We start from the raw sequence: 272,546 nt of genomic DNA on the forward strand, positions 1-272,546 counted from the left end.
CTTGAGGCCACTGACCCTATTTTATTTATCTTTGTGTCTCTCTAAGCATAAATGTATACATAAATGCATTTAATAAATAAATGTCTGCTGAATGAATGAGTTCTGGGCTTAGACTTCTAGTGAAGGAATAAAGACTTTTCTCCCCAACAAAAGGATCATGAACAAAAAAAGACAGATTTTTAAGTGTATGTAGATCTGGGGGGAAATATAATAGGACACTCCAAAATACAAACATACAGAATGTGGTACTCACAACAGCACATTCGAACAAGCTTTTAAAATGTGGCTCTGTCAGAGAAGTAATTTAAGGAACCTCATTCACATAATATTAACGTGACAAGTATAACAAGATAAATACATCATATGATTCTCAAATGACATAATTAACATAACATATTTGACATATTCCTATTAATGATCTTTTATTATGTATGAACAGTCATATTACATTAGATAAGCCATGAAAAGATCTAATCACTGTCAACTTTCTTCAAGGTTTTGACTGCACTCTTATTTACACAATGTTATCTCAAACTAATCCTTGGATTTAAAAGAGTATAAATCTTCTCACAATTGTAAACAAACATGTTTCTGTGAGATGAGCATTTTAATTAGATTCACATGGGAAATGTGAGATAGAAAATCCCGTGATCCAGAGCTGCCCTCTAAGAGTCCGGTACAAAGAAGGAAGGCCGGGGCACAAAGTGGCCCACTATAGTTATGCGTGTTAAAATTATTAAAATCCTCCCTGATGTTAAATTGAAAAAATGAGGTTTATACCATCACCCTCCCACCACGTACCATAGTTTCCCTTGCAAATCCATTATTGATTGAACATTCATTAGTTCATCTAATGCTCTTCTTGAAATTTGTATTTTCTAAACGAATACAAGTCATGGAACAATACAGTCCAGGTCCAAGTGACTTATTACTTATTTACTGTGCTGTGTATTCATTTATCTGCATACATATTTCTAACACTGACCATCCATTGTGGAGAGCATCCCTGGGACTTTCTGGGGACATACATGTGCTGACCCTTTCTGATGGGTCCCCAGATAAACCAAAAACTGCAGGTTGATCAGCTCTACCCCCTTCCACAAACATCTATGCGGGGCCTGGAGGAAGCAATCCACAAGCCCCCAGATCTGATAGATTTGTTCAATTCTCATCCTTTTTGACCTCTCTGCAGCTTTTGATGTTGTCAGTCATGTTTTTTCCTCTGGATTTTTGACACTACTTTCTCCTGTCTTCTCCTTTAATTTTTCTGCTCCTTCTCAGTTTCCTGAGATAATAATTGTGCAGTTCTTTGCACAGCACCTGGTACACAGTAACGTGCTATGTAAATGTTAGCTATTATCATTATCTGGGTATGTTCACTGGCTGTCCCCTATACGTGGAATGTTCTCCCTCCTTATCTGCCCTTCTAATTTCCCTGGCATCCTTTAAATCCCAGATAAAATCTCACCTTCTGTAAGCGGCTTTTCCCCAATTCCCTTACTGCTAGGCCCTCCCCTCCCATTTATCCTGTCTTTATGTTGTTTGTACATGCATATTGATCCTATAATTTCATCCTATAAACATTTGCTTTATATGTATTTGTTTGTTGTCTTCCGCATTAGACGTAAGCTCCTTGAGGACAGAAATGAAGGAGAAATGTATCTGAGAGGAGGGGACCTACCTGAAGGAGAGCTCAGAGGTGAAGGACAAGGCCAGAGAGAGTGAAGCAGATGACAGCAGGAGTAATAGAAAAGAAGGCTGAAAAGGGACCCTGAAACCAGACTATGAAAGGGCCTTAGAAACCAGGCTAAGGAGCCAGGGACAAGAGGGCACCAGTGAAGGAGGGGTTGAGCAGCTAAGTCACTGGGGCCTTCCTTCTGCTGATTATTTTGTAACTGCATAGAGACATTCTGGAAGACAAAAAATGCCGGCAAGCCAACCGGTTTGGGGATCTGTTACAAAAGTCCAGGTTAGAGACGATGAGAGCCTGGACCAGGGCAGAAAGGATGGGGTTCACCAAGAGAGGTGCCATGGAGACAGAATCAGCAGGACCTGGCAACGGATTAGATACGGGTGGTGGACGATGTTAAAGACAACTAAGTGCCAGACTCTGGATGTTTGGGAAGGTGATGTTGCCGTCCTTAGAAATAAGAAATTTGGAAGGAAGGTCAGATCTGGGAAGGAAGATGGCGAGTTCAGTCTTGGATAAGTTGACATTGAAATACTGGCAGAATACTCAGAATGCTGGAGATGAATGCCTAAAACTCAGAGAGGAACCAGATCTATAAACCTGGAAGGTATCTCTATATAAATCAGGAAACCATGGGAGAATGAATGAGTAAAGGGCTTGAAGGTAGTCCCTGGGGGCACCCGCACTTCCATTGTGCTCCTCTGGCATGTTTAATAACTCCAGGAGTTCAGAGGAAGGACAGATCACTTAGCAAGCTGTGAAGAGAAAGTGCTGGACAACAAAGGGAGAGTGAGTAAAGCTAGGTGGTGACAGGGAAAGAACACTTCGGAGGCCAGGCGTCCAAGGAGAAGCCCTGACACTGACAACTAGGAAAAGCCCATGATTTCTCTAAGACTCAATGTTTCTTATCTGTGAAAATGGAGCGATTACCCTCGTACTACTTTATCTCATGAAGCTGGGTGGGGGGTGGAAATCTGTTTAAATTTGAAATTACTATGGAAACGGGAGCTGTTGCTACTTATCGGCTTCTAAGCCTTAAAGATGCTGTGTTCCTCATCGAGTTGGCAAACAAGGCCGCTGTGTTCCTCCTGTCTAGACCATATGTAACAACAGAGACCAAAGTCCTATCACTTCCCAGACTAAAGAATCACCACGCTCTCATCTCGTCCTCCCGCTCAGCACCGGCCGGCCCCAGCCACCAATCCCCTTCCATGGGAGAATGTACACATTCCATTATGGTGTTCTCATTCATTCACTGCAGAACCTCAACATATGTGACCTAAGTAGAAAACAGAAGCCAAGAGAGATGTGGGGTGGGAGCAGAAAAGTAGAAGAGCTCTAAAAGGAATAAGGAAACCCAAGGTAAAAATTCAAATGGTTTTACTGAACAAAAAATAACCCTAAGCTTTCAGAAATAAATGAGACAGACCTTGTCAAATAGCATTCTCACCCTTCACTTCAATAGGTACTTAGCAACTACTTTCCGATACAAAACTGGAAAACCACTTTCCGATACAAAGCTGGAAAATGGCAGCCTCTACCCTCAAGAAGCTTATGTTCTATTAGCAAGACTGTGACCTCAACTCACACAAGAATAATACAAAGTAAAATGTGCTAGAAAGAGAAGAGATACAACAACCATAATAACACTTTAACATTTGCAAAGAGCTTAGTAAATATCTCATTCTATTCCAGGCAGGGAGGCAACTGCTCTCATTATCCCCATTTTACAAATCATGAAACCAAAGCAGACAGAAGTAAAGTGACTTGTCCAGTCACACAGGTAGGAAATTATCTGAGGACTGATTTCAACCCAGTTCTTCCTCAGTGCTGACACATGGAGGCCAGTGAACACCCGTAGGCCAGGGGCATGAAATGCTGGCTTTGGGAAGGGGACTTAAATGAAATAATATAGACTTCAGCCAGCTTGAATACAATCTTAAATACAAAAACAGCTTGAATAAAATCGTAAATACAAAATCAATTGGTCTTTTATCCCAAAAACAAGAGTGAGTCACTGAAGGCTTCTGAAAAGGGGAGGGGCAGAGGCAGATGGAGATACTAGAAAGTCATTCTGGCAACTATAAAAATAGATGGGAACAGACAGGAATAATCATCGACATCTAAACAGTTCTCGGCCTTGCTGTTGGGTGGAATCCCAAGTAAAGTTCCATAATGGTGTTAAGGTTGGACTAGCTCGTCTACAGGGTAACCCAATGGAATTGAGACTCGATTTGTACACACCAGTGGCGGACCCTGCGATCCCGGTATCCGGTTTAACGCTGAAAATTCACACGAGAAAGGAGGAGAGAGGATTTCTCTTCATTTATGCACCCCAGCCAGCGAGATGCTCCATCAGACACTCCACTCATAAATCTGGAGACCATGGGCACTCTTTTACCCTGAGCCCAACATTTACAAAAGCCAGCTCTGGTAATGGTTGACAAGGGAAAGTGATAGCGAGCCACTGTCATCGATCATTCTCCGCCCTATTGTAAATAAATGCTGCTCGAGGCTAAATATGTGGATGGTCTTCGAAGCTTTGTTAAAATTACATCAATACTAACAGAATGAAGTATCGCTTTCCATCTTTCGTCTAAATGGTTTTCATGATACACTTCAGTAAAACACATGGCAAGTGACTCTTCCCCTGCCCGAGCGTCAGCACACCCAGTCGTGGTAATGATCATGTAGGTGCCTTGGCGAGAGTAAGAAAAAAAAGCCAGGCTCTTGAAGACTTTTCATCAGCTTTCCCTGACGGCTACACGGGAGACTATTAAGTCCCTTTCAAGACAGCTTCCGATGCAGAAGCAGCAGGAATTATTCTCAAACTGCCAAGCAAATATTCATGAACTATTTGCTAGCTCGGGTTATTTTCAATTCCCCTAAATATAATTAGGAGTCCCATTTAAAGCCTTTCACATTTCGATGAGAAATCGAAGGGAAACGTTAGGACGAGGAACAAACAGAACCTTCTGGAATAGCCATCTTGGTATCTGGGAATGAGTCAATACTGCAGAGTGAATTCTGACACTTGAAAACAGAATCTTCCAGAGTCGAGAAATGCACCTGACTGCCAAGAATAATACTTGAGTGGTTCAAGCAGTACTCTGTAACCGGTGCCCAGAGGGGCTTCCACAGTCAGAACCACAGGAGTCACTGCACGTCGGGGAAAATTGGAAAAACAGACACTGAGGGATATACAGTTTGCAGACATTTTAAAGATCGACTTCGAGATGGGCAGGAAGAGGAACGGGAGGCTTTGGAAATGGGCAAAAGCCCTTCTCGTGACTTAATTTGGCAGCGGGTCCTCCGTCCCTTCTTCCCTTTTATGTTGGCTTCTAGGTGGGTCTCTGACATATGGGAGAGGGGAGGGGGAGGGAGAACAGAGACTCCCAAATGAAATAAGGAAAACCAACCTCACTGGAAACGGAAATCTGCACACTAATGTGTGCGCGAGACCCGAAGCAGCGGGAGGAGGGACGGAGACAATGTCAGATGGGAAAGCTCATCAATTAGCTCTAACGGGAAGACTTCCAGTGGCCCGGGATGGGGCCATCCTGGGACGGGGCCGGCCAGCAAAGCCAGCGCGATCTCCTCTCCCTCGCTTCCCACATGATTTTCATTTCTAACCCGAAGCTAACGCGGGCTGGGTCGCACAGGGGCCCACAAAGAAAGAGCCCTTTTTGTGAGTTCTGGGGGATCCACCAGGCAGCGGCCGAGGGAACGGGGGCAGGACGCCGGAGGGCACACATGGCACGCTGGCTCGGCGGCGCTTTCCCTCAGAATTCTGGGCGATACAAGCCGCAGCCAAAGGAATAATCAAAATCAAAATTGAGGGAAAAAAGTCAGCTCACGCTGGGAGCCGCCGGGCTGACCCAGCGGTTACCTTCAGACAAGCCAGTCGGCCCAAAGGTGCCCAGGCCGAAGCTGAGCTACAACTTGCGGAACCGCGGCCCCCCCAACATCCTGCGCCGGGGACCAGTCCCATCCTGACAAACGTTAGTTCTGTGACCAATAGCAATTTATTTTGATAGAACCACTGGATTTTTTTCCGAGTTCTCAACAAAGGAGCCATATTAGGAAAAAATCTCGCAAAAAGAAAATTGCCCCCTCCCCTTCCCCCCCCCATCGATGCCTTACAACACACGCCCTTACACGCTGCCTCTCACTCGCTCACACACTAGCCTTGCACAAAAATTGGCACACACACACACACACACACACACACACACACACTGCAGTCCAAGGAATGCTGACTGCGCGCTGCACGAATCAGGAGCAGCTCTCTCTCTCTCTCTCTCTCTCTCTCTCTCTCTCTCACACACACACACACACACACACACACAGTTACACACACCCGAGCACTTTCGCGCATACACCCCCCCACACACACACACACACGAGCACTCTCATGCGCACACCCCCCAACCCCCCCATCTACATACTCGAGCACTCTCATGCACACCCCCCCACACATACACACCCCCTACACACACCCACACCCACACACATTCACACACCGGAGCTCGCGCGCTTACACACACACACACACACACACATATCCCGGCCCGCTATTGCCCCCTCTCCCGGCCCCGGCTCTGGGCGCTCGGGCTCGGCTGGGACACCATCTGTTGGGCCGCTTGGGCTTGTCCAGGGCCGGCTCGCCCCCCAGCGGGGCCCGGGAGAAGCGCCCCGAGCCGCATTAACCCCTTCGGGCCGCGGGGACTGCGGGCGCCCACCTGCAGAGCGGGCGCAGCTCCCACCGCCCCGGGGGAGTTGCGGCCATCCCTCCCCAGCCCCGACCCTACGGCAGCTCGTTCCCCCCCATCCCCCTCCAGCCCCCGCCCCACGCTACCCGAGGCCTGGCTCCCGCGGGGTGGTTAGCCCGGAGCGGGCGGGCGGCCAACAGGGGCAAACTTGGGAGCCTCCTCCTCCTCGATCCAGCCCAGCCCGGCGGGACGCCTCCCGGCCCCATCCAGCCGCGCGCCCCGAGCTCCAGACCACGCCGGGGCAGCCCCCGGGGCCGCGGGCTCGGACACTTACCTTCTTCCGGGGCTGCCATTTCATCATATTTGTAGAGCCGGGAGGGGGGACATTAAGAGGCTGGCTGCGGGCGCGGGGCAGGGGCCGGGCGGCCGGCACCGCAGGGCATGCTGCCTCCCGGCCGGCCCGAGTGCTTGGCCAGGCTCAGGGAGCGAGCCGGGGAGCGGCCGGGCCGGAGCCTGGTGTCGTGGCCGTTGGGCGGCAGCGGCCCGAGCCCCGGACAGGCTCCCCCGTCAGGGGACGGCGCGGCGGCCCGAGGGGGGCATGGTCCTAGCGGGCTGCAGGCTTCGGAGGGAGCCGGCCCGGGCCGCCGCCTCCACGGCCGCCGCCGCCGCCGCCGCCGCCGCGGGGTCCCCGGCAGCGGGCGGGGAGGGCTTCTGCTTCACAGGAGAGGCTGGAAGAACGAGGTGCGGCTCCGTGCTGGGCTGCGGGGAGGCGGCGGCGCTCCTGCCATCCGAGCCTCTCGGGCCGAAGGCTCCTCTTCTCCGCAGCCCGCCCAGCCCCCGGGCCGCCCGGCGGGAGCGCTCGCGGGGGGATGCGGCGAAGTCGGTCCCGGAGAGGCGTCTGTAACCAGAGCTGCTGCTCGCGCTCTCTCCTCCTCCTTGGATGCTCGCTTCCAAGGACCAGCCCTCCCCGATGCCCCGCACTTCCCCGGAGGCTGTCAAGAGGGCAAAACTTGGTCAGTGTGTTCGGGCGGGCGCTCGCTTGGGGAGTTGCAGTTTGGGGAGCCGGGCTGGGCTGCTTTTGTTTTTGTTTTTGTTTTTTAATTCCCGAGAACCTCGGTGGGGAAAAGCTGGAAGGAAATCCTGCAAGAACCCTGCTCAGTCTGCACTAATGACTTCCTTCCCTTCTGGGCTAGCTCAGCCTGCCCAGCTCCAGCGAGCAGAGCAAGGATTTCTGGGTCTTAGTGCCACCACATCGGCTCGGGGGGAGGCGGCCAAGAAGCTCCGAGCTTCCCGGCGGCGCCCCCGGCCCGGGAGAGCCCTTCTCCCCAAGCTGACCTGCCGGGTGGGGGAGGGGGAGAAGAGTTAAAAAAAGTGGGACCCCCAGCTCCCTTTAAAACACGTTGCCTCAACTTACAAAAACGCCTTTTAAATTCGGGGTCTCTGCAGAAGTCCAAGAACTTAATAATAAATGTTGGCCGGGCCAATGATAGGCAGTAATCCCACTGCCCTGACAGAGCCAGCGGAGGGGCCCAGAGGTCAAAGCTCGGGGTAACAGCTGCCCCCGCTGGCTTCGGGGAAAGCGCTCAGGACTTTCGGGGAGGATGTGGTCAAGGGAAATACAAAGCAGGTTATTATTCCAATAAGGAGGATTATTTGCAAATGGGATGATTCTATTATCTGTGAAATCTGCCAGTAGGGAAACAGCAGATGTCTACTAAAGGAGGAAAGGGCCTCAGAGTAAGATCTGCCTTTAAGCGCCCCCCTCCCCCAAGTGCTCAGTAGTTGAGTGACCTTAACCAAGTCATTTCATCTCTCCCGGTCTCAGTTTCCTTATTTGTCAAATAAAAATAATCTAAGACTCAAAGGAAGTAATGTATGTCAAGTGCCCTCCACCAATATTAAAGTCCTGGAGAAATGTGAGCTGGGATTATTATATAAAAATCTTCTCTAGCCACAAGTTAAAGGCTTCCCTTATATGCATTAGCCATATCCAGGCACCAGAATATCAGTAAACATATAAATCAAGTTTATCTTTGATTAATTTTAGAGATCATCGAGATTGATCTGCTCTGTTACAAACAAGGAAACTGAGGCTAAGGGAAGGAAGTCCTGTGCAGTGGCAGTTTCAGTAAAACTGAAAGCTCTCTTGCCTCTGGGCCCTGCCTCTAGAGCTTTCCTGCCTCTGGGCCCTGCCTCTAGATCCCACAGTACCTCGATGTCTTCAGCAAGTCATTGCCTCAAATGCTTAGTTAAAAGCACTTTCCTCCACTGATCCATTTGGCAAATGGTTTCATAGGTCGGTGTTTCCCTTTCAAAGTGTGTGTGTGGGGGGGAGGAGATAACTAAGCTATATTAATAAGTGGAGACTAAGAATAACTGGCTTCAGCGGTGGAATCAGATAAAACTGACCCTAAAAGGTCACCCCTTCTCTACTCTCCGATGCTAATGACAGTGGCAATAATAGCTATTCTTTATATAGTGCTTTGAGGTTGCCACTTCAGATGATATTTCATTTGCTCCTCACAAGAACTCTCTGAAGTAGGCGCTAGATCCTATCTTAGAGTTGAGGAAACTGAGGCAGAGTTAATTGACTTGCCCAGGGTCACACAGCCAGTAATTGTCTGAAGCAGATTTGAATATAGCTTATGTACTGCATCCCCCCTGTAGCATTACAGGCTCTTGTTAACTTTTTCTTGAAAAGCTAGTTCTGTCCTGCCCAACTCTCCTGGAGCCCATTTGGGCTTTTCTCCGCAAGCCAAAAGCTGGAGTGGTTTGTTTGTGTTTTTTTTTTTCCTCCAGCGCATTTAGCCGATGAGGGAACTGAGGCAGCACAGGGTTACACAGCCAATATCTGAGGCCACATTTGAACTCGGGTCTCCCTGACTCCAGACTGGGAACCCTAGCCACTGGACCATTGTATTTCATTTTAAATCTTCATGACTTCCCTTCCCCCCACTCTCTCAGCAGAAACCTTTGAGAACTTCATATTTTACAGAACAAGATCGATGCCCTTCGCCATGAACTCCTCTTCCTCATCTCCCCTCAATTAGAGTCTCCCACTCTCTCTCCTCAGCATAGCTAACTGGCTGGGGGATCCCATTCTGTTTCATCTTCATCCCCCCCCTTTACTTATTTCCAATCTTTGCCTGGCTATAAACACATCCATGGCTCCCCCAGCCTGAAAACACCTTCACTGGATTCATTCATCCCCCTCCGTCTCATCCTCTCTCTTCTCCCTTTGTAACTAATCTCCACAGCCCCCGCCTCCACTTTCTTTCCTCCAATTCTAAACCCCCGATATCTGCCTTCCGACCTTCTCATTCAATCAAAACCTATTTCCCCAAAGTTAGGCAATGTCATCCTCCCCATCCTTCTCTCCTCCGCACCCAATATGGATTTCACCTTTGCAGCCTCTCTCTTTCTTTGTCTCTGTCTCTGTCTCTGTCTCTCCCCCCCCCCTCTCTCTCTCTCTCACACACACACACACACACACACACACACACACACACACACACATCCCCTCCCATCTGGACTGCTGCAGTGGCCTACTGGAGATGGGGGGGTGTACCTCCCTCAAGTCTCTCCCCAATCCACTCCATCCTCCACTCAGCCACACAGTGAGCTTCCAGAAACACAAGTCTGACCCCGTCACCCCACTACTCAATAAATTCCAGTGGCTTCCTGTCATCTCCCGGCCAAATACAAAGTCCTCTGCTTGGTGTCCAAAACCCTCACAATCTGACTTCTTCCTACCTTTCCAGTCTTCTCACACCTTCCTCTCCAACACGTACTCTTAGATCCAGTGACACTGGCCTGCTGGCTATTTACTGACTCATATTATATCATATTACATCAGACTCTCGCAATAAATCTCACAATAAAAACCTCAAAGCTTATAGGGAAAATGGAATTAGGGGCATGACATTCAAAAATTTCATCAGTGACATACAAAATATAGTAGTGCAGTTTTATTCATGGGAAATAAATATTTGAGAAATCCACAACTATTAAAATAAGTACAATAAGTACAACAAGACCTATGGCCTTGTCCTGGTTCTCATAGGGTCATAACTGGAGAAAAGCTAGAGTCTTGATGGCTGTAAGACCTCAGACAAGGTGGTAAGTAAAGGAAAGGGGGGGAGATTTATGATTTAAGCAGTATTCTTTCATTGTTTTCTTGGATGAAATCAAGCGCATGCAAACGAAAAATTAACGACATTGGAATAAATTATTATTTTTAAAACATGTGTCATGAGAGAATTGACTATTAAGAGCAAAAAGAAAACCAGTACCTGTTCTCAAAGAACGTCGGCTCTAATGGGGGAAGACAGTGTACAAAAGGGAGCTGAAAGAGAAGGGGGAGATGTCCACCCCGGGAGCATAAAGGAGAAGCCCAGAGTCAGGGATGTGTCAGGGCAGAAGTGGAATAATTAAGGCCGGCCCCGGTCCTTAATTCCGCTAAATAGTACCACTGGGAGAAATTCACCCATCGGGTACAAGGGCAGAGGGATCTGCCAGGGTGAAGTGACAGCAGGGAAAAAGCCATCTTCTAGGAGAAAAGATTTTGAGAGCAAGGCATATGAGACCAGAGAGCAGGAACAGAACTAAAATAATTTTAAATGTTTAAACTACTAGGGAAATTTTTCAATATTTATTAACAATCCATTAATCAACAAACACATGAAGTGCCAACTACATATCAAGCACTATGCCATCAAGTTCAAAATTAGTCCATTCCTGCTTTCAAAGAGCTTATATATTATATATATTAAAGGAATCAAGGCTATATCTTTGGCAGCAGCACACGGGGACCAGATCATATTAGTTTACAAAAGTGGACTTTAATTTCAATCAGAAACTGGCAAATGCTCCAAATCAGAGCTTGATTTACTTTGTTGTTGTTGTTATTGTTTGCCTAGACTTGAGCAAGTGATAGAGAAAAGTGCAAATAATGTAAAAGCGTCCTTTATATCCTTCTGGTTTGTTTGATTTTTTCCCAGAGATCCAATTATCAAACATTTACCGCCACATGCCTATATATAAGTATTGACATACAAAATATACTTTGTACACAGAAATACAAGGTACTTTCAAGATGGGAGAGCATTGGCAGCTGCTGGGGAATCTGGAAAAGCCTCATGCAGGAGGCAGAGCTTGAACTAAGCTTTAAAGGAAGTTATGCATTCCAAGAAGTGGAGGTAAGAAGTTGGTGCATTTCAGGCATGAATATGGAAGTTGAAACATCATACATGAGGAAGAGGAAGAATAAAGAGCTATCAAAGGAACAGAACAACTACAAACACTAGTTTAGTTTTAGAAAAGCGATATTAATTTGTTTTCTTGGGTAAGATTTTATGCTTTTTGTTCCAAACTTAATTCTCTCTTCATGTTTTTTCTTTCTATAACTTTCATTTCTTTCCCCATTTTTTGCTCTACTGCTCTCATATGGTTTTAAATGTCATTTGTAGCTCTTTTTTTTTAACTCTTGCTTTATATCTTCTAGGAATTCTTGTTATAGTTGTGTCCAAGCTGAATTTATCTTTGAGGCTTGTCTTATTGATGTTTTTTAAATCATTCTCTCCTTCTAAGTTTGTCCTGAGCACACCTCCCTGTCACTATTACAGCTTTTTGTGGTGGGATTCTTTTTTTGTTGATTCCTCTAGCCCACTTCCTGATTTTGGACTTTATTTCAGGGTAGAGTTGTGCATGTCTCTACAGTGATTGACTGGGGCTGACCTTCTGTCCCTTGGTTTTCTTCTGCTGTGTTCAGAGCTCATGCTGCAACCCTGAAAGCTTTCTATCCTCCCAAAATGATGTGATGTGGGGCTTCTGCTACTGGTCTGAGCTCTGCAAGTTCCCCACCCAGGTTTGTTCTACTGGCTTATCCCTGCTTAGAGCAATCACTGGGAGACTCTGCACATCCAGAAGGACGTAACTGTAGCTTTGAGAGTCTTCTTCCATTCCTAGGATCATGTCTGTTTCTCTATTTGTTCCTTCCTGATCCACAACAAGGGCCAAGCGTGCGTACTGCTCTGTGCAAACCCCCTCCTCTGTCAGTCTTGAATCTGTGACTCAGAACTGGGGAACGGACAACAGAGCTGCCAGGCGGCAGCCTCCGAACCCTACTCTAAGGCTCTCGCGTTGGCCCCTGATACGGCAACGCTCCTCAAAGCACGCTCCAGACCTGAACCTATCATCAGTGTCCACAGACCTCTGTGGGTCTCCTCAACTGGCCCAGACTGTGACTTGCCCTTGGATTCCTAAGCAGGACATCTGTGTTTTCTCTAGCCTCGTGGAGGATGTGTGGTGGGCAAGTTAGACCGGATATATCCAGATAATAATCCAACCTATTCTTATTATTAATCTACACAAAGCAGAGACCAGGGAATACAAAGTAACCCATTTTAAACAATGAGACAGAATTGCAATCATGCATCCACCATTCATTCCGACTCAAATTCAGCACTGGCTTCCTTGTGTTTTTCCATGACTCCTATCTTCCCCCTTGCAGTTAAAGAAGAAGAATTCCCTGAAATGAGAGCTACGGAGCTGAGTGAGACAAAAGAGGAGAATTCCTGGAACGAGGGCTGGACGGACTACACAGAGCTTTCTGACAGCTCCAAGGCAGAGGCGCAGTGGAAATCAACACTGGATAGCATCTTCCCTACTTTCTGCCTCAGACGTCCCATTTCCACTGTTGAGTGGCTATGTGGCGCCATGATGATACGTAGCTTGGAATCAGGAAGACTCGGCTCCCTGAACTCAAATCTGACCTCAGACACTAGCCCGATGACCCTAAGCAAGGCACTTTACCCTGTTTGCCTTACTTTCTTCATCTGTAAAATGATCTGGGGAAGGAGCTGCATCTTTGTCAAAAAAAAAAAATACAAATGGACACAGTGTTGGACACAACTCAACACAACAATTGATCATAAAATCAATTTTCTTCTCTCTTGAAAGATTTTTTTTAAAACTTTGTGTAGAAATGGTCCAAATACAAGTCTGGAAAAAATGAAGAAGCTTCAGGATGGTGGAAGAAGAGGACATTCACTGTGATCTCCCCCAATCCTGACTCCCAGAACAAAACAATTCTTCCAATTGGATCTAGAAAACACACCAGAACTAATCATAGTGAGTCATTTTTCCAGCCTAAGTTGGCAGAAGGAAACAAACAGAGATGCCCGGGCACTGGAGACAGAGTCTGGCCACAGACGTGCCATACCGAGCATTTCAGCGCCCAAAGATCAAAACCGGACCGGGGCTTTGTACCGGAGCAAGAGGAGGTCCCAGCTCACTATCAAGGCGATTCAGTCTCATGCAGGATGCAAGCACAGATGCCAGCTGGCAGCTTTAAAACCCACTACCGAGTTCTGGCTCAGAGATCCGTGGGAGACCAAGGACGGTATCTGGGACCAGGGATGGCATTTAAGATCAGGGAATAGTTGTAGGTGCTTTGATGTATATGTAACAAAGAGAAGTTCAGAAGCAAACAGCAGCAGAAAGCAGAAGAGGGTTGCATTCCAGCCTCTAGACCAGACTGAAACCTGTGAAGAACTAACCAGAGGAGGAAGCACTTTGAAAATATTGATGGCTGCAGGTCACCAGTCTGAGTCGTCCCTCAGAAGTAGAATAGCCCTGCACTCCATATCCCCCAAGAAGGCAGTTACAAGGAGCCTCCAGAAAGCCCTGACATATAGTTTAAAGCGAGGAAGTAGGTTGGAAGCACAAGCAGACAAAAAAAGAATCTCACCATGAAAAACTGTTATGGTGCCAGGGACACTCAAAGACACAAACTCCAAAACATATGCAAGCAAAGCCTCAAAGAAGAACACAGCTTGGGCACAAATTCAACTAGAATCGTTGGAAGATGAAGAGTGTTTCAAGAGTTTTTTAAATGTTTTTTATAAATGAAATAAAATGCTAGAGGGGAAAAACAGGGAAACAAATGAGAGCTGTGGAAGAAAGAACTAGAAAAGGAGGTAACAGCTTATGCAAGAAGTATAAAACTCTGCCCAAGCCAAAAATTCCTTGAAAATCAAAATGGACCACGTAGAAGCTTAATGAATTTTATGATACAACAAGATATATTAAAATAAAGTCAAAAGATTGAAAAAAATGAAAGAAAATACAAAAATAACAACTGACCTCAAAAAACAAATACGGGAAAAATTAAGAATCACTGTTCTACCTAGAAGCCGCGGCCAAAGAAAGAAAAAGAAAAAGAACCTAGATATCCTATTTCAAGAAATCTTAGAAAATTCAGATCTCTTAGAACCAGAGGGCAAAGTGAAAATAGAAAGAATCCACTGGTCATCTCTGAAAGAAACTGCAAAATGAAAACTCCCAGAAACATGATAGTTAAAATGCAGAGCTTCCAGGGCAAAGAGAAAAATACTGCAGGCAGCCAGAAAGAAAGACATCAAGTACCAAGGAGCCATAGTCAGAATCACACACAATTCAGTGACCACACAAAGGAGTAAAGAGTGTGCAATTTAATATTCCAGAAAGTATTGTAAGGCTACAACCAAGAATAATTTACCAAGCAACGATGAGTATAATCATGAAGAAGAAGGGGGGTGAGGAGGGGAATGGACCTTTAATGAAATAAAGGACTTCCAAGCATTCCTGATGAAAAGACTAGAGCTGTAGAAAAACTTTGAAGTTCAAACACAGGAGTGAAGAGAAACATAAAAAGGTAAATATAATTGAGTGAGCATAAAGAACTAAATAAGAAGAAACTGCTTACATTTTAATAGGGGGAGATGATACACATGTCCTTTCTGACTCTCATCATCATTAAGGCCAGGAAGAGTCTAATTAGGAGACCTCTTACTGGTTCTGTTATCATCTTAAAAAAAAAAAAGGAAAGGGAAACAAAGAGGTTTACATGGGGTGAGGTAGAGAGAGAAAAGGAAAGGAAGGTTAAGAAAATGATCCACATCTGGTGTGGAAAGTTTATGCAGATGAGGAAGGGGTGAAGAGAATGGCTGACCCTTGAACCCTCACTCTCATCTGAAACTGGTCAAAAGAAGGAAGAATACAAATGCACGGCCACATTTGGCTTCAGAAATAGATTTCATTCAGCAGGGAAAGAGAGAACTGAGAGAAGAAGGAATTAAAGGGAGGTAGAAAAAGGGATGCTGACTCGGTGGCCCATTGTTCCCATACCTGCTTCTCAATCAGTGTTGGGGGAAGGAAGCATTACCCAATCTGTTGGTCAAGTCACCTTCTTCCCTCTGTGTACCTGGAAATTGCCAGGGACTGGCTACTGGGGGGAGGGACAGAACTGCAAGGGGCCCTCCCCGTCTGTCTTTGTCTCATGACTAAAGTGGGCCCCGCCTTGAAGCCAGCTGCTCTGCCATGTCCAGCTCTCCATGGGCTGCTCCCCGACACAATTAAAATAAACTTCTTTTCATTCCCATTGTCCTGAGTTTTGCCTCCTTAAACAGGATAAAAGCCCAAACAAGGAATTTTCTCTTCAGTAGAGGCTAAATTAGGAGATGGGTGGATCCTAAGCAAAGGCAACTCTAAGGATGCACACACACGTGTGTATCCATGCACACGCATATGATATACCTGTGTGTAGCCACACATCTGTATGTGGATACACATGCATACATGTATACGTGCACGTGCTCAGTTTTTAGACATGGCCGATGGAAAAATATATTTTGCTCAATCCTGTATGTTTGTAACAGCAGTTTTTTTTGTTTTTTCTCTATTGGGAAGAGGGAGCGGAGATGGCCGTAGACTTTGGCTGATTGAATAAAAACAAATTTAATTAAAACAACAGAAAGGAAAGGCCTCCCAACATTCCTCAGTCTTTACCCTAGATGTTTCTCTTGGATCATCGACGCGGGCTCTGGATGGTGACTCCCTTTTTCCAGCAATCTGGCAAGAGGTATTTCAGCTTCCTTTTAAATCAGGTAGCACTCAGTGTAGCAGTATTACCTTAAGAGTCTTAAATACAAAGATTAATGTCTCTAAAACACTTAATTTTTCTCTTTTGTCCCTTAAATATTTTTTTACTTAACCCAAATTGAATCCCCCAATTACAATTGGGATGTTTACAGAATTACTGATTAATACACCTGCTCTATTAGAACCTATTCAAATAGACCATTACTGAACCAGCACTGTTTAAAATATTATAATTTAGCATTATCAGCTCAACAGCCACCAAATGACATTTTGTGAGCTCTGTAGTTACTAAAAGGCATTTTACAACTCCTTCATTTGTGAATATAGTACTGTGTAATTCAGAGTGGTTTTTTTTCTTTTAAACAGACTGTAAAGTATTCTATTAAAATGGCATTTTCCTCAATAATTACTTGTTTCATTCAAACCAGAACAAAAGGAAGAAGGGAAAAGTGCAAAGAACACACATACCTTTCCTCCTTTTGGAGAATTTGTGCCAGGCCCCCTAAGGTGTGACAGGGATGACAATGACAAGGAGTCGGCCTCTCACTTATTGACAGCTATTGTGCTTTGAGAACAGCATTAATCCCAGTTCTAAGCAGAATTTGAAAGCCTATTGATTGTCCCTAAAGACCTTGGAATTGTTTTCTAGTATCCTAAAGAGGAGGTGCAGAGAGAGTAAGCTAACTCCCCATTTGTTTGTGTCTCTTGGTGATTTGTTCAGTGAAGTCGGTCCCTTCCTCCCACTCCCGCCCCCTTCCTGGGGAGGTGCTTTCTAAACATCACAGAAATGAAAAACATTATCCCATTACATTATCCCATTACAATCACAATTATACGTTATTTTTGCCACATTGCCCCAGCCGTTCAGGATCATGGTAGAATGCCCCACTTCAAGAAAATGACTTTGGTGAAAGCCCTGAAGCTTGTCCCGCTCCAGCCAAACTCCCAGCTCTTGGGCTAGTGCTATCTGGGAAGCCATTGCCCAGCACTCCAGCCCACTGCCAAACCCTGCCTGTTCTACCTTTATTATGTCTCCTATTGCCTCTAGGAATAATTGGTCCTGTGATATATAAATTTCAGACATCCCAAATAAGCACAGCAGAACACCAAATGGTGCTGGTAAGCTTGAGATGACATGGATATATTCACTTTAAAGTTTTACTGACCACTTTGAGATGATCTAAATAGGTTAATAAATTAACCCCATGGAACACAGATAAGAGTTAATGTGTCTCCCCTGAAAATTCTAAAAAAAAAAAAAGAGACCTCAAATTCCTGCCCCAGCCCCAGCCCTCCTCCATCTCCACTGGGTCCTTGCTGCTGAGACCCCCCAATTCTAACCCATGGTGCTCCTCCTTTTCAACCTCTTCCCACACTATTTGCCTTCCTCCATCACCCCATCCCCTTTCATCTGCCTCTATATCTCTCTTTCACTGTTTTTCTTTGTATTTTCTGTGCCATTTATCCCTAAACACACTCCATGCCTTAGCAGAATGTGACTGCAGCCTTGCTTCCCATTGCCATCATGATCTTTCCCAGTGAGTACACCCAATGCCCGTCCCAATTCATAATTTCACAATTTAATTATCATTTCACATCTGTTCTATCTGATGGATGATCTGGAGTTCTTACTTATATTCTCTGGACCTTAGTTTTTTCATTTGTTCTTTCAATATCTTTTTCCTTTTAATGGACGTCATTCAATGCTACCTAAATTAACTTACTTATTCAGAGCATACCAACCTAGCAAAGAATTATTTTAAAGAGCTAGAAAATAAAAACTAACAAAATTAATGTAGAAGAACAAAAGGTCAAGAAGAACAAGAGAATCAATCAATGAGGGAAAATGTGAAGGAAGGCAGCCTACCAGTCCCAGGTTTCAAACTATATTAGGAAGCAGTAATCATCAAAATTATCTGGTACTGGCTAAGAAAGAGAGCAGTGGATCAATAGAATAGATTAGGTACACAACACACATAGTAAATGACCAGCATAATCTAGTGTTTAGAAAGCCCAAACATCCAAATTTTAGGGGCAAAAATTCACCATTTGACAAAAATTGTTGGGAAAACTGGAAAGCAGTTTGGCAGAAACTAGGCATAAATCAACATTTCATACCATATACCAAAATAAGGTCAAAATAACTAAATAATTTAGATGTAAAGGATAAAATCACAAGCAAATTAAAGGCTGTCAAAATATTTTGGAGATACCCTGTTTCCCAGAGCTGTGGCCCAGCAAGCAGGCTGGGCCCTGAGCTTGGTATTACAACAATCCTATGCGCTCTGGACCATCTCACCCTCTGGTAAAGTGTATTGCTTTGACCAGCACCAGGTGTTCAGCGAGGGATTTATGCCCCCTCTTTCCCAAGGACATGAGAGCCAATTTGGTACAGCTTAAAACCATCTATCATCTCTCTTGACCTGCTCACCATCCCTGTTCCTTGTAAATGCCAAGTGATCCAAACCAGGTACTGCTCTCATGTTCCCACTGGTTCTGTGCCCTGCTGTGAGACAATCAATTCCCCCCAGGGACCCAGGGACACCTGTGTTGTCTACGCATGAGTCTTTCACGGGAACTGCAACTCCAGACCTACAAATGATCACGTCATAGTCCAGCCCATTTGTGATTTTATGTAGAGAAGCTCCACCTTCCTCCTCAGGAGGACTTCCACTTGCCAGTATCAGTTTCCTCCTCTGAAATTAAACTGTGGTTTGTGCCTTGACTTTTCTTTCTCTAGCTGCTCTGTTTGGCTCCAGCCATTCCCAGGTTAGAAGCTGGAAAAAGCTTGGAAAAATTTACCTGCCAGTTCTATGAATAAGGGAAGAATTGAAAACCAAAAAAGAGGGGGGGGGGAAGTATCACAAGAAGTAAAATGGATAATTTTGATTGTGTGAAATTTAAAAGGTTGTACACAAACAAAACCAATGCAGATAAAAGCCAAAGGAAAGCAAGAAACTGGAGGGAAATTTTTTAAAAAGCTTTTTATTTTCAAAACTATGCATGGATAATTTTTCAACATTGACCCTTACATAATCTTGTGTTTCAGATTTTCCCCTCCTTCTCCTCACCCTGCCCCCTAGATGGCAAGCGATCCAATATATGTTATACATGTTAAAATATATGTTAAATCCAATATGCATAAACATATTTATACAATTCTCTTGTTGCACAAGAAAAATCAGATCAAAAAGGAAAGAAAATGAGTAAGAAAACAAAATGTAAGCAAACAACAAAAAGAGTGAGAATGTTATGTTGTGACCCACATTTAGTTCCTCTCTCTGGATGAAGATGGCTCTCTTCGTTACAAGATCACTGGAACTGGCATCAATCATCTCATTGTTGAAGAGAGCCACATCCATCAGAATTGATCATCATATAGTATTGTTGTTGAAATATATAATGATCTGGTTCTGCTCATTTCACTCAGCATCAGTTCATGTAAGTCTCTCCAGGTCTCTCTAAGGCCTAATCGTTTCTTATAGAACAATAATATTCCATAACATTCGTGTATCATAACTCATTCAGCCATTCTCCAACTGATGGGCATCCACTCATTTCCAGTTTCTTGCCACTATAAAAACATTTTTGCACATGTGAGTTCCTTTCTGGAGGGAATTTTTAAAGCGAGATTCTTTGATGAAGGTCTCATTTCTCAAATATATAGAGAACTGAGTCAAATTTATAAAAATAAGAGCCATTCCCCAATTGAGAAATGGTCAAAGGATACAAAGTTTTCAGAAGAAAAATCAATTCAGAGGAAGATCAATTGTCACACTAACAATGCTCTAAATCATCACTGATTGCAGAGAAGCAAATTAAAAGCACTCTGAGGTACTACTCCACACCTCATCAGATTTGGCTAACATGACAGAAAAGCTTCATGATAAAATGCTAGAGAGAATGTGGGAAAAAATAAGCACACTTAATGCACAGCTGGTGGAGTTGGGAACTGGTCCAACCATTCTAGGAGACCAATTTAGAACTATGCTCAAAGAGTGAAAAAACCATGTATACCTTTTGATACAGTAGCACCACTACAAGATCTATATCCCAAAGGGATAAAAGGAAAAGGAAAAGGACCTATATGTACAACAATATTTATATCACCTTCTTTGTGGTGACAAAGAACTGAAAATTAAGGAGATGTCCATCAATTGGGAAATGGCTAAACAAATTGTGACATATGACTGTGATCAAATATTATTTTGATGTAGGAAATGACAAAGGGAGTAATTTCAAAAAAGAAAAAAAACATGATGAGATTTATAAGAACTGATGCAAAGTGAAGTGAGAAGAACCAGGAGACCATGGTGCACAGGAAGAACAATGTTGTAATGATGATTAATTGTTATCGACGATTAGCTACTCTTGGACAAAACCCAAGATGATTCCAAAGGACCTATGATGAAAAATGCTATCCACTTCCAGTGAGAATTGATGGAGTATAAATGCTGATTAAAGCATACTTTTTTCACTCTGTTTTTCTTGCTTTTCTTTCCCAACATGCTTAATATGGAAATATGTTTTGCATGACTTCACATGTATAATTGATATCATATTGCTTGCCTTCCAATGGGTGGAGGAGGGGTGGCAGAGGAGAGAATTTAGAACTCAAAATTCTTTTAAAAATGAATATTTTTTAAAAAGAGAGAAAAACATGTAAGTCATTAATAAGGAAGTTGGCGTAAGGTCCCTTAGAGGGGATTTGATTCTAAGTGCACTATTGGCAACTTCTCTTCTTCTATAGGATTGTGGGAGGAGAGAGAGACTAGAAAGTGAACGATGTGAACATGCTGGCTGCTGAGAAGAGATGAGGGGGATCTAATCTAAAGGATGGTTTGGTCCAATTTTACTTGGGAGTCAGATGTGTGACTACACTGACGTTCTGGGGAGCACCAGGGACAGAGAAAGAAACATTCATGGTAGAGGGCTCTTGCGCTCAAGGTGGAAGAGAGAGGATAATACAAAGATCCGTCTCTTGTGTCATCCTGGGCACAGAAAAAGAAATGGATGAGGTTTGTGTGTATGGATTCTAGCACTGAGTGACCCTATCATTAATAATCAGTAATGTAGGAAATTACCAATAAAGTAAAACCAGTTATGTCTACTAGAACATAGCAGTTGGACAAATTATAGAACTATGATCTATCCCAGTCTGGCGTTAATTCAGGAGGTAGTTTTCTAAACATCTGTCATAGAACCAAAAGAGGCCTGAGGCATCTGGTCAACAGGGCCAACGCTGATAGTGCGCCTACCCCAGCTCCATCAGTTATAAATCTATAATAGTGATTATTACAGATTTGGGCTTGAAGAGAATCAGGATCTGTTGGCTGACAGCACTGTGTGTGTGTGTTTGGATGGCAGCATCATTTCTCCAACTGCACGATGTCACTCATGATAGGGCACAGGTGCCAGTCACAGATGGGACGACACACACAGCCTGAAAAATACTTTAAGTGCCATCTCTTTGGCAAGCAGCCCCTCTTCTGTCACAAGAATGCCGTGAGCATGTTCCATATTTTCTGATGCTAGCAAAACTGAACGGCCTTTAGGCCCAAATACTATGATCTTGTTAGCTGTCCCCAACAGGTAGGCAACGCTGCGAGGCACCCGATATAGAAAATTGTTGTGTTGTTGGAGAATGTATAAACCCTCGAGACGGAGGCAGCACGTTACCTAAAATCCAGATTTGTGGAATTTTCCTGAAGCAGATGTAGACTCAGACTCAGGCCAGAATTTCTGTACAGACAAACTGCTTTGGCCTTAGAAGCTTGCCTGAAGGAAGGAAAGCTCCTCTGAAAACTCTGCAGGTGCTGTTTAATATGTTGTCTTCACTCATGTTTAACAATAAAGAGGTTTTTAGTGGAAGGTCCTGCCTACAGCAGTGGTGAAAGAAATAGAGAAGTGAGGTAATGAGTTTCCCATTATTGGAGGTCTTTAAGGAAAGGCTGGGAGACCAAATGTCAAAGATCATATAGAATGGATTTTTCCTCAAGTACAAAAGGGCCTGAGGATCTCTGTGAGATGGGTTTGGGAAGGATGACAGTCTTTCCTGCATCTTGGGGAAGGCCTTGGACTGAGGAAGAGAAACACAAAAGAAGGGCCCGAATAAAAGGAGATCCTCACTCCAGCCATCATTTCGGTGCATTTGAAAATCCACGTGGTAGCTCAGGGCTTATCTTTCTAGTGAGGATTCTGGATCCCCAGTTAGAGGGAGCGTGAGAAGTGGGTGCCGATGGCCACAGGAACTGGAATTCATACAGTGAAACCAAGACATGGCAGGGGGAACAGAAGAAACCCCAAATCCAGGGTTTTGTTGTCATGTGAGCCCATTTGGGTTAGGTTGTGTTTTGCAAAAATACTGAAGTATTTGCCATTTCTTTCTCTAGCTCATTTTATAGATGAGGAATTCAGACAATCAGGGTTATGTGACTTGCTCAGGGTCATAAGGCTGGTAAGTGTCTGGGGCCATATTTGAGTTCAGTAAGATGTCTTCGGGATTCCCAGTTCAGGGGTCAAAGCATTGCACCACCTACCTGCCCTTAAAAAAAAAAAAAAAAAAAAAAAAACAAAAAAACTAGTGCTACATTTTTATAGGACCATATATAATAAAATAATAGACATTATCAAGTAAAAATAGATAAATTCACTTTATAATAAGGTTTTCAGAACAACCTCTATATCCTGAGGAAGGAAGTTTGGCTCTATAAAGAGAGTATACCAGCACAAAGAAATTTAAGGTGGTGAAAAATGAGAAGCATAGTTCCGTAAAACAGTACTGAACCTGGAAATGAAGCTTTGTGTTAGGGAAGTGACTTGTTTGAAGTTTTGGGACAATATATGAATATCTCATTTGTCTATTTCATTAAAAGGACCCCAACACTATATTCCCTTTGAAGATTTACTCAATGAAAGATTTAAAAGCGCTTTGAAATCTTTTGCTGAACAGTTACAATAGTGCAAAGTAAAGGATCATTTGTCAAAACATAAAAAATGGAGAAAAAGAAGACATAGGAATAACAGGATTCATGCTGCCAAACTGACAGGTTGTGTTAAATGAGACTGTCAAAACATTCATATGTTAGTTAACGCAAGTGCTGCCTGTCTGGCCATATGTGTGAAAAGCTGCAAGTACTTTTTTCTCAACTTTGTCACGAGTATCCGAATGGGTCAGACAATGGGCCTTCTCCGTACCAACAAGGGGGAGTGCCAGAAAAGGCCTCCTGTGACATCCCACCGAGAGACTTTCCCCCGAGGGCTCCTTGGGTGAGTAAGTCAACTGTAGGCAAACTGCCCAGATCTCTTTTCCCACAGAGGAAGCAGCTCAGTACACTGACCTTCCCAAAAATCTGATCAGTTCTCACAATCAAGCCAGGAGATGCAGGGAAAGGATCTAAACTTTGTCTACAGGGCAAGGTTTCCTGCAAGGGTGAACTGTGCACTGATGCTCTGCTGGCTGAGCCTGCTTCCTTGCGAAAGGGGATTAATGACAAACGACGGGGAAGCATAGGGGGCCTACAGATTAAGACGTATGGTAAGGAAGCCCCGAGTTCCAGCCTAACCTCCTTGGACGTTTACTAGCTGGATGAACAGCTAAGGTGGAGAGCCACTTAATCTCTCTTGGTCTTGATTGCCTCATCTGTAAAATAGGCCCTATCTCGCAAGGTTGCTATGAAGATGAATGGAGCCATGTAAACCTGACATTTGCAAACCCTAAAGCACAACATGAAAGCTGGTTATTATTACTGATTGACTGAAGCTCTGGAGGACTCGCTCTGATTGGAGGAGCCATCACATGCCTACATGGCCTATAAAAGTGATCTGTGGAAATGGTTTGCCCTTTTCTATTCTTCTGTTGTTTTTCTCTTGTATTTCCAGACCAGAGGAGAGCGAGGGTTAACCTAAAGGGGCAAAAACTGGCAGCGTCTCCACAGAGCACTTGGCCAGCAGCTCGGGCAGGGGTCCGAGGGGGACGGTCCTGGGCCTGAGCTCCTGGATTCCTCAGCCTGCCTGTTTCATTCCTAAGCACAGGTGACTGTCCTGGAGAACGACCACATCCAGCCTTGGAGCTTGTCCTCTGAGTGATCCAGAGTTCTAGGCTTTAGCAGAATCAGGAGCTCTGAGTTGAAGAGTAGCACCCCCCAAGAAGAAGGCACTTAATAATGTTTGCGGAGCAACCAAAGCTGGTCATCATCTGACCATGTCAGGAACTAGCCCTTTCTGGCCTCCCTCCCATCCCCAGCGGGGGCCTCGGCTCTGTCTTTAGCAGAAAGCTAGATTGAGTGTTTGACCCAGAAAGCTTTTTTCCTCAAGGCTTTTCTACCTCTCCCCCAGGAAGAACACAGTCCCGGCAAACAGTGAGTGATTAATAAATGCTAATAGCCTTTTCGGCCTGGCTGCGCCTCCTGGAGAGCCCCTGGCCCACATCACCTTTCAGGAGGTGCCCGGGCCAGCCACCAGCGTGCATTCCTGGCTTCTCTCCCAGCTCCTCGGGTTCGCTCCCTTGCACCCGCAGCCCCAATCTCCAGCTCTCTCAGATGCTGGTCTTTCTGCTCCCCCATCCCAAGAGAAAGAAAATCCTTGACCCATGGGACTTCCTTTGTATTTCTACCCTCGAAGTGCCGGCTGGGAGCAAGCACTTAAAAACACGCTTTCTCCATTGAGCACTTTCACAGCGAAGTTCCCCTTGCAGACAGTGCCCATTGGCTGTTTCTCAGATCAGCTGCTGGATTCAGGTATGATGCCTCTCAGTAAGTCCCTGGTTCTCAGGGAGTGTGGAGCTCAGGGCTCGGTCAAACATAGAAGAGGTCGGGGTCACCCATGGCACCCCAGACATGGCCGGTCCCCTTCATCCTGGTCCTGACACATCAACAATTCAGGAAGAGAATTCTGCATGTTAAATGTGGTTCATGCACATCCCATGATGTCACTAGTACTCCCTTTTACTACACCTTCTATCCAGATGGACCGTGAGTGCTAACCATTACTATCAGGATTCCTCACCCCCTCAGATTCCAAATCCCCGAAAGGGTCTTTCCTGGGCAAGGTCTGCTCTGGAACCCCTTCCCTCCTGGTCTCTCTTTAGCTTTTCTATTCCTGGCCCTTTGCGCTGTGTCCACAAACCCACTTATCAACCACATCCTTATGTGACCAAATAGACCAACAACGATCCCTCATTCAAGTTAATAACTAAGCAGAAGTGAGCAGTACTTACTAACCCTATGACTGACCATATCTGGCCCAAGAATATCACCGTCCAGTTCACTCTTGGGAGTCCAAGACGGCTGGAAAGTTCAGCTCAAAGGCTTTTTGCAAATGCCTTTGTGAAGGCAAACAGAAGCTAATTGGTTAATGACCTGAGTCTTCCACTCCATGTAATAATGGGAGGCCATTCACTCCTCTGCATTTAAACAAATTTAATACAAGGACTTAAATCCCCTGGAATGTAAATATTAATTTCACGCACCATATACCTGCCATCTGACCTCATCCAAACAGGGAACAGAAACATTTCTGAAGAATCTGATCAGTTTAAAACGTCTTAGATGACTGTGACAAGTGTCACGTATGCAAGTGCATTAGAATTATAATAAGCTAGAATTGTGATAAGTGCAATAGAATTGTGTCATGTATATAAGTGCATTAGATTTGTGACAAACTAGAATTGTGAACTAGAATTGTGGCAATTGTACTAGAGTTGTGAGAATTGTGCAGAATCGTGACATCCTATCTCACTGACATCCTTCTTCTTTGTATCTTTTCTCTTTGGGCATGACTCTAGTGAGTGGGTTAATTGGTCTGTTGCTTCCTGCTTCTTTGAGCATGGTACCTGGTACTCTTGTTGATCAAGCAACTATAGCTGATGCTAAGTAGCTTGATATGGGATGAGTGGTTCCCACTTTGAAAGAAAGGGGATTTATAAGGGTCCATTAGAGAGGTCAGGCCAGCGGAATTGAGATTTAAGTTCCCCGTATGTGATTGGAGTTGAGTACATAGGGACTTCCTTCCCAGGTGGGACCTCCAGCTATGGTGGGAATCCTAAAATCTCACTCTGAGATCTCGTCAAGTTCGGGATGTAATCTTCATCATTGATTGGCTTGTGACTGTGACCTCATAGACCCCATATAAGCTCGGAGTCCATATAAGGACTCCATCTCTTTTCCATCTGGAGCTTGGCTTGGGGAGAGATACTAGGAAAGCAGAAGGTCATAGAGTGAGGTATAACCACATGAATAAAGTTTAAGCTTGTCTGCCAAAACTCTCAGGTGCTCTGATGCTCTCAAACTGCGTCCGTATGAGATAGCAGCCGGAGGACTTCAGAGGTAAGAGTAATATTATATTTACCAAAGTCCCTCTGATCAGGCCTAGGAATCAGGATAGATTAGTATTACTTGAGTGCGAGAATGGTCTCAACAGATGACCAGGCAATAGACTCCAAATTAGTCTTTTTTCCCCATTAATTATCAAAGTTCCCACATCTATTTTGTAACACAATGCAGAATCATATTTTTTAGTTAGTACTTTAGCCCTCAGTACATTTTAGATTGACCCCTAAAAAGAGATCACTGAAGTAGAAAAATAAGTTCCATGTTCTTATTCTATTTGTCTTCTGGCCCTGCAGCAGCACCTACTCTGTCTCTGAAAAGGTGATGATCTTGTGACTTCCAAAAGGGCAAAAGGATCCCCTTGGGTATCATACGGCAATGTCCTGAGAGTTAAGCCACAGTTAAGAGTTAAGACAGACACCAAATTCTGTTCTTACTTTGGGTGAGGACATTTCTTGTCTTAGCAAAATACTCTTTCTAAAAGCTAATTAAATCTAGTTCATAACTAATGGGGAATAGGGGCTCATGGTAACAGTATTAGAAACCATCCTGCACAAATCCACATAATCAAGGAAATGGGGAATAAAATGGGGGAATATCAAATAATCCAGTCTGCTTAGATTAGAGAGTGCTTGAAGAGGAGTAGGACAAATTAAAGCTATCACGGTAGATCAGAGCCAAAGCGTTGAGGCTTTAAATACAAAGACAGGGCATTTATAGATTTCAAAAAGTCAGTAGAGGTTATTTCTGTGATTTTTATGTAGAGGGTTGACCAGTACTCAATCCTTCACTAAGGGCTTCCATCACAGAAGGTAGTAGAATATAAATGACATAAGTAAGATGGATGTGACATATCTATAAAAATGCCTCCAAAAGGTAAATTATAAGGTGTCACTTTTTTTCCTTAAGTACTGACAATCAGATGTTGTCATAAGCAAATCTTTTTGCCAGTAACTGAACATCACAGGTTGGTAGATGACAAGTACGTGATCATAACACTGGGTAAAAGGTGGTGGTGAACACATCAGCATCAACTTATGCTGATGTCTTAGTTTGCCTAATTAAATGTGCTCTGTGTTAAATCTAAAAATGATTATTTTTTTCTAAATTTCTTTGGGAATGTTCCTGACCACAATGGATAATGAGGCAATAGTAGAATTTCTATTGTCCTTATTTTGGTCACTTTAAAATACCCCACGATGTATTTCTTCTTTAGAAAATAATTCAATGCTTGACATGCTCATCCAATATTTATCAACTCAAGGTTTTTGTATCTGTCCAGGAGCAGAATCTACTTCCCAGGGCAATGTCACTATTTATCCTAAATCAATTTTTGAAACACCGAAGACCTTGATTACCCTGAGAGCACCAGTCTCTATAGTCTTCACCCTGGATATTTTCCATTTTATAGATTTGCAGAAAACTTCACTTCTTTGAAGAAAACCTGCATTTCTGTGTGCCCAACAAGTAGAACTGCAGAAGCCCACAGGTTTTCCTTTTCTGGTTTAATGATTTTAAATAAAAGAAGAAAAAGTTTCCAAAATAAAAGAAATTTCTTTTCTTTAGGAATCCTTGAACCAGGAAGTAAACTTTAACAAAACCTCAGGGCTTAGGAAATAGGTATATTTTACATCCAAGTTTGAGAAACTGTAAAATGAGATAATTTTCTAGTTAAGCACCTAGAACAACTCTATTTTTAAAAAGGACTTTGTTTATCCTGCTTTAGGCCTATGGATGCTAGGATATGGCTAGGAACGTGTTATTTCACATTTTCTTACCCCAAAGATACTCACGCTTAGCATGCTATTGGCACATCAATTTATAAATGCCTGAAAGCAATGAAGAAAGCAAAATATTATTAATACTATAATCAAGGCCAGCAGGGAACTCTGAAGGCATTATTGTCATCAGTCCGGACCTATGACTTAGTCAGTGTGTGGAACTTCTGGTATGGAAGCATCCTCCACTATTACACATCCGAACAGTTTGCATTTTCAGAGATCCAAGAGTCTTTCCCAGAAGCACACAGGCAGTTGGCGTCAAAAACGAGACTTCCTGAGCTCAGGGCACCCTGTCCACTACACCCCTCAACCCCCAGTGCTTGATCGTCCTGAAGCCCTATTAAGTAGCCCAAACAAGAACTATTCTCCCCACTTTGCAGACGAGAATACAGAGGCTCCAAAAGGGTTTAGTGACCTGGCCACAGCCATACAACCAACTGTTGGCAAAACTAAAGTCAAGTCTTCTGACCCTAAATCCAGCGCTTTTCTCATGAGGCCGGCCTTATTTTTAGATTGCATTTTACAGTTCTTATTAAAAAGGGGGAAGAGTTCTGCTCTGACCTCCCAGAGGGCCAGGTGGCTACCTTTCATCCCTCCCCAGGGGGCCTGGAGGACTTAGCTCTGCCATTGGCTAGAGTCCCCCCTGACTGTTTCCCAATTTGAGGGATCCAAGAATCTATTTAGCCTCTTAAATATCAAGATTGATTTTTACACACACACACACCCCAAAAAAGAAAATATATATATATATATTTACTTCAAAGATATATAAAGAAGAAATAGAGACCAATTCCTCCTAAGTCAGCTCCTCTCTGAGAGGGGGAAGGGATGGAGGATGGCAGCTTAGCACGGTTCTGACACTGCATTAGTCCCACTAAATTCATGTGTCTCTGGCCCTGTGTGACAACTGGGCTTCCCGGGGCTGCCCTGCTGAGCTCATTGCAATATCTGGCCTGGAATCCGGGGCTCCAAGCTCCCAACAATTTGACCTCCTAAGTCCCAGGCTCTACTCCCTAAACCTAATTTTTCTTCTTGAAATTTTCTTATTGAAGAGGTAAGGAATTACAAAATGAGTTTATGAATACAGACAATTAAAGCCCAAACCCTTTGCTTCCCTGCTCCCATTCAGCGAGTGGATTACACACAAGGAATTACAACATGTCCATGTTTAAAAAAAAAAGAACCCTTAGAATAATTTGGACAATTCCCTTCACAGAGTTGACAGCACTCCAAGCTTGTTTCTCCCGAGCCCTGCTCCCCTTATCACTCGGCATCACCTGCTGGGAGTGAATGGTCTCTTTATTCTTGGACATGGTGCTAGAAGAGCAGATCCAGCCAGTTCTGGCTTCAGAGCCAATGGGAAATGGCCGCTCCCTCCCATCCCGTGGGCCGATGCCCCCAGAAGCAGGTCCCCAGGGCCTTTCACTTGGGGTACCATTTTAGGTGACCTGGGCAGGAGCCCAAAGCCCACCGTAATATAAACGTGAACCTGGTTATCAAGGGCTGTGCCGGCAGGCTGGAAGCTCTCGCAGTGGGGAAAAGCCTCAAGGAGAGGGCCCAGGGAATGACAAAAGGGTGTACTCCCTGCAAGGCTGACCACGGGGGACTATGCAGGAAGCCTTAGCTCCCATATGTAGTGAAGGGCTGCTCCCCAGAGGCAGAGAAATGGGTCTGATGTTAGCTGGGTCCTCCCAGAAATCTCTAATTCTGAGAAACAACAACAGTCCCAGAATTTACACAGCAAGGGACTGATACGCTACAGGAGACACTGCGCAGAAAATAGCAATCCAGCTAAAGAAACCACCCAGAACCCGGAGAACGTGAGATGTGATTTGGCTTGAAGACGAGAAAATAGCAGCCCAGGACTTGATGATTCCAGGATGGCCGCATTTCCCTTCCTAATTGGCTCATCTAAATGCATTAAGCCAGATGGTTTTGGGAGACTAGTTCCCAACACACACGGAGCCGGGGTCAGCATCCCCCGGGGACTTCCCGGGCACAAAGGGCAGTGCCCACCTCCTGCCCCTCCATTTGCACACCTTGCCTCGGACTCCTCACACCTCCCTACAAGAATTCTCTCCCGGACTAACGGCAGACAGCGCCACGTCCACCTTTCCTCCCCGGCACTCTGCTGTGAGCAGCCACACAAGGAGATGCAGACGCCACCAGCGCTGCGTGTCAGAATAAATGGCGGAGACATTTGGAGAACCCAGTGGACTCTGTATTCTAGCCCGGAAAGTCAGCAGCCCCCACGGGGAAGAGGAGAGTCCCTGTGGGCAGAGGGAAAGGCGAAGGAGAAGAGCACCATGTCAGGAGGCAGACCACCTAGCTCTGCCCTCCCTCCCTGGGCACCTAACCCTCAACAGGTCACTTCTTTCCCTAGAGCCTGTTTTCTCGTCTGAAAAATCAAGGGACTAGACTAAATAATTTCTTAGATTTCTGCCATATTTCTAGTATTCCACAATCCTATTGATTTTTGCTTTACCAGCATGGCAGAAATGGTAGTGCAAGGAGGGAAAAACTCTAGTTCCCAGGATGCTGTGTATGGAAGAGGATCCATGCTCAAGACACAGCAGGGAAAGGATGCCCGGAGAGCATCCCAGGGAAGAGGAGCATCCAGGATAAGGGGCTGCAATCCGGACCTGGATCTGCATCCTGGGAAGCGTGGCGGCCCTCAGGCCTGCCCTGGACAGAAATCACACGCTGACAGAGCCACGGAGCTCCGGGAGCACCCTGAACTGCCGGGAGGAGCCGAGCGCTGAAGCTGCGGGGAGGGCCAGGCCATTTCTCTCTTTATCAGGACACCGAGGCTCTAAATGCTGGGCTTGTCCGGGTGCGGACACACAAGCCGTGTGTCACACAAAGGGAGCCGTGGCACACAAAGGCCTAGAGACGGTCCCAGCCAATGTTCCCAGGATGACCTGGATGGGCATGGGAGGCTCACTGTTGTTAGGGACAAATCTCCAAGCCTGGACCCAATCTCTTTGTCCTCAGTGGATCCATCCATTCCTCTGGAATCCATTTGTTCTAAACACTCAGAGATATCTGAAGGAAGAATTGGTCTTGAGGCAAATTCAAAGGCAAAGGCCTTAATCAAGTTCTTTACAATAATCTCTTTGACTCTGGTCTACCTCTCACAGGATCAGGTATCTTCTTCTAAAGGTTCGAGGGTTCCCCGCAGGATTCGTGGGGCTTCCCGGCTAATTGCACTGATTTAGCCCCCACCAGCTACGGTACTCCATCTTAGGGTCTCAATTCCATCCAACCACTTCTCATTGAGTAGCTTCTGTAGGGGAATGTTTACTTCAGAGTGCAGATATTTCCCCCGACCCCTCAGGGGAACGGCCCCCCTACAGCTCCCCCCTTGGTCTCTCCTGCTCACGACTTTCCTGACTCCTTACATTAATCCCAATGAGCTCATGTCCAAAGGCAGCCCAGCTGCCGCTTTCTGCTAGGTGGAGTCCCCTGGGTCATTCCAGATGATCACTCTGTGCTCCCCGGGGCATCGGGGCTGTGCAGGCTACAAAACCCAGCTGGATTCTGACTCTCAGGGGCCCGTGACTGCATCTTCCAAGATTAGAAGCTCTGTACCTTTCACCAGATGCAGGAGCTAAAGGAGCACAAAATCCCCAGGAGCAAATGAGGCCGAGAGACTGTAACTGAAGCTGAGGGTCCTTGCAGAATGTGCCCAGAGCCTCCTCAGCAGTCCATTCAGGCCAACTGACCCTATCTCTCTCTTTCCCTCTGTCTCTGTCTCTCTGTCTGTCTGTCTATCTCTCTCCCTTTCCCTCTGTCTTCCTCCCTCCCTCTGTTTCTGTCTCTCTCTCTCATCCCTTCCTCCCTTTTCTCCTACCCCCCTCTCTTTTATCTTTGTCTCTGTCTCTGTCAATCTATCTCTGTGTATCTCTCTCCTTCTTTCTCATCTCCCTCCCTCACTCAGTCTCTGAATCTGTCTCTGCCTTTCTCTGTCTCTCTCTCTCTCTATCTCTCTATCTCTCTCTCTTTCTCTCTCTCTGTCTCTCTCTCTTTCTCTTTCTCTCTCTCTCTCTGTCTCTGTCTGACACACACACACACACACGCACACACACACGCCTGCCTCTCCATGGTGCTTCCTATACACAACATCACAATTCTCCTGGAACGGCTCCCAGGCATTCTCTATAGGAGGCCACCTGAGGCCCTGGGAGCACACACTTGACCCCCACTCAATCCCTTAAGTAATTTTCCATTACCATAACAATTCTACACTCTTGTTCATCCAACAATACACAAGTGTTCTCACTCTCTGTCAAACACCTCGCATGTGTTAACTATACCTATTGTACCCCCTTCCCCTGGCTTAGAAGAGTGAGTTACCTCCAGAACACAGAATAACCCATTCAAGGTCTCCAAGTCTTGATTACAGCAGGCAACCAAAAAATACCTGTTGAACTGAACTGCTGAATCAGGGAAAATTATTTTTAAAGATTAAGGATTAAGAAATCATGGTTTCTTTCTAATTACTGACAGACACAAATGATCACAAACAAGCATTTTCTCTTTCACTGTTGGCTATCAATTAATGGACATATGCAATACATATTATATAATCCAGACCAACACGCATTTATGAAGTGCCTGCTATATGCAAGACACTAGGGAAACAATAAAACATTTTCTTGTTCTGTTGAAGAAGGAAGAGGAGGAGGAGAAGCTTATATTCTCGTAGGAGAGAAACAACATGAAAATTAATAAGTAAATGATTATTTGAATGGGAATAAAACACTAATTACTAAAGGGATCAAGAGAGGCTTCCTAGGAAAACAGCATGGCAAAAACTAGGCATTGATCCATATCTCACACCAAGATAAGGTCAAAATGGGTATATGAGTGATACTTTAAGCAAATTAAAAGAGCAAGGGATAGTTTATCTGTCAAATCTTTGGAAAAAGGAACGTGTGACTAAAAGAGAACATTATGAAATGCAAGATGGATAATTTTGATTACATTAAATTAAAAAATATTTTGCATAAACAAAGCCAATGCAACCAAGATTAGAAGGGAAGCAAAAAGATGGGAAACAATTTTTACAGCCAATGTTTCAGATAAAGGCCTCATTTCTAAATTATGCAGAGAATCAACTCAAATTTCTAAGAATACAAGTCATTCCCCAATTGATAAATGGCCAAAGGATATGAACAGACAATTTTCAGATTAAGAAATTAAAGCCACTTATAGTCATATGGAAAAATGTTCTAAGTCACTACTGATAACAGAAATGCAATTAAGATAACTCTGAGATACCACCTCACATCTATCAAATTGGGTAAGATGAGAGAAAAGAAAGATGGCAAATGTTGGACAGGATGTGGGAAAACTGGAACACAAATGTATTGTTGATGGAGTTGTGAACTGATTCAGTACTTCTGGAGAACAATTTGGAATTGTACCCAATGAGCTATAAAACTGTTTGATCCAGCAACACCACTAAGAGATCATTAAAAAATGGAAAAGGATACACGTGTTAAAAGGCGTTTATAGCAGCCATCTTTGTGGTAACAAAGAACTGGAAATCGAGAGGATGCCCATCAATTGGGGAATGGATGAACAAATCGTAGTAGATAAGAAACAGAATTCTATTTTTCTATAAAAAATGATGAACAGATGCATTTCAGAAAAGCCTGGAAAAACATACATGAATTGATGCTGAGTGAATCAAGCAGAACCAGGAGAATATTGTACACAGTAACAGCAACTTTTTATGGATGATCAACTTTGATAGACTTTGTTCTTGTCAGCAATATAATGATCCATTCCAAAAGATTCATGATGGAAAATGCTATTCCCATCCAGAGAAAAAACAATGGAGTCTGAATGCAGATTGAATCATACTATTTTCACTTTTTTGTTGTTTTTTTCTTTTGCATGGATTTTCCCTTTTGTTCTAATGCTTCTTTTACAATGTGACTAATATGGAAACATAGTTTATATGATTGTACATGTATAATTTATGTCAGATTGATTTCCACCATGGGGAGGGAGGAGGAAAAGGAGGAAGGGAGAATAGGAGAGAATGTCTGAGGTGGCCAAGAATTTTAAGAAATGGAGACAAGGAGTCAACATGTGGCAAATATAGAGGATGACCACCCTTGGCAGGAGATGGGGAACAGCAAGAAGGCTAATTGGACAGAAGCATAAAATACACGAAAGAGGATAATGTGCAACACACTTATCAAGGAGATGGACTACAGGACAAAAGGCTATCAGTTCAGCTCGACGGAATTTCACATTTATTCTAGACCCAGCACCTCTAACCCTTTTGGGGACTTGGATCCCTTTTGGCAATCTGGTAAAGCCCTTCTTAGAATCATATTTTAAATTGTAAAATTACATAAGATTGCAAAGGAAACAACTTAAGTTCAAATCTAGTTATGAAAATCTGTTAAATTCATAGATTCCAGGTTAAGAGGGTGTCCTAGAAATAATGGGGCATCACCAGGGACACAAGGAGACATGATTCATGCTTTGAGGAGCGCACTAGAATCTATTTCCCAGTAAAATATAAACTCTTCAAAGCAGTAACTGGTCCGTTGTCACAGCTGTATCCCTAGCTCATATCTCAGGAAATTTAAAGTTGAGGGATTGCAGCCTCTCAGGGTCCTCTTCTCCTCGACTCCATCTCTTTATACCTCCCCTGGACCGCAGACCTGATACAGGTATGGCTCGTGTCTACAGTCTCCCCACCAAGGAGAGCAGAAAGGAGCGCAATGTGCAATGTACGACAGTTATAGGGCAGTCATTGATTTCCACACAAAAGAAATGCTCAAAATAGAGAAATTAGTCTTAATTAAAGCACTGCACAGTAACCTGTAACCCCAATTCCACTCTCATAAGACATGAACACTCAAAATATCAAAGCAGGAAACACCCTAAAGCACTGCTGATCAACCAGAGTCACCTTCCCATGGCTCTGAACTGTGCAAATAGGTCCCTCAAGATCCTGATCTTTAACACATCTGGCAGGAAAGGTGGGGGGATGGGTTCCTCCTCCTACTGGTGATCATTTTCTTTAAAAAAATAATAATAGCTTTTTATTTTTCAAAATACTTGCAAAGATAGTATTCAACATCCATCCTTGCGAAACCTTGTGTTCCAAATTGTTTCCCTCACTTTCCACCTCCTCTAGAAAGCAAGTAAACCAATATATGCTAAACACGTGCACGTCACACTGAACAAGAAAAGTCAGATCAAAAGGGAAAAATGAGAAAGAAAATAAAGCAAACAACAACAAAGGTGAAAATACTATGTTGTGACTCACACTCAGTCTCCATAGTTCTCTCTGGATGCAGACGGCTCTCTCCATCACAAGTCTATTGGAATTAACCTGAATCATCTCATTGTTGAAAAGAGCCATGTCCATCACAGTTGATCATCACATAATCTTCTTCTTGCCATGTACAATGTTCTCTTGGTTCTACTCACTTTACTTAGCATCAATTCATGGCAGTCTTTCCAAATTTTCTGAAATCATCCTGCTGATTGTTTCTTATAGAATAATATTCCACAACATTCATGAATCATAACTTAGCATTCCTCAACTGATGGGCATGCACTCAGTTTCCAGTTTCTTGCCACAAACATTTTTGCACACGTGGGTCCCTTTCCCTCCTTTAAGATCTCTTTGGGATAGAGGCCCAGTAGTAACACTGCTGGGTCAAAGGGTATGTATGCATAGCTTGATGGCCCTTTGAGTGTAGTTCCAGATTGTTCTCCAGAATGGTTGAATCATTTCACAACTCCACCAACAATGTATTTGTGTCCCAGTTTTCCCGCATCCCCTCCAACATTCATCATTATCTTTTCCTGTCATCTTGGCCAATCTAAGAGGTATGAAGTGGTACCCCAGAGTTGTCTTAATTTGCATTTCTCTAGTCAATAATGATTTAGAGCATTTTTTCATATAACTAGAAATGGATTTGATTTCTTGACTGAGAACTGGCTATTCATCTCCTTTGACCATTTATCAAGGATTATCATATCCTTGACCATTTGGGGAATGGTTTATATTCTTATAAATTTCAATCAATTGTCCATATATTTTAGAAATGAGGCCTTTATCAGAAATACTGGATGTAAAAAATTTTTTCCCAGTTTTCTGCTTCCCTTCTAATCTTGGCTGCAATGGTTTTATTTGTACAAAAACTTTTAGATTTAACATAGAGAAGAGTTCAAAGAATGTATAGGCTTTGTTTAGGGAAACTGGTTTCCTCTCTTTGGTGGGGAGGGGAGTCCAACTGAGTCTCGCAGCCAAGTCACTTTATTTCATTTAAAGTAAATGGCCAGGTGTCTCACTGGTACTTTCACCAGGTGAGAGCACATTTCAGTTGAGCCAGACTAAGTTCAGAAAAAGTCTTTTATAAATGTGGATATCCTTGAAAGCCACTGAATAAACTGTACTGACAGCACAGGAAGCACGTTCTTGGGCAGAAGACTTGATCACTCCCTAAGGGGCTGGTGTAAAACTAGTGAGTTGGTCTGGAGCCCAGGACTGGCCATCTGCTAGCAAGAGGAGAAGAGTCCTGGCCTCCATCTGCACCCTGCCCCGCTCAGGCTGGCCTGGGAATTATGCAGTTCCTGAGGATTTGGGACTTCCTAGTAGCATTCTAGCAGTGTCCGTGGAGGAAGAGCAGACCGGACACGATGAAGAAAGACAGCTTCCAGGGTCCATTAGGAGCCCAACCCAAAGGCTCCATCATATCCCAAGGAGAACATCCGGCAAAAGGACTTCTACAGCAGGGAGTGACCTTTGCCACAGGTATGCTAAGTTTGAGCCCACTTTCCTGGCTACCCTCTCTTCTGGGGGTTATTTTCTACTAGTTATACCACTATGATGAACACCCATTTCTAAAGAATAATTAAATCTGGCTGGCTAATTAATACCAATGGATAATATTAGAGAAAAGTACATTGATTTCTGTTTAATTGTTTCAGTCATGACCAACCCTTCTCGATCCCATCTGGAGTTTTTTTGGCAGAGATACCAGAGGGGTTCATCATTTCTTCCTCCAGCTCATTTGACAGATGAGGAAACTGAGGCAAACAAGATTAAGGGACTTGCCCAGATCATCCTGACTTCAGGCCCAGCACTTTATCCCCTGTGACAACTAACTACTTTTTAAACACATTGATAGAGGCTCATAAATTCTATTAGACAATCACTCCCCTGAACATTGTACACAGTAATAGAAACATTGTAGGATGATCAACTGTGAGTGACTTAGCTATTCTCAGCAATACAATGACCCAAGACAATTCTGAAGGACTCATTTTGAAAAACACTATTCACCTTCAGAGAAAAAACTGACAGAGTCTGAATGCAGACTGAAGGGTGCTTTTTTTGGTTCCTTTATTATTCTTGGTCTGTGTTTTCTTTTGCGACAAGGCTAATATGGAGATGTTTTTCCTGACAGCACATGTATAATCTAGATCAGATTGTTTGTCTTCTCAAGGAGGAAGGAGGGGAAGGAGGGAGAGAATTTAGAACTCAATTTTAGAACAATGTCAAAAATTACAAGTAATTATGGAAAAATAAAATATTATAAAAGGGGAAGCCGTTTCCTTGTCCTGAGGGATAGTCTGAGAGCCTTGAGGGGATATAGCAGCTGCTCTCTGGGGACCTGGCCTGTCAATAAGAGGGAAGGCTGGGAGAAGAATTCCAGGACGGCTCTCAGACCTTCCAGGTAAAGTGGAGCCCCTGAAGGGGAATCTGACAGCTGGCCCCACTCCGAGCAGCCCTGAGGCTTCACCCAGAGAAACCCAAACAAGCGCCAAGCAGGGATGCCCACCGCCACCTTCCACCTGTGAAATGCCCGGGCTATGAGCTGCCAGAGGAGTCTGATCTCCCCTCCGAGCCTCTGAGGGTGTTACCAGCAGCAGATAATGCTCAGGAGGTCCTTCCTCTGCCGCTTGGTGCCATTCTCCCGCCTCACTCCTGCTACCTGAGAATCTGAGTCTTCCACATCCCGCGGGTGCTTTGCCTCCCATGATGCTTCAGTGAAGGAACCCGAGCGTGACTGGGAAGCCGGGAAGGGAGGACAGTGTCCGCTTGGACAGCTGCATTCCCGGACATTCATTGAGTAGCTCCTGGCTGCAGAGCACTGAGTAGGGAGGACTGGCAGCGAGACAGCTCTTCCCTCATGAAGCTTACAGCAGAGGAGGACTGAGAAACAAGACGAGCTGAAGCTACAGGAGGCAGGGGGCTGGACCTGGCGCCAAGAAAACCTGGGTTCAAATCCAGCCTCAGATGGATGTTTGACTCTGGGCAACACATGGCACTTCTATCTACCTCAGTTTCTTCTGCTGCAAAATGGGCATAATAATAGCATCCCCTGCAGAGCAAATGAGATAAAAACTATACAGCACTTAGCACATACTATGTCTGGTACATAGTAGGCACTTCATAAATGCCTGTGCCTTTCTCCGACTCTGATGCCGGATGCCTCGGAGTATTCATGTGCGAGGGAGGAAAACAGTAGGACCCGCGCCTCAGGGTCTCTGGGCAGTAGGTAATGCACTCTATGGCAATGGCTTTCCATTGTGAAGTATCATAGGAATGGAGTTCTCCCTGAAAATGTCGCGCTGACGCTGCTCACCAGTATTAGGAAGCGACGCTCCCACGTTCTCATCACGCGAAGTGGGAGAATGGAAAAACTGGCCTCTCTCCCATTCGACTTTGCCAACAATAAGAGTAGGAAAGTTGACCCCAACCCAAGCCACGGGGGCAAGGGAGGATGAGAGGCTGAGATCCATCAGACAAGGCCTGAGCCCCCGGAAGGCGGAAAGACGATATCGCCCTGTGGTCCTGCAGAGCCTGGGCTCCGGCGCAGTGGGCCAGAGGGAACGGACACGGCCTCTGGGGTCACACCCGCCTCCCCCCTCATGAGCCAGCTCCCATGTGCGACATTCCCTGTCCTCTGCCACGGCTCCCTGCATCCCGGCTCCTCCAGGGTCTGTTCCTAGCACCTCCTCACTCTCTGCGGAGCCCAGCCCCTGCACCGCTCCCCGTGTGCGTCACACTGACTTCTCTGCGCGTGTATCCTGGAGAACGCCATCACTCGGCCCCCCGGGCCAGGCCGCGTGCCCCCCACCCTTGCAGACTCCCTGACTGCTCCTCCTCGCCCAGTGCGTGTGCACCCGTGAGCCTTGCATGCAGTAGGCGAGGCCCCCGTTGCCTGTTAGATGAAGGAGCTGGCGGCTCCTCGGCCCAACATCAGGGAGGGAAAACCAATCAGAAGGGCCCGAATGAGACTCGCCTGGGCGCGCGTCTCCAGGAAAGTCCCCTGGCACTGGCGAGAATAACAGACAATGACAGAGAAATCTAATAACTCTGAGTGCAGCAGGTCGGACTAGAGAAAGCAGGTGATGTCTTCATGATAAACTCATCCTCAACCACGGGGATCACAGAAGCCTCCGGTCAATCCTGTGAACATTCACTGAGCACCTGAGGGCCAAAGGGAGCAAAATGGGGAAAGCAGCCGAGCCGGACCCAGTAGCGAGACACTGAGGAGACCCGTAGTGGAGGAAACACTCGTGGGAGGGCCCTGAGGTACTGATGTACAAATCTGAAGGAGACAATGCCAAAAACCTGAGACCTTATCAGTCACAACAAAAGACAAGAGATAACTACTGACCATCCCTTCCAGATCTTTATTTATATATGAATCAGTGGCATTTTACAAGCCAGCTTTCAACAACTCTATCTTCACCATCTGACAATGAACGGAAAGACAGATTCCGATGTCCCTCTTGTTTGTCCATTATGAAAAAGCACTTGAGTGCTTAGAGTAGGATGGAGACCTCTCCCCACTCTCTCTTCTCCAGCAAGATGACTCGCCTTTGCATGAAGATCATTCAGAATTCCTTAGAAGAGGCAACTACAGAAATAATCGTGCTCAATGGCCATCCGACAATAAACATCAGCAGAGGGATGAACCTGCAGGTGCCTGCTTGTCCAATGCATTTGCCATTGTGACGGGGAAGGGCCAGCGGGATGAGTCCGGGAAGACAAGTTAGACAACGATACTGTTTGAGGATGTATTCTGATAGAAGTGGATCTCTTCAATAGAGAGAGCTAATTCAGTTTCAATTGATCAAAGATGGACAGAAGCAGCTACACCCAAAGAAAGAACACTGGGAGATGAATATAAACTGTTTGCATTTTTGTTTTTCTTCCTGGGTTATTTATAGCTTCTGAATCCCATTCTCCCTGTGCAACAAGAGAACCGTTCGGTTCTGCACACGTATATTGTATCCAGGATATACTGTAACCTATTCAACATGTAAAGGACTGCTTGCCATCTTGGGGAGGGGGTGGAGGGAGGGAGGGGAAAAATCGGAACAGAAGCGAGTGCAAGGGATAATGCTGTAAAAAATTACCCTGACATGGGTTCTATCAATAAAAAGTTACTAAAAAAAAAAATAAGTTAGAGCCAGAATGGGAAAAGTTTTAAATGCCAAACCCAGGAGTTTGTATTTGACCCTGGAAGTTAACAGGGATTTAGAGAAAGTGGAATTCCACTTAGGCACTGAAGGTCTGACAAAAAGGACAAGGTATTGTAGGCACAGGGAACGGCACACATCCAGAGTGGGCAGTGGGAGGGAAGCCAGTCCGGCTAGTGTGTGCATGGGCGGCACGGAGGCAAGGCCGAACGAGGAGGATCCTGAGGGCTGGGCGAAGGAGGCTGAGTTTATTCTGTGCTGATGGGGAGCCACTAGAGCTTCTGGGGCAGTGACATGACCAGATGAGACATAAGAAAGATAATTTTCATTGTATTGTGTAGGATGATTAGGGCTGGGGGAAAGCAGAGCAAGACAACTTAGAAGACCACTGTAGTGATGGTGATGGTGATGATGGTGATGACGACAGTTACCATAGCCATAGTGCTTTGAAATTTACAAAGCCCTTTACATATATTATCTCATTTCATCCTCCCAGCAATCCTGTGAGACATAAGTACTATTATTACCTCTATTTTAAAGGCAAGGAAACATGGGACTGAGAGGGATTCGGAGAGGCCCAGGGTCACACTGCTAATAAGAATCTGAACTCAAGTCTCTCTGACTCAAAGTTTGGTTCTCTCAACTACACCACATAGCTGTCCCAAAGTAGCACCAAGTAAGGGAGGCTTGTACTAGGATAATGGAAATAGGGAATAAAATACTCATTAAAGAGATATTGTAAAAGGGAAATTGGTAAGACTTGATAATTGAGTAGAGACGAGAGGAAGAGATAAAAATTGAAGATAACACCAGGATTGTAGTCATAGGAGATAGGATAAATGCTAACGCTGAAGAGAAATGTAGGGAGGTTCTAGCAAAATATTCCAATTCTTAATTTCAATATTATCTGTTGTTTGATTTGGAGTTTCTTCTGAATGACACATTCAGATAGGCGATAATGGATTTGATAATTAAGGCCTAGTCAATAGGTGGTCAGAATAAGCAGCCCTTATTTTCCCAAGAATTATTTGAACCTCTAACTTACACCAAAATGCCTTTCTAGGAATCTGAAACTGTGCTGGAACTTGCCACATTTTAGAATGGACAATTGACCAATTGGTACAAATCCAGAATAGGCCAGCCAGTAGGGTAAAGTGATTCAAATTCTGCCATAAAAGGAAGAAACTAAGCCTGTTTAGTCAGGAGAAAAGTATAGTATTCAAATGGAGAAGGAATTATTAAATCATTATTATTAAAATTATTTATTATTAAATTCATCTTATTAAAATTATCTTTATTATTATCATTAAATTCATCTCATTATTAAAACCATCTTTAAAGATCTGAACTGTCTTGTTTTATTGGTGAGGCAATTAAGGTTAAGTGACTTGCCCAAGGTCATACAACTTGTAAGTGTCTGAGACTGGATTTGAACTCAGTTCCTCCTGACTTCAGGATTAATGCTCTATCCACTCATCCTTCAAACTGCCCCAGGACTGTCTTATTTTAAAAAGGATTGATTAGATTTCTACTTGGCCTTGGAGGGTATAGCTCACTAGTACCAATGGGTGTGAGTTACCGAGAAGCAGTTATTGGTTGAGCATAAAAATTTTCTGGACCACAAGAATTATCCAATAAGGAAATGAGTTCCCCACAAAGCGGTAAGTTTCCTAACAATAGGAGTGTTCTAATCAAGCCCTTCTTAGAAACATCACACTACATATGTGAGGTTGATCTAGATAACCACTAGGTCATTTTCCCAACACTAATATTCTCTGAACTCTAAAATTTTATGACTCCATAAGGCCAGAAGAACTTCATAAATCAATTTTTTCCATAGGTGATAAGACAGGATTTAATGTTTTAAACAAATGGATTTTTCCAGCAAAATAAAATCACAAATCCCCTGATTCTGGGGAGAAAAGAGTAAAGCAATAAGCAAAGTATAAGGCACATGCAGTTGTCACAACCCAAGTTTTCTCACAGTTAACATTGTTGAATACAAACATCAAACCCCAGCACAAAACTGTCAAATCCTGTTGAAAATTCATTCAGATAACTATCCATTTTATTTATGCCATTGTTCCTATGGAATTATCATTCCCTGATAATGTCATTTTGACTAACATTATGTTTTCATGGGACCAATTAGAAATTCGTGAATTGGAGCAGCTAGATGGTGCAGTGGATACAGTATTGACCCTGGATTCAAGAGGACCAGAGTTCAGATCTGGCCTAGACATTTAACATTTCCTAGCTGTATAATCCTGGGCAAGTCACTTAACTCCAATTGCCTCAGCAAAAAAATAAAATTAAATTAAAATAAAAATAAAAATAAAAAAGAAAGAAATTCATGAATTTCATGATATTAGGTGGGAAATGCAGTTAGATTCAACATTTAATCTTTAGAAGCCTGTATTTTATTGAATCCAACTGCCTTCCCATCCCCCACCCATTCACCCCCATTTACACTAGCATTAAGCAGCACTTACTTTACCAAAATAGTTATCTCACACGACATATACTCAGGAACAGATTATTTTACCTACTGGGTCATCTAATAGCTAAATAGTCAACTCCCTTCAAAAGACAAAATGTCCTTAGAAAATTTTTTGTCGACTCAAGCAGAAAAAAATCCCCTATCAGAAGCTTAAACTCATCTGAAATAATCTAGATAGGACTATGAGAAACAATGATTGTTTAAAGAAAATTCTCCATGTGACAGAAAGAGTGTTTAAGAAAAATGGTCTGCTTTCACAATAATTAGGGAGTTATTGCATCATTTAGTTTAAAAAATAATAAGATGCAGGATGTCCTGAATTATTGATAAATGAATATTTATCTACAACATTCATCACTTGGAAGGGAATAAGCAGGATGGAAAGTAGGGGGCAAGAGAACAGTCACCTAAGCAGGATTACCTCAGGACTATAAGTGCTTGTCACTAATTACAAATTATCCAGTAATACTGCAAAATGATCAAAGAGGTTAATACAGGATTTGGATTAATCTGACTGTGGGGAGAATTTTCTTTAAACCATTAGTGATTTAACTAAACCTTTGAATCAGTGCACTGCCTTTCCTAACAAAAGGCACCTGATACTAAAAAGGGGGGACATTAGTTTAATGTTCTAATCTCTTCCCGAGACCAGTGAATTGATAATTAATTTATGAAGTTATAGGGGCAGGCACATTCTATTCTTTAGGTTCTAGCCCAGAAAAACCACAATTGGTAAAGGAAAAGAGGGTGGCAATCACACTTTAATTATATAAGGAGACAAATGGGAAGGGATACTGAGGCAGATCCATGACTTGGGGGTGGGGGATGGGACGAAGAGAAGCAGGCAATGTAAGAAAGGGAAGGGGGAGGGGGAGAGACAGAGAATGCTACTTACCCAGCAGCATGGACTGGATGGAAGTGGAAGAAAGCCTGGGGACAGGAGTTTGAAGTCCCATTTTATAGGGTGTTTTTTGGAAGGAAACAGACCAACTCCTATCTGTGCCATTTGGAGATTAGTTCATTATTGTTCAGTTGTGTCCAACTCGTTGTGACTCTACTTGGGCTTTTCTTGGCACAGACACTAGGACAGTTTGCTATTTCCTTCTCCAGCTCATTTGACAGATGAGGAAACTGAGGCAATTAGGGTTAAGCGACTTGCCCAGGGTCACACAGCCAATAAGTGTCTGAGGCCAGATTTGAACTCAGTTCTTCCTGACTTTGCTTTTATTTTGATGTTTAAAAGAAATTTCTAATTTGTTCAATTTTTTAAATACAATCGATCGACTTGCTCTTTATTTGTTAACCTAAGTGTTGAGATAAAAGTTTTTCCTTTAATGAAAATATCTATCAATTCTGATTTTTTCTCCGACTCAGTTCTTTAGAATTAAATTAATTTCCAGTTGATTTCAATACCTTTTCAACAACTCTTTATTTAATATAATGTTTATTGCATTGTTGTAATAAAGGAAAGGCAGCTAGTTGGCATAGTGGATAGGCACAGACCTGGAATTGGGAAGATTTGAGTTCAAATCCAGTCTCAGTCACTTCCTAGCTATATAACCCTGAAAAAGTCACAACCCATTTGCCTCAGTTTTCTCATCTGTCAAATGAGCTGGAAAAGGAAATGGCAAACCCCTCCAGTGTCTATGCCAAGAAAAAACAAAAACTCAGGAAGAGTCAGAAATGACTGAATAACAACCATAAGAAGGATGTGTTTCATATTTCTGATATTCTGCATTTGTGATATTTTTAACATCGTAATACATGGTCAACTTCTATAATGGTTCCATGGACAAGTGAGAATTACATGTACATCTTTCTATTCTTATTTGATAGTCACCAGAGGTCTGTCATAATTTCTGCAAAAAATTTTATTCGAGTTGTCAACTTCTTTCTTGTTCATATTTCAGTTTGATTTATCTAGAGCTAAAAAGAGTCTATCCATTACTATTATAGTTTTAATATCTGTGTTTCCTTGTGAACTCATTTAGTTTTTCCCTTTAGTATTCAGAGGCTATGTAATTCAGTACATATTTATTACGTATTGAAATTAATTGTCTGCAGTACCTTTCAGCAAAATATTATGTTTCCCTGTGTGTTTCTCACCATCGAGTCTCTTTGCTATGTCCTTGACCAAAATCATGACTGCTGCCCTTGCTTTTCTGAGTTCAGCTGAGTGATACATGGCAAGAGCTCGGTCCCAGTATCACCTCGGTCATTTATTAACTTAGACAAGTCTCGAGCTTCTTCATGCAAAATGTAAATAATACCTGCTCTGACTTCTTCATAAGACTGGACTGAAGATTAAATGAGGTAATGAAATGATAAAGCACTACAAAAACAAGCAAACTCTCATGATTTTATATCTGCTCTTTCTTTGGTTAATTAGATATTGATCTTGCCCCAGTGAGAACTTACCTCGGTGAGAAGTGTTGGAGACTACAAACTCAAGTGGTGATTTGTGCTTATGAAAAATGACTGCTTCTCTCATTATCTCAGAGGAAGTCAACTGATGAAGCCAAAATGGGCAAATTAAGCCAGAATTACTACTACTACTAACATGAAATTCTTTCCATGTAATAAATAAAGATAAAGCAAGGAGTATACAAGTTGGAATATCCAACAAGTAACAACATGATTAAATTGGAGTCGCTGTTCTGCTAGTACACAGTAGGCATTTAATAAATGCTTTACTTATCTAGAGACAGAAAGTGGGACCTGAGCCCCAGGTCAGATGACAAAGCCTTGGGGATGCTGGGATCCCCTGCCATCCCCTGCCTCGGTGGTGCCTCGGTTTAGGGATGCAGAGGAGAGGCAGGTCTGGGGTCCTCCCACGGCTACGCATGAGAGAGAGTTATTCTCCAGTCTAGTAGCAGCAGCAACAAGCTTCCTCCAGAATTCGGGTAAACCAGCAGGGAAAACCGCTCAGGCTCCACACCTATTGTCTCTGCTTCTGAGGAAGAGACCACCAAGGGTTAAACACCTCTCTGGTGCTCGGGCCAGCAGCACCCACCCCACTGTAAGCCAGACCTGGGGAAAGTGGGCCCTGTATTCGGATCAAAACCGTCCCTAATACCATGTGCAAAAGTAGCCTAACTAGAAAAGCTTCTCATTACTTTTAATGCTCCTTTTTAACTGTCATCCCGTCACTCAGGTGACAGGTGACATGACCACAAAGAGTCTTGGTTGTTCATTATTCAGTCTCCACAGAACAAGAGTCACATTTTCCATTTAATGGCAACCATAGGCTTCTTGCTTGGATGTTTTCCCAAGTCTGTAACAGAAGTCTATAACAAGTGCAAAAGTCTATAACAAGTAGTGTATTAATGAATAATTAGATGTATACAGCTGGAAATCAAAGATGGGACACAAGACAAAAAGCAGAATTTTGTAGAATGTATACAAAATAAAACATTATTGTTTATAGTGGATATTGGATTGAAAATTACAATGACTCCAACTCATCTAGATTCTGCTCAGAAAAATAAAGGAAGTTTGCATGTGGCAGGCAATCATCCTGGAGAACAATAGTGCTCTGGAATTAAACCAGGTAAATAAATGGTAATTGTACCATAAAAATCACTTCTACTCTGAAGTAGAGCAGACTCTTCTAGCTACATAGGACTAATTGATTGAATTAAAATCTTAAGGAGAAATTTGGTTTAATTCTTTGGCTCTTTTCTACTTCTTTGCGGGCTAGGAACTTCTACGCTCATTCCCTTAGGATGAGCCATCATGTCATTCAAAAGTGATCCCTCCAAGCAATTAGACAGCAGCTTTGCTAGGAATGCTCCCCAGCCACCCCCAAGCTGGAAAGATTTCAGCTGCAAGAAGTCTCAACAATAGAGGTGCAAGTAAGGAAGAATGGGTAAATGAGCTCTGTCACACAGGCAGACAGTCAATCCCAAGGGAGGGAGAGGCCCAAAGACTTGGCGTTTCTAAATTTAACAAGAGCAGCCGCCTCCTTCACCCTGACTCCGTCTGCACCCACCAGCTCCTCGCCCTCCGACACTCCTCAGAGGGGAGGTACTGTTGGAGGTGCTTCGTGCTGCCTCCCCCGCACCTGACACTGCGGATGGCCAGTGTGCGATCCAGGCAACACAAAGTGTCCGCTCTCTCCCTTCCCTTTCTTCTCCTACTGGGCCTGAAGAACTTTTCATTTGAATTGGCAACACCGGCTACTAACCCCTTGTGGTGTTTATCTCAAAGGACAAGTAAATAGCCAGCACTGCAGCATAGAAACAATCACATGCAAAACGCATGGGGGCACGTGTTCAGAGTCCACGTTCAGCCCATCGAGGCAATCGCCAGAAGCTCCGGCTCCTCTGACCTGCCGGGGGACTCAGCCCCACCATTCTGGCCATCCTCTCCTTTACCCCCTTTTACTCCCAGACTACAAACTTCACAAAAGAAAGCTACAGAATCTTGAAAACTTGTTTCTTGGTCACATCCGACTCTTCACGACTCTTTTTGGGATTGGCAGAAATAGCTCATTTTATAGCTGAGAAAACTGAAGCAAACGGGTGAAGGGATGTGTCACACAGCTAAGAAGTGGATCTGAACTCAGATCCTCCTGACTGCAGCGGGCCCTCTATCCGCTGGGGGCCATTTAGTTTCCCCTTGAAAACTGCCTCACTGTAAACTGAAGTTCATTTCATCCTGGCCCTCGCTGCTGCTAGAGAGTCAATTTGCTCTATTTTTGGTGGATTCCCATGCTATCCCAACTCTCCACTTTTCTCAAGCCCTCGTCCCTAGCATTAGCAGATGACCAGATCTCCTATCTTAAGGAGATTGCTGATATCCGGCCTACACCATCTGTCACCTACCCTTTTTATCTCAAAAAAATCTTTCTTATTATTCTTCCCCAGGGGAATTCTACCTTCCTTTCAAAGCTAGCCTTGGCCTGAGCTCTTTGTCTCATACCCTTCTCACCATGTTCCCTCAAAATTATACTCGCTTAAACATCTCTAATCTCTCCCCATGCACTTTACTTTCAAATGTGCATTCGTTTCCCCTATAATTTAAAAACAAGCGATAATTTTAAAACCCTTCATTTGATCCTGCCCTCCTCTTGAGTTATAATTCTACTTTTCTCCCTCCTTTTACTGCAAACATTATTGAACAAATACCTGCTACCTCAATTTCCACGCCATCTTTTTATTCCTTTGAATCCTAAAAACTAGCTCCTATTTTCATCAATTTTATGAAAACTCAAGAAGCCACAATGACTCCAGCACCAAAATCCTGTGCTCTTTGTTTCTTGTGCTCACTTTCCTTGATTGCTCTACAAGATCTGACAGTTAACAACACATCTTCCTCAGAGTTCATGAAGAAAGCCATTCTCCTTCTTCACCAGGGATAGCTGTAGCTATAGGGGGGTTGGGCAGGGACTGTGAAAAACACTGATATCAGAAATTCAATACTTTATCTCTTAAAACTATAATTTTAATTTTAATTTAAAAGAGTATTCCTCTGATGGATATTTGTATTTTATAATATCTTTTAAAATACAAATATCCATCAGAGGAATACTCTTTTAAATGTAAAAGTCAATAATAATGAAATAATGAAGAGCAAAATGAATGCAACCAAGAAAATATAGTATACTATGATAGCAATACTGTTTTAAAAACAATTTTGAGCCACTAAGACATTTTGACTATTACAAATGCCCATATTAACTACAAAGGACTGATGAAGGAAGCCGCTATCTGCTTCCAGAGAAAAAAATGAAAAATCAAAGTATATATAGGATAATTTTACATATATGCATATTTGTGTCTAATGGTAGCCATCTTGGGGAAGAGACAGGAAAAAAGAAAGTTACATGACACCTTCGTTATATATTTAAAAGGAATAACAAGTTGTATGTAACATATTTGCAGTTTCATGGACAATATCTTTTTTTAATCACTGTTTTATTTCATATTTATTTCATAAATTAAAAAGAAAATGAAGAAATGTTTAAGTTTATACCATTAAGATTAGAGAAAGTTTCCCAAACGTTCATATGGATTGTTTGTGTCCGATCTGTGGCAGAGCCTTCTGAGCTCATACTGTTCTGATCAGTCATTTTGGTCCTCTTAGAGAATGAAAGACAACAACCAACTATGAATGAAGGACCTGGGCACCGGTTTTAATGGATATTGATGGGAAAACAGAACTTTTTGGAATTTGAAGAAAGATAAGGGTGAATACAAAAAGGGAAGGAGGCTGTTGGAATTCAAAATAAACTTTACAAATATGGAAGGGTTGTTTCCTTGGTTAATGTAGCCAAATTGTGAACAACTAAAAGATGCACTTGAATTGATCTAATAACACTAAAATGTAATGGATAAGAACCTAAAGAAGGTAAACTTCATGAGGATAAGAATTTTTTTTTCATTTTTGTCTCTGCATTCACAGCACCGAGCACAACGCTCTGCACACAGTAGGTATCTACCAAATGCTTATTGTTTAATGTTTAATATTGATAACCTCTTAGACAAGAAGGGAGACCTCTATGTGTAAATGTTGAACAAATGCTTCCTACCTGGCCTAGGTGGGAGTGAGTATTACAAATGTGGGGATTGTTGAAAACCTCCTTAAAACAATAACTTTAATTTATCAAAAAAATTTTTTTCCTCTTTCCTTGACCTCTATGATATAAAACACAGTTTTAACATCAGCATCAATAACCACTTACTACTCACTGTTTTCAAGGTACAATGCTGGACACACAGATTATAAAAAGCGATAAGTAGAGTTTCAATTATCAAAGAGTTTTCAATATATTCAATGAAATAGGATTTATTTTAAAATAGAAATGAAAACTCAAAGTGGCCCATTCTATTAGAGCCCTATGACCAACAGAGAGATAGCATTAAGTACAGAGAGCTCAAAGGTTGTACCAAGATGGCAGAAGTGCTGCCAAACTCCCCAACACAAACATCTTCCAGACAGAGCCAGAAAGCGCACCAGACCCATTCCCGATGAAGAAATTCAGAAAAATCCTGAGGGACTTGAGCAGACAGAGGGAGATCTGGGCACAGGATCTGCCTGAAGCGTACAGCATATGCCAGGTGTGTGCCAGGGCAGGAAAGTGTCTGCCACATCCATGCCAGGTACTGTGACAATGACAGCAGCAGACTTTCCTGGGGCAGCCCTGGCCATGTTGCCATCTATCTCTGAGCAGGGAGGTCTGGGCAGCCTGAGAAAGGAGGAAGGTGAGCTCGGAGGCAGCAGCAGAGCTCAGTGTACGGTCTCACTGCCAGGGTGAGTCCAACCTGAAGAGGAAGAACCCCAGACCCACGGGGCACCTGGCATTGTAACCCTCGGAACCCCCAGGATTTTCCAGCTGGCTCTTAGGGACAGTGTCCAGCAGCAGGCTCCTTTTGCTCAACCCAGGTCAGGAACTTGCAGAGCGTGGACCAGAGGGGCAGTGGTCAGACTTTATTCCATATCAGACCATTCTGGGAGCATGAGAAGCTGGCACATTTCTAGTCTGTCCCCATGATCCTAGAATAAATAACACATTCTATACTCCCAATAAAGCAACAACAGGACCAGGCCAGACCTTCTCTCTAGAAGAGAAACAATCTTCCTAAAATCAAATACAAAATGAGGAGGGAGACAAGCAGAATGAGCAAACAAACAGAAATACCATCTAGAAATATTATGCTAACAGGGACATTTGAGACAAGAATCCAGAACAGAAAGACTCCGAAATATCTATGAACAAAGACTCAGGGAAAAACACAGCCTTGGCAAAAATTCAACTCGAATACTCAGAAGAGATAAAGCAAGGGTTTTAAAAGCTTTTATAAATAAAATAAGTGTACTTGAGGGGGGGAAAATGAATAAGAAATGAGAGCTATGTTGTTTTGTAGTGGCCAAGAAGTGGAAAGTGAGTCGATCAATTTTCAGATGAAGAAATTGAAACTATTTGTAGCCATGTGAAAAGATGCTCCAAATCACTATTGATCAGAAAAATGCAAATTAAGACAATTCTGAGATAACATTACACACCTCTCAGATTGGCAAAGATGACAGGAAAAGGTAATGATGAATGTTGGAGGGGATGTGGGAAAACTGGGGCACTGACGCATTGTTGGTGGAACTGTGAATGGATACAACCATTCTGAGAGCAATCTGGAACTATGCTCAAAAAGTTATCAAACTGTGCATACCCTTTGACCCAGCAGTGTTTCTACTGGGCTTATAGCCCAAAGAAATCTTAAAGGAGGGAAAAGGACCCACATGTGCAAACCTATTTGTGGCAGCCCTCTTTGTAGTGGCCAGAAACTGGAAACTGAGTGGCTGTCCATCAGTTGGAGAATGGCTAAATAAATTGTGGTATATGAATATTATGGAATATTATTGTTCTGTAAGAAATGACCAGCAGGATGATTTCAGAAAGGCCTGGAGAGACTTACAGGAACTGATGCTGAGTGAAATGAGCAGAACCAGGAGATCACTGTACATGGCAACAACAAGATTGTATGATGATCAATTCTGATGGACATGGTTCTCTTCAACAATGAGATGATTCAAACCAGTTTCAATTGCTCAGTGACGAAGAAAGCTATTTACACTTAGAGGCCTATGGGAACTGAGTATGGAACACAACATAGCATTCTCAGTCTCTCTGTTGTTATTTGTTTGCGTTGTGTTCTCTTTCACAGTTTTTCTTTTTCTTCCTTTTTGATCTGATTTTTCTGTGCAACAAGATAACTGTATATATGTATACATATATTGGATTTAACATATATTTAACAAGTATTGGACTACCTGCCATATAAGGGAGGGGGTTGGGGGAAGGAGGGGAAAATTTGGAACACAAGGTTTTGCAAGGGTCAATGTTGGAAAAATTACCCATGCATATGCTTTGTAAAAAAAAAAAAAAAAAAAAAAGGAAAGTGAGTCTATGCCCATCAATTAGAGAATGACTGGATAAGTTATGGTATATGTAAGTAATGGAATATTACTGTTCTATAATAAATGATGAACTTGCTAATTTTAAAAAGTCCTGGAAAGACTGACGTGAAGTGATGCTTAGTGAAACAAGCAGAACCAGGAACACATTGTACACAGCAACAGCAAGATTGTGGTTTGATCAACTATAACAGACTTGGTTCTTCTCAGTAGCTCAGTTATTCAAGGCAATCCCAATAAACTTTGGATGGAAAATACCACTTACATCCAGAGAGAGAACTATGGAAACTGAATATTAGTTAACACATGCTATGTTCACTTCTTTTTTCTTTTTCTTCTATTTTATTTTTTTCTTGTGGTTTTTCCCTTTTGTTCTAATTTTTTCTATCCCAAACATGATTCATAAGAAAATATATTTTAAAAAATGAATGTACATGTATAACCAAAATAGGTAAATGTAGAAATTGTTTTGGCTATATATACACATTTGAAATTCTAAAAGAAAATAAAAAGAAAGAGCTGTGCCTTGGGGCTCATGAAGCCTGAGTTCTCACTCCAGCTCGATGGAAAAGCTGTGGATCCACCAATATATACTCCTGACATTTCAGCTTGATAAAACAGCCTCTGGAGTTCTTTCAGGACTGTGCCCTCAGTGCCAAACGATTCCAAATAGAAAAGGATCCTCATGAATTATATCGAGGGAAACTTCCAGGTAGACTTGAGCTTGATCTAGCCTCCTATCTCCTCTACTTCCTATTATGACTCTTCCAAGCTTTCCTCCAACTCTGAGTGAGCATTTCCCAAAATTCAGGGATTAGCGACGCTCTTCTCTGTCATTCCCTTAGAGAAACAGTCCAGTTCTGGGGCTTCTGTTATTATCTCTCCTTGGTCAACTGTCTCTCAACTCTTGTCTCAGACTCCATTATGAACCTATTGGATATCTCCACCCCCATGCACAGTTGGTACGCTCTATGCCCCATCAGTCAGTCTTCATTTATAAGGAACATTTAAGATAAATTCTCTGACCCTATCCACCGAACAACTTCCACAGAGAAGCTGGCAAGCCCCGCCAGCAGAAGCTGCTACGTCCTAAGAGAGCAATAAGGGCAGTAGGTGCCGGATAAACCAAACTGCCATCTTTCCATGAGACTGAGGTGGACGATGATCAAAACTCTGCATCCAAAAGCCCTGGGAAGAGCTGCCCCCCCCCCATGGTAGCCTCCACTGCCATGGTCCGTAGATGTCAATACTGTGAAGATATGATCTGGCACCTGCCTCTGTGAATGCTGCAGCCCCAGCTACTAAAAATGCAGAAAAGAAAGTCCCAAGCCACAGTCCCCAGTACCGTCCAGTGGTTCACCATCATAAGTGGATGGGATTTTCTCAAAAGGAAAGACACCAGAGATTCCCCTGGGCCTTTCCAACTACCCTGAAGCTATCACCTTCCATACTGTTGTAAGCTGCTGGCGGGAAGGCATTATTTGCCTTTTCTATTTTTATCTCCTGGCACCCTTTAGTAAACTCCTCAAGAATCTCCTTATCTCAATATGCCTCGGACACTCAGCATTTACAGTCTTCATACTTAACTTTCCTGATCTCTTATCTTCAATTAAGAAGCACTCTGAGAGGGCAAGTCTGGTCCTTCCTTCCAGAATCTCCAAAGTCCCAAGGGTGGCTTTACAGTTCACATGCATGGAGGAGTCACTGGGCAGACACTGACAGACTGGTCCACCAAGTAGACAACACAGATTTCTAAGATACAAAGGACAACTAAAAACATACGACACATCTAAATGTAAACAAGTATCTCTTAATAGTCAATGAAACTTTGTTCTTTTCCTGTTGCTATCTTTTTTTCTCTCCACCATGATACCTTCATGACTTCCTTCTGGATCCATATGAATTCCAGACGGGTAACCTTAGATAAGGGTTCTTTCTCTTTGTTATTGTAACCCAAAATAAAACCCTTCTGGGCGGATACGTTGATTGCCACAGAGCTTCCCAGAGCAACGTGCCAGCTAAATCTGATATGGCAACAGCGGGGAGTAACCATCAAACATAATGTCATGGAATGTCAGGGGGCTACAAGATGAAAATTATACTTTTCCTTGAAAAAAAATTGTATTTTGCTGACCCTGAATGATTCAGATAAAGAACTAGCCCCAAAGTCTAAATAGTGTCTTCTGAAGTCTCTGTAAGACACTGATGGATCCCTAAGGATATAATACATCTTAGGGGCAAGGCCAAAAGACTTAGGGTCTCAAGCCATTTAGTGCAATAAATCAATGCATGAAAAGCATTTATTTTGTTGTTGTTCAATAACTTTTCAGTCATGTCTGACTCTTTGTGACCACTTTGTGGGGTTTTCTTAGCAGGAGTACTGTTGTCCCATTGATCCTAGAATAAATAACACATTCTACACTCCCAATAAAGCAACAACAGGACCAGGCCAGACCTTCTCTCTAGAAGAGAAACAGACTTCCTAAAATCAAATACAAAATGAAGAGGGAGACCAGAAGAATGAGCAAACAAACAGGGTCACACAACTAGTAAGTGTCTGAGACTGTATTTGAACTCAGGTGATCCTGCTGACTCCAGGCCTGGCATTCTGTCCACCACACCACCTAGCAGCATTTATTTCATGTTTATTATGTGCCAAGCACTGTACTAACTACTGAAACAAATATAAAAAATGACAGTCCCTGACTTCAAATAACTTGCTTTCTAATGGGCAAGATAACACAAATAGGAGAGCGAGTAGTAAACTGGGAATGGAATTATGGTCTGAGAAGTAGCGAAGTGGATGAGCAGCACAGAATGGCAACCAATTGGTCCCCCGTCAAAGGGAACGGTAGTGCTGATTTTTTAGTGCTCTCAGAGCAAGAGACTGAAGAGGAAGGGAAAATGAGCAGGACTGAGACTGAAGGGGGAGGGAAAATGAGCAGGGCTGGCTGAGCCTGGTGGTCTGCTTTGGGAGGTGGAGCAGAAAAGTATGGCGAGATGTAAATAGCCTGGGTGACAGGAGGCTACAGAGACTGGGGGGGGCTTCCTGACCTCCCTCTCACCCCAGGGGTCAGGGCTTCCAGATTGGCTCTGGACCAGAGGTGGACCAAAGACAGGGGGTCTCTCACACGCCTGCACAAGAGCAACTGAGAGCACAAGACAAGGGCCCATCATCTGCGTTGCTAGAGCATAATAAGCTGGCACACATGAGGTAACAGGGGGATGTATAAATCAACACTGGCTAACAGGCCTCCAGGTAGAGGTCGGCCTCCACATACTTTGTATGCAAGCCTAACTCAACCAAGACTGGGGAATTTCCAAACACCATCAAGAGGAAAGCCAGACACCTTAGCCCTTCTTACCCAGAAGTCCATTCTGCCACTTATTGAGCCTGAGACTCAAACCAGCCTCCCACGCTAAGAAGCTCATCCCCTTTTCCTCGGTCTTGGCTCAGCTGCATGTAATTCAGCACGGAATCATCACTGGCTGATATACGTGACTTTAAATTCTTCTCTGCAGCATGTTTAATATAAAAAAAGGTTTTATTGTCTTTTGAATAGAGCATGGATTCAAAATAATTTTATGTATTTTCAATAACAATAGCTTCCAGATTAGAAAATTAATGTTGATTTTCTACCTCATAGCAATAATGTGCACTTCATTTTATTTTCCTTTGTTTCACCTTAAATATCTAGAATAAAAGGCAGGTTCATACAAAACATTCTGTATGACCAAGGCTCAATTTAAAAAGAGTCACTTTCCAGAAAAAAATAGAAAAGAAACTCATGGAGCTATATGCCAACAGAAAAATGAAAAATTGCTGAAGAATTAAAATAAAATTTAGGCTGCATTGGATTATATCAATTACCTTATCATGATATATTAAATTATCAATAATTTTGTCAGTCTTGGTATCAGAGTCCAAATATCAGTTTTCTGGGGCCTGATATTTTGCGTGACAATTCCTGCACGAGCTTTATCGCTTTGGATAATTATAATGTAGATGTGTAGGATGCTACCACCCATAACCACTCACTGCTACCTCTCAAGAATACATATTGAATGATTTTAGGAGAGAAATTTTTCTTTTTATTTCTGACATTATATTTGACTTCACTGACTCGTTCTCAAACAGCAAAGTGACACACAGTGAGGATCTCAGGAAGATCTCAGTTGAGATGTGGCTGCGTGAGCTGCTAGCCTTTGCTGTGACTACCGCCGTTTGACACTGACCTGCTGTAAATCCCTTCATCTCCACCTGCCTCCCTTTTCTCACCTGAAAATAGGAATGATAACCGCCTCTCTTTGCACGTTCACACTTAGGGCCTTGCCATCACTGGCCAGAAATGGCTGCTAGGTTCCTAACAGATTACTTCCACTCTGGAAATCTCACCTTCTGGCCCTTCCTTCTGCTTGATGCTTCCTCCCAACAAAAGGTGATCTCCACCCCGGCGACATCATGAACCCTGTGCCTTTCCCTGACCCACACTCCTTTTCAGCTTCTTTTTATGTGTAAAGTGCTACATGTATGTTAGTCACTGGCTCACCTTGTTGGGTCTAGTAATAGTACTGTTTTGTGGCTACTGTGGCTGGAGACATCTTATTAAGTGCACTTATTACTAAGCACTTCTTTTATGCCAGGCACCAGGTTAAGGGTAGTGGATGAAAAAAAAAAGGCAAAAGAGTAGTTGATAATTGATGGCTGTCTCCTCCACTGCTGTTTTCATCTGAAGGTAGGGACTGCCCGACACTACGCCCTGACTGCAAGCTAAGATACTCAGCCCCTTCACTCTGTGATGAGGGACACAGAATAATTTTGAGTTGGGCCTTAGAAATCATCTGATTAAACCTCCTCATTTTACTGATAAGGGATAAAGGCCCAGAGGAATTTGCTGAGACAGGGAGGCGGGACAGGGCAGAGCTGGGGTTTGATCCCAGGGGTGCTGAATCGCACGCCTCCCAAGGTTCGTTCCCCTGCTCTGTAAGACACACTCTGATGAGTACTGGGATGATACGAGATCACTGAACCACAGTTCTTCCTTCCCAAAGACTAACCATCTCGTAGGGATGACACACTACATTAGAACAGGATAAATTCTTTTTCCCCCCTTAATCATATTTTATATTCAGTTGAGGAACTGCTCAAAAGCTAATTATTGTTTTTTAATTTAGCATTTTACTTTTCCCCTGTTATATATAAAAACAATTTTAACATTCATTTTTAAAACTTTGATAAATAGAATAAATTCTTAAGAAGAGTCCAAAAGGCCAGAATAGACCAGGAGAGGAAATAATTGCTTCCAAGCAGGAACAATCACTGAACTATGTTAAACTGGAGTTAGGATTGATCGCCAAAGGCAATATCCGTCTCCTGCTTCATGTTCTTTCCAGAATCAAAAATATTTAGACACTACAGTATACAGACCCTGCAGTAAACAACACATCAATCCTCAACGTGCAAAACATTATGGTGCAAGAGGAAGTTCTATGCAGCACATTTGACATCAGAGAAGATTTGGCAAAGGTGCCTGACTTGTCACCAACAAGGACTTTTCATTCTTTATGATACAGGCGGCCTTGGGGAGTGAACAAAGAATCTTTCTCCCACGTGTCCCGGCAGCATGACCCTGGGCTCGCCTCCCCTCTCCCCAGCGCTTTGTGGCTATAGAGTGCAAGGTGAAGATGAACCTCGGCAGCATTTTCTTATCTAGGAGTCATAGTAATAAGTGCTAACATTTATTTATACAGAACTTACTTGTGCCAGGTACAAGTACTATCTTATGTGATCTTCATAAAAGCCCTGGAAGGCAGGTGCTGTTATTCCCATTTTACAGACAAGGAAGCTGAGGCAAGGAGGGGTGAGGAACTTGCCCAGTGTCACACAGCCAAGAAGTGTCTGAGGCTGGATTTGAACTCAGGTCCTCCTGACTTCAGCCATGGAATCACCTGAGAATGAAATCTCAGGTCCAGCCCTGATTCCAAAAATACAGAACCTTTTGTGGTGGAGAAAAACAGCATGGTGAGAACTTCCTATCTCCGCTGGCTCCAAGCAGGAAAGTCCATCATGCTCACAGGCTGGACTAAGCAAACTTCCACGTGGACACCAAGGCTTCCCTGGATTTTCTGGCAAGCTCCCAGAGGCCCGAGGAGGTTGGACCCATGACTGGCTCCCACAGTTTTTTCCAGAACAGGGGACCTCCTGCCGCCGGGTCTTTCCTGGGGCCTCAGTGCAATGAGAGAACAGCATAAATTTCATGGGGAATTATCAGAGAAAGAAATTGGGTTTATGACTCACTGTCAAATATATGATCCAGTAGAAAATTTAACAGGGCCCTGAAGAAGCGTGACAATTCCTGAAATGTTTGGCTACCTATGCACAAAGGAACGTCCTTTGAACCTCAAAATTTGTGAGCAGGAAAAATGGGGTGATGTTTTATTAACAAAATTCAGCTCAAATCATCAATAATCGATTAGGAACACTGCTTTGTCCTGGGGGAGGTTGCTTAGAGCAGGGATACGGACCCAGAAGGGACCACCAGGCCCATTAAATCCATCTCCTGCTTTGACAGATGAGAGAACGGAGGCCCAGAGGAGCCACCATTTGTCTGAGGCTCCCAGAGGAAGTGAATGCCAGTGGTAGGACTTGAACTCAAGTCCTCTGAGTCCACAGTCGGATCCTTCCCTGTGGCTGCCCAGGAGGCCTGACTCTGACAGCCCAAAGATTGTGCATAAGGACTTTGGTCCTTGACTGACATGTTTTAGAATGTCAAGTTTAGGGTCAAATCCCTAGCCTGGATTTTTCAAAATCCTAACTATAAAAAATGAAAAAAATTTCTTTGTCAGAACGGGTAGTTTGAAAAATGTGATCCTGGAAACTATAGGAACACAGCTGTAATCAAGCTCCCCTCACCCCACTCAGCAACTTCCAAATGCTTGGGAATCACCATCAGTCTTCTCCTCTCCAGGACATTTATCCCATTCCTTCAAGCAGCCCTCGTGGGTTATAAAAGCAAAGGTTTTTCCCCATCCTGGGTATTCTTCTCTGGACACTCTGGCCCTTCTCAAAAATTGATCAAGTTCTTCCCCTCAGGCCCACAGAGGCTCCCCAGCTGGGGAGGACAGAGGCCATCTGTGGCGCCGGACAGCTGGAGTCCTGAAGGCTCCTCCCCGAAGCACGGATCTCCTAGCCAACAAAAGCACTTCGGCTACGGCTCTGCCCACTGCACGGTCCCAGAAAGAACCTCAGAGGATATCTGGTCTGACCCTGTTTGGACAAGAACCCCTCCTCATTCCTGTGTCTGTGCTGCCCAGGGACTCAGCTAAGTTGGTCATGAAGTAATTAATTGTTTTTGTCCACAGCAACTCAAACCATCTACTAATGAGGGGTTACTGTTGGAGGAAGCAACTGTGTAGATTAAATCGTAGAAAGCCTGCCACATGGGGGAGCAGATAAAGACGATAAGTTATGGCCCCTGCCTTCAAGAAGATTACGATCTAGTAGGAGTAATAAATCATGCACCCAAATAAATACAAATTAGACTATAAGTATACATGAAGTACATAAAAATGATAGATGGAAGTCAAACAGAACTCCGCAGCTTATGAAAGTCCCCGAACAAAAGAAGAACCTGGAGCGACAACACTTTGTTCTGTTAGCTTTGTTTGTCTTTAATGGAAGAATACATACATATGGATATGTATGTACATGCTTTTGGTTTTAACACTGAGATCCTGGGTAATCCTTATTATCTCCATTGTGAGCCTTTCTTCCCCATATCCTTTCCCATTTGGTGAATTTTTATACATCCTCATGCCAATTCTCCATGCTCCATCCAGTGCAATTTAAATCTCCTCATACGAAGATAGCACAGTATATGATTGATAACATTCCCATTTTTCTCAAACTGACGCCGTGCAGAGAAAATTTCCTTTTAGTTTGGGGGTAGGGATGGAAGAGAGAGTCTTCTGTCTAGGGCTCTTCCCCTTTACACAAAAATAGCCCGCTAAAAAAAAAAAAAAGAAGGAAAAAAGAAAAAAATTCAATTCATGAGTCTTTAAAGGGAAATTTTCACACTATGAAAATAGGAAAACGAATATTCAAAGAAAGCACCATACAAATATTCATTTCCTGAATAGAAATTGCATTTCTGATCATAATTGTTAAAAATTACAGAAAACAACACTCTGTCCTTTGGAATCATTGAAAATGTGGCATCAGATGGTAGATACATTATAGCTAAAATGTAGAAGTATTAATGGCAAAATGACAGCATTAGTAAATTAAAATAATGAGCTATTGTACAGAAACGTGATGGTGCAAAAAGAAGATGTACATAATACTAAGTCCTATTGCCAAAAAGGAAGGGAGGGGGAGGGAAAAAAGGAGAGAGGGAGAGAAAGAGAGAGGGGGGAGGGAAGGAGGAAGAGAGGGAAGGAGGGAGGGAGGAAGGAAGGGAAGGAGAGAGAGAGAGAGAGAGAATTGATCAAATACTGGGAAAGAGGGATTAGTGGCTATAAAATCCCTTAGTTGGGAATCTTCCTATGGGTTACCATACAAATGCCTTTGTCTTGTCTAAAGTGAATGAAAATGACAAACACTTGCACCTACTGAGGAAAATGGCTTTTACTTATCAGGGTGGATGGAATAAGGAAGCATGAAAAGCAGATTCTTCTAGGGAAGAAAAGTAAAGTCAGGAAGTGAAGGGCTAACAAAGGGACTATAATCAGAGATATGGGGGGAAGACAAACTGCATTAATTAATTTTCTTTAAGAAATGAGACTAGCTGCACAGTGAGATGAATCGTCTCATTTGCCAAGTGCCCCGAGTGGCAAAGTCAAACAAATAACTCTGTAATTCTTCATTAGTATTTCATCAAGTTTAACCATTTGAAGACCATTTAAAAAAAGGCATCCACCCCCACTGTTTACTGAATTAAACAAATATTTATAATTCCTCTTCTCCTTTCTATATGATTCTTTGCATCCAAGTGGAAATGGCATAAATTCACATTTGCACACACGCGTGCGCGCACACACTGAGCAAGGCAGGGCTTAGATGTCCCATGAAACCTTCGGTTATCCCATAAGCAACAAGCAGTGTTGCATTGGCCCCAGCTCCATGCAGACCCCTAGCCCGGGGACTTCAGAGCACAGACCACGGACAGCAGAGGTTGGCGGGGTCCTCCGAGTTCATCTTATGGCGGTCCTTCATTTGACAGCCAAGAAAACAAAGTTCAGAGGCTCTGTGGAAATGGCCGAGCAGGAGGCCAGGTCTGGTTCCCCAACCTGGATGTGGCCTCTGTTTCTCCAATGTTTGAGCTTCGTGGACACATCATCAAAGGCTCGAGCCTTCCCTAAACCACAGCCCTGTGTGTGGGGTCAACACTCAGTGGGGAAATTGAGTGGAAAGAGTTTTCATGAGTCAAGTGTTTGTTGCCAGAACGTATGTTATGACCCAGCCAGGTCTTTGCGAACTCTGACAACTTTTCATTTAGAGCGAGTGGCTAGAACAGGCACTCGGTGACAAGGACTAACAATTAACTAGTTTCCCTGATTAGGACTTAGTCTCTAATGCATCAAGCAATTATAACCTGGCTTGCCCTGCCCACCTCAGAGGCAGACGCCATGGTCCATCTGCGCTCTCTAACTCATTAGCTGTGACCTTAAGCAAACCGCCACATTTTAAGGGCCTGCTGTGGGCCAGAGGCGAGCTTCTCCATAAACGAGGAATCTGGGCTCTCTCATTTATTTCTTAGATCTCTTCCAGGTCTAACAATCTAGGAATCTGGAAAATGCAGCGCTATTTCTCTTGGTTCTAAACAATAGCAGAACACATGTTAAAAGATCCAGACCATGTGCCTTCTCTTTATGTGCAAAATCTCTCTTTGCAAATCGTGCCAGTCCAAAAACTCTGGTTCTGTGTCACATGGATGGGAATGGCTTTTGCTCATAATGAGAGGGCTCCAGGGCAGTATCACGCTGCCATCAGCAAGATGAGAGGCAAGAGAAAGCTCCAGAACATCAGCCTTTGGGGGAGGTCGTGTGCCAAGATGAGGGATTGAAGGCAACAGAACGGGGAACAAAGAGGAGGAGAGTTCCACGGAGAAGAGGACGAATTACAGAGCAGGGCTTCCAGAAGCACGAGCAAGAGTCAGAACGAAAAGGCCCGCTGTGGCTGCCAGAGGCCAGCTGGAAGAGCACTGTCCCGGCACTCCTGGCCTAAAACCCATAATGGAGCCCTGATGATGAAGTGTCACAAATAGCAAGCCTTCCCTCAGAAAGGTCCACAAAACTCCCTGGGACAAAAGAGATTCAACTCTAAACTTTTACCACGTAGGGAAGGGAAAGAGAGAATAGGCATTTATAGAGCACCTACTGTGTACCAGGCACTAAGCTAAGCACTTCGAAAATGTTTATTTTATCTTCACAAAACCCTGGAGTTAGGTACCATGATTGTCCCATTTTTACAGTTAAAGAACTAATTCAGGCAGAGATTAAGTGGCTTGCCCAGGGTCACACAGCTAGTTAGTGTCTAAGTCACATTTAAGCTCACTCCTCTGGATGCCAGACCTAGCACACTGTAGCATGGTGCCACTTTGGCCACTGAGGTGAAACAACTGCGCCCCTCTCTCTATGCAGACAAAAAGCAAGGTGAAGGAGAAGGGTGGGAGGCTTAAATTCTGACCCCCAGAACCTATGAGAGAGACATCCCCATGGAACTGTGGGGGCTAAAAATAATTCTATTACTTGACTCTAACTTGCTATTTATCTTTTCTTTATGTCCTGATTAAATGCTTTTGCTATTGAATTAGTGAATCCTACATGGTCCAATGCACTCTAACAAGCATTTATTATGGTCTAATGTTTTAAATGATGGTATTAAACTGATAGGGGCTTGAGCCATATTTTTAAACCAATGTACATTAAAACTAGAGAAAGCAGCAAGAGGCGCCAAAGCCACTATATACCAGGTTTCATTATGTAATGGATGTAACAAACTACTTCCTCCAAATTTTATCTTCAAAACATTTGGGTCCTAAGACAGCCGCGAGGGTTAAAAATGTAATCCCTTTTTACACTTTGCATCCAATCCATACAGTTCCACTAACAGATGTCAGCTGCATCCGAGGTGGCGGGTTAGTGACTGGCTTTCTAACAATCTACCTTTAAGGGCAAAGAATTCAGATTTCACCTCATTTAGAATTTTCTTGACGACATAAAACAAAACAAAGAAACACTAAATTGGGTTAACAATTTTACCAGGATTACAATTCCTCCAGAAAAAAAATACCAGTGCATTGCCACAGCTTGTGAAGAACCTGGGTGAAAGAGGCCAATTGTTGACTGAACAAAAAAGAAGTCACTAGCCCTGGCACCCTGCCAAGTCAACTCTCCTCTGGTGGTGAACCCAAATCAGAGGTGGAGAACGGGCAGACGCAGGAGAAGGAAAAGCCATAGGCATTTATTTATGGCGGAGAGATGGCAAGGAAACAAGAAATGTTAAGAAACACTAGTTGGTTACCTCAGTCATGCACATGATTGAAAGAATTCACTTGTGAAGATGCCAGGGACAGATAATGGCTTTCTAACCCCACTGGTCTTTATCCTTATAGCAATTTGTATTAGCAAAGAGAAAGCGAAGCACTACAGCATTGCTCCGATGCATCCTATTAGTTACCTACTCAATTTCTGCTGGCATTTCCTAATGGCAAATGAGTTGGTATTGAATATGTCCCACAATTTATTAAATTCTTAACACAACTGACTTACGGGAAACAAGAGGAATCAAACTTAAATAAAAAGAGTCAAAGGGAGTTAGTGAAATTTGGTCAAATGCTAATAGAAATTCTCCATGGTTAACCTACTTCTCCAAAAAGGCTTTTGAAGAAAATAAGCCAGGAATCATTAGCCTGAAAACTATTCAAGAAAATATTTTGAAATCAGTTCTCTCTCGAGTAAGGAAGCGAAATGGAGCAGAGGCACAGTCCTGAAGAAAAAGTACATGTGTTAAGCTTATATTTCCCAAGTCCTGAGTAGATATTAAATGTACAGTTCCGTTTGAACTCAAATATAGTTTATTCAAAGGAGTTTTCTCTGGTTTAAAATTTTAACAATAAAACTATTGTAAGGGGTCTGCTTTTTCTATTCAAAAATCTTCTCCCACATTTTGGGAACACAGGCATTTTGAAGCATCTAGCGCTGCTCTTGGGACATCGAGATACGCCATGAAGGATCCTATAACATTCGGGAATAGCGGGCAGAAATCTCCTAGGAGGCTTTTCTTACTGACTTTAGATGCTAGGCAATTCTACTCGAGAACTTTTTTGAAGGTGGGAGGACTGTGGTTTGTATCTCTTTGCATATTCAGTTGTGAATACATAAATAAATTATCAGACACAATTCATTCATATTTGATACTGCCTCTTCCTTGTTCCTTAGAATATCATTGGTCAGGAACAAGCGGATGTGGAGAAAGAGATGAGTGACAAAAGTGAATCTGAGAACTTTCCTATCTGAAAAATCTGGTACCTTCTCTCATTGCCACTTCTTGATTAGGCCACTTTGGGAAGAGAGGAGGACAAGGGAACAATAGAGTTAATGACCAGAATCTTTGCTAAACAGTTCTATTATCCTCCAATTTATGAGCAGCATGGTGCACCACCAAATCTCCTGCATCCAACAGAAAAATGGTTTTCAGGATTTTGCATAAAAACTAAATAGAAAGCTAAGGATATTCAACCACTCCCTTCATTTGTCTTTCCTCAAAGAGTGATATAATTTCAGGCAATAGAAAGAGCCCAAATACAGCTGATCAAGAAGACTAGCATCAGTCAACATTGATGGTAAAGATGGACCCACATTAGACTGAGAAGACACAAAGACGCCTTGGGATCTGGACTCAAGGAGCTTACTGCAGATCTGGAAGCAAGAGTTAACCATAGTGGTCACTAATAATGCAATGTGACACATGCTAAGTACCAAAGGAATGTTATAAGCAGGAAATCTATGGGGGGTGGGGGAAGACTAGATCGCTATTTTATGTTAAAAAAAACTTATTATGAGTGTTCACGTTGCTGTAAAAATAAAATGGGTTTGGGTCATCTATTCAGCTTTTCCCCCACCGGAATTATTTTCTCAGTTATCCAAGATCATGTTTCTACCACCATACCTTTTGTCTTCTTATCACATTGCTCACAAACCAAGAACCTCACAGACAAGAATATGATTTTTAGTTCACTTAATAATCTTCCACAAAACATTTTTTATCATGGGAGAAAATACTATTACAATGAAGAAATGGTTACAAAATCACAAGGGTAGAACTGGATTAAATGAGATTCATACTTAAAATTCAGAGTGGTTTGATATTTTGAGTGACAATATATAATTTTGCGAGTACACAATTAATTGCATTAAATTCTGCAATATGCAGGAACCTAAACACTTATAATAGACTATTCCTTATCACAGCAATCCCATAATTTTCATTAGCAGTTAACAATTCTGTTTCAGCCACCTTCTGCATGCTTTCTGATAATTCTGGATTCACCGCACCACACAAAGAATAAGACCATGATTTAGTTATAATTTCATAAAAATGAAACATGAGGAAGAAAAACTGGAAAGAGATCAATCATTTGAATCACTGCACCGTATTGGGGGGGAGGGGAGAGAAACCTTTTGACTCCTATATTCTATTTGCCTTTGGCTGCTTGCAGCCCAGCAAAACAAAGCATATTATTTGGCAAAACTCCCAAGGCTACATTGCTTCCTATTCAGGAACAGAGTAAAAATGGCCTGATATTTCTTTCAACTATTCCTTAGCCTATTTCTAAAACTTTTGTAAAAAGTCAAATTCATTTATCACACATTCACAGTGAATCAAAAGATAAACGAGGTCAGAGCTGGCATTTTACGTTGCCTCGGTGAGAAGGGGCTTTCTAGTCTGACTCTTAGGTCAAATTGTATCCTCCATAGGAACAAATTTGATCAGTCTATTAGAAGTGTCATAAGTGACATGTCTAGTTGAGGAAACTAAGGCAGACAGAAGTTAAGTTCCTTGTTCTGGGTTCCCCAGCTCTGTCCCCAGGCTCTAAGGAGGATTCACACTCAGGTCTTCCTGATGTCAAGCCCAGTGTTCTATCTGTGTTATCACCTAGCTGCCCTCTAGCTTATATGTGTCCACACACATATGCACACAGACATAACATACATATGTATGTGTACACACATCTTTATAACATATTTCAACTAGAATTCAATTCCATAAACATTTATTAAGCTCTTTTTGGGGTAGGTGCTGGGGGGGAGGAGGGCACAAAAACAGGAGTCCCAGAAAGTTCTTCCCTGGTGCTGGAACTTTAAATAAAGGTACCATCAGTCACATGAGATGCCTTCAGCTCCCTTCATCTTTGGGGTATCATTGATAGAGGGAGGGTTATAAAGTGGTTCCTCACTTTCCTCCATCATATTAAAACTCCATTGCTACGGCCTTGGCTCAAGCTGTTTGTGGTGAAGTAACAGGAGGCAGTTGCTATGTTCTAGCTCTCTGAGTGAGGAGGATGGTCACGGACTAGGCCATCCCTCCATCTTGCTACCCAACATGTCTTGGTGTTCAGAAACTCAACATTCTCCAGAAATTTCCCAGCCCACTATCCAGGAAGGACTGAGAGAAGTCCAGGAAATTGGGGTTCAAGAACCACACAGTTCTCTGAGACCCTATTAGAAGTTTTCTTGACAAAGATAGTGCCATTCCCTTCTCTAGCTTGTTTCACAGAGGAGAAAACTGAGGCAGGCAGAGTTAGTGACTTGCTCAGAGTCACACAGCTTGTGTCTGAGGCCCGATTTGAACTCAGTAAACAGGTTTTCTTGTTTCTAGGCCCAGTACTCTATGCACCTGGCGCCCCTCAGCTGCCTACTCTCAGACTGGGGCCAAAAGACTTCAGGATTCATAGCATCCAAGAAGATTCTAGGATTTAGCATTCAACAGCTGGTCAAATTTGGTCTGCTTTATCTTTGAGTCCTGGTCATTAGAATTTGGGGGAGTATTATAAACTTATCCTGTTGACTGATCATCTGGAGAAACATCAGCAGTGGTGATAACCAGTATCTGATGCATTTGTGAAAGCATCCCTGCTGATCTGAAGGCTGCGGGGGTTTATGACCTAGAACATTACAAGTTTAGATAACTGGATTTAACTGACGTAGATCTTAAAGAAGATGCCCTTGTTGTCCTTTGACTAATATTGAAATAGAGGACTTACACTGTAAGACAAACTCAGGATATGGGTGGGTGTCAGGGAAAGATCCATATACTTTCTTCAATTAATATAATTTAATCAATGTAGGGACTGTGGAAAAAAACTTTAATTGTGTCAAATGTTTTCCACTCAGTGATTTCTTTGGACATGGCCTCTAGGTCTGGGTAAAGCTCATTAATTAATAGACTCTCAACATCAAACGCCATGTTCCAAAGCTAAGGAGTTCAGCTCCAGAGCTGGCGCCAGGACCCTCAAGGTGACCCCCCACCTCCCTGAGGAGAGGAGAACGGTTTCCCTCTAACTCTTGTTCTCACCAAGGACTATGTCATTTGAGAGAAAGGACCAACAGGAAACCAAGCATCTGTGCAGGAGCAGAAAGACACACTGTGGACGAATACAGGTGCAGAGAGCTACAGAAAGCTAACCCCCAAGAGAAGAGACAGCCTCGGGGAACATGCAGGTATGAAGAATGACCTACAATGATATCAGTGTCAAGAAAAAATCCTGTTCTATGGCTCTCAATTGGGATGGTGTCATGCTCTTTGAAGCATCCTCCTGAGACCATGAACGTAGAGTCTTTGAGGAGCATGAAGACTTGGATGACTGTGTGGATGATTTCAGTTGAACCCATTCTGCCTCACGTAAAAAGTAGGTACAATGACTTTTTCCATCTATGCTTTCTGAGGGTGTTCTGACTGAGAGAGTATGAAGGATCTCCCTTTTCTCTTATTCTTTTGTCCATCATCAGGGAATTTCTTTTCCTCTCATCTCCAGAAGACCTGACTTACAAGTTCATTGGCAATTAGACAAGCAATACTTTTTATGCAGTGACTATGATAATGTGGGTATCACCAACCCACCAAGTAGAGCAATATTATGAGATGTCTCTAGCTCCCGCTATTATGTCAGAACTAATAATTAACACTTTTGTAACTGCATCCTGGGAATGACTAAACAAATTGCAGTAGATGAATATCAAGGAATATCACTGTACTGTAATAAATGATGAATGTGATGAATACAGAGAAACAAGGAAAGAGATACATAAACTGATACACAGTGAACAGCAGAGCCAAGGAAATAATATAATACAACTGTATAAGAGATGCAAAATGACTACAACAAAGCACCACCAAAAAATCCAAGTGATTGTAAAATTATAATGAACCAGTATAACTTGGAAGAAGGAAAATGGGAAGACCCTCCCACCTCACTCTTTGCAGAGGCAAAAGGTGTACAAACACAAGAATGTGTATTCAGCCTTTTTTTCATGCATGGATCAGTTATCTCAATGTTTTTTAATCTTCTCTTTCTTTCTTTTGACTTTAAAAATATAATACGTTCCCCAAAAAAAACTATTGGAGTCTAAATGCAGATCACTTTTTTGTTTTTTTCTTTCTTGTGATTTTTCCCTTTTGTTCTGATTCTTCTTTCACAACTTGCAATGTGGAAATACATTTAATATAATTTCATGTGTATAATTCCTTGCCATCTTGGGGAGGAGGTGCGGAGGAAGAGAAAAAAATGTAAAAATCAAAATCTTATAAAAGTAAATGTTAAAGTCTGCAGTATCTCTACACACCTGTCACATTGGCTAAGATGACAGGAAAAGATAATGATAAATGTTGGAGGGGATGTGGGAAAACTGGGACTCTAATGCATTGTTGGTAACGTTGTGAACTGATCCAACCATTCTGAAGAACAATTTGGAATTATGCCCCAAGGGCTATCAAACTGTCCAAAGCCTTTGATCTAGTAGTATCTCTAGTGGGTCTGTATCCCAAAGAGATCATAAAAAGAGGGGAAAAGGACCCACATGTGCAAAAATATTTGCAGCAGCCCTTTTTGTAGTGCCAAGGAGTTGGCAAGTGAATGGATGCCCATCACTTGGGCAATGGCTGATTAAATTATAATATATGAAAGTAATGGAACATTATTGTCTATAAGAAATGATCAACAGGACAAAAAGGCCTGAAGAGATTTACAAGAACTGATGCTAAGTGAAGTGAGCAGCACCAAGAGAATATTGTACAGAGCAAGAAGAATGGTCAGTTCTGTTGGATGTGACTCTTTTCAACGTCAGGTCAATTCCAATAGACTTGTGATGGAGAGAGCCATCTACACCCAGAGAGAGAACTATGGGGACTGAATAAGGATCAAAGCACAGTATTTTCACCTTTTTGTTGTTGTTTGCTTGCTTTTTGTTTTCTTTCTCATTTTTTTCTTTTTGATTGATTTTTCATGATAAATGTGAAAATATGTATAGAAAAATTACACATGTTTTAACATAGATTACTTGCTGTTTAGAGGAGGGGTGGGAGAAGGGAGGGAGAAAAATTTGGAACACAAAGTTTTTTTTTTTTAATTTTAAATTTTTATTTAATAATTACTTTATATTGACAGAATCCATGCCAGGGTAATTTTTTTACAACATTATCCCTTGCACTCATTTCTGTTCCGATTTTTCTCCTCCCTCCCTCCACCCCCTCCCCTAGATGGCAAGCAGTCCTATATATGTTGGATATGTTGCAGTATATCCTAGATATAATATATGTTTGCAGAACCGAACAGTTCTCTTGTTGCACAGGGAGAATTGGATTCAGAAGGTATAAATAACCAGGGAAGAAAAACAAAAATGTAGATAGTTCACATTCGTTTCCCAGTGGAACACAAGGTTTTACAAGAGTGAATGTTGAAAAATACCTTTGCATATATTTTGAAAATAAAAGGCTATTATTTTTTAAAGTAAATGTTAAAATTAATCTTCATATGTAATTGGAAAAAATAAAATATGATTAAGCAGAAAAAATGCTATGTGTTACATTGGATAGCTCTCTGGGAGGAAGAGAAGGAGAGAATATTGGAAATAATTATGGTGATGTAAAAATATAAAATAAATCAATAAAAACTTTTTTCCACTTTTTAATTTTCCAATTAAATGTAAAAAGGTTTTTTTTAACATTTATTTATTATAAGATTTTGAGTTCCAAATTTTTTCCTTCCTTTCACTCCCCCTTCTTCAAAATGGCAAGAAATCTGATATGTTATTCACGTACAATCATATTAAACATATTTCCACATTAGTCATAAAAAACTGATTTAAGAAAAAATATGATTGCTCTATTCTAAATTTCTTCCATTCTTAGTAATGTGAGGATCAACAGCTGATATCTTCTTTCTGTTTGAAGTGGAGAGAAGGAATTACAGAACAACTCCTCTTTCTCTCACTGAGGTCATACCAATCCAAGAAGCTTCCCTAATGGACCCCGAGTTTAGGGAAGCAATGCGGGTGAAGTGGGTGATTTCCCACTTTTGAATCTTAATTCAATACTGTAGCCTGTCCATGAAGAGTTTATTTAATTGGGGTCAGCTGTCCCTTTTCCGACTTTTTTTTCCAGGTGGCTGTGACTTGACCATATAACAAATAGCACATGGTAGCATATGATCTAGTTCAACCACAAGTAGCAGGCAGGGCTTCTGGAATTTTTCTCTTGGAGCTCCAACCCTCCATTTCCTCTCTTCCTCCACATGAGAGCGGCCCCTTGGTTTTTACTGACATCTTTTCCAGAAGTTGAACAGAAGAAGAAAGGCTTGCTGTGACGTCACCATGTTCTTCCCATTTTCTTTCACTGGATACACACATGGACCTGTCAAAGTGGGTCTACAACAGTCAATTCAGTGTCATCATCTTCCTCACTGAAATAGCCAGAGCTCAGATGTTTAGAATGACTGTTAAGGATTCTATTTTTGAATTACAGAAGTTATTATTAATAAGCTAGTATGGGCTTGAGCTAAGGAATCCCTTGTTAATCCATGTGCTTACAAGTTTCACTGACAGTCAAAAACATCTTCTGAAGAAAGTCTTTCATGATCTTCCTACTAGTGTCCTCCCTCCTCAACTCTCTTTATTAATTTTGTATATATTTGGTACATATTTACACAAGTGATATCTCTCCCATTAAATAGAATGTTTCTTTGAGGATACAAAATATTTTCTTCTTATCTTTGAATCCCCAGTACTTAAAACTGGGAAAATTAATAAATGTTTGTTAATTAACCAAAAATTCCCCTAAACTCAATTGTATCTCTCTTGCTACAGCTATTTTCAGGGCTCAGCTTTGAAGGCATGGTAAACCCCAAGTCCATAAGCTCCCAGGAGGTCTGATCCCCCCAAAATTGTTTAGAATGCAGCAGATTCAATCACTAGTTGAAGAAAGGAAGTTCCCCTCTCCCTGTACTTCTGGTAACATCAGGACTGAAATACGTGTGGATGTAGGGATTTATTCTTATGTATTTACAAGATCCACAATAACAACTTTCACACATTAATGATTATTGTTAGACCCTGATAAAGAAGAAATAAGAAACTCATAGTCAATCCCTTCAAGGGCACAACCAGTTCATACTAATGCAGCCCCCTGCTTTCCGAATAACAGAGGGTCCTTTTCACAACCTATTCCTTTTATTTTTAACATCATCTCTCCAATATTAAAAAATATAATTGAAAAAAATTCTCCTGAGCCATCAAGAATTGACTTGATATCGGGCACACACACTGATGTTCAGTTGTACAACTGCTGGATACTTCCCCCAGCCTCAGAAAAGGCCTGGCACTTTACCAAGGCCTATGGGACCGAGGCAAACAAGGAAAACAAAATGGCTTTACCAATTTGGGTGAGGGACTAAATCCTTGAAAATTCACCTGATAACATTAAATCAAATGAAAGCAGCTATGTCTTTCACAAAGCACCGGCGTCCCATCCCACTCCACATCGTCACTGGGTTAGGGAAGACTACTGCTTGAGTTTGTTTCTTGCACTTATTGGCTAGCCAGACCACATAATTTATACAGATCACCCTCCCAATAAATCTCTATTCTTTTTAAATAAATTAAAAAGGCAATCCTCAAGAGGACTCAAAGGCAGTTTTCCACAATGTTAGGACAATAAGGTAATCAATCTTGTCATTCCACTGCCTCGGAATGATGCTAGTGTTCTTTTCATAGTTCAACAACATCAGACAAAGGTGAGGGGGAAGGGGTCAGTCTTGTGATGAAAGGGACTCTCTTAGTTCTTACTTGCTATACTTAAGTCAATCTGTAGCCCTGACCGTAGACATCAATGCTAGATGAGAATGCGCGCTGGCTCTTTTCTTGAAAAGACCTGAAGTGCTCCTCATCATAAGAGACCCGTTCTGCCCCCGTCTCTAACTATCACCAGTCCTCTGGCTCGCTTCACTGAGGCCCTGCTGCCCGGCACATGGCAGGGACTCGATAGTTGTTGATTTGATGTGTGTTTTAGAATTTCTCTGAGCAAATATTTCCTGTGTTTAATGTTGTCTTTTGCACTGCGTGCCATAAGCAAGAGCTACCATTTTAAAAGCTAAGAACCACCCAGATGTTAATAATGGAAAAGAGACAGGACAAATTAATAAATGACAACAAACAGCGCTCGGTTTCAGTCAATACCGGCCAGTGATGACTTCAGCGCAGTGATCCAGAGATTAGAAGTTACAAAACCAATGGTCTATTTCAAGCGCTTGCTCGCCTGGCTAGACCCATTCTGATTTCATGCTTCAGAAAGAAACATTTCACATAAAGTCTGTATCATGAAAAAACTGAACAGGTTAAAGTGCAGATCAATAGTGGAATGATGATCTTCTCCAATTCTGCACTCATAACTACAACTCAGTCAATAGACTCATGTAAATCAATAATTTGTTATACTTGCTACATTTATAGACTCCGATCTTTAATATATACATAGCAATAAAACAACATATGTTTTTGATACTGTGTAGCATTCTGACCTTAAATGTGTTGAATAAAAATATTAATTTTACACTTACCTTGATAATAAAAAATAGGATTTCCAACAACATTCCCAGTTCTTCCCTAGATATCTTCTTTTAACTATTTCTTCAAGATGGAAAGATGTACATCAAGAAGTTATTGTTACTCTGACACAATTTTACAAATATTCTTAGACACACAGAACTGGTCCAAAATATCATTAGCTGAGAGAGAGACAGAGACAGAGATAGAGAGAGACAGAGAGGGATTAGACAGAGAGAGACAGAGAGGGATTAAATATTTCCAATTCTAGAAGACTTATTATAAATAAAAGTCTAATTCCCACAGGGCATCTTATATGCTATGATTTGCTTTATAGATTTGTTATTTAGAAAATTTAATAAGATACTGCTATTTTAAGGAAAGATTTCCGTATATCTCACTACTGCACAAATACAGGATGGAAGAGGCACGACCAGACCATATTTCCTTTGGAAAAGATCAAAGGGATTAAGCGGAGGGAGAGCTCCCCAGCACATGGTTCAGGCTGCCTTTTAAGATGCGTTCAAACTACAGGAACGATGGGCCTGCAGTTCCCTGCCCGGCTACCGCATTTTGGGAAGGCCACTGACAAGCTGCTAGATAATTATCACAATAGCTAGCATTTGTATTTAACATTAAAGTTTGCACAAAGATGATCTCATTTGGCCCCATAACAAGGCTGGCACAGGTGCTGTCATCATCTCCGCTTTGCAAACTGAGGCAGAGGCCGTAATGACTGCTAAATACAGAAATGGTTAGACTGGAAGACTAGAGTGGGGAGTGGGCAGGGGAGGCCGACGTAGGCTGTGCACAAACATTAATAAGAGAAAAGGGAGTTTATTCCTACACAGAAAACGGAATGCTGGGTGACAAGGAATCACAGAATGATTAGAACAAAATCCAAAAACTTGTCATAACTGGCATAGTCAGGTGGAAGAGACTGGGGAAAGATGGAATAGGAGGAGGCTGTTGAGCAGAGCTCCCCCATAGCTCCTTCAACAAGAATCTAAGAAGGGAAGTGCAAAACCTCAGAGTGAATGGGAAATCTCAGGGCAAACCACTAGTGGTTATTTTTCTAACCAAAGATCACAGATTCAGACCAGGTTAGCAGCCAGACCAGGTAGTGAGTCAGGATGATAGAATAAGCTCTCCAGGGTCAGACCAGGAACACAGGGCTGTCATTCCGATCTCAAAGGAAGACCAGAGCCCCTCAGCCACCAGCTTCAAAACAGGAACGTATACTGCTGTCCTCAAACCAAGGGTAGGCCTTTAGTTCTATTATTCTGCCCTATAAAGTCTTTCACCTAGCTGACAGCTGACTGGGACAAATGATTCCCCACTGGATCTCCATCCATGGCAAGTCTGCAGCTGGGTTACCTAGACCCAAAACCTGGATCTGTGTCCTGGAAAATCCAGGAAAGCAACAATCAAACTGTGTGCCTCTGATTAGATCACATGGGATTCAATGATAGTTTGCAGTATCCTGAATGTAAGAAAATTCCCACCATAAGTAAATAATAAGGTGGGAATGTCCAAAACAGCAAAGGAAAATAACTCTTAAATACTTGCAAGCAAAGCCTCTAAATTTAGACATAAAGTCAGTTAAAATTCCTATAAGAAATATAGAAAGATATTTTTAATATTATAAATGAAATGAGTTAATTAAAGGAAAGATTTAGGAAAGAAATGATAGCACTAGAAGAGAGATTTAGGAAGAGAATTAACAGCTGAGCACTAGAGGTACAATAAACCTTACCTAAGTAATAGATGCCTTAAAAGTTAAAAATAACCATGAAGTTAATTAGCCTATGGGACAGCAAGAAATATTAAGAGTCAAAAGAATGAAAAAATTTAAAAGATATATATAAAGATATCCTTTATCATAAACAAAACTGCCTAGACCCATCAGAACAAAAAGGACAAAGTAAAATAAAAAGAATCCGCCAATCATCTCCTGAAAGAAACTCCAAAATAACAACTCCCAGAACATCATAGCCAAAATCCAAAGCGTCCAAGTCAAAGAAAAATACCATCAGCAACCAGAAAGAAACTACAATGAGAAGCATGCAAGATTTTGCAATTATTATTATAAAGGAGTGAGTGCTGAATATACTATACCCAAAGGTAAAAGATACAGGTTTGCAACTAAGAATAACTTATCCAGCAAAACTGAATATAATTCTATAGGAGAAAAAATATATAACTTAAATGAAATATAGAACTCATAGGAAATAGAGCATCCCTGATAAAAAGATCAGAGCTGAGTAGAAGCTGTGAAATACAAACACAAGTCAAGAAAAATACAAAAAAGTAAATAGGAGTAAGCAATTGAAAGGGACTACTCAAGGATGAAGTGTTTGCAATCAAACAAGCAGAGGAAATGTGATACAAATATTCCCTCAGAACCCTAATGTCATCAGGGGTAATAGAGTGAGCAAATAAGATGGGAGGTCTGGGAATAGTTTTGTTATGTTTTGGTGATCTTAAAAAGAGAGGAAAGGGATAGGCAGAGAAGAAAAGGGAAGGCGGGCTGGAAGAGCTCAATCTTCCCATGATCTGGATGAGCAGGGAGAAATCTACAGAAAAATAAGGAAGGGGAGAAGGGAGTCAACCTCACCTTCATTCTGGTGAAAGGGAGGAAGCCCACAACAGTCAATCGGGAGGCCAAAAGTCAAGCCTGGTGGTTCACAGCTTATGTGCAAGGTCACTAAAGAATCACCTTACATTTCACTGTCACCCAAGACAATCTGATCCCTTTCCACTCACCATCCTTCTTCCTGCCCCAGTCTGCCCTGCTCTCCCAACCGCTGCGGCGACCTTCTCGGACTTTAGGATGCCCAAAAGGTCAGGGCTAAAACCAGAGAGGAGATGGAGGACCCTGGTGCAAGCCCAGCTCCCGTGGGGGGCTGCCGTCACCATATGTCAGGAGAGCCAGGAGCCTCCTTCTCCACCAGCGGCGGACGTCCCATCCTGCTGCCTGCTCACCTGAAGCTACCTCTCCTCCCCGGCAGAGCACCCCAGCGCATCCGCCTTTTTTTACTCGATAACCGGTCGGTGATGAGTCATACACATCTGGAAGCAGGAAGGGGCTATCATACGATCAGATTTCTTTTTGGCCCCCGGAGGGCCTAGCAGAAAATATCTGTACATGCTCTAAAGGCTTGGGGGTGGGGAATCTTTATACGAGTATCTGAAGAGCTCTGACATGGAAGAGTGATAACATTCTCCTTGGCCTTGTAAAGTAGAAGCAGGAACAACGGGAAGAAGTTGCAGAGAGGCAGACTGGTGCTTCACGTGCAGAAAGCCTTCCACCAGAACGGTTCATCAGGAGAGTTCTTGGGGTACCAAGGTCCGCATTGGCCAAGTGGCATGGGCATTCAAAAGTTCTCATGAAGGTCAGCCTCTGGGAAAGCCCATCCAAGTGGTAAGGAAGCCCTCCTGCTAGAGTTTAAAAGCCCCCTGTCCCCTTCCTTCTAAGGGCACCGTGGAGTGGGGAAGCAGGAATGGTTCCCCTGAGTAGGAGATTCTGGTTCAGACAGTGGGTGCAAAACTTGGATGATCTCGAAGGCTCCTTCTAATTCAGATCATAGATGGTCATGCATGAAGACAATGAGACTCAATAGGAGTGAAATTACCTTACCAACATCACATGACCAATAAAATGGATTTGGGGCTTTACACTCACTATTAGGGAAAAAACCATATTTGAGTCTGATGGTTCAGCCATTTATGGTCTTCATGATCTTGGACAAGTCACATTTTCCTTTCTGAGTCTCAGTTTCCTCATATATAAATGGAGTTGTCATAAATGTTGCTTTAAATCCTATGATCTTATTAATATAAGTAAGTTTCTTGAGGAACTTTCCCCTACCAATCCAGAAAGCGTTATGTCATATATATAATTTCCTTTTATTAGACTTACTCAACTTTATGCGAGTTAGCCTTTGTTGATAAGATTATATGTCTTGGTATTCTGAGGCTAAAATATATGTGAATTTAAGAAAAATAAACCTGATTCCTATTCTAGACAGTAGCATACTAATAACAAAAAAAAAAAAGAGTGCTTTTTCTATTTGGAATATCCATTACCAGATCATTAGGACATATTGTGTTAAAGAGAAATGAAAATAATTACAAACAACAAAAATACACTCTCGGATATATAAATAAATGAAATAATTGCTAGAAGTAAGAGTTAATCTAAGTAACTCTAATCCACTGACAAAAAAGATGACTTGGCAAGTGAGCAGAATCCGTTAATCATCTTCTCCAGAAAGTCAGCAGATAAAACACTGGCTGAGACTGAAGGCCTGCTTCTGCCACTTGCTAATCAAGAGAGTTTAGGTAAGTCACTTGAACATTAAACCTCAATTTATACATTTGTAAAATAAGATTAGTAATATCTGCCTTTATGGAATAATATCTAATAATGCTAATAGCACTGCCATGCTGATCTAAAGGGAGAATGTGTATAAAGTTCTCTGTTACCATGAAGGGTAACACTTTATATACATGTAGTAGTAGTAGTAGTACTAGTACTAGTAGTAGTAGTACTAGTAGTAAGTCCTAGAGTTTAACTTTAAGAGAAATTGAAGGTTTCATTCTGTATTCATCTTCTACAAACAGAAAGTACATGCTGAATAAGGCCTTCTGAATGGACTAGTCTGCAGAGCCACAAAAGACCGGAAACAGGAGAATTAAGGAGAGAAAAAAACTTGTGGGGAGTATTCCTACTTGGCAGCTACTGGTGATCTGATCAGGCTCAGGACAGAACATTCTTTTTTCAGAAAGATGATTTTTCCATTCCCGCACATACATCTGGCTGTATATTGCAGTGTGAGGAGTATTTATTCACTCTCAATACATATGTTATGCATTCAATGACATCATTCACCTACATTTGCCAAAACTTAACCTCTCCTATAGACCACCAAAACACAGTTTCACAGTCCCTGTGGGGCCAAGAGACAAGTTTCAAAGCAATAGGTCTTACAGAAGAGAAGGGTTATTAATGTTTCATCCAGGGTATTCCATATCCTCCCCATCCCATAATAAATAAAAACATTTGTGACCTTTTAATGTAAACTAGTTTTTTTATTAACTCTTTCACTGTTTCTTTTGTATCCTGACATGATCAAATACTTGAGAGGTTCATGGAGGAACTGAATTAGGTTGGGTAGGGGCTATATCATTTCTTATTCATGAGAGAGATGACTCAGTTTCCATTGAAGTCACCAAATATTTCTTGTGTGCCTTTTGTGTACAAAGCATGTTCCAGGGAATATGAAGGCTGCAAAGTTCCATACAAGAAATAGCCCGTGCCCTTTGGACACTTACAATCTGGTTGGAGAAAGGAAGAAAAAGACAAATGTGCCATTTTTTACTCAACATGAAACAACTGAACAAACTGAAAAGCATTATTGAACTGATGACACCACAAAACAAAATTAATCATGCTTTTTAAAGTGAAGAATAACTAGAAATATTCTGATTCTTCAAGCAAATGGCCCAAGATATCAGTAATAGCACTAAAAGTAGTGAACGTTTATGCATCAATTTAAAGTGAACAAAGTCCTTTCTTCTCAGTGATCCTGTGAACTGGGCAGTACCAAAATTCTCCTCTCACTTTGCATGTAAGGAAACCAGGGTCAGAGAGCCGCTATGGCCCATCCCATCACATATCTTATAACCTACAAAATCATGATTTTAATCCACATCTTTACCAATTCAAGACTAGTTTACTTTCTACTATCCCATGCTGCCTCTTGACTAACTTTTAAAACCCTGAAAATGCATCTACATGTAACATCCCTCCTAAGGCTAAATCTCCAATTCTTGATTACGTTGGTGGGCCAGGGACCCCCGCCCCAGTAGCAGCTGCTCCTTCTACCCTCTGGATTCCAGGGACAACCCTGAAGAGCTGAGAGAAAAGGGGGGAATGCTTGTTAGGCAGATGAAGTAGAGACAACCGGTACAAAAACAATTCCACAAGTCCACACGGGTCTGTAGGGAAAATGGGCTCAAGCTCAAAGAGTGCATGCAGTAAAAAGGTGACTCACAGCTCTTTTCTCCATTCATGGAAATCTTGCCTGGTCCCCCGAGGTCTAGGGTAAGTGCCTTTGGAAAACACTACAACTGCTTTTTCTTGGTATATCCTCCTCACTTCTCTTGGCTCCTAATCCCTACATGACAGTCAAGGACAGCTACTGGTGATGAAGGGAAGCCCAAAGGTCACAAGGTTGTCCTCTGCGTTGACTTTTTTTTGGAGGTGGGGAAGCAAGAGAGAGAACTCAGACCTCTTTTCCCAAGGATACTTCCTTTCCCCAGCACCAGACCGGCTACAGGGCTCGAGCTGGAATCCTTGAGGCCTACCAGGAGACCCACAGGCCCCTGAAGCGTCTGCTTCTCTTGGTCACTCATCGTGCATTAGCTCTGCAGTGTCATCTGATTCCATCCAATGGTCAAAGTACCCCCAGTCTTCTTTATCAGGTCCTTGTTCATAGCTAGTTTATGCTTTTGATTGACTGATTTGACAGATATAGCTAAAAATTCAGTAGTTACACTGACTGGAATGGAATGTGTGGAATAACCCCTTACATAGTAATTTTTTACAGTCATTTTAGAGTAACCCAAAATAGTGAAACCAAGAGCAGTCTGTTATAATGGAAAGAGCATCTCTAAAGTATTGCACCAAATTCTGACCCTGGCAGATGATCTTTGCTGATATAAGGGAAGGTCCTTCCCAGACTGAGCTCCTTAGACCAGCCCCTACCCACTAGGTCTTTGCCCAAAGGTAGAAAATAAAATCAGTGTTCTAGCTGGGGTCTGAGGTGTAGCTCCCCTTATTATGTGAGGAGAGTGACAAGTCACTGTGCTATGGTTAGCAAATGCCTCCTTTCTCCTCTTTTAATCACTCCTGCCTCAGCAAAAACTCCCTTGCTTTCCTGCTCCTCCCCCTCTGCTCTGTCCCGCTCCTTTTCTCAAACGTCCCCCTCCCATTCTGTTCCCCCTCTCCATTACACCTTCCAGTACCTTCATTTGGCTGTTAAGATTCTTCTGACCCAGATTTCTTCCTCTTATGGACCTTCCACCTTTTTGCTATTAAAGAAACCTGGCTCCTTCCAGGAGATACCGCCTCCCTGATTGCCATTTTCAGTGATGGTGGTACCTTTTCTGATCCTTATTCTCATATACCCAGGAGGCCAGAGGGAAGACTCTCACAGCCACCGCCAGACTCTCCCTTTGCCATCTAGGAAGTGTCCCAAGTGAGATTTGAACTGAGGTCTCTATGAGTCCAGGCCCGGCGCTCTGTCCACTGGGCCATCTAGCTGCCTCTGAACAAGGCGTCCCCATCTACGTTCTCAGCTCTGACTGGGCTGCTGCTGAACACCTACAAGTCAATCCATTTCCTCTCCCCAGGCTACAATCCTTCTTTATCTCATGCTGTCGACAATCATATCCTGATCACCCCCAATCCTCAAATAAACCTTCCTTGTGCCATCATCCTTTCAGACTCCGGGGGGAAAGTCCATACAAGAAGCCTTCACTTCCTTTTCTCTTGATTTCTCAAACCTTGGGATCTGACCCGATCCCACATTGGATTGCAGCTGCTCCCGGCAAGGTCACTTCTGGCCTCTTGATTCCTGCACTCAATCCAGTGTTTTCATCTCTGTCTTGGCTCTCTTCCCATGTCTGACCAAACTGACTACTCTCTGCAGCTGTATATTCCTTCCTGCATTTTGTGCCCCTGCCATCTTCTCACTGTCCTATCTGACTGTCCCATCTCAGTATCCTTTCAAGAAGGTCGTCCACAACTGTTCTGGGAACCTTCTCTTCCCTTCTCACCACAGTGATCTCATCAATCCCCTTAGGTTTCATAATCATGTTTATGCTGATGACTGTCTCCCCCCTTCCTCCCTCCCCCGCCCTCACCAATCCCAATCTCTTATCAGTGACTTCCTGGTGAATCATGTCCCCTGGGCGCCCCACAAGCATCCCAAGCTCAACATGTCCAAAATCGAGGTCTCTTCCCCCTCAAACTCACCCATGACCCTAACATCCAATCCTCGGTCTCAGGTTACACTCAGCTCCTACTCTCCGATTCGGCTTTCACGTCTGATCAGTTGCTATGTCCCATCCATTCTACCTCCATAATGTCTCTGCCTCTGAACACGTTTCTCCATCACACAATCACGGACTTAGTTCATGCCCTCCTCACCTCTTGAATGGAGGCTGAGAGAGTCTATTAATTGGCTGACCAGCCTCCAGCTTCCAGCTTCCAGGCTCTCCAATCCATCTTCCACACAGCTGCCAAATTCAATTCCTAAAGACACATCACTCCCCTGATCAAGAAGCAACAATGGGAAGATTTCCTACAGCTCTAGAATAAGTGCAAGCTAAGTGCCTTTTGTTTGCCCTCCAAAGTCCTTCACCCTTTGCCTCTAATCTATCTTTCTAGATGGATTTCTCATGACTTCCCCTCCCAGACTGTGGCGTTCCAGCCAATGTCCTGTCCCCCTACCTAGCGGAGTATTTCCCTGTTTGGAACGGATGCCTCTGAAATCCCCGGCTGCAATCACGGCTCTTACGTGAATCATTTCTGCAATCCTGAAACCCACCCCAACCATTCAGCAAGTATGAATTAAGAAGTAGAAGCATCTCTCTCTTTTAAAGTGCTGGAACATCCTAGACTTCCCAAGGGCATCCAGCGGGTCGGAAGCTGAAGGTAAGCCAGACCCCGGGAGCAAAGGCAGCTCAGGACTGCACTAAGAGGCTGGCAGAAAGCAGAATCATCCCTAAGTGTAATGTCAGGAAGACTCTGCAAAAGGATCAGAAAGACTTCCAGCAATTCCAGCTCTTCCAGCTGGATTCTAGGGGCTGGGAATCGTCCCCTTTGCCACAGGCTCTCAGCTCGGACCCATTTTCCCCTGGACTCCAGGTATACTTGTAGGAGAGTTTGGTGGGGAGCGGGTCTGTACCGACTCTTCAGGCACCACCACTTTAGAAAAAACCCATTTCTTATGTCTAAGTCTGGCTGGGGAATTAGTATTAATTAATAATCAGTATGAAAGGAAGCATACTCATAAAAATTCTGAGTTGTAGGATGAGAAAAAAATACCACCAGCCCCTTGGAGTTACAGATAAAACTCTTACACGAAGGGAGAAGTAGCCAACTACCCACAAGGCATTTGACCTGCTGATTCCAAGGGGGATTTGGGATAGTTTCCCAGAGCATGTGCTCCACAAATCTAAAGAAAAAGAAAGACTCCCAGCTCTCTAGGAAGCTTTGTGTTGACCTTATCTCTCCAGATACACAGACACAGCAGATGCCCACGTGTGTTTCACTTAGCCGTGTGTTGTGCCACATTAGCTCCTTCCTCAGGAGCAGGCTGGCTCCCAGCACTTAGCACAGCACCTGGTACATGGTACACACAGAGGCTTGTTGAAATGAACTGAACGCACAACTCTTCAGTCCTTGAAAAACACGCAGGCCTTTTAGAGTTAAAGTTTGACTGGAAACACTAGAAACTTAAGGTAGCTCTGAAATGCAATGTTGACTTCTGAAAATGCTTATTCAAGGCTTTTGGGTGAAGAAATAAGTCAGTGATGAGAATGCAAAGCCGAGTTTGCTGCTTGTCTCCTGCGGAGTGGAATAAGCCTGGATGTGAAGTGAGCTTCTCCAATCAAGCCCCATTCTGATACCCCGTCCTCACACGGCAATGGCGCCCTTGAGGAAGTGGAGGCACATCTGGCAGATGCCCCCGCTTTTAGAATCTTAGCCCCCTCAAGGATTGAGCTCAAGTGCCCCCCACTTCACAAAGCTTCTTCTGCGCCCCCAGCTTAGTGCCCCCCAAAGTCCCTTTGTGTTTTCCTTAGTTCGCTAAATAAAATACAAGCTTCCCAACAGCAGGTACTGCTGGCTTTTGTCTTTGTCACCGTAAAAAGATCGTTTTTGAGGGAGGTGTATCCCAGCACCTGGCCACACATGCCTGCGGATGGATTGTACCACGCTGGGAGGACTGAATACGGGCTGAGTAATGCCCTGTAATTGCTCCTTATTGCCCCTTACAGGTAGGTGAGCTGGATTTTTAGATAGGCTTATCACCAGAAAATTGTCATTACCAGATGAGTGATAGGAAGGGCCATAGCACTCCATGGTGCAGCAGCCGAGGGCGTAGAGAGATGGAAGGTTGGCCCTGGAATCATTTGGGCCCAAGTTCAAATCCTGCCTCTGGAACAGGTTAACCTTATAATCCTGGGCAAGTCACTTAACTTTAGGCAAGATGAGGATAATAATAGTTACAGAATCCTTGTGAGCAATGAATGAAATGAAATCTATCCAGTCTTTTGCAAATCCTAAATAGTTAAATAAATCCTAGCTATCATCATCATTGTTACCGGTAGTAGCATCGTATGATCCGTGCCATCAGTCAAAGTAGTTAAATGAATCATGGATCAGTGGTCAAATCTTCCCTCAATTCAAAACCCCACTTCCTATAATCTGAAAATAGTCCTGACTATGACAGATCGTACCATGATAAGCTGAAGTAAATGTATTTAATTATGTAGCTATAGTTTTATTTTTTTTAATCTCATTGAAATATACAGATATCTCTCTCCACAATAATCTTCAATTATCAAAAAGTATGACAACTTCTAACATGGAGGACAAACTAAAAGTCAGAAAAAATGAAAAAGGGGGCCCTGCCAGCACCAAAGACCGTGCATCTCGGCGAACCAGTCAGCCGCACTCCTGGGGAGTGTGCTGTGAGCTAGGTGCTGGGGATGCTGAGGAATAAAGAGCATCCCAGTCCTCAAGGAGCTCAATGAGGGAAACTGCAAATAACCACAGACAGCCAAGCTACAGACAAGAAGTGGTCGGAGATAATCAGCAGGCAAAGGCAAGGGCATGAAGGGGGCCAACCAGGGCTCCTTGTAGACCTGAGACTTGGAGGAGGCCAGTGACGCCAAGATTCAGAGATGAGGAAAGAACACGTTCCGGGCAGGAGGGACGACCAATAAGGGGATCCAGAGTTGGAGCAATTATCTTATTCAAGGAACAGCAAAGAGACCAGAGTCACTACATCTCAGAGTATAGGGGGTGGGGTAAGGCCTAAGAAAACGGGGAAGATAGAAAGGGGCCGATTTAGGAAGGACTTTGGATGTCAAACAAGACTTTATCTGTGGAGTAATAAGGGCCTGCACATTCAGAGAAGAAAAGGGGGAGAAATGCTACCAAAATAAAACTCACGGCCTTGGCCACACCTTGGAAGTAGAGGGATGACAAACTAAAGAATCAAGGATGACACTAAAGCTGCCATAGGTGACTGGGAGGCACAAACAGGGAAGAACAGAAGAACAGAAAGTCCAGGAAGAAAGACAAAGAATTCCATTTTGGAAACATTGAGAATAAAATGTCTACGAGACATCCAGTCTGAAACACTCAGGAGCGAATCAGAGCCAGAGGTTAGGACTGGATAAGTAGACTTCACTCATACAAGATCCTCTCAGGCTCTCGCCCTGAGCCTACTGTTTACTATTATATTAGACATAACTCTAACAAACCTACCTCAGGTCATAAGAAATCACATATCAGAAGGGGAACTGGCAGTGGGGAGTTTACAAGATCCTAGAGTCAAGTAAATTGATGGAGCAAGAAGTGATCTCTGCCATCTAGGGAGAAAACTCCAAGGACTGAAACAAGATATTTTTTAAAATCTATAAATAAACAAAGCTATCTGAGGTCATTTAAAAGAAGAAATAGTTCTAAATATGTGGCATTCACACTGATGATCTTAAGACACTGAGAAAAGACTTACAATATCCTCTGCTTGAAAATTCAGAAAGATGTAGATTACATGCTGGAAAGCTTTAGATCAGTAATGGTTAAAAGATTTTCAAACTTGGGTCCAAGAAGGGAATAAACTTTAGCTGAGTTATTTGGAGGCTTGCTTTTATTTCCTTATCATGTCACGTAAATCATCACTAGAGCAAAGATGTGGAGGGTGTGGGGTCAGAGCACCAGCTGCCAGCGCCAGAAGGGACCACGGGCACACTAAGTGACCCCCCAAAGTCACATAGGCCACCAATGGCAGGCCCCGAATTTGAACCCAGGGTCCTTGACTCCAAAGCCTGAACACTTTACATCAAACTATGTTGCCTCCTAATACACTACACAGAGTAAATAAAATGTACTCTATATGTGTACATGTGTACGCACACACATGAATGTTTATGTATTACATTATGTCATGTATCATATACATAACATATAATACATACCCACACACATATATACATATACATATGTATATATAATATGTGACATATATATTTGAATATATAATGTATCTACCATGTACACATACATGCACATGCAAACAGGTTTACATAGTATAAATGGCAAGTGGTATATAACATGTATGATACATGTGCCCACAGATATAGCAACACATGTATATGTTTACATATCTGTGGCCTATATTGTATATCTTTATATGCCCCCATATATGTGTGTGTTTACATATCATATGGCATACATTATAGGTAATATATACACTAACCACCCACCTATACATACACGTGCAAACATGTTTACATGTTACATATGTGACAAATACCATATATTTGCATATAATAGATACCTACCCCACAGTACATGCATGTTGACATGTTATATATGACGTGTGATATATGCACACACCTATAGTTTGCATATTATATATGGTGTATATTATATTTACATATAATATCTATGCCTCTATACACACATATACATGATTTACATATTATATATGGCAGGTATGCTATATATGATTTTATAATACATATACACGATATATACATATGTCTATATAACATATATATATAGTATATATAACATATACATCACACACACACACACACACACACATCCCTACACACACATGCACACTTAGAGCCTTGAATATATCCCAATGATGACTGATTTTTCTCCCTTCTTTTGGCTCTCATTCTCTGCCAGTCACTGAGGAAGGCTGGAAGCGAAGGCGTCAGATCTCATGCAGCTCTCTCAAGTGTTAACAGTCAACCCACAAAATAGTCTCAAAGATTTTGTCTGCTTCCTGTCTTTCCATTTGTGCCTGTATAAGTAACAGTTCTACTCTGTAAACTTTCAAGGGTTCCATAAATGTGAATTATTATTACTTTACAGTAATTCTAGAGTTTCTCCTAGTGGGCAGTATGGTTTTGAATTAACTTTTTTAAGTATTGAAGTCTACAGTTACAAATGGATATAATTTAACTCCTAAGAAACTTTAATACAAATCATAAATTGGTATCCCATTTGCATATTCTTTCATTTGTCTCAGGTCTCCAGCAATCTCTGCTATGTTTTCTTCCTGCTACCCTGATGGCCTTGGGGACGGGGGCGGGGGGTGAGGAAGAGGGGAGCCGGAGCTCCAGGAGCTGCCAGATTTCTCCCAAACAGTGCTTCCTCTACTCACAAGCAAAATTAAAGTAAACAACATCACATTCTTGAATGTTCATGACACCTGGTTAAGTTCATCATCATAACGAATCAATAACATTTTCCTGAGATGGCAATCAAAGAATCTAGATAATCTCAATAGGAAAAATGTCACATAACATCCCTAATGTTCTGAGAACAGAGCTAAATCAAAGAAATTCAAATTCTATGCAGAGCTTAGTTTCTAACTCTCTAGTATGAAGTTTGAAAATTAAACTGGTTTCTAAAATAAGGATACCACGTGGCTTTCCCAGGCTTTGATGTCTATCAGGAGTGCTACAGTAAATAGGGAGACCGTCCTTACAATCAGGCCTAGCTGGGCTCCAACCCTGATTGACTCCACAAGCCGTATAACTGGGCAAACCATTTAGACTGCTGCAGCCCATAAGTGACTGAGTGCTTGAGCAGCAGCATTTGAAAAGGGAATTTTCACACCAGGAGTTCCCCTGCAGTATTGAGGAGCAGTCCCTAAAACTTGTAGGTTACAAGTAGCCTACAGCAGAACTGTGGGAAGAGCTAACAGTCCAGTACTGATATCGTTGCTACCATCTTCTACTCTGATGTTTTTTGGACTGGACCAATGAGTCATTATTATAGAGAATTCCCAGTAAGAAGACTTTCTCACTAATGCAGATGAATACTTGCTTTACAGCAAATAAAAATTAAATTTAAAAATACAAGTATCTGCTGGCCCCGGTAACCAGCACATACTAGGCACTTGATAAATGTTTGATAAGCTGAGATAAGCAAGTAATCTTCCATGCTGTATTTAAGTTATATCCATATATAATCAAAGCAAGCTTTGATTAATGGATACATCATTTATCTGGGACAAATCTATAGCCTTGCATAGTTTTACAAGTATTGCAAAAAGTTAATTCAAGGTTTTGTTCTGTTTTTCTTATCACCGGATTCAGGCATCAGAGGGTTTATAACCTTAGCCTAAGATCCTTCCTAATTGTTCCGTTCCATTTCTCCCGCCCCTACCAAGCGTCTTTACTAAGCACTAATTGGGTGAGTCAGCATGGAGAAGCCCGCTGAGCTGGCCTGGGAGCCAGGCAGAGTGGGCCCAAGATTTGTCACTGACACATACCCGGGGTGTGTGCCTGGCTGCGTCACCGACCCTCGCAGTGGTCCAGACAACTCTCAGACTGTCGATTTCACTGTACACTGTACACTGGAGGGAACTTTGATGTTTAAAATCCCCATCCAGCCACCAAGGAACAACTTCAGTCCCTTTCCCCATGCTTAGCACAGTGCCTGGCACAGAGTCCGTGCTTAATTCACAGACACATTCAATCTTCTTTCATCTTTTTTCCTTTTTTTTTTTTTTTTTTTTTGCTCTGTTCCTGATTCACAAAAAGTCAAAGTCTAAGCTATCTCAAGAGAAGTAGAATTATCTATCCAAGTAGTTTTCCTATTCTGGCTTTCCTAGAACTTTTTCAAAACCCAGCGGTCTAAAAGGTGGTGAGAGCGGACCAGGAACCTAATCAAGAGATATTGTATCAAGACTCGCATTCAGATCCATCAGCCTTTCTGGCTTCGTTAGTGAATCATTTCCCCAAAGGATTGCTTGAAGAAAATAAAAAGCTAATGATGCCATCACTCAAGAGGTTTTTGTCCAGCCCTTTTTTCTCTCTCCGTGCAGCCATTCTTTGCCATATGTTCCCACCATTCAAACTGGTTTGAACCATCACGGTGGCAGCTGGGTGGACTCGAGTTTCTTATTCAGTAACAGCTGACCTTTCCTAAATCATTTTTCTCTGTTTCAGTGAAAAATATGTTTTACTCCTCCAGAATCATTATTATTTTAGTCTTTAGAAAGAAAGAGTAGCAGCTGGAGAGAAATTGGACTTTCAATCAGTAAATATTATTTTACTCATAAAAACACCATCATTCACAAACTCTTATTTCCTAAGATGTCTTAAAAAATTGGAAATGTATTTGATATTTTCCCTAACCCTTTCCATTCAGAAAATTTGTAATAAGTAACTCTTGTTAAGTGGAACTTTACTTTGTTTCACTGATGCCGTTAAAAAAAAAAAAAAAAAAGCAGCACTAGATGCAATGTGCTCAAATCTGTGGATCCCTGGGCTACAATCTTGGTTTCCTTTCTCTAAAATTTGACCAAAAGGCTTCTTAGAAAAGCTGCATCGAGAATGATGGTACGCTGTAATACAGTAATGGGAGCACGAGAAGTAAGATGTGAAAAGAACAATTTAGAGAAGACCCGGCGTGGGCCATGAAGGCATACCTGGCTCCAGGGTGGCAGCCGAGGGAGCCTGCCAACCAGCAGGCCCAAACAAGTCAAAGGAATGGTTGCTCTGGACGGCTCAGTTTGGGGAAGAAGAAAGATTTTACCTCAGGAAACAGAACAACTTTACATTTTTTTTCATTACCAGAAGGAAGATTAGATAACAGTAAAAGAAGCAGGACTTGAGTCATGAATGTGTGACCTATGTCACCACAGGCAATGAAAAATCAATTATTAAGTATTTATACATGTCAAGCACTGAGCTAAGTGGTGAGAACGCGTGTAGAAAAGCAGAAGAGGCCTTGCTTTCAAAGACCTCACATCACACTGGCAAAGGGTAAACTCCAGAACTTAGAAAGCAACCGAGAGTCCTCAGCTTTAGTAGCAGGGCAGATGGCAAGGCCTCCAGCCTTAAGAGAACAGTGCTGCAGATAAGACCCAGTGCTGCTTATTGCACCAGAGAACAGAGAAAAATGGCTACTAGTTTATCAAAAGAATTGAAATCGGTAGCTCCTTGCCAGCGTGAGTGGCCAGATCTACCCATAGCCAAGAAGCCGAGGGCTTGGGCCCACAACCACGAAGAAGGGACAATCACAGTGGAACTGAGCGAAGGTCACTTGGGTTCAGGGGAAGGGCTCCTTCCCTCAAAGCTGGTCACCTCTATCATCTAGGAAAGGATGGAGGGCAAGGCCCAGGAAAGCCCTTCATCCAATGCTCCCCCCAGGCAAGTCTCAACTTAGTGGGCATCAGTTTACCCTTCTCTAAAATAAAAAGACTGAACTGCATGAATTCTGAGGTCCTTTGTGGTCCTGCATCTAAGATCCTAGGATCCTAGTTAATTATTTTCTTAATTATAGACCCTGTGACTGACAATTGTTGATCTAATAACTAATCTCAGATGAGATCAGAGAAGCCCATCAGCAGGTATATTACAAGTAATGAATTTCTTTTAACCATAACAACACTTTAAACCATAAATCCATTAAATATTTATTAAGCTCTGACTCCACAAAAACCTCCGATTCTACTGTGCTGGGATGAGGAAGAAAGGACACAAATCTTTCTAGCATCGAGCAAAATATATTACATATGGTAGAAAAAAAGAGAAAAGAGAAGGGAAAGAGAAGGGAGGAAAACAGGAAGAGCAAGAGGAAAAAAGAAGAGAAAGAAAGAGGAAGAAAAGGATGAGGAGAAAGAGGATGATGAGAAACAGAACAAGCAAAAGAAGAAGAAAAAGGAAGAGAAAAATATGGGGGGAAAGAGAGGGAAGGAGACAGAAAGAAGAGATGGTAAGGGAGGCAGAAAGGAAAAAACAGAGTAAAGAAAACAAGTGTCTATTCCAATCTGCTCTTTCCCTACATTAGGCTGTTGACTTTCAGCATCTAAAACATTTCAAAAAGCAGTACCATCCTATTGTTGGCTGCCATCCCACTGCCACACAAAAAAAAGAGACAAATGAGAAGGGAGGACTCCTCTAGAATTTTTCTGAACACCCCCTAAAATTCTGTGTAATGTTACATTTAGGACCTAAGCTTTAAAGTCAGAACTTTATCTTCAGAGGAGTATAACCACCTACAATCTTAAGCACTTGAGATGAAGTGTGAGAAGTCCCAATAACAAGAATTAGAAGTGAATCACCTTTAAGTCAGAACACACCTTGGGTCCATTAAAAACACTGAAGGTCATATGTTGTAAAAGCACTGGCCTGGGCAATGAGGAGGACTTGAGTCCTCCTGTACAGCTCTTACAATCAATAAACACTCAAAAAGTACCTACTATGGGTCAGACAATATGCTAAGAACTGGGAATACAAAGAAAGTCAAAAAGCAAACCCTGACCTCAAGGAATTCACAGCTAAATAAAAGAAACAACCTGCATTTACATATGTACAAGCCAGTTCTAAAGAGGCTATTTGGAGAGAATTACCAGAGAGGCAACAAGATGGAGGGTTGTAAGGAACAGGCTTCTCATAGAAGGTGGGACTCTAGCCAGCACTGGAAGAAAGCCAGGGAAGCAAGGAGGGAGAATATTCCAGGAATGGGAACACCCAGGAAAATGCCAGAGTCTAGAGAGGGAGTGTCTTGTGCAAGGAAAAGCAAGGAGGGCAGGGTCACCAGATACAGAGTACATGGGAGGACTAAGGTGAAGGAGGTCTGGAAAGGGAGCAGGATGCGGGCTGTAAGGGCTTTGAGCGCCAGAAGGAGGATTTTCGATGTGATCATGGGAGTGAGGACTGGAATTCATGGAGGAGAGGAGAGATGTGGTCACATCTGCCTTTTGGGAAGATTAATTTAACAGCTGAATGGAAGATGGCCTGGGGTGGGGAGAGGCTAGAAGCAGGAAGCCCCTCCCAGGGGTCTTGCAGAAAGACTGCAATAGTCTAGGTATGAAATGATGAAGGCCTGCATCAGGGTGGAGGCAGTGTCATGAACAAGAGTTGTTAACTTATCCTCTTCTATTAATAACTAATTGTTCATTTGGGATCCATCCTTTTTCCTCCTATTTTTGTCAAGACCCAACTCCTAAAAAAGTCAATTTCTCGATTATTTCTAGCCCCCAAAGTGTTCATTAATTAATTTGGACTGGGCTCCACCCAAATGGGAGTCTGGCTTTTGTTTCCCCCCAAAGAAAAGCTAAACTGAGCAGCTCTTGCCACCAAGAGTTACCCAGAGCCACACATGTGACCTTGGTACCTTCATTAGAGTTTGGGGTCAGCGGGCTCATGAAGCAGGAAATTATCCAGAGAGGTCCCAATCCCTTTCCCCGGCCAAGCTGTAAGTAACCAAGCCATGTTCTCAGCAGAACGGGCTGAGGACTCTTGCCTACCCCCTCATTAACTGACCACCAATCAGGATTGAATTTCACCCGTCAGAAGGAACACTCCTGATGTAAAGTGTGTCAGAATTCCCCTTTCTGTCTTTGCTTATGAGGGAAGCCACTGACCAGCAAGTTACTGTTGCCGGCCAACCTAGTTAATAAATTGATTTTTAAATCCCAGAAATTTTGTCTCTCAGAATTTTATTCATGACAAGGGAGAGATGTTATGAAGGGAAAATTGACAGGCTTTGACAACGTGCTGGAAATGGGAAGTAAGAGTGATGATGAATGGAGAACTGCACCTGGATTTCAAGCCTGGGTGGACTGCGAGGATAATGATGCCTTCAATAGTAACAGGAAAGCAGGCGGGAGGAAGAAGGTTGCAGGTAAGGAGGCTAGAGCTGGATAAGAAGATCTGAGAATCATCAGCTTGTTGCATCTGGGAGCAGGTGAGATCATCAAGTGAAATAGCAGAGACAGATAAGAAAAGAGAGCCCAGGGCAGAGCCCTGGGGGACACTTACTTCACCAAAGATTCAGCAAAAAACCCTGAGAAGAAGCAGTCAGATAAGTAGGAGGACCAGAAGGGTGTCATGGAAACCTAGAGAGAAGGAAACATCCAGGAAAAGAGGGTGACCAATACTGTCAAAGGCTGCAAAGAGACCAAGGAGCGTGAAGACTGAAAAACAAAGCCATTAGATTGGGCAACAAGATCCTGGGTAATTTTAGAGAAGACGAGGAAAGGAAGGAAAAGAGGCAAAAGTACCTGGCCCAGGCTTCTCAGGGAGAAGGGAATATTGAGGAGGATGAAGGGGGGGATCTTTGAGGATGAGGGAGAAATGCTTCTGTTTGGAGGCCCTGAAGAAACAGGAGGCAGAGAGAGCTTGATGAGAGGGACAGAGCGGAGCTGAGACTGAGGAAGTGGACAAGACATGAAGGAAGGAGATTACTTAAGCATGCTGGGGGCTTATCTTGGGAAGAGGAGGGGGGATGCAGGGATGGAGGAAGGCAATGGAGGAAGGCATGAGATGATGGGAAAGGACAAGGAGGGGAGAAAAAGAAGCCCTCGGCAAATGGCCTCAAATTTTCAGGTGACATATGAGACCAGGTTTTCAGCTGAGAGGAAGGAGGAGCCATGGGAAGTTTGAGGAAGGAGGGATAAAAAAGGTTAAGAAGAACTGGTGGTGAGATGGCTAGTTAATTCTGATTCTTTCTTTCTTTTTTTCCCCTGAGGCAATTGGAGTAAAGTGACTTGCCCAGGGTCACACAGCTAGGACATGTTAAGTGTCTGAGGCCAGATTTGAACGCAGGTCCTCCTGACTTCAGGGTGGTGCTCTAACTACTACACCACCCAGCTAGTCAATTCAGGGGAGGCAGAGGGGCTAGGGAGGTTCCACAACCCACCTTTGTGGTGGCCTCCATCTGCTTGATTTCCCCAATGCATCCATGGGCAGGTCACTTTTCTAAGCTTCAGTTTCTCACAACAGAACGAGAACAACAACACTGGTACCATGTGCCGACCCCCTCAGGAAACTGTAAAATGCCAAATCAAATAACAGCCAGCCTATGATAACAAAAACCGGGCTTCGGTAATTCAAGGGATCGGGGTCTTGTCGAGGTGGGCCCTCCCCGAAAGGACCCAAGCATCACCTGCCTTGATTGGGACAAAGTCTTCGAGAGACGCCGTAGCAGACATATCTGTCACCCTGCAGCCAGCCATTCAGCTGACTCAATGTCACTCAAGTGACACACAGATGCTCCGAGCCTTTCAGCTGTGGTGGGACTTACCGGTATTTACACTCCACTGATAGAGCCTTTAAGAATCCAGAAGCGTCAGCACAACCTAATGAGGCATTCAAGAAGGATTTTATACAAGAAAAAGGATGGGAAAGGCCAAGAAACAGCCTGTCTGAGCCTCTGATGTCCCATTTATAAAAGGGGAATTATCATCTCTATCTGAATGACTGATCTCAAAGAGCTGTTGTCGGAAAAGCACTTTGTGAATCTAAACGTGACACCGAAATGTGAGTCATGATTATCAGGGAACTATTTAGATACCAATTATCTAAGAGAACTGTGATCTCAAGGAGGTGAGCACTCTTTCCAACAATGCAGACCTAAGAAGGCTCCCCTCAGTGCCGCTGACACGGCCTCCTGTTTTCCGGAGGCCTGAGCAGTTCCGCCCACCCTTCCGGGGGAGTCCGTGTTGTCCCCTTCTCACGGGGACCAGCACAACTACTTTCCTGCCACACTGGACATCTGCTGTGCACCTTCTCCTTTGCAATGATCTTAGTTGATGCTCAGATTGGCTCACGCCTGACCCGCCCTCTCCACTGCTTTTGGGGGGACCTTCACTTTCTCTTAGAAGTCGTCTGTAGCAGCGGCCCTAGGATTTGGCCAAATGGCACACCATGGCAGAACACTGGGATATTAAAAATGTGTCTGTTTGGGTGAGAAGCTTGGAGTCATTCACATAACTGAAATTTCCCAAAAGCAATCTCTTCTAGGAGTCTGGGCCCAAACCGAAATGCTTTTATAACAACTATCTAAGATACAGACACTGAGAGGTGCCCAATCCATCGTGAAGCCAAATGCATGTTATATTTTGAACAAAACGCTCTTTATGAACTTGGTTTTCCCTACGTAGGTAATTAGGTCAGAGTCTTTGTGGAAGATTATGGATCTGGATGAGAAGGCTCTGCAATATTCTGGGGCTTGATGCAGTATCTTGAATGTCTGTTGGTCAATAGTCGATCAATAAACATTTATTAACATGGCTTCTGATTGCTGAGTTCTCCCTAAACCCTCCCTTGAGCAAACACCCACCCCAGCTAAGCTTACTCCAACCCGGATTCACCCCTTGCTACCTCAGACTCCTGGGCCTTCCTTTTCAACACCCTTTTGTGTGTCGCCTGCTCTCCTTAGAATAGAAGGCTCTTGAGATCAGGGGCTGCCCTGCATTTTGTTCGTATTTGTGTTCCCAGAGCTTAAGAGACTGCCAAGCAAGTGCTTAATAAAGCCTCGATCCATCTAAACGCTGCAATCGGTCTTCTTGTGTGCACCTGCAGTAATGGGATCGCAAAGAATTAAGCAAAGCCTCCTCTCAAGACACTTCTGTATGGGGGAGAACACATGTACACATACACATACGTGCTGACCAAGCAGAAATGGAGTAAACACGAGTAAGAGAGAGGAGAAGGGCTCCAGGTGTAGGGAGAGACCAGAAAGGGCTTCCCAAGGAGGCTGAAGAAACAGAGCAAGTCTATGAGGCAGAGGTGGGAAGGGAACAGAGTCCAGGCAAGAGGGGAGGCTTGGGCAAAAGAAACAGGAGCTGCAAAGAGTTATCAAACCGTGCACACCCTTTGACCCAGCAGTGTGTCTACTGGGCTTATATCCCAAAGAGATCTTAAAGAAGGGAAAGGGACCCACCTGGGCAAGAATGTTTGTGGCGGCCCTTTTTGTAGTGGCCAGAAACTGGAAACTGAGTGGATGCCCATCAGTTGGAGAATGGCTGGGTAAATTGTGGTATATAATGTTATGGAATATTATTGTTCTGTAAGAAAAGACCAACAGGAGGATTTCAGAAAGGCCTGAAGAGACTGACAGGAACTGATGCAGTGAAAGTGAAAGGAGCAGAACCACGAGATCACTGAACAGGGCAACAACAAAATTATACGGTGATCATTCTGATGGACGTGGCTCTCTCCAACAATGAGATGATTCAACCCAGTTTCACTTGTTCAGTGATGAAGAGACCCATCTATACCCAGAGAGAGAACTATGGGAACAGAGTGTGGAATACCATAGCAATTCTCTCTCTCTCTCTCTCTCTCTCTCTCTCTCTCTCTCTCTCTCTCTCTCTCTCTCTCCTCTCTCTCTCTCTGTTGTTATTTGCTCTCATTTTGTTTTCTTTCTCAGTTTTTTTTCCTTCTTGATCCGATTTTTCTTGTGCAGCAAGACAACTGTATAAATATGTATGTGTATATTGGATTTAACATGTATTTCAACATATTTAACATGATTAGACTACCTGCCATCTAGGGGAGGAGGTGGGAGGAAGAAGGGGAAAATTTGGAACAAAAGGTTATACAAGGATCAATGTTGGAAAAATTAGCCATGCATATGCTTTGTAAATAAAAAGCTTTAATTAAAAAAAGAAAACATTTATATTCCCAGAATACAGCATAATATCTAGCACATAGTAAGTGCCTTTTCATTTATTATTCACGGCCTACTATAGAGTAACACTACCCTACATTTTGTTTACTGAACAAGACATTTTCAATGACAATCTTTTGTCTAGAATTCTTTTCCTCCTCATTTCTGATTCCTGGCTTCCCCAGCTTCATTCACGTCTCAGCTAAAATCCTTCCTTCTGTTAAAAAACAAGAATCCTTAAGAGAGCCCTTAATGCAATGCTTTCCCTCTGAAATGATGTCATATGTATATTGCACATACATATGTGACATAAATAATATGGATGGCACATACATATGTGACATAAATAAAATCTTTGTACATAAAAAAAGAAACAGGAGCTAGAGTTTCCTGGGTGAGGAACTGTGAGGAAGCTAGTCTGGTCGAAGCAGAGAGCACGAGAAGGGGAGTGATGTACAATGAGGCTGGGAAGGCGTGAGATGAGATGGTGAAGGGCTTTAGAAGCCATATTTTATCCCAGAGGCAGCAGGGAAGTGCCAGGGTTTACTGAATAAGAGAGGGACACTGTCAGATCTGAGATCAAGGGAAATGTCCCTGGTAGCTGGAGAGGACAGACTGGAACCAATTAATCCAGCCAAGGGACGATGAGGGTCAGAAGTAATGACTGAGGACAGTGAAAGAGCTAGATGGGAGAGATTACAGAAGGAGGAGGAATGGCCGTATCCAGCAACTGACTGGGATGCAGGGCGAGGGAGAATGGAAGTTGGAGTAATGCCGAGGTTACAGACCTGGAAGACTGGAAGAGGAGCGGCATCTTCGATACAGAGAGGAAAATCTGGGAAAGGTTGGCCTGGTAGGGCAAAATGAGGGGTTCAGTTTGGGATGGGTCGAGTTTGAAATGTGTAACAAGCTCAGGCGAGACTTGAGTCTAGACATATGGATCTGGTCTATATATCTAAATCCATAGATATACTTATCTTCATAAAGAGAATTAAATCACCGAAACTAATGTGTTAGGTTGAGAAACTAACAGAGACACAGAGACAGAGAAGAAAGAGACACAGAGAAAGTGAGATAGGAAGAGAGGAAAAGTGAGACAAGAAGGAGAGAGACAGAGAGAGAAAGAAAGACAGAGAGAAAAAAAGAGAGAGAGAAAGAGACAGAGACAGAGAGAGAATCTTGAAGAACATTCATGGCTAGGGCCCTGGTACGAATAATATGTGAGCTCAGGAGCCTGTGGTGTGGTCAGACAGGTAGAAGAAGCTGCCATGTCACAAGAACGCAGAGATGACAGCATCTGTAGCAGGAAAGCCTCTTTAACAATATCCATTTTTTTACATAAGAGAATGAGTACTCAGTACCAAATGCCAAAGCCCCCGAGACTGCCTTCTCTTTACATTGCATGTACATAGTTATTTTTATGCTGTACATTGTCCCCAGTGAAATGTGAGCTCTTTGAGGGCAGTGACCGCTTTTGCCTAGCTTTGGCTCTCTAGTACCTAACGTGGTGCCTGACACATAATGAGTGCTTTATAAATACCTGTTTTTTGAATAATTGACAGAGAAGTCAAAAAGGATGAGGATTGAAGGAAAGACCATTCGATTTGGCAATTTAGCAATTATTAGTAACTTTGAGAGAGCAGTTTCAGGTGAGTAGAGAAGTTAGGAAGCAAACTGCAAAGAACTGTTAAGTGAAATGAAGAAGAGGAAGTAAGTATAGGCAGATTTTTCTAAGAGTTTGTCAAGGAAAGGAAAAAGATATAGGATAATTGCTTGAGAGGACGGCAGTATGTAGTGAAAGCTTTTTAAAGATGAAAGAGACTTTAGCATATGTAAAGGAGTAGAAAATGGTAACTATGCTGAAAATTAAAGAAAGATTAATTACTGGGATGCCAGCTGCTTGAGAAGATGGGAGGGAATGAGACTAAATTTCCATGACTTTAACAAGAAGGGTCAACTTATTATCTGACTTGAGGAAGGAAAAAAAAAGAGAATAGAAGATTATGTCACAAAGTCTTAAGATGAAGAGAAGAGTAAAATTGAAAAGATCACATGGGATGACCTTAATATTTCAGTAAAGTAAGAGATGAGGTCCTTGGCTGAGAAGGGGAGGGGAGGTGGAGGTAGGAGAGGTTTGAGGAGAGAAAATAGCTTCTATGAGAAGTGAGACAGGAGCTTCCTTGAGGATACCTCTGTAAGGCCCCAATCATGAGGGTCTGGGACTTCCTTCCACAGGAAGAGAATGATGGGGAAAACCCCAGAGCTGATGAACAGCAGCAAAACTAGGGGGTGCAAGAGTCACACACAGACAGCAGAGTGGAATTAAACTGGTTCTCTTTAGGGTTGAGATTGAGAAGGGAGGAAAATGGGAAAAGGCAAGATAAAGGAAGAAAGAGATGTTCAGATAAAGAAGTGACCCATAGGCAAAGCCTGGAGGTCAGGAGGAAGGTGGGGAGAAGGGCACGGAACGCCACAGGAAGCGTGGAAGAGTAGGGGGTTGTGACTAGTCGGAGGGGCGTCAGATGACAGACTTGGCATTCAAAGGAGCCTTGCAGTCCAACCAACTCTTTACCGACGGCTTTCTTTGCTCCCAGTGGTAGCCGGAAGATTAGGAAATATCAGTGGAGATATTTATTCTTGCCTAAGTTTATCAAGCCAGGAATAGTAACTGAGATTTATGGGCTGTTTTAAGCATCATGATGCACTTCACAAACACTTGAGGAGAACACTACGGGAGTGTGGCCCCAGCACAGAAATGAGGAAGCTCCAGACCACAGCCACGTGGCAAGAATGCAAACCCGGCTCTGCTGCGGCTTCCCTGGACAAAGGAATCCCCCGTAGAACATCCTTTCTGGTCCTAATTATTAAAGAAATGCATACCTCACGGCCCTCAGACTGGCAAGGGTGACAACAAAGAAAATGACGGGGCATCCAGGTGGCGCTACAGTGGATAAAGCATCAGAGTCAGGAGGGCCCGAGTTCAAATCTGGCCTCAGATACTTGATACCTCCTGTGTGACCTGGGCAAGTCACTTTAAACCCAATTGCATCCCCCTCAAAAAAAAAAAAAAAAAAAGACAAGTGCTGAAGGGGTCATGGGGAAGAGACACCTTATTATGTCAGTGATAGAGGAAAGAATTGGTTCAGACATTTTGAAAAGTAATTTGGAGCCCTGATACATGCACATCCTCTGATTTACCAATACTATTACTGGGCCTGTACCCTAAAAGTGATCAAAGGAAGAGGACAAGGGGGCACTTACACAAAAATAGTGCTAGCAGGTCTTTTTTGAAGTGGCCAAGAATCAGAAAATGAAATGGTACGGGTCAATGGGAGGGAAGTGACTAAGTTATGATGTACTGATGTCATCTGAAAATTTGATGAGCATGCAAACTACAGCCTTTACACAAGTTATTGATAAAATGGTAAGAAGTACAGGGCCAAGAAGGGACTATCAGAATTTTTAACTAAAAACCTCTCCTGATGTTGACACTGAACCATCAACAACTATTCTTTGAATATGGCCATTCAACCAATTTTGAATCCATCTGGACTGTATTATCTAATCCATATCTCTCCAACTTCTCCATGGGATAGAACGAGAGTGTTTGCTAAAATCTAGATAAACAAACCATACCCATAGCATTCCTCTAATTTACTAGTTTAGTAATCCTGACAAAAAAAGGAAATGAGGGCAGTCTGGCGTGATTTATTCTTGATGAAGCCATTATGGTTCTTTGTAAACATTGCTTCCCTTTCTACAAGCCTTTCTAGAGTTTTCCCAAACTGGAGTTAAGTTTGCTGGCAGTGGGTAGGCTGCTCTCTTCCCATTTTAAAACTCAGGGCACTATTTGTGCTTCTCCAGCACTGTGACGTTTCCCGTTTCCACGTTTTCCCCAATCTGACTGACGGACAGCCGCTCAGCAGTCACCTCTGCCAGGGTCCGGTCATTTTGTTGTTGGCAGTTATTTTTCAGCAGTGCCCGATACTTCATGACGCCATGTGAAGTTTTCTTGACAAACTGCCCGAGTGGCTCGCTATTTCCTTCTCCGGCTCATTTTACAGATGAGGAAACTGAGGCAAAAAGGGTGCAGTGACTTGCCCGGGGTCACCCAGCTAGCGTCTGAGGCAGGATTTGAACTCAGGAAGAGGAGTGCGCCTGGCTCCTGGTGCTCTGTGGACCGAGGCGCCCCCTAGAGGCGCAGGGGGTTTGAATTCATTGGAAGGCGCTCTCTGATTCTCTCCTTCCCCTCAGTTTTGTTGCTGCAGTTGGGTCGTTTTCAGCATAAAGATCCTTCTAGCCTGTGAAAGTCCCCGGCCCCCAGGCTCCGGATCCAGCTCTTCTCGGACCCTCCCGTTTTGACCATGAGAGGACTTTGTAAAAGCCCTTTCTCCCGCCCTCACGGCACCCCGGCCGCGTCTGGTCCTTCAGCGGAAGCGTCTTTCTCCAAAGTCACCGGCGCTCTTTAATGGCGGGAAACCAGAGGCAGAAGCCCATCTCCGGAAGGGGGCCCGGTGGGGGCAGGGCGGGGTCCGTCACGAGGAAGGAGACGCAGGGTCTCCGGAAAAGCAAGCCGGTCACCGATGGCTCCGTGCAGGGGCGTCCAGAGGAGACTGGTGGCGCGGGCGGGCGCCCAGGCAGGGCCTTGAACGCCAACTAGGGCCTTCCATCCGCTCCCCAAGGCGCCGGGGTGGGGGTGGGGCTGAGTGGGGAGGGACGGGCAGGCCGACCCCAGCAGGAGCTCTGAGAAGCACCCGCTGCAGTCCCCTCACGTTACCAGTCCGGGAAAGGCGAGTGGTTTTCCCAAGTCCGCGGTCCGACTGCGGCGCGGGGCTCCTTCCCCGGGGCCCGCCGCCTGAAGCCCGCCGCGGCTTCACCCCAGAATCCCCTCCTTCAGGACTCGGCTAACACGGGAGTGAAGGCTTCCCTGATTCCCGCGCAGCCCCCCCAAGGGTGGTGCCCCCAACTCCCTTCCAGGTCAGCTTCAGAGAGGTTTTTAGTTCAAAACTCTTCCAGTCCCTTCTAACAGCCGATGGAGTCGGGGGAGCTTTCTCTCCTCACATACAGAGAGGGCCTTCATCTGGGCGCATGGGTATTTATGGAGCCGGTGAGCTGGGGCAGCGGGGAACCCACTGTGTGACCTGGGCAAGCCACTTAACCGCTGCCTGCCTCAGTTTCCTCCTCTGTAATAGCCGGTGCTGCAGCACCCACCTCCCAACTGCTGTGAGGACAAAATGGTATCTGATTTGTAAATGCGCTTCTCAAACCTTCAAGTTCTCTATAAACACCAACTGGCTCGACGGCGTTGATGGCAATGATGATGATAATGAGGAGGAGGATGATAAGGGCAATATGGCTTACACAGGTTGTCTCCTGAACAGCCAGGGCCGTTTCACTTTTGTTTTCGTAACCCCTGGGTCTGGCACTGTGCCTGGCACATAGGACTCGTTGAATAAATGCTTGTTGATTGATTGATTGACCGATAATGGCGGTGCTTACTGTTCCCTCATTTACAGACTTCTCAGGCTTTGTTTCATGATTATTGAGCAGCCACAATCAGTGGTGTTTGTTCCTGAGCCAGTTCAAACAAATGGCATAATATTTAAAATCTAACAAGTGAATCCAGTAAAATTAATCAGGCAGTAAGTGATGATTTAGAGGGAGACCCGAAAGGAGCAGATATCTGGCATTAAAACCCCATGACTCTTTGGTTCTTTGGCTCATAAGAGAATAGTGAACACCTGGTGAGTGGTCATTATGTTTTATTCCTTTTTTCCCTAGAAAATAGATACATCTAATATATAAATAGTAAAAAGATACAGAATAAACAGGCTTTTTTCATTAAAAAAAATCACAATCATATGGGGAAAATACTCGAAATCACCAATAGAATGCAAATTAAGGTGATTTGGAGATTTTACATCACATTCATAAAACTAGAGAGACCACTGGAAGGTCAAAGATTCCACTCTTGATGATATCCATGAAAGAAGAGAAGGCCCATATATGCCAAAATGTTCACAGAAGTATCCTTTTGTAGTGGTTAAAAAAAAGTGAGAAAATGGATGTTCACCAATCTGGGGCTGAATGGCTAAACAAACTGTGGTATATTAATGAAAAAAAATGTTACTATCATATAAAAAATGGTGTCATAAAGATTTCCTTAAAATTATTTTCCCTCCATCTCTTTTTCACTATTTTATGAGTCAATGCTGCCCAAAATCTTCTCTCTCCACAGTGTCACAGACCAGGATGGAGAGGAACACCAAGAAGCAGCACAAGGAAGCAAGAATCCTGGTCACAGTGCGGGGACCGAGAGGAACACTGGAGCTTATGGGCAGACAGGGCAGAGACCATTCTTTGGTAAAGACCAGAGCTCAGACCATGAGAGTAGTGACCATACCTTTCATAGGAGCACACCAAAAACTTGCAGAACCCCTGAAAACAAAACTACAAAAAAGCCTAAAGCTTGGCATTTTACATCCCCACTCCCAAGTGAGCAGAGCCCTGCTTTAATCTAAAATTCAAAGTAATGTTCAAAAAGCTAAAAAAATGAACAAACAATAAAAAAGAACTTAGGCATAAAAAGCCACCAGGGCAAGCAAAACCCAGACACAAACTTATATGAAGACAACGATGTGACAACAAAGAAAATACTAATTGAACCTAAGGTCAGCAGGAATTCCTGAAAGAGCTAAAGAAAAGAGTAAGAGTGGTAGAGGAAAAATTGGGAAAAGAAATGAGTGATGCAAGAAAGTTATTAAAAGAAAATTAATAGTTTGATAAAATAGGCACAAATAAAAATACTGAAGAAAAGAATTGGTTTAAAAATAAAATTGGCCAAATGGAAAAGGAGATACAAAAATCCAGTGAAATGGAACTTAAACCAGGATTGGCCAAAAAGCCATTCTCCTATGAAAAAAAAGGTACAAAAGCTCATTGAAGAAAATAATTCCTTAAAAATTAGAATTGGGCAAATGAAAGCTAATGATTTCATGACACATCAAGAACCAAAAGAAAGTTGAAAAAATGAAAAAATAGAAGAAAATATGAAATATCTGATCAGAAAAACAATTGACATGGAAAGTAGATTGAGGAAATAAGAATTACTGGATTACTCAAAAGCTACAATCAAAACCTAATCATCATATTTCAAAAAATTATAAATTATTAGATCAAGATAGTAAAATAGAAATAGAAACAATCCACTGATCAACTCCTAAAAGTTATCTCAAAATGAAAACTCTCAAGAATATTATAGTCAAATTCTAGACCTCTCAGTTTAAGTAGAAAATATTGCAAGCAACCAAAAAGAAACAATATCTTGGAACTAGTATCAAGATCACATAAGATTTAATAGATTTCAAAAAGGAAGAAAAAAGCTTGGAATGTGATATTCAAAAAGACAAAGGAACCAAGATTATAACCAAAAATAGCTTACCCAAAATAAGCTGAATATAACCCTTTGAGGATAGGGTGAGGGGAGAAGATGGATATTTAATGAAGTAGAGAACTTTCTAATGGCAAGAACAGAGTTGAATTGAAAATCTGACATTCAAATAGAAAACTCAAGAAAAGTATGAAAAAAGTAATCTGAGACAAATAAAGTCAAACAATTTACATTCCTATATAAGAAGATACATAAAGTTAAAAAAAATACAATCATCATACATGTAATTCCGAAGAACTTTATTCTTGAAACACTTAAAAGGAATCTACATAGAGGGTACAGGTGTTAGTTGATTATGTGAGATTGATCCTCCAAAAAAATTAGAGGTAAAAAAGGGATGCACTGAAAGAAGGGGCAAGGGGGAAAAAGAGGGAAACATTTCTCACATGAAAGAGGCTCATAAAGTTGAACTCTTATAGTGGAGAGGGAAATGAAGTGATGGCAGAGAATGCTTAAATCTCACTCTCCTTACAAGTGATTCAGAGAGGGAATAATACATATATACTTGTATATAGAAATCTATCTTACCCAGTAAGTAAATAGGAGGAGAAGGGAATAAGAGATATTGGGATAGAGGAGGAAATGATTTAACAATGTTATATATAAGAAATCCACTTGAAACAGAAAGACACAAACAGAATTAAAATAAAAGGCTGGAGCAGAGTCTATAATTCTTCAGCTGAAGTAGAAAAAAAACAGAGGTAGATAAAGCAAAAGCAAAAATAGACCTAATTAAAAACAATAATCAAGGAAACTATATTTTGCTAAAAACAGACAATGAAGTAATATCTAGAAAAATTACAGAAAATTTCTGTGATAAAAGACTCATTTCTCAAATGTATACTAAGTACAGAATTGAGTCAAATTTATATTTTAAAAAGAGCCATTCTCCAAGTGATAAATGATCAAAGGAAATAAACAGGTAGTTTTCAGAAGAAATCAAAGCTATCCATAGTTCTGTGAAATTGTTAAAAGTGACAATTACTGGAGGGGATGAGGGAAATTATGTACACTAATAAACTGTTGGCAGAATTGTAAATTGGTCCAACTGTTCTAGAGAACAATCTGAAACTATATCCAAAGGGCTATATGATCATGTGTACCATTTGACCCAATAACACTAAACTAGGTCTATATCTCAAAGAGGTCAAAGAAAAAAGAAAAGGATTTATATGCTCCAAACTATTTCTACCAGTTCTTTTTGTGGAAACAAAAAACTGGCAATTGACGGGATACTCATCAATTGGAGGATGGCTGAATAAGTTACGGTATAGGATTGTGATGGAATATTATTGTGCTGTAAGAAATTAAGAGGGGGTAATTTCAGAAAAACATAACAAGATCTATATGAACTGAATGAAAAGAGAAGTAGGAGATCATCGTGCACAGTAAAAGCTATGTTATAATGACAGCCAACCATGAAGGATTTGGCTACTCTGATCATACATTAATCTAAGACAATTCCAAAAGACCTATGATGAAAAAATGCTATCTACCTACAGGGAGAGAATGGATGAACTCTGAGTGCAAAGTAAAGTATATTATTTTCCAACCTTTTTTTGCTTTGTTTTATAATATGGCTAATATAGAAATATGTCTTGCATGATTTCCCATGTATAACTGATATATTGTTTGCCTTCTTGGTGGGCAAGGGAGAGAAAATTAACAAATAAAAAGAATGTTATATAAAATAATCAAATATCAAAAACAAAGACAAAAAATCCTTAGAGCAAAAGGAAAGACAGTAAAAGAAAAGAGGAAAAAAGAAGTGAAGAAAAGAGAATAGAAAAATCAGGGAAGGAAAGAGATGGAAAGAAGAGAAATGATGAGAAAAACAAGGGGGAAAGAGCCCTATGGAAAACTGACCTCTTACAAGAAGATCTAGGAACCCCTTCTAGAACTGGACATCCTGCACACTGGATAAGACAAAACCAAGCCTCCACACTGAAAGCAAGCCCCCTTTCTGCCTGGGACAACATGCCATGGTGGCTCCATCAGGGACTTTCTTCCCTCCCTTAGGACGCCAGGCCATTCAGGTTTATTGTGGGTAGCACAGTGCTAGGCACAGTTAGCACTTAGTGGAGAAGGGGGAACAAGCATTTAGAGTGCCTCCTGCTGCCAGGCACCAGGCCAAGCTAAGGACATCTGACCTCACAACAACCCTGGGAAGCTATTATCATTATCCCCATTTTACAAATCAGGTGGCTGCACAGCTAGAATAAGCTGAGCTGGGATTTAAACTCAGTTCCTCCTGACTCCCGGTCCAGTGGTTTAGCCACTGTACCACCTGGCTGCCTGATGAATGCTTTGTCATTCATTCAATCATTCAATAAGCACCAGAAGATGAAAATAATATGAAACAAAGAGATGTGGGAGAGAAAAGAAAAGCTTGTTAGCGGGCTCCAGAGGGTGGGCTCCAGAGTCAGGAGTAGAAAGAAAGAGCAAAGAAGGTAAGTTTGAGCGAGAGAGGAATGAGGACAAAGGAAGAAATAACAGGGTCTGACTGAAAAGCGGAGACTGGCACAGCAGGAGTTGGGAATTTGCTAGTTATTAGGCAAGTGATATAGCGTCTGAATGGGGTGCCTGGTTGGTCTCATTGGAAATGAGACATGAGGGAGGAAAGACATTATAGCTTAATTTTCACATCCCTGAATTAAGCATTCTTTTAAAAATATGGAGTTTTCCTTTGTCCTGGAACAATCATAATCTAAGCTCAAAAATCAAAATGATTCTTAAATTTCTCAGTGTCTGAATACAAGGAGCTATTGATAAAACTTTAGGATGAATTGCAGGCAGCTTCTCCCTTGCCGATCATTGAAAAAGTATAATCCAGTGATGACATCAGAAGGTTCTCAGCACCTATACACTAGTTCCTCATTTTTCAAGACCTTGACACAACATCCTTGAAAAACAGGTCATTATGGTTATGGATATTTTACAAAGCTGCTAAGCCTTGATGACTTGTTCAAAGCCACAGAGGGACATAATAACAAAAGGAGAGCTAAAATTTAGCCCAGAATTTTTTGGTCAAGCAAGAAAAAGATCTCATTTCTCCTCAGAAGTTCAAAAGTTTAGGAAGGCTCTTCTATGGGGAACAAGATTATTGGTGTTGCATTATTCCACATATAATGCAAACATCAATCCTCTACAGAAAACAAGCATCTTCTGCAGTCCGTTTCATCACTCACAAGAGGATTACATCCATCATGTTCAAATCACTTGCTATTCAGGGATCAACTCAAACTGCAAGGTGAGTGTCTGTATAAGCTAGGCTGATCACACGTAATCAAACTTCCTTCTCCCCTAACAGGGACACACCTTGCTAATACGTCAGCGCAACAGAAAACCTAATACAATGAGCTGCATTTGTTGCATAAATTTTTTTCTATATAAAAACCATAAAAATGGAGAATGAAACATAAAAAATTTACTCATGTGCCATAAATTCCATTTTATAGTCCAATGACGTCAATGGAGAGGTTTAATGGATTTGCACTGCAGATTCAGCAGTGTTTGATGTCTCACACAACTGGACCAAAAATTCTACAATGGAGACCAACCTATTTTGAAAGGAAGATCCAGAGAATACTCAGAATTCATTCATTTATACATCAGTATTTATATACCTCTCCAGACAAATTATAACTGTGGTCTGTTACTAATCAAAATATAGATCAGCATCCTGATGGGCTTCCACGGCTGGCGTGCATCCGGCCCGGAGTGGGGAAATGTTGCCATTGTTCCCTCACACCTCACAACCAACGTGATATCAACAGTCAATTTTCTTATAATAACCTTCTTGGGAGATGACTGTTTGATAAACACCAGTCTAAAAACTAGGCAATCCATTCCACCGCTCCCAGGACAGGCCGGCAGCGCGGCCCAGCCAGCAGCCCCTCGGCCAATTAGATTAGCTCTTCCTTCAGCTGCCGCTTTAGAAGCAGGGGTTACCTTCTGCTAAAATTTCCTGGTCAAAAAACAAAAGACAAAAGCTTAATGAAAATAGATGCTACTGCATTAAAGGTGAAATATTTAGCGGAGACAAATCCCATCCTTCCAGACTTAAATTTCAGGACAGAAACCAGACCTTCCTACATGGGCCTGAGTCGTTTTTCAGTCGTGTCCGACTCTCTGTGACCCTTCTGGGGTTTTCTCGGCTGATACCAAGGGGTTGGTCATTTCCTTCTCCATAGGAAACTGAGGCACGCGGGATCGGTGACCTGTCCGGGGTCCCACAGCCAGTCAGTGTCTGAGGGGTGCCCCCAGCCGCCCGGAGTCTCCGAGTCTGTGGGGGAGGGGAAGGGGGAGTCGGCCTTGGCTCATCCCAGCCTTGGGGGGGTGGGGCCTTTGTCCCTCTGCGGGCTCCCAGGGCCTCGGGCTCTGCCTCAGCAGGCTGGCCACAGCTCCTGCCTCCCCCAGGCGCTTCCTCCGTCCCGCCAGTCTCCCGCCTGGCTCCGGGCCCATGAAGCCAGGCCAGGCCGCGCCTGCAGAGAGCTTCCAGTCTCCGGGGGCGGAGGGGCGCCGCATCCACAGAGAAGGACATGGGTCGCGTGGGGGGAAGCCAGGCCGAGCAGGAGGCGTCCCAGGCCCAGCCCGGCGCTCGGTGATGAGGGGCTGGTCCCGGGGGAGCTCCTCGAAGGCTGCCGTCTGCCTCAGAACCGGCGGAGCTCTGCCGGGCAGAGACACCACAGTGGTCGCCATGGCCCTTCCCACAGGCTTGCCCAAGGTCACACCCGAGGCTGGATTTGAACCCACATCCTGACTCCTGACTCCACAGCGGGCGCTTTGTCCCCTGCGCCGCCTTCCCAAGGTCAGCACTGAGCCCTTCTCGGTGCTCCCTGGCACCTGGGGAAGCATCCAATAGTGCTCGCCGCCTGAGGAAAGTACCTGTAAGCAAGGGCTGCAGGGAGAGCTCGGGCTGGGGAGGGGGAGGGGCCGGCCAGAGCACCGTGAGGAGTCTGGGTCTTGCTCCAGAGAACGGAAGGCCCTGGATGTTCCAGAACAGGAACCAGAGGGTCGGGGTTGGGTTTTCGGCATTTCACGTTGGCAGCTGTGAGGAGAAGGAATCCAAAGGGGCGGGAATAAGCGCAGGGAAACCAATTAGGGAGCTCTTGTGGGAGGGCGGGGAATCTCATTGGTTTTATTGCCTTCCTGTAAAGAATGTGGGTTCATGACTGGAATGTGGCTCGGAAGAATCTCCGTCATTAAAAACGAAGAGCGTGGGCAAAGGCGGCGCGGCGGGATGGGACTTTATATCGCGAGGAAGGTGAGGGACGGTGTCCGTCCGTGGCTGGGCCAATCGCTTTCTCTAAAAGCTCCACTCCAACCAGAGGCTCTTGGTCCACAAGCCTCCGAAAGAGAAGGTTGTCGGGGCGGCCTGCACCACATTTACCGCTCTGATTCATTCTCCGGAACGAAACATGTACGTCATTGAAAGGAACGAGGAGTGCCCTGAAGACCCGACGTATACCTCCGTAACACAGAACCGTCTAACAGGCCATTGTGCGAAAGGAGAAAGTTAATAATACAGAGCAGAAGGCAACGCCAGCGTCCTCAGCTGGGCTCACCTAGCTTGATTTTTAAAAAGAAAACTGAAGATCATTTTAATCTACCGCAGTTTTCATCCATCGGGAAATGTCCCAAAAGTACTAAGAGGACATCTCAAAGCAGCACTAATGTGCTCATTGGCTATAGCGCTTAAAGAAATGAGGCCTAAAATGCTTGCGACACTCTCCAAAAGGGGACTTTATTACACATTTTGATACACTCTTAAAACACATTAATATTCACATACTCCATCTCTTGTAAAAAGCTGGCTCTGAGCCAGTCACTTTTTCAAATGAAAAGCAGCCATATTGCAATCTTCGTGCCATAGCCAACTTCTGGAAATGTCATAAGAGAGGATAAAAATAACTTTACCAACTAGCTTCCAAATTTTGCGTTTTAGATCAGACGTACAACCTTAACACAGCACTGAATGATTCATATTTAGAGGTGTGTTTCATATCAAACACAGGAAAAAACACTGAGATGTTGTAATCATCAAAAATGTAGGGGAAACGTAATGTTCTCCTAGATCAAAAGCACTACTGGGTGCTGCAAGTTTAATTAACAATAAGTCCGTTCATTTGAATTTTAATTCTACTTGGAGGGAATATTAACACTATTATTCTTTCTACCTGTGGAAATAGTATTTGTGGGCTGTCTCTTGGGTTCATTTTTCAATTCAAGTGTATTGTACAAAGGGAAAAAAAATCATGATATATATGAACACTCTACCTAGAGAAATACTGTATGGCCCCGTTCTTGCAAAAGCAACAACAAAAACCAAGGCCAAGTCTGGCTTCCAACACTGACTGTAAGATTGAAGTCAGATCATTACAAATGTAAAGGCACCTGACACCCACAATTATGCCTCTGATTTGCCTTCCAACTCTGACTCCCCAGATGGGTATACTGGGATTAAAAGAAAGAAATTGCTTTAAAAATATAAAGTTTAACCCATCCCACTCATTCAGTTCATCATATTGAAAGCTTCATTAATACAGATGCCACTTGTTTTAAATTTATATTGATTCAGACATGTCTCTGCCAGTTTTCATGTAAAAGGAATCCAATCCAAAAGTTAAGGATTTCTTCAATTTCTGGATCCAAAAATAAATTCTGGCATGTGAAAAATAACTTTTATGTTTATGCTGTCTGACTGTGCAACATAGGCCTATTGTGATTAATCCCTTTTTCACTCACCTCATTTTACTTCTCAGTAAACCCAGGGATTCTACAAGAAGTTTTTATTGATTCCCCCCTTGGTGTCCATATCTTTCTGCTAGTGGTTACCTCTCATTTACCCTGTCTCTGTCTTGCACTTAATCATTTATGTGTTTGCATGCTCCCATTAGACTGGGAGATCCCTGACTGCAGGCAGCCTGTCTTTGTATCCCCAGAACTCAGTACGGTGCCAGGCACAAAAGCAATGTGCTTCACAAATACTTTTTGACTTGATTTGTTGACTGGCACATTATGTGTTGGCTTATGATATGACTGTACTTGAAAATAATAAACTATATTTCTTTTATAGGATACAACATTTGAATTCTGATTGCTCCTCCTCAACCTTGTTCAGTATCCTAAATCTATTGTTTCATTCTCGTTATATACAACAAATGGAACTTATCAATCATGTACTTGTTATTGTTTTATGTAACTTAATTTGAATCTTCATTAAGCCACTGTTAACTTGTCTATTTCTTCTATCCCTTAACTATGTGTCACTTTATGCTCCATTCTACGGTCTTTTCTTGGGGGAAAAAATCATTAATTTATCCATAAATAATAAAATTATATTTTCACCCAGAAATCCATTGTGGCTTTGTCCCACTTAGGATGCAATCATTTTGATGCAGTAATTGTAAAAAATAATGGGAAGTATAGAGTAGTAGGGAAAGTCTTAGGTTGGACTCAAGGAGCTGGATTCAAATTCCCATAGTGGAAAGTTACTTAATGTCTCTGAGTTTCAATTTCCTCAGCTATAAAATAAGGGGCTAGTATTAAATGATTTCAACCCCCCCTTTCAGTTCTGAATCCCTTGGTCCTAGGAGAGGAAGGACCTCAATAATGGCAATAATTTACATGGATATTGTACTTTTCAATTTATAAAGTACTTTCCATGTATTACTCCTTTGTCCTTTCTAACAATCCAGGGTGGGAGAGGGAGAGAGAATGAAACCATCTTCCATTTTGAGTTTCACTATCTTTAAGCTAAGGTTTAAAAAATTGGGTGACTTACCTGACTCCCTTAAAGAGTCAGTGCCAAAGTCAAGACACCCAACTACCCACAGGTTCTCAATTCCCAGGCAGATGCTCTCTTTCAACTCTACTAAAATAATTAGAACTAGATATTTATCTAGAATGTAATACCAACCCTCTCAATCAGATTTACAAAATGGAACCTGGCCAATTTTCTTTGCTAACCCAAATATTTCCCCAAATAATTTCTAAAATGTGGCAGTCCTGGAGAAAGCAACTAAACTACATGATCATCCAATTTCATGTACGTCCCCTCCCACTCTTGAAAGCTGTTTGTAGTTCACTGAACTGCCCTCAAATAAAAACTGAATGAGCTGAGAGGATACTATCCTGAAAAATTGCATTCTCAAAGGTTTCAGTGCCAATATGATTTAAAATGCATGGAGTCCTCCGAGATGGAAAGATTTGTTTAAATTTGTGATTACCACTTTGTACCATTCTTTACTGCATTCTGCAAAAATATTCCCTCCTTTAGGGAAAAAAATCCTGTGGGGAAGATTTTTTTTTAATTTCAAAACAAATTAAAAATAATTTTGTTTGAAGAATTTCACATCATCCTTGACATAACTATAGTAATTCTGGTAGAGGAAAAAAGGATTTCAAATCATAGATATAAATACTCAAAAATTAAAAAGACTAAACAATAAATCATCAAATATAGTTGATATTAAGACTGAGAGGTAAATCAGGGAAATATATTAGGTATAGAACCTACAGAAGCAAATAAACATAATAATAGGGAATTTGAAAACCCCAAAGATTTTAACTACTTGGGTTAAAACTCCACTGGCAGAAATCAGGATTGGATTAAAATCGCAAACAAATATACCAAGATCAGATTTAATAACTTAGATATAAAAGTGTATGCTATAAATAAGTAGAATAAGAATGAAAATAACTTGTACAGCTGTAGAAGAACTCGTGACCAAACAAGAGATAGAAAAGATCACAAAATATAAAAGGAAGAGTTTTGATTACATGAAATTAAAAAAGATTTTGCCCAAACAAAACCAATGTAATTAAAATTAGGAGGCAAATAGGTAACTAGGGGGGAGGGGGGAAATCCTTGCAGCAAGTTTTTCTGGTAAAGGTGTTATATCCAAGGTCGAAAGTTTCTAAGAACAAATGTCATTTCCTAATACATAAATATAATAGTCAAAGAATATGAACAAACAGTTTTTAAACAAAAGAAAAAAGGAATCTCAAGAAATAAATATTTGACAAGTTATAAATTAGAATGAAACAGCATAAGAATGGGCAAAAACCATAACTGATAACATTGTTTAGAAAATTGAATAATTGTGAAATTTTCAAAATAATTTGAATTAAAATTTCTAGTCCAAAAGAGAAAGTACAAAACCAATAGTCACAAACAATTTAATTATTCCATGTAGATCTTCATCCATTCCCTCGTGTCTTCTCCTAAGTAATTTTAAACATTCTTTGCAAACCTGTAAGAACTCTTTACACACTCTCCATTTACATAATCCACATCATCTACAAACTTTAAAATATAAAGAGAATAATTTTTCCTGTACATTATAGAGAGCTTTCCTCACAACAACATCTAAGTTGCCAATGAATGACGCCCATTTTGATGAAATAGTCTGCCCACAAGAACACAGCGAGTGACTGTAGAAGTCAGAATTAATATCCTCCGACACCAATGTCAGTGCCCTTTCCATGTAACCAAGTTGCTGTTTAATAATCTTAAATAATATTACTGGAGTAAAGATATATTTGTATGATGCTTTTATCTTTCACTTTCATGTCACTAATTATGAATTATTCCTTTCTAAAATGAAAGGAAAGGAACTCCCTTTGAGAGTAGAAGATCCCTTAAAGAAATATATTTCGATTTACTTTTTCATTATGAATTTTAATTCCCCCCAGGATCCTAGCATACCTTTGCTGTTACCACCTGTCACTTTCAGTTCAGAACCAAAGGTTCCTAGCATTCCATCTATCTTGAAGTTTTTTGAATTATTTAACAAGATGTCTTCCCGAACTTTATATGATTTATTGTTTATTTATATGATTTTCTGTCTATTTGGGGAACTTGGAAACAAAAGAACGTAAACATTTACGCTGCCGTAAGGAGAAAAAAGTAGAAGAGGGCCTCAGAACCTGAACATTCTCCCCTTTGTTTCTTAATGCAACCAAAAAAGATGTAGTAGTAGTGTTCCAAGTCTGCAAAACAGGGCAGCTTAAAAAGTACACACCGATTATGTCTCACAGAGGATGAGTAACAGGAACTAAATGGTCCAAGATGCTGAAATTTCTTTCATTCTTCTTTTAGGGGAAACCTGGTTGGTAACTGCACACTGTAAAAACAGTTCTCTTGGTAGCAGCAACCGTGTCCTCTTTAAGAGCGGCTAAGAAGAAAAGCCACCTAAATTTTTTTAAATATAGAAATAGTAAATTTTCAACGTGCAAATGAGAAAAGGAGATTGGAAGCCATGAAACTCTATATGCTGAATCTCAGGATAACCCAACACGCCTCTAGAACTAGTGAATCCAAAAAAATCCATTAAACAGTTTTATGTCTGAAAAATTGGAATGCATCTTTCTGCAAATTAAAGACAGATTGTAAAGAGAGGGTTAGAACTGGAAAGTTCCCTGCTCATCAAATTAAAAACAAGAGCTCTATTCATAAAAAAAAAAATACTTATGTGGTCAAGTCACATTCTTCTCTCTAAAGTTTTTATGTGCAACTTGGGGTGAACATTCTACTTGTGATTCACAAAGAAAAATGATCAGTACAAGAGGGGCTCCCTCCTGGAGCACATGGGCACATTCCAGGTGATCTGTAAGTAGCCGTTTAAGATACCATAGGCAAGGAGAAAACACCGCCTTATTACCCAGAGGAACCAGAGCACATGAGCAACAGCTGTGACTGATTAAGGGAAAAATACCAGGTTAGGCCTTTGGTGTGTTCTTCCCTCGTTTCATGAGGACACAGATGAGGACTACTACATTTCTCACTACCAGCTGCCTTGTGGTCCCAAAGCCCTCCTCTCTGCACTCCCCTCCCACAGAGCAGCCCACCTCTTCTCCCTCTCCTCTCCTCAGCCTTTCAACATTCATCTGTTTACAAAAAACTATTTTTCACCTAGAAAAGAAATCTGTTGCAAACCAAAGGTCGGTTTAACTTCATCATCTCTGCTCCGTGAAATCACTTTCAAGCACACAAGGGACAAACTAGATTTTTTTCATCAATAAGTTAGAATGTCCTGAATGTAGAAGTCAGATGAAAGTGGGCTAAAAATAAAAGCTCCGACTTTTGAAGGACTGTTTGAAGACAAGTCTCAAAATGCAGGACAGAGCAGTGGTTGCTGAAAAATGAAACGGAACCGGAAAGCCCCTTCCTCCATCCTGTGGCTCAGCAGAAGGTTGCCACCAGTGAGCACGGTACTGTGGAAAGAGCAGGCTTGGACTGCAGTGTGGGGTCCAGAGTTCCACTCGACACCCACGGTTCCTTGGGACAAGTACTGCTCGGCATCTGGTTTTCACAGCTACTCCCTTCCGTGGGTCCTCTCTCTCCCTGCCCGTAAGTTCAGAAGTTGAGCATTAACGCGCTGATGTTTGAGAAATCATAGCCTTAATACATGACACAGATGGGAGTGAGATTTATTCAGCATACAGTGAACAGAAAACAAATCAAAAAGAATGAGGATATTACAAAACATACAAAATAAAAATATCTTTCTTAGACTGGTGAAAGCATTTGTGTTTGCAAAATTCCTTTAAGCTGAAAACCAGATATGTTAGCATCAGTTCTGGGATGACATTTCCCAAAATGTTAGAATCCCAAAGGTTGCTTCTCAAATCTCTCTTTTCCTGTTACTAATAAAAGTAAAAACTACATGTTTTCTGAAATAAAATACACATATTGGTGCCAACAGAAAATTCTGATTCAGAACCATCCCCTTTATTTAATAAACATGCCCAGATCTATTTCTTTCTACCCCTTCCCCCACTTTGACTATTCTGAGACAGAACAGATAGCTGTCCTACTTCTCCCTAACTTTTACTACCTCAGTTGCCTTCCAGGTCACTTCTGCTGCTCTCAGCCTACTCAGCTAATAAAAGTCAGCCTACGGTGAGCCAAACACGAGCCACCTCTAGAGAAAGGATCTGCCCTTTAAACATTATTGTCCAAACCCCAGTGACTCTCAATGTACGCTTGGGGCTGCTGAGAACCCAAAGACATGTTCAAGAGGCCTAAGAACTCAAAGCTGTTTTCCTAATAATAGTATTAATAAGTTTTCATTTCTAATATAATAAGTGTCAATATGTGAACAAAAGTTCTTCATGGGGAGATCTGGCTTCTGATTTTGGTTTTGTCAAGAATTTATAGAAACTTAGGCCAATCGCTCTTTCTAGGCCTTTGAATTATCTGAATATTAAGACAAGATAGACAAATGACTCCTTCTTACCTATATGACAGTCTTGAGAATAAAAAATTTGAGAACCACTGATCTAAGCTATTAAAAGAAAGCCAGTCGAATAACACTTCACTAACTTTGACTAGCTGAGGAAGAGGTCGGTCTAATTAATAAAGTCTAAAATGTGAAATATTCTATGAAATGAATCTGAAGGCAAGGAGTATGTCATAGTTCAGCTTTGTGCAACCAGAAGTCAGCACAGAGTGCTCTGCACATAAGAACTGCGATAATATTCACAATAAAAACTGAATTTTAATGTATTTCTTTGTAAGCATATAGATGAACAAAAAGTGGGCTATTTCCAGAATGTTTTGTCAGTTAGAGGTCCTTGAAGCAATTTAATGAAGAGGGAGGATGTGTATTTAACATCAATATGTAAATGGTGATTACCCAAGTGCTCTTAAAAATTAGTCTTGTTAAGTAGATGAGTTTCTTTCTTTTTTTTTTTTTCAAAATTAACTTGGTGAGCAGATCTCCCTTTTAGAAAGATAAACTTAACCTCAGGCTTCCAGCTGAATGGTCACCAATTCCAAATGAGTGGCTACTTAATGAGATTTTATCAAAACAAAAATTATAATTATAATTTACATCTTAGAGTTGATAAAGCATTTTTCTCATAACATCCCCTTGCGATAGAAAGGTCCGCAAGTAGAGACTTGGGGATCCCTTATTGGCCATCCAGAACTGGATTGAACTAAGTCAGCACTGAGGCCCCCTTCCAACTCTGATCTGCTGTCATTCTCATTTGGCAATGCTCCCCCTTTCACAGATGAGGACAGTGAGGCTGAAAGTAATAGTTGTGCTGTGCAACACAGCTGGGCCTGCATGCTCAGGCCCGTGGGCTCACAGTCCTGCTCCAGTCTTGGAGCTCACATTCTGGCCTCCAGCTCACACTCCAGCCTCTGGGCTCACCTAGTCTAGGGGCTCACACTGCTGCTCCGGCCTCCAGCCTCACACTCCTGCTCCTTCTCTCATGCACTGCCTGTCCCTCATGTTCAATAACAATGATACTACTGTCTCCATGCATGAGGACCAGATGCCAATTTTAGTTAAGAATTTTCATGTCCATTATCTTTCCCATTTAAACAAAATTTTATGGGAAAAACCTACAGATACAACAACTGCATCTTTAAGGAGGTTATCAGAAAGGAATCAACACATTCTCGCAGACCACACTTCTCCCAGAAAAGAATGTCAGGAAAACTCGAGCCATGCTTCATTTCACTTCCTGATTTCTGATTTCTCCTCCACAGCCTCCCTGATAACTACAAGACATCTCCTTTCCTCTCATCAATCATAATCAAATCAACTGCCCTCACTCCTGCATTCTGTGGACAAATAACAAACCTCAATTCTGCCCAGCTGCTTCCAGAGGATGAGGAGGGAGAGGAAGGCAGGACCATACTCTGCCTTGGATGCCCTTGCTTAGACCAAGAACTAAAGAACTGAGGGAATGAGGGCAGGGCACTGTAATGTGGGGTTTCACTAGAGAAACGGGGGTGGCACCCACCTGGGGACAGTCTTGTCTCCCAGAAGTTACCTGTGTCAGGGAGACCAGTGAAAAGTGAATTCCCCAACATGGGAGAAGATTGAGACCACTCTGAGGTCCAGTCTTGGGAGTAAGCCCGACATCAGAGAAGGAATCATTAACTCAGTGATGGGGGAAAGGGGGAAAAGACTAAAACTACCAAAGTTCTCAGGAAAAAGAAAATTCGAGTAAAAACCTAGATCACAAACAGATAAAGCAATGGAGAAGATATTAAAATAAGAAGGAAAGATGGAGACCAAGGCATCTAAAAGATTGCAAATAATTCTAAATAAATATTACAAGACAAAGGAGACTGAAGCAATATTTCATGCAATGGCATGCTGTGAGCTCTCAAGAAAGCATGGAAACACAGTGGTATGTTCCCAAATGGCTCAAAAGAGAAATCGGAATCTTGAAAGAAGCTGAAAGGGAGCAAATGGCAGAATATATTTCTTACACAGCAGAAATAATCAGTAGAAGTGAAAAAGTTAAATCCAGAGTGGCAAAGAAAAGACCTAACTGGGAATACACATATGTTAAATTAAAGAACAACCTCTAAGAAAAGATCCACATTCAGTCGTCCCCCCAACCCCGTCTTCTCTCTGGATTCAAATGGCTGTCTCCATCCCAAGACTATTGGAACTGGCCTGAATCGATTATTGAAATCTCATTGTTGAAGAGAGCCCCATCCATCAGAATTGATCATTGTATAATCTTCTTGTCGCTGTGTACGATGTTTTGTTGGTTCTGCTTACTTCACTCAGCATCAGTTCACATGAGTCTCTCCAGGCCTTTCTGAAACCATCCTGCTGATCGTTTCTTACAGAACAATAATATTCCGTTACTGAATCTATGATTTCACTCGAGAATCAGTTACACCACTGCCCAGTAGTCCCTGCCCTGGTCACTTGTCTATAGGCTGACTTACAATCTTGGGCTGGAAAAATGACCCACTCTGGTTTCTCCTTAGTTCTCTTCCTAGCTTTAGAGTAATTGTGGGAAAGACTAGCCAAACTGCTCCCTACAATTCTTCCATCTCCACCAGTCTCAGGAATATCTTTCTCTAACACATAGTAGCTTGAGCCCATTTTGGTACATTTTCCCAAAAATCCACTGCCAGACGCAATGAGTATCTCCCCCATAATACTGGGACCTTCCAGGGCTTAGGACTAATATCTTTAGCTAATTAACACCAATTGGCTTTAGCAAGAGGAAATATACAGAGATTTAACCAATCCAAGTATCTCCCCTAACAGCTGGGGCCACACTCTCCCAAGTACTGCTCCTACATCCCTGTCAGTCCCTCCAGATGTTGCTCCTCCTGAGGCCCTCAGCTAACCGAAGACCCAGATCCTGAATTCTCTCAGGTAGCTGTGGTGTTCTTCTTTTTTATAATATATTTTGGTTCTCTCTGGGGAAGAGCAGGTTTCTTGGGGAGGTTTTCTGGAGGCAGCCTTAGTTTCAGTTGAAAGTAATAATCACCTCAAATACAGCCAGCTGATAAAATCCAAACGTTTATTTTCTCCTGTTTCTGAATCTTCTTCTTGGGGCCCTGTTAACTTTCTTAGAGGCCTATCTCTCCTTGGTTCCAAGAGCGCTTGCCACTAATCTTTTGCCTCTGCCAGCTTCGGCTTCTCTTCTTCCAAATGTCTCCAGCCAGCACCAAGGTGAAAGTTGGAATGAATCTGTCTTGCCTCCAAGAGAGGGCTTGTGGGCTTCCTCCCAGAGTGCTCTCTGGCCCTAAGAGCTTCTTGTTTAGATGAGCTCTCTAAAGGTGTGAACACAAGCATTGTTTCTATCAGTTCCACTTAATACCTTGTTTCAAGTTCTGGCCCATAACATCTCCTTGTAGGATCAGATCAATCACACTGTACCATGTGAAATTAGATAATTATTGTTTCTATCAACTCTAGTGACTTAACAGCTTGTAAGGATTCCAACAGGTAGCTCCATCTCTCCTGACCTTCTGAAACTCACAAGGTCATGGCTTCCTCACAGAAACTGGGAAAGAGCAAACAGAGCAGAGCACACGTTCTCAGGGAAACCATGCTCTGGGCAGCAGGAGGCCCCTGCTGCTCCTCCCTCAGCATGGTGGCTTGGGGGGAGGAGGCCCACAGCAGCTCATCCTCCTGGCTCGTCTCATGCCCAGTATAATGGCCAACCAAGGGTCCATCTCTTTGCCACATGGTTGGCAGACTGACAAACAATCCCTGCTGCACAGCCTGCATCCCACCCGGCATTAGCCGAGCAAGAAGCATGTGCTCCCGAGGGCTGGCTTGGCCAGTCCTGGTCACCCTCATGGATTGGGAGTGCTCCAGTCACCTCAACCCACTCCTTATTGGGGGCTTTGCATGCAAAAAACCTGGGATTTGGAGTCACACGTCAGGACTACAGTTATCGAGAACCTTCTTCAGGAAACATTACGGAAACACTTAGCTGTCTGATGAATCCAAGTCACCTGGCCCAGTGCACCCTTCCCCAGTCTGGTCCTCAGTTTATAAAATCAGATGGATTAAATGATTTCTAATTTCCCTTCCAGCTCTAAATCCAAGTAACATTTTGAAAAAGAAAAGGATATCTCGGGCAGCTAGGTGGAACAGTGAATAGAGCACTGGCCCATAAGTCAGGAAGACCTGAGTTCAAATCTGACCTCAGACACTTAACATTTCCTGGCTGTGTTACCCTGGATAAGTCACTTAACCCCAATTGCCTCAGGGGGAAAAGAGAATGGAAGGAGGGAAACAAGTATCTGATGAATAAGGCATCATAATGAATATCTAGGTAAGTAGGTAACCCTGTAAGCTTTTTCTACCTCTGAGTTCCAAATGCTTTATTTATTTAAAGTGCTCAGTACCTCTTACCTGAATTATTTTAATAGCCTCTCAACTGCCCTGAACTGATCAAATCCTTCCTACATAGAAGCTTAGACTTCTTAAGGTGATCACTGGAATAAACTATAGACCACCTAGATAGAAAGAAGAAACAGATGAAGATCTGAGTATGATAAAATAGCAATAGAGAATTCAATTATCCAGACATTTGCTCAAATTCTCTTGTGTCAAACACATACTTTAGTAATAATTTCATTCTTCAAAAGGCAGAAGGAGCAGTGAAGAGAAAGTCAATCCTGGGCCTGATTACTAACATGAAGGAACTAGTTCTGCAAGTGATGGGAACCTTGGGAGGAAGTCACCATTAAATCTTGGCGTTTGTTAGAAATTAGAAGAGATCTGGGGTGTCTGGCAGGCACCCTACATTTGGGGAAAGCTGACTTCAAAGGCTTCAGAGTACAGATAAAATCCTCTGGAGTAAAATCCTTCAGAGGAACTCAGCCCAGGGAGGATGGAAGATGCTTAAGAAAGCAATTCTTTAGACACAAAGGGAAACAACTGCAATGACGAGGAAAAGTGGGATGTGCCTGAAGAGTTCAACATGAATGCACAGGATACTCACTAACCGACTTAAGAGTTTAAAAACAAACATACAGAAAATGGAAGCGAGGCCAGCAAGATGATGAACTTGGGGGAAGGAAGGGCCTGGTGAAGGTTTTTCTAAGGAGGGGGAATGTGGTTACCAAGCAGCCAGGACACAACTATTAAACCAGAAGACAGTGAAAATTAGAAAGAGCTGGGGAATAGCAGGGAAGGGAATCTGACCGAGACGGGAAGGGATGGAATGAGGACACATGGATAGTGGGGCCGTGGTCAGAGAAAGACTCTTCATTAAGGATGGACTTTACAGCCAGCCTCATTAGTGACTACTTTAGGAATTGTCAAGGAGTTGTCTGATGAGAAACAGGGAGCTTACAGCAAATTACCTCTATCTTCTCACCAAAACATCCTCAGATGAAAATGGAGGAACTGGTGGGAGAAGAAATGGTACAGAAAGTGCTCGAGGATGGGCCGCAAGTACCCTCAGAAACCTGTCACTAATCTCTCTTCCAGAAATTCCTGCAAAACTTGTAGACATCCAGCAACTGGGGAATAGTTAAACAAGTTGTGATACAGGCTGGAATAATATTATGTTATATTATGTTATGTTATAAGAAATGATGATCAGATAGTCTCAGAAAAATCTTGGAAGACTTTTTGAAATGATACAAAGTGAAGGGAGCAGAACCAGAACATTGTGCACAGTGAAAGCAAGAGTGTAACAGTGACTACTTGGCTACTCTGATCAATACAATGATCCACAATTCCAAAGGATCCACAATGAAAAATGCTATCCACCTCCAGAAGAGAGAAATGAGGAACTCTGAGTGTAGACTGAAGCGTACTTTTTTATCTTCCTTTATTTTTGTTTTGTGGATTGTTATGGGTTTATTTGTAAACCCATAGGCTAATAGGCTAATAGGAATGATTAATAGGAAAATATGTTTTGCACATGTGTAAATGTAAATGCACATGTAAAATGGGTATCATAAATGCTTGCCCAATCGTTGAAGTTGGAGAGAAGATAGAAAAAGGAAGAAATTGGGGGCAGCTAGATGGCACAATAGATAGAGCACCAGCCTTGGTCTCACACTGGGCAAGTCACTTAACCCCAATTGCCTCAGCAAATAAAAGGAAGAAATTGAGGACTACAAATTTTTAAAGAGAATGTTTTAATTTTTTTTTAAAAGAGAAGCAAGACTGAGAAAAATTCGGGTGACATAAGAAAATAAAAGGTAACAATAAAAATTAGTTTTGAAAGGGAAGAAAAAACCTTCTGAACATTGTGCACTAGGAGAGCTATATCAGAAGTCAGAGGAACGGAGCTTCATACTTTTTGCCTGTCACTGTGCAAATTTGGCAAGTCCTTCAGACTCTCAAACTTGAGCATCCTCTTTTGTAAAACAAGGAAACTGTATGAAATCATATCTAAGGTCTCTTTACTTTTAACCCAAAGACGATGATTCCAAGAAAATCCAGATTATCAAAGAGAATACATTTTAAAAACCACAGAGCCCTTCCATTCAGATTTTGTAAAATAATGAGTTCTCTGTTACATTTAAAGTAGAATTAAATGCCTAAACTTTAATTTTCATGCAACTTTTATGGACTCTCAAGAATAAAACATAAAATGAGGACACACAAATAAACCAAGTAACAACATAGAAGCATCTTCAGTTCATGCATAGAATTAGACAAGTAGGTAGCTTGTTTGGATTTTTTTTAAGGCCAGATCATACAAATTCAGAGTGCTATAAGAAATAGGGAACTGAATAATTGTTGAAATCATCTGTAACATTATAGAACTAATCAGAATGAAAGAAAGATTCTCTATGTTAAAATGATACTGCTAATGATTAGCAGATTGTACTGCTGTTTTCATACCTAAGAAAATAAGGTTCTTGGTACACTGCTGCCTCCTAAAGGATCAAAAGAATTATGATTCTTAAAAGAAAAGACCCAAAGAAAAAATATAAACATTTTCTACTGGTAAAACAACATAAAAGATCAAGGACGTGACACAGAAGCTTTTCCCAAATAATTTTTCAAAAGTGTCTAAGTAATCAATTACCAATACATAATAAAAGCCAATTATGGAAAAGAGCTGTTAATATGACTAAGAATGCTTATATAACATTCAACCAATTCAAAAGCCACCAGCCAGCCATCAAACACTGGGATTAATCTTTACAATAGTTTTGAAGTCGATGCTACTATCCTGTTGCACAGATGAGGAAATTTCCACATTAAGCAATATGCCTAAAGTTCAAAGAAGAGCCTCCAAAGAAAATCATAAAACAACCGGAAGCAGAAAAAACCAGTTTATATAGACACAGAGTGACATAGGCACGGGCACATGATCAGCTTCACTAACCAATCATACTACAAATAAAATAATAAGGTGGAAGGAGAGAGCAGTAAAGAAAGAATTCTAATTGCTTGCAGAATTAGTTGTCATGTAAACTGTTCAATTTAACAACTACAGGTCTTGAAGTCTGCTGAAGAGTGTGTCTTTCTCGCCATATAAGGAGAGTCATGGAGGCTGAGGATTGGTTCTTTGTATTCTGAATGCCAAAATTCTGAGCAGTTTTCTTGGATTATCTTGCATCAACATTTTGAATCTTTTTGACTTACGTTCTTCTGGGAGGCTTAAGATCTTTAAGTTATTTCTATGCCTCCTGTCCTAGAGATCAATTTATTTTGCTTATAGAGAGATTATATGTTCCCATATCATTAGCATCTTTCAGGTCAGTATATTTGTGTTTCCAATCAATTATTTTTTCATTTGCTTCTTCTTGCCACTGTGGATTTAAATTGTTCTATTCTACTGATTATTTCTACTATTTAGGCCATAAGTTCTGCCATTTTGTTCCCTTTTTAGCATCTTTCAAAATAATGATTTTGCTTATCAAATATTTGGAAATACCTGGCAATGGTTCAAAGGAAATTAGAGGACCCTCTATCTCATCAAGGGGTGGCTCCATTTCCTTTGTCTTATTTATTTAGAAATGCTTATAGTCATTTAGATGTCTAGGTATCCATCTTCTCTTCTGTTTAATATCTTCCCTGAGAATTTACCTACTTGTAGTCTCGGTTTTTAATTGAGTTTTTTCTCTCCTGAGATCTTTGGTGGTTTTAGTCCTTTTTCCTTATATTCCATTATTGATTACAAGAGTACTTTGTCAGGCTTCTTAGTGCTTTGGCCTGTGGAGACAGCTGTAATTGCTTTTCTCTGTAGCCTAATTCCTCTTTGGGAGGAGTTTGTGAGAGTTTGTGATGACTGGAGAAAATGTCTAGTCTTCCATCTTGTGATTATGTGACCCAGAATCAACAAGAAATAATTCAAGAGATAAGTTCTAAGAGAAGAAACATGGCTAAGTCACAGTTCATGAAAAAAAGATTTAGGGATTTTAATAGAAGAAAAGTTCATTGTGAACAAGAGTGATAAGGCAGGCAGGAAACAAACGCCATTCAGGAGTCACTAATACTGGCAAAGTAACAGTCCCACGGGGTCGACTCTAGTCAGAACTTATCTGGAAGACTGGGTTTGAGTTCTCATAACCACATCTTAGGGGGGAACCACCAAATTGCTAAAAAGAAATAGCGAAGGATCTATGCCGAAGATGAAGAAACTGGGAATATTTTACCTCGAGATAATAACAATAGCTAGCACTTGCTATGTGTCATGTGCCACGTCAAGCACTTTCTAGCTGTTATCCTATTCAATCCTCACGACAACCTGGAAGGTAGGGGTGGTTATTATTCCCATTCTACAAATGAGAAAACTGAGACAGAGATGAAATGGCTTACACCCTTCGCTTCCACAGTAGTATTTTGCACACCACGCCTGAATCGAAGACATAGGGAAGAAATGAGAGCGGCTGTCACAAGAAAGAAGGGTGAAATTTGGTCCCATTAAGCAGAATTAGGAACAATAAGGGAAGAAGCACGAGCAGGTCAGCCTTGAGAAACCCTGAGAGCTTGTCCAAAATGAAAGGGAGGCTTCGGGTGGTCTCTAAGGGCCTAACATGCCCTCCAGGAGATTCATGCTCAAGAAAGGACTGGATAAGGTATCCCAAATGCCCCTTCAAACTCAGATCATGAGAGAGAAAAGGAGAAAAACATACAAGAAGGGGGAAAGAAGAAAATGTGCCCTACTGTTAAAGAGTGACCAGGAAGGAGGAACCTGGAAGACCCAGAAGCAGCAGTTAAATTAAATTTTCAAGATATATTCCTGTTTTAATAAATTGTTTCTTAGTTTGAAGTTATTTTACAATTAAATCTTCTGACGGTAGGATGAAATATCCTATCACACAACATTTTAAATAGAAATGAGACTAATGTGATTTTGACAATTGCTACTGGCAGAATGTGAGAAGCTCTTTGTTAATACAGGAACCACTGTACATTATAGATGGTTATGCTAGACTCATATGCTAAATACTTATTAATTTTGCAAAGCCTAAGAAATATCACAACCTGCTCCTGGTGAACGCCAGACAGACATTTGGCAATGAGTATCCTGAGTCGAAACTAAAAGCTTTCATTAAACCTGATGAATCACCAACTCCTGATGGTGAAAACAGAAAAAGGCTAAACTACAGGCTGACAAAAGAAGCCTCCCGCCTCCACCCTGTCCAGCCGGCAGGGACGTGGCAGGGGGCTGTGAACAAAGGGGCAGTGTCCTCGCAGGATTAGAGAAGCCCAGGACAGACACGGCCACCCCAGGTGTGCCGTGAGCCCCATTCGGAGAGCCCTTCAGAGCTGCCGGGGGGTTCGATGATAAAATAAGGCAACACACCCTGGCCTGGGCCCGCCGGCGAGGACTGGGAAGGGATGGGAGGGCGAGAGCCGGATGGGTCCGAGGAGATGAAAATCTTCCTCCAGGCGGTGAGACCTGAGCCAGGCTTGGACAGGGCCTGAACAGTCAACAAGAGGGGAGGGCAGCTAAAGCTGGGAGGGGCGGGGGACCAGAAGCAGAGGAGCAGGAAGGTCAGCTAGGCTGCAGGCCTGTCCGGGGCTCCCAGGCACGGGGAGAAGGGACGCTGAACGCTGAAGGACCAAGCCTGAGTGCTTCCAGGAGGAACCAGCCGCCAGGGACCAGGCTGGGGGGAGGGAGAGGAGCCCGGGACTAGTGTCCCAGAAAGCTGGGCTCAAACACTGGTACCATAACTAGAACCACCGCTGCCCCAACCGCTGCTCCTCCTCTCACCACTGCCATCGCTACTAGTAACAGGCCAGCCTCACGGAGTGATGTAAGGTCCGTAAAGGGCTTTTTCATTGCTATTGCGTTGCCCCCAACACCTGAGAGGCAGGGCTACCAGGATCACCCTCTCATAGAGAAGCAAACGTGGCTAAGAAAGGCCGGGGCCTGCTCAGTCATCCAGGTGTGAGACTCGGTGCTCTAACTCCCAGCAACATTCCCTCATTACCCCGCGTGGCCGCTCGCCGGGATCCTGGAAAGACTTTCTCCTCTGAGCCCGCTTCCTTCTCTGTCCTCTATGACACCGATCTTTGTGATTCTGGTATCAGTTGGTCACTGAAGCAACAGGGCCACAGGGTACTAAGAAACGGAACCAACCTGGCGATGAGAGGAATGGAAAGGGAAGGGCACGGTTCTATAAATATATGTACACGCTTGTCTATTCTTGTGTACAATGATGTGTGCGTTTTTACCTATCTGTTACTTCGCACACTATTCTATTTTTTCCATAGATGTGTGTCTTATTTCTCTATGTATATATGCACGTGAGGGCGGCCAAGGAGCGCCACAGAATGCTGGGCCTGGAGTCAGGAAACTTCCTGAGCTCAGTGCAAGCTCGGACACTAACAATGAGACCCTGAGCACTCACTCAACTCCTGTTGCCTCCGTTCCTCAGTTATAAAATGGGGCTACACTGCAGAAGGAAATGGCAAACCCTCCAGCAACAGCCCGACAAGCCTGAAAGGCAGAACAACCACATGTGAGTGTGTGCAGACACGTCCTTTTGTGCACGTGCATCTCTCCTCTCAGATCTGTGTCTTAGGGATGTGAGTGTGTATGTGAGTGTGTGTGTGTGTCTGTGAGTGTAAGTGTGTGTGTGTGTGTATGTGTGTGCTTTCTCTGAGTGTGGTGTCCACCTACTATACACGTACATGTATATCTATCTATCTATATTTATATCTATACACACACACGTGAAAGACGTTTGAATGGAAAGATAGGCCGCTAGTTAAGGGATGATGTTCTGCAAGATTAGGAGGCAGCCAGAGGCAGCCACTGTGGCGAGGGAACCTGCCCCGGAGTCAGGAGCACCTGGAGTTGAGTGCTGGGGGAGCACATGGCCCTGAGGAGCCCATGGCCCTGAGGAGCCCACGTAAGCTCCCCTGTGGCTCAGACCCCAAGGGACAGAGCAGGGACCAGTCTTCTCTGAGAGATAGAGAGAGAATGTTCTCCCCTGAGGTTCCCTAGTTAGGTAACATCACAGATCTGGTCCCAAAAAAAGCATCAGCAGGGCCTCTGTGGGGAAAGAACAGCACCTGCTTTATCACAAGGGAGTCCTCCCTCACCACAAACAGGCAGAGTCTGGCAAAGCCCTATCTGAGGAGGCACATGCCCAGTGCTGCCTCTGGTTCCACGTGTAAATGGTGTTCAAGAGGCTGACATGGCAGGAAAAGATAAGATAAATGCAGCAGGGGATGTGGGGATGTTGGTGGAGTTGTGAAATGACCCGACCATTTGAGCCAGCAGTGTCACTACTGGGTCTGTACCCAAAGAGATCGTTACCAAAATATTGGTAGCAGCTCCTTCAATGGTGGCAAGGAATCGGAAATTGAGGGGTAGCTCATCGGTTGGCGAGTGGCTGAATATGAATGTAACGCAGTATTATTGCGCTATTAGAAATGAGGAGCAGGCTGATTTTAGAAAAGCCTGGATTTACACAAACTGATGATGAGTGAAGTGAGCAGAACCAGGAGAACATTTTAATAACAACAAGATTATGTGAAGATTAACTATAACAGACTTAGCTCTTCTCAGCAAGACACTGACCCAAGACTTGGGATGGAAAATATCATCTATATCCAGACAGAGAACTACGGAGGCTGAATGGGACTCCAACATAGTATTTTAACCTTTTTTTTTTTTTTTGCTTTTGCTTTTTCATGTTTTTTTCCCTCTATTATTCTTATTTTTCTTGCACAACATAACAAATATGGAAATATGTGTAGAAGTGTTATATATATAACCGATATTTGATTGCTGTCTTGGGGAAAGTGAAGATCAGGAAGGGAGGGAGAAAAAATTGGAATATGAAATATTATAAAAAATGAATGTTGAAAATATTTGGAAAAATAAAATACTATCGAGAAAAAATAATGAGTAGGTGTAGAAAAGGCAGGAAGGCAATCTACACCCAGGAGACAAGCTCTCTGTCTGGGTTAACTGCTCAATGAAAATGAAGCCATCCAGATTTTTACAACTTAAGATGTGCAAAGCCTAGAAAGGGCTTTGTCCCAACATTTTATATAAATACAAAGAAATGTAGAGCCAAAACTTCAGCCAGTGGAAGCATGTGCAAAGGAAGGGCATCCGAACAGAGATTTGAAGATAAGCATTCTGAGGAGTGGAGGGCAGAGTGAACTCCCAACACGGGAGGACTTGCCTTGTAATGTTGGGTTGCCATCCACTCTAGGTGAGCCATAAAGTGTAAGGAGAACAACGGGACATAAGAATGAAACAGCTGAAAGCAATCTGAGGAAGGCTTTAAGTTCCAAGAGGAGGCGTTTGTGTTTTATTAGAAAGCAACCAAAGGCTCTAGGATAGGGAAGTATAATGGTCAGACTAGGGTCTTGGGAGGAGCATTTTCATGGCAATATGGAGGATAAACTAGATGAGGAAAAGAATAGGAAAAGAGGGTCACAATGGAGAGGTTCCAAAAGGCACTAATTGCTTTCAGGGACCTTGTCTGTCAGTGCCCTGCCCATATGTCTCCTCGTGGAGCAGAGTGATCTGGGGTTCCTGAAACCTGGACCAGTGGAGCACAAGATTTAGAGGGCTCTACTGAGCTGGAAAGGCCTGGGGGAGAGTTCAAGGAAAGGGGGGGAGCTGGTTATCCAAAGCCTGTTCTGGTCCTTGAGGCAAACAAGGTAAAGTGAGTTACCCAAGTCTGAGGGTGGATTCGCCCTTGTGAAGGTGAGTCTCCCAGACTCAAGACCTAGCTCTCACCCACTACATCTATGAATAATTCTAGTCCAACTTTGTGACCCCTTCACAGCAGAGGGAAGATTCTTGCCAGAGTCCTCCTTGATAGACTGATCCTTCCCCTGGAAGATGGTTGAGTTGGCAGGAGAGGGCGAGGCTTCAGAAAGGGCGAGGTGCCGTTCATGTGGCATTTGCTCCAGGAGAAAAGCCTGGAGCGGAATGTTCTCTTCTCAGCATTCATGGATCTGACCTGTCATACTGTGGCCGAGGGGTCCAGGGTACCACCTGTTGTGGTAAACACGTAAGGTCTTATCTGAACTCAGGTATTCCTGACTCCAGGCCCAGAGCTCTCTCCACTGAGCCACCTGTGACCCCTAAAGCAGCTTCCTGCAGCAACGTTTAAAGTGCCCTGTCGGCCCTGACATGTCGGCCCTCCCAGTTCTCACCTTCCATGTCCTAACACCATTCCAGCTCTGTGTTCTCTTTCAGCTTTCATAATCTGGGCATAGCCCCAAGTAAAGCGATGAAAATAGACCTTTTTTCTCCATTCGCTTTTCAGAAGAGGTTCACTGTGGGAGGAGGGTACTACAAAAGGTCAAAACCTTTTCAAATTTTCAAATATATGTCTTAATTTTGTGTAGACTTTTTAAACCTTTTTTACATATATTGTTATAAGGGATACTTTTCTGGGAAAGTTTGGGGAGAGGAATAATCTGTGCAAGGACAAATAATCAATGACTAATCTAGTGTTTGACAAACCCAAAGACCCCAATTTTTAGGCTAAGAACTCACTATTTGACAAAATAGTGTCCCAGTATACATATTTATACAATTATCTTGCTACACAAGAAAAATCAAATCAAAAAGGAAAAAAATGAGAAAGAAAGAAAATAAAATGCAAGCAAACAACAACAAAAAGAGTGAAAGTACTATGTTGTGATCCACATTTAGTTCCCACTGTCCTCTCTCTGGAGAGAGATGCATCTCTGGATGCAGATGGCTCTCTTCACAAGATCATTAGAACTAGTCTGGGAAAATTGGAAACGAGTATGGCAGAAACTAGAAATTGACCCACACCTAACATCATATACCAAGATGAGGTCAAAATGGGTTCATGATTTAGACATAAAAAGTAATATTATAAGCAAATTAGAAGAATAAAGGATTGTTTACCTTTCAGATCTGTGGAGAAAGAAGGAATTTGTGACCAAAGAAGAACTCAAGTACATTATTTAATGCATTAATTTTGATTATATTAAATTAAAAAGTTTCTGTACAAACAAAACCAATGCAGACAAAATTAGAAGGGAAGGAAGCAATAAATAAACTGGGGAAATTTTTTCACATTCAAGGTTTCTGATAAAGGCCTCATTTCTAAACTATATAGGGAATTGACTCAAAATTATAAGAAATCAAGCCATTTTCCTATTGATAAATGGTCAAAGGATATGAACAGACAATTTTCAGATGATGAAATTAAAACCATTTCTAGTCATATGAAAAGGTGCTCTAAGGCACTATTGATCAGAGAAATGCAAATTAAGACAACTTTGAGGTAGCACTACATACCTCTCAGACTGGCTAAGATGACAGGAAAAGATAATGACTAATATTGGAGGGGATGTGGGAAAACTGGAACACTAATACATTGTTGATGGAGTTGTGAACTGATCCAATCATTCTGGAGAGCAATCTGGAACTATGCCCAAGGGGCATACCCTAATAACCAAAGGGCTATCAAACTGTACATCCCCTTTGATCCAACGGTGTTTCTACCGGGCTTATATCCCAAAGAGATATTAAAGGAGGGAAAAGGACCCACATGTGCAAAAATATCTATAGCAGCCCTTTTTGTAGTGACAAGGAACTGGAAACTGAGTGGCTGCCCATTAGTTGGAGAATGGCTGAACAAGTTATGGTAAATGAATGTTATGGAATATTAACAATCAGCACGATGATTTCAGAGAAGCCTGGACAGACTTGAACTTAGACACAAATGAACTGATGCTAAGTGAAATGAGCAGAACTAAGAGAACATTATACACAGCAAGAGCAAATTATATGACGATCCATTCTGATGGACATGGCTCTCATCAACAATGAGATGATATAGACTAGTTCTAATGATCTTGTGGTGAAGAGAGCCATCTGCATCCAGAGATGCATCTCTCTCCAGAGAGAGGACAGTGGGAACTAAATGTGGATCACAACATAGCACTTTCACTCTTTTTGTTGTTGTTTGCCTGCATTTTATTTTCTTTCTTTCTCGTTTTTTCCTTTTTGATTTGATTTTTCTTGTGTAGCAAGATAATTATATAAATATGTATACCTATATTAGATCTAACACATATTTTACCATGTTTAACATATACTGGATTATATGCCAAATAGGGAAGGAGGTGGAGGAAAGGTAGAAAAAATTGGAACACAAGGTTTTTCAAAGACTAATGTTGAAAAATTATCCATGCATATTTTGAAAATAGAAAAAAAAAATTTGAAATAAAAAAATAAATAAATGAAAAGTAAATCTTCAAAAACAAATAGGAATTCTTCTAAAAGCAAAAGGGACCTGGGAGACCTTCCTTGCAGGAAGAATTACTTCTAAAATGTCCTGGGGTAGGAGATGGCATTCACAGAGAATAGGTATTGGGGCCATTTGCCTGGAACATAAAGGACATAAAATGAAATAATATGAAGAAAGAATGGAAAGGAAACCATACAGCGAGACTACGGATTTTATATTTTATTTGAGAGGCAATAGAGAGCCAGTGGAGATTTTTGAATGAGAAATTTTGAACAGATCTACATTTAGAAATATCAATTTAGCAACTGTATGGAAAATGGATTGAAAAAAACATTGGAAACAAGGAATTAGGAAGTTATTACAATGGTCCAGGTAATAAGAGCCTTAGGGTAGAGACTATGTGAGTGGAGAAGAGAGGTAGGAGACTGGGGATTTGAGGAGAATGGAACTGGAAAGTCATCCCCTCCTGGCCCTGCTTTTTACTTTCTAGATTTCAATACCATACCTCAGTTCTGTGTCATTCTGGAACTTCTCTCAGTGCCTGAGGTTCCCCACTCTGGAGCATCCCTTCACCATGCTGGCCCCTTTTTCCCACTGTCATTGTCATCTAGGGACTCCATTTGGGGGAAATCCCAGGCCAGCCAACCTTCATTCCCTTTGTAGTTCTACTTCTGAATTTCCAGAATTCAACACCATACCCCAACAAGCAGACCTTCTCCCTTTCCCTACTCCCCACTTTTCAGTTCCTTTTACTGTCTTCTCCCATTATCATGTAAATTCTTTGAAGGTGGGGCATATATTTCTTTTTATTTATATTTATATCTTGAGCACTCAGCATACCACTTGGCACATAATAAGTGTTTCATAAATGCCTTGTTGCCTTGCTTCTGTCACTGGCATGATATGGGGAATGAAGGAATGGTGAAAATCAAGGATAATTTCAGGGTTGAAAATTTGGATCAATGAAAGACGGTGGTATACTCTACAAAAACTGAGAAGTTGAGAGGAAGGATAAATCTAGAGAAAAATAGAACGTATTCAATTTTGGACATGTTGAGTTTGAGACACCTTTGGATACATCCAGGTGGAGATGCCCAGCAGGCAGTTTGTGAAGGTCTGGCAAGGAAACTGATAAGGGCTGAATATATAATTTGCAAGTCTACTGCACAGAATTGATAACTGAACCCTTGAGAACTGATGAGATCACCAAAGGAGTTCATGAAGGAGAAGGGGACCTGGCACAGGCCCTTGGGGACATGCTCCTATTAAGGAAGCTGAGCAGGAACAGTCAGGTAAGAGAAGGCTACCCCATAGAGAGAGGGAGCAGAGAATACGCAGGAGGAGAAGAAGCTCTCAGAAGCTAGAGGTGAGGTACAGGGAGGATGGCAGTGAAGGGGAATCCCTGCTAGGGGAAGACACATCACCAGCCAAAAAGCTGCTGTGGAAAGCAGGGCAGACCTTTCACACTGGACACCAGGATGAGCTCCACAGCTCTACAAGGTCCCATGATACCCAATCAGAGAAACAGAGGGGAGACGACAGCTTGGATCTGCCTTCAGGTCAGGCAGGGGCCCAGCAGATGCAGTGGTGGGCTTAGAACCAGGAAGGCTTGCATACTTACTGGTGGTTCCTGGGCAAGACACCTAACCTCTCTCTGCCTCAACTTCCCCAACATGGGCATCACAGCAGGGTTTTGTGAGGATTAAATAAGATGACATTTGTGAAATGCTAGTCACAGTATCTAGTCATCTGAAAATGCTTTTTCCCTAGTGGATAAGGGATGAATTCATTATTCAACAAATGACAGAATCATGTGAGATAAAATGGACAACTTTGATTACACAAAATTAAAAGGTTTTGCAGAAATGAACCTAATGTAGTAAATATGAGAAACGGGTAACTGGCAAAAATTCTTGGCCGCAAGTTTCTCAAATAAAAATCATTTCCGAGGTAGATAAGCAAATTGTTAAGTATTTGTAAAATCAAGAACCAACAAATAAATGATCCAAGGATATGAATAGATAGTTTTCAAAGAAAGAAATCCCAGTTACCATAAAACAATGCTCTAAATCACTACTGAGGAGAGAAATACAAATTAAAGCAACTTAGAAGTTCTACCTTATATCAATTGGGCAATAAGCAGACTTGCAAAAGAAGAAAATAGTAGAGGCTGGAGAGATTCTGGGGAAGTAAGTACTCCAGGGCACTGGTGGCTTCCTGGTGTTCTGGAAAGCAATCTGGGACGAGACCCCAAAGTTACCACACTGGGCAGACCCTCCAGCTTCGCCAGAACCAGGCCTACGCCTCAAGGAAATCACAAGCACAGGGAAAGGATTTAAATAGACAAAAGTATGTGTAGCAGCTCTTTTCACTGTAGCAAAATAACAAAGCCCTGAGGAGCCAGAGCTCTCCTACTGAAGAAGGGTTAAGCAGAAACCAGTAGTATTTGAACAGGTTGTATTTGGTTCTTTCAGCTTGTCTGACTTTTCATGACCCCATTTGGGGTTTCCTTGGCAAAGACACTGAAAAAACCTCCTTGAAGGACTTGTGAACTCTGAACAATGCAATAATAAACGAATGGAGATGAACCACACCACTCACCTCTGAAAGATGCAGAAAGAACGCTTCTCAGACACGGCTCGTGGAAGAATTTGTTTCTCCAGACTACACAGACAAATCCTGAGGAATGATTTGGGGGATTTGTTTTTTTCATTTAAAACTTTCCATCTGCTGCTCCACTCGGTCTGAACTGCCAGGAACATGATGTCTTCCCAGAATAGTTGATTACCTGAAATCTCATCATTTTACCTTTAATTCAGCTTTGGAAACTCATCGCATTCTCTCCTCCCTGACTGGGGGCTGGAGAGTGGGCACTAAACTCCTCCCAACTCCCTCTGCATCTGACGCTCTGCTTGTGTGAATGCCGTAGAACATTATATCCCATGTCAATGGCCCCCTAGAAGCTCCCCTCCTTTTGGTTTCCCTTTGTACATTGCCCCCCCCTTATACTGTAAATTCCTTGAAAGTAAGAACAGCCTTTCTTTTTTTTATTTGTTAGCCTAGTGCCTGGCATATAGTCCATGCTTAATAAATTATTGAAATGAAATGAATTTGTTCAATGAAGAAGGATGGACATGGGAGAGATAGATTAATTTTTTAAATGCTGATTATTTGAAAAGTAAAAATTTTTTTCAAGTGTTTGAAGATAGCAGCTTCAGTGCAGGCAGACAGTTACAAAGCCAGAATGTTGAGAAATGAGTAGAAGATAAATACATGAAGATAACTGTGTAGATGACTCTACAGGAGCATTTGCCTTTGGATCACAAGATATGAACAGAAAGAAATGGTAGGGCCAGAGTAAGGGTTGGTTTGGTTTGTTGGTTTATTGGTTTGTTTTTAAATACTAGGAACCAGATATGCTTGGTGGTTTGGGAGGCACTAGGGCTCCAAAGGGGTCTTCAAAGTGTCGAATAACCCTTCTAGTTCGTTTCCATTCCGTAACAATCACATGCCGCAAACCAGTCCTGCTGCCGATAATCACTGAAAACGGTGCCCGGGACTGAGAGACTTTGGGGCTGTGTGCCCAGGAAGGACGCGCAGTATTTAGAGTAGGTGGTGGGAGAAGCACTTCTGAATACATATTTCATAGTACATATGTAACTATCTGTTAAAATAGGGAAAAGCAATCGGGGATGGACTCGAGGTTCTTTCGAGCTTTGCTAGTCTTTGAAGAGAATGTTCCAGAATGCCAGGACCACTTTAAAGAATAATGAATCCTTGGCAATAATAACACTTACATCTCAGGGTTATTGTGAGGATGAGGTAAGATAATATTGTAAAGGGCTTATAAACCTCAAATCACTGTAGAAATACTAGCTGTTATTACTGTTAATCTGCGATGTACAAAGAAAATTGTGATAAAATGATCCCACTGGACTGAGTTCCCAAATTCTACACAAGGGGGCGCATGAAACACAAACATTCTTCACATAACAAAAGGCCAGGTCCGGTTTAACTAGTTATTCTTAAAGCATAATCCTACGGACCCCTAAAATGTTTCCCTGTATATGAGGCCAATTAAACGGAAAAGTTTTCCTCTCATTATATTTCCCAGATAAATTCAAACTTTCCACAATTCAAAATACTGTATGCACAACAACTAAATTTTTTGTTCAAATTAAGACTTTAAATTATATATAATTACACTTAATTAAGAAAGTAGCGTCACTTCCATGAAGACAAGTTTCTGGCATTCTGAAACCAGTCAATTCTCAAAGCTTTGTTTATTTCCCAAAGCCATTAAAGCTGCGTGACTAGAGCCTTCGGGAAGTTAAGAGCACAGAACTTTCCACTTCTAGAAATTCTGCATAAAGTCATAGTAGGTAGATACTCTTGGGATTTGACTAGAAAGTGCTACAGGCTCCGGCGCAGGGCCTGGTCCCCCTCCCCAGCACAGAGGGAACATTTCTCCCAAAGGGCAATCAGGAGGAACGAGCATCGTAGCAGCCCCACCCGCACTCCTATCTGCCCAGATGGGCCTTTCCAAGACTCTGTTACACACAGGGTGACTTGTCGATGCCATTTAAAATCAGAGGCAGAGGAATAATGAGAGAGAAGTGGGCAGGAAAGAAAGCTGGGAGCACCAAATCTCAGACTATACGACAAAGCAGCATTTATATAATAATAATAATAATTTGGTTAAGAAATAGAAAGTGAGGGCAGCTAGGGGGCGCAGTGGACAGAGCACCAGCCCTGAAGTCAGGAGGACCTGAGTTCAAATTTGATCTCTGCCACTTAACACTTCCTGGCTGTGTGACCCTGGGCAAGTCATGTAACCCCAATTACCTCAGCAAAAAAATACAAAATGAAAAGTGGAATAAATCAGATAAACAGTAAACTGAAACAGATTAATAACAGTAGCCTATACTTAAATACACCCAAAGATCCCAAATAGTGGGGGAAGGACTCACTAGTCAACCAAAAACAATCTGTTGGGAAAACTAGAAAGCAGACTGCAGAAACCAGGTGCCAACTGATCTCACAGAGCACGTATATGTCATGGCAAGCTCCAAAGGGTACAAAGCGGAGCAGCATGACCAAATGAGAGAAGCAATGAAGAAAGGGCCTGTCGTTCTATGGATAGGAGAAAAGTTCAAGAACCAAACAAGAGACAGGGAGAATCACAGAAAAGAAAAGGGACAATTTCAATTACAAAGAATTTAAAAGGTTTCGCACATACATAAGCAACATAGCTAAAATTAGAACAAATCATGATTATACATGAATTTTTTAATTATGAAAGGGGGAAATGAAATGCTTCAGGTGGGAAGATGATTGCATGCTGGGATCCCAGATCCACCACAAACCCTGCTTCAGCACTCCGGTATGCACCACTTGACCAGACTGCACAGGGAGTCAGCTCTAGATTCCCCCCTCTAACCCAGGAATCCAAAGGGGAATCCCTTCAATGTTGCTGAGATCTTGGAAAAAAACAAGTTACATCAAATTCTATCATATCTGCACTGCTTGATACTTTTATGACTAAATACCTAACAGAGGTCCCCACTCCAACATAAGTATGACTTTAGAGAGCAAACCTATATGTAGCCTTCATGTAGAAGAGGATTTGGTCATTTGTGGCATCTAAGATAATTTTCACAGAATGTCGTAAAAATGATTTCCCCCCCTTTACTTGCTTCCCTTCTAATTTGCAACAAGACTCCCTGAAAATAGTCTCATTTCCAAAATATATAAGGAACTAATTCAAATATAAAAGAATAAGAGTCCCCAAATGATAAATGATCTATGCATATAAAGAGGCAATTTTCAGAGGAAAAAAATCAAAGCTCTCAATGGCCACATTAAAAAGTCCCCAAATAATTAATAATTAAATAAATGCAAATTCAGTCAATTCTGAAATTCCACCTAAAACTCAAAGATTAGAGAAGTTGATTATAAAAGAGAAAAATGACAAATGTTGGAAGGATGTTGGAAAACAGACACATCAGCCATTTATGGAGAGCGATAAATTGATCAAGCCACTTTGGAAAATACTATGGAATTGTGGTTCCCAAATCACTAAACTATATGTAGCCTTTGACCCAACCATCCCGATATGAGATGTATATCCCAAAGAGCTCAAAGAGGACATTCATTTCTTCTTCCTTTGTTTCCCACCACTGTTCTGCTTGGTTTCATCTCCAGAAAAAATCTGCCTCCTTCAGAATAAGCTCGTCACCGAGTTTATCATTCAAACTTTGATCCTCCCCTCCTGAGCACCTCTGATTGGAGGGGGCCTTTCCCAAGCAACTTCATTTACCATAAACACTCAGCTGGAGTTTTGACTCCACAAATCCTCTGAAGGGTATCCTTTGGCTTCTCCTTTTCACTCTCCCTTTGTGTACAGTCTTCCCTCATTAGACTAGAAATTCCATGGGGACAATTACTATCTTTCTTAGTCTCATTTTATATCCCCAGTACTTAGCATTGTGCCTGGTAAATAGTAGGTACTTAATATTTATTGATTATGATATGAAAAGGAACAATATACATAGAAAAACATTTCTAGCAGCTCTTTTTATAACAATTGAAAATTAGGAATTTGTTCATCAAGTGAGAAATAGCTAAACAAATTATTTAATATTAATATAGCAGAATGCTATTACACTGTAAGAAATGAAGGGGATATTGTCAGAAAAACCTGGGAAGATTTGCATGAACTAATATAACTGAAATGAACAGAACCAGGAAAACAATTGAAAAAACAAGATTATAAAGATGAACAGCTTTGAAAACTGTTTCGGGAAATAGTCAAGCACTTTTTCTGAAGACCCACAAAGAACTGTGGCAGCACAGGATAAGAGCTTCGTATCTCTAGAGGTCATCTAGGCCAAAACTCTCATTTATCAGATAAGTAAACTGAGGTTCAGAAAGGTTAAATCATTTACCCAGGGTCACACATTTGGCATTCTAAATGTCAGAGACAAAATGTCTCCCAACTCCAAGGCCATCACTCTACCTACTATGCTTCTCATTTTAGTTTTTTTATTTAATTCAATTTTTGAATTAAAATTTTTATTTTATCTCCCTCCCATATTCCCCTCAGTAAGGGAAAAAAATCTTTTCATAACAATATGAATAGTCAAAAATATTGATTCCTTTATAAGCCTTGTCTAAAAAATATATTTCAACATAATTTTTACCCCTGGGTCTATTCACCTCTCTGTCAGCAGACAGATAATAATAACAAGAATTTATATTTGAGGTTTGCAAAGCATTTTACAAAGATTACTTCATTTTAGAGGCAACTCAATGGTGCAGTGGATAGAATACTGAGCTTGGAGTTTAAAAAGACTTGATTTCATAACAAGCCTCAGACATTTATTAGCTGTATAATCTTGGAAAAGTCACTTAAACTCTGCCTGCCTCAGTTTCCTTAACTGTAAAATAGAATAATTACAAGTTACTTCCCAAGATTGTTGTGAGGATTAAAGGAGATGATATTTGTAAAAAGCTTGGAACACAGCACTAAATAAGACTACTAAATGCATGTCTAGTCCTTCCTTATCCCTACAACAACCTGGGAGGCAAATGCTATTATTTTTCCCATTTTTCAAGTGAAGAAACTGAGGCAGACAGTACTGGAGTGACTTCCCAGAGTCACGGGTAGGTAGGATTGGAAATCGAGTCCTCCTCACTCCCGTTCCAGTGGCATCCACTAGGCCACCTCACAGCATCTGGACAGAAGAATTAGGTAAAATAGGATTGCGAGGGCCAAGAAGCTTGTACTTTATTTCAAAGGGGGGAAGCAGAAAGAAGACTGGACTTGGAGACTTGGAATACCTAGGGGAGGAAGAACAGGGGAAAGCCAGAAAAACAGACAGATGTGAGTGGGAGGCAAGAACCATCAGCACCTGGAAGAGACGGGAGGGGAGAGGCTCGATGGGAGGACCAGCAGGGATGAGGACGGCCGGGTCAGGGATTCTGGGGTTCTGGGAGATGAGGGAGCTCACCAACCGACTTCAGTTCTCTCTGTAGCTTTTCCCTCCCTGGCCCGACCTTCCCGCCCAGCTGCCCTCCTTCAGTCGGGCTTCTCTTCAGTCCCATCACCCTGCTGAGACTTGGATTCTAAGAGTCACCAGGATCTCCCAGGGGCCCCTTCTCAGGCACCTCCTCCAACCTCCTGGCTCAGCCCCTCCAGGGGCTCCTTCCTCCGACCCCTCTTCCAGGTCCTTTCTGGCTCATCATCTACACCAAGTGCTCTGACTCCGGGGGCTCCTCCAGGCTCGGCCATCCTCCCTTCTCCTCCTCCACCTCCTCATTAGCCCCTGTGCCAATCATCTCCGTGGTAACGATCCATAGCTACACACACATGTATGCACGGGTATTACATGGGTATGTACATATACACTGTGCACTTACGTGTACCTGCAGGTGTGTGTGTGTGTACATGCGCGTTGTACCATTTTGCGTACACATGTACAATCACATTCGCTTCCTCTGCCCTTTAGTCCCTCGTCACCACATGGACAATTGGATGTTTCAAACAGGATCCTGGACACATCTTAAATCCAACACGTCCCAAACAGGACTCACCCCCCACAATCTTGCTCTCTCACTGACTCCCTCCCGTCTCACTCATAACCTCCACACAGGACTATCTGCCCCCCTCCTCCCCGCGCACTTCTCCCTTCCCCACATCTCTGAGCTCCAGGCCCATATCACCTCTGGCCTCCATGACTGATCTGCCTCCTCAGTGGGATCTCTCTGCCTCAAGTCTCTCCCCACTACAATCCGTCCTGTACACTGGACGCTGCTAAAGTAATTCTCCTTAAGTGAGGTCTGACAACGGGATCTCCTAAATCAACTCCAGGGGCTTCATCTTGTCTCTGGGATAAAACAGAAGCGCTTCTGTTTAGCCATTAAAGCTCTTCCCAAGCTGGATCTGGCCCAGCCGGCCTTCCTGCTCCTCCCGTCTCTCGGCTCTGCCGCAGCCATGTCACAGGCCGAGAACGCGCTTCCTCCCGGCTGCTCCCGCAGAGACCCCGCCTCCCGTAAGCTGCGGCCCAAACCCCATCTACGTGGCGCCCTTCCAAACTACCCTGTGATGGATGACTCTGGGTATACTTGCACTTATTCATGCCGTATTTATTTCGCATCTTGTACATATACTTGTCCTCTCCTCTCTTAGAATGTCTTGGAGTAGGAATTCTTTCATTCTGTTCACTGGAATCACCAGCACTCCCTTAGTCCAGTAAAAGGGAGGGAGCATCACTGCTGAGTGAAGGGGACTGGAAGCATCAGAGGCGCTTAGAGAAAAAAGTTGGGGAGAGCCCCTTTATTTTGGGAAACATGACAGTAAGAGAAGGGTGCAGGTGAAGCCGGGAGAACACAGTTGGGACTGGATAACCAAAGTCCTCTAGCTGTGGTTCTCTTCCAAAAAGAAGTCTAAGGAATGGGCATTTTAACATTCTGTAAGGTGCACTCTTGGCGTGAACTTTTGTTTTTATATTGCCTAAATGCCCCTCTTTATTTCCCCCAAAGCCCTCCCTTATGCAATGGAGGCTAGGCCGGAGGTCCATGATATGGAGAAGGGTCCTGCTCTAAAAAAGGCTCTGGGTTTTGAGTTGAAACGTTACAGACATTCTGTTATCGGTCCCAAGATGAGGTTGGCTGGGTCAGGCAGGACCATTGAGCATCTCCTAAGCACCTACTATGGGCAGCTGTGGGCAGTCCCTGCCCTCAGGGGGAACGACAACAAGCTGATGAGTATGGACAAAGAGGCCGTAAATAGTAAATAATCCAGAGAGGGAAGAACCTGGGAAAGGCTTCCGCACCAGACTTTAGTGGGAACCTTAAGGAAGCCGGGCCAGCCAAAAGGCTCAGGTGAGGAGGCCCAGGTAAGGAGGCCCAGGCCTCTGCCAGGGAGAGTGCCCATAGCTGAGACCAAGCCCTGTTTATGCCCAGCCAAAGCCTTCAAGGAGGGTGTAAAAAGACCGGAAAGGTTGGGGAGGGGGCACTGGCTACAAGGGGCTTTGGATGCCTAACAGCATTTTGTACCACCTGAAGGTGACAGAGGCCACTTGGGGGGTGGACATGACTAATCTAGAGGGTGATGGGAAGGTAGGGGTGAGGCTGCAGGTAATTGCCCCCGCCCAGGTGTAAGGTGGTGAGGGCCTGCACCGCCATGGCGGCTGTATCATGGGACAAGAAGGGAGTCCCAGAGTGATCCTCACAAGGGGAATCACTGCCACGGCGGCCGTATCATGGGACAGAAAGAGGGGAATCACCGCCATGGCGGCCGTATCGTAGGGAAGAAAGGAGTCCCAGAGTGATCTACAGGAGGGAAGCCTGGAGAAGCAGACTGGATATGTGGGGTGAGAGAAGGTTAGGAAGACCAGATGGCCACGAGGGCCTAGGCCAATGGGAGGATGCTAGCACACCCTCAACAGGAATGGGGACGTTGGGAAAGGGGAAGGGCTTAGGTTTAGGGAGCTCAGTTTGGGACTGAAGGTTTCTCCAGGGCACTCAGAACAAGATATCTGCAAGGTAGCTGGGGGGGGCAAACCTGGAGGTCAGCCAAGGCAGGAGAGGTGGGTCTGAGAACCATCAGCATGCAGGGGGCCTCGCACCCTGGGGGCGAGGGATCACCACGGGCAGCAGCATGCAAGGACAAGAGGGGCTTCTTGGTTATCCTTTCGGGTTTTAGGCCAACGCAGAACTTCTGTGAACAAGCTACCCCAGAACTGGAGTCCACGGTGGGCTCTGATCAAAGGGGCAGGCGCAGAGATGTGCACTCATCCACCCACTGACCGAGCCAGTCTGAAAGCGGCCTTGGTGGGATGAATGCCCTGGCCTGGAGCTCCCTTTCCTCAGAAACACAACTGCTTTGGAGGAGGGCTCACCTCAGGGGTTGGGGAGCAGGGTGAAAGGATAGTGATTCATTCTTGGTCTATCTTCCTATAAATATCCTTTTGTAATAGCTAACCAATGTAAACTGGTCACTGTAGGTGCAACTGGGGGGTTAGTAACTGGCAGTGGGAAAAACATCCAGGAATAGAAGCTTCAGTGAAAAGCATTAGAGAAAGATTCTCCCCAGTTCCTCAGAGCAAGCCTAAAACCCTGAGTGGAGATACAACACCTCGGAAGAATAAGGCCAAAGAATTGTTTAAAGAAAAAGTAAAGTGATAAAAAAGAGAAAATAATCAATATATTTTAAAAAGCTAACAATATGTTTAATGTTCTACAATCATGGACTGCTGCTTTCACCTCTACCAAAGAATAAGAGGTGATATTTTCAATAAATTCTACATAATTATGAGCTCTCTTAAAAGAAAAATTTAAGATAAGAAACAGATTTATCTTCTTGAGGAAAATAGAAAAACCACCTTTATCCCAATAATAGGAAAACAAAGAGAATTTGTCTATTGCAATACAGAGTCTGGATAGCAGGTGACTTACATCCCAAAAGCTAGGAGGAACTGGGAAGATATACATATAAAAGATTATAAAGTCCTATTGGGATAAATATGCAATATATCTTCCATTTGAAACCACATCTTTTTCCCATTAACAAGCTTATAAACTCTCAAAAGGAAATTATTCCAGAACTTATTCCTAAACACATAAAAATGTGCAAATCTCATATGATTAAGCATGAATCAAATGGAAATACTTAAAGAAAAAAAAAAGGGGCCCTCAATCTTCAAGAGTCAATATAGGGTCATGCTTTAAAGAAATACATTTATAAAGCCTAATACTTCCCTTTGACAGCAAGGGATCTAGGTCCCCTACTTTCCCAGCAATAAAAAGCTTCAGTCACAGACGAATCCACATGTGGATAATCTGGAAAAGTTTCTAAGTTTCCCCACAAATTTCTATTTTCCTCAGAGTAGCCTGGTTGGAGTCCCTTAAAAGCACTCTCATCAGAGTTGAATACACAATCCTCTTGTCATCATCCTCTTCTGAGACTAATGGGGTTTCAAAGAAGAAAGAGATGAGCCAGTTAATGCTGAAAACAACAGGCTCTTTCATTTAGCCTGCTCAAGGGAAGGCCAAAAATGGAAAGCCACATAACTGGAGGCGAGACAACAGGGAGGGTGAGACGGTGATCCCCAGAGAAGAAGGCCATGGCCTCCAAGGAGGCCCGCACCCGGGGTCCGGGACTGAGACGCCAAAGGAGGCAGCCATCAAACCCCCCAAGCCAAGACCTAGACTCACAGTTCCCAAGCCTTACACAGCAGGGCCAGGAAAGAACAGGGAAGAAACTCAAGGAGGGATGTCCTCGGGGAGCTGCAGGGGATGTGGAATAAAGACATAATTCACGGGATCTGGTCCACCCTTGGGGGCACCCCCTGCGCTGCCCACCAGAGGTCTTTGGCCTAGGGTAAGACACTCCAGATTCAGGAGGTCCCGGAGAGGAGACGGAACCAGGTCCGGGGGAATCTGCTGGAAACTGCAGCTTCCTCGACACAGACAGACTGTCAAGGAAAACACAGGTTCTACCTCATGACACTTGGGACTTGAAAAAGACTGAGGGAGTCGCTCTTTGGCTTAACGTCACATCAGAGCAGAGTATGAATTAGTGAATAAAGGAAACTGAAGGTAATGGGTGTCTTTGGTGTGCTCCCCCATGAGTCAATCCTACTTACTTTCATTTCAGAAGCGATGGAAAGGCTTTCTTATAGCTACTTATAGGCCCCCTTCCCCAGCGTTCCTGAGAAGGAGGAAAGCTGGTTTTTGTCACATGGCTAGAACACCAAAATCCCACCATTCAATCATCAGGGCTTCTGGCTCCTCGAGTGGAAGTCAAGGATCACCCAGCAGAGCTCACTCCAGTTGGTTACATTGGGATGAAAATCAGCATTCTGGCCGAGGACCAGAAGGCAGCCAGACCTAAAGCAGAATACAGAGTAGTCTGGGCCCAGAAAATGAGTTAAGAATTAGCTTAGAAAGTTTTGGGCCCACTTAATCTGAGCCTTCTTTTAAACACATTCCTAATTCCCTCAACCTGCTGCATTTCTTAATTTCTGTATACTCATTTTATGTTTCTGACTGGATTGCTAAAGCCAACAGGTGCAAATAATCAGGCAACTAAATCAAGAGGGGAGATTTGGATTTAGGCGCTTCAAAGAAACTCTGGTACTGATCAACTTGGTCTTCTGGGTTATATTTGCTTAGCTTACAGTTTGGACTTTCCTCTGTCCTTCCTCCTTGTCCTTGAAGAAAAAGAGATTTACAATATGAATGTCAGGAAACCAATGGAGGGAATACGGAAAGGTCTTGTAGAGAGGTTTGTCCTTGAGGTGTGTCTTGAAGAAAATAAAAAAAAATTGGTTAGTGGAAGAGATCAGTTATCCAGAAGCAATCATAGTAGCAGAGTTCAAAATTACCTTAACATTTCCAAGTAATTGGTATTCAACAAAAACCTTCTAAGAAAATTAGAGAAGTCCAAGAGAAGCTACATATAGATAGACACCTCACACTCTACACCAAAGTCAGCTCCAAATGGATATATGATTTAGATATAAGGTTACATCTTAAACAAAGGAGAGAAGCAAGAAAGAAAATGCTAAGAGAAACTCAGAATTGAGGGGGGGGGAAGAATGATTGAGCAAATGTCAAAGAGAACCACAAAAAATAAACAGATAATTTTGATTAAATAAAATTGACACATTTTTGCATAACAAAATAAAACAATTCGAGTCAGAAGGAAAGCATTTAATAGGGGCCATGAGGGAGGAATCTTTTTTAGAAAGTCTCTTTATAAGGATCTGCTATCACTTTTATCTTGGTAAAAAATTACACAAAGGATGAAACTCACCAAGATTCCTTACTTTACTCTGAATCTTGTTTTCCTCACCTCATTGTCAGGAGGTGGGTAGCATATTTCATTACTAATTCTTAAGAACTATGGCCAGTCATTATATTGATCAGAATTGTTAAAGATAGATAAGGAATTAGTACAAGTGTAAAAGAGCAAAAGACATCCCCAAGCAGATAAGTGATCATATAAAATGATCTGCCAAATCACTAATAATTTTTAAAAGTCAATTAAAAATTCTACCTTAAGTTAGCAAAGATGACAGATAAAATTATACTTTTGGAAGAGATTAGGGGATAACAGGCACACTGGAGCTCAGTTGGTAAATCTGGAAATGGAGCCAATCATTCTGAAGAATAATTTGGAGCTATACTCAAAAGTTCCTAAACTGTGCGTACTCTGACCTACTGATACTCTTAATGGGTCTATAATTCAAGGACAGCAAAGAAAACAAATAGAAATCATGTTAAAAAAATACTTATAAGAGGTTTTGTTGTTTGTAGTGACAAAAAACATTGCACTAAAGGGTATCCAACAGCTAGGAAAAGACTGAACAAATTATGACATATGAATGCAGTGGAATATTATTGGACTATAAGAAAGGAGCAGAGTTTTGGAGAAAATGGCAAGACCGGTATGAACTGAGGCAGAATACAGTGAGCAGAACAGGAAAAAAATTTATATAATTACTATGCAACATTATAATGAAAAACAACTTTGGAAGATTTAAGAATTCTGATCAATACAATGACCGGCCACAATTCGTAAGGACTGGTAATGAATATGCTACCCGCCTCCTGACAATGAGGTGAGGAAAAACAAGATTCAGAGTAAGGTAAGGAATCTTGGTGAGTCTCGTCCTTTGTGTAATTTTTTTACCAAGAATATGAGACTTCTTTCTAAATGTACACAAGGGGACAGGGGTAAAGGCAGAAGTCTAACAGTGAAGAGGCAGGCCTAAGGCATTAGATATCCTAACAATAGTTGAACCAATGTTTGGGGACTTAAGAGTGTACCTGAAAGAAAGGGAAGGAAACAAGGGAATAGAGAAGAATGTGAGATGTGTCAAGTCAAAGACTGGGTAAAATCAAAGGCTATTAATGAAGGAAAAGTGACCTTTTCAGTCTCAGCAAGAGAAGAGTTGGCAGGAAAGTAGGTGGGTGAGGGGAGGATTGAACAAAGAGAGAAAGGAAGGAGGTCTTGCTTTAGGAGGAGATTCTGCTAATAAATGCTCTTCTTGGTGAAGAGAGATGATCTGTGAAGAGGGATGGAAAAGGGGCACTGAAGTGTGGTCTGGAGGTCCTGGTGCTTGAAAAGAACATTCGTCTGACCTCAAGAAGGGAGATGTTGGAACTCTGGGGGATAGGGAGGTGGGAAATTATAGAAAAAAAGGATATTTTGAGGAAAATAGGGGGGAAAATTACTTGAGGGAGGCTACAGACCAGCGGTGGGCTGCATAATTATGGATGTCATGGGGAGAAACTCTGCTATATCATACGATTGCAACTGCCTCTCTGTAATATTCTGTGAGTAAGACAGAATCTGGGGAATCTGGGAGCAAACTTTACCAGACAGTGACTACGAGAACATACGGAAGGGGACCAAGAGAAGTGATGTCACAGTGTTACAAGTGACAAGAGCTAACGAGTGACTGAATCTGATGGGAGGTGGGTACTAAGTTGAGGCTGACACCAAAGGTGCAGATCTTGAGGCTAAAAAGCTGATTCCTCATCAGTAACAGGGAAATTCAAAAGAGAGAAATAATGAATCCTGTCTTGGACTTACTGAGTTTGAGATGTCAAAGGGATATACAATTGTGAGATGTTTTTAAGAAGCAACTGGTCAGTATGACCATTGTTCATAAGTCATAATGACTAGGGATGAATATACAGATCAGGGAATTATCTGGCTGGGAATATCACTGAACCACTGATTAGCTGACTAGTTCACTAAAGCAATGGATTAAACAATCCAATCAAATGAAAAAGAATGAAACTGGATAAGAAAACAAAACCCCACAAAACACATACAAAACAAATTTTTAAAAGCTGAGGAGGTAGAAGAAAATCTTAGTGAATACAAAAAAGCAGAAGTTATAATCATGCTACCTGACAACACAAAAACAAACATTCAAGAAATAAAAAGGGATAAAACAAGGCAACTATATTATGCTGAAAAGAATCATAAACAAATCCGTTATCAGTTAAAAAAAAAAAAAAGAAACCTTATACACTCCAAATGCCTTATCCAAAAAATTAATAAAGGAAACATTTGAGCTACAAGAAGACTCAGCAGCACAGAAGTGACAGGAGACTTTCAATATCAATTTTGGATAAGTCTAACAGAAAGAAAAACAAAGAAGAAAATACGGAACTAAACAAACCGCTAGAGAAAATAAGGTTAAAAAAAAAAAAGACATTTTCCAAATGGGACCGCAAAAGAATACACATATTTCTCACCAATACAAGGAATTTTTACAAAATCTGACCCCCTATTAGGGCACAGAGATAGTGCAAACAGATGTAAAAAGCCAAAAACAGTTAATACATTTATTATAGACCATAACACAATAAATATAGAAATTAGTTCAGGTACCACCCCTAAATGGAACTTCAAAATGAAATCCTAAATAACAAGTGGCTCAAAGAACAAATCAAAGAAACACTGAATAACTATGTGAAATAAATGAATGTACAATACACGGCCCTGCTGCAGATTAATAAATTTAAAGAGAAAAAAGTTATTTATTCACTTTACAACTTGAAATCTATGATTGCGTGATAATTTTATTTAGTTTCAGGCCTCATTCTCATCTGCCCTATAGATTCCTCCTTCTGGCCTTAGATCTACTGCCTTTCAGGGTCTTGCAGGGGGAGTAGGGAGAGGCAGGGGGAAAGGATTTCCAATTATACCAGTATTTTCACTGATATCACATATAGAAGGTTATTGGCTCTTATTTTGACATAATACGCACCAACAGATTTGGCCCTTGCCCGGAGAACCTAAGATGTAGGCTCCCAAATGGAAGACATCAGGGATCTGTTATGGGAGAAAAAAAGACCGCATCCCAGTCTACATCAGTCACACGGTTGGGAGCAGCCCTTTCCTTTGGCTGCAGAGTCACAACTGGCTGCATTTTGTCCTCTTTTCCTATGATGTCCAGGAGTAAAGAGCTCAGTCACTCCTAACAAGCAACACCATTTGATAAGGAAGACCTAGTCTGAGATCCACACCCTCCATGGAGGAAGTGAGGTTTTGTCCTTTCGGTTCGGGTGTAGACAGTGGAGTTCCAAACCCAGGAGTTCACACTGCGAGGATCTTGTAGACCAGGAAGAAGGCAGATGTTGCAGGCAGGCCTGCAGGGAAGCCCTGGGAAATCATGAACTCAAGAAGCAAGCTCTGAACTTGAATTTGGTGGAGCTCATATGCTATGTGCGAAGTAAATCAAGATGTGAACCTAATTCCCTTCCCTAGAGACAGAGATGGTGGAAGAAGGGGATTACTCCCCAAGGTGATGAGAGAAAAGTTTGCAGATTTACCCTGACTATAGTTTTTAAGTAAATATTCCTATCTAAAAGCAAATCTAATACTCAATGGCTAAATGGAACTGTGGTGCTTAGAAACCAAAAAATGAAGAAATATAATCAGTAGGGGCTCTTGTCATTGATAAAGAGACTAGACACCTCTTCTCTCCCCACACATACATGCCCTAAGAGTCCAGGAGACCCTGGGAGAGCGGTGGAATATAAGAGAGAACTGGTCCCAGAGGAGTCTCAAGGTTGTACAGAGAAAAGCAGTTATATATTTCTCTAGAAAATTCATACCATATAACAAAGTCTCTGTCCATCTGTCTCTTGTGGAGTCAGAAAATACAGAGGCCTCCAACCCACAAGGTGATCATGTGAGGGTCACACAGAGAAGATGCCATCTGCAGGGGCAGAGGGGCCCTAGAAGTCTAACTGGAACCCTGAGGCCGGCCTATTTAAGCTATTCTACTTCCTCGGCAGTCCTCCTTTGGCTAGCAAATTCTCACCTTCTGTTCCACTAATCTCTGTGATTCAGACCCACCATCTGGCCTGGAAGAAAGCCCACTTCACCTGTTCCTTCCTTCCATCTTCTATTCCCTGAAATTCCACCTTTCTAAACTTTAGGCCCTTTCCTCATGTTACCATTCCACCTTCGGATTCCACTCACCTCCCTTTCCTGGTACATGTAATACCCACAGCCACTATGTGGGGGATCAAAGTAATGGAGACATTCCTAAATTATGTTCAAGTCATGCAACCAATAATGGGGAAATGAGGAAACCCAAATTTGGGGCTAGGGAACATCAAGGCTGGATGGGCCCCAGAGCTCTCCTCCCTCCAGGCGCCCTCCTGCAGCTAGTCCCTTGTCCTGGATCGTGGCCGATGGGGAAGAGAAGGATGCTAACAGAATGTCCTATACATTCCCTAATTTGCATACTATTCTGGAAATAGAAACATACAAGAATGGTGGAAAGATGGCCATCCCACACAAAAAAGGACCTGCCTTCCGCCACCAGCTCAGTCACAAGTTAGTGACGTGACATGAAGCCAGCTGCTAGACTTTTAGCAAATTACCCGAGATTGATAACAAAAGGGGAGGAAGGGGAAGCATGGACCAAATGAGAACAGTTATTAGTTCATTAAGTCTGACAATACTTTAGACAACTTCTGAAACACCAGGGACACGGTTTTAAAGTGCTTTCCTATAAAACAAAAGGGAATTGATTTTTTGAATTATTTTAATGGCTGATATAAATAGAAAGCCATTATGAAATATTTGTGAATTCCAGTTGCCATCACAATGTACTAAGATCAAGCAATATCCAATTATTTACCATCCTTTTTCCCTGCCCAGACAGAGCACTTCTCCTTGGCTAATACAGGGTGCGATCTCCTTCCCAAGAAGACTTTTGACTTACATTCCCATGCCCCTTTGTTCTCTCTTCAGGGCATGGAAGAAGTGGAGAATGTTTTCCTTCAATTAAGATATCAGTAAATGATGCTTTTCCACGGTCTTCCACATGTTTTGTGATTGTGTAAATCCATCATTAAACCCAAGTTACATAGTACAAAAAATTACTGGGAATTCCAGGTCAAGAAACATAGCACGAGAAACTAATACAAACTCACTCTGGTAGCTCCCTCTACTGTCCAATCAGAAAACATGTTTTAATAAAAAAAAAAATCTTTCAAAGTTCCAAGCAGCAAACAGATAGAGAAATTATTGTTCCAAACTCAGTGGATTCAAACCTCTGCTTGCACTTCAGTTTATCTTGATACTTGCATTCATTTCTAGGATTTTTTTTGAAAACATGGTGATCACAGCGATCCTAGCAGGTTGTCTAAGTTCATTTATGCCAAGGAGTCACAGGACTTTGGTGATTATCTGATGGGACTGTGCAAAAGAGGAAACGGCCCCAGAAAGAGCAATGTCCATGTTGCAGATAGTCTGTTAATTGTTCTGTCTGTGCACTCCCTCTCTTCCATCTCCAAAAATCAAACTGAGACACAGGTGCCACTTTCTGCACGAAGCCTCCGCAGCCTCCCCAATTACTTTGGGAAGGAGGGAGAGCTCTGGGTTCCACTTCTGACCCTCCCAGCCGGGGGAACTGAGTCAGCTGCTTGTGTTCTCAGGGCGCTGAACGGCTCTGGGAATCTGGGGGATCACAGGGTCTCTCCATGCATCCTGCTCTCTCTCTTTCCTGAACATCATGCAAGGCGCCGACCTACACAAAACAGTCACCCATCCTCATCCCTATCTGCATAAATACATGCAGAGACATGCATGTAGTGTGGGGGTGAGAGACACTCACTGAACATTCATTAAGCACCTACTATGTGTCACCACTGGGGATACAAAAGGAGCCAAAGATCTTCCTTCCTCCGGAGTCGCTCACAATCCACTGGGGGAGAAAATAAACCAAAAAATGGGTACCAAGGAGCCAAAGGCAGGACAACCAGGAAATGATTAAAAGAGGGGAAGCTTCCTGGAGAAAGTGAGTTGGGCCAGAACCTGAAGGAAGCCAGGAGGCAAGGATGGGGAAAAGGGTTGGGGAGGGGATCTCAGGGCCCGGCCGGAGACTAGAGAATGGCCATCCAGTGTCCAGGCCGGAAGAGTGCTGAGACAGCAGGAGGCAGGGTAAGAAGGCAGCAGGAGGGCTTGGGGTGCCTTTGTGTTTGACACTGGAGGTGATCGGGAGCCCCTGGAGGAAGGGGGTAGGGTGGGCAGGGCCAGAGGGGCACAGGAAGGAAATGCTGCAGGCTGGATGACTCCAGGGTTGGGATCCTGGGGGCTGCCCCTCCAGGGACAAGGAAGGGAGGAGCAGGGGAAGCTCTGGGGGAAGAAGGACACATCTAAGCTCAGCCTGAAGAGGTCCCAGAATTCATGAGAACTGATGAAATCAGCAAGTGAGGGAATAGAGAGAAAGAAAAGGACCCAGCCTGAGGGTCTTGCACACACACATTCACAATTACACACACACACTCACACCTCCCACCACCAGTTTGAACATCAAGACCTTTCCCCACCAGAGCTCCTTCCTTAAAGATTAACTTACTTCCTGGACTTCCAGTCCATCCAACCCTCTGCATTTTAATGAGTGAATTACATTGCTCAGAACCTCCCCTCAGATGGTGTTCCACATTCCCAACCCTCCCAAATCCCCCCCCCCGCAAAGCTAATCCCCCTCTCCCATGATCTCTGGCACAAACAGGTCACAGGTAACAAAGCAGCTTTCCCACCTCCCTGACCTTTAGCCCAAACCTTGCCTCACACTTCCCTGGGCAGGTGGAGGCCACTGGCCAAGAGCTGCCTCGGGTGCTCCCCTGGGCCTCCTCTCACCTCACCTCACCAGGTGTCCCTTCCCTCCCCTCTCACATGACCTGATGGCCCTTCTCATCTCCAAGACGGGCCCCTGGGTGGCAGCTTTGGCCTTGGTCCGAGCCATCTTCCCCAGGAAACTACCCCCAGTCCCACTCACTCACCAATCCTCAACCTCTCTGGCTAGAGGAGGATTCCCTGAGCCTTCAACTTCACCCATGTTTCCCCATCTTAAAAACAAACCTCCCTTGCCCCGTCTTCCCTCAATGCCCACTGCCGCCCACTGCACTTTTTCCCTTGGGTAGCAAACCTCTCGAGAACTCTCTCCTCCTCCGAGTCACCTGCCCTTAGCCAGGAGACTGGGAGAAGGCTCTGGGGCAGCTTTGCAGAGAAGGGGCCAGCAGGACTGGACCGGCGCCAGGGTCCTATCTCTGGAATTATCCCTAGCGACCACAGTTCGAATATGCTCTTTTAGCCGTCCAAAATAAAAGACACTTTCCCCAATCACTCGGGCAGTTCCGGCTAGCTCAGCCATCCATCTCCTACCAAATGTGATTAGACGCAGGCGATCACAGAGGCTAATCAACCTCTCTCCCAAAGTAATCAGTGAACAGGAATTGGGAAGGTTCCATAAATCAGGGAAACAAGATTCTACCAGAGGAAATGTGTTCTTTGACTTGGGAACAAGATAAAATCTCAGTTCAACCAAGGAGAGAATGATCTCACCGGGAATAATAATTATAACTAGAGCAAGTAATAATAGAGCATTTTAAGGTTGGCAAAGTACTTTACAGATACCCCATTTTATCATCATAGAAACCCTGTTGGGTGGGGGGGCTATGATTACCCCATTTTACAGATGTGGAGCTTGAGGCAAACAGAGGTAAAGTGGCTTGCCCATGGTCACACAGCTAGAAGTGAATGAGGCCAGACTGAAGGTCGAGCCTTTCCCACCCCAGCTCTGGCACATTATTGCACCCCTTAGCTGGAGTCCCCCCTCGGCATCGATCTCCAGTGCTGGAAGTCGAGGGGCCTCTGGGGCCAGCTTCTCCACACACCTGTGGCTCCGGGAAGGCTCCTATCCACGGTGCCAGTTTGCCTTCTCTCTTGCCAGTGGCCATGGATTCTTTCCCTGCTTCTCCAGGAATTTCTCCCAAACTAAAGCAAGTTTGTAGCACTGAAAGGTCCAAGTTTTCTCGCCCACCAGGAGCCGTATCTCTCCGTGGGCAGGGCTATCCTTGCAGAAATCAGCCCGGGCTTGGGACTGGGTTGGGATTATGTCATTTCCATTTTACATACTGCCTGAGTGGTGAAATGAATGTCCTGAGAGGAAGCTTTGAAAGTACAAAAACCAGAAAATGCCATGAAAAGTACTGACACTTTCAAGTGTAAATTATCCAAAAAATGTCTTCTCATTTTACTTCAAGCCATGAAAGTATGCTCCCTAGTGGCAATCACAAAGCCCAGGGGAATTAGAAGTTAAAGGCATGACTTCAACTGACATTTCTCAACATGCTTTTGTATTTATCCCTTAACAACCTTATAAAAACACGGATAGCAGCTTACTTCAGGCAGGACACTGAAAAAGCAAATTGTCTCAGAAAGTCAGTCACCTGAAGAAGGCTCACGTCCATGGCCGAGTTCTTGTTTCCTCAAGTTCCGGACTTCCTTTGTGAGCTAGACTTCCTGAATCATTTCCTAAGGACACGGTGCCCATCTTAAAGAAGCCAGTTACACCATGCAGGCCATTAGTTTCCATGGAAACATGAGACTCTGACATTACCTCAGTTTGATATTTATGGGAAAAATTCCTCTCCCCCCAAAAATAGCTATTTTCCTCTTAGACCAACAGTAGTAAAATAACAAATTAAAAAGAACAAAATCCCCCAGGCCCTGCAGGGGACCCAGTAGAAGAGCTGCCAGTCACACTGAGTAATAAGAAAACCCACTCCGTCTTAAACAAAGACGGAACAAAGACTTCTTTGTGCATACCCACTCTGACTGGACAAGGCAGAAACTCTCAGCTACTAAAGTGGAGACAAACTCTAAACTTCAGCAACTTAAAAAAAAAGCCCCAAACATTACATTTGCCAAGGAGAGATGATTACAAAAAGTCAAGCTGAGTTTCAAAGACATCCAAAGCTGCTCCATAACATGGGGTGGTGGGAGGGGTGAGATAGAGTCCAGAAGACCCGGCCTGAAGGGTCACCTCTCACACCCTGGTTGGATGACTCTGGACAAGTCCCTTCCCCCCTCAATGACCTGAGCAATTCTCTGATCTATGTTGAGTTTCCTCAGCTGAGAGTTTCCCTTAGAGAGGAAATCCCATGTCCAATGATTCTTAGTTTCTCTTAAAATCATGAATAATTAGTGAACATTCAAAATAGCTAACTCTGTTGACAAGAATATGCTGCTTATTCCCAAACATCAACTGAAAAATATCACTACAACCTACAAAATTGGAAATGAGAGACAATTAGGTTTTGTTTACTATAGAAATGGATAAGTAGATAGTAGAGAGCTGACCCGGAAACCAGGAATCCTCCTCTGACCCATCCCGGCTAAGTGCCTGAACCTCTCAGGACTAGGCAAATCTCAGGAAATGTTACCAAGGGGCCAACCTGCACTAATTGAGGGAGTTCCTGTTCCTATTCACACACACTCATATTCACTCTTGTCTCGGTGGAACTCCCTTGCCTGCTTGTTGCTAATTCCTCAGAAGTTTCTGAATAACTTGACTGCCACTAAGAAGAAATATGAAATTTTGCCCCAAACCAGTGGCCCTCAGAGCAGAAAGCTCCCTGGCACCCTTGATTCCAGTCCTACTAAAGAATGGAAAACTCTAGCTTCCCTGCGTGAGATGCTAGATTTTGTCATGGGAGCAAAGAATAAGAAACTCAGGACGTAGCAGAGGACAGAAGGCAGACATGTTATGGCCCATGGGGGTCTCAAAGAATCGGACATAACCAAACAAGTAAACAAACTGTCCCCAAAGAGGGAGAAACCAGGGTAGGCTTTGTGCAGACAAGAGTGTTTGAGTTGTATCTTAAAGGAAGAAAGGGACTCTCGAGGTGAAGGGGAGGAGGGACAATCCACGTATGGGGGATAGCCAACACAAAAGCGTGGAGATGAGAAAGGGCCTAGGATGTGGAAGGAGCAGAGGCCTGTTTAGCTGGACCACAGAGGGAGGGCTAGAAAGAGAGGTTGGGGCCAGGTTGGGAAGAGCTGTAAAAGCAAAACAGGAGAGTTTGTACCTTAGCCTAAAAGCAACTGGGAACCTCAGGAGTTGACTGATAGAGAAGTCTGGTCAAATGGGCTCCTAAGGAAAATGAGGGTGTAGGATAGACTGGAGGCAGGGAGAGCCATAATCTGGGTGGGACTCTGAGGGTAAACAAAAGTGGTCCCCATGAAAGTAGAGAGAAGATGTCAGACTGGATGTGGTGAAAGAAGAGCTGACAAATGAGGGACAAGCAAGGTGAAAAAAAGTGAGGGAGGGTGAAGAATGGAGGATAATGCTGTAAGGCTGGGAGACTGGGAGGGGGCGGGTATCAGGGCTACAAAACGGCATCTCTGGGAGATGGAGGAGCTCAAGGAAAGCTACCGAGGTCTGAAACACGCTGAGTCTGAGGTGTGCCCATGACATCCAGGTGGAAATATATCCAATCAGCATTTGGTGGACTGAACCTCCAGGAAGAAACTAGAGACGGATGGAGAGATGGATATAAGTACAGATAAAGGTATACATATAGTCATGTACTATTAAAGGTATATAAACATACCTGGGGATGCACTGCACAAGTGTGTGTATATATGCATGTATATCTCACATACACACACAATTATGAGTCTATGGATCATCTTATGAAGACAGTAGTTAAACCCCTTGAAGCTGATGAGGTTATCAGTAGAATCCTTTAATTTAAAATATGTCCAGAAAGAGCTCCAGGCTTCTAGTTCTGTTACTGCCCCCTTGTGACCTGTGACAATTTCGCTGAGCTTGAGTTTCCTCATCTATCCTCATGTCATATCTCTCTACAAATATAAAAGTTTATTATTCTTTATAAAGGATAAATGATCACCAAACTCTTGATAAATTAATTCTACTAATTTATACCTGAAGAGGAAAAGTACTGTGGAGATTTTAAGTTTCTATATTTTATTCTACAAATTCTTGTTACTGTACTGTAACAACTCATGAAAAAAGAAAATACTTGAAATACTGCAGAAGGACTAAAATGATAATAACAATAATGATACAACAATGCCACAGGCTCCTGATGAAACACTGCAAAGCCTATCAAATATATTGCCCATAAAATATGTATAATATTATAACATAAATAGAAAGATCAACAAGCACAAAACAACACTACAAATAAAAAGCATGGTCCCAAAGAAAAGCTATGAGAACAGAATCCCACCCCATCATTTTGAAGAGCTGTATGATCCAAAGGTGTGGAACACAGCATCACATTTGCTGATTTTTTTTTTGCTTCTTCCATTTTTTCTCTAAAAAAAGATATTCTTTGTTTATGAGATGGATTTCTGAGAAAGCAAAGGAGAGGGAAAATGTTTATAGTGTAAAAATGAAAAATAGCAATAAAAATGTATTTTTTAAAATTTGTATTAACATTCATGATACATCTAGAATGAAAAGTAAGTTTCTCCAAATGGTTTCATGACCTATAACAAAATAAAACTTGAGCAGACTTTTGTCTAGTACTAGGAAATTGTTTTAAAAAATAAAACAAGAAAGCCAAGCAAAGCTATAGAAGTCTACTGAAAATAAAAGACATGCCAAAGAGAAATTGTTTTGTTTTCTGGCTGGTATCCAGATGATTGTGGTGATTTATTTATAAGAGGTAGTTTCATTCAAGTAACATCATTTTAAAATATGGAGAATAAAATTATCAACAAGCAGATAAGAATTAGTAATTCTATGTTCTGAAAGAAAAGCATGGTCATCATACAGATTTCCAAAAGATCGGATCCAAGACCCTAATCCAAAACAGGAAAAACAGGTTTCCAAGAAACTAAGAAAAAGTAAGAAAAATCATAACTACATCACCAAAAACTAACCTCTGTAAAAAATACAATGTTTCAAGATACAGACAAGGAATTTACTCATTATAACTGAATAAAATCATCACATCGTCCACTGGAATGCAAACTATCAAAAATTTAATGGCTTTTCATATTCAACAAAATTTGACATGAAAAAGACTATAAACATATCAGAATTCTCTGCACATAAATGAGATTCCTACCTTTGGCCATTTGGGATTTAGAAGTCGGGCTTTGATTGCATCATCCAGGGCCTTATGATATTCCTGGATTTTCAGGTAAGCTGCAGACCTATTACTGTACAAGATACAGTTCTGAGGGTCCACGGCAAGGGCCTCATTATACAGGACGATGGCCGTGTTGAAATCTCCATCCTGACAGGCCTGGTTGCTCTGACGAACTTTCTCAACAAATTCAGCTTTGCTCAGCGCTGGTCCATCTGGGCTTCTCCGGCCAAAAGACTTGGATCCAAAAAGAGGAATCTATAAGGAGAGAAACCTTGTCAAACAAGCAGAGAGTTTTGACACATTTAACACAGTGTTATAACTTAAAATTGCTTACAAATTCCAGGTCCAACCTCTTGGCAATGTTATGAACAGTTTTAAAACATAGAGAAAGTACATGAACAAAAAGATAATCATCAATCTATACAGCATTAAGGGACTGAAAACACTAAAATTAAATAACCAAAGGTCCAACTAACAAGCATACAGAAGCAAAAAAACACTGCCCAATAGAGAACTGGTCAAAGAAAATGAAAAGACAGTTTTGGGGGAGAAAGAAGAATAGGAAAATAGAAGGAGAAAGTAAGAGAATAGAAGAAGGAAGAGGAGAAGGAGGAGATGGAGATGAAGAAGAAGAAGGAAGAGGAGGGAGTCACAAAGAGTTGGACATGATTGAAAAACAATTAAACTACAACAGCCACACAAAAGCATTCCCAAAATCACTAAAAATGACAGAAAAACAAATCAAAACAACTGTGAGATTTTATCTCACACTGAGAAAAATTAGCAAAAATGACAGAAAATTGAAATAGTGGAAAGACATGCACACAATTACATTGTTAGTGGAGCAGAGAATTGGTACAATTTTTCTGGGAAGCAATTTGGGAAGGGTGGGGCCATGGTGGCAGACTAAGAGATAACATTTTTTGCCTTAACTCCTCTATAACCTATAATTCTACCTCCTAGAAAGAGTGCTAGACCAAATTCTGATTGTGAATGACAAGGGAAAAAAATCATCCTGAGTCATATGAGTCATTTTTCCAGCTGTGGGCAACTTAGAAAGACAGACAGAGAAGTCTGCAGACACTGGAATGGAATCTGGTTCAGAGCATGGTGGAAGGCAGAGGCCGCCACAGCAGCAGCAGGGAACATTTCAGCACCAAGGACAGCACTGGGATCAACCACTGGGACATAAAGATATGAACCAACACTGGGAGGAGCAATAGATGACACTGGGCAGCTCTACTGCCCATTACCTAGTTCCAAGTTATGTTTCTAGATAGAAATTATCAAGGTCAGGAGGGAACTCTACCTGTGTAAGAAGTGAGGAACATGTTCGGGAACCAAATCTGTGTGACTCTGAGCTTAAGAAAAGAAAAAGGTCTCAATTCATATCTTTGGTCCCATACATAAGCCTATAATAGAATAATCTAGACAGAAGACCAAACCAAGGAGGAGTCAGCTGTTCAGCTACCCCAAACCTGCAGAGGCTCCCAGCAAGCTAAGAGTGACTGAACCCAACAGGAATCCATTAAAACTCAACCACATAACCCAACAAACTCAGATTGAGTCAGGACCTGGTTTTCTTAAACTTTTTCCATTCTTGACTCCTTTTTGCCTGAAAAATATTAATATGACCCCAAATATATAAGTATATAAAATAAATCTACAAATCAAACATTTACTGATAAAGCATAATTTTGTGACCCCTATATTCAGTTATGACATCCCATATGGGTCACAAACCTCAGTTTAAAAAGCCTGGCCATAGACAATGAATTTATATCAATAATGAATATACATGCACCAAGTGGCAAAGTATCAAAAGTCTTGAAGGAAAAGTTAAATGAGTTACAGGTGAAAATGGAGAGTAAAATTATACTGTAGGAAATCCCAATTTACTCCCTTCTCAGACTTAAATAAATCTGACCATAAAATAAACAAAGGAATTTAAAAAGATGAACAGGATTTTAAAAGCATTAATTATGATACTTACTAGCTATACAACCATGGGCAAATCTCTTGATCCCAATTGCCTCAATCCCCCCCCCAAAAAAAAAGTTTTGCTAGACCTCTGGAGAATACTAAATGGGATTGAAAGGAGTATCCATATTCTCAACTGTGCATGGTACCTTCACCATGTAAAGACTTAACTATGTATTAAAGCTTAAAAATCTCACAAAGGCAGGAAAGCAGAAATATTAAATCTATCCTTTATGACCATAATGCAATAAAAATTATATTCAATAAAAGGCCTTTAAAGCATTAATTTTGAAACTGATAAATAAATAACCTACTCCTAAAAAAAATAAGTGGGTCAGAAACAAATAAAACAAACAACAAAAAATTTCATTAAGGATAATGACAATGAAACAACATACCAAAATTTCTAGGATGCAGTCAAAACAGTGCTTTGGGGAAATTTTTATATATTTAAATGCAAGTAATTTGGAATTATGCAAATAAAGTGATTAAAATGTTCATATTCTTTGACCTAGAGATTCTACTGCTAGGTATATACTCCAAGGAGAATACTGACAGGAAGAAAAGCTTTTTTTGTAACAACTGTAATTGAAGGTTTTGAAATCATAAAGAAAATGTGACCCCAAAGAAGAGATATGTGCCTTTGTAAAGTTGGGGGTTCCAAGGGTATAGAACATGGCATGTCAAATTTCTTTTGATGTGTTTATTGGTTTCATGAATTTTCTTTCTCTTTTCATATTCTTAGTTATAAGGATAGCTTTCTGAAAGGAGTTAAGAGACGGTTGTTGAAGGGACAAACCTAACCAATATGCAAACAAAAGATATAAATAAAATAAGCACATATAATAAGAAAAAATCATAGTCTTTGCTTTGAGCAAGACTTCTTCAGTGGAAAAAGGAGAAATATAATATGTACGTAGATATTTCTCTTACTCTGTTTTCAAAGTACAGAAGAATGAAAAAATGAGCCAGTCTCCCTGTACATAAGATTTATGAAGGCAGCAATACCCACCAACTTCAATGGCCATATGAATAATAAGAGCCAAAAAGTGGGAGAAGGGGGTGCCCAAGGGCCATAAATTACAAAGGATTAAGTTAGCAAGTGCATTTTAAGAGATAATTGTAGGAAAATGACATCATATTAGAAAACCTTAGAGATGTACCACTTTCCTAGACCATAAAGGGAATAATTTCTAGACTTGCCGTCCAACCCAAGAATACAAAAAGGCACCTACAGAATGCTACAGAGATCCTTCCAGAGCAAATGGAGAACCAAGCACGGGGCTAAGCCAAGTAGCAAACCCTTGAACTTTAGAGAACTCGGAACCCCAGGACACCCATGCCTAGCCAGGGAAGTAGCCTTCCCACTACTTATAGCAGAATGGGATATTCTGGGTGAATCTAGAATGGAATACTTTGCCTAAGCAGAAAAGTTTTTTAGTCATTTATGGAGAGTGAGGATAACAGATAGATACCTGGAGTGCTCTCCTGATCAATAAAAAAAAGTTACAAAACAAATAGGAAAATTTCCAACAGGTTGGCTAAATCTTCTCTAGAGAGCTGGTGAAAGGATGTAACTAAAATTCAACAACTAAAATGCTACAGAGAAAGCCAAAGAGTCTTTTCTCAAGCAACTTGAACAGCAAATGCTTGCAAAAGTTCTAGCTCTCATTTGGCTGCTGCCATTGACCTTAAGAATACTAGTATTTGAGGGCAGCTAGGTAGTGCAGTGGATAGAGCACCAGCTCTGAAGTAAGGATGACCTGAATTCCAATCTGACCTCAGACATTTAACACTTTCTAGCTATGTGATCCTGGACAAGTCACTTAACCATAATTGCTTGAGCAAAAAAAAAAAAAAAAAAAAAAAGAATACTTGTATTTGGAGATTTCCCAAGGGGAAGAAGTTGAACCATAAATTGTACAATGACCATTTGAAGTACCATGTTCATTTCTGGTTTTACAAACCTACTACTTTACTATACCACCATGGAAACCTCATAAGATCCAAGAGGAGTCAATTAGTCTCCTAAATGTCAAGTAAATAAAACAAAATTTTGTAAATGAAAGATTGAATCATAGACTACTGGAGTTAAAAGAGAACTCAGAGGTCATATAGTCCAATACATAAAAATTTTGGTGATTTCATGTTTATCCTGTGCTTCCCTAAAAACCTCCAAGGAGCAGATGCCACTATTTCTAGAGGCAGTCAATTCGACTTCTAATAGATCTAGATGCCAGGAACTTTTCTCTGAAATCAAACCTAAATTTTCCTCATCAAAACACTGACACATCGTTCTTGGTTTTCCCTCTTTCATATGACTTCCTCATAAAGTTCCCAATGAGGATCAAGTTCTTCATTGTTGGTGAGGATCACATCCCAAAACAGAAGATTCCCTTACCTTTTCAAAAATGAAATTATCATTAAGACAAATCAAGAAGTTAATTATTCTGCGTTTGGTACAGAGAAGACAACAGCAGATATCTAGATATCCTTTGATCCAGCAGTGTCACTACTGGGTCTGTATCCCAACGACATCATAAAAGATGTGCAAAAATAACGTGCAGCTCCTTCTTATGGTGGCAAGGAATTGGAAATTGAGTGGATGCCCATTAGATAGGGAATGGCTGAATAAGTTATGGTATATGAATGTAAAAAAATATTATTCTATAAGAAATGATGAGCAGGCTGATTTCAGAAAAGCCTGGAAAGACTTGTACAAACTGATGCTGAATGAAGTGAGAAGAACCAGGAAAACATTATAACCAGTAATAGCAACATCAACTATGATAGACTTAGTTCTCCTCAGCAATGTGGTGATATAAGACAAATCCAATAGACTTTGGTTGGAAAAAGCCATCAGCGTCCAGAGAGAGAACTATGGAAACTGAATGCTGATCAAAGCATATTATTTTCATTGTCTTTGTTTGCTTTTTCTTTCTTGTGGTTTTTCCCTTTTGTTCTGATTTTCCTTTTATAACATGATTAATATGGAAATGTGTTTAAATGATTGCATGTGTATAACCTGTATCAGATTGATTGCTGTCTTGAGGAGTGAGGAGATAAGGAAAGGAGGGAGAAAAAAATTGGAACTCAAAAATTTACAAATACAAATATTGAAAACTTTCTTTACTTGTAATTGGAAAGATAAAATAATATTGAGAATTTTTTTTGAAAACAAAAAAATGACATTTTATGATGACATTATATAGAAAAAACAACTTTAAAGACTGAAATTCTGATCAATGCAATTTTAAACTACCCATCTCTTGTCAGGGAGATGTTGGTGTTAAAATGCAGAATAAGACTTGTACCTCTAAACATAACTGGTGTGGGACTTTGTTTTGCTGAACTATGCATATCTGTTAATGTTTTTCTCTCTTTTAAAAAAAATTCAATTGGGGAGGCACAATATAAGAGAGAAATAATAAATACTTGTGAAAAAAATTTTAAAAATAAAAATATCTTATTATCCTAAAAAACAAAAGAAAATAAAAAGAAGAATGTCTTTCCTTCCAAAGTCATATTCAAGTGAAAGCTCTCATATCATCAAGTTCCAGCATTTCCTATGAAATTAAATACTGACATCTCCAAAATTTCTATTGGGACATCTAGTTCATCTTGTCTGTTACTTTTTCTTTAACCTGTGCACAAAAATCCAAGGTTTCATTGCAGCCTTACTCTTTGGACTTTTTCTCTTGTAAGAGTCCACATGTTTCTACTGCTATTATTATTCCTCCTCATTTGCACTATGATCTATGGTATCCAGGATGGAATGTATAAGTGTGTGTGTGTGTGTGTGTGTGTGTGTGTATTATGTGAGTGTGTATATTTCTATATGTGCATCTGTGTATTATTTTACATCATATATATTCTCAGAAGCCTATCATGTATATACTATAATTTATATCATATTTATATATGATTTACAAAAAATTTAATTCTAATTGAGATTTACAAGGTGGGGAGTTCATTACTCATACACAAACTAACTGGAATTTTCCAGACTGTATGGCAAAAGGAGCTTATGCCCCAGGAGTTCAAAGCTGTCTCCATTGTCCATCTCTCTAAAGGTAAAGGGAATAGATCATCCTGTGACAACCACAGGGGAATCTTTTAGTTATTGCTAGCAAGATTCTTGCCAGAGTCCTACTTAAGAGGCTGATCCTTCACCTGGAAGAAGGTCATCTACCTGAGAGCCAGCGTGACTGCAGAAGGGACTAAGGAATAGTCAATATGGTGTTTGCTGCCCACCAACTCCAGGAGAGATGTCGGGGCAGAGCAGAGATCTGTACAGAACATTTGTAGACATGGCAAGGCTTTTGTTCTTGTCAGTCACAAGGGCTTATGGAAAACTGTCTCCAATTTTGGTTGCATGGAGAAGTTCATCAGTATAGTACAATTTCATGAGGCATGTCGGGTCCTGGACAATGGGCGATGCTCTCGGCTTCCCCACCTTACAAGGCTGTGGTCTTGCTCCCCTGCATTTTAGCTTGATGTTTTCGGCCATGCTGTCCAACGCCTTCAATGAGGACAAACAATGAGGGATCAAATCTAGCTACTGCACTGAGGGTAAATCCTCCAACCTGAAGAGACTACGAACCAAGACTAAAGTGGAGGGAGCGTTGGTCATGATTTTTTGTTTGCAGATGATTGTGCGCTCAGTGCAGCCTCTGAAGCTGAGATGCAACAAAATATGGACGATTCTCTGCTGCTTGGGCTCATTTTGGCCTAACAATGAACACCAAGAAAACACAGGTGCTCCATCAGCCAACACCAACCATCCATCTTGTGCTGACCTCATGGTCGTGTGCCTGAGAACCTGGACCATTTGCCAGCCAGGCTAGGAAACTGACTCTCTTACATCTGAATTGTTTAGGAAGATTCTGAAGATCCTTTGGCAGGATGAGGTACCGGACCCTAAGGTCCTTTCTTGAACTAAACTGCCAAGCATTGCAACTCTACTGCAGAGAGCACAGCTCCACTAGGCTGGCCACATTGTCCGAATGCCAAATGTACATTTGTCATTATTTTATGGAGAACTCACACAGGGCAAGAGCTCACGTGGTGGTCAGAAAAAGTGATACAAGGACACTCTCAAGATCTCTCTTAATAACTTTAGAACTGATTGCACAACAGTGGGAGACACTGGCCCAGCATGGTGTGCCCTCATCAGAGAAAGTGCTGCGCTCTACAAGCAAAACAGAATTGAATTAGCTCAGAAGAAACACGAAATGTCCAAAGTTAGAGAATCTATCCCAAATGTTTATAGGTACTATTTGTGCCCGATCTGTGGCAGAGCATTACAAGCTCATATTGGTCTGAGCAGCCATAGTCAGACACACTATAACTTGACTCTAAAATAGTGATGTCATTTTGGTCCTCTTCAAGAACATAGGACGACAACCAACCAATATGATACATAAATATATGCAATTTATATATTATGAGACGATGGCATCAGGCTAGGAAGTCTTGAAAATGCAAATCACCTCTAGACTTTCCATGCAACCCAGGAATCCACTGAGGAACTTTTAGGTTCCTGCAGAGAACCTTCCAATGGATAGGATCCTTCAGATGAATCACCACACACAGGGGAATGCACCAGCAGCTATTCCTTGAGTTTCAGGGAATTTTCTACAGAGAACTCTACATTTCACACATTCACACTCACACACACACACATACACACACACACACACACACACATACCAGTTCTTATCAGACTCAGGCTGGCAGTACCACACAGCAGCCACACTCAGCCAGATTCCACACTTCTTAGTGATGTGGAAGTTCTGATCTGCTCTATTCCCAACCCGGATGGGTTCTCCTCTCCTAGGCAGATGGTACCCCATCCTGCTCCCCCTCTGCTCCTGATCATCTTCAATCCTCCTACAGCTGAGAACTCTGGCAGTTTCAGCCTTTCGCAGCAGGATTAGAGGCATATGTGCCCCTCACCCCAGCTCATTATTTTATGTTGTGATAAACGATATTGAAATCCTCTTCTTAGGCCATCTTCTTAACCAGTTGTTCACTTCCCAAACCAGTCTACTTTTATGGAGCTCTTCCCTTCATTCGCAACAATGACAAAAACGTCCAGTCTTGCCTAAGATTTTATCCTAGTGCATTCTAGATTCCTTCTGGCAAACAGGATCTGCACTCCCTTGCCTCCTGCTGAGTCACAGCTGTCATCACACAGATGACAAGGATGTTCTGGAGCTTCTTATTCTCAATAAATGAGATAATCATATTATTTCTGTTAGTTTGGTTATTGATATGGTCAATTATGCTGATGGTTTTCCTGAATTTGAACCAGCTCTGCATTCCTGGTATAAATCCACTGGGTCATAGTTTATTATCCTGGCGATAAGTTGCTGTAATCTCTTTGCTAATATTTTGTTTAAGATTTTTGTATCAATATTTATTGGGGAAACTGGTCGATAATTTTCTTTCTCTGTTTTGGCCTTTCCTGGTTTAGGTAACATCTGTGTCATAAAAAGGATTTGGTAGGACTCCTTCCTCCATTTTTCCAAATATTTTTATATAGTATTAGAATTAATTGTTCTTTAAATGTTTGGTAGTAAAACCATCTGGCCCTGGAGTGTTTCCTCTTAGGATATTCAGTAATGACATGTTCAATTTCTTTTTTTCTAAAATGATACAATTTAAGTATTTTATTTCCTTATCTGTTAATCTGGGCAATCTAATTTTTTGTAAATATTCACTACTTCACTTATATTGTAAGATTAATTGACATACAATTGGGCAAAATAATTTCTAATTATTGCTTTAATTTCTTCTACATTGGTGGTAAATTCACCCTTTTCACTTTTGATCCTGTTAATTTGGTTTCTTTCCTTTTTCTAATCAAATTAACCAAAGGCTTCTCTACTTGTTGGCTTTTTCATAAAATTAACTCTTAATCTTATTCATTAATTAGTTCAATAGTTTTCTTATTTTTACTTTTACTAATCTATTTTTTGATTTTCAGAATTTATAATTTGGTATTTACTTAAGGGTTTTAATTTCTTTTTCTAGCTTTTTTAGTTGTGTGACCAATTCATTGATCTTCTCTTTTTCTATTTTATTCATTTAAACAGCTAGAGATATAAAACTAAAAATTGTTTTGGCTAAATCCTATAAGTTTTAGTATATTTTCTCATAATTGTCATTCTCTTGGATGAAATTACTGAATGGTCCTATGATTTTTTTTTTTTGTTTGATCCACTCATTCTTTAGGATTTGATTATTTACTTAGCAATTAATTTTGGGTCTATTTTTCCATTTATTACACATAATTTCTGTTGCATCATGATCTGGAAAGGATGCATTTACTATCTCTGGCCTTCTGCATTTGATTGTGAGGTTTTTATCTCCTAATACATGGCCACTTTTTGTGTAGATGTCATATGCTGCTGAAAAAAAGGTACAATCCTTTCTATCCTCATTCAATTTTCTCCAAAGGTCTATCACACCTAACTTTTCTAAAATTCTATTAATTTCCTTAACTTCTTTCTTATTTATTTTGTGATTAGATTTATCTAGTTCTGAAAGAGGGCGTTGAGATCCACTAGTATTTGTCTATTTCTTCCTGTAACTCCCTCAACTTCTCTAAAGAACCTGGATACTATGACACTTGGTGCATATGTAGTAGTGATATCATTTCATTATTTATGGTTCCCTTTAACAAGAGGCAGTTTCATTCCTTATCTTTTTAAATTAGATCTATTTCTGCTTTTGCCTGGTCTGAGATCAGGAACACTACCTCTGCTTTTTTTACTTCAGAAGAATAGATTCTGCTCCAGCCTTGTACCTTTACTTTGTATGTATCTCTGCTTCCAATGTGTTTCTTGTAAACAACATATTGTGAGATTCTGACTTTGCATCCACTCTGCTTCCCTTTTATGGGAGAGTTCATCCCAGTCACATTCACAGCCAGAATTATTATTACCTCTGTATTACCCACCATCCTATTTTTCCCAGGTTATACTTTTTCTGTCTTTTCACCCTTTCCCTCCTCACCAGTGTTTTACTTCTGACCACTACCTCCTTCAATCTTACCTCCTTTTTTTCATCCTCCTATTTCTTATTCCTTTCTCCTTTTACTTCTCTCCCTTCTATTAATTCCCTCTTTCCTTTCCTCCTTCCTCTCCTACTTCCTTTTAAGGTGAGACAAATTTCTATGTCAAATTAACTATGTACGTTATTCCCTTTTTGAGCCAAATCCAATGAGATTATGATTCAAACAATGCTCATTCCCTCTTCTTCTTTCCCTCAATTGTAATAGGTCTTTTGTGTCTCTTCATATGATGTAATTTACTCCATTTAATTTCCCCTTTTCTCTTCCCCCATTATGATCCTTTTTCTATCCCTAATTTCTTTTTTATAATATCACATTGAAGTCAACTTATATCTATATCCTCTAACTCTATCCCTTCTAACTGTCCTGACAAAGATACAGTTCTCAAGAGTTACAAGTATGATCTTCCCATGTAGAGATGTAAGCATTTTAACCTTTAAAAAAAAAAGGTTTTTTCCTTTTTCTTCCCTGTTTATCTTTTTATGCTTCTCTTGAGTTTTGTATTTGAAAATCAAATTTTCTGATCAGCTCTGGTCTTTTCATCAGAAATGAATGAAAATCCCTATTTCATTGAGTGTCTATCTTTTCCCCTAAAAGATAATGCTTAATTTTTCTGGGTAGTTGATTCTTGGTTGTAGTCCAAGCTCCTTTGTATTCCAGGCTCTACAAACTTTTAACATGGAAGCTGCTAAGTCCTAGATCTTGATTGTAGCTCCTTAATATCTGAATTGTTTCTTTCTGGCTGCTTGCAGTATTTTCTCCTTCATCTAATAATGTTTGTGAGTTCTGTTACTCCAAAATACATTCAGAGGCTTGATCTAGCATTGATTTTGAAGAAAGCTGAGGGAAACTGGGGGAAGCTCAGATAATATCCTAAAAACTCCCCACCAACTTCTAGAAATGCTATTATTTTAAAAGACAGACACCAAAAATGTCAAAGAAAAAAAAGAAAAAAGACATAATTCCAAAGATACTTATAATAGCCCTTTTTGTGTAGCAAAAAAAAATGTAAACTAAGGAGGTACCATAAACTAGAAAATGACTAAACAAATTATGGTATATTAATAGACTAGAATATTATATAGCACCATAAGAAATGAAAGAGGGTATGAGAGGATTGGTTTCAGAGAAACTTGAAAAGATATGCATAATTTGATGCAAAGTAAAGTGAGTGGAACCAGGAGAACAAAGTAAATAATCACAACATTGGAAGGAAAACCAATTTTGAAAGTCTTAGACCTTTGACCAATGAAATAACCAACTATAACTTTAGAGGAGCAATGATGAAGTTTGCTGCTGACCTCCTGATAAAAAGGTGATGAATTTAAACTGCTAAAGGAAACATGGACTTTAGGATGTGAAAATGTGTGGATTTATTTTTCCTGATTATGTTCATTTGTCACAAGGGTCTTTTTTTCTTTTCTTAATTGCAGGTAAACAAAAATGAGTGGGAGAGAGAGACCAGTGAGAGTGTTGCCAAGAAAGAAAAGAAAACTGCTCCACTGAAGCTTTTAAAGAAAATGCACAGAAGAGATCAGAAGGACATTCTAAATGAAAGACAAGCAAAATAGCTTTGAAAATAATGTGTTGCTTCGACAACGATATTGTATGAGGATGTATTCTGATGGAAGTGGATTTCTCTGACAAAGAGACTTAACTGAGTTTCATTGGAGAAATGATGGACAGAAACAGCTACACCCAAAGAAGGAATACTGGGAAATGAATGTGAACTGTTTGATTTTTGATTTTCTTCCCGAGTTATTTTTGCCTTCTGAATCCAATTCTCCCTGTGCAGCGGGAGAACTGTTCGGTTCTGCAAATATGTATTGTATCTAGGATATACTGCAACATATTTAACATATATAGGACTGCTTGCCATCTTGGCGGGGGGGGGGAGGAGGGAGGGAGGGGAAAAAACGAAACATAAGTGATTGCAAGGGATAATGCTGTGTAAAAATTATCCTGGCATGGATTCTGTCAATACAAAGTTATTATTAAATAAAATTAAATTTAAAAAAAAAAAAGAAAAGAATGTGTTGGATTTATTGTATACATTTTAAAAGCTGCACATGATAAGATTTTTGGTCTTATATAGAATCATTTTCTGTTCAATTTTGTACATGCCTTTTTGGGATGTATAAGCCCAGAAGTTTTTTAAATTAACAAAAATTTGTAAAATAAAATGCAGAGATGTAGGGAACCTTCAGGTGAGTAAGCTCTATTACTCTAAAGCAGCAGCATCTCTGCACTTTCTAGTTTAACATATCCACAGGACCCTTGCCCAGGGTCACACACAACTGGGATGCATCAGAGGCAGCTCTTTCTAGCTTTAAGGATGACTCTCTGGTCCCTCTGACTTGCTGCCATCTATCATTTAAACCCTTCATGACAGGTACAGTCACTTTCAGAAGCTAACTGACCTTTATGTGCACATCACATACACATCTTAGACTTTTGGAAGCTATTGACTCCCCTGCTGGAATACTCTTCATCTTTACCCCATCCAATGGAATGGTGAGGATTAAATGAAATAATGATTATAGCACATTTCTTAAACTTAAACCCTACATGAATGTCTATTGTTATAAAAGAATGGCTTGCTTTCCCAAATCACGAAGCATTTATTGAGCACTCCCCACCTGCCAGGATTGCACTAAGCCAAGCAGGGCTTTTTACTGGCATCCCTAACTGGAACTGTCTCATTTTTGAGAACCCTCAAAGAGGTTTTGGGGAGGGGGCCGGAACAGCATATGTGCAAATAGCTCTTATCTAGATATAGAGAATAAATACAAAGGCTACACTAACAACTGAGCAGTTTAGGAAGTGCCCTTCCTGTGCAGGAAGAAAACAGGAGCTGAGCTGAGACTTGAAGAAGGCCAGGGAGTCTACCCAGCAGAGCTGAGTGGAGAGAACATTCCTGGCATGGGGGTGGGTGGGCTGTGACATGATGCTGTTGGGATGAGGGGGAGGAGATTCTAGCTATGCAGGTCAGCAAGTGGACTAGAATAGAAGGTGGGAATGGGAACCATTCTCAGAATCCATCTCTGAATCACATTGTGAAAAGTTCCAAATGCCTGAAGAACCCTTTGCATTTTACCCTAGAAATAACGCCAAGTCACTATGGAACACCAGGCAGCTGCTGAACAGAAGACTCCACAAAAGTGGTGGGCAACTAAGAAATAGGGCCATGGATCAGTGGAATTGGTTAGGTACACAAGACACAATAGTCAATGATTAAAGTAATCTAATGCTTGGTAAACCCATAGACTCATCTTCTAGGATAAGAACTCACAACAAAATTGCTGGGATAATTGGAATATAGTATGGTAGAAATTAGGCATTGACCAACATCTCACACATTATATCAGGAAAAGGTCAAAATGGGCTCATGATTTAGACATAAAGAATGAATCTATAAGCAAATTAGGAAAGTAAGATAGTTTACCTATCAGATCTTTGGAGAAGGGAGGAATTTAAATTCAAACAAGAAATAGAGATGTTATGAAATGCAAAATGAATAATTTTGATTACATTAAATTTAAAATACCAATGTAGCCAAGATGAAAAGAGAAGCAGAAGATGAGAAACAATTTTTACAACTAGGGTTTCTAATAAAAGTCTAATTTCTAAAATAGAGAACTGAGTCAAATGTATACGAATATAAGCCACTCCCTAACTGACAAGTGGTCAAAGGTTATGAATAGACAATTTTCAGATAAGAAATTAAAGTCACCTATATTCATATGAAAAAGTACTCCAGAGAAATGCACATTAAAACAACTCTAAATTATCACCTCATACCTATCAAATTGGCTAAGACGACAGGAAAAGATAAAGATAAATTTTGGAGGGGATGTGGGAAAACTGGGATGCTAATGCATTGTTGGTGGAGTTGTGAACTGATGCATGATGCAGCTTTCTGGAGAGCAATTTGAAACTATGCACAAAAAGCTAGAAAATGTTCATTCCCTTTGATCCAGCAGTGTCACTACTGGGTCAGTATCCCAAAGATATCATAAAAGAGGGGAAAGCATCCATGTGTACAAAAAACATTATAGCAGCTCTTTTTATAGTGGCAAGGAGTTGAAAATTGAGTAGATGCCCATCAATTGGAAAATGGCTGAATAAGCTATAGTGTATGAATTAATGAAATGCTATTGTTCTATAAGAAATGAACGGGCTGATTTCAGAAAAATCTGTAACTTACATGAACTGATGCTGAGTGAAGTGAGCAGAACCAGGTGAACATTGTACAACTATGACAGACTTAGCTCTTCTCAGTAATACTTGGTTAAAAATGGGTTGAAACTTGGGTTGAAAAATGCCATCTATATCTGAATGCAAAACAAAAGATGCTATTTTCACCTTTCTTTTCTTGTAGTTTTTCTCTTTTGTTCTGATTTTTCTTTCACAACATGACTAATATGGAAATGTTTAAATGATTGTATAACATTCATGTATATTATATTACAGGAAGGGGAGGAGGAGGAAGAAAAGGAAGAGGAAGAAGAAGAGAAGGAGGGGCAGGAGAAGAAGGAAAACCTTGAGAAAGAGGAGAAGGAGAAGGAGAAAGTGGAGGAAGAGGAGGAGGAGGAGGAAGAAGAGGAAGAGGAGGAGGAGGTGGCGGCAGCGGCGACAGGGGTGGCAGCAGCGACAGGGGTGGCAGCAGCGGCGACAGGGGTGGCAGCAGCAGCCAAATAAAAGACAAGAAAGATCTAAAGCAGACTGGGACTCTATGTGTAAATAGGAAAGGTGCCAAGACAAGGAATGCTACAATCAAAAATTCAACAAAGCTGGCCAGCGATCAGCCATAGGGTCAAAAGCAAAGCTATATGATTTTAAGGTGGCAAAGATACATGACTGCAAGGTATGGCACTGCCTGGGCAGAGATCAATCAGTTAGAGAGGTTCAGGGGTGGCTTTTTTAAAAGCATCCTATATACTGCAACATATTTAACATATATAGGACTGCTTGCCATCTAGGGGAGGGGGTGGAGGGAGGGAGGGGAAAAATCAGAACAGAAGTGAGTGCAAGGGATAATATTGTAAAAAAATTACCCTGGTGTGGGTTCTGTCAATAAAAAGTTATTATAAAATAAATAATCAAAAAAATAAAAATAAAAAATAAAAAGCATCCTAAACTCCAGAACCATCACTTTGCAAAGGTAACTTTACAGTCTAACTGGTTAGGAATCCAAACTTAAGAGGACCTTGTATATCATGAAACCTGGATAAAAGGCTTTTCCTGAGATTTTCCTCAAATCTCTTCTACTCTTTGTTCTGAAAATTATATCTGAAAACCATAATCTTGTATAGTAGTGGAGATTTATATAATTTTCATATTGATAGAATTCAAGACCACAATTAAAAGTATGGTGGTTTTTTTCAGTACAACATTGATACATTGTGCCCAGAATCCTTTCTGCTCATTTTATAGTTCTTTAGTTCCATATCAATAGGCCTATAACCTGCTAAGTTTTCCTCTAAAACATGACGATATTAATCAGTCCCCAGACTATGCTCACTTAAAAACTTACAAACTGGATGCCAGGGAACAGTAGGACCTTGTCCACAAACAACTCAAATTCTAACTTGGAAACATATCATAGTAGTATTGTAATATTCATAATCCCTGTATTTCCAGAGCATATTTATTCAACTAAGGAGCTTTGAACATAGACCATACCATCCTAACAAGGAAATATAAATATTTTTATTATCATTTTAGTTATTAGAAGAAAACCTTAATCAGCTTACTCATGACCACAGTTACTCAAGAGAAATAATAAATTAGACAGAAATTCACTGTACTTGTTAAAATTTCAAATTCTGCTTAATATGTGCATATTTGTATGCACTTTCTCTTTTCTTTAAAGAAGTAGGTAATGAATACAGTCTAAACTGTCAGACGTGGTTATTGAATCTATTAGTAAACATTCTTTACTACAAGGAAAGGCTCATTGGGTGAGTGAGGATATATAAAAACATAGGCATCAAAAAATAATTTTTAAAAGGCAGAAAAACAAAATTATGCATTTGTAAATACTAAGAGTATCTAAAACAACACATAAAACAAACTAGCAATTATAATATAAAGATGGATAAGAAATTGTTACTAGTTTCTATAAATTTGCTTTTCTCTTCCTCATTTTTGAGTATATTTTGTCTGTTTGTTTGTTTGAAAAAAGTTTACAAAACCCTTAAAAAGGGATCTCAACTGGGGCTGTTAGGTGGCCCCCTAGAGAGAGCACCAGCCCTGGAATCAGGAGACTATCAGTTCAAATCCCACCTCAGACACTTGACATTTAGCGTCTTTGTGATTCTGCTCAAGTCCCTGAATCTCAATTGTGGGGGAGGGGATAGAAGAGTGAAGTATTCAAAGAAACTTAGTTAAGGGTCCCTCGGCAAAGAGTTAGAACTGCGAGATTACATTTGTTTTAATGAAATTCAGAAACGCCAGCCCTATAAGGAGCCTATATCCTCATGAGGATATAGACTTGGATGTGCACCCAGCACTATCTAGAGACAGAGAATGATTGAGTAGTTCCCAGAGATGTCCCAGGAAAATGTTCCCAGTGGCTCCTCTACTCCAAGCCAGCTCCGGGGCTGTTTCCTGCCCCAGCAGTCAGAACTCCCCGATGTGAAGGCCGTCCACATCGCCATGTTTCTCCCACCCCTCCTCCTGGATTCCCAGGCTCTCCTCATCCCAGCCCCGCTGCCCCCAGGTCCTGGTTCACACCCGGTTCCGTCCGGGTCCAGTTTCTCCAAACCCACGTCTTTGCCTCCCCCTGGCTTCTTGGTGCTTCCAGGCCCCTTCACAGCACAGAAGAAAATAAAAAGCATTTGGGAGCAGGGTCCCCAGCCTCCACCTGGCCTCCGCCTCTGTCCTGAGCATCCCAGGGCCTCCAACTCCTTCTCTGGGATCCCCACTTCCCTCACAAGGCCATCTCCGTGACCCTGAACGTTCGCAGAACCCAAGTGTCAGACAAATGGTCACAGAGGCTCCGTCAGCCCTCTGAGGGATGACAGATCAGCAGCGGTGTGGGACAGGGGGCCTATGTTCGGAACTCTCCAAGCGTCCCTGACAAAATCTCCCACCCTAGAATTCCTACGGGTGTCCTCCGAAAGAACAGAAACAAAGTCGGACCCCTCTTCTCTCCCCCCATGAAGTGAAGACTTACTTCCCATGAAGGGTCCTCTAGGTTAAATATCTCCTTTCCTGTCCGGGACCCTCCCATCTTGACCATCCTCTAGTAGACGGTCTCTATGTATCACTGCACTCCTATGACGGCACTCAATCCATTAGCTATAAGCTTGCAAGCAGAATTCAGTGGGACCCGCTCCTTTTTGTGTCTGGATGTCATCATTCCCTTAGTGCGGCTAAAAGCTGGTCAAAAATCTAACGCAGCTCCAACCCTGGGTCTTTTTAGGTAGATGGGGAGGATTCGCCCTCCTCCACTCTGCGACCTGGGTACTCTCTCTGGCTCTTTGTGCACCACAGCCCTGGGAAACTGAAACTTAAATTTGATTCATCCAGTGTCTCTCCCAAAAGGAGGCAGAAGGCTGCTCAGTGTGCGGTGGAGATCAGACACCGAACCTGGAGACCTGAAGCCAAGGAGAATTCCTGACATCTTCCCCATAAGGAGCATTTGCTGCCCCAGCCAATCAAGTGGGTGCATTCGGCCTCTGCTTATATGCCCACTTCTGGAAACTTCTGTGGAAACTCCGAGTTCCTCACAAGTGAGCTGTTTGTGATAACTTTCCCCAATATTCTAAGTACCGGCTTAGTGCCTTCCTGAACATCACATAAATAATTCATTGATCCTTTCCGTGCTGTTCTTGAAACAATCCCACAACTGACAAGCCGTGTGTGTGTGTAAGTGTGTGTGTGAGATTGTGTGTGACTGTGTGTGTAAGTGTGTGAGTGTGTGTGACTATGTGTGTGAGTGTGTTTGTATGTGTGAGTGTGTGTGTGAGAGTGTGTGTATGAGTGTGTATGTGAGTGTGAGTGTGTGTGACTATGTGTGTGTAAGTGTGTGAATGTGTGTATGAGTGTGTGACTGTGTGTGTGAGTGTGTATGTGTGTGACTGTATGTGTGAGTGTGTATGTGAGTGTGTTTGTATGTGTGAGTGTGTGTGTGACTGTGTATGAGTGTGTGTGAGTGTTTGTATGTGTGAGTGTATATGTGTGTGACTGTGTATGAGTGTGTGTGTGAGTATGAGTGTGTGACTGTGAGTGTGTATGTGTGTGACTGTATTGTGAGTGTGTGTGTGACTGCATGTGTGAGTGTGTGTGACTGTGTGTGAGTGTGTGACTGAGTATGAGTGTGTGTGAGTGTGTGTGACTCTGTGTGTGAGTGTGTATGTGTATGAGTGTGAGTGTGTGACTGTGTGTGAGTGTGTATGTGTGTGAGTGTGAGTGTGTGACTGTGTATGGGTATGTGTGTGTGTGTGTGTGTGTATGTGTGTGTGTGTGTGTGTGTGTGTGTATGGGCCCGTGGTCCCAGATCTATCAGAGCCAGAGATTATAATCACTCCCAAATGCACTTCAGGAAAATTCAACCCCAAACTACATTTTATAAAGTTCTCAGAAGTCGTTGCCTGCTTAGTCCTGGCCTTCAGCAAACCAGTAACTATGAAAAAAACTGAAATTGAACATTAACAATAGTGGAAAATAGAGAAAAGGAAAAAGGGAGGGGGGAAGCTCTTCTCTCCAAAGAAGTCTTATCCAAAAAGAACTTTCCCAGCGGCAGATCACACCACATAAAGACTAGGGCCCTGGGGTCGCCTGGAAATCACCTCCTCACCAGAGCCCCAATCCTCCATCAAAGATAATACAAAATGCCAAACACCCTTTTTCCAAAGCAAAGACACACACGGCATTTCCCGATCCCTCTCAGGTGGACCTAACCGCTCCTCCCTTGGACAGCCCAATCCCTTTCACTGCCCGTATAACCTGGGTGTTCACTAGGTCCGCTCTCCTCTAAAAGACAGCCCAGATTCACTTTTGAGAGAGGCCCGTTTAATAACAATCATGACTCCTGATGTCTGTCCCTTCCCCGGGCCTTCCATCCTGGAATCATCTGGGACTAACTTGTTTTCTGTTTGTCCCAGGGAGAATCATTCTTTCCTGGAACTATCAAGCTCCCAATCAACTTGTGAACATACAATAAATTGGTCAAAGATCATTAAAACAAGAACAGACTCCGTATTCTGAGACCCTTGGTTAACCTTTTCCCTTCCTGATAGGCTCAGTCCACAACGTCAACAGTAGGTTGAGATGACATCCCCTCCACCTGGCTACTCCGCCCTTGCTGCTCGTCCTTCTCTCATTTCAGGGCTCGGGCCCCTGCAGACCCAGGAACTTCCTGCAGACACAGGAAATCCTTGTAGACCCAAGGAGCCTCTGCAGACCCAAGGACCCTCTGCAGACCCAGAGAGCCCCTGCAGACCCAAGGAGCCTCTGCATACCCAAGGACCCTCTGCAGATCCAGAGAGCCCCTGCAGACCGAGGATCCCCTGCAGACCCAAGGACACTCTGCAGACCCAGGAAGCAGCATCTCTCCATCAGGCCCCTGCAGCTCTGTGGAGATCACAGTGGCTTCCACAACACCCCATCTGGGCCAGAAACTTCTTGTAATCATGTGCGGAGCATGTCCACGCTGCCTGGCCCACTGTGCCCTCCTAATTTCTACTGCGCTACTAGGAAATCAATAATCAATCAACAAGCATTCATTTATGAAGCCCTACTATGTACCTAGCACCAGGAGGGCTTGTCGGAGACACAGAGATGGCCCTCCCCCTCGAGGAGGGACCTCACATGTGAACAGCCAAGTAAACACAGGAGATGTTCAAAATGAAAACTGGTGGAAGAGAGGCAGCCCTGATACGTGAGGGAATTCAACGCTCCATCCATCATTGGAGACTCTTCTACCACCTGCCAGATGCAGTGGATCTGGGGCACTATGAGCAAGGGCACCTTGGCCCACCCTTTAAAAATGAGTCCTTGCCTCCTCCCACATCCACTAGAGGCTCCAATAACCACAGAACAGTTGTTTGTACAATCTAATTTCCTTTCTTAGATTTACTTAATTCTTCATGAACAGAGGTACTACATACATTTAATAATCTTTACTGAGAAACACTTTAAACAGGGTAGGTAGTCAATAAATATGTCCTGAATAACTACATAAATGCCTATAGCAAAATGAGCTTATAGCTGTTAATTGTCCATATTTCTATATGAATATATAGTCTTCCTGAAAGAAAGTGCCTCGAGGACAGAAACTTTTACTATTGCCTTTATATACTTAGTCTTATGCTGAGATACACCAGATGGACTTTCTGTTAGCTAAACAGACCAATTAGATGTGAAGAGCCAGAAATGGAAATAAGACCAGGAAGGTAAATGAAAGAAGTCCAGGCAGAAGATAGGATTTATTTTTTTAAGACTTTTCAATTTTTTATTATTTATTTTTGGCATTCTTTTTAAATATTGAATTCCAAATTCTCTCCCTCCCTCCCACCCACTGAGAAGGCAAGCAATATGATATCAATTATATGTGTGAAATTATGTAAAACATATTTCCATATTAGCCATATTCCAAAGAAACCAAGAAAAACAAAGAAAATAGAAAAATTATACTTCAATTTGCACTCAAAGTTCATCAATTTTCTCTCTGGAGATAGATAAGCATTTTTTCATCATGAGTCCTTTGGAATTGCCTTATATCACTGTAGCCAAGATCAGACTATGCAAACCTTTCACAACTGATCATCATAACAATAAAGTTTCCGTGCATGATGATCTCCCGCTTCTCACTTCTCATTGCATCAGTTCATATCAGTCTTGTCATATTTTTCTGAAACCACTCCCCGATTCAACCATTCCCCCAATTAATTGATAAGCATCCTCTCAATTACCAATTCTTTAGGGGAAAAAAAAGCTGTTAAAATTAATTTTGTACATACATGTTTTTTCCTTTTTCTTTTATCTTTTTTGGCTACAGACCTAGTAGTACCATTGCTAAATCCAAGCTTTATAGCCATTTGGGCCTAGTTTTATTGTTTTCTTGAACTGGATGGATTAGTTTACTACTAACAGTGAATTGATGTATCTATTTTTCATCCCTCTGGCAATTTGTCATTTCTGCTAAGTATTGTCTTAATTTGCCTTACTCTAATCAATAGTGATTTAGGGCATTTTTTCATATGACAGTATATATAGTTTTGATTTCTTCTTCTGAAAATAGGCTGTTTATATCATTTGATCATTTATCAACTGGGGAATGGGTCTTATTTTTACAAATTTGGCTCAATTCTATACTCAATATGTATTCGAGTAATGAGGGCTTTATCAGAGAAATTTACTGTAAATTTCTTTATATTCTTCATTGTAATTTACCTGATTATCTCTTTTAATTAGGACTATTTTTGTTTTTGCTTTGTCAGAGATCATGATTGTTAGCCCTTCCTTTTTCACTTCAGCTGAAACATTAAATTTCCTTCCAGCTCTTTATTTAAACTCTGCATGTTTTTATTTCAAGTGTACCTCTTGTAAACAACATACTGTTGGATTCTGGTTTCTAATCCATTCTACTATCTGCTTCCATTTTATGAAGGAACTCATCCCTATTCATATTCACAATTATGATTGCTTATTGTGTAATATACTATGTAATAATATTTAAAATATTTTCTTTTTATCTCCCTTTTTTTATCCTATCCTCAAAAGTCTATTTTGTTTCTAACCACTGCCTCCCTTAATCTGCCCTCCTTTTTATCATCTTTTTTTTCATCTCTTTCCTGTGTGTGTGTGTGTGTGTGTGTGTTGTGTGTGTGTTCCTCTTTCTATGAACTAATTCCAATGAGAGTAAGGTTCAAATATTCCCTGCCTTGGAATTGAGAACCAACATTGCATGTGAGCAATAGAGTTGCCAACCAGTGACATCTGTACCCTGTGCCAGCAAAGGGTCCTCTGCAAACTCTTTCTAATCAGCCGCCTCTGGGCTAAGAGCTCCCAAAGATGCTGCTGCCTCAGTATAAGTTGCTGCCACATCTATGTGGGTTCCAAACATGTTTCCACTCTGGTGTCATAGATTTCTCCTGCTGACCTCAAGTTTTCTTAGTTCAGAAAAAAAGTTTTACTCTGACCTTTTGTGGTTCTGATGCTCCAAAACTTTGAGTTGAGGTCTTATTTTAAAGTTGTTTAGAGGGGAATATTGAGAAAAGTTCAGTTGGGTTGCTCTAATCTGCCATCTTGGCTCTACTCCTTATGGGGTAAGTTTTGAATACCAGGCTAAAGACTTTAAAATTCATCAGAAAGGTTCCAGGGAACCACTTCCTACTTTTGAGGAGAGAAAGGACACAGACAGATCTGTTTTAGGAATATCAATTTGGTGACTTTTGGAGGATTAATTGGAGGAGGGAAACTTTAAACTCCAGAGTAAGACTAAAATCTTAACTAATATATCATAAGAATTTTCTTAATTATTCAAATAGCTTTTGAATTTGACATTTTGATAGCACAAAATATGTAGTTGTAATTATCAAGATTGATTGTTTATCTGAAGATCACCTTACACTATAAATGTTTAATATGTGGAATAAAAATTAATTTTACACAAATCCAAATAATGTTCTCAAACATATCAAATAAACATACATAAATATATTACATAGTTCATGGCTAGTTTCCTGTATAATTTCTTTAAATGTTTTTCATCAAGTCTTGTAGAGAAGAGAAAAACTAAACCTACCAAAAGTATCTGAGAATACAGAGAAGAAATCTTTAAGAACATGTTTCTATATAATCTAAAAAACATCAGGATTCAAGATAGTATTCATAATAATCTCCCTTCCAAAAAAAAGTAACTTAAGAAGAAAAAAAGTTGCGCGACAAAATCTTAAGTCCCTTCTCTGGAAACTGAACAACTATCTCCAGAGTACTTTTTTTTCCTAATGACAAATTTGAAAAAGTTGTACACAGAGCCAGCCAACAGTTGATTAAGCTCCATCATCATACTGATACCAGACAAAAGACTAAAACAAAAAGGAGACTGTACCGAGATGCCCAATCAGTCTCCAAAACACAGTAGTCAGGCACCGCCCCGAGCCAAATGCCTGACTTTATTAAATAAACAGTCTTCATGACCATGCTGCAGCAGCAAAACGTCAGGAGTGGAAGATTTCTCCACTACAATGGGAGACAATAGACATTTTTACCTAGATTGAAAGTTTTTTTTAATTAAAAACATTTTATTTAAATTTTGTATAAAGAAGAAACAGCCCAAAGTTCTTCAGACAGAGGCTACACTGTGCCCAAGAGATGGGCAAGATGACAAGATGGTGAAGATCAGAAGTGGCCACTCCAGGCCAGGAACTCAAGTGATTGGAACTAGATTTTTCATTCTGGGTACTTGGGCAGTTAGGTCAGTCTTTCCAGAAAACCTCAAATCCTTCTAGGCCACCAAACACCTTGAGGATGGAGGGTTACCTGTGATGGAGAGGAGCTAGATGAGTTAGAAACGCTTTTGCTACCCCTGTAAGGTCAGTGGGCCCTACATCTCCAGGAACCATTCACCCTCAAGGCAAGTGAGTGATCTTAACACAAGAAGGGAAATTTAATATCCTAAGTATCACTGAAACTTGGTGGGATGGAGCCTGTGACTGGAATATGGCTCTGAAAAAGTATACCTTTAGAGAGATAAATAGATAAATGGATAGATTAATAGGTAAGAGATGGGTAAACAGATAAAAGAGAGAGAGAGAAACAGAGACAGAGACATAGAAACCCAGAGACACAGAGATAAAGTGTAAGATAAAGTGGAAAAGAAAGGAGTTCAAAAATGATGGGCCAGTGAGATCATTTTGAAAATTCATCATTAAAGGTACAGTTGGTCCTACAAGAGGAAGCAGAGATTTCCAAGAGCCAACATGGTTTCATCAAGAACAGAGGACTGCTTCAGAAAAATCTGAGAACATGAACTAAAACAGAACAAAGTGAGCAGAAGCAGGAGGACAATTTGTATTGGAATAACAACACTAAAGAAAAGCAACTTTGAAAGACTTAAATATATATAGAGCCTCCATAGCTCCTGAAGACTGATGATGAAGCCTGCTTCCCATCTCCTGAGAAAGAAGTGGGGGACCCAAGGTGAAAAATGAAACATAAATATTGGGGCACAGCCAATGTGGCTTTGGTTCTTAATTGCATATGGTTGTTAAACAGGTTTTATTTTTCCTTTTCAATGGTGAGAGGGAAAGGGTAGGAAAGGTAAGAGGGAGAGAGAGAATAATGATAAGGGTTAAAAGAAAAAGAAAAGCAAGTCAATGAATCATTGTTATAAAATATACATAGAAAAAGTCAGAAGGAAACAATTAGGTCTAAATTTGTTATATATTTAAAAGAAAAAATAAATTATATAATAGAAATTTGCAGTTTCAAGCACAATTCTCTTTTTCTATTCTATTTTTTTCTTTAAAAGGTTGTTTTATATAGTGCTTGTTAAATTCAAAATGAGGGCAGGTTGGGGCCAAAAGTCAGGAAGACCTCAGGCCTCAAAATGTTACATACATACAAAAGTATGAACTTTGGCAAGTCAGTTTACCATTTGCCTCAGTTTCCTCATCTGTAAAATGAGCTGAAGACAAAAATAGCCAGTCATTCCGGTATCTTTGTCAAGTAAATGCCAAATGGGAGTCATGAAAACAATAGACACAACTGAAACAACAACAGTAACAAAATTGGAAATAAAAAAAATCATAAAAAAGAGAAGCTTATACCTGATGAAGTTCTGTTTTTTGTTCACCAAGTTGCTTGACTGGCAGATTAAGAGGATGCTACAGATACTGTTCATCTACATTTTCATGAAGCACTTGATCTAAGTCTCTAATACTGCTCTTACAGAACTCTTGATTGTTTTTCCCTGTCTTCTTTGCCCAGAGCTTAGCACTGTGCCTAGCATGTGGCAAGGACTCACTAAATACTCTGTGATAGACAGTTTAGCCCAGAAGTCCCTATACTTCATTATGTCATAGAACCCAGTGGCTATCTGATGAAGCCCGTTGACCCTTCTGACTAGCATGTTTTAGATACACAGAATTACAAAGGAAACCAATTATACTGAAAGTTATCAAAATATTATTTTAATCAGGCTGAGGTTAAGATCCCTTAAATGAAATCTGCTGATAACAGCAAGCTAGAAGTTCCACTAATACACAGGATGGTGTGATTCAACAGGCTAGATTAGTACAGGATAAAATATAAGAGGGATAAATACAAACTCTTATAAGCAGTTAGGGTTTAAAAAAAAAAAAAACAGCTTGACAAGGAAGTGCCACTAGAAAGCAGTTTGATCAGCAAGCATTTATTAAGCACTTGCTGTGTGTCAGGCTGGGGATACCAAGTCAAAGTGATGCATTTCCTGGCCTTGAGGAGCAGAAGGAAATAATCTACATATAGAAATACACCTGACTATACAAGTGAATGCATGGTAGTTTGGGGAAGGGGGACATCAGCGGCCTGGAATCAGTTGAGACTGGATGTCCCGGGAAGGGGGGAGGGGGGGACCTGAGCTGAGTCTTGAAAGAAGTTCAGGATTTCAGAGGTGAGGAACTCATTCCTACCATGGGAGAGAACAACACAAGACAGGATGGGTAAAATGGAGGTGATTAAGGGCAATGGGCCCGGCTTCTGGTGGGAGGGAGATTTTAAAGAAGCCAGGGTGGTAAGAGACAGAGGAAAGAGCACTTCAGCCCAGAGGGGCAGTCAGCAAAAACACAGGGTGGGGCGATGGAGCCCGGCCAGGAGGCTGGTCTCCCTGCACATCAGGAGGAAGGAGGAAGGAGCCTGAAATGCTAGGACAGGGGCGGGATGACACTGGCTGTGAATGCTGGGCTTTGATTCTGCAGGTGAAGGAGATTCCTGAATAAGGAAGCGACATAGTCAGGGCTGCACTTTAGGGAGGTGAGGGACAGATGGACGGAACTGAAGAGAGATTTGGAAGGTTGACCAAACCGTCCGGGTGTGAGGGCAGGGGCAGTGCTTGAGAGATGCTGGAAAGGGCTGGCATGGCCACACCTGGTATGGGGCACGAAGGAAAGGGATGTATCCATATGATGTCTATCATGTGGCAGTCTGGGAGGACAGTGGAAGGGATGGGATGGAGTTTCAGGAAAAAATGGAGTTTGGTTTTGAACATGTTGAATTTATGGTGTCTGTAAGACATCTAGTTTGAGATGTCCAATAGGCAGTTGGAGACATGAGCCACGGGGCTAGGAGAGAAGTTAGGGCTGCACAAATAAATCTGGGAATTATCAGCATCAGGATCGTAACCGAACCCAAGCAATGTTGGGAGAAGGGGGTCAAGGACTAAACCTTAGGGGACATCAAGAGTTAATGAGTATGACCAAGATAACCAGCTATCAAAGAACACTGAAAAGGGATGGTTAATGGAAAGTTAAAAGGGTGACTTTGATTACAATAAATTAAATAGTTCTGCACAAACAAAATCAATGCAATCAAAACAGCAAGAAAGCTGGAAACAGAAACAAATTTTACATCAATTTTCTCTAATAAAGGCTTCATTTCTTCTACATGTACAAAAATATTGATAGCAGTCCTTTTTGTGGGGGCAAAGAATTGGAAATTGAGGACATTCCCATCGTTTGGGGAATAGCTGAACAAATGTTGTTCCATGATTGGGGTAGAATACTATTGTGCTATAAGAAATGACAAGCAAGATAGCTAAGTGGTGCAGTACAGCACCAGCCCTGAAGTCGGGAGAACCTGAGTTCAAATCTGGCCTCAGACACTTAACACTTCCTAGCTGAATGAGTGAAGCAAAGCAGCCTAGGAAGGGGATGCAGGGATAGAAAAAGGAAATGGCAAGTGAAGGGACTGGCCAGTGGATGAGAGTGCAAGATGATAATTATCAGAACTTTAAGGTTGGCAAAGCCTTCACAAATCACTTGACCCCAAGTGCCCAGCAAAAGAAAAGAAAAGAAAAAAGAAATGATGAGCAAAAAATGGTTTCAGAAAAATTTGGGAAAACTTACAATGTAACTAATGCATAGTGAAGTAAACAGAACCAGGATACATTCTACCCAGTAACAGCAATATTGTAACAATGATCAACTGAGAAGGACTTAATTCCTCATCAATTGATATAATGATCTAAGATAATACCAAAGGATCCATGATGAAAAATACTATCCACCTTGAGACGGAGAACTGATGAACTCTGGGTACGGACTGAAGCATACTTTTTCACTTCTTTTATTTTCCTTTCTTTTTTTTTTTCAATGTGACTAATACGGAATCGTTTTGCATGATTTCACATATATAATTAATATCATATTGTTTGCCCTCTCAGTGGGTGGGGGGAGGGTAGAGAGATTTTGGAACTCAAAATGTAAAAAAAAAAGGTTGAAAATAAGTGGGGGAGGGGTAGTTGAAGAGGTAAAAGGAAAACGTCACAAAAACTTAGGGAGAGTATCAAGTAGAAGAGGGTGACAACCCACTGCAGAAACGTCAAGAAGGGAGGGGGGGAAAGGAGAGAAAGGTATTGGAATTGGCCATTTTTAAATCTTGGAATAACTTTGGAGAGAGCTGTTTCCATTGAAAGATGAGATCAAAAGGCAGGCTACAGAACCTAGAAGATAGAAGGAAATGAAGTGGAAACTCGCTTGGAGATGGCCTTCAAGGAACTGAGTTAACCAGGAAATGGTGGATGAAGATGGGACAAAAATTAGTCAGGAAAAGCAAGTCAAGGGAGGAATTCCTGGTTGGGGGGGAGACATGGTCACATTTGTAAGCATCAGGAGAGTCAGCAGGAGGTAACAGGGCCTGAATGAGTGGAGCAAAGCAGCCTAGAAGGGGATGCAGGGATGGAAAAAGGAAATGGCAAGTGTAGGGACTGGGCAGTGGATGAGAGTGCCAGATGATAATTATCAGAACTTTAAGGTTGGCAAAGCCTTCACAAATATTGTCCCATCTGATCCCCACAATAACCCTGGAAGGGAGCGCTATTACTAATGTCATTTTACAAGTGAGGAAGCTGAGGCAACCAGAGGTGACTTGCGCTGGGTTTCTGGCTCCATCCATTGGGCCACCTGGCTTCTGGGCGATACCAAAGTTGTGAACCCAGGGGACTAGAAAGATGATCGCATACTGAATGACAATAAGGAAGGTGGGGGATGAGTAGGTTGGGGGGAACTGGTGAGTTCTGTTTAAACATGATGAGTCTGGGATGGCTGGGGACCATTCACACCTGAGAGATCCGAAGTCACCTGCAGAGATGTCAGCAAACAAAGGGGAACTAATGAGGGAACCCAGCCCGGCACCTCGGGGCGCCCCACAGCGAGGGGACCGAGGGGACCAGCAGGAGTGATGATCCAGACCAGAGAGCCGCAGAGGGAGGAGCCAGGTGGGCAGGGCAGATGCCCTCAAAGGGCACGGTCTGTAAGGAGCCCAAGAGTTTTCCCACCATCCTGCTGAGGACCTAGTCAAAGCTTTCATGGAGATGTCACCAGATGGCAGTGCTTGGGGCTGGGGGGGGGGGGATTTCAACTCAAGGCTGCCCCAACTTCTCTGTCCCCTTTTGGGGGGAAAACAGCCACCATGGTCGGGGTCTCAAAGCCCGCTCCTGCTCTAAAAGCTAAATCACATCTTGCACTATCTTCAAATGGCTTACAGAAAAGATGAGGTTAAAGGGAGGAGCTTAAATGTGAGGAACCCAAAACTGAGCTAGCCCCTAGGTGGGGGGGAAATTCAGAAACAATTCCAAGCTCCTTGTAGAGCTCACTCTCCAGGTAAAGAATGGAGCACTCATGCCTCTGGGATTTGGGGGTGACTAAAATCTGCAAATGGCACAGTGCCTGGCACACAGCAGGCATCTAATAAATGCTCACTGAACTGAATGGAATATTTAAATCGAATCCCTTTGCTCTTCTCCATTCCCTTTACCCTTGTTTCCCATGAGCAGTAGCATAAGTTTTCTGCAATTTGGGGGTCTCCCTCTTCTCTCTCCTTGTCCCAAAATTTCTATTCTTCTATCCCCACTCTTCAACAGAGCAGACACTGGGCATGAGGGATTTCCCTGGTGTAGCGCAGAAGATTCTCCACATAAATGCTGATAATACAGCTTCTGGATGGGAGACGCCTCACATTACAGAAACGGTTTTAGCCACCTACCAAAAGGTCACTGTATTAGGAGAAACATTCACACCTAAATTTTCATACTAGCCTGGCTCTCTAACATGAATGAAAGGTAGAAGATTCAATGAAAATTTAAGTGGAAATCTGGATTCACAATCTGCAGACTTGCATAGACTCATCTTCCTGATTCAAATCTGGCCTTAGATACTAGCTGTGTGATGCTGGGCAACCTCACTTATCTCCATTTGCCTCAGTTTCTTTATCTGTAAAATAATCTGGAGAAAGAAATGGCAAACCATTCCAGCATCTCTGCCAAGAAAATCCCAAATGGGGATACAAAGAATGAGAGGTGACTGAAAATGCCTGAACAATCACAATAAATAGGGCTTTCACAGGAGACTCCATCACTGGGGACCAGCAGTCAGCCCCGTAGCCCTGCTTCTGCTGACTGCTTCTGCAATGGGATGAGCAATGTCTCAGCAAAAGGTAGGGAAAAAAGTCCAAAGGTGATCATTTCTCTAGAAGAAGGGCAGAACTGTTGCATTAATAGCACAGGATGGGACATATGGGAAAGGTCTTAATCAATGAATTGAATTGAGGAAATGTTCAAATTTAATTCTTACATAAGGGGAAAAAATTAAGATCTCTATATAGTTATAATCCTAATCCAAATATAAAGAATGCCAAATTTTAAAATAATTGATAACAATTTGTTTCTACTGATTTTATTGTTTTAATATTATCCCAAATGTGCATGATTCTTCATTAAAATTGAAGGGAAGAATATTATGGAATATTATTGTTCTGTAAGAAATGACCAGCAGGATGATTTCAGAGAGGCCTGGAGAAGATGGACATGAACTGATGCTGAGTAAAATGAGCAGGACCAACGAGATCATTATATACTTCAACAACAATACTATATGATGATCAATTCTAATAGACATGGCCCTCTCCAGCAATGAGATGAACCAAATCAGTTCCAATGGAGCAGTAATGAACTGAACCAGCTACACCCAGCAAAAGAACTCTGGGAGATGACTATGAACCACTCCATAGAATTCCCAATCCCTACATTTTTGTTCCCCTGCATTTCTGATTTCCTTCACAGGCTAATTGTACACTATTTCAGAGTCCAAGTCTTCTTATACAGCAAAGACATGTATGGACATGTATACATATATTGTGTTTGACTTAAACTTTAACATATTCAAAATGTATTGGTCAACCTGACATCTGAGGGAGGGGGAAGGAGGAGAAAAATTGGAACAAAAGGTTTGGCAACTGTTAATGCTGAAAAATTACCCATGCATGTAATGTAAATAAAAAGCTATAATAAAAATTTTTTTAAAAAATTGAAGGTAAGCATTGCCTAAAGAGGCTGTTGTGTAGGTGTGACTACCTGCTATTTCTATGACTGCTAGCAATTGAAAAGGAATTGTCTACACTGAAAAATACACTGATCATCAACAATGATCTTTAAAATGTAGGCCTTCACATTCCCTCAAAGTGTTGATTATTAAAACTCTAGAACAATGCCATCTGTCTGTATGAGGGCTCATTTATAGCAAGAGTTACAGAAAGATATAAAAGCCAATAATGGTACCCAAACAATTGTGAGTTTAGGAATTCAGATCATTTCACAGATGAGAAAACTGAAGTTCAGAGAGATGAATGATTTCTCTGAGGTCACAAAGCAGAACCTGAATTTAAACACAAATCCAATTCTCTTCCATTACCCTGCATCACTGGGTTACTTAGCACAGCTTCTTCCACCCAATAATCTCCCTGTAGCAACAGCAGTAGCAGCAGCAGCAGCAGCACGTCCTTCTGCTCCATTCCCCCATCCATTTCACTTACTGCTTCTCTCTTCCATCACCTCATCTCCTCTATTCACTATTATCACTTCTTGAACTCACCTGCCCAGTTTCCTCTAAACATCTGTGATCTACTAGGCAAAGAGAAGGAAAGAAAATGTTCTCTCTTCTTCTCTCAGCAATAAGGAGATGCTGTTCTCTATTTGTGGGTGAAAATGAACCTCAAATAGCACCTCACACCTTTCAGATTGGCTATAATGACAGGAAAGGATAATGATAAATGCTGGAGGGGATGTGGAAAAACTGGGATACTAATATATTATTGGTGGAGTTGTGAAATAATGCAACTATTCTGGATTTGGAATTATGCCCAAAGGCTACCGAACTGTGCATACCCTTTGATCCAGCAGTGTCTCTACTGGGTCTGTATCCCAAAGAGATCATAAAAGAGAAGAAAATAGACCCACATGTACAAAAATGTTTGTCGCAGCAAAGAATTGGAAAATGAGTAGATGCCCATCAGCTGGGGAATGGCTGAACAATAAGAACTTTTTTTAAAAGAAGGAAAATGAAGCCTGCGAGCACCAGCTCTCTCCCACTCTTTTCATCTCAAACTCTGGCATTATTATCTCTCCTCCTTTCACCCAGTCTCTGACAAAGAGCTGACCCTGCTTCTTGCCATGACCAGTCCCCCATCGATAGGTACACTAAAAGAAGCAGAGGATCAGAGATTCAGTGTTGTAAGAGATCTGCTATTGAGCCCAATGCCTTCATTTTATAGATGAGGAACTTGAGGTGCAAGTGTAAATAACTTTCCCAGAGTCATGCAGTTAGCAAATGTCCAAGGTCCTCCTCGGTCCTCCGGAGTCCACCCTGAGCTCTCTGCCCACCCCAACCCTTCCAGTCTCCTAGTCAATCACCTTTCTCAATTCTCCGGCCTCGAGCCTCCCCCATTCTTAAAAAGCCAGCCTAGATCCTACCACCTTCTCCAGGCACCATCCCCTACCTCTCCCCCATTTCCAAGGCAAACTCCTTGAAAAAGCTGCCTTCACCTCCACTCCTTTCATTCACTCCTCAACCCTTTCCATTCTGCTCCTGACCTCATCATTCCACTACAACTTCCCTCTCCAAAGTTACCAATGGTCTCACTTACTGCGTGGCCTTTTCTTAGTCCCCATTCTGGAGGCCGCCCTTGACACCGCTGACTGCCCTCTCCTCCTGAAGACTCCTCTCTGGGTTTTTCTGAGGCGAATTCTCTCTTGGTTCAACTTTAACCTGTCTGAGGGTTCCTTTTGCCTCTTTCTGGCTCATTATCCATATTGCATGCTCTGAGCATGTCCCTCAAACTCTGTCCTAGACCCTCTTCTCTTTGGGTAACCTGAACAGCTCCCATGAATTCAACTATCTCCTCTCTATTTGTGTAATGGATACAAATCTATGATATATAAATATAAGTGTGCACATATATGGATACATAAATATGCTATTTTATGTGAGTACATATATATGTATATATATATTTGTATCTAGTGGTAATCTTTTTAAGTCTTTCAATTAATGTTCCCATATCAACAACAGCCTATTGGATATTTCAAACTAGATATCTTGGGAATAGATCAAATTCAATATGTCTAAAACTGAACTAACTATATTTCCCTCAAAATTCTTCTCTTCTTTCAAAATTCCCAATTTCTGTCAAAGGCACCCCTATTCTTCCAATTTCCCTACCTCACTTACCCTCACTCCATGTTTCTACTCAGTTAGTATACCACCTTTGCCACATCTCTTGCCTCTCACCCAGCTGGGTCCTCCCTCATCATCTCTCCTCTGGAGAACTTCCCAACTTCTCTCTCTCCCTTTTCCAATCCATCCTACAGGCTGCTGCCCAAGTCACTGTCCCCCATTAGTAGATCTGACCAGGCTACTCCTCTACTCAGCCAAGGGGAAATTTCGGCTTCCTATCATTTCCAGGATAAAATAGAATCTTTTTCTTTTTTGCTTTTTCAGGTCTACACAACCGACCCCACATAGCTCTACAGCCTTCCCCTCCTGAAATCTATGATCCAGCCAAACCTCTCCATACCTCCCAGGATACTCCCTCTCCAGTCCTAGTTCTTTTGCAGACCATCCCCCATGTTAGGGATGCTCCCCTTCCTCATAGCCACTCCCACTGAGTATTTTTCTTCTCATAAGGATTAACTCAGCAACCGGCTTCTGAAGGAAACCTTTCCTGATTTCTACTTCCTCCCATTGCTAATGCCTTCCCTTCACAAATGATCTTCTGCGTAACTATTTTGTAAAATTTAGAGGCAGGCAGGTAGTGCAGTGGGTAGAGGCTTTGCCTGGAGTCCAGAAGTCCTGAATTCAAATCTATCCTCAGACTCTGAGAAACTGTGCCACCCTGGGCAAGCAAGTCACTTAGCCTGTCTGCCTCAGTTTCCTCATCTATAAAATAGGGTTAATGATAACATTTATCATCCAGGATTGTTGTGAGGATCAAATGATATGTTTACAAAAGGCTTTGAAAACCATGAAGGGCTACAAAATATTCACTATTATTTACCCATTTGATATTCTTTTTGTATATATTCTGATATGTCCTTATTAACTTCTCCAGTACCTGGCACATAACAGGTGCTTAATAAATGATGATTGGATTGGATCCCCAATCCCTGGCACAGTGCCTGACACACTGTAAGAGTTTAATACTTGATGATTGGTTGTTAAAACAAATAATTCTTTCCAGTGCAAATATTTCCTTTTACTAATTATTAATAAGCACTGACTGTTTAGAGCATCACACTAGCTATTTATCTCTGCCTTTTTTCTTAAATTGCATAACAACAATGCTAATGACAATAATTTTTTTAACCAAAAAGGAATTATTAATTTTAAATTCATATGTAACTGTCAGAGACCATTACCTAACCAAATTCCTAAGAAGTTAAAAGATCTTTGGCGCAGGAGGGGGAAGGGGGAGAAGAATCCCAACCAATAGAAAATTGTTCATGAAATACCCCGAGCTGTTCTAGAAAGTGCTAATGGAAGCATAATCAACTTAAACTAAAACTTAGTGTACTAGGAGATTATAACCTTGGAGCAGAACAGCATTATTTTAATAACAATTATGAATTAGCTGAGGAGTGTGCTAGTGTAGAGTTAGCTGGCCCCTGAGCCAAGAAGCCCTGGTCCAGCCTCTGCCTTATACTGATGGGGAAGCCTGGGCAGGGGACCCGGGCAGCTCTCTGCGATGACTGTCTACACTGGCTTTCAGGGTACCTCATACTCCCCAAATACCTCCTTCTCCCATGAAAATCTCTGATCCGGCCTTCAATCCCTCATTAACAACGCCAATGCCAGGCAAAGGCATAGCTTCATTGTGAATCAACCAATAGAGATTTCAGCAACTGCCTCGTCCTCATCATTTCTGGAGATTCCTTCCTTTGGGGCCCTCCTGGAGAAGGACCACTGATGGTGACACAATGTGGCGCACCACCTTCAAACATCCCTGTCCCAGTGAAAGAGAACCTCCAGCAGAGGAAGGTGAAAGAAAACCTCTCACTCCTTCCAGAACTAGGTTACCTCGTTATCCCAACACAGAACCCAGAAACTTAGGCTGAGCCCCACGCCTTCTCCAGACCTCAGCCTCCTCCCCTGAAATGGAGGGGTGCTGAATCTGCATTCCCTGGCTTTCAAGGAAGCTTTGACAATAGTCTTTAAAGCAGCAAGTGTTTTTGATCATTTAAATCAAAGCTAAGCACAGAATCTACCAACAGCAATGTGCTATCTTTTCTGAAAGATAAATTCAAATGCCACCTTGTCTCGAATCAGCTATAGAAACTCTAAAACCACAACTTTTATTTGAACTGCCAAATGAAATATTGAGGTAGCCAATGATTGCCAACCATTTGAGAACCAACTCTGAACCAGACAGAATTAAATTCCTAAATATGACACATAAATTACAAATACTCAGCTTTGTGCAGAATGCAAACAGTTCAGAACATTTACAAATTCAGATTTTCTTTGAAGAAATATAGTTACCTGCCTCAAAAGAACAAGTTTTTATTGCCTAACATTTGCAAATGTCATGCATTTTGGTATCAAGTCATTACCAAACCATTTCTAGAAAGTACTGAAAATGAGAATCACCAGTAGCAATAAGAATTGAAAAGTGGAAATCTGATAAGCAGAGAAGAATTACCAGAAAATAATCCTTTTTTAAAAGATAAGCTTTAGGAGACTAACATGACATCAAATTCTATTGACCTCAATAAAGAAGTTCTCCCAGTATTCCATGAAAGAACTTGTGCTGCCTCTTGCACCATTCTGTCTATTACTGTCAAACTGAACCAATTATGATCCTTTACTCTGACCAAATGGCTCTAATAATCTGAGACTTTCTATACCCCTAGGCTTGAGCAAATTACTTTATCCTCTCTGAGGTTCATTTTCCTTATCTCTAAACAGATGGTAAAAAAAAAAAAATTTCCATTTATCTCTAAATGTTGTGATCCCAATTATCTTTTTTTACATTAAATTTTATTTTTCAATTAAGAAGCATTTACTTCCTCTTCCTCCCATCCACCCAACAAAATCCTTATGATAAATACCCTACCATACAAAACAAATTCCCACATCCTTCATGGCCAAAAATGTATACTTCATTCTGCATCTTGAAGGCATCATCTCTTTGTCAGAAGGTGAATTACATGTTTCATCATGAGTCCTCTGGAATCAAGGTTTATTGCAAGGGACTGGAATTCGTAAGTGTTTCAAAGTTTTGTCTTACAATGTTGTTATTGCATAAATTGACCTTTTGGTTCAGCTCATTTCACTCTTAATCACTTTATGTAAATCTTGCCAGGTTTCTCTGAATCCATCCCTTTACCAATTTTTTATGGAAAATATTATTCCATTACATTCATATACAATCATTTTTATTCAACTGTTCCCCAACTGATGGATACTCCTTTACTTCCCAGTGTTTTGGTACCATAGAAAGCTGCTCGCTCTAGTTTTGTGCATATGGGTTCTTTTTCTCTTTATATTTCTGGGGAATAAACTTAGTTGAAAAGGTCATCAAAGTCGATGTGTCCTATCGTAACTTTTTGGGTCTGATTCCAAATTACTATCCAGAATTTTCTAGGCCAATCCACAAGCTTCACCAAAGTTACATTAATATGCTTTTTTTCCTGAAGTCCTTGTCACTTTCTTTGTCATCTTTGCCAAAATGATGAAGGTGAGGTTTATACTTCAGAGTTCCTTTAAATCTTATCTATTGAAAGGAACTGGCAACGCTGTGTGTGGGGAGTGGACAAAGTTCCTCAAAGCTTTTCATCGAGAAACCGGTTGCACATCATAAAAACTGCCCAGAGTGGTCCTACTGAAAATGATTCAAACCTCAAAAATCTAATTCCCATGAGGAAAATCAGTGTTCTTCAAGGAAAAGTGGACATTATTACCTCCTTGACCACAAAAGAGACTGAGATAGAAGACAGAATCACCAGACCCCAAAACTCAGCACTGCAAGGGGCCATGGAGGTCACAGTCTGGTGTTGTTGCCAGCCCCTGGGCTTCTGAGCCTTGCCGGGACCTATCTGGCTTCTGGACCTGGGACTGAGAAGAAACTCTACTCCAGAATTCTCATCTGTCACCAAAGAAAGCTAAAGGGACCAGAAGAGGGATCATAGAAGTGAGAACTACAAGAGATCTTAGAGGATCATCCAGTACATACTACACCCACACACAGAGAAAGAGAGAGAGAGATTCGAATTCATAGTGGAGAAGAGATTTCAAAGTGGAGACCTTGGAGATCATCCAAAACCAGCTCCCATAATATGGTGAAGGAAACAGACCCAGGATGCCCATAGGAAGGAATTAAAGTTGCAAGAAAGCTTCAAGGTCATAGATTTAGGATGGGGGAGGACCATAGAGGCCATCCAGCCCAACCTCTCATTTTATGGCTAAGGAAACTGAGGCCCAGAGGGGGTGGGGACCATGCTGAGTGATGGAAAGAAAGATAGGGAAGGAGAAAGAGGGGGAGGACGAAAGAGGGAGAGAAGAAGGGAGGGAAGAAGGAAGGAAGGAAGGAAGGAAGGAAGGAAGGAAGGAAGGAAGGAAGGAAGGAAGGAAGGAAGGAAGGAAGGAAGGAAGGAAGAGAGGGAGGAAAAGAGGAAGGGAGGAAGGGAGGAAGGGAGGAAAGAAAGAAGGGAGGGAGGAAGGGAAGAAGGGAGGGAGGGAAAGAGGGAAGGAGGGAGGAAGGAAGGAAAGGAGGGGGAGTGGTAGGAAGTGGAGATGTTATAGCACTTCACTTTGCCGATGGGGAAGAGGACTGAAGAAGCCCCCAGCCCCTCAAGCTGGAAGACGTCATCCACCCTGGAGCAGGAAACTGCCACTCAGAGCGGCTGGCCCGATTTGAGCTGGGAAGGCGGATGGCTCCGGCAGGGCGCCCCTCTCCCTTCTTTTTGTGGCCGTTCGGCTGTTCCCGGGTCCGGGCCTGAGGAGGGACTTCCTCTCCCCGCAGATGCAGCGGCTCCTTCTCGGCGGCTTCCAACACTGAAAAGTTCCCTGGGGACCCCGGGAGATGAGGTGCCTGGGCTCGGTTACATTCAGTACAAGGCAATGGAGGACTTGAACCCCTTCTCCCCGACTTGGAGAGTGGCCCCGCTAGTCCCCGCTTTGCTTGGTTTTGGAGAAGAGGTACCAGACCGAAAGAACAAAGGACCCAGAACGATAAAGACCGGCACCGGGCCCGGCTCCCTCAAACTTTGCAGAGAGAGAGAATTCGGAACTTTGCTCTGGGAGAGCTGGAGCCCCCATCCCGGGTACCCCCTCACACTTTACAGCCGAGGAAACAGCGCACTCGGACTTGGCTCCGGGGAAGGCGGAACCCCCGTTCCCTAAGACCCTCACCTTTTACAAAGGGGGCAGAGGAGCACACCCTGGACCCCCCATCCTTATTTTACAGAGGGGGCACACCAGTGCACTCCGGGGCCCTTATCCTGCTACCCTTTCTCAGTCTTTCCAGAGGGGGCCTCACACAGCGCACTCCCGAACCCCTATCCCGTATGACCCTCACTCTTTCCAGAGGGAGGTACACAGCGCGCACCCCGGAGTCCCCATTCCGTGCACTCCCTCTCACTCTTTACATAGGGTGGCTCACACAGCCCACTCCGGAACCCCATCCCGTATGATCTTCACTCTTTCCAGAGGGGGGAACACGGAGAGCGCCCCGGAGCTCCCATCCTTGCACCAGCCTCTCTTACTTCCCAGCCGGGGCTCACACAGCCCACTCCGGAACCCTCATCCTGTGCACCCCCTCTCACTCTTTCCAGAGGGGGCACGCACAGCGCACCCGGAGCCCCCACGTCACGCACCACCGGCACTTTGCAGCGGGACCCCCAAACGCGGCGCCCGCAGGTGGCCGCCTCCCTCCGACCCGCCACCCCCCCAGCCGGGGCGGCCCCTGCCCGAGCCGAGTCCCCCCGGGCCGGGCCCCACACCCCCTCCCCGGCCCCGGCCCGGCCCGGCCCGCGCAGGAGTTTCCACAAAGAAAGTGCCCGCAGCGGCCGCAGCTCCGCTAACTTACCGGGGGCGGTTCGGGCTCCCGCTTCTTGCGGCCCCGGCCCGGGGGGGCGGCCGGCGGCGACGGCGGCTCCATGGTCCCCGCGCCCGCGCTCTCCGGGGCCCGCGCCTCGTGCCCGCGCCTCGCGCCCGCGCCCGCTCGCCCGCCGGCCTCGAGATAACGGTCCCGCGGCCGCCCAGCCTAGAGAGTCCCGCGCGCCATGTTCCCGCTGTTCCGCGGACCGCCCCCTCCCCCCGCCCCCGGCCCGGCCCGGTCCGGCGCGAGCCAGCCCGCTGTTCCCGAGGGCGGCGCCCCTCCCGCCGCAGGGCCGAGCCAGCCTGGAGCCCCGCCCACTTCAGTTCTTTTCCCCCCCACACCCCCCAGCTCGTTCCCCTGTCCCCCGGTCCAGCTGGAGCTCCGCCCCTTCCTGACGCTCCTCCTACCTCCCTACGCCCCCTGTCCCTTCTAGCGCTCCCCCTCCCGCCCCCCGCCCCAACTGGAGCTCCAGCTCCTTCTGGCGCTCCTCCCCCAGTCCTCCTCCCCTCTTGGAGCCCCTCCCCTTCGCACCCCTCCCTTCCCTACCCCCGGTCCCCGCCCTCAGTGCTGCGAGAGGACCGCGGCTACACCCCAGAGACCGGGTGGCCGCGGGCGGAGCAGGACCCGGAGAGGGGCAGGAGCCGGGTCCGGGCCGGGGGTGGCGAGAGGCTGCTCGTGTTGCGAGCTACAGAAAGGGAAATCGAGGCTCCGCTGAACCTGCCTGCTCCTGAAGTCTGCTCCAAACCCGCCCTCCCATTTGATAGACTAAGAAACTGAGGCCGCCCGGCGTTAAACGCCCTGAGCGAGATGGCCGAAAGGAGGGTGGGAAGGAGAGCTTTCCAGCCCGGAGAGGACGAGAACCCGGGGGGAAGGGGACAAAGGCACGAAGGCAGGAGATGGGGCAGCCAAGTCGGTGATCCGCGAGGGGGAAGGCTGCGTTATGAAGGACTGTCAATCAATGCCAGACGGGCGTTTAGTTCGTTCCTGGAGGCCAGAGGAGCGGCTGAAGTTTATTGGGGGAGGGGGGATATAAACAGAGCTGAGCACCTGAGGCAGGCAGGTCTCCCCGCCCCCCAGCAGCTGCTGCCCTCGTGCAGGAGTGGGGGTGAGGGGCTGCACCAGGATGGGGGCAGGGTCAGACACTGGGACTGCAGAAAGGAAATCTGGAAGCCGACTGAATCCTCGGGGGACTGCGGAGTGAGACCAGCCGGGCTGAAGGGGCTTCGACCGCCCAGATGGAGGAGAGCGCGTCAGCACCCCCAAGCGAGGGGCCCCTCCCCCCTCCCCGGATCTCTAACAGCTCGTAATCAATTCATCGCTTTACTAATAGAGTCGCTTTTGGTCCTCACTTCGACCCAAGGCAGAATTTGGACTCGAGGGCTGTACCCCCTGCGCCCTGGGAAACTGAGGCACGGCTGACCCCGAGCCACGCAGCTAGCGAGGGGCCGAACCTGGATTAGAACCCACGGCTCCTGCCTTACAGCCCATCTGGGGGGAGAATGTTCAGGAAGGGGAAGCATAAAGTCACCCCTCGAGGGAGGGTTTCCCAGGTCCCTGCCGGGCCCCAAGCGCGTGCTCCCCCCAAACCGGCCTGGCTCCCCACCCAAACCCCGAGCTCTGTGGGGTGGAGAGGAGCCCAGTTTGGCTGCGACTCGGGAAGCTGGCTCTCTTCCACCAGTGACTCGGGGCATTTTGGACAATTCCCTCCCAATCAGAGGAGGTCCCCGTGGTTTCCTGGGGTTTACAGCTCCAAGGAACCTTAAGTGCTACTTAGACCGACCCCCCCCCCCCGCCGCCGCCTTGGGGGATTAGGGGGGAGGAGCGGGTGAGGAGAGAAAGCAGCCCCCACTCCGTGGGGGCCGGGAGGAGCAGGATCCCGCGGACAAGAGGGACGGCGGGGGGCCAGGAGAGGAGAGAGCTGGGAGGTTTCCCAACCCGTCCCGCTGCCTCTCTTGGATCTAGGCCCTGGGCTGTGGATCCCCCCATGGTCAGTGCCTTGGGTTCACAGACCTAAGAGGGACGGAGAGCTGAGGTCCAAGAGCATGGCCCGCGATGAAAGGGCCATAAATATGACTCTGAGGTCAACCCCAACTTCACTCGGAAGGGAAGTCACATGTAAACAGCAGTTTGACTGAAGAAGATCCCAAGGTCCTAGTGGGCTACAAACTCACTATGAACCCGCAGTGTGCTGTGAGAGCCAGGAAAGCTAACACTGGGACGGGGAGGTGCTGGTGCCCAGGAACACAACCGGGAGGCCCCTCCTCCAAGTCTCTTTTCCCTCCCCCAAAGGATTCTCATGCATTGACCAAGTCCCTGCTGACCGGCCCAGAATGTGGAGGCATCTGCTGACCACAGGGGGCGCCACTTTCAGGGAGGAAGTGCACCCCAAAGTACAGACCAGAGGGATTCCCCATAGGTCAAAGGTCACCGGCCAGTTCTGTGACACGGACTTCTCGGGCCCTGAGAAAGCCTCCGAGTCCTGTTTTTAAATGTTGGAAATAAAATGCCCGGATGTAAAGGAAGAGAATGATAGCGGGATGATTACCTAAACTTCTTTAAATTCATGGATCCCAAGCTAAGAGCACCTGCTTTAGTTCCCAGAGTCCCCCTGGCTGCTTCTAGCCCCCTTCGCGATGTGCCACCTTTTTACACACACACACACAGACCCCTATTGGTAGCTCCCCAAACAAGGCCCTTCACCTCCAGCCTGCAAGCATTTTCTCTGGTTTCTCTCCCTCCTCAGGTCTGCCTGGTGCTCTCTCTTTCTCTTTGTCTGTTTCTCTCCCTCTGTCTCTCTTTCTCTTCCTCTCCATTTCTGTCTTTATCTCTCTTTCCCCTTCTGTTTCTCTCTGCCCCTCCTCTTTCTCTCCTTCCTTCTGTCTCTGCCCCTCCCTGTGTCTTTCTCTCCCTCTCTGTTTCTGTCCCTGTCTGTTTCCCTCTGCCTTTCTCTTCCTCTGTCTCTCTCTCCCTACTTCTCTCTCTCCGTCTATTTCTCTCCCTGTCTCTTTGCCTCTTTCTCTCTCTCCATCTCTCTGCCCCTCCCTTTGTCTCTTTCTGTTTCCACCTCTTTGTCTTTCTCTCCTTCTCTTTATCTGCTGCTCTTCCTCCTTCTCTTCCTCTATCTCTGCCCCTCCATCTGTATGTCTCTTTCCCTTTTTCTTTGTTTCTCTCCCTTTCAGTCTCTTTCTCTATCTCTCTCTCTCCCTCCTTATCTCCCTCTGTCTCTGTCTCCCCTTCTAACTCTCTTTTGGCATTTACAGTTAAGTCATACAGTGAGTATGCTATTGATGGTATTAGGCTTTGGGTGTATTTATTTGGGTGGGGGACAGGGGAGAACGGAAGGGAGGAACCTGAGACTTAAGCATTAGAGGCAGGACAGAGTGGCGGGCCTAGAGTCAGGAAGCCCTGAATTCAAATCCTGCTTCAGACAAGTACTAGCTCTATGAACCTGGGGAGATCACTTAAACCTATGTGCCTCCATTTCTCATCTGTAAAATCAGAAAAGCAGCGCTTAACTCCCAGGACTGTAAATGAGAATCAAATTAGGTAGCAACTGGTTTGTGTAACTTCACAAGTGGTTTCCTAATTGTGGATGGGGATGAGAGAATCTAGAATTCCAAAATGTTAAAAACAAATGTAAAAAAAATTTATTTTGAATGTCACTGGAGAAAAATATTAAATAAAATAAAACAAATTAGCTAATAGTGATCAAGGACTTACCGCGTGCTGAAACATGGTAAGCACTAGATTATAAATGTCACCCAAACACTCACTATTACACAAGAAATCTTTCAGATGTTTAAGTCCCAGAACGGGAGATGGCGGATCATCTAATCCCGAGCCGCCAAAGCCTGCGGGACACTGCGAGCGGCCTGCACAACCCCCCAGCGCTACCTGTACCAGGTAAAACCCGTAATTGGGGAATATGTAACAAAATGATGATACGGTACAGCAGAACGCTAATTTGTGGTTTTATAAGTCATTATGTGGCTGACAGGGCTTCCTTCTCCTTGAGTTGGATTACTCTCATCCAACCGTTGAATTCGCAGATGAGGAAAGAAAAGGAACATGGGACAAAGGGAAAGAGGCCGAGATTTGGAGTGGGAGAAATCGGGTTCACCTCGTTCCCCTGTCACTTAGTCACCCCCGCTCTGGCCCAGTAAGGAAGAACCATCTCCCCAAAGTTCTTGCCTTTTGTTGGACAGTCTCCCCCAAGCCTGGTGAGCCCGGCAGCCAGTGCTGGAAACACGGACCTGCTCCACTTCCATCACAGGCCAGCAACCGGGTCTCTCCCGCCCTACCCCAGGAGCTCATCTTAGAGCGGAAGGCCATCCTCTTGGCTTTAGATTCAGAACTCGGATGCTCCCCAGGAGCAGATTACAGATGTGGGCCACCGCACCTGGCCCAGGAGCCTTGTCTTAAAGAACCACGCGTGCGATCAATAAAGGTCATCTTGGGTGGCCAATGAAAGAACCTAAACTTATTCTTTTTTTGCCGAGGCAATGGGGGTTAAGTGAAACTTAAGGAATTAGTTGATCTCTGAAGTCTTTTCTGTCTCCAAATTCTGCAATTTCAAAGAAACAAGCCAGTGAGGTGGAGAGACTTGTTAGGAAGGCTGCATCATGGGAAGAAAGATTTGTGCTGGATGGGTTGGAGAAAAGGAAAAGCAATGTGGGGAAGAGGAGAGGAGAGGAGAGAGATGAACAGCAAAGAGGAAATAGGAGACAGAAAAAGGCAAAGACAAGGGGCAAGGGGCAAGGAAGAGATCAGGTTGGCTAGAGTGAAAGGTCTAGGAAGGTGAATAATTGAGACAAAATCAGTTGTAGGTTGGGTGCAAATTATGGAACACCTTGAATGCTAGGTGTGTGTCTGAACTTAAACCTATAGGGAATGGGGAAAGAATGATGGAAGGCTTTAAATGAATAATTGATATGTTCTATGTTTATAAAACCTGTTCTAAACCATCCTTCTAATTGATACATAGAGAATCATGGGATTTTAGGGCTACTGTAAAGACTATTTAATCCAACCACCTAGTTTTACAGGGAAAAAAAAGTAAAGTATATTGTTCAGTCACCTAGACCTTCTGATTCTTCAGGCAAAGCTTTTTCCACCCTCCACCCATTGCCTCAATTTAACTAGTTGTCCCAGACCCACCTCTATTTTCAAAAAAGCCAAATAAGACATTCTGATAATAGATATGAGAATTCATAGATGAGATCTCATTACTTGGAAGGGACCGTACAAATATTAGAGTATTAAATTTAAATGACATAAAATTGCTTAAAATAAGCTACTGAAAACCTTTCCCAGTTAGTTCCTTAAGGATAGGAAGAATCTCATTTTTATTTGCATTTCCCATTGACGGATTTTTGTTGCAATGAGATTTGACCTGTATTTCTAAGAGCCAAAATCTCACTATTGAAAATTAAAACTTTAGAAATAAGATCTTTCAACTGACTATACCCAAACTAATGTTACTGCTATCAAGTATTGGGTCTCCAAATATTGCCTTTGAACCCCTTCTGGTCTTTAAAAAACCAGCTCGTGCATTTTCGAGAGCAATCTAGAACTCTATGCAAAGGACTCTAAAACTGTGCATCCCTTTGATCCAGATATGGTGTCTCTACTGGCTTGTATCCTAAAGAGATCATAAAGGAGGGAAAGGGACCCACATGTGCAGAAGTGTTTGAGGCAGCCCTTTGTGTAGTGGCAAGTAAATGGAAACCGAGTGGATGCCCATCAGTTGAAGAATGACCAAGTTATGGTATATGAAGGTAATGGAAGATCACTGGTCTATTAAAAATGATAAGCAGGCTGATTTTAGAAAGGCCAAGGAAGATTTACACAAACTGATGCTGAGCGAAACAAGCAGAACCAAGAATACGTTGTACACAGTAACAGCAAGATCGTGCAGTGATCAACTATGAAAGGCTTGGCTCTTCTCAGTGGTTCAGTGATCTGAAGCAATCCCAATAGACTTAGGATAGAAAACACTTTCTACATCCAGAAAAAGAATTATGGAGACTGAATGTAAATCAACACAACCCAAAAAAACATCATGTCTTTTTTCTATTTTTTACCTGTGGTTTTTCCCTTTTGTTCTGATTTTTCTCTCCCAACATGATCCATAAAGCAATGTGTATTTTAAAAGCTAATATATATGTATAACCAGAAAAAAAATAAAGAAAAAAAGTGTTTGAGGCTGAATCTGAATTCAAGTCTTCTTGACTTCAAGAACAGTGATTTATCACCTGAAATGGGTATATACAAGAAATGTTATAAAGATAATAATAAAAAGACTTGGCAACAGACTGGAGATGTGGAGTAGGTGTGAGCCTAGGTGACTGGTGGTGCCCTTGACAGCAGTAGAAAGTCTGGGGAAATTGGGATATGGGGCTTTGGAGAGAAAATGAATTCTAGTTTAGACACGTCAAGATGTCTACAGGACATCCCATTTGAGACTTTCAAGAATCAGTTGGGTATTTGAGAGTGCAGGCCAGAAGAGAGCTTAGCATTGGATAATTAGGTCTGAGAAGCACCTGCATAGAAAGAAGCAATCAAACTATGGGGACTGATGAAAGCACCAAGCCAAGCTGTGCAGAGAAGAGGATCCAGGTCAGTCAGATGGAATTGGCCTTACAAAAACTCGAGAGAAAAGAATATCCAGTGGAAGAGAGTCATCGTTGTCAAAGCAAGGTCAAAGGATGAGGGAAGGTCATTAGATGTGGGCAATTAGGAGATCCTGGGCAACTTTGGAAAGGGAAACTTCAGATGAATGATAAGTGGAAGTCAGAATGCAGAGGACTTAGCAAGAGAGGGGGAGAAGAGTAAAGGTGCCAATTATAATCTGCTTTCTCAAGGAAGTTACCCCCAAGAGGAGAGAGATCAAGGATGGTACCAAGAGGGATGGCCGGTCCAAACAAATGGAGGACTTTTAGGGAGGGAGACAGAAGATCAAAGATGGGTGAAAGAGCAAAGATGAGAGGGACCAAGCTCTTCTCTGGGAGAGGATGGGATGGCATGGGATCAAGAGTAAGGGGGCAGCTAATGGCACAGTGGATAGAGGATCAGCCCTGAAGTCAGAGGACCTGAGTTCAAATCTGGCCTCAGACACTTAACACTTCCTAGCTGTGTGTGTGTGTGTGTGTGTGTGTGTGTGTGTGTGTGTATGTGTGTAGAAGGGTTCTCCTTGCTTTAGCAAGGAGAAGGGTAACCTCTTAGAGAAGGTAGCTGGGTATCGAGATGAACAAGGAAGAAGCTCTTAGTAAATGACCTCAATTTTCTCAATGCATTAGGAAGCAAGAGAGAGAGTAGAGAGAGCGAGCCATGAGAGGTTTAAAAAGGGATGAAACGGCTTGGAATAACCACTGTGGTTGTGGGATTGTGACTCAGTTACAGCAACAGAAAAAAACTGTCTTGCTCCAGTGATGACTCAGTTGAGATTATCTGTACCATAAACTCATAGTGGGCCCAGCCAGCAAGGTCTCATGATGTTCTCCTGATTTGGGCTGCTAGACAAATGGATAAGAACAAAGGCAGCAAGGTTGGCAAGGCATGATTAGCAATAGGATAATGAGGGACAAGGGACTTGAGGGAAAAGGGAAGAGTTAAATTTATTAACCAAGAAGCCAAGATGAGGAAGGGAGAATGGTGTCACCAATGCCTGGAAAAGAACTAAACAGTGGAAGAACTGACGGTCCCATGAAGAAGAAAACAATGTTAGAAATCATGAGGCAGAGGGAAAGGGAATAAGAGATAATGATCACATAAAAGGATTTCAGAATTCACAAAGGAAGCCTTATGGGTACTTTCTCAAGTGGTAGATGACTAGCTCAGTGTGAAACGGGAGTGAGGTCATTTATACACAAGCAAGAGTGTCCTTAGAGTGGCATTGGTAGGCAAACAGCTTGTCACAAGGGACATTTCAATAAGGGACCATCGTAACTGATGGATTTAAAGAATAAAGTCCCATTGTGCCCATTTGTGGATCACGAAACAGTATTTGGCTTAGAACAACACCCAGTCACAACTCATTCACAACAACGTCTCGGATCCATGTTGGGTCCTTCAAGGTTCCTAGGGAGATGAAACATTTGTCTGTCCTCTGTCTAGAAGACGAACGATAAAATCCCAGGGCAGTGTCTTGACCTGCACGTGAACTGGATTTAAGAGAGGCAGAATCGCCCTAAGTTGTCAGCCTGATTCTCGGCCAGTCATGGGAGTCTGGTGGCCAAAGAGAAGTCCGGGATGCCGGCAAGGCCCCGGGATGCAGCGGACGACCTTGACATCTTCCACGTCCCGGGCGGCAGCTCGGCCGTGTCCGACTCTTCGTGATCCTGCTGGGGTTTTCTTGGCAAGGATACAGGAGGGGTTTGCTGTTTCCTTCTGAGGGAAATAAGGCAATGAGACCAAGCTTTAAGTGCCCCCCAGCGCCCGCCTTGATGGTTCCTGGCACAAAGTGCTCTCCTCTGCCTATTCTGCCGGGGAAATCCCCCCACGCTCGGTATCTGCTTCCCCTCCCTCACCCAGTTATGCTGCCGGTTATCCATGCCGTAAAGCACGAGGCAGGGAGACGTAGGCTTGCAAGGTGATTCACCCCAGTGAGGAAGGAGGGAATCCAGAGCAGAGTCTGAGTCCAGAAGGGAGATGGAGAGGTCCTCCCGTTGCTCCTGCGTGCAAATGACACCGGGCTGATGGTTTAAGGCAAGGAACCTTAGAGAGCCCCTGGAAGAGATCTGTAATCACTCAAAGGAGCTGGGCACACGGTAGGAGGGTAGGCTGCAACCTAGAATCTTGCCGGAACGCCAATCCTGTTTAGGAGGGTTGTGTAAGAACCGAGGAGGAGCTGGTCAGTGGCAAGGGCAGGGAAGAACAGCGGGCAGGCTGGCTCCAGAGCCCCCTCACGATGGGCAGCAGCCTTCCCTGCGTTGGGTAGATTCCTCTGGGGAACCCTCAGGAGCGCGGCAGCTCACAACAGGTGGGCACGGGCAGCTGCCGCCAAGGAATCTCCTTCGGCGAGTCTTGGAGGCGTTCCAGAATCTCCTCACCTTCCCCTTGATTCTGAGCAGGAGACACGGCTTTTGCCACACGTAGGAGAAAGGACGCTGACTTGGGTCCCAGGCCGGCACTATCATGTGTCACGCTGGCTCTCAATCTCTTCTGGATTTCTTATCTTCTGTAAAATGGAGATAATCCTTGGAATACTTATCCCCAGGGGGCTGTTGTGGGGTTCGGATGAGAACAGGCACAAAGCGGTTTTCTGTTAAAGTCCTATTATTTATACAGAGGGAGTTGGGGAGCATAAGTGGTTCTAGAGCTGAAGCTGGAGGGCACCTCAGAGACTGCCCAGGTCAATCCCTCATTTTACAGAGAAGGAAACTGAGGCTGGGAGGTCAAGTGCCTTGTGTAAGTCTACAGAGAGGAAGAGGTGGACCCAGGCCCTCTGGCTCAGTGTCCCTCCCCCCTCCTCTTCCTCTAGAATTATATGTTCACTTATTTTATAAAATGAGGGGCTTGGTCTGGAAGACCTCCAAGATCCTCCCCAGCTTTAGATGCATAATTGATTATATCTAATATTATATATGATCAGACAAATACAAAGCCATGATTATATTAATTTTTATTTGTACATCAGTGATTATTAAACAATTTTTCCATTTTAAAAAAAACTCCTTTTATAAAAAATAAAAAATTATCCCCAAATGAGTAACCAAAGGCAAGTGATGAAATTCACTTTTTTCCTTTATAGTGCTGTCTGCTCCTAGCTAGAGGCTAGGTAATGTTTGGAAGAGCTAGCTTCATCCTCTTCTTCCCCTTCATGGGGACGCTTCCTGCTTGTGGAAAGCTGGAGGAAAAAAACAAACAAATACCTTTTGGCTAAAAAGTTTGTCTTACTACAATTCCAAAAGACTTGGGATGGAAAATGTCATCCACACTGAAACACAGTGTTTTCACTTTTTGTTGTTGTTGTTTATTTATTTGTTTGCTTTTTCTTTCTCATGGTTTTTTCCCTTTTATTCTGATTCTTCTTGTACAACATGACAAATATGCTCAAAAGGCCTATATGTGTATAAGCTATATCAGATTGCTTGCTGCCTTGGGGAGGGAGGAGGTAAAGGAGGGGGGAGGGAGAAAAATTTGGGACACAAAGACTTACAAAAATGAATGTTGAAAACTGTCTTTCCGTATGTTTGGAAAAATAAAATACTATTGAGAAAAAAAGTTGGTTTTAAAACATCTGATGGGTACAAAAACATGGTACAACTGTGCTACTATGGTGAAGGTACAGCCTCTTGGCATCAGAGGACCTAGTTCAAATCTCTCTAACAATTACCATCTGTACGACTGAACCGAACAGTTCCCAGTCCTAATTCTTGTTTCTCCTCTGTAAAGTGGACAGAGCAGTTCCCAGTCCTAATTCTCGGTCCCTCCTCTGTAAACTGGAAAGAGCAGTTCCCTAATTCTCAGTTTCCTCCTCTCTAAACTGGACCGAGCAGTTCCCAGTCCTAATTCTTGTTTCTCCTCTGTAAAGTGGACAGAGCAGTCAGTCCCCAGTCCTAATCCTTGGTCCCTCCTCTGTAAACTGGACCAAGTAGTTCCCAGTCCTAATTCTCGGTCCCTCCTCTGTAAACTGGACAGAGCAGTCAGTCCCCAGTCCTAATCCTCGGTCCCTCCTCTGTAAACTGGACCAAGCAGTTCCCAGTCCTAATCCTCAGTCCCTCCTCTGTAAACTGGACCAAGCAATCCCCAGTCCTAATCCTCGGTCCCTCCTCTGTAAACTGGACCAAGCAATCCCCAGTCCTAATCCTCGGTCCCTCCTCTGTAAAGTGGACAGAGCAGTTCCCAGTCCTAATCCTTGGTCCTTCCTCTGTAAACTGGACAGAGCAGTCAGTCCCCAGTCCTAATCCTCGGCCCCTCCTCTGTAAAGTGGACCGAACAGTTCCCAGTCCTAATTCTCGGTCTTTCCTCTGTAAAGTGGACAGAGCAGTTCCCAATTCTAATTCTCAATCCTTCCTCTGTAAACTGGACAGAGCAGTTCCCAGTCCCTCCTCTGTAAACATGGGAGATGAACTCCCTTTTTTCTTGTGTAAAATGACAAGACTCAGCGGTTGAAGGCCATCGAGGCCTTGCCCTCCCTACACAGAAGGAACCAGGTGAAGGGCAGCCTCCACGGGCAAACTCAGCACCCTCTTTGATTCCCTCGCCCTGGCAGAGAAAGTCATCAGCCGTTCTAAAAAGTGCTGTGTTGGTGAATGGTGATCACGAAGCACTTTACGGGCAACGTTTTCGCTAATCAATTGGCTGACAATGACTCCACTGCTCGGAACAAGCCCTGGCGTCCCAAGGGCGGCTAATGGCGCTGCAAATGCCTCCTTCACAATCCCCAGGGGAGGAGGCTTCTGTCAACAAAGTCTCTGAAAAGGATCAAGGACCATCAAAGGGCAATCGATCGGTTCCCTTCCCGGAATTCTCCTCAGCAATCTCTCCGTACCCCATAGATTTGTTTCTTTTGTGTCTTATTGTGACTTGTATTCTTTTTCCTCTATTAAGAGTCTAACTTCTTGAATGCAAGGGATAATGCTGTAAAAAATTACCCTGGCATGGGTTCTATCAATAAAAAGTTATTTAAAAAAAAAAAAAAGAGTCTAACTTCTTTGAGGTCAAGGAGCCCTCCCTGTCATCTCTGCATCTCCCCTCAAGCCCAGAAACAGAAGTTTCTCCACGGCTAAAGCTAAGACTAAATTGGTGGAATGTGAATTTTAAATTTGAGAAAGAATTATGTCTTACCTTGGTGGGAAAAAAAATTCTCTTAATGCTGATTTTAAAGGTCGTTAAATAGACGTATAAATATTTTACGTTCTTCAGTATACCACTAGCTCTTCAAACTCACTCGTTTCTTTTCTTTTCTTTTTTAGGCAATTGGGGTTAAGTGACTTGCCCAGAGTCACACAGCTAGGATATCTTAAGTGTCTGAGACCAGATTTGAACTCAGGTCCTTCTGACTCTAGGGCTGGTGCTCTATCCACTGCACCACCCAGCTGTCCCAAACTCAGTCATTTCTTTAACAAAATATCATACCTGGGCCGGGCTCAAAGGTAGATTCGATGATTTCGTTTCTTCCATAAGCAGATTATGGAATTTGCTTTTCATCTCTTCATCCTATAAAGAATTTAAAAACAAAACAGAACAAAAAATAAATAAATGATTTTTAAAGAAATAAATAAATTAAATTTCTCCATGGAGAAAAAGAGATCTAAAAGAAGCCTGCGCCACGATCAAGTTAGACTACTCTGCTTTAGAACACACACACAAGGAAAGGAGACGGGATTCTTATGAGTTCAGACCCCTTCCCGGAGCTTCTTCCTAACTAAAGCCAACAGGACTCTACACATGCCCAGTTTTTCTCCGTAAAAATTGGTAACCAGGACAGAAGTATTTTACTTTAAAAGGAAATCTCTAGAGATGCAAGAATATTCCCTAACCCAGAACCTCCAAAGCTAGCCCACTACCTGCCCTTAGTATCTGTGGTTAAGAAGATCATTATATACCTCAACAACGATACTGTTTGAGGATGTATTCTGATGAAAGGGGATCTCTTCGATAAAGAGAGCTAATTCAATTTCAACTGATCAAGGATGGACAGAAGCAGCTACATCCAAAGAAAAAACACTGGGAAATGAATATAAACTGCTTGCATTTTTGTTTTTCTTCTCGGGTTATTTACACCTTCTGAATCCAATTCTCCCTGTGCAACAAGAAAATTGTTCGGTTCTGCACACATATATTGTATCTAGGATATACTGTAACCTATTCAACATGTATAGGACTGCTTGCCATCTGGGGGAGGGGGTGGAGGGAGGGAGGGGAGAAATCGGAACAGAAGTGAATGCAAGGAATAATGCTGTAAAAAATTACCCTGGCATGGCTTCTGTCAATGAAAAGTTATTTAAAAAAAAAAAAGTATTTGTGGTTAAATAAGCCCAAAAATGACATGTTAGAAAGCTGCTATCTGGCTCCTTTAAAAAAAAACACAATTTGTGATCACCTAGCCTCCCAGACCACCTGGGTCCAGTACCATGAGCCTAAGAGCCACAAACCACCAGACTTGGTTCCAGCCCATGCCCTCTAGCCATCACTGAGGGAAGAAATCATTTTAGAGAAGGGGCTCAACCCATCACCCCAGGAACAACTGTTGACAACTGCCGCCAACAGAAAGTTGGGGACAAGAACCCTGGAGAAGGCAACATCTCCAGACTACCCGTATTCCTTCCAGCTCTGTCCTCCTAGCCATTATCTAGGAGCAACTCCCCTGGAAAAGGGGCCAGCTACACCCACCAGAGGCCAACCCACCGCCGGCCCCAGAGCAGGTGGCAGCGTGTTAACAGGCAGCACCGTCACTGGGACCACCATCCGCCGTTGGAACTTACCAGAGGAAAGCTAGAACCTGAAGCCAGGAGCCTTGAGAACAGCCACGCTCCAGCCTGGGGCCCTCAGCCATCAGCCCGACCCTGCTCCAGGGGTGCAGCCACGGCTACTGAAGGCCCAGACAAAAAGCCCTTGCCCCCAAGTCTCTGCAACAGCCCCAGAAACTTATTTACGCTTTCATCAGTGGAAATGACATGAAAGAGCTCTCGCCACGTGCTCAGCTGCAGCCTGCCAGGAGCTGCCTAGAGTCTAAGCTTCTTGAGAGCAAGCACTGACTTCTCCAGCCCCAACACTTAGGGCACGCTTGCACATAGTAAGCGGTTAAGAAATGCCTCAGTCGTTCACTCTCATAACAATACTAGGAAAATCAAGTGAGAAGGAGAAAATCAACCCTTCCATCTTTAGAAAGTCAACTAATTAAGCCATCCAGGCTGGGTGACTATTCCTTTCAGAAAAGCCTCCGAAAATAGATTAAAGAAGCAACCCTCCTTGGTAGCCCCCATTCCAGGGGTTTAGCATTTTCATGATAAAGGAGTTCATTGTGTCTGATATGAATTAAATCTAAACGACAGCACTTGAGGCGAATAATTAACGGATTTATTTCTACATCCATTCCTTTACATTCAGCATGGCAGCACGGCTTAGCTGGCGTGGGAGCCAAAGATCAAGTGCCCCTCTGTTCCATATCGGTTTTGGGACCTCAGGTGGGTTATATAAGGTAACAAAAACCTTACACTGCCGAGAAGATGCCAACCTTCCCTGGAAGAGGGAATTCCCACACCTGGGAGCTCACAGGTCCGATCCCCGTCCCCCATGCCTGAGCTGTCTTCCCAATTTTTCCTAAAGCTGGTTCAAACACAGCCAACTCTCAATTACTCAGGCTAACGGGAGACAGGAAATTATGAAATCCAAAACTGGTCCTCAGACTATTTATTTCCAAATTCCTGATACCAAAACCTGACATCTGCTCAGCGGCACAAACGCCAGCCGACTTCGGTTCCAATTCTTCCTTCCCACATCCTGGTACCCTCAACAGCATGAAGAATCTATTAAGTATAAAGCAGCAGAAATTGTGCAACCAATGAAGAGGGAAAAAGTCATAGGTAATTATGCATTCCTGCAAATCTCTCCAAGAATCATCTTCATCTGCAGCCTTGCGAATGGTTTTCTGGGTTACCTGAATAGGTCAAATCTTCAGCTCTGTAAATCTGTCTCTCACTTATTTCCCAATATAGGGGCTGACCCACATCAAACATATTTATTAAGTATTTATCAAAAACACACCATTTCCTCCAGCTTCTGTCTTCTCGGACAGATTACAATGGTCGTAAATCATCAGTTAGATGGTTCCTTGGCTGTCATTGTGTCCGGCACCACCTGAAATGTCCTCCCGTCTGCAACACCTGATGTCAGTCATTGGCCTTTGCTTTCCCGTTCACTCTCAAAGAATATCGTTTCACTTCCGGACAGCTCGGGGGGCTTGCAAGGTTTTCCTGACCCTGAGCCTAAACTTGCCACTTTACAACCTTCTCCCCATTGATCTGAACTCCGGGATCAAACAAAATTAAGTCTCTTTCATGTGACAACCTTTCAAATACTGAAACGGTTCTCATGCGCTCTGCCTCCCCCCACCCCATTTTAGCAAGTCAAGTCTTATCTTTTTCAGACTAAACATTCTCAGTTCTTTGAAATGATCGTCATATAAAACGAACTCAAGGCCATCCACCATCTTGGTTACCCCGCTACAGATACTCCCTCCCCAGGTCCAAACAGGATACTCCAGAAGCGGTCTGCCTGTAGGACAATGGCACTACCCAGTAACTACTGTTTCCTCATATTTCCCTCCTAGCGAAGCCCCAAATTACATTAGCGAATTTTGGCTGCCACGCCATGTCCCAAAGCCACCACAACTTACAGTGAATAGTGAAGTTGGTTTTCTTAAACACCAAGGATCACTAAGCTCATCCCTCTTAAATGTCACCGCGTGAGATTTGGCCGAATGTTCCAGCCTGTTAAGACCATGTTAGAGCCTCTGCTCTGTCACCTTTCCTCTCCTCACTGCCCTCTCAGCAAACTCTCTTCTTCCCTTTATTCAGACTCGTCACCCCATCCGGATCAACAACTTGCCTGTTATTCCAATTCTCTTTTGATTTTCTGCTTCAGGATTGCAATCCCCTACAATGAATGTGAGTGTGTGTGTGTGTGTGTGTGTGTGTGTGTTTTCCTAGCTGTTGCCCGTCTTCAAAGAACAGATCAATCTTAGTCTTCATCATCAGTCGATTTGTCTCCTGCCGCCTCCAGAGAATGGTGAGAGAGGAGTGTGCTCAGGCCCAGTGCAATCTGCATTGGTTCCCTGCTCCTTTCCTTTCCTTCAGCCAGACTCTAAGGCTCTTGGGTGAAGGGCTCCCCTTTGCTTTTAACCCACCACTCCCCGTTGCTCCCTTCCTCATCTAGCCTTCTAAATTAAGAATTTGTTTCTTAGGAAGAATTTTGAAATTTCTTTCTTTAATTTCTTAGGACTGATTCCTCCCTTTACTTATTCTCGCTCTTATTCGATTCTCTCCCTTCTCATCTTTTCCATCTTTGAGTGAAATGAGTGTGTGTGTTTTCTTTTCTTCTCGAGACATTCAGATAAAGGGGAGGTTCAGGTGTTACCCACTCCCTCTCCTCCTTTCTCATCGGAGAGCCTTCTATTTGCACACCCCAATTACATGAGATAATCTCCCCTAGCCTAATATTTTCTCTCCTCCCCTCCCATTCCATTTCTATTTTAAAATCATTAAAACATAAAATTATTCTCAAACCTATCCCCTCAGGACAAGAAACAGATTATCCTCATTTAATTGCTTATGATTATTCACATTTTTTTTTTATATTTCTCTTGACTCTTGTGTTTATATTTCAAACTTTCTATGGCGCTCTGGTCTTCTCATCAGAAATGCCTGGCCTGTGGGATTATATCCAGTTTTGCTGGGTAGGTATTCTTTTTTTCTTTTTTTTTTTTTCAAATTAATAACGCTTTTTATTTTCAAAATACGCGCACAGCTAGTTTTCAACATTCACCCCTGCAAAACCTTGTGTTCCAAATTTTTTTTTCCCTCCATTCCCCTCACCCTCATTCCCTACACGGTAAGTAATCCAATATATGTTAAACATGTGTAATTCTTCTATACATATTTCCACAATTATCATGTTGCACAAGAAACTGAACTCAATAGCCTCTGCAGTCCTTTTCAGCTCTAAGTCCATGATTCAAAGCAGAACTCTTCATCTTCCTCCCAACCTTCTCTCTGAATTATTTTCCTACTTCTACTGTCAGGACCACCATCCTTTCAGTTCTTCCGGTGCCCTCAATGTCTCTTGCCCCACTCTTGAGTAATCACAGTTTACAAAATTGCCTTATTTGACCTTTACAGCATCCCTCGCTGCTGTCCAAGCCCAGCACCCAGATCCGGGTCCTCTTTACCTCTCTCTCCCTGGGATGATTATAAAAGCCTCCTAAATGGTCCCTCTGATCCAGACTCCCCTCCACCGTTAAAACATTTTAGAGACGCCCTGTTTTCCAGGATGTGCCCTGAGCTTGACATCCTTTGTGCTCGGGACTTCACCCTCTAGCAACGTGCATTGCTTTGAGCAGCACCAGGTATTCCCTGAGGGAACTTCCTCCTATTTCCCAGGAACTTGAGAGCCATCCATCACTTCTCCTGAGGTGCTCACAATCCTTGTCTCTTATAACTGCTAGGTGAACGAGCCAGGTACTGCACCCCTGTGCCTACCACACTAACTCTAGTTCTGTGCCCCCCTGTTCGACTTCTCCCACAGGATCCAGGAACTCCTGCATTGCCCACGCACAAGCCTGCCCTGAGAACTGCTGCTCGAGTCACGGTCCAGTCCACTTATGGTTTTTCAGGTATATAAGCCCTAACTTCAGCTGACCCCACCTGGCTAACAACCTGACAGTGCTAAAGCAGGGGGGTCAGATCACTTGACTTCCTGGCTCAAAAAGCTCAGGTCGCTCCCTAGGATGTCCTGGGATAAAATACACAGTCTAGGCTAGTTCCGGTCTGTCCTGACAGACTGCTCAGATGTCACTCCTTGTCAAAGGTCTCACACTCTGCCTCCCCACAAGAAGAAAGCTTTTTCCTCATTTCAAACCCCCGGCCCCCTCCTGCTGGGACTTCTTCATCAAATCACTTTCTACATATCTGCACTGAGCACGTTATTTTTCGCCCCACTAGAATATAATCTCCTCGAAGACAGGGCCCGCTTCATTTGTGTCCTGGCATCCCCAGCACCGAATTCAAGGCTGGTCCAGACGTATGTAACAACTTAGTGATGTCTCAAGAGGCTGTCACTCGAGGAGCTACAAGTTGATGAGGTTCCCAGTCAGTGACTCGTCAGAGCCATTCAAGTTACAAAAGGGCAGCGAACTACAGTAAGTAACTGGGGCAGCTGGGTGGCCCTGTGGATAGAGCCTGGTTCAGGCCCTCGCCACCCCAATCCTCCTGCTGTAGCCAAGTCTCTCCCCATTTAGCTGTTAAATGGGCACAAGTCTGTCCATGTCAGCCCAGAGCCCTCGTCGTTACATTATAGTAACATTCCCATCTACATTTAGCATCCCCTTGTATCTATTTACCAATTTACCTAATGCTATTCAATATGTATTTTCCAGCCTATCACTATATTCTCTCAAGTGAATGGGGGTTAAAGTTTTCCCTCCTAGGAAACAGCATATGAACAAGCCACCGGTTTGACCCACTGGAGGTCAGCTTGGCTAAGGGCCAGAAGAGTAAATGCTAAGGCTCTGCAGTAGGAAGTCCAACTTGCGATCCAAACAAGACGCATTAGAAAAGGAAGATTAAGGCATCCTCACACTGATAAGACCCTTGGCACACACTGAACAAAGTGGCCATCTGACATCCGGCCTGCAAAAGATTCATGACATCTTCATTTTATTTTAATAACAGGCCACGGCTACAAGGAAATTCTTCCAAGGGCAAAAACGACATTCTTTGTCCTTGACAGAGCTCTAACCCTGCCTCCCCCTCACAGGACATTATTCATTCTGAGCGAAGTCTGGGGCCCAGGAAAATCATCCCATCCTCCTTCTGTGTAACTGTCCCCGGGGACCTGAAGCCTTTGCTCTTATGCAGCAACCTGGCTTATTATAGAATACGCATGTACCAAGGAGACCAGAATTTTCTGACATTAAAACTATGTTCCTTTATTTAAAAAGTCACATTATAATCACAAAGTGTCCTGGGGTGCATTGCCCTTCCCTTTGCCCCCAGGGGAGCTGGCTACTGCTCAGAGAGTAGTGGTAAGATCATTACATGAAATGGCTGTCAACTGATGGGTTCATCCGAACACAACTGAGGCTGCAAACACAAAGCTCTGACATGTCAACAGTGATCAACTCTGCCCAGAAAACGGGAAAGGACGGCCTTAACACCCACCTGAAGCCACGGATGCGCCAAGGCTTCTTCAGTTGTATAGCGTTTCTCTGGATCCACTACCAGCAACTTCTTAACGAGATCCAAAGCTAAAACCAAACGATACGGCAGGTTACCCATCAATCAAGCGATTCACCCACTAAACAGAATATTAAAGGCTGCAGGAATCATTATAGCTCATGACAGGTTATCAAGCCTCCAAGATGGAAGCAGAATTCATTGGGTCTAATCTCTACCTGAGCAGGAATCTCATTTATAACATATTTCCAGTGCAAAATGGCCCTGGGGCCTTTATTCTAAATACCTCCAGGGAGAGGAAAGCCCCTATCCTCCCAGAGAAGCCATCCCACTTCGGGAATCATGTTGAATCTCCCTCTTTGCATCTTCTACCCACCACACCGGGCTCTGGCCACTAAAGCCAAGCAGAATAGGGCCCTACACCCTGGTCTCTCTACCTACTACACATTCTGACTTTCTTCAAGACATCTTCCTATGGCACAGGAGTAAAAGAGGCCTTAGAGACCATCCTGCCCAGGGGGTCTTAGTCTTTCTGGGGGCCTGAGACCTTTTTGGCACTCTGAGGAAGCCTATGGATTCTCAAAATCATGGAGGGTTTTTTGGTTTTTTGTTGTTGTTTTTAACTTATATTTGAAGGAAATGCTAAATTTCAGGTGGATATTGATAAAAATGAAGATGTAATTTTTTTTTTCCCCATATAAATTCATGAGCATCCTGAACTCTATCCCCAGACCCCAAGTAAAGGGCTCCTGATTAAGTCCATTTCCCCCAATTTCACAGATGAGGAAAATGAATCTCAGACAGAAGGCACTTTACCCAAGGTCACACAGGTCATCGATGGCTGAAGGAGGAATGGAGTCGCTCTCCATGTATTTAAGCGCATGACGTCCCCCTTATAATCCATTCCACTTCCAGCTCATCTCTTCTTACCACATTCTTCAGAACGAGCTGAAGGTCGCTAAGGCCCACCTTTCAGTCTCTTCTCCTCTGCCCCTTACTTCTCTTTCTCTATCCCTAGCTGTCTAAATTCCAAATGAACTACAGATAAAATTTATCAGACAGCTCTGGAAATGTTTCTACTTCTCGGTACATAAACTGATCATACCCCGTCTTTATACTGTAAGATCATTAGAATGGGACTTCACATAGGGTCAATATAGAAAGCAGGCAAATCAATCAAGGGATGGCTCAAACATGTTTTAATAATGCGCCTGCCAGGAAAAAGATTTTGACTTTCCATGACTGATAATCACGTTGTGCTCGTCAGCTGATACAAGTTCTACTTTCCCAAGTTGTGCTCTTGCTTTTTATTCTGAAGAATTATAAAAGTTGCATTTCTAGGGGCAGCTAGGGGGCACAGTGGATAGAGCACCAGCCTTGAAGTCAGGAGGCTCTGAGTTCAAATCTAGTCTCAGACACTTAACACTTTCTAGCTATGTGACCCTGGGCAAGTCACTTAATCCCAACTGTCTCAGGAAAAAAAAAGTTGCATTTCTAAAAGATATGAAGTCGATTTACTCTCTGTTCTTACGCCTTATACTTCTTGGTACAACTGAGTCCTGCTCATTTACACCAAAATCTGCAAAATAACTCAAAACGTGAACCTTGTCAACAACCCAGCAGCCAACGCCACAGCGTTACCAAAGTGGGACTCGAAGGTTCCCCCTGCTTCTACTGATCACCCTACAAAGTTTCACCTTTCAGTGAATCGAGCCATACCTTTGTCGGAGACAGCTTTCCAAACTTCTGGAATGAGATTGTATTTCCCACTGATGATCTGATCCTTCAAAGGGACTTGAGTCTTATGCTCCGAGAACGGTGGATATCCACTGAGGCTTAGTGAGGATGGAAAGGAAAAGGAGCCATCATGTTTTCAGAATCAAACAATAATAGGCAGTTTCTCTGTACAATCCAAACTCAAAATGCCATTTTATATAGTGTTAAATTTAAATGTAATATTTTAATACTGTACTAATTTATTAAAATATTAAAATAATATTTTAATAATGTTACATAACAGGATGTGAATTAAACAAAATCTACATGCATCTAATGAGTTCCCCCCAAATTCTGAAGCCCAGAAGATTATCTTACCAAACAAAGAGAATAACCCCTAAACTCCAGCAGTCTACAGCCCGGGTATAGCCGGCGGATCCCATGGAAACGACCACCTCTGGAGCCAAGTAGGTGGGCGTGCCGCATAAGGTTCTCATGAGGGATGACTCCCCGAGAATCTTCGACTGCCCAAAATCAGTAATCTAAAATCAAGGGCAAAAGGGATTCATTTCACACACAGACTCCCAAAGCTGCCGGGCACACAGAGTGCCGACTGCCCCAACTTAAGTGGTTTACACTTTACTTAAATCTGCTGTGCCAGATCCGTGACATTTAGCATTTAGTTGCTTAATGTTTTAATACATTGGTGTTTGTTCTTTACTCTGTAGATGTAGCCAGATGTGCGATATCATCTGGGTAAAGAAGAGGCACCCCCCACTAGGACAGAGTACTACCTGCCGTCGCCAAGAGTCACCTGGGACACTCAGAGGCCCGAGGCCTTGCCCACGGTCACTGGGCTGTCAGCCGGGAGTCCAAGCCTCCCTGGCTCCAAGGTCAGTTCTATCTGACCACGCTCTGCCTCCCCTCCAGAAGAGAAAACAAATAAAGGAGAGAGGGCAAAGGCAAGCTGGCCATAATGCTGCTCTCCATGTACAAAAGAGATGCCCACAGATCCGGTGCCCATTCCAAGCTGGGCGAGATTTCAGTTCTGAGAAGGTTTCTGATGAACCAGGATTCACTGGCCGGAAGACAAGATTCCTTACCTTTATGAGACAGTCCTCTTTCTGAGATGACAGAAGCACGTTCTCCGGCTTTAAATCCCTGTGTATGATGCCATTTTCATGAAGGTACTACAGAGACGGAAACAAGGGACACTCAGAAGAGAAGTGCAAGAAGTTAGAAACGCAATTTCAAAACCAGTTATTTTTTCAAAACAACTGAATATAATTCCAAGTTATAGTATTCAGAACAAAACCCTAAAAACATATAAGTTGGCCAGAAATGATCTTACTTTTAAATTCTATTTATAAAATCCTTTATAATAAATAAATTTATAAGACTATATTAAAATTCTATTTATAAGATTGTTTATAATAAATTTATAAGACTATTTATATTAAAATTCTATTTGTAACACTGCCTCAAAAAGGAGAACAGGAAAATAATCTCGTGCTAATTTATGATTATCCAATTTCTCTCCAAGGTTAAGTTTAACTTCCTAAAAGAGAATCACCAGCCTCCTGTTTCACAAAATAATTTTCTCTTCCTAAATAAAGGGAAACATAAGAGGTTAAGTTTTACAAAATCCTAAAATTTCTTTAAAGAGAAAACAAAAATCTAAACTTTCTAATTCCCACAGCCCAGGCTTGAGTCAATTCATGACAAAGACGGCTAACATGGCAGTCAATGTAGTCCCGTTTCTAAAAAAGGATACAGTCGTTAGGATATCTCTTTGTTTTGAGACAGAATTCAGGGGGTTTTGCTTTTCACTGATTCTAGAGGCCATCCATCTCCCAGGAAACCCAGCTCCCTTACCCAAAACTCCCACTTAGGAATCAACAGGGCAGATTGTCCCAGTTGGGACTCACATGGATCAATCCCAGGAAAAGGAGAGTAAAGGTACTTTTTTAGTCAGTCTCCAAATTTGGGGAGGCATTTGGCCGCTGCCCAAAGGCTTTGGAACACTGGAACAAAGTGTTTAGAAAGGGAAAAAAACAAAATGAGGGAAGGTTCACTTCTCCACAGAACCTAGTCCAAGAGGAGAAAAGGTGCCTCTTACAAATAAGTGGTTCCCACTATCTGTCAATAAACTAACAAACAAACCTAACTAAATCCCTCGCCTAAGAGATGTTGGGCATATTTCAAGTGGAGAAAGAATTAAAGTGAAGAAAACAAGGGCCGGATTCACAAAAAAGATCTCGGAGAACAAAAACAAGACGAACCGTTCTCATAAAATTCTTTTACGCATTTCAGTTTCAAAGAGAAAGCATCACACTCCAGTTATCATCTGTTTCACGTAGCACGATGCCATGAAAAGTAAAAGCAGAAACAGAGAAGTAATGACGAGAGGGGAGAGCCCTTGTCTGAATTTCCCTACGCTACAGGAGCCAGGGCTCCTTCGGTGTCTTTAGAGATCATCCAGTTCATCCCTGGAGTGAAATGATGGCGTTTCCCCCTAAAACTTACTGCTATTATAGATGTAGTATAGATGAGAGAGAGGGGGAGGGAGGGAAGAAAGGACTGAGCCAAGGAGGAAGAGAGGGGGAGAAAGAAAGAGAGAGAGAGAAGGAGAAAGAAAGAGAGAGAGAGAAGGAGAGAGAAAGAGAGCGAGAGAGAGAGAGAGAGAGAGTGTGTGAGTGTGTTTCAGCACTGAGATAAATCCAGAATTTTCACCCCAAATTCTATAAAAGTGTAATGGATGTTCTAAGTCAATATATTGACAAGAAAAATTTTAGGAAAAAACCCCCAAATGTGACCGCCTCGTTTATAAAATGATGCAGCAAGCACTGTTAGCTAAGTAAAGCTGGTGGAATGTTTCTGCCAAGTCCAAAACTGAAGAAATACGTGAAACCGCCTCCGTTTGGTCTTCAGTGCTCTCTGGGTGTCTCCTTCTTTGGGAGAAATGAGCACCTCTCAAGGCCCCTATTTTCTGAAATTCATCTCGTAAAAACATGATAGCGACAGAGAAGAGTGAAGTTTTTGCAAAACTGAGAACTCATCTACCTTTACAGCGAGGAGCATCTGATAAAAATACAGTTTGCAGGTAGCTTCGTTCAGCCTTTTATTTCCTACGACTCTCTCAAACAACTCTCCTCCTTCCATCCTGAAAAAGAGTTAGAGGCTCTCACAGTTGGAAAAGGCCTTGGTCCCTCCCAGTCCTGATGCAAAAACCCCCTCAATCACATACAAGTAGAACAGAAGAGGTACGAGCTCCCCATTTCCCAGAGCCACGCCCACCGGAGCCCACATCTCTAGGCCAGGGTCCAAAGCCTTTTTTTAAACTGTGATTTCAACAAGCATCAACATTCATAAACATTTCAATGGAAAAGAGAAAACAGGGACCGACCTCTACCCAAGTGTTCTAGGGGAGTTTGGGGGGGGAGGAGGGGAGGGCCGTCCATAAGCAAGGACTATGGAATTCCTATTTGTGCCGCCACCTACTTCTCCCCTCGGTGGCTAAGTTAGGCCGGACTTTCTGCCTGCAGATGGGCCCCGCCACCAAGTGAACCTCACTTGTGGTCAGGAAGAGCCTCATCCCTGATGAACACAGGACGAAACACTTTGTTTCAATCGCTACCAGAAGTCCCAGAAACAAGGCCCTCAATGGTGACGGCTGACAGAAATAATGGGCACAAGGGCTTCTTGCACAAGCTCCGCCATCCGGGGCAGCAGCTTCCGGGACAAAGACTCAAGGTTCATTCTGGGACCAACAGAATCTACATAACTGGTCATAAGACAAATATTGAGCACAGAACCTGTTCTCAGCAAGAGGGGGGCTGTGGTGGGAAAACGACTAAATCTGCAACTCGCCCCAAGACGCGATTCCTTGAGCACCGCTCCGGAACAGCGTTTGGATTGGCTGCCAGAAGGAGACGGCCGACCCACAAACCGTCACGCACCCCACCCCCCAGGAGCCCCCCATGAACCCTGCAGCCTGGCAGGAAGAGAAACAGCGGAGGACGTTTACTTACAGTTCCAAAACAATAAAGTAATCTTCGGCATCAAAAAAATTCTTAATCTTGATGATGCAAGGCTTAAAAAGACAAAGAGAAAGAGAGATGGCGGTAAGAATCACTTAATCCACAAGTTAGCAAAAGGCAACCATGAACCTTTGGGCACCCGGGGAGGAAGACTCAAGTCTTCTCGTAACAAGACAACGGAGGCAGCACATGCGCACGCGCGCACACACACACACACACACACACATACACACACAGAGTGTATACAAGAGACGGAAGGGGAAGACACTAGCAGGGGAGGAAATTAAAGGCATCGGGAGAAGGCTGGTCCAAGCTAAGGCCTGAAGGAAACCAAATGTTCAAAGGGAAGCAGGGCTGAGGCGGCGTCCGTCCTAGGCCTGGGGCAGGAGCAAATCCCCCCAGGACCAAGGGCCTCTCCTGAGAGTGGGAAGGCCAGCCTGGCTGGACTAGGGCATGTGAAGGGGGTCCCTGGGGAAGGAGAACCCCACCGTGGGGAGCTGCCTTGGCTCTGCAGGTGCCGGGAGCTGGGTGAGCAGGGCAAGGTCGGGGTCAGCCCTGTGCTCGCCCAACCCCAAGAAGGCCATTGTAAGCGTCCATGAGAAAGTGTCTGAGGGCCGGAGCTCGGGGACACTGTGTCCGCAGAAGCTCCGGGGATGACCGAGGATGGCGCTGAGGGTGACAGAGCGTCCCACACTGAAGGAAGGGCACTAAGATGCCCGATGTCTGCTCCAAGGGTCGGCGCGGGCCGAGGTTGGGCATCCTGCTGCCCCGAGCCAGCACTAGACACCGTGCCAACCCACATGTACGGGTCCTGTCTCTGGGACAGCCTGGGCCCTTGTCCAGGAGCTGGAGCACATATGTGATGGGACAGTCCCTGGCCCGTTGGGAGGACTCTTGCTGGACTCTAGCCAGAATCCTGTAGAGTTCATCATCTTGCCCTCAGGCCCTTCTCTTTGAGGGAGAGGAGCTGCATGTATGCAGACAGACATGCACTGTGGGAGCGTGTACGGGTGTAACCAGTGTAAATAAGACAATAAAGGCTCCCAAAGGCCTAACAGCCACATTTGGGGCCCCCAGAGCCAAACCAACTCCCTGAAAAGGGCATGGACCGGCTCCCCGAGGGGATGCCCGTGCAGGCGTTGCCCGAGGCTTCAAGGACAAGGCAGCGGCCTCCGGAGCATGGCGCATCTCTTACCAACCGCCCATCTTCTCTGCACTTTAACAAATGCTTTTCATGAGTTTCTAAGGCCAGTTTCTGGTCTGCCCCGGCCAGACTTAGCTGAGCGGGCCCCATGCGCGGCCATGCACTTTGGGCCGAGCGAGTGCCCAGAGCCTTTTGGGGGTGGTGAAAACCGCCTGTCACCATCACCCCACGGGCAGGCTCCACGTAGGACTCTGACGGAGAGTTCTCAATCTAGAGGGCTCTGGACATCAAAGGCATGGACCACGGTCTGCTCCAGGAGCCCAGAAGGCCCCCCTAGGACTCCCTGGGGGGGGCCGGGTCTCCAGGCTGGGATACAAGGCAGAGGATCTGTAAAAGAGACTGACGGAGAGAGCAGCTTTTCCCCACCCATGGCCACATCCTACACGCCCTGAATATACTGAGGGAAGAGAGAAAACTGGCAAAAAACAGAACCGAGGCGCTCCAGCCAGACCCACAGATCAGTGCATCATTCCAACAAGGCCAGAAACCACAGGAGGCCGAGTGGCTGTGGAGGACAGGCTGGGACGGGCAGCATGAATGCATGAGCGCTTATTAAGCACCTCCTGCATGACATCCAGGTGCCCCGGAAGGCCCGAGTAATAGCTGAGCGCCCAGAGCACAGGCAGCTGGGAGAGGAAGGACGCTGGGAGCCAAGGGGAGAGGGAGGGGATCCGGAGAAGGCAGAGCGGCTGGAGCTGGGCCCTGAAGGACACCGGGGGTCCGAGGAGCCATGACAAGGAGGCCTGAGCCTGGGGACGGGGTAGGATAGCCCATAGGACAGAGTCAAGACAAGGATGTGAAAACCTGCAGCTTAAAGGACTGGGAGCTGGCACCGGCAGCAAGCTGGGCGTGAGGCCGATCAGAGTGCTGCACTTGGGGCAGAGCGCCAGCCGGGAGCCAGAGGCCCCGGGATCAAAGCCTCGGACGCCTCATACTCACCAACTGGGTGACCCCCAAAGCCAGCCTCAGACGCCTCACACTCACCAGCTGGGTGACCCCCAAAGCCGGCCTCAGACGCCTCACACTCACCAGCTGAGAAATCCCTGGCAAGCCACTGAACTCAACCAAAACCAGAGTGCTGTGCTTGGGGGCAGAGTGCTGGCCGGGAGCGAGAGGCCCCGGGATCAAAGCCTCGGATGCCTCACACTCACCAACTGGGTGACCCCCAGCAAGCCACTGAATCCAACTAAAATCAGAGTACTGCGCTTGGGGGAAGGAGGCCCAAACTCAAATCCAGCCTCAGACCTGCGCCGCACAGGTGTGCTCACTTTCCTGCCTCAGTTTCTTCTTCTGTACAATGGGGACAATGCCAGCACCTCCTCGCCAGGCTGGGGTAAGAATCCAGTGAGAAGATGTGGGTGAGCATCTCACAAAACTTCAGTGCTTCTTACAGAAGCCACCATTCAAGGCCCTATGCTCCTGACACTATTTTATGTTCTCAAAAATAGTACGGAACAATGCAAGTAAAGCTGCTGGGCCCTTCTGAACCCCGAGATTCCAGGGGCCCCCTGGCGGCAGGTAGCGTTACCTCAGAAAGCAAGGCACGCCCAGTGATTTAGGAAACGGCTCGTAGGTGTAAGGAAGAACCATTAGTGTGAAGAACACCAGGCGCCCACAATAACAAAAGCAGCACAAAGGACAAATTCGGGGTTTTCTCGGCAGAGCCACAGGAGCAGCTCGCAGCTTTCCTTCCCCAGCTCATTTTACAGATGAGGAAACCGAGGCAGCCCAGGTGAAGTGCCTGACCCGGGGTCACACAGCGAGGGATCTGAGGCTGGATCTGAGCTCACAAAGAGCGGCCCTTCCTGATTTTACTAAGCCTCAAAACACATTTAATCCAGGTTCAGTTTGTTCCCAGGTCAAAACTTTCAAAGAGGCCTCCTCCAATCCTCTCTACAAATGGGACCCTGACAGAGGCCTGGGCAAAGCTTGGAGGTGAGCCGAATTTCTCCAGATTTGTGCTGAATGTAGAGGCAAGTTATTCAACCCCATCCCGGAAAAGTAAAGAGTTTAACTACTTAGCGAGAGCATCCACGTAACAAACAAACAAGGAATCTGGGAGACAGAAAAAAGTCACAAGAAGATTGTGTCCAGGCGGACAGAGGCCCACGAGGGAAGTCTGGACTCCAGGAATTCCTTGGATCTAGGTCCAAGGCAGAAAGAAGGGCCTCGCCTGGCGTGGGGGGCTGCGGGGTCGACATCATGCTTACGTCTGAGCAGAGCAGGATAAGGGAAAGAACAGGTGACTAAAAGGCCTGGTACAATGGAGAATGGCAACAGGACCACAGACAACTTAACCCAATTATTTTTCAGCTGAAGTAAAACACTCTATTGAGACAAAGAGCCACAACACCAAAAGCAAATAGGCCCACGATGCACACAGATGCTAGCTGTTCACCTAATACCATCAGAAAGGTTTGCCACGTGTATTAAATTAACAACTTCCAAGTCCTTCCCTGAGCATCCCGGTGCAGAAAGGGCTCTGGTCCTCAGCTGCACGGAAAGGTTTGAGCATGCACGTGTACACGGACACTGTCCACTCTGATGGGCGAACATTTCTGGCCAGTCATGTAAAGACATATAAACCATGTTAAAAGACTGATCTGTTAAGGCAGTCATTACTTTTATTATTTAATAGGTGATAAGACCAAAAAACGCAACAGTTTTGTAAGGAAAGTTTTTAAGGTTAAGAATAAGAAAATAAGACTTAAAAGTTATACTTACATGATTTAATTTCTTTAAAATCTCAATTTCTGTTTCAACATTGAAAGCTGGATCCTGGGAAAAGGAAAGTGAAGTTTTCAAACAATGGGTCTTAAAAGTTCTCATTCTAAAAGAACGAAACATTTCTTCAAATAAGGATGACAGGTGCCACAGAAGCATGTCAGGGCAAACCATGAGAAAAAAAAGGCAACCGGTCTAAGCTCTAACCTCCATTAAAGCTGAGAAGCTAGAATTATAAATCTATGTAAAATGTTGATTTCTGCAAATCCAAGTTCTAACCTCCATTAAAGCTGAGAATCTAGAATTATGAATCTGTGTAAAATGTTGATTTCTGCAAATCCAAGTTCTAACTTCCATTAAAGCTGAGAATCTAGAATTATAAAGTGTAAAATATTGATTTCTATAAATCCAAGTTCTAACCTCCATTAAAGCTGAGAAGCTAGAATTATAAATCTATGTAAAATGTTGATTTCTGCAAATCCAAGTTCTAACTTCCATTAAAGCTGAGAGACTAGAATTATAAATCTGTGTAAAATGTTGATTTCTGCAAAACCAAGTTCTAAGCTCCATTAAAGCTGAGAATCTAGAATTATAAATCTGTGTAAAATGTTGATTTCTATAAATCCAAGTTCTAAGCTCCACTAAAGTTGAGAATCTAGAATTATAAAGTGTAAAATGTTGATTTCTGCAAATCCAAGTTCTAAGCTCCATTAAAGCTGAGAACCTAGAATTATGAATCTGTGTAAAATGTTGATTTCTTACAAATTTCAGGTTTGATTTCAAATGTCTTCTTTTTTCCTAACTGTAAAAATCATCTTCCATTAGTGATGGAATATAACAAAAGACTAAAAAAGAAAGTTGAACATATGTAGCAGAAGAGAATTAAAATGTAATTAAATTCTTCCTTAAAGCAATAATGATTTTTCCATCCTTCAAAAACAAAACAGAAACCTGTGAAGGAAAAATTATTTTTTTAAAAATGCCTGAATACAAAAAGGAAATGCTTTCAAACAGGAGAATGGTATTGTGTGAGAAAAAAATCTGAGCTCTAAGGGACAATACCCAGAAATAGCTGAGCAAAATAAAACAACTGTTACTCTCCTCTGTTGGCTCATATACACATTATATGTGTGTGTGTGTGTGTGTGTGTGTGTGCATATACACATACATACACATATACATATACACACACACATACACACACACACACACATATGGTAAATATATCATCAATAGGAATAAATAAATGCTAGAGATTTACTATGTATTTTACCATTACAGTTTTGTAAATTTTGTTAAAATTAGGAGGATTACCAAAAGTAATTTACACAGCTGTCTTTGACAGCCCAAACAGATGCCCAGCTTTGGAGTAAGAAGCTCTGGGACCATGGGACAGTCATTTAGTGGCCATCTTGCCGCACTGACGAATAGCTTCCACACTGGGAACTCTCTGCAGGGCCAAAATCTCTCCCATTCCCCTGCCCGTCACCATCTCACACTGATGAAATAAAAATTTAGCTCTTTGGAGAAGAGAACCCAGAGTTCTTCTGAAAATCCTACGTGACATTCGGTGTTTCACTTTACAAAGTTTTTACTTCCCAAAAGGCTCCAGCCTATTTCCTTAAGGAGCGTGACCCGCTCTGGGTCACACAGTTATTAAACGGCCCAGGCCGTCCTCAGGTTCAAGAGTCCTGAGTTCCAGTCCAGCCTCAGACACTAGAGCTGCGGGATTCTGGACAAAAGCTGTCTAGGCAGCTGCTGTGCACCCTCCTGGCTCTGCTCAGTACAAACAAGGCCCAGCAAGGGCTGTTTCCCCACTTCCATGTCCCGGACCCCTTTAGGCATCCGAGGGGCCTCTTCTCAGCCTCATGGCTTTGGAAAACTACTCAATTAGCGGTGAGTGAACACAAAGATGGTCCCCAGAAACCCCAGCAGCCCCAGCTGCTCCCGGTCTGAGAGCCTTGCAACCACTCACCGCCTCCCTCGTGGCACAGATGGAAAATTTCCTCTTGCTGATGATCTTCACGGCGACTTTCTTGCACGTTTTCCGTTCGAAGGCCAGCTTCACTTCTCCACAGGCACCACTGAGGGAAACGGGAAAAGGCCGTTTTTATGGTTACTTTAAAATCCACCTGAGCCAACCACGACTCTTCTCACCCCATTCACCACGCCATATATGCGCTCCAGGGGGAGACCAGCCCACAAGCCACCCAGGAGAGGAACCTCATCCAAACAAAGTGCGGGAGATCCAAAAGGATCCAGGAACAGGAAGCCTTCTTGGCAGCTTCGATCTGCTCCTGAACTAAGTGCAACTAATTATGGAGACATCACGCCAAAGCTTAAAAAGTCTTAAAACTCTGGGCAGTTAGGTGGCGCAGTGGAGAGAGCACCAGCTCTGAAGTTGGGAGGACCTGAGCTCAAATCTGGCCTCAGACACTTAACACTTCCTGGCTGTAACTCTGGGCAAGTCACTTAACTCAAATTGCCTCAGGAAAAAAAAAAAGGAAAAAAAATTCTTAAAAACTACAATAAGCTAAGTTTCTCCCTCCCCCACCCCCAATCTCCGGGGATATTTTTATTACTTACCCTCAATGAATCCACAAGCATTTATTAAACATCTATTATATAGGCCAAGTGCTGTAACATTATTTACAGGGGATAATGCAACTATAAAAACATGGTTGGCGATGGACAATTTATAACTTAAAAGTTTTCTAAAGAGCTCCCTTGAACATTGAGATTTACTTAGTCACACAGTCATGACCGAGAAGAATACCTGCACTCTGGACCTCCTGACGGCAAAGCCAGCCCTCTCCATCCGAGAGATGGAAATGTTGGCTGCAGGGGCAGCTAACTGGCCCCAGCCCTGGAGTCAGGAGGATCTAATTCAAATCCAGTCTCAGACACATGAGACGTACTGGCTGCGTGACCCTGGGCAAGTCACTTAATCCCAATTAAAGAAAAAAGAAAAGTTGACTGCAAGACTGCAGCACACACTCGTGGCTCTACTTGATTCTACTTATTCAGAGCCTGTGTGCCAGACACTGAGAAGATACAAAGTCACAAATGGGATAATCCCCGCCTGCCAGCCTGGACTACTACCGGTCTCCATTCTCCCCAAGAGCAAACACGGGCATTCACATTTGTGACTCTTGCAGAATGACAGAATTGTACGGTACCTTGGAGAGCCTGTAGCCCAAACACCTCGTTTCACAGGGTGCAAAGCGCCCAAGTCCTCCAGGAGGCCGCCCCCAAAGTCAGGGGCTTTTTAGACTTTTTGTATGAAAAATCACAAGAACTTCAACGATTGGATTTCCTGTTATTGTGTTGTAGAACTTGACTGAAATCTCTACTGACCAAATGAATGATGCCGTCAAGCATAAGTAATGCTTTCAGAGACCTACAGGTGTCTGATTCCATGTGAAGCGTTCCCAGATAGGATCCCCAGAGGGAATTCTTGGCAAAAGCAGCGCTCTTCGGGCCAGCGGGAGCCCTCCGTGGGATCGGCCAGCCAAGGTTCTCCGACTGCCTCTGAGATCACGGCTGGGGAGGGCGCAGACGCCTGCTTGTCTACTTGCTCCAAAGACGGCTTAATGGAGAGGGGATTGGCGCCTTCTTCAGAAGTAGGAGAAAACCCAGTGAGTCTGTCCTCCTGAGACGGAGGAAAGCCAAGAGGCTTCTGCCAAGCAAACTCTCCCAGGAAGAAAGAGAGCTCCCTTTCTGTGCCGAAGAGATTTGGGATCGCAGCATCCCTACGGGAAGGGCCTCCGGGGGCGGCTCCTCATCTGGACTGCATGGAGGAACACACAGTCTGAGGGAACAGAGCACTCACAGGGGAGGACTGCTTCCAAATCAGCGACAAAGAGAGACACCGAGCCCCCGATCCGGCCACAGGACACAATGTGCGCTCCGGCAGAGACAGGCAACCGTGCAAAGCGGGGTTGACTCCACTGGAAGCAGGGAAAGAGGCAGGTTTTCTCAGTCAATAAGCATTTATTAAGTCCTCCTGTGGGCCAGAGTACACCGTACTAACCAAGGAACTTACAACGAAGCGGATGACAGAGCCTGTCCTCAAGGATCTTACAATCTAACAGGAAAAAGAACCAACTTGCAAATATATGCAAACAAGGCATATACAGGAAACCAGGGAATAAATAACAGGAAGAGCACCGGAATTCAGGGGGGCTGGGGAAGACTTCCCATAGAAGGTGGCCCCAAGGTCCCAGCCCCTTTATGAAGGCGAAGCAACTTATGCAAGCTGAAATGATACCCCAGTAGTGGTCGGGCTCATGGAGGCAGCCGAGGTGTGCCCGTTCCCATTCATCCAGAAGCTAAGGAAGAGTAAAGACAGTCACTCAGCCTCACCATCTCCTCTAAGGGTAGGAGCCACTATGCTCTGGGATCTCCAAGCTTCACTTCTTGGAGCCCATTATCCTAGAGATGAGGAGCCTGGCATAAATCAGTCCACGTTCCTTCTCACCTTCTGGGGCAGCCGTGGGGGCTGGGGGAGAACAGCCAAAGCCGGCTGTCAGGGGTTGACTGGGACCTCTGGCTTTTTTCTCTCCCTTTTTAAAAAGGGCTGCTGCTCTCACCTCCTCTGACCCTAACGGTCGTTGCCTCCCGGAGGTACTGCCCAACAATCTGCTTCTGCTGACCGGGCCCTCCATCAACACCTTCCGCTCATCTCTTGGTTAACACTTCTATCTCAGAAGATCCTTCTTCATCTCCTGCCTTATTGAAAAAACAAAAACTTGAAGTGCCAAATGAAAATCTCCCTAAACAGATTTTCACAATTAGTGACTGCAATTTTTTTTAAACAAGAAAAGCTTATGGCAAATCTCAATGCTTAACAAGTCACTTTGTGAACCCCAGAAATCAGCTGGGCTAATTTATTCCCCTAAAGTTCTGACTGGACCAAAAAAAAAAAATCTGCTAAAAGAATACCATTAAAAAGTTGAATTCTTTTTAATTACAGGATCATATATTTAGGACGGGAAAGGATTATGAAGACAGATTGAGCCCAACTTATAGGCCATGGCCTTGGCTGTGGATTTGACTGTAAATGGGCCAAAAATGCAATAAATATCAAGCATTTCATTCCTATCTTTACTTAACTCTAGAAAAACATTCAGTGATTCAATATAAGCAAACCATACTTGCAGGAGACTGAAAAGAGTCTCCTGTATGTAGATACTACAGTTTCTCAAGTAAATGTAAATGCTGTTCATTTAAAAGCATCACTGAATTTTTAGTAGCTTTCTTCCATACTAGACTTGCACAGTCAACATATTAGTAGTCCTAGAATGTGGTAAATATGGGAGAGAAAAAAGCCAGAGGGACATCCATGTCAACCCATGACAGCCATCTCTGGCTGTTTTTCCCCCAGCCCTAACTCCTCTCCCAAAAAGTAAAAAGAAACATGGCCTTTGATTTATACCAGGATTCTTCATCTCTACAATGATGGGTGAAGCAGAAGCCTTATTTGAGCTCTCAACACAATTCTGCATTAAACACAATTTATATTCAAGAGGAACATTAAAAAAAAATCTATTTGAATGTAAATATGCTTAATAAATTGTACTTTTCCAAAAAGGGAACCTATCTATCAAAAATCACTTAAGTAAAAAAGAAATAGATGGAAAGAAGAGACTGAAAGACAAAGGTCTTCATGGCTTTAAAAAAGAAAAAAAGGAAGATCATAAAAGTGGCAATTTATAAGCTTGGATCTCTGGCAAAATTCTGTAACATATTAAAGGGTTGGCTAGTGAACAAATAGAAAAGGCAGCAGTGAATGCAAAGAATCAGCACAGAACAGATCACGCCAAACTAATCGTATTTCCTTTTTTAACAAGATAACTAAACTGACAGATTGAGGTAGAGTCATCGGTATAATTTCCTTAGATTTTAATTTTAGCAAAACATCTCAAGTCGTTCTTACTATTCTTGCCAACAAGATAGACAGATATGGGCTAGACAACGAGGCGGTTGTGGAATTGGTTACAAAGCTAATGCCAAAGGCAATCTATGTGTATAAAAATGTTTATAGCAGATCTTTTCTTAGGGCAGGGAACTGGAGATTGGGGGAAGGTCAACAACTGGAGAATGACTGAATAGTTTGTGGCTGGTTGTTCTTGAAAAGGACCAAAATGACATCACTATGTTAGAGTTATAGTGTGTCTGACAGCGTATCAGAGCTTAGAATGCTCAAACACAAGTAGTCCCTTTGAACATTTGGGGTGGGGTCTCTAACTTTGCACATCTCAGGTTTCTTCTGGGCTAATTGAATTCTGCTTTGCTAAGAGAGTACAGCCCCTTCTCTGAGGAGGGCACGCCATGATGGATGATTTTGCACCATGTGTCTCCCATGTCACACAATTGATTCTAAAGTTCTTAAGAGAACTGCTGAGTGTGTCCTTATATTGCTTTTTCTGACCACCTTAGGAGATCCTGCTCTGTGTGAGTTCATAAAAGTCTTTTTGGCAATCACGCATTTGTCATTCGAATAATATGATCGTCCAACGATGTCATGCTCTCTGCAGCAGAGTTTATGCTGGCAGTTCAGTTTAAGAAAAGACCTCAGTGCTATCTTCTCCTGCCATGAGTCCTTTAGAATCTCCCTAAAACAATTCAAATGGAAGCGATTCAATTTCTTTAGAATCTCCCTAAAACAATTCAAATGGAAGCGATTCAATTTCCTGACATAAGGCCGGCAGACTGTCCAGGTTTCCCACAACCATGAGTTCAGCACAGTAGACTTACAAGCTAAGACCTCTCCTCTAGCATATTTTCCTTTAGAGTCTCCCAAATACCGAGCTAGCGCCAGCAATGCATGTGTTAACCTCATTATCAATGTGAATATCTCTGGAAAGTGTACTGCCAAGGTAAGTGAACTTATCCACAGCATCCAAAACTTTGGATCTGGGTTTTCTTGGTATCGTTAGGCCAAAATTAGCACAAGCAGCAGCGAATCAATCTCTAGTTTGTTGCCTTTCAGCTTCAGAGGCTTCATTAATTGCACGATCATCTGCAAACAAAAAGTCATGCACCAACATGCCCTCTAGTTTTGGCTTGAAGCCCTTTCAAGTTGAAGAATTTATCATCAGTGCAGAAGACAACTTTGATTCCATGTTTCTCTCCAATGAAGGTGTTTGACAATGTGGCTGAAAACATCACGCTAAGAAGCAGGGGAGCAAGCACACAGCCTTGTTTCACTCCATCGGTAACTGGGAAAGCTCGAGAGCATCGTCCATTGTCCAGAATCTGACACGCCATCATGAAATTGTATGATACTGATCAACTTCTCTGGGCAGCAGAATTTTCACATAATTTTCCATAAGCCCTCACGACTAACAATAACAAAGGCGTTGGTCAGATCGACAAATGTTGTATACAGAACCCTGTTCTGCTAGTAGCTTTTCTCCTGAAGTTGTTAGGCAATAAATATCACTGACTGTTCTTCACCTCCTTCAAAAACCACACTGGCTCAGGTAGATGACATTTTTTTCAGTTATAGGATCAGCTCATTAAAGAGATCTCTGGCAAAAATCTTGCCAGCAATGACTGAGAGAGAGATACAGGATTGTCACAGAACAATCTATTCCTTTGACCTTTATAAAGATGGTCAATGGAAGTATCCTCGAACTCCTGGGGCAAAACATCCTCTTGCCATATAATCTGGAAAATTTCAGTCAGCTTTTGTTCGATCGATGGACCCCCACCTTGTAAATCTCAACTGGAATACAATCAGCATCAGGTGCTTTGCCACATGAAAGTAGCTTAATGGCATTGAAAAGCTCTTCTTCACTTGGAACTTCAGCTAGGGAGGACTGATTTCAATTGGAGGTAAAAGACTAACAACTTCAGCATTGATTGATGACGGTCTGTTGAGAGCACTATGGAAGTGTTCACTCCATCTCTCCAGACCCCTATGATTATCACTAATCAATACAGCACTGAGTAGCTGAGATGCACCATAGGTCTCTGGCCGATAAACAGTCTTCAGTACTACTTAAAAATGCTTTGGGTTGTCACTATCATCATAAAACTGAATTCCATCTACCTTCTTACTGAGCCAAGAATCCTGTATCTCTTTAAGTTTTGATTGTAATTTACTTTTGATGGAATTAAATGTTACTTTCATAGAGATGGGTGGACTATCCTGTTGGTATACCTTGCGGAGTTCTTGTTTTTCATTTAGCAGTTTCTGCTAAATTTTTATTTTCATCAAACTAGTTTTGATGTTTGCGAGTGCTCCGATCCAGATGAGCAAATGCAGTGCTGCACGCCAAATTTTTGAATGCTGCCCACTCCTTTTCTGCTCCACTATTGCCAACTTTCCCTCCAAGTTGGCAACAAACTATTCTGTCTCTCAGAAAAACACTCTAATCTGTTGCCATTAATTCTAGAAATCTTTTTGCCTTGGGGCAGCCACATTTGTCGAATGCAAATATTCAGCTTGGAGAGACTAAGTCTATGATCAGCGCAGCACTCTGCACAACACACTGCCTTGGTCACTCGCATCCTGATGGGTGTCACCTTACAATCACAGTTAATTAAATGCCAAAGTTGGCTGCAAGAGTGCATCCACGATGTTTTGTTGCATTTACATAAACAGAATACAGTGTTGGTGATGAGGCCATGAGATGCACAAGTCTTCAATAGTGAATGGCCACTGCTTTGCTGTTTCCAACGCCATTCCTCCCAAGGACTCCCTGCCATGTCTGGTAGTCGAGCCTACTCTAGCATTAAAGTCGCCCAGAACTGTAAGCTTGTCTTGGCACACTGATGAGGAGGGTCTCCAGGTCTTCATACAATTTTTCTTTGACCTCATCAGGGCTCATCATGGTGGGAGCACAGTCACTGATGACCGAGGCCATCGCACTACCAAGAACTTGCTGTTCACTCCTTTTGGAAGACGTGAGTACATTGACTATAGTTTTCATTGCAAAACCTACCCCAGTTTCCCATAGCTCTCCTTCACTGTCCCTCCCCTCCCCCCCCCCCCCCCCCCTGCTGAAAACCAAGTATCCTGCTCCTCCTTCAGTAAGCTGGCCCTCATCCGCCAGCCTTGTTTCACTCAGGGCCACCATCTGAAGGTGACATCTGCCAAGTTCTCTTGCAACAAGATCTGTTCTTTCAGGCCTACTGGATTTTGTGTTGTCCATAAGTATGTGCATGTTCCATATACCAATACAGAAGCAACTTTTCACAAGTTTTTATACATTTTTTAAAATGTCTTGCTGCAGGGTGGGATCCCTGCCCGCTGCAGCCATCAGGTAAAGATTGGGTAAGCAGAAAAATTTAGGACACCTTTTCTAACCCTTCCTCACACAGTGTAATCCTAAAGGTTGCTCAGAGGATGCTCCCAGAAAAATAAAAATCCTAGAAAGTCCTCCATAAACAAAGTGAAATATACTGTACACAAAGTAATAGCAATGATCTGGGATAACCAGCTGTAAATGACTTTGTTATTCTCAGGAGTACAATCACCTACACCTACTCTGAGGGACTTATGTTAAAAAATCCTGCCCATACACAGAGAAAGAAGTGATCGAGTCTGAACATAAATCGAAGCGTTCTCAATTACTCTCTCTCTCTCTTTATTTTTAACAACTTTTCTCAAGGGTTTCTATTTTCATTAGGGTGGAAGATTTATGTTTTCTTTCACAACTTGACTTTTATAGAAATGTTTTAAATAACTTCACATATGGTTTCTTAATTATGGGTAGGGATAATGGAGAGAATCTAGAACTCAAAAATCTCGAAAATTAATGTAAAAATTTGTTTTGAATGGAACTGGGGGGAAATTATAAATAAATAAATTTATAAAAATAAAAATAAATGTAATTTAATTAAAAAAAAAAAAAAAAAGGCTGCTCAGGTGTCTAGGGGACTGCCAAATCCTACTGTTGCTGCCAGTGAGAAGACAACCCTATGGCCTGGGCCTCAAGTGTGCAGGGTTGTGACTACAGCTGCTTCATCCCTCAGCCATCGCCACAAGGCTTGGATTTCATGGCATGGGCAATGTCTTCTGATTCATGAGTAAAATGGATTTAAATGAGGTAAAGTTATGTGATGCTGTCAGCCTCTCTCCCTGTGCAGGGAGGGGCAGGATGGAGTCCAGATTACTGGGGATGACTCAGATGCAGTGGGTGCCCTTGGCATCTTCCATGTCCCCAAACTTTAAGGGCTCCACAACATCTGCTTCACCTGCCTTCTTCTTCTTCTTTTTTTTTTTTTTTGCTGAGGCAATTGGGGTTAAGTGACTTGCCCAGGGTCACACAGCCAGGAAGTGTTAAGTGTCTGAAGCCAGATTTGAAGTCAGGCCCTCCTGACTTCAGGGCTAGTTCTATCAACTGCCCCACCTAACTGCCCCCACTTCACCTGCCTTCAAGGCCATTGGAGCCAATTGTTCTCCTCCGCCCATTCCACCAGGGGAAGTCTTTACAAGCCTGGAGTAGGTAGACACCCCGTAACTCACCATAGGGTTTGAGGCCCCTTGGTTACCCTCAAATTGGTTTAGCCCATCTGCTGAAACGGTTTACCGGGGTATGGTCACTGTGTGGCCACCCACCTTCTTGGAGGCCCAGGTGAGAGTTAGGCGGATCAGGGGGACACCAAAGATGGAAAGCAGCCCTGAAAAGGCTCTCACCCCCTGAGGTACGAGTCTTCCCTGAATACACCCTACACCCCAGCTTGTGGTACGTAATTAAGAAGGAATATGACTGTTCTGTGAGAAACAATGAGCAGGATATCCCTGGAGAAAGTCTTTCAAGAGCTCAAGTAAAGTGAAATGTGCCGTGTACATAGCAACAGCAAAGTTGTGCGATGATCAGCTGCAAATGATTTTGCCGTACTCGGCAATATAGTGATCCAGGACGACTCTGAAGGACTAAATGAAAAATGCCATCCGGACCTACAGAAAGAACCGTCTGTCTGAATGCAGACTGAAGCACATTTTATTTTACTTCTATTTTTTTCCTTAAGGGTTTTTTGAGTGGAGGAAGGGCAGTGAGGGAGATCGGTTTTCTTTTGCAACATGACTTTTATGGAAATGCTTTGTACAACTTCACATGGGCCTTTCTCCGTGGAAAGTTAGGAGAGTAAAAGGGAAAATCAGAAAGTCAAAATTTTAAAAACAAATATAAAAAATATTGTTTTATATGTAACCGGGGGGAAAAAAAAATATATATATATATATATAAAAACTAGTCCAAAGAATTAGTCATCGATGATTCAAAGTCAAGCAGCTTGGCAGATCCTTAAGGGAGTTCCCAAGCAGGGGTCATGACACGTAACATATTTATCAGGAGAAAAGGCACAGATGGCACCAAGCAGAAGAGACAACTAGCACAGGATCCCAAGGGGCTAGGTTGTAACATTGGGTTGAATTTAAGGAAAATGGGATTGAACTGGGATAAATGTGGGGTTCAAAAAAAATCTCAATCTCGATCTCAAAAGCATAAAGCACTTTGAGTAGTCAGGGGAAAAAAAGACTGGGGATTAAACCTGAGTTAACATTAATGTCACCATAGGCTATGATAGAAGAGACAGGGATTCAGAAATATAAGGAGATAAGGGTTCCATGTTTATATCTAAGTGAAGTGTTTTATTTATAATTTGAGGGGTTTTTTCAATATGTTATTTACTTTTAAGAGGAGCCATTAGGAAAATGGCTGGAGTTGAAGTATCACATTTCTAAATTGGAAGGGGCCTCTAGGACCATCTTGTCTCATCTTCCATCCCCACCTTATTTATATAAAGAGCCTTTTGTACTATATACTTGAAAAAGAAGTCACATCCAATCTGGGCTGGCACTGTTCAGAGTGATCTGGAGTACTGGGATCATTTCTAGACACCATATCTTACTGGAAAATATTCAGGGGGGAGTAACCAAGATATTCATAGGACTGAGTTGAGATCATAAGAGATCAGATCTGTGATCAGAAAAAAAGCCTCTAATGGATATGTTAGATCACTTCAAAGGATGGATGAGACTACTTTGATTTGACCCTAGAGGACAGAAAAGACTAAAAGATCTCAGCTGGAGATCAACAAAAACTTCTTAAAAATTAGAACAGTAGAATGAGGGTACCCAGAGGTGAAGGATTACCCTCCTTTTGGGCCTTTAAGTCTAGAATGGATGTGACCCTTTTTTCAAGAATATAGTAGAAAAGGCTCTTTTTATAAAGTGCGGATGAGAAATGAGACAAGATGGCCCTAGAGGCCCCTTCCAACTCAGAAATGCGATACTCCAACGCTAGCCATTTTCCTAATGGCTCCTTTTAAAAGTAAACCGCTTACTGAAAAAAAAAATTCCAAATTATAAATCATTTCACTTAGACATAACCATTCCCAGGCAAAGAGATTCTGAGCAGGAGATACGGCCTCACAAATTAGTCTGTAAACTTCTCATTTACAAAGTTCAGCGTTTCAATTCCATTAGAAAACCAAGAGGGACGACCTCTCAAACTTAAATTTATAATAAAGTAAAAGAACAATGCAATGTGGAATTCCTTAAATAAGAAAAAGTATTTACCTTCCAAGTGTTTTTGACATGATGTATTTTTCTCTTAATTCACTAGGATAAATAGATTGATCGTCTACTGTCAGATCAAAAAACACAAAAACTAGGAAGAAAAAGGACAGAAATTAGTCACATTAATTTTGTTTTAAATTCAAAATTTCAACAATCCAAAAGATGAAATGTTAACACAGCCTGTAAAGAAAGACTTAACTTAAATATTTCCTAAAGGAATAAATATTTAAAGTAAAGAAAGTACATGCAATAAAATACTTGGGCAAAAATGGGAATCCACTTGTGTTTTGCGAAGCCAATATAATTTTTCCACCACTAAGCAGAGCATGAACGTGGACTAAATTCTTCAATTACAGAAGGTTGGACTGTGAGGCTTACTATTAGGAAAGTGATGAAAATTAGCACCAGAGTAGAATTAAAAAATTGATTAGGTTGAAACTAAGAATCCTGGAGAAATCATACTTTCCAAACAAATCCCTTTCATTCACACCATTCGGTTTCAATCCAAACAGTTCACATTCAGCTTGATAGAGCAAACTCAAAATGGCTATCAAAATGGGTTTTAAAAGCTCAAAACTCAAAAGTTTACAAAGTAGATGAATGCACAGTAGTTGGGGAGGGACAGCAGGGACTCATCACCTGGGGCATTGAGAAAGGTCATGCCGAAGACAATGCTCAAACTCTCTAAGGCACAGGGAAGGGAATGCTTACACTCTGGGCGGCTGGAGAATGAGGGCAAAGGGTTGAGCCAAGAAGGTGGATTAAAGGCGGGGACTCCTTGAGCTCTCCCCCAAATCTCTCCAAATACTCTTAAATAACGAATTTTAGAGCAAGACAACTTTCTAGCCAAAGGCAGCCTGGATCAGCAGGTGGGCCTGGTACACCGATGGGTCTGGAGCACAACTGGTTAACAGGCCGCACAGCCTGGGCCCCGGGAAGCCAGGAGCCGGCAATGGGGCCTCTGAATCTGGGGCACTGATTCAATCTCCAGACCTCTTGGCCCGCAGGTGCCAAGGATGACTTGGCGGGAAAGGTCTGGAGCACTGGGGTATCAGGAGAGCCCTAGCACACTAGGATCAGGTTTTGGGAGCCGCCAAATCAGCAGCAGCGGCGGCAACAGCAACTATAATGGCAACCGTGACCATGGCAACAGCTACCATGACTGTTGTCATGTGACACCGGTGGCTTCAGGAAAGCTCATGCCTGGAGAAGGGGGTCCAGAGTAGCGGATCGGGGGAGACTGCAGGGGCCTCTTGGCCCAGACTCAGATCTGGCTCACAGAACAGGTCCCTAGAAGCATTTCTGAAAACAGCGGCACAAAAGCCCTGAAGCTTAGGACAGGGCACCCTCTGCCTTGGAAACAGAACCCTACTTTAACAAAGAGTTAAAAGCCAACTAATCGGCCGGAAAATGAGCAAACAGAAAGAGATTCTGACCAAGAAAGTTACTACAATGACAAAGAAGATCAAAATACACACTTCGAAGATGATAACAAAGTCAAAACTCCTACATCCAAAACCTCCAAGAAAAATGAGAATTGGTCTCAGGTCATGGAAGAGCTTAAAAAGGATACTGAAAATCAAGTAAGAGAGGTGAGAAGAGAAACGAGAGTGATGCAAAGAGAAATACAAAATCCTAATGAGGAGAAGAATGCCTGAAAAAGCAAAATTGGCCAAAGGGGAAAGGAGGTAGAAAAACTCACTGAAGAAAATAATTCCTTAAAAATTAAAACAGAGCAAATAGAAGCTATTCATATTATGAGAAATCGAGATACAATAAAACAAAGTCAAAAGAATGAAAAAACAAGAAGCAATATGAAGTATCTCATTGGAAAAACAACTAACCTAGAAAATAAATGCAGGAGAGATCATTTAAAAATTACTGGTCTACCAAAGCCATCATCGAAAAAAGAACCTGGCCATCATCTTTCACGAAATTTTCAAGGAAATCTGTACTGATATTCTAGACCCAGTGGGTAAAACAGAAATGGAAAGAATCTACCTGATTCTGGAAGCGACCCCAAGATGAAAGCTCCCAGGAATATTACAGCCAAATTCTAGAACTCCCACATCAAGGAGAAAATATGGCAAACATTCAGAAAGGAACAATTTAAGTATAGTGGAGCCACAGTCAGGATAAGACAAGATTTAGCAACTTCCACATTAAGGGACTGTAGGGCTTGGAAAATGAATATTCTGGAGAACAAGGGAGTTAGGATTATAACTAAGAATCACCCACTCAGCTAAGTTGAATATAATTCTTCAGAAGAAAAGGTGGCTATTCAATGAAATAGAGGACTTTCAAGCAATCGTGATTAAAAGATCAGAGCTAAAGAGAAAATCTGATTCTTAAATACAGGGCCCTGGAGAAGCATAAGGAGGTAATCAGGAAAGGGAAATCATAAGGGACTTAACTACATGGAAAGATGATAGTTGTAAATTATAAGACTCTTTCCATTACTTTGGCAGTTAAAAGGAGTATATATAGAGACAGAGGGCACAGATGTGAGTTCAATATGAAGGGATTATATCTGAAAAAAATAAAATCAAGGGGTAAGAGAAGGAAGAAGAGAAAGGGAGAAGTGAATGGTGTCAATGATGTAAATTATCTGCCATAAAAGAGGCAAGAAAAAGCATTTACAATGGAAGGAAAGAAGGGGAGGAAGGAGGGAGTGAACCATTGGCTCAATGAGGAAATATCTATCTTACCATGTAGGAGAGTAGGAGGGGAAGGGGATATAAGAAGTGGGGAGGATGACAGAAGAGAGAGCACATTGGGGGAATGGGTGGTCAGAAGTAAAAGACTTTTGAGAAGAGGCAGGGTATATGAGGAGAGACAGAGAGATTAGAATAGAGGATAAATAGAGTTAGTCACAGTAATTATGAATCTTAAAGCAAGTTTTACTGATGAAGACCTTATTTCTCAAATGTATAAGGGAACTGAGTCAAATTTATCCCACCCCCAAAAAAAAATTAAAATCATTCCCCAATTGATAAATGATCAAAAGATATATACGGCCCAAAGGGCCGTGTTACATACATAAACACACACACACCCTACTAAATCCTAAAACAGATTAAGAAAGAAAGAAAGAACCTATAGATACAAAACTATCTATAGCAGCTCTTTTCTCATGGCAAAAGATTGGAAATTGAGGGGATGCCCATCACTTGAGGAATGGCCAAATAAATTGTGATATGTGATTACGCTGGAATATTATTGTTCTCTCAGAAAAGATGAGTAGGATGATATCAAAAAAACTGGAAAGTTCTCCATGAGCTCAAGCAAAGTGAAATGTACTGTCAAGGTACATCGTAGTAACAGTGTTGTGGGAAGATCAACGGTGAATGACTTTGCTATTCTCCGCAATATAATAATCCAAGACTATTCTGAAGGACTTAAAATAAAAATATACCCAGAGGAAGAACTGATTGTTTCTGGATACAGAAAGAAACATCTTTTTTTTTTTTTTTTCCTTGAGGGTTTGGGTTTCTTCTTTTTCTTTTCTCTTTCTTTTTTTTTTTTTTTTTTTTTTGGGGGGGGGGTTGGGAATATTTCTTTTTCACCATGACTTTTATGGAAATGTTTTGCACCGAACGTTTCCACTGAAAAAAAGACTATTCAACAATTCCATTTACTTTCACTGTGCCATGGAAATTGAATTGGGAGTCACAGAAATCTACAACCCTCCCAGGCATGAGTTTCATGACAGAAACTCTCCACTCTTCTCATCACAGGAAAGGTAGGAGGCTCCAGGGGCAGAACACTGTCAAATAAAACTCTTGGAACTAGACTTTCTGCTGCTGCTTCTTTATTATTTTTTAATTAAAGGGAAAGGTTAAATCATTGAGGGCAAGGAGCTGACTGTGGTGGTAAAAAGGAAAAAAAAGAAAAAGACATTAAAGAAGTTTTTTCCACAAAAAAATCAAACTTATAAAACCCCCAAAAAAGGCATCAAAGAACTTTTTTTCACAAAAATCAAACATAAAACACCAAAAAAAAAGGCATCAGAGAACTTTTTTTTTTTTTACAAAAACGAAACATAAAATAACAAAAAAAGGCACCAGAGAACTTTTTTTCACAAAAATATAGCTTATAAAACAGCAAAGATTTCAATGACCATTTTGAAAACAGATGCACTAGCCTGGGCAATGGTTATACTGGAGTCTTACTAATTTCAGCTGACTTTTATGTACCAACTTCCAAAGTTAAGTTCTGGTTTTTTCTAAGTCACCTGATTAAGGGAAAGCCCAAGACTTCTCAGGGCTCAGACCTCACCTTGGCATCTCCCAATACTCTTCCCACCAATAAGGAATAAGATGGCTCAACCCTTACATTCTGTTTTCTAATTCCCTTTGACCAGATAGTAACCGTGGAGAAGCCAAGCTTGGGGGTCCTCATGCTGACTGAAGCCTTGGACTTTGTTTCTGCAATCACGAGATTCGTGAAATAAACCACTGCCCCTCGAAGGCGGATTATTCCAGTTCTGTTATTCAGCCCTGACCTTCCTGGCCCACCTCCAATCTCATGTTTCCAAAGGCCTATGGAACATCTCCAACTTAACGTGGACACCTTAAAACTCATCATGTCCAGGACTGCCTCATCCTCTTCCCCTTAAGCCTTCTCCACTTGGCCTTCCCAATTAGCCTCCCCATCCCTCCGGCTGAACCCCCACAGTGCTCCTGGATCCCTCTCTGTCTTTCCCCCCCAATCTCCCCTATCTGGACGTGGGGTTCCAGCAGCATCTCTCCCCAGTCTCATCCCCTCTAGCCCTGGCTGCTACACTCGCTGCTGGGGGATGGGGGAGCTGCCCACTGCATCCATCCTCCCTGAAGTCCAAATGCTCTTCCCACAGCTCAGACCTGACCATGACGCCCTCCCTACCCAACAAGCTCCCTAGGGTTGGCCTGGAAGGCTCTCCTGACTCCCCTCCCGGGCTCTGAGCCCTGGGCATTGTCTGGGCCATCCCAGGCCCAAAAGACCCTTCAGGCTCCCTTCTACAGGCAGCTTTCCGGGCCGGCTGCCTTCCCACCATTAACCGCCTCTTCCCTTCTATCCCGGACGTCCGCTCCCTGGGGACAGAGGCTCTCTGCCTTTCTCTGTGTCCCCAGGACTTGGGACGGCGCCTCTGGGCTTGTTATCCCCATAGTGAGGACTCCCTGCTTCAGGGGAGCTGCCCTGAGACTGGGCCCCAGAACGGCAGGGTCCGGAGCGATTCGGGCGGGCTGGCCCCTGGTGCGGCCCCCGAGACTCCCGCTGCAGGGGGCCCAGGCCTACCTCTGTTGGTGGGCACCGAGAGGGCGATCTCGCAGTTGTTGCTCAGCGGCAGGCGCCTCTCCTTCCCCACCAGCTCCCGGTTCACAAAGGTCCCGTTCCCGCTGTGATCCTCGATGTAGGCAATGTAGGAGTTCTTGGGCCCCTTCTCCTGAAAGGGAAAAGGCCGTTAAGGGAGGCGGGGGGCGGCGCGGGGGCCGGACCGCGGGCGGGCCCAGGAACCTACCCGGAAAATGCGGAAGTGCTTCTTGCTGTAGGTGCGGTACTTGTCGCTCTTTTTGAGCCCGGGCTTGTCGAAGCTGTACTCGCACCGTCTGTCCCTGCCGAACCAGTAGTCATTGTCCACACAATCTGCAACAGAGGAAACGCCGTTTGGTCCCTCCCTCCCTGTCTTCCCAACGGGGGAGAGCAATATTAAAGGCAAGTTTAACAGCCCGCCGGGGAAGCTGGTTCTGGCTGATGCTGAAGAGACGAGTTACCCCAACCAGCCCCAAAGGACCCAATGAGGGGCCAGCGGGCGCTCTGGGCTTAGGGAAAGGGGATTTCTTTTCAGCACAATTGGTTTCCTTTGTATTTTGTGTCGGGCATTTTGGTTGTTGCCCTTCGTTCTCAAAGAGCCCCAAGATGACGTGCCCGTGCTAGAGCCGAGTTACCGAGTGTCCGACTGCGGGACCAGAACAACACGAGCCCCAAACGGTCCCCAGGAACATCGGGGGGCTTCTCTAACTTTGCACATCCCCCATCCCCTTCTGGCTAATTTGGTTCTGCTCTGCCCAGAGCATGGCCCCTTCTCCGACAAGGACACGCCACTCCGGGGCGTTCTCCCACTTGGAGTCCAGCAGAAAGGGCCACCCCGTCCCGAGGCTCAGACCGGCTCCCTTGTGCTTGCCTGGGCTTAGCGTGGGCCACTCAGTCTGGACAAACTGGAGCGCTTCAGGTAGGGGTTCGGGGGGGGCCACTGCTCCACACTCTCAAGCCCTGACACCCCCCGAAGCGGCCTGGGGCACCCCAAAGCTTTCCGGATCAGAGGGTCCTTTGTAGGACGTTTTCCATCCTGCTAGGATGGACCCTAGGCCCAGTCGGCCTTCCCAGGCCAAGCGCACCTCCCGTCACTTCCCACACCTGTGGCACTTCCCCCGACGCCGCCTGCCATCTCGAGCCTCTGTGCCAGGGCACACACAGAAAGTGCCCTTCCCCCGCTCCTCCTCCTCTTCCTGAGGCCTTTCCTGCCTCCCACAACCCAACTCACCGGCACCAGGGCCAGGCCCACAGCGCCCCGGGGGCCCCTCGTGCTTCCCTAAACGTCCCGCCTGCCGCGTCCAACAGGTCAGGACACACTCGCGCCCCCGCCTCCCCGGCGGCTGCTGCCTTTTCTGGGGCCCTTCCTTCCTCTCTGGGGCTCCCACTCACTGACAAGTTGTTTCCTCCTTCGGTGGGAGCGGGGCCTGGGTTTTATGTATCCCGGGCTCTCAGCACCGGCCTGGCTCCGAGGAGGCCTCGAGAAGGGCTCCCAGACTGGCCGAAGCTCCCTGGGGCAGGGCAGTGTTTCCCGACACACTGGCAGTCAAGGCTGGCCCGCTCGCACCAGGACCTGAGCCCGAGGGGCCTTCCTGCCTGCCAGCCACGGGGCCGGCACATCCACAGACACCAACCTGGGCCATGGGAGGCCCCAAACCAAGGGGAGGCGGGGAGGCCACAGGCCTCCCCAGGGGCCTCAGAGCCAGAACCAAGGGGAGGCAAGGGCGGGCCACGGGCCTCCCCAGGGGCCTCAGAGCCAGTACCAAGGGGAGGTGGGGAGGCCACGGGCCTCCCCAGGGGCCTCAGAGCCAGTACCAAGGGGAGGCGGGGAGGGCAGGCCACAGGCCCCCCACCCAGCCAAGTCCCTCCCTCCATTTACAAACGAGCCAGGCTCGGCTGCAGAGCACGCTCCACCCAGAGGGGGAAGACAAGCTCACGCCATCTGCCCTCACTATGCCGCGGCGCTGTTCAGACTTATTACTTGCCCCAAATGCCCATTTTTTACTCTAGAAAGTTCCACTGTCCAGGGCGGGGATCTCCCCGCAAACCTGCAGTCTGAAGGGGCTGAATTCAAGTCCCAGCGCCAGGCTTTGGGAGCTCTGAGAGCTTGGGAAAGCTGCCCGTGGCCTCTCCAGGCCTCCCCCCAACCACCACCATCAGTTCTATCATCACATACCTAAGTAACGGGTACATCAATCTCATCATCATCACTGACATCCATGTGGTGCCTACTGGTCAGCAGCCACTGTGCTGAGGGCTTCGCAACTACCTCCCCTGATCCCCACAACAGCCCTAGGAGGGAGGGCTGAAATTATACCCATTTTACAGATGGGGAAACTGAGGCAGACAGGATTAAGCAGCCCGCCCAGGGTCATCCAACTGGCACATGTCCAAGTCTGGATCTTCATGTTAACTAGTGCTCGCATAGCACCTACTATGTGCCAGGCACTGAGCTAAGTTCTCTACACTGATTATCTCCTATGATCCTCACCAACCACTCAGGGAGGAAGTGTTGTTATTCCCACTTTATAGATGAGGAAACTGAGGCAGATGGAGCTTATGAAGCGATTGCCCAAAGTCGAGGCTGGATTTGAACCCAGGGCCAGCACTCCATCCCCAACACCACCTCAAGGACCCCCTTTTCTGAGGCCCGAGCCCTGCTGGATCCCCTCCCCCAAACCTTCCACCTCCTAAGTGTGGCTGTGTCTCCCCCTGGGCTCAGTCTTCCAGCCTCTGCCCCTCCCCCACCTTCTGTCTCCCCCTTCTCTGCCCCTCCCCCCATACCTGTTCCTAGTAGCTCGGCCTCCGGTCCAAATGCCCGAATCCCGGCTGAGCGGGGGCAGCCCCGAAGGCCTCTGTGCCGGTCCAAGCTTCTCCTCTCCCTTTTCTAAACCTCGGCTCCTGCCCGGCTCCCAGCGAGCTGTGGGAAAAGCCCCGAGTACCCCTTCGAGACGTCGGTCTGGGGGGAGAGCGGCTATTCTTGAGAGGCGCAAAGGGAGAGGAGTTGGGGGGGCGAAGCTCAGGCCGCCTGGGCCAGCTGGGGCCGATGCCCTTCTCCGTCAGAGCTCCAGAGCCAGGCAAAGGGGGGAGGAGGAGATTGGCGGGGGCCGAACCTCAGGCCGCCCCGGCCCGGATGCCCTCCTCCGTCTGAGGCTCGGAGCCCCGGGGAGCCCAACGTCCTGACGAAATCACTGACTCTCTGGAGGCACCTGCCACCTGAAGGCCCGACTGCCCCTTTAAGTTCTCCCTGTCCGGAGGAGAAACCATCACTTACCTGCCCCATCCAGTCCCACCCCCAAAAGGAAGAAAGGCTTTACTCTGCACCTGCTGGCACAGGTGATCCCATATGTCCTGGAAGGGGATGATGATCCCCATTTTACAGTTGGGGAAACCGCAGCAAACAGCAGGGGAAGGTCTGAGATCTCCAGGCTGCAGGCTCGGGGTGGTCTCCTTCCACACTCACCCCAGGAGGCCCCCGTCGGGAGGACCGGTCGCCAGCCCGTCTCTCCCAGCTTTCTGGCCCAGTCCTATGCAATCTGGTTCTCAACTCACGGCCCTCTGGTTAAAAACTTTCGCTGGCTCCCCACGGCCAGAAGACCAAGTTCCGCCTCCACACGCGGGTCAGGCCCTGGGCAGTGGCCCCAGCCTCCCCAGGACCTTCCTGCCAAGTGCTCCCTTCCAGGGCCCCTCCAGGAGCCGTCGGGGATACCCCCCCCCGGGGCCACAGCAGGAGCCCGGCGCGGAGCTCTGAAGCAGACGCTTTGAAAAAGGAACCAAAAAAGTCTCTTTACTGAACAAGGCAGGGTCTGGCCCCGTCGGGAGCGCTCGGCTCTTACCAAGGTTAGAGAACCCGTCCTCCAGGGCCCACAGCCGGCCCCAGGGCTGGGGCTCGGGCTCTTCGGGTTCCGGGTCCTCGGGAATGGAAGGCAGGTCCTGAGTGGGAACCGTGTCCAGCGAGCTGATGGTCCCCGAGCTGGAGTGGGAGGACTGACTGTGGGAGGCCGCAGAGGAGGAGCTGGAGGCGTTCTGGGACTGGGACTGGGAGGCGCTTTGCGACTGCTGCGAGTCGCCTCCCGTCTCCCGGGACATCTCGGCTTCAAAAAAAACAACAGCAAATGTGAGTCTGGGCCCCGAAACCTGAACAATTCCTGATGAGAAGGGCCCGGCTGGCAAAGTCTGGCGTCCCAATCCGGACAAAAAAGAAACTAGCCGAGCAAACCCGAACCCTAACGGCGCCTTCCTCGGGACAGAAGAGCAAGGGCAGCAACGAATTCTAATGAAAGAAGTCCCAGGAGCCACCATTTCTGTATGCTTTAACATTCATGAAGGACTTTGCTGATAGTAACTGTTAAAACAATTGTAGACAGTGGTGGTTGCTATTATCCCCATCTGACAGAAGGGAAAACTGAGGCATGGAGGGGGGAAGGGACTTGCCCAGGGCCACACAGTGAGTAAGTACCTCCCGTTTCTTCAGTCCTTCCCGATTCCAGCCCTGACTATTCCATGACCCACTGAGCCTCCGGGCAGCCTTCCTTAGTCAGGATCTCATTTCCCACTTCTGGGCTCTGAGCGAGGGTCCGTCTCCGCTCTCCTTCCTGCCAAGGGCTCGGGAGCTGGCTCCCTCCCCTCCCCCACCCAACTGGCCTCTCCTCTGTCCGTGTTTTGTGCTGACTTCCAAGGGGACAAGCTGGGAGAAGCTCCTTGTGGGCAGCCTCGGCGCCCGACACCCCCAGCGGCCGGGAGAAAGTGAGCCTTGACTTACTGCTGACAAGGCTTCTCACACACAATTCCCTGCTCACAACAGGGCCTCGGCCCTTTTAATGAGGAAGTAAATCCGGGCACTTCTTCAGGCTCTCAAAGGCCTTCAGAAACACAAGGGGCCGAGCCGGGAGGGGCTTTGGGGACAATTTAGCAGGAAGACTTTTCCCAACATCTTAGAGCGCTGGGAACGGGCAAGTTCCCGTCAGTGGGCCCAGGGCCGGCTGTGGGCCTCGAACCCTGCGCCCCCCAGTCATCTTCCAGGGCGGCTTCCCATAAACGCAATTCCCCTTGTTTACATTCAGGCCAGTCCGGGAGGCCGGACCGACGCTGCCCTGGGGCCCTTCGTCCAGGTAACTCGGGCTCCCCCACGGTCCGCGTCTCCCCTTCTCCCGTTTCTCAGTCCCTCCCATCCCCTCTCCCCACTCCCCCTCCCCAGCCCTAGCCATGCCCGCTGGCTCCTTTTCTGGTTCTGTCTCCCCTCCCCTCCCCCCGCACTTCTGTCCCTCCTCTCCCGCATCTTCCGCCTCTATTTCCAAGTCTTTCCCTCCCCGTATTTGTCCATTTCAGCTCCCTCCCTCCCCCACACGGTCTCTATCTCTTGCCGGTACCTCTTATCAGTCTGTCCCTCTGTCTATCTCTCCAGTTTTGTCTCTTATTTTTGTTTGTCTCACTCTCTCTTCCCCACCCCCTCCGCCCCCAGCCTTTAAGCCCCTGGGCATCCCCGGCTCTGGCTCTGGGCTGCCCCCGCGCCCATCCCACGGCCAGGCTCAGGGAACTTCGGGATGCCGCAGCACTGGGGTGGGGGTCCGATTACCGCCGCTGCGGCCCCCGCCTGCTAGACCACGGCCGTTCAGCCTGGCCCCCCGGGAAGCCGCAGTGCAGCCGGAGAAAGCAGCCTGCGGATCCGCGTCTGGGCCGGAGAGAGCCGAGCCCAACCCCCGCGGCGAGCCCATTTCACAGACGGTCAGACTGAGGCCTCGCTCGGGGGAGGCGGCAGCGGGGGCACTTTGGCCAGCAAGTCGCTTCTCCCGGCCCAAGTAGCCCCAGGCAGGCCCAGGGACAGAAGGATTAGCCGCCGGCCGGCCCCGAAGAGCAGCGTGCTCCTGGGGAAGACGAAGGCCGGCCCCCGGGGGCCAGCTGCAGGACACTGACTCACCCAGATCCTCGCTCAGCCAAACTAGCCCTAAGCTTCCAGAGCCCGAGGCATATGCTCGCGCGAAAGGTTCCAATACAAAACCCACCAATCAGAGATCCGAAAGAGACACGGACCTTCTCTCCGACCAATTAAAAGCTCGCAGGATACGGAAATGTCTGGCCGCAAAGCTTCCTGGACCTTGTAGTCTGAGAAGGCCTGCCCGCACGAGACCTCTGGACTTTCGGCTTCACCGCCCCACCCACCCGCCCGCCCGGCTGGAGACAAAGATCCGCCCCTGAACTCCAGCGACCAATCAGCTGGCTCTATTTGGACCGGCGCGCAGCCCACCCCCTAGAGTCCAGAGCGGGTCGTGGGGTGACCGGCAGGTGCCGTCGTGGGCCAGATGTGGCTGGGCGCAGCCCGGGCCCTACGCAGGGCGTGGCGGGCCCCGGGGAGGCCCTGCAGCAGCGGCTGCGGTGACGCAGCTTCTGCGCCTCAGGGCACCCCCAGCTGCTGGAGCTGCGGCAGCCAGAGGGTCCCCGCGGGCGGAGATCCGCTCTTCTGTCCCGCCTGTCGCGCACTGCAACCGCCCAGCCATGGGCTAGACTACTTCCGCATCATGGATTGGTGAGAGCTTCCCTGTGGAGGAGGGGACTGGGAACGAGAGGGCTGGGAAGGTGTCGGGAGGGCCTGACGTAGGGGGCGGGGTTTGAGGACTCTGGGGGCGGGACCTGGAGCCTGGGACCTAATACGGGACGCGGCCTGGGACAGAGAGCGGGCCTGGAGGCTCGAGGGGCGGGGTCTAGAACCAGTGGGGGGGATTTAACAGAGGGCGGGGCCTGGAGTCTGGAGCTGGCAGGGGGCGGGGCCTGGGTTGGGAGCCTAATATGGGGCAGAGCCTGAGGCAGATGCCCCTCCCTTCCCCCCCTTCCACTTGAGACTTGTTGGGGGCGGAACCTTGTAGCGGCCCCACTGTGTGCAGAGCTCCAAGCTCATGCTGGGCCTTGAGAAGCTTAACAGGCGCCCTGCCCCCCCAAGGGAAACACGTGCAGGACGGATTGGGAATGAACCCTAAGGGAGGCCTAGGGAGGCTAGGTCAGAACCTGCTCCCCTCAGTCTGACTCCTCCGATCTCATCTCACAAGTTCCCTACTTCACCTACTCCTTGTGTTTCAATTTAACCCATTTATTAGATGCCAGCTGTATGCGAGGCATAGTCTGTGTTGGCCCCTGGAGCTGGTAGTGACCTGGGAACTGAGCCAGTACCTTTGCACTCCCAAGGGTGCTCTCTGCTCCCCATTCAGTCCCGCCCTTTCCCCCTCTCTCCAGCGGCCGGTCCTTCACCGTGGACGTGGGGAGTCTGAAGCGTCGGTACCAGCAGCTCCAGCGCCTGGTGCACCCCGATAACTTCAGCCAGAAGTCGCAGGTAGCGGAGCACTCCCCTTGGGGGCAGTTAGGGATGTTAGGGCTACCTCGCTTTCCAGGTGAGGAGCTGGGGTCAGACTGTGACCTCCGGGCTCCCGGTGGGCATCCAGGACCCGAGGGGCTGCCGCTGAGATGCCGCCCCTTACCGGGTGACACTGAGGCTGTTCTGGTCCCCGGTTGGGCTCTGCTGGGGCTCCACTGCCCAGTAACGAAAGGCCGGGAGAGCATGAGTCTGTTGCTGGTGCCGGCAGAGGGAGAGCCGGTGTGGGGAACTCCCAGGGCAGAGACGCCCTCCTCCATCGCAGAGCGGCACTTCATCTGGGACGTTCCCGAAACTCAGAGTCAGGACCCGAATCCAGGCCTGCAGCAACGATGGGCAGCCCGAGACCGAGCTTGGGAGCAGGAAGGTTCCCCCTTTCGCCCTCTCCCAAGGCCCAGAGTCCTTCCTAAAATACTTTGCTTTGCGGGAAGCGAGTCCTTAAGACCAGAGAGCACATGGAGCACACAGAGTCCCTTACTAAGTGTTCAGGGCATTAACCCGTGATTTTCCCAAGCACTAACGCTCTCGGGCCGCTGACTGCCCCTTTCTCTTTCGCTGACAGACCGAACGGGACTTCTCCGAACAGCATTCCACGCTGGTGAACGAGGCCTACAAGACGCTGCTGGCGCCGCTGAGCCGCGGCTTGTACCTGGTAAGCTGCTTCCTAACCCGGCCCCGGGCGGACGCTCACCGGCCCTTCTCGGAAGGGCTTTGCAGAGCGCCATTGCCCGGAATGCTGCGGCCACCGCCGAGCAAAGGCCAACACGGGGCCTTTATACAGAAGGGTAAGTAGAGTGCGCCTTGAAGGCAGGCTCCCCCTCAGGTCCCCCTGCGCCAAGTCTGGCCGCCCCCCCCAAAGTCTGGCCACCCCCCCAAGTCTGGTTGCCCTCCCCAAGTCTGGCTGCTCTCCCCTTCCCCCCAACCCCAGTTGGTTTTCCTGTGCTCCTGACTTTCTCAGGCAACAAAATGTCCCACGGTGTGTTTCTCCATTCACAAGTGGTCAGAAGGGCCGGAGACGTCCCTGGGCACACGAGATTCTCAGGGAATCTCAGAGCCAGAGGACTTGGGGGCATCGAGGAGCACAGTTCCCCCCCCTGCACTGGCCCACAGCTGAGGAGGCTCCAAGGAGGGGGAGCCCCCCGCGCAGCAGGCAGCTTGTGGACCCTGGCCCCTCCCACCCTCTCACAACCCCAAAGCACCGGGTTAGGGGGACGGTGGTCGTGGCCCGGTGACGTGTTTGTGCTCTCCTCTCAAGGAGGACCATGGCATCAGGGAGGTGCTGCCGAGACACGCGGCGCCTGGGATTGGAGGGAGGGAGGCTGGGCAAGGGCGCCTGCCTCCCCTTCCCCTCCGGAGCCGTCCAGGCCAGACAGGGACCAGTGGCAGGCCTGGCCCAGATCGGGGAGCTGAGGCCTCTCTCTTGCCCTCTCTCTCTCTTCACACAGCCCAAGGTCCCAGAAGCCCTCCCTCAGAGACTGGCCTTGAACCCTTCCCTCAGCCTGAGCCATTGCCAGAAGGGCCGGATCCTCGGAAAAGAACCCTTGTTCCCAGTTGCTTTTTTAAATGTTTCTGCTCGTTTCCAGCTGCTGAAGAGAGAAGGACTCACGTGGGATTCCCGGGAGTGTCGGGGGACCAAACCCAGCTCTTTGGGGTCCAGACCCCGCCCCCAGTTCTGAAGAGTCTTTTTGCTCCCCAACAGCTGAAGCTCGAGGGCGTGGAGATCTCGGAAGGCACAGACACTAACATGGACGTGCAGTTTCTGGGGGAAATCATGGAGGTTAACGAGAAGCTCTCTGGAGCTCACAGTGAGGCTGAAACCCAAGAGATCGAAGCCATGGTTAGAGGTAAGAGTCCGGCTGGCGGGGCAGGTGGCGGCAGGGGAAGGACAGTAGCGGACCGGCCCGGGGCTTCAGAGCGGGCGTGCAGGAGCGACCCGGGGCCGTCCTCCCCGTTTTATCGATGAGAAAGCAATGTGCTCCACCCGCCGGGTGTTGCACAGTTAGTAAGGGAGGCAGGATTTGAACCCAGGACTCCCTGACTCCAGACCCAGCGCTCTCTCCACCATATCCTCCTTTTTTTTTTTTTTTTTTTTTAGCAAAACAAAAGCACGTATCTTGGTTTTCTATTCAGAAAGCTAGTGAGAAGGAAAAAAACAGAAAAAGGCGCAGATGTGTTTGGCAGATGCCGAGCCCAGTAACTTGTGTGGCCTGCAGTGGATCGGCCGGGATCCCCCTTTGTGGATGTTTGGGGGTCAGCCCCCAAGAGCGCTGCCCCCCCGGGTGTTTCATGCAGCGGGGCGGGCACAGGCAGGTGTGGGACCCGAGCCTAGGCTGGGCAGTGCCAGGGCCCGGGAGAAGCTCCAGAGCCCGATGCCCGGCACAGTGTAAGTGGAAAATCGCCTTTGGACAAGGCGGGGAACAGCTTCTGAGCCTCCAGAGCAGGTGAGGGAGCTCCCAAGAGAGGGCACTCCGCCCGCCCGCAGGGAGGCGCCCCCTCCGCTGTCTGTGGAGCCTCCCGGGAGGTCTGGGGCTGTGCCCTTCGCTGCGCCAGACTGGCTGCAAACTCAGCTCATGAGGGTGCCAGGCCTGGAACTGGCCTGAATTCAAATCTGCCTTCAGGAGCTCTGCCTCTGCTTCCTCATCTGTAAAATGGGCATAACACACCTGCTCCTGTGGTGATTTTCTTCTTTTAAAATATATAATAATGATGGTTTTCTCTGGGAGAAAGCAGGTTTCTCGGGGGAGGTTTTCTGGAGGCAGCCTTAATTGCAGTTCAGATCAATAATTACCCCAAATGCAGCCAGGTAATAAAAGTTCAGATCTTTTATTGCCTCCAATATAGCTGGTTAGCTTAGAGGCCTCTCTCTCTGCTCGGTTCCCAGAGCTCCCTCCGAATGTCTCCAAATCCAAGGTTTGTCCTTCGGTCCTCCAGCCAGCCAAGTGGAAAATGGAATGGATCTTTTTTGCCTCGGAGAAAGGGCTTCTGGCTCTCAATCTCCAGTATAGCCCGATTAGCTTTTCTTGGAGGCCTCTCTCTCTGCTTGGTTCTAAGAGCTCTTGCAGCCTTGTCCTTTGCTTCTGCCTCTGCCTTCTTCAGCCTCCAATTCCACTGAACTCTCTTGACTGGGCTTATATAAGACTCTTCTGAGAGAATGGGATTATGGGTTTTCTCCCATAGTGCTCTCTGGCCCCAAGAGCTTCGAGGGAGGTGTGAATTCGGATATCTCATACTAAACCCTGAAATCTCCCAAAGGTGTGAACTCCAATGAGTAAAGGTGTGAACGCAAGCCTTGTATCAATTACGTTGAGTTAACACTAGGATTCTAGCATCTCCCTTGAGTTATCGCCTTGTTTCCAGTTGAGTTAACACTAGGATTCCAACAGGCTCCCAGGAATGCGATCCTGCTTCCAAGTGCTACCTGAGCCTCGGCTGTTATTACAGTCATTAGCATTAAGGCAGCCCGAGCTACAAAGGGGAGAACACTGCTGGTCAAAGCTGGGTTAAATAGGGGGCGAGGCTGGAGAACCGGATTCTGGTCCCTGCTCTGTCACCTCCCCACTGCGTGGCCTTGGTGAGGGGCTTCCTCCCCCAGGCCTCAGCTTTCTTATCTGTAAAATGGGCTCACAATACCCCCTTGGCTGCCTCCTGAGGTTGATGTGGGAGGTCAGGCGAGATCAGGGACTTCAGAGCGCTAGGAAAATGAAAGGGATCCCAGCCCCTGCCCCGACTTCTCCCCTCTCTGTCCAGAATGAACCTGCCCAGGGGCTGGCCCCACAGACACCCCCTCAGGGCCAGTCAGGCCCGTCTCCTGGCTTTCCTTTCCAGGGCTTATGGCCCCCAAACATCAGCAAGGGCTTCCCATCCACAGACCCCCCTCCCCCATTTGCCCTCGTGACAAGGGACACTTTCAGCTGGCACACATCTCCCCTCACTTGTCCCATGTCATCAGCAAGTGATTGGGCCCAGTCGGGGGACCTCAGCACAGTCCTAGCGAGGGCAGGATGGGACGAGCGCCTCCTGGCTGCTCTCCCGAGCCAGGAGCTAACCAATAAGGCAGAAAGCCTCGGGCTCCCGGGCCACGGGGCTCTCGGTCAGCCTCAAAGAGGGGCCAGAGATAGGAAATGAGGAAAGGGACAAAGGGAGCCAGAGGAACCGAGAGTGTTCTGAGAGGGTGGATGGGAAAAGAAAGCCGAGGGAGGAGCTGAGACAGGGAAAGGCCTTTCTTGAGCTGCCGGCCACGGAGGAGGGAGCTTGATGCTGCTGTTTGTGTCACGTTCCCGGGTCTCCAGGTGCCGCCTCTCACCCTTCCTCGCTGGGCGACGGTGGGCAGGTCCCTTCACCTCTCTGAGATTCTGACGCTCTTTAGCCATCCACTTTTCATTGACATCTTGTTTCTCACGTCACCGTGGTATCCCAGGTATCTGTTTCCCTGTCACTTCCACGTAACAAACAGTATTTTTAGGGAGAGAAAACTGATCAATACATTGGGAAACTGAAAACTAATCCGGATACAGCTGTCTACTCACACGGCCTCTCGTGGCATCCAGGAGTCAGAGTGATTTAAATGGGAGGCACGGTGAGCTCCGCTGGGACGCTGGGAAATGAGTCCCACTGGTGGTCTCCCCGCCAGGCCTGAGCCCACGCTTCCGTCCGCCCGCTCAGGGCCCATTCCCTCGGGCGGTGCTGGGGAAAGCGTTTCTGAAAGGGAAAGCCACCACATTCTCTCTTTTCCAGACAAGCAGAAAGAACTGACTGAAGACTTGAACGAGGCTTTCGAACGAGGTACCTCACTTCCCCTCTCCCTCCCCTTGCCATGGGAGCTTCTTGCTATTAACCGGAGCTGGGCAAAGTATCCAGGGCCCCGAGGGGTTACCAGCCCCGTGCCAAATACGTGCTGCTGGGGAGACAGAGCAGCGCCTGTGAGGGGGGTCCTGGACTGGGAACCAGAGACCCAAGAGCGAGTCCTGACCCCAGGCCTTACCAGGCAGGGACCACAGGCCTTGCCAGCCCTACCAGGCAGGGGCGACAGGCCTTTCTAGCCTTACCAGGTAGAGGTCACAGGCCTTACCAGGAGGGCCACGGGCTTTGCCAGTCCTACCAGGCAGGGGTCACAGGCCTTGCCAGCCTTACCAGGCAGAGGTCACAGGCCTTACCAGGAGAGCCACGGGCCTTGCTAGCCCTATCAGGCGGGGTCACAGGCCTTTCCAGCCTTACCAGCCAGGGACTACGGGCTTGTTTATTGGCAGCCTTAGCCTCAGCCTCCTGCTCTGTCAGAGACAGATAAGACGTGATAAAACCTGCTTCGTGCCTTGTGAAGACCAGAGAATTCAGAACCAAGACCTTAGGGCTCTTCTGGTCCAGCTCACTTCCCAGAGAGAGAAGTTGGTTCCAGAGAGTGGGTCCCTGAGGTCCCAGAGGGACCAGAGGACAGGAGTTGAGGCAGGCACCCTGACCCCCTCCAAGTCCCCCTCGCAGTCTGGGCTCCCTTCAGACAGCAGGCCCCTGCCTTTTTGGCAGCCCTCTTGATTTTGTTGGTTGAATTGTCAATAAGCCAAGCGGTCTTGCGGGTGTATCGAGGAACCTGGTGGGGTCTTGACACACTCATGGGAAAAGCCTTGCTGGAGAAGGACACAGAGGCTGCTCTTATAGAATCAACCAACCATAGATTCAGAGGCAGAGACATAGCCAGAGCAGGGCAGTAGGAGCTTAGCTCGAGCCCTAAGGGCCCGAGTCTTCCCCCTACCAGCAGGTGGGCAGGAGCCCTTTAGATCAGGGGTCCTCAAACTTTTTAAATAAGGGGCCAGTTCACTGTCCCTCAGACTGTTGGAGGGCCGGACTATAGTAAAAACAAAAACTTTGTTTTGTGGGCCTTTACATAAAGAAACTTCATAGCCCTGGGTGAGGGGGATAAACGTCCTCAGCTGCCGCATCTGGCCTGCGGGCCATAGTTTGAGGACCCCTGCTTTAGGTGGATCCAACTGTCTGCCGTACCCATACTCCCCTCTGTTCCCCTTCCACTGAAGAGAGCCCCCTTTCCCCGGCCCATAACCCCCTGAAGGTCTCTCCAACCTCCTCTTCCTTCTGAACCGTCCCAGCCCTTTTGTCCTGAATGTGGGCTTCCCTGAAGGACAGAAGGAGGAGACGGGCGCCAGCCTGGGCCTGAGGTGCTGGAGCCGATCCTGACTGCCCAGCTTCACTCAGCTGCCCAGGAGCTTTGGCTCAGGTGAAGCCTTGCTCTCACTGCCCGCCTGCTTAATTTCAGGTGATCTTCTGAAAGCCAAGGAACTTTTAGGGAAAATGAAATATTTTGTAAATTTAGAAGAAAAAGTGAAACTAAAGAAGACCCCGAGCTAAGTGGAGATGGACACCCCCTCCGGCCTGCCTTTGCTCCATTAAATTCTTTTGTAAATCCTTTTTTGTGTGTTTTCATAAATTGGGAATATGTGCATCAAAGCATAAGTGCATAGAGCTAACAGAGAAATGGAGAATCATAAAGCTGGGAGGGGGCTTAGAATAAGGGATGTCAGGGCTGGGAGGGACCTGAAACAGGGAATGTCAGGGCTGGGAGGGGGCTTAGAATAAGGGGTATCAGGACTAGGAGGAGTCTAGAACAGGAGATGTCATCCTAAAAAGGGTTTAGATTTCACCTGATCGCACTGAGACCCAGAGAGGCAGCCCCAGCCACATAGCTGGTTAGTGGGCAAGCTATGTTCCATGTCCTTGGGGCTACCTCATGCAGAACCTGTGGTACCTGTGGGATGAGCTCCCTTCAGTACCTTCCTTGCCAGAGCTAGAGTGGCAGGGATCTGGCACAACATGGTCTCTTCCCACCAGTCTACCAGGACCACAAGGCATTCACCAGACCTGTGAGGTACCAGCAAACAAAAAGTCCTCAAAGGACTTATGTTCTTTTTAAAAAATATATTTATTTAAAACTTAAATCAAAATAGAAAAAAAAAGTGTCTTGTTCACAACAGATCATAAGAGGATTCAGAGCACATAACAATAATTTCTCTTTCAAGAAAGCATTGTATTCATGACCATCTCTTTTGTTGTTGTTCTTTATAGGTTTTCTTTTGTTTTGTGCTGTGTGCTTTTTACGTTAATCTTTATGTTCCCCTTTCTTCCTTTTCCTCTCCCCCAAACAGGCTACAATGAAGCACAAATATATTTATGTATACATACATATTTATATAAATATATATGTATCATACATATACATACACACACGTGTATATATACATAGATATCTATAATCATACACTACACATTCATCTACATCTATAGCAGGTTGTTTTATGCTTATTTGTCCTGTTTCTGTCCTTAGGTCCAAGTCTTTCTATATTTTTCAAAATCCACCAGCTCATCATTTCCTGTGTCACAGCAATATTCCATCCTTATTCTATCTAGTTATTTTGAATAATCCAAAACAATATTAATAAGCTGACATATAGATTTCTCTTTTGATTGAATTTTTTCTAACTTTGACTTTATCCAAGATCAACGATTACTACCCCTTCTTTTTTCCTAATAAATTCAACTCCTGATCATTGTTCTATTTGTGTATGTCTTTCACACAACTACTACTAAGCCTTCTATTTTACTTCTCCCTGCTAGCTTTCCTTGCTAAAATCTAACCTCCTCCCTCTACCTCAGGATTTTTCCCTTATCCTCTCCTAGACCAGTATCCTCCCTCTTGTTCCCATTCCCATTACTCTACACACCCTATCCCACTCCTGTTAATTTAGATACTCTTCTATACTCTACTTTATCCTGTTTCCCTCTTCCTTTATAAATTTTGGAATTTTATATCCTTATATATGTATTGTTCCCTCTTTAACCCATTCTTAATGTGAGTAAGATTTCAGAATTACCAATGCTCCTCCTCCCATCTAATTCCTGTCTCAGTGCTTGTTCTCTGAGGTGGTTTTGTCCTGTTTGGGGGGGAAATCTGGGGAGCTTCTGACTTACTCCACAACCTTCCCAGAATCCTCTAAAACTTAAATTCTAATGGAGGAAGACTGCTGTGAAGAAAGCTGTGGGCCATCGAATGGGATAGAAGCACATAATGAAGCCTGGTCAGCTTTGATTCATCTCTAAAACGGAGGCCCTGGAAAGAACTCCACAATAGGGAGAAGGGGGTGGCGTGGAAAGGAGATGGTCCAGGATGAGAAGGCAACTGAATCTTGGTGGTGAAGCCTGGTAGGTCAGAGAAGCCCTTTAGGAGGGGACTCGAAGGAATGAATAGTGAGTAGAGAGAAGGGCTCCTGATGAAAGATGGGATTTTAGCTGAGACCAGAAGAAAGCCAGGAGATTGAGATAAGGGGGCGACAAGTCATGGAATCAGGAGATGGGGTGTCTTGTGGGCAAGCTTTTTCCAAGGATTTAAAGCAGTCACTTGGAACGGCAGCACTTTCCCACCACATCCAATCAGCAGCTCATCATCTCCCTGGGTTCCATCATACCTGGCATATTTCACAGCTTAGATGACATTCACCTAGATCTGTTCTCAAAGTAAACATTAGCCGCGTTTCCTCCTCCTCCTCAGCGTTCTGTATGACTTTAATTGAGAAGGGCCAGCACCCCGCAAGGATACATCCAGTAACCCCTGTAATTCAGCATCTGGCAGCTTCCTTTCATTCTGTTCTCCTTCCTGTTCTTTGGCGCTTCTGCACCTTACTGCCATTTCCTGAGTGATTTCCAGAAAAGATTTATTCTGGGATCTCCGACTAATGAAGAAAATAAAACAAGCCACGCTAGGAAAAACACCAGGAAGTAATAGAGATCTGGTTAATTCAGAAAGTATCGGGTAATAGGATCCTCAGGGTAGCTGAAGTGGACCTGAGATCTGCTACTCGTTCCTTGTTGGGCACACTTACCTTCTCCATTTCCTTATATATCAAGAACCCAAGGATTCTTAGTCTTTTGTATCTTATGGAACCATTTGGCCATCTGGTGAAACCCAGGTACCACTTGTCAGAATAATGTTTTTAAATACATAAATTAGAATATTGAAGATTATAAAGGAAACCAAATATGTTGAAATATCATTATTAAAATATTTGTTAAAAAAAATTTCATGGAGGGCAGCTGGGCGGCACATTGGATAGAGCACCGCCCTGAAGTCAGGAGGACCTGAGTTCAAATCTAGTCTCAGACACTTAACACTTCTTGGCTGTGTGACCCTGGGCAAGTCACTTAAGCCCAGTTGCCTCAGGGAAAAAAAATTCATGGAAATCAAGCTAAGAAATCCTGCCCCAGATGATTTCTTAGATCACTTCATATTCAAAAGTCTGATTCTTAATACTGGATCTACTGGATTTTTTTTTTTTTTCTTTTTTTGCTGAGGCAATTGGGGTTAAGTGATTTGCCCAGGGTCACATAGCCAGAAAGTGTTGTGTCGGAGCTCCGGTCCTCCTGACTTCAGGACTGGTATTCTACCCACTGCGCCACCTCGCTGCCCCAACTGGATCATATTTTTAAAGCTATTTTTATGCCATGATATTCTTTTGTTGTTCTTTGGTCATTTTCAGTCATACCAACTCTTCACGATTCCATGTGAGGCTTTCTTGACAAAAATACAGGAGCGGTTTGCGTTTCCTTCTCCAACTTAGTTGACGGAAGGAAACTGAGGGAAACAGGGTAAAGTGACTTGCACAGGATCACATAGCTAATAAGTGAATGAGTCTGGATTTGAACTCAGGAAGATGAGTCCTCCAGACTTTGAGCCCAGAGTTCTAGCTATGCCTTAGACTTTTCAACTTGACCCCAGAAGGCAGAACTTGGGCCAACAAATGCAAATTAGTTGGAGGAAGCAGATTTTAACTCATTTTAATGACTACAGTTGCATCTTAATGCTTCGAGAAATCAAGAGGTCCTTGTTCCTTCCCAGAAGTCTTCTCAGGGGAGAGCCTAGGTGTCCATCAGTCTGAGATGAAGCAGCCATGGAAACGCCATTCTGAAGTCCCTTCAGATCACAGAATCTCATGAATCTATGCCCATCTACCAGGGTCATTGTGAGGATTGGATGAGATTGTATATAAAATAACATAAAATGACTCAATCAGTGAGCATTTTATAGTGATTTTCGTGTACAAGTTCCTAGAAATAGAATAACAAAAGGGAAACAGTCTAGTGAGGGAAATAAAATAAATAAAAGAAAATGGGGGGAGGAGAGGGTTAGAACTAGTTGGGGATGGGGATGGTGAAGGCCATACAAGTTGAGTTGAAGAAAACTAGAACTCTGTGCAGGTCAAAGTTTGTTCTTCTAGTGCAATGAATTACTCAGAGCTTAAGAGTCCCTATAAAGGAGCCTTTTAATTAATTAAAATATATTCAACAACCCTCAGACAAAATCTCTAGAGTCTCAGGAGCTCCCCTAAAAAATCCTACAGCTAAAAAATCCAGAGCCCACAGCTAGCTACCAGATCAATCCACCAGGGGGCAGAGTTAACTAAAACTGCCCCAGGTCACCTTCCACTTAGTTGTCTCCTGGAACCTCATGGAATGGGGACACTAGGGTTGAGCTAAAGCCAGAAAGCTAATTGTTAACTTTTCTGGAGGAGCATTTACATCTCAGAAATCAAGCAATTCTACTAATCAAGGCTTGTTTTATTGTTCTGTTGGTTGCCTAGAGTTAAGAAATGGTGAAAATGCTAATGGTGCAATTTAAATTTAAAAGGGTGGGGCCTACATTTTGAGAGCAGAAGAGCCCATTGTTCAATATTTACCAGCAAACCCTTGGGGTCAAGTCAAGCTGCCCCTAGTTCTGCTAAAGACTCAGCCCACAAGAGATTCTAAAATAAACATGATTCATGTCGAAGGGTTATATTGTATAACAAATATAATAATTATTCCGCAAACAAAATGGGCAGTAATTGCCGGTGAAAAATCCAACTACATGGGGAGTCATAGACTGAGCTCATTTAGAGCCAATTTTGAGAAGAGATCGTTAAGTCTGCCCACCACATTTTTTAAATTAAAGGGTTTTTTGATGTCTTTTGATATTTTTACATCACAGTCATTTCCAAATATACAGATCCAACCGTCCACTTGGTTCGCCCTTTCCTTGTGGTGAAAGAAAAAAATTAAGCAAAAGCAACCAATATGGTGTCCAAGTCTGATAGGGTATACAACATTCTACACCTATACACCCCTACTTTTCCAAAGAAAGGAGTGAGCTACATTTCCTCAACTCTTTTCTGAAGCCAAAACTGATCGCTGATTACACAGCACTGGCTTTGCTTTGGTTTGCTTTTCATTGACATTATTTTGGTCACTGACCACATTGTTTCCCTGGTTCTGCTGATGTAATGCCCTGAATAAAATTATCATAGCCCCGACTTTTCCTTGCCATTAGGACTGGGAGAATTGAGAAGCCTGGAAATACCACTGAGTCATAAAACTCCAGGGGTCTTATCTCAATCCTTGCTGGGACAATTCCCCCTCCATTTGAATATTGCCTCTCACTTTGCTGTCTCCTGCCCTCGGAGACCTTATTATCTGAATCTTTATCCTGTCAGGACTAAGTTATGATCTTTTCCTGGAATTATGGCTTGTCTGCTCACCTCGCCCCACCCCCCATTTCTGCTTTTATTTCCCCTCTAGCTAAAAACCTTATAAAAGTTTCCTGACTTAGTTGCTTTAGAGTCCCAAACTTTTGTTTTCAGTATCTTTATCCTATTAAAAATGATTGAGGATCTCTCCAAAGCATTTTTGTTTATCTGGGTTATATTCATAGACATTTACCATACTGGAAATAAAAACTATTTTTGAATTTGTAGACCCTCTAAAAGGGTTTCAGAGATCCCCAGGATTCTCTAGACCATACTTTGAGAAAAACTGCTTTAGACAAGAATCCCATACAGCCGGCTAGCCTCGGCTAATCTAAAACTCTCCACAATTAAAATATTGAAAACCAATCTCTGTCTTGCCTCAGTTTCTCTGGCATTACAATGACTCCATCTTGTCCATTCAAATCTCCCCATTGTCATTTCTTACATTGCAACAATATTCCATCTCCTTCATTTTCACCAGGCTGTCCAGCCATTTCCCAATCCATGGGTGGATGCTTTGTTTTTCTCTCCAGGACCGATACATCTTATACCACTGGCAGGCTGGTTCTAGAAGTGAAGAAATAAGACACTGTTCCTTATTATCACTTCAAGACTCTCTCCATGACATCATCCTTCAGCAGCCTTTTCTCCATTGAGCTTTATATACTATACAAATTTTAAATTCAGTAGCCTTTATTTACCAGCTCCCCCCATCATTTTCTTTCTTTTCCTAAGAAATTCAGTACTAATTCTTCTCCATGGAGTTTTCTTCTCCACTCCAATCAATCAATAAACATTTATTCAGTGCCTACTATGTGCCAGTTACTATATTAAGTGTCAGAACTACAAAGGGCCAAAAAAACAGTCCCTGCCCTCAAAAAGTTTATAATCTAAAGAGGGAGACAACATACAAACATATCTACAAAATAAACCTTATAGTAGATAAATAAGAGATTATTAAAAGAGGGAAGGTGCTGGAATTAAGGGTGTTTGGGGAAGGCTTCCTATAGAAGGTGGGATTTTAATTAGGACTTACAGGAAGCCAGGGAAGTCAATAGTCAGTGTTGAGAAGTGAAGTATTCCAGGCAGGGGACAGAGAGAGATTACCCAGAGCGTCTTGTTTGTAAAACAGTCAGGAGGTCAGAGTCACTGGATTGAAGAGAATGTGCTGGGGAGTTAGATACAAGAATACTGGAAAGGTAGGAGAAGGCCAGTTTATGAAGGGCTATGGATGACAAATAGCACTCCTCTCCAGTTCATTATGCTGCTGCATCTCCCAGCTCCCCTCCATCTATCTGACCATTTGTTCTCAGCCTCCTCTGCTACATCTTCATTGACATAAATGTGTAGTGGATCCAGTCCAAATATTAGGGACACTTTCTCCAGTTTTCCATAGCATGGGAGTAAGAGGCCAGAAGGCAGATGATGAGAGTCCAGGACTTGGCCTTTTCAAAGCCTGAGTGATGGTAGAACAAGAGAGGGAATAAGGATTTGAGAGTAGAGGCTTCTATAAAGTTGAATTGAGTCATGAAAGGGTTGAGTATGGGAGAGGGAAGAGAAAGTAAAATCAGAGAAGGGAGTGATAGACTGGGAAAAGGAATGGAGGTCATAGTGAGTCACCATTGCTATAGTCATGCTGTGTGCTGTTAAAATATTTAACAACTGCCTCTCCAAAAATAAGAGTTTATAGGATATGATTTTCCATTTTATCTGTGCATTATTAATATTTTTTAAGTATAGACAATCAATTAATCAATCAAGACCCTAGCTTATAGCATTTGCCAAAATTTAATCATGAGCTAGCTCTAGAACGCCCCTGGGCCTCAACCTTGAGTTGACTATTACCCATAAGAGTTCTACTTCCATGATCATGAGCTCTGAAATACCTTAGGTCATAAACACCTATCAGCACTAATCTCTTCCTATGGTTTATTCTTAAACATATCTTTGACCTCACTATGACCTCCAATCCCTTTCCTCCTCCATATTTTCCCAGTCTATCGCTCCCTTCTCTGACTTTATTTTCCCTTCCCTCTCCCATACTCAACCCTTTAATGACTCAATTCAACTTTACAGAAGCTTCTACTCTCAAACCCTTGTTCCCTCCCTTGTTCTACCATCACTCAGGTTTTGAAAAGGCCAAGTCCTGGACTCTCATCATCTGCCTTCTGGCCTCCTACTCCCATGCTGAGGAAAAAAGCTGGAGAAAGTCTCCCTCATATTCTAACTGGATCCACTAAACATTTATGTCAATGAAGATGTAGTGGAGAGGCTGAGAACAAATGATCAGATAGATGGAGGAGAGCTGGGAGATGCAGCAGCACGATGAACTGGAGAGGAGTGCCCAAGAAAGAGTGGTCAGCAGTGTCCAAAACCTGAGAGAAGTCAAAAAGGAGACGTTTTGAGAAAAGGTCACTAGCTTTGGCAAATCAGAGCACTGGTAACTTTGGAGCATTGAATGATGAGAGCAAAAGGCAGATTGCAGAAGGTTTAGAAGAACTAAACCTTCTGCAATCTGGAGTAAGAGAAGAAATGGAGGCACTGATTGGAGACAATTTTTTCTAGGAGTTTAGTCATGAAGGGAAAGGGAGAGATAGGACAATAGCTTGGCTAAGGATGTCAGGAGTGGATAGGATCAAGGACACAAGCAGAGGAATTGATCTTGACAAAAGCAAGGGACACTTCCGTGTGTGACCCTGGAATCAGTCAGGAAGCATTTATTAAGTACATACTATGTGCCAGATAACATACTAAGTGCTGGGAATACAAATACAAAAAAAAAAAAAAATAAAAAAAAAGAAAAGAAAAGAAAAAGTCCTTTCTCTTAAGGAGCTTACAACCTAATAGCTTAAAGAGATAGCACAGAAGTTGAAAAGCAAAGAATCATGGGGGAGGGAGAAGGTAATAAGCAAGGTGACACAATGGGAGAAGTCAAAGAAGAACCAAATGAATGTGGCAGGACAAAAAATGAGGAGTGAAAAAAAAAAAAGAGTATGCAATGAGGAGGAAGGGAGAAGAGGGAACTCTGAGTAATGACCTCAATTTTTAGCATAGTGCCTAGCATACAAATAATGATTTTGCATCATTTCTAGTTTTTTGCTACTACCAAAAGTGCCTCTATAAATATTTTATTACAGACACAACCCTTTTTTCCAACTGCATACCAAACCTAGGATTTGAATTCAGATCCTTTGACTCCAAATCCACTGTTCTTTCCAATGTCCCTGGGTAGTGCCCCACAGTGAGAGTTCTGCATTAAAAGGTACAAAAACAAGCTAGTAACTTTTCTTGCCTAATTTCCAGCAGCATTCTAGCATGTTCAGACTAGTTTACTGCTCTGCTATGTTCCTGCTTTCCCCCAGCACAGTCATTTGACTATGGATATTTGACATATCCATTTTATGTCTTCTCTGCCAATTTGCTCCCAATGTTCTTATCTTGCAGACAAGGAAATGGAGGCCAGACATGACTGTTCAGTGTCATAAGACAAGCTGGTAATAAAGCTGAGAAGCACAAGAAAAATCTGTATCTACATCTATCTCTGTCTGCATCTTTATATCTGTATGCATATCTCTTATCTATATTCATTATCTGTATCTGTATTTATAATTATAACTGTATGTGTATTCATGTCTGTATCTGTTTCTATGTCTTTATCTGTCCATCTATGCTTTTGTCTGTCTCTGCATCTTTTTCTACATCTGTATCCATATCTGTACCTATATCCATTTCTGTATCTGTATCTATTCCTATAACTATACCTGTATCTATGTCTGTAATTGTATCTAATTATTAACTATAGCTATTATCTACAACTACATGTCTCTGTCTTTACATGTACAACTATATTTGTAACCATGGCTGTACCTACATATCTATATCTGTAGCTACAGCTATGTCTGCATCTCTGTCTCTGCATCCATATATACTCTTGCTATATCTATCTATATTTAGCTATAGATAGATGATAGACAGATGAATTGATGGGTGGGTAAATAGATAGATAGATAGATGGATTGATGGATAGAGGAATAGATAGATGGATGAATAGATAGATAGATGATAGATAGATGGATTGATGGATGGATGAATAGATAAATAGATAGATGAATAGATAGATAGATTCTCTTGCCTCCCCATCAGCCAATATCTACCCCAGGATCATTTGACCTATTAAAATAATGTGAAACAGACAAAGCCTTAAAGTGTATCTGATTCTAACTCTTTATCTGTCTTTGCATCTGTGACTATATCTGTCTCTATCTTTATACATATATCTATATCTGTAACTATGTATCTATATATCTGTATCTTTATCTATAGCTAGACCTGTATCTCTCTGTCTCTATATATATATTTTTGCTATATCTGTATTTAGATGGATGGATAGATAATAGATGGGTAGATAGATAGGTAGAAAGATTCTCTTCTAAAGTATAAACTTAGTCTTCTTCCACCCCTTGCTTTGATCCTTAAAGAAAATTGTCACAATGACCTAACCTCGCACACTCAGAGATGATAGACTCCAGAAAACCTAGTCAGTGCAAGCAATAGTACTTTTACTGTTACCTTCCCAGTTCATCTTCTCTGACACATTCTTAACGGTTCTATCATTGGCTTAATGGTTGTTTTAACTTGTCAACACAATAACCTCTTACTTTTGACATGAAGTCTAGAGACACACCAGGATCCTTTTAAGTAAATAATTATAATTTAAGAGAAGGTTCTGAATAAACAGTGCAAGAGAACTAAAAAAGAAGGAGATGAAAGGGGAGTTTGAAACGTCTCCCACGGCAGACAATATCCATTCCTCCCTTAGAACAACAGGCAGAACCAAAACAACTTGACCACCAAAGGAAACCTAATAAACATCTGGATAGCTCTAAAGCAGCATCTTTGGAAGAATTTCAAAGAAAGGGAGTAACCCTTGGCAAAGCAGGAATAACCCAATGATGAGAATCATTTCTGAGCCTCTGAATGATGAAAAAGTTTTTTCCTGAGCCACTGCTGTCAGTGGGATTACTCTGTTTATCCTATTTCAAATCCATTTTTCTTTAGTCCGATGCCCAGGGCCCACTTGGAGTTCTTAGATTTAGAGCTGAAAGTGATCTTAGAGGTCGGCTTAATGGATGTGCTTCAAAGCCATTGAGCTTTCCCACAACTGGGTAACTAAGAGCGCCAAGGATAGGCATTTGGAGCTGCTTTGTCATTCTCTCATGTCCAACTCTTTGTGATCCTACGAATGCCAGACCCTACTACCCTCCTCTATCTCTTGAACTCTGTCCAATCTTATGTTCTGTGCTTCCATGACACTCTCTAGTCACCTCATCCTCCTCTCCTTTTGCCTCCAATCTTTCCCAACATCAGTGTTTTTCCCATGAGGTCCATCTTCTCATTATCTGGCCAAAGTATTTAAGCCTCAATTTCAGTATTTGTCCTTCTAATGACTAGCTTGAATTTAAGTATGGACTGATTTGATATCCTTGCTGCACAACAGTTGATTTTCAAAAGTCTCCATTACTGCAATTCAGAAGCATCCATTCTTTGGCTTTCAGTTCTCCACATAGCACAGCTCTCACAGCCATATATTGATGCTGGAACAACCATAGTTCTGATTATACAGAGCTTTGTGGACAAGGTGATGTATACGGGACAAACTTTTTAGTTTGCTGGGTTTTGGGGGGTTTTTTTGCCATAGTTTTCCTTCCAAGAAGCAAGCATCTTTTAATTTCTTGGCTACAGTCACCATCAGCAGTGATCTTTCAGCCCAAGAATTTAAAACCTGATACTGCCTCCATTTCTGCTGTCTTTATTTGCCAGGAAGCGATGGGACCAATTGCCAAGATCTTAGTTTTTGTTTTGTTACACTTTCACCCTCATCAAGAGGTTTCTTAATTCTTCACTTGCTGCCATCACGATGATTTCATCTGTACATTTGAGATTGTTAATATTTTCCTGGCAACTTTTTGATTCATCCAGCCTAGAATCTCATATAATATATTCTGTATATAAGTTAAAGAAATAAGGTGACAATATACAGCTTTGTCAAACTCTTTCCCAATCTTAAACCAATCATTGTTCCATGTTCAGTTCTAACTGTTGCTTCTTGGTTCCCAGGAGACAAGTATGATGTATACTCCCACCTTTTTGAAAACTCACCACATTTGGCTGTGTATCTAATTATTTGCTTTGTATCTAATTATTAAATTTATCTATTATCTACAACTACATCTGTCTCTGTCTTTATATGTATATCTATATTTGTAACCATGGCTGTACCTATATATCTATATCTGTAGCCACAGCTATGTCTGCATCTCTGTATCCATGTATATTCTTACTATATCTGTCTATATTTAGATAAATAGATAGATAGATAGATAGATGGATGGATGGATGGATGGATAAATAGATATTCATAGTCAAAAGGATAGTCAACTCACCACATAGCCCAAGGCATTATAGTCAATGAAGCAGAAGTAGATAATTTCTGGAACCCTCTTGCCTTCCTCATAACCCAGTGAATGTTGGCAGTTTTAGTCTCTAGTTTCTCTGGCTCTTTGAAAACCAATTTGCTCTTCTGGTAATTCTCGTTTCACATATTGCCGAAGCTTAGTTTGCAGAATTTTAAGCATGACCTTGCTGGCTTGTGAAATGAGTGCGATTGTTTGGTCATTTGGTCATTGCTTAGCATTTCCCTTCTTTAAGATTCAGATGTGAATGGCTCTTTTCCAATCCAAGTGGCCACTGTTGAGTTTTCCCAATTTGCTGGCATATTGAGTACAGTACTTTAACAGCATCATCTTTTCCGATTTTAAATAGCTGAGCTGGAATTCTACCACTTTCACTGCCTTTATCATTATTGATACTTCCTAAAGACCTCTTGATTTCATTCTTCAGGATATCTGACTCTCTCATGATTATCAATGAGGTTGAGATCTTTCTCGTATAACTCTTCTGTATATTCTTGCCACTTTTTAATTTCTTCTACTTCTATTAAGTCCATGACATTTTTGTCTTTTATCATGTCCATTTTTTGCATGAAATGTTCTCCAAATCTCTCCAATTATCTTGAAGAGATCTGTCCTCCCTGTTCTGCTGAGTGATTTGTTTGTTTTTTCTATTTCTTTGCATTTTCACTTCGAGTTCCTCCTTGCAATTCTCTGAAATTCTGCCTTCAGTTAGCTGTATCTTTCCCTTTCCCATTCCTCCTTTCCTCAGCCATGTGTAAAGCCTCATCAGACAATTCACTTTCTGACTCTTCTTTTTCTTTGGAGTGTTTTTTGTTCCTGCTCCTTCCACAAATTTGCAAATCTCTTTCCAGAATTCTTCAGACACTTTACCAAATTTAATCCCTTAAATCTATTCTTGACTTTCATTTCATATGTATAAGGTGATGTTATTTTAGTCATATCTGTATGATCTGATGGTGTTTCCTACTTTCTTCAGTTTAAATCTAAAATTTGCAATATGAATCTGATCTCATGATCTGAGCCAGTCAGCTTCAAGTGTTGTTCTAACTGCTTGTATCTAGAGCTTCTCTACCTTTGACCACAAAGTATATAATCAATCTGATCTGGATATTGACCATCCGATGTACCATGTCCATGTATAGAGTTGCCTCTTGGGTTGTTGGAAAAGAGTGTTTGCTATGACCAGAGAGTTATCTTGACAAAACTCTATTCTTCTGCTTCATTTTTTATTCCAAACCTAAACTTACCTGTCGTTCAAATTATCTTTCAATTTCTTACTTCAGCATCCCAATCCCTTATGATGAATATGACATCTGTGTGTGTGTGTGTGTTATTTTTAAAAGATGCTGTAGATCTTCATAGAACTGATTGACTTTAGGGGCAGCTAGGGGGCGCAGTGGGTAGAGCACCAGCCCTCAAATCAGGAGGACCTGAGTTCAAATCTAGCCTCAGACATTTAACATTTCCTGGCTGTGTGACTCTGGAGAAGTCACTTAACCCCAATTGCCTCAGGGGGAAAAAAAGAACTGATTGACTTTGAACTCTCTGAAATCAGTAGTTGTTGGGACAGACTTGTATTACTATAATGTTGAGCAGTTTCCTTGAATTTGAACAGACATATTGTTTTTGAGATGATGCCCTAGTTCTGCTTTTCTTATCCTTTAATTGTCTGAGGGCTATTGCAGTTCTTCCAAAGGATTTTTGCTCACATTAACATATATAGTGACTCCCTGAATTAAATTCACCCATTCCCATCCACTGAAGCTCAGTGACACTCAAGAAGCAAGTGTTTAATTTTTCCATCTCCTACTTGACCACATCAGCTTTCCTTGGTTCATAGATCTTACACTCCAGGTTCCTATGCCATACTGATCTTTACATCATCGGACCTTCCTTCTGCTGCCATGCACATCCACAGCCGAGCTTCCTTTTGGCTTTGGCTTAAACACTTCATTAGTATGAGACCTATCTGTAGTTGCCCTCTACTCCATCCCCATCATGTCTTGGACACTTTCTAACCTGAGAGGTTCATCTATTGATTATCATTTTAATGCCATCCATGGGGTTTTCTTGGTAAAGCTACTGGAGTGACTCACCACTTTCTTCTCCAGGGGACCACCTTCTGTCTGAATTTTCCACTCTGATTCATCTACTTCAAGTAACCTCATATGGACTAGGCAGCCAGGACAAAGCAGTGATCCGGGAAGCGATGGTGCTGCGATGGGACCAAATGGAAGGAGGATGAATGAATTTCCCAGAGGTAAACCTTAGCCTTGAGTTAACGCTTTGGGCTAGCAGAGGTTTTGCCTTTCTTTTCTTAGTAAAGCCATATGGACCTAAAGGAGCCATCCCAAGAAGCATCCAGAGCTTCCTAGAAACTTTTGAGGACACACGGTGACTCATCACCTAAGTCTTCCAGGAATGACAAACTTGATAGTGGCTTCCGGCCAAGTGATGGCCCAGCCTTCCAAGGACTTGACATTTTAGGATAATGAGGAAAATACTAAACAGTCTTTTAGTTCTTCCATTCTCCAGTGCTATGGCCCAAGGTTGCTACATTTATTAAAAATAAGAAACCGCTTTTAGTTCCTGGTTATGGCTCTCACATATGATAAGCAATATGTTCTCCACTTTGAATTTCCAATGGAAGAAAAGTATCAGTGGTCAGGTTTTTCCCCCCCCCTTAAGGGTCTTGACTTTCTTTATCCTGTGTTTTTCCCCCTGATCTTAGCCCAGTAAGTAACCTGAGAAAGATCGGTCACAGATCTTGCAGTTTTGAAAGGTCTGGAGATCCAAGGGCAGAGCTGAGTGGCAGCAGGGAAGAAATCCTTGGAATGACAGAGGCTAAAGATAAACAAAGCTTCTGCTTTGGAGATGATGGCCACAGACAAGAGGATTAGCTATAGAGCGGCCCATAATATCAACAGATAAGTGCAAGGTATGGTTGGACAGTACAGTGCAGAGATGCTATAACGCACTTTTCCCAATTCTCACTTGCTCAGATCTGTCAGGTCTCCAGAGCAGAATTACCATTTAGAGCCCTTGGGAGTTAAAAAAAAAATTGTCTATGTATTTGGGAGATCCCATGGGTATGCTTCTCACTATGATCATCATTAAAAATCATTTACCAGCCAAATTTAAATAGTTTTGAAAAAGGAATCAATAGTATAGTTGGTATGAAGTGTCCCGCCAGAAGTCTGTGACACACATTCTCATAATTCAGAATCCAGGAGAGAGTGGACTCCATCTTAGAGAGCACACGCGGTAACTCACAGCTCCTAGTTTTGGGAAGTCCTTTATTCCCTTTTGTGACGTGCTTGAGAATTCCCATCAGGCCTGGTTCATTACTCGGCCCTTAATGTAGATATGAATCTGTATCCAATCTATCTTTGGCTCCCTATACCACCAGCTGCTGCTGTGCCAGTAGATGATGCAAGAATGGTAATAGTAAGTCCTGCAGACCTGGGAAGTTCATAAGGTCCTGCTCTGGCTGGGGTTCAACAAGATGTAAAGACCAAAGTGTTCTAGAAATAAGTCACAGCTTTATCTGTGGAATGTTGAGAGGGGTATTGTTAACAAGTCTATGAGTGTGAAAATATGGAGCTTTATCTCTCTAATTAAAAATCAGGCTTCCCCAGGACTGAACCTGGTCTTCAAATTGTAGTAGTTGTACAGTACAGAACAGGGAGGCCTAAATGCCTCAGTCCCTGTGGGTTCAGCCAAGCCATTGCTTGCTGCTTAACACTTCCTAGCAGTGTGACCCTGGGCAAGTCATTTACCCCCAATTGCCTCAGGAAAAAAAAAGAATATATCAATTGTAAGTCCACCACTATGACGGGTCTTTGACATTTGAGAATGTCACATGATTATTATTTTAAAAAAATGACTAACCTTCCCAGAAATTATGTCTCGTACACTTTTTAAACATCCCAAATAGCTTAACTGTTATGAAGAAAAGCTCTTGACAAACCCTCTTCAAGCAAACCTTTTGCAAGGGAACTCAGGAGATTAATAATGGATTGCTTCTTTTAGACACAAAGAGAGGCCAGAAGACTGACTCAAGACCCTCTCCTCTCTCTCCATCCATAATGAAGAATCCTATGAATCTTTTTTTCCTTTTTTTTTAAATTAAAGCTTTTTATTTTCAAAATAGACCCATGGATAATTTTTCAACATTGCCCCTTGAAAAACCTTGTGTTGCAAGTTCCACCCCCTCCCCCAGATCACAAGCACTCCAATATATGTTAAACATGTTAAAATATATGTTAAATCCAATATATGTATACATATTGTACAATTCTCTTGCTGCACAAGAAAAATCAGATCAAAGAGAGAAAGAAAATGAGAAAGAAAACAAAATGCAAGTGAACAACAATAAAAAGAGTGAGAAGGCTATGTTGTGATTCACACTCAGTTCCCACAGTCCTCTCTCTCAATCCCATGAATCTTTTGACTACAAAAAAGCAGAATGAGGAGAATGTGGCTCAAGTGGGGATTTTTTTGGGAGGAGGGATTTATTTCCAGAAAATCAGACATCACTGTATGACTCATACCAGCCACAGAAATAAACATTTAAATATTTTTCAGGCATGTCCAACTCTTCCTGATTCCATTTGGGTTTTCTTG

The 272,546-nt window shown here is 43.5% G+C and overlaps 3 protein-coding genes across 6 annotated transcripts; 1 reads left to right on the plus strand and 2 right to left on the minus strand.

Moving 5' to 3' along the window:
• Window positions 1-59,699: 59,699 nt before the first annotated feature.
• LOC127545632 (tetratricopeptide repeat protein 28-like) lies at window positions 59,700-196,195 on the minus strand. The gene is made up of 3 exons (XM_051973039.1): window positions 196,108-196,195; window positions 157,458-157,736; window positions 59,700-60,328 (listed from the first exon to the last, which is right to left on the minus strand). The coding sequence occupies exons 1-3, from the start codon at window positions 196,177-196,179 to the stop codon at window positions 60,311-60,313; spliced, it is 369 nt and encodes a 122-aa protein (XP_051828999.1). The 5' UTR covers window positions 196,180-196,195; the 3' UTR covers window positions 59,700-60,310.
• Window positions 196,196-205,724: 9,529 nt separating this feature from the next.
• Window positions 205,725-248,702, minus strand: CHEK2 (checkpoint kinase 2). Of its 4 annotated transcripts, none has more exons than XM_051973042.1 (15): window positions 248,563-248,702; window positions 246,369-246,626; window positions 242,741-242,865; window positions 242,518-242,665; window positions 237,241-237,331; window positions 226,678-226,786; window positions 224,703-224,756; window positions 220,766-220,827; window positions 219,798-219,897; window positions 217,838-217,924; window positions 217,113-217,276; window positions 216,738-216,853; window positions 215,004-215,089; window positions 208,201-208,281; window positions 205,725-205,966 (listed from the first exon to the last, which is right to left on the minus strand). In XM_051973042.1, exons 2-15 carry the CDS (start codon window positions 246,619-246,621, stop codon window positions 205,883-205,885), a joined length of 1,560 nt encoding a protein of 519 aa, XP_051829002.1. In that variant the 5' UTR covers window positions 246,622-246,626; window positions 248,563-248,702; the 3' UTR covers window positions 205,725-205,882. The 4 variants fall into 4 exon arrangements, with proteins under 4 accessions (XP_051829002.1, XP_051829001.1, XP_051829004.1 ...); XM_051973041.1 differs by having other exon boundaries at window positions 248,535-248,702; XM_051973044.1 differs by lacking the exon at window positions 248,563-248,702 and adding an exon at window positions 248,450-248,530.
• A 94-nt stretch (window positions 248,703-248,796) lies between these two features.
• HSCB (HscB mitochondrial iron-sulfur cluster cochaperone) lies at window positions 248,797-256,306 on the plus strand. The gene is made up of 6 exons (XM_051973045.1): window positions 248,797-249,055; window positions 249,757-249,853; window positions 250,455-250,544; window positions 251,592-251,736; window positions 254,627-254,674; window positions 256,155-256,306. The coding sequence occupies exons 1-6, from the start codon at window positions 248,832-248,834 to the stop codon at window positions 256,244-256,246; spliced, it is 696 nt and encodes a 231-aa protein (XP_051829005.1). The 5' UTR covers window positions 248,797-248,831; the 3' UTR covers window positions 256,247-256,306.
• The last annotated feature ends 16,240 nt before the right edge of the window (window positions 256,307-272,546 follow it).

Source organism: Antechinus flavipes, chromosome 1 (genome assembly GCF_016432865.1).
Source record: "Antechinus flavipes isolate AdamAnt ecotype Samford, QLD, Australia chromosome 1, AdamAnt_v2, whole genome shotgun sequence".
Taxonomy (NCBI): Eukaryota; Metazoa; Chordata; class Mammalia; order Dasyuromorphia; family Dasyuridae; genus Antechinus; species Antechinus flavipes.

Coding starts and splice junctions, on each gene's coding strand:
- CHEK2 (XM_051973040.1), bottom strand. CDS start 246,852: ATGTTAAAGCATACAGAAATGGTGGCTCCTGGGACTTCTTTCATTAGA. Junction 226,787..237,240: donor ATGTCAAAAACACTTGGAAG/GTAAATACTTTT, acceptor CGTTTCCCTCAG/TGGTGCCTGTGGAGAAGTGA. Junction 220,828..224,702: donor TTTTAAAGAAATTAAATCAT/GTAAGTATAACT, acceptor TGTCTTTTTAAG/CCTTGCATCATCAAGATTAA.
- LOC127545632 (XM_051973039.1), bottom strand. CDS start 196,179: ATGGAGCCGCCGTCGCCGCCGGCCGCCCCCCCGGGCCGGGGCCGCAAG. Junction 157,737..196,107: donor GGGAGCCCGAACCGCCCCCG/GTAAGTTAGCGG, acceptor CTCTCCTTATAG/ATTCCTCTTTTTGGATCCAA.
- HSCB (XM_051973045.1), top strand. CDS start 248,832: ATGTGGCTGGGCGCAGCCCGGGCCCTACGCAGGGCGTGGCGGGCCCCG. Junction 249,854..250,454: donor ACTTCAGCCAGAAGTCGCAG/GTAGCGGAGCAC, acceptor TTTCGCTGACAG/ACCGAACGGGACTTCTCCGA. Junction 250,545..251,591: donor TGAGCCGCGGCTTGTACCTG/GTAAGCTGCTTC, acceptor GCTCCCCAACAG/CTGAAGCTCGAGGGCGTGGA.